The sequence below is a fragment of the Bufo gargarizans genome, chromosome 7, assembly GCF_014858855.1.
Source record: "Bufo gargarizans isolate SCDJY-AF-19 chromosome 7, ASM1485885v1, whole genome shotgun sequence".
In the NCBI taxonomy this organism is placed as follows: Eukaryota; Metazoa; Chordata; class Amphibia; order Anura; family Bufonidae; genus Bufo; species Bufo gargarizans.
The window spans coordinates 143,391,913-143,680,270 of record NC_058086.1 but is presented as its reverse complement, the minus strand read 5'-3'; the positions used below and the strand labels follow the sequence as shown (position 1 = coordinate 143,680,270).

The 288,358-nt window shown below is 44.4% G+C and overlaps 1 protein-coding gene across 2 annotated transcripts; it reads left to right on the top strand.

Annotated features, from left to right (window-relative positions):
• The first annotated feature begins 69,703 nt into the window (after nt 1–69,703).
• On the top strand, nt 69,704–277,655 carry VAV3 (vav guanine nucleotide exchange factor 3). Of its 2 annotated transcripts, XM_044302172.1 has the most exons (27): nt 69,704–70,310; nt 134,800–134,916; nt 147,488–147,546; nt 150,246–150,311; nt 153,184–153,295; nt 154,614–154,706; nt 155,560–155,628; nt 158,619–158,722; nt 159,582–159,681; nt 161,091–161,186; nt 178,759–178,827; nt 187,389–187,475; nt 191,226–191,311; nt 191,594–191,726; nt 195,344–195,453; nt 219,739–219,840; nt 221,120–221,211; nt 224,150–224,172; nt 230,051–230,093; nt 240,740–240,876; nt 245,759–245,824; nt 248,411–248,448; nt 249,922–250,038; nt 253,730–253,817; nt 265,315–265,444; nt 273,601–273,752; nt 274,611–277,655. In XM_044302172.1, exons 1-27 carry the CDS (start codon nt 70,107–70,109, stop codon nt 274,650–274,652), a joined length of 2,535 nt encoding a protein of 844 aa, XP_044158107.1. In that variant the 5' UTR covers nt 69,704–70,106; the 3' UTR covers nt 274,653–277,655. The 2 variants fall into 2 exon arrangements, with proteins under 2 accessions (XP_044158107.1, XP_044158108.1); XM_044302173.1 differs by lacking the exons at nt 265,315–265,444; nt 273,601–273,752; nt 274,611–277,655 and having other exon boundaries at nt 253,666–253,790.
• Nucleotides 277,656–288,358: the final 10,703 nt, after the last annotated feature.

Genomic DNA, 288,358 nt, shown 5'->3' with positions numbered 1-288,358 from the left:
CAGTATATAGTATAAGACCATCAGCCCCACACAGTATATAGTATAACACCCTCAACCTCTCCCACACAGTATATAGTATAACACCCCAAGGCCCACACACAGTATACAGTTTGATACTCCCTTATCTGACATTGATGGTATATCCTAGTGACACACCATCAATGTCTCAGATGGGAATACCCCTTTAAAATAAATCTGTCTCCTACAAAATCAGCATACTACTATGTGCGATGTTTATGAGTAAATATATGACTATGTCATGAAGCAGGTGTTACTGTAGCTTTAATCTCTATCATCTTCTCCATACAGGTCCGTGAAATACAGAAACCAGGAAACATGCTGATGTCGAGAGCAGGAAGCAGGTGTCGCTTCCTGTGTCTTCAGTTAGTCTAATATTGTGTGCCTGTGATCTTTAACTCATGTGTATCTGGAATTGTTACACCTTGCTTCAGTTCTCCAGATACAGTGGTTTTCATAATGTTAGTATCCATATGAGCGAAGGATAGAATGGGGCGCATGTTGACACGGAAAAGGACAGTATACTGCTACAGAGGGATCTGGATAGATTGGAGGCTTGGGCAGAGAAGTGGCAGATGAGGTTTAACACTGACAAATGTAAGGTTATGCACATGGGAAGGAATAATGCAAGTCACCAGTACATACTAAATGGTAAAACACTGGGTAAGGGCTCATGCACACGACAGTATTTTGCGTTCAGTATACTGGACGTTTTTTTAGTTCAGTATGCGGAACATATACTGAACCATTCATTTCAATGGTTCAGCAAAAAATACTGAAGTGTCTCCGTGTGCATTCCGTTTCAGTATTTCAGTATTTCCGTGCCGTGAAAAGGGAACTGCCCTAACCCCTGAGGACGCCGTGATACGGCGAAACATGTCGGGGGGCAGCGTGAAGCTCGGATTTTAAACAGTAATCACTGGGGCCTATGAATATAGAAGTAATGTAAGACACAGTGCCGATACAATACAGGCAAGCGCACAGCCTGTCACGGCAGTAGTGTGATCGAATCTAGTAGCAGGCATACTTAGTCAGATGATCATACTGACAATATGCCCTAGGTGACATATAAAGGCCAGTGATACTGGAAATTTTAAACCACTACCTGTCACTTATATAAATTTTACTATTTATAATTAATAAAAGTTAAGTCTTAGGATTTTGGTAGGTGCAGGATTAATAGGTGTTAAGTAGTCCCAAAGGACATTAGTAGTAGTACAGAGATCTCTCCTATCATCTATTTATCGCCAGGACGGTGACTGTGACGAGGGGGCATCCTCTGCGTCTGGAGGAAAGAAGGTTTGTACACAAACATAGAAGAGGATTCTTTACGGTAAGAGCAGTGAGACTATGGAACTCTCTGCCTGAGGAGGTGGTAAATTCACTAAAAAAATTCAAGAGGGGCCTGGATGTATTTCTGGAGTGTAATAATATTACAGGTTATAGTTATTAGATTTCTGAAGAAGGGTCGTTGATCCAGGGAGTTATTCCGATTGCCTGATTGAAGTAGGGAAGGATTTTCTTTCCCCTAAAATGAGGACATTTGACTTCTAACTCACAGGGTTTTGTTTTGCCTTCTTCTGGAAGAACTTGCAGGATAACAGGCTGAACTAGATAGACAGATGTCTTTTTTCAGCCTTGCAAACTATGTTCTATCATATTTTATAATATATTATGCAGATTTTTGTCACTATTGATTTTTTTATTTTATTATTATTCCAATAATGTAGAAAAATCTTCCTATGATCTTTCCAAATACATTACAGCTACTGTTTAACCGTATGGTCTCATTGCGCAACATACTGTACTACAGATGGATTATATGAATATCATAACTGACCCGGACACAAAGAAGCATCTGCTCCTACACATATATCATTTCTAAGGTCTCATGCACACAACCGTATGCATTATCCGCAAAATACCGATACCGTCCGCGTTTCATCAGCACTTTAAGTGGACCTACTGATTTTATTTTTTTGTGGAACGGACATAAGGATGCAAAAATGTACATGTATAATCTGTGTGCTATCCGCATCAGTATTTCTGTTCTGCAAAAAGTTTGAATATGTCCACAAAATGTGGACCACGGACCCATTGAGGTGTCCAAATGCGGATGGCATCCATCGGTATGATGCCTTATAATGTATATCCATCTCTTGTTACACAGGGCATGCTTTCCATTCACTGCTTTGGGAGTTCTGCAAATAGCGAGCATGCTCAGCCCCCAATTGGTTTTTGGAGAGTGCACTGCTTTCCGCATCCATATGAAGTCAATGAGTCCACAAAACAATGTGGACAGCAAACATACCACATCCATATGCATGGGCCCTTAAACTGTATATGCATCTCTTGTTACAAAGGACTAGATTATTGGCAGCACTGCCACCCCAAGCCGCTTTGCATAAACCATGCTGACAGTTTTATTAGTTTACCAGCAAATACTAGACTTGTTTAAAAGGATTGTCCGGCTTTCACTTACCCTGCTTTCACACCTGAGCGTTCCGAAAGGAGCGCTCTGTATGCGCTCTTGTACGGGCGTTTACAAGCGCGCATACAGAGACAGCCGTGCACACATTGTCGCGCGTTCCCGAATATCTATGTGCGGGAACGCGCGACAAACGCCCAAAAAAAAGCTCAAGCACTTGTTTGAGCGTCGGGCGTTTTACAGCGCGATCGTACGCGCTGTAAAATGCTCAGGTGAGAACCATTCCCATAGGGAATCATTGGTTCTTGCCTGTTGTGCGTTTTACAGCGCGTAGGAACGCGCTGTAAAACGCTCAGGTCTGAACCCAGGGTTAAGGGTGTATTAGACAACCCGATGCAGCAGACGATTGTCTGGAGCGAAGCGTTCAGCTGATTGGCAATGTTGTAAGTGGCGATGAGTGAACTTGTATTGGAACAAAGTTTTTAGTGAATCGACTTCGGTGATTTGCTCATCTCTAGTTATAAGTAGTGTTGAGGAAAGTGAAGCATTCGAAGTGGAATTTCGTCCGAAGTTTAGGAAAACTTTGATTCGGAATAAATCCGAATTTCCTTGCGCTTCGTGTAACAAATCAGGTTTTCCTAAAATGGCAGCTGCACGTGTTAGAAAGTAAAAGTAAGGCTCCATTCACACGTCCGCAACGTGTTTTGCGGATACACGGAGCCACGGATCCGCAAAACACGGAAAGCGGCAATGTGCATTCCGCATTTTGCGGACCGCACATTGCCGGCACTAATAGAATATGCCTGTTCTTGTCTGCAATTGCGGACAAGAATAGGACATGTTCTATTTTTTTGCGGAAACGGAAACACGGATGCGGAAGTGCGGATCCGCAAATGTGGATGCAGACAGCACATTCCGGCCCCATTGATAATAAATGGGTCTGCACCCATTCCGCAAAATTGCGGAACGGATGCGGATCCATTTTGCGGACGTGTAAATAGACCCTAAGGCCCCTTGCAGATAAGCGCGTCCGGATTAGGTCCGTATGCATTGCGGATGCGTTCAGTGAAAACTGCACGATTTCGCAAGCAAGTCCATTCAGTTTTGTTTGCGATCGCATTCAGTTGTTCAGTTTTTATGGTGCGGGTGCAATGCGATTTACTGCGTTTTGCACGCGCGTGATAAAAAACTAAATGTTTACAAACAACATCTCTTAGCAACCATCCTTAAAAACGCATCGCATCCGCACTTGCTTGCGGATGCGATGCAATTTTCACCCAGCCCCATTCACTTCGATGGGGCCAGCGTTGCGTGAAAATCGCAGAATATAGAACATGCTGCGATTTTAACGCAACGCACAAGTGATGCGTGAAAACCAACGCAAATATACAGAACCCCATTGAAATGAATGGGTCTGGATTCCGTGCGGGCGCAATGCGTTCACATCACGCATTGCACCCGCGCGGAATACTCTCTTGTGTGAAAGGGGCCTAAGTGTAGAGGAGACAAGCCCGGAAATGCGAGATCACCCATAATGCCGTGCAGCCAGTCAATCTGCAGATAGCCTTCATCCTGTGATGTCACATCCCTATAAAACCCTCATTAATGGTTTCATCATTTGAGGGCAACAAATCGTGCTGTCTAAGCTCCCATCTTTATAAGGACGAGCCATGGCACTAGCAATCGCTCGTCACCATACACAGTGGAGGGGATCACTTCACATAAATGTCTGCTTCACTGACAAGAAGGCAGTTGTCAGGAAAAAATGCTTCCTTCCCAACAATCGCCTGCGCCATCCAGCCATGTAAACTGGACCTATAATGCTCCCCCAAATGCCTGGCCCCTTCACACAGATTGTACTCACCTCGCTCCCCGACACCCATGTCGCTTGTGAAGCCCGCATGGCCGCCGCTGCATCTCCCCATCGCACAGATAAAAACATCCGGCACCGCGGGGGGACGTTTGCTGGCAGCCAATAGCAGGCCGCTACGGAAACGAGCCTCCCTAGAATCGCGGCGCACGGTAGTGAGGCTCGTTCCCGTCGCGGCCTGCTATTGACTGCCCCCCTGATGCCGGATGTTTTTTTTCATCCACACAATGGGGAGATGCAGCAGCGGCCATGCCAGCATCAGAACTGACGCGGCTGCCGGGGAGCGACGGGAGTACAATCTGTGTGAAGGGGTCGGGCATTTGGGGAGCAATATAGGTATTGGACAACCCCTTTAACAGAGCATTAAAAAGGGATTCCACCATGGCTTTTCTTTGTGAGAGTGCCCAGCAACATGCCAGCAATAGGTAACACTGGGATAGTTTGTCCTGTACACATAGGCAATAAAGCAGGAATTACTCGATCTTACTGCTTCACTTTTGTGTTGCAAAAGGCCAATAAAAATTTATGGATGACAACACACAACCTTTGACATTCATTTCATGGAGCGACAAGTCACCTATAAACACCTGTTGCTCATACAGCCATATGCATATTTTTTACCATCAGTAGAAAATCCTGTCAATGTCTCCCATACTGGCAAAATGTTTTTCTTCCCCTATTTTTCCTGCTACAATAGCTATCAGCCTGTAATACAGGTCCAGATGGGTGTTACCTGTTGGTGGTGTGTCCCTGCACATTAGGCTACATGCACACGAACGTTGTTTGTTTCCGCGTCCGTTCCATTTTTTTTGCAGATAGGATGCGGACCAATTCATTTCAATGGGTCTGCAAAAAACGTGGACAGCACACCGTGTCCTGTCCACATCAGTATGTCTATTACGTTGCTCCGCAAAAAAAAATAGTGCATGTCCTATTTTTTCTAGTTTGCGGACAAGGATAGGCATTATTATAATGAAACCGCAAAAAAACTGATCCGAAAAAAAAACTGATGCCATACGGAACGTCATCCTTTTTTTGGCGGATCTGCAATTTGTGGACTGCAAAACACATACGGTCATGTGCATGTAGCCTGAGGGTCCATTCACACGTCTGTACTGCGTTTTGCGGATCCACAAAACACGGACACCGGCAATTTGCACATTGCCGGCACTAATGTTGAAGGCTGCTTGCAGCCTGTAATTGTGGGAGGAGCGTGCTCACCCTTTATAAACCCCCTCCTCCAAGCAGGGGGGCGCCCGTTTGTTGCAAGCATGCTTCAAGCGCCTGACGTCACTTCCGGCGCGTCTCCCTTCGGTTCTTCACCGCACAGCCCGTCCGTGCTGCCAGCCGCGTCGCCTCGGGTAAGTATAGCCGCTCTGCGGCTGGCCAGGCGCGCCGCCATCGGCACCTCGTTTCTTGGGCTCGGCAGTGCTCTGCCCGTCAGCCCCGCTCTGCCCGCCGCTGCAGCCCGGTCTGTGATCATCGCGGGGCTCCCCGCTCCCCGCCCCTTGTGCATTTTCCTCCGGCGCTTGGCGTCACGGGATGCCGCTCCGCCTGGGGGCGGGGGGGAGGGCGGGGAAGCTGGCCGGCTGGTAGGGGCAGTTTACGGCAACCCGTGCCGAGGATTCAGCCATGGCTTGGTTTTTCTGTGTTGGGGGTTCGCCCCTCAGCCGACTGGAATGATTTGTGTTCGTTTCCTCCCCATGTGGGACTTGAGCCACGTCGGGGGCGCCGGCATTGGCGGCGCCCGGCGTCCGAGTGCCGCCCTGCAACAGTAACTCTCGCACTGCTGAAAAAAAAAAAAAAGAAAAAAATTAAAGGGGAAGATGCTTTCAGCAACTTGCAGCTAAACGTTAACCCTCGCACTGCTGGGTTAAATTAAATTAAAAGAAAAAAAAAAAAATAAATTTAAAGGGGAAGATGCATTCAGCAACTTGCAGCTAAACGTTAACCCTCGCACTGCTGGGTTAAAAAAAAAAAAAAAAAAAAGCCCGCACTAGTGCATTGGCCGGTCTCAACCACTGGGAGCGGACGTTTCGGCAATCGGGGGTCCAGCGGTGCCTGGGCCTCCCTTCGGTGCTTCCGCACCTAAGTCTCCCAGGGGGGATAAAAGGAGGGGGGCCGTTCCCTGATTCTACATCTCCGGTACTGGTCTCCCTGGTCTCGGGGGTAATGCCTCCCCGAGTCGCTCTGGGTACAATGTTTTTCTGAATCGCTCAGGGGCAGTGTCTTCCTGGTGTGCTTAGGTGTAATGTCTTCCTGAATCGGTCAGGGTAATGTCTTCCTGGATCACTCAGGCGCAATGTCTTCCTGAATCGCTCAGGGGCAGTGTCTTCCTGGTTTGCGTAGGTGTAGTGTCTTCCTGAATCACTCAGGTGTAATGTCTTCCTGAATCGCTCTGGTAATGTCTGCTGGAATCACTCAGGTGCGATGTCTTCCAGGATCATTCAGGTGCAAGGTCTTCTGGAATCGCTCAGGTGTAATGTCTCCCTGAATCGCTCAGGTGTAATGTCTCCCTGAATCGCTCAGGTGTAATGTCTCCCTGAATCGCTCAGGTGTAATGTCTCCCTGAATCGCTCAGGTGTAATGTCTCCCTGAATCGCTCAGGTGTAATGTCTCCCTGAATCGCTCAGGTGTAATGTCTCCCTGAATCGCTCAGGTGTAATGTCTCCCTGAATCGCTCAGGTGTAATGTCTCCCTGAATCGCTCAGGTGTAATGTCTCCCTGAATCGCTCAGGTGTAATGTCTCCCTGAATCGCTCAGGTGCAATGTCTCCCTGAATCGCTCAGGTGCAATGTCTCCCTGAATCGCTCAGGTGCAATGTCTCCCTGAATCACTCGGGTGCAATGTCTCCCTGAATCACTCAGGTAATATTTTCCCAGATCACTCAGGAATGATGTCCGCCCAGCTTCATGTTGGTGTCACGTGTTCACTGGGTCAATCGGGGGCCGGGTGTTCCTGGTTCGTCCAGGGTCATATGTTCCCTGTTCGCTCGGGTTTCATGAATCTCCATGGTTGGCCGAGCTCCTGGTGTTCCTGAGCGTTCGGGGCTCATGTGTTCCCTGTTCTTTCAGGGGTCATGTGTTCCCCGCGTTGTGTCAGGTGTCACGGGCAGTACAAACCCGGGTGTCATGTGTTCCCTGGGTCATCCGGACCCAATTCCGGCCCAAGTTCCCCTTGGGTCAGGGTCACGCACCCTTCCCTGCTCAGGGGTCTAGCTGTTCGCATCCCTCGCCGGGTATCGGTCCAAAAACCCAGCTGGTTTTCACGTATAACAGGGTCTCGGCCTCCAGGATTGCGAGCTAGCTGCGTTCGTTCCGCCAAATCTTCTCCTGGTCCAGGTAAACCCAGCCACGGACCTGCTGTGCACCTTGCCACTACGCAGCGTATTCATTATCACAAGCTCCCGTTCATAGGTCTCCATCTCACCCAGAGATCAGTAGCACGGTCCGTTCTTTTCAGGTAGGTAGCGAACACCTCTACGTGGTCAGACCCATTCCCCCCTGCATCGCTCAAGTGCAAATGTCTTCCCTCAATCGCTCGGGTGTGAGGTCGTCCCTGGATCGTTCAGGGGCAATGTCGTCCCTGAATCTTGGGGTCAATGTCGTCCCTGTGTCGCCCAGGGGTAATGTCTTCCCTAAAACACGTAAGTATCATGGTTTTCCCTGTATCACCCAGGTACCATCTTCCCGGATCCCTGAATCGCTCAGGTCTCATGTTTTTCCTCAGGTCCCAGGGGTCATGTCTACCCTGAATCATTCAGGTTTGTCTTCCCTGGCTTTTTCTCCAAATTACAGGTGTCAGTTTACCCAGGAACCGCATGTGTCATGTCTTCCCTGAATCCTCAGGGTTATGTTTCTCCAATTCAGGTGTCATGTTTTCTATCGCTCATGTCATTTCTTCCCTAAGTGACTCAGGGGCCAGGTCCCTGAATCGCTCTGGTGTTATGCCTCCCTTAGTCACTTAGGGGTAAGGTTCCCTGAATCGCTCAGGTGTGGTGTTCCCTGAATCGCTCAGGTGTGGTGTTCCCTGAACCGCGCAGGTGTGGTGTTCCCTGAATCGCTCAGGGTGGTGTGTTCCCTGAATCGCTCAGGTGTGGTGTGTTCCCTGAATCGCTCAGGTGTGCGGTGTTCCCTGAATCGCTCAGGTGTGGCGTTCTCCCTGATGCAGGTTTTGTTTTCCTTCCTCTTCCAGGTCGGTTGTTCCCAGGTTGCATATTTTCCTGAACAGTCTGGTTATGTATTCCTCTGAGGCTCGCAGGTCAGGTTGGCCTGATTCGCTCAGGCTTCTGTTTTTTCCCGGCTCTCCCAGGGAGTATGTAGTGGCCAGGTCCAGCCGAATTCAAGGTTCTGCCCGGCCCTCCTAGGTGTCCGTCATCTTCATGTGGATGCGTATAATTGCCTGCGTTGCTTAGTATTCCATGTCGCCTGAACCACTCAGGAGGCAGTGCATCGCCCGATTTTCGCAGGTTCCATGCGTCAGCCTGTAATGCTCAGGGATTGGTTCAGCACGTCCGGCTGGTTCCTGGGTACCCGATTCGTGTCCGGTGTGTCTGGATTTTGTTTCCGCAGGTTTGTTGCATGCTGCGCGACTTCGGGCTCTGATGCTGGCTGTCCAGGGTCACCCAGCAGTTGGCCATGACGCCCAGGCTGCATCCCGGTTCTCCATCACCTCTTTCCAGTGCCACCAGATCGCACCTCTCTCCGGGTCTCGCACCGACGCAAGCTTATTTTTTCTTGTAAACAGGGCCTCAGCCCACCGGAATGTCGATCCATCCTCAGTTATATCGCAGGGCTCCTCCATGCCCCGTCACTCCACGGGCCGGGTTTCAGGTAGGTTCCAGCCGAGTGGCGGCGTGATGCCTCTCCAAAGCTCAGAGCCTTCCTTCATTTATCACGACCCACCTTTCCAGGTCTTCAGTTATCGCCGGAGACTCGGCGGCACTGTCCGTTGATTCGGTTAGGTTGCAATCCTTTCTATACCATGTTCTCTGTTTCCTTCTGATTCTCAGGTTTCATGTTTTTTTCCGGATTAGCTCAAATGCATGTTTTTTGCCCATTCACCCGGGTCTAATTCCCGGAGTCGCGCGGGTTTCACGTGTTTCCTGGATCACTCAGGTCCATGCATTTCCCTGGGTCGCTCGGGTTCATGTGTATTCCTGAGTTCCTCGGGTTTGTGTTCCAGAATCGCCCGGGTTCATGTTGTCTGTGTCGCTCGGGTTATGTATGTTCCCAAGTCACTCAGGTTTTACATTTCCCTGAATCGCTCAGGTTTTGTATCTTTCTGTCTTGCAGGTTGCCAGTATCGCCAGGTGGTATGTTTTCCTGATTCACCCAGGTCACGTATTTTCCGGAATCACTCAGGTTTTGTTTCCTGTCTCCAGGTTGGCGGTTTTCATGTTGTGTGTTTTCCTTGATTTCTCAGGTTACATATTCCCTGATCGCTCAGGTCTGTGTCCCACAGGTGGTTCGCTTTTGCCTGAATCGCTCAGGTCTTTTGGTCCCACAGGTTGTACGCAGTTGCCTGAATCGCTCAGGATCCGTTATTGGCCTGAAACGCTCAGGGTTTCAGCGGTAACCAGTGGCTTCCTTAGCCCATTACCACACGCACCGCCACCTGTCATTCAACACCATCAAGCTGTATTGGCCAGCATTCAATACCGTGGGGTGCTCGGGGACCCCTCCGCCAAATCCGTTTCGTATCAGGCCTTCAAAGCCACCCCCAGGGTTAGCGCGGCGGACCAGGTGCGTAGACAACCAGTGTCGGGCTAGCTTTCTGCAGATTGGCCGTAGCCCTAGACGGTCTCCCTTGGGCACTCAGCAAGCATCATCACCAAGCAGCCATGTACCTAGGGTTCCACGGGCTCTTGGACCGGGGGAGTTCACCTGCGGCACGGTCAACCGAGCGACCCTGCTCAGGCGACATCTCGCCTGGAATTTTGTCCACTTCATACGGACCATCCCGGCCACCGAGTCCAATCTGGCTGGTCCTCCCACCGAGGTAGAGTTCTTCCCTACGGCCAACTGTTGGTGTTCCGCCAAGGTGCTCCAGGAGCTCCTGGCCTCCCTCCGATTTTCCGCTCTAGACGACCCGGGGCTCCCGATCAACGGTAGGCACCTGCCTTCAACCCTGTTCAGGTCAGCATCCGTACCCTGGCCGCAGGGCTGGGTTCAACCCTAGCACGACATCCAGGCACTCCTTCTGCTAGGGGCCGCATCCGCAGCATCAAGTCATCGGGTGCCGGCGCATGTCATCCGCAAGATGGGTCGTTGGCGGTCGTCCGGCTTCACAAGGTACATTCCGAATCCACGGGCGGAGATCTCCAGAGCCTTTTGTTCTTTGGCATTAGTTCACACTATGCTTCAATGAATGCTTCACTCCCTGCTACGTTCCAGTTCTCTTTGGCCACTATTCAGGCCTTACCTCGTCACTGGCGCCGGGCACACTCCAGCCAGTTGGGTTGGGACAGTCCGTAGGCATGCCTATTCTGTTCCCCGCTTAGCTCCTCCCACAAATGTTGAAGGCTGCTTGCAGCCTGTAATTGTGGGAGGAGCGTGCTCACCCTTTATAAACCCCCTCCTCCAAGCAGGGGGGCGCCCGTTTGTTGCCCCTCCCTCCCTTCCCTTTTCTTATACTCTCCTCCTAGGTGGCCCACTATTCAGGCCTTACCTCGTCACTGGCGCCGGGCACACTCCAGCCAGTTGGGTTGGGACAGTCCGTAGGCATGCCTATTCTGTTCCCCGCTTAGCTCCTCCCACAAATAGAATATGCCTATTCTTGTCCGCAATTGCGGTCAAGAATAGGGCATGTTCTATCTTTTTCAGGAACGGAAATGCAGACCCGGAAGTGCGGGTCCGCATTTCTGTATCTGGGCCGCACGACGGCCCCAGAGAAATGAATGGGTCCGCAATTCCGTTCACAGAATTGCGGACGTGTGTATGGACCCTTAGGCTACATGCACATGAACGTTGTTTGTTTTCGTGTCCGTTACGTTTTATTTGCGGATAGGATGCGGACCCATTAATTTTAATGGGTCCGCAAAAAAACGCAGACAGCACACCATATGCTGTCCGCATCAGTATGTCCGTTCCGTTGACCCGCAAAAAAAATTGTGCATGTCCTATTTTTTTCTAGTCTGCAGACAAGGATAGGCATTATTACAATGGATCCGCAAAAAAACTTGCGGACCGCAAAACACATACGGTCGTGTACATGTAGGTCAACAAGTCAGGAGGATGAGCAGACTCTGCTCATCCTGCTTATCCTCCTGACTTGACCTAACAACAACCTCAGGTATTGACAACTGTGTGTTATCCTCATCATCAACCTCTTGAAACACTAATTGCGATTGACTTATTGGCAACTGTGTCTCATCATCATCATCCACCTCGTGAAACACTAATTCTTGTGACTGTGGATGCTCAAGAGTTTGGGAATCAAGGTGGTGGTGGATAATGAAGTCACTGACCCAACCTGGGAAGGTGGCAAGCAGAGCGAGGACAGCAGTACAGAGGGGGAGGGATCCGCAGCAACGCAACAGGCTGGAAGAGGCAGTGTGGTAGCAAAAGGGAGAAGGCGAGCCACACCAAACAGGCCCACAACTGTTCCCCGGAGTACCCCCTTGCCAAGGGGTAGGTGTTCCGCAGTCTGGCGCTTTTTTGAGGAATGTGCGGACGACAAAAGAATTGTAATTTGCGACCTGTGCCATATAAAAATGAGCAGGGGCATAAACACTAGCAACACTAGGGGCATAAACACTAGCAACCTCACCACCACCAGCATGATCTGCCACATGGCATCCAAGCACCGTAATAGGTGGGCCAAACGCCTGGGTCCACAATCTGTGTCAGCGGGTCACACCACTGCCTCCTCTTCCCTTGTGTTACGTGCTGGCCAATCCCCTATCGAAGGCGCAGGCCCGGATACCTCCCGCCCTGCACCTGGACCTTCGCAAGCACCATCAGCGACCACATCCACTTCCGTGTCCAAGCGCAGCGTACAAATGTCCTTACCCCAGGCATTTGAATGAAAGCACAAATACCCACCCACCGACAGGCCATAGCACTATATGTGCAACTTAATTACTGGCCCTGGAAATGTTGCCATTTAGGCTTGTGGACACTGAGGCCTTCCGCAGCCTGATGTCGGCGGCCGTCACTCGTTACGCAGTCCCCAGCATGTGTCCCGTAACATCAACCGTGCCCTGACCAACGCAGTTAGTGGGAAGGTCCACTTAACCACTGACACATGGACAAATGCTTGTAGCCAGGGACGCTACATTGCCCTGACGGCACTCTGGGAGAACACTGTGGAGGCTGGAAGTGATTCGTACCCTGGGATGGCACAGGTGCTACCGACGCCAAGGATTGCGGCCCCTAATTCCATCAGGGTTTCTGCCACCACCTACGTTTCTGGCTCCAACCCCCACTTCTCCTCCTCTGCCTCCTCCTGCACTTCCACCTCAGAATTATCCTCTTGCAGAACCAGTCAGCCATCAGTCGGTAGCTGGAAGCAGTGTAGCCCTGCAGTGGGGAAGCGTCAACAGGCTGTGCTTAAGCTGATCTGCTTAGGTGACAAACAGCACACCGCAGCAGAGCTGTGGCAGGGGATAAGAGACCAGACTGAGCTGTGGCTCTCACCACTCAACCTAGAACCAGGCATGGTTGTGTCCGATAATGGCCGTAACTTGGTAGCGGCTTTGGAGCTCGTGCAGCTCACACACGTCCCATGCCTAGCCCACGTCTTCAACTTAGTGGTTCAGCGGTTTGTCAAAACGTACCGCAATTTGCCTGAGCTACTGTAAAGGTGCGCAGCATGTGTACTCATTTCTGCAAGTCATCGACAGCTTCCGCCTGTCTGTCAATGCTGCAGTAGCGCATACAATTGCCAGCTCACCGACTGTTGTGCAACATGAGCACGCTCTGGAACTCCACGTTCCACATGTTGGCCAGGCTTTGTGAGCAGCAAAGGGCAGTAGTGGAATACCAGCTGCAACATGGTCATCGCGTTTCCAGTCAGCTTCCGCTCTTCACAAGCGAGGAGTGGGCATGGATGTCTGACCCCTGTGAGGTTTTAAGAAACTTTGAGGAATCAACACAGATGGTAAGCGGGGATAACGCTATTATCAGTGTCACCGCCCCACTTCTGTGTCTACTCAAATGCTCGCTGCTCACAATTAAGGACAACGCTTTGCTTGCAGAAGAGGTGGAAATGGGGGAAGAAAGTACACAGAGTGATAGCCATACCACCCTCAGTTCCTCTTCTAAGCACGAATTGGATGATGTGAAGGAGGAGCAGGAGACGGTTGCCTCCGCTACAGTGGGTAGTACCCTTGGAAGTATAATTCCATCTGTTCAGTGTGGATGGGCAGAAGAGGAGGAAGAGAATGAGGAGATTAAGAGTCATCCTCCTGATGAAGACAGCGAAGTCTTGCCTGTTGGGACTCTGGCACACATGGCTGACTTTATGTTAGGCTGCCTTTCCCATGATCCACGCGTTTTATGCATTTTGGACAACACCGATTACTAGTTGTTCACCCTTCTCGACCCCCGCTACAAAAAGAACTTCTCCTCTCTCATTCATGCGCTGGAGAGGACGAGCAAAATGGTGCAATACCAGAAGGTCCCTGTGGAAAATTTGCTCCAAAAATTTCCAGCTGACAACGCTGGCAGCAGAGTTCGTAATTCCTTGGGCAACCGAGGAGGGGAGATGAGGGGAGCACACAGCAGTTCCAACAGAGGCAAGGCAACACTCTCCAAGGCCTGGAATAGTTTCATGACACCCCGCCAGCACCCTCACCCTGATGCGCGGCCTAGTGTCACAAGGAGAGAAAAGTTTTAGAAGATGGTGAAGGATTACATAGCAGACCGCATCAATGTCCTCAATGATCCCTCTGTGCCTTGCAACGATTGGGTATCCAAGCTGGACACGTGGCACGAACTGGCACTCTACGCCTTGGAGGTGCTGGCCTGCCCTGCTGCCAGCGTTTTATAAGAGGTATTTAGGTATTTAGTGCTGCTGGGGACATGATAACTTTTAGAGTGTGGTCCCAATTTAATAGGTTATGGCAAGTTTCCTGTCAAACCAGTTGAATACTCAGCAATTTCTATCTGACGCCAATATAGTCTTTTCAAACGACAGTCTTCCCCTTAATAGCCTGGATATTTCACAGGCGTTTAAAGAAATCAACAAGACTTATAGAAGGTATGTGAGATCCCTCTGGGAGACCATCAGCCTAGAGACATACACACAACAAAAAATAGTCTATAGAGGAATGCGCATTAGGATTACTCCTAATGCCCATCAAGAAGACACAGAATTCATTAAAGGGTGGGAAGACCTGCTAACAGAGAACTCTCTGCGGATGCAAACCTACATATGCGAGTACGAGAACGAGTTGACTAAATTGGTGTCACAACTGGAAAAAGAAATAACTGATATACAGATATTTCGGAATCAATCTGAGTTTGTGACCCTAGAGAATAAATTACAAAAAAATATAGAGAGCCAACAATCAGAGACAAAAGAAAGAAAACACAAGAAATATCTAAGGGATAAAAGAGATTTCGATACTGGGTATATATACAGTAACGCGAATAGAAGTGTACCCTTTTTCTCTAGAGGAACAGACTCAAGGGAGTATACAGACATATCAGAAACAGACAACTCTGAATCTGAAGGAGGTGGAAAGCCTCAGAGAATAGGAAATAAAAAGAAAAATAAATTCTATAGAGGACCATACCAGAAACAACATCAGAAAAATTTCCAGCAGAATTCATCAGGAAATAAAGGACCCAGTCAGAGTAGAGAATGGCAGGCCAACCCACATGCCAGTGGGCAAGGAAACACCAGTTCAAATATACAGAGAGAGGGCATGTACCCATCCTCACCATCCTTATCTGCCTTACCGGCCTCATCAAGCTATGGTATACTTGGTGGTCATTTACAGAGTGGGAGTCAAGGGGGACAAACAACTACCCCTTCTTTTTTAGTACCAGGTGTACAACTGAGAGACAGGGACAAGTGGGGATACAACCAACAGAGAATCTAGATGAGATTAATAACATGCAGATCATTAATTTGGCGAATATACATCTAGAACCCCAGCTCATCTCCCTTTTGAATAAAGGTCTCTCTTATACACCGACACCTGGTTTTGATTGTTTTACCTGGGTCAAAGACATCAACCTCTTTGCCAGGAAGCTGGTACTCCATAAAGAATTTAAAGAAAAAGAAAAGAGAGACCCAGATCAAAAAGAACGGGAAGCTATAAATATTCTGGAAGACCTGTACAGTGAAAGTAGGGGTGAAACTCCATCTATTCAAGCACCATTCACAAACCTTCATCCTAAATCCAAGTATACACCTCCCTTTTCAGGCTACGCAAGTGTAGAAACATTTGTGAAGCTTGTAACAAGAGATTTAGAGACTATAAAAACCAAAAGGAGTGAGAGAGCAAGCAATCTTAGTATACAAGAAAAAGAAGCCTTGGAGGATATAATGAAAAGGAATGATGTGGTTATAAAACCCTCTGATAAAGGGGGCAACATCGTGATCCTCGATCGAGAATATTATATTGAAATGCTGTTGAAACTTCTTAAAGATGAGAAAACCTATAAAAAATTAGAGTCCAATCCTAAAGAAAAATATCAAAAGGAGCTTGAAACCATTCTAAAAAAAGCAAAAGATAACCATCTAATTACTAAGGAAGAATACAAAGTATTGTATAATCCCAACCCCACAACAGCCACTTTTTACGCCCTGCCCAAAGTACACAAGAAGAGAGATCCTGTACCGGGCAGACCCATAGTCTCTGGGAATGAGAACCTATGCGAAGGCATAAGCACTTATGTGGATACTCTGATTAGACCCTTCGTCGCCAGTCTCCCCTCATATGTAAAAGACACACTTGATATGGTCAGGAAATTAAATGATGTCCAACTAGGCCCTTCTAGCGAGCCTAGATGTAGAGGCTCTGTATACCAGCATTGATCACGAACTGGGAATAGAAGCGGTTAAGAATTATTTATACACAAAGGGGACACAATTTCACTCACATAACGAATTTGTAGTACAATTGCTACGATTCCTTCTTACTCACAATTATTTTATGTTTAATGGCACTTATTATTTACAGACACACGGGACGGCAATGGGCACGGTCTGTGCGCCAAGTTTTGCCAATCTCTTCTTAGGGTGGTGGGAAGATCAGCACGTTTTTGTCGATGACAATGCAAAATACACGGATTTAATTTTGTTTTGGGGAAGGTTTATTGATGACATCCTGATTTTCTGGAACGGGACCAAAATAGAATTTAATCAGTTTACGGAAAAACTCAACAATAATAGTCTGGGCTTAAAATTTACCACAGAAATCCAAGCAAAGAACATAGCCTTCCTAGATTTGAGAATCATCTTGGATGGTAGTGGGAGGGTTCTAACGGAAATATATAGGAAACCGACATCTAGTAATAGCTTTTTACATTGGCAAAGCTATCACCCTCAATCTTTGAAAAAAGGAATCCCTATTGGACAGTATTTAAGGGCTAGACGAAATTGTACCAACTTCGATGCATTTAATAGAGAGTGCCAAACTTTATATTCCAGATTCCGGAAGAGGGGATATCCGAAAAAAGTATTACATCAAGCCTATAATAGGGCCAAAAGCACTAATAGAGAAGATCTTCTTGTTGAAAAACAGAGAGGAAATGAAAAAACGATTAGGTGTATAGGGACTTTTGATATCCAAAACAAACAAGTGTATAATATCCTAAAGAAATATTGGCATATTTTGAGAGCAGACAGGGATCTGGGATTGATACTCCCTAGGAACCCGAGCATCACATACAGGCGTGGCACGAACCTAAAAGAAATGGTGGTGAGAAGCCACTTTCAAAAGAACATGCAGAAAAAGGAAACTTGGTTAAAAACCAAAGGATCGTACCCCTGTGGTGCATGCAGTTTCTGCAAATATATGACAGTGAAAAAAGAGTTCATTAACCCAGTGGATGGTAAAAAATACAAAATCAGGAAATACATCAATTGCAGAAGCATGGGCCTCATATATGCAATACAATGTGAATGTGATCTGCTATACATTGGTAAAACGATTCAGGAATTTAGGAGAAGAATATCGAAGCACTTTAGCGTCCTAAACACAGACGAAGAAACACCCCTTTCGAGACATCTAAAAAGATTTCATAGGGGACAAACAACTGGCCTCAAAATTTGGGGAATACAAAAATTGAAAAGTAATCCTAGACAAGGAAGCATTGATAAAAAGCTACAGCAAGAAGAGACCAGGTGGATACACCGTTTAAAGTCATTAGCACCGAATGGTCTCAATGAAGGATTTACGTTCGCGTCCTACTTATAATCAAGAAAACAAAAGGCATAGAAGAAGTGAATATTTAAATAATTAAATGAAAAAGAAAAAAATAAGGATAAATAGTAATACTCTACAAAAATCTTAGGAGGGATCCCTTTGAAGAAAATACGACTTACCGTATAGAGCGGGCACAGAAGTGAAGATACCTGAAAAAAGAAGAAGAGAGAAGAAAAAAAGAAAAAAATGTATGAAGTAATTTTAGGAAATAAAATAAAACATAAATATAAAATAAAATAAAATAAAATAAATTGAATAGTACAAGAAGGGGACTATCTAGTCCAAAAAATGATGAAAAATAAAATATAAAATAAAATAAATAAGAAATAAAATAAGAAATAAAAATTAAAACATCTATTAGGATGAATTGACAAAATATATATATCCTGGAATAGCAGTAAAATCTACCAAAATCTAAAGAGGAATAAGATAAAATAAATTAGAAGTCGGATACTAGAAGAAATAAGAAAAACAACATCCAAAATTAGAAGAACTTATAAATACATTCAGGGATGATTCTTCTAGACCAGGACAGCATAGAGGGAAATAAAATATGGGTGAGGAAAAATTAAAAAACACGAGTATCATAAAAAAACAGAAATTGGTAGAATTAAATTTAGTTCTAGGAATAAAATAAATATAAGTAGATAAAAATAATTGGAGAGTAAATCAAAGAAAAAATAACATAAAAAAACAACAATAGAAAATAAATAGAGATTAGTTTTCTAGAAGAAAAAAATATATACAAAAATTTTTTTTAATCTCCAGGAATGTAAAAATAATAAAATAATGAATATAATCTTCAAAAATTTGAAAGCTAACTGTGCAAAAAAACTAATTAAAAAAAGATCAGATGTAGAAGAGTGTAAAAATATAATAATAAACTAATCAACTATAAATATAAATCGAGTATCACTATCCGGAGGTAGAGTTTGTCCATATCACGACTAGATAGAAATAAGTAAGTGGAAATAACACAGAAATGAGCACTAGCACAGCATTTAAGTAATAAATTAATAAAATATTTTCCTGATTAATAATAGATTATAAAATAAAATATTATACAAAAAACACACTATAAAAACCAATAAAAAATAAATATAAAACAAATAAATAATAATAAAAAACAATAAAATAATAAAATAAAAAAATAATAATAAAATAATAAAATAATAAAAAATAAATAAAAGATAATTAGAATAAAGAACATTCTTGTCCATTTTAGAGTCTACACCAATAAGTGACCAATGAGAAATTAATTGAATATATTTTATAAGAGAGGTATGTGGTATGGAAAAGTAGAGAGTGATCAATTTACCTCTATAAGAAGGAATACACAATATATATTAATGTTGAATAATAGAATGTATAGTACAGAATGGAATAGAAGATGTTCCCTGGATTGAATAGAACATCTCCTCCCTCCCATTGTTCTTCCCCCTTTGCTGTACTGTTCCTATTCTTTCCTCTGATATATATTATTTAATCTATGGCTCTAAGACAATAAAGAATGTGGAGCGACATAAGAGGTAGATTAGAAGAACTCTTCTAAGAATATATGTCAGTCTAAATACAAGAATTAATAGATGAATAACATCGGAAAACATTTTTTAAGTACCGGCGCATGCGTAGGTGCAATACAGGACGACGATTGTAAATAGACGTCATCCCCAAGCGCCTGATGCGAGGATGGACGTCATCAGTAAAGGACTAATGACGCAGACACCCCTGCACCGGAACCACATAGAGACTGGATTCTTCACTATTGGAGGCCCGTTCACGTCACGGACGGAATCGGAAGTGACGTCTGTAATATGGGAGTGTCTGTGAATACGTCACTAGGTGACGTGGATAATGAAAGTAAATGTGATTGGCGTTAAGTCACGCCATTCAGTGAAAGCTTAGATCGAACTGGCCGAATCCACCCGACCCCCATAAACCGAACCTTTATAATTTAGGGACCGCCCCCTCCATTGCAAACCTGCATATCCCCTGAGGACGCCGAAGTTTCGGCGAAACATGTAGGGAAGCAGGAACACTTTAGATTTTAGAGTCAGATGGGCGTAGTGAGTCTCCATAGTAGAGACACATGTGCAACTAAACATAAAGTTGCTGAAAAGGTTTAGGAAATTGGGTAAGCCCTGAGAACTTTATCAGGAGCTATCCCACCTAGTGGTGTACACTGAGCAGAGGTACACAAAATTTATATATCAGTTCTCACCGCTCATCTTGAGGATTTTTAAACATAATTTAGAGTGTTAAATTTTAAATAGCAATAATAAAAGTATAAGTTTTATGTATTAAAAATAAAAATTTAGTCAGTAGGTGATTCAAGCCACGCTTTGGTCGCATGACCCTTGAAAAACTTAATGATAACTGATAAGCACATCTGCCTGTCATCTGAAAATGCTGACAGGTTGAGTCTTATCAAAATGAACAATGCCTGGATTGCCCTTGACTTCTCTACTCCACCAGAGGAAAGCAGCTGAACATAAAGGCACTTTAAATGTGTTTTTTTTTTTATAGTGTATTGAATACACTGTATTCCCATGCACCTCTTCCAACACAAAAAAGGTTACATGGTTCAGTCTTCCTTTTCTCGTCCTCCTCCTCTTCAATCATATCAACATGCTTATTAGTCTGCCCTCGCTCCTAATGTTGTAGAGGGTCAGCTCACCTGCAGGCACTCGTGTATAATGTTTTAAAGGGTCAGCTCACCAGCAGGCCCTCACCTACAATCTTTTAGAGGGCCAGCTCACCTGCAGGCCCTCGCATGTAATGTTTTAGAGGGTCAGCTCACCAGCAAGCCCTCGCATAAAATGTTTTAGAGGGTCAGCTCAGCTGCAGGCACTCGAATATAATGTTTTAGAGGGTCAGCTCACCAGCAGACCCTCACCTACAATCTTTTAGAGGGTCAGCTCAGCTGCAGACCCTCATATATAATGTTTTAGAGGGTCAGCTCACTAGCAGGCCCTTACCTACAATCTTTTAGAGGGTCAGCTCACCAGCAGCCCCTCAACCATAATGTTTTACAGGGTCAGCTCACCTGCAGGCCCCCGCATATAATGTTTTAGAGGGTCAGCTCAGCTGCAGGCCCTCGCATATAATGTTTTAGAGGGTCAGCTCACCAGCAGGCCCTCAACCATAATGTTTTACAGGGTCAGCTCACCTGCAGGCCCCCGCATATAATGTTTTAGAGGGTCAGCTCAGCAGCAGGCCCTCGCCCCTAATGTATTAGAGGGTCAGCTCACCAGCAGGCCCTCAACCATAATGTTTTACAGGGTCAGCTCACCAGCAGGCCCTCAACCATAATGTTTTACAGGGTCAGCTCACCTGCAGGCCCTCACCCATAATTGTTTCAATGGTCAGCTCAGCAGCAGGCACTCGCCCATATTTTTTTCGATGCTCAGATCAGCAGCAGGCACTCGCCCCTAATGTTTTATAGAGTCAGCTCTGCAGCAGACCCTCACCCCTAATGTTTTAGATGGTCAGCTCAGCAGCAGGCCCTCGCCCCTAATGTATTAGAGGGTCAGCAGCAGGCCCTTGCTCCTAATTTTTTTGAGGGTCACCAGCAGGCCATCAATTATAATTTTTCAAGGGTGTATGAGGGCCTTCTTTATGTGTAATAAAGGGTGTATTGGAGTGCCGGGTCCTTGTAATTTTTGGCAGCCCTTTCACTTAGTATATAGGCTTTATGAGTGTAGGAGTCTCACTACCTGAACAATTCTCCCACAATGTGAATTAGGCCCTCCATTATGTGATATATAGGTTATATCGGAGTGCCTCTTCCTTTTCATTTTATATACACTTTATATACAAGTAAATATACAGGAAAGAATGTTTCCTAACAATTTTTCCTCTAAAATAGATTTTATCTTCGTTTTTTTGCGTATTAGTGTCAGTCTGTAAAAGTGGCGTACTACTCGGACAACATCGTTCCCAGCAGTGACCTGGGAGTCCAAGATGCATCCAGACATCCTCCAAATGCTGTTCCTGAACTATTTCGGTGGTGTTTCCATCAATTTCTGACCTTTTCCTATGAACCAGACACCCTCCCCTTTTCAGAGCAGCGGATGCCTGGTTTAATGCTCAGGTTCTCTCTTTGACTTCCATTGTGCTCGGTAGAGCACCTGAGCATCCCGAGGTGTTCGACCCGAGCACCCGAGCCCTTTGGTGCAAGATCAACACTAATGCCCACCAATCAGATCCTTAGGTGGTCATTTATCAAACTAGTGTACAGTAGAACTGGCTTAGTCGCCCATAGAAACCAATCAGATTCCCCCCTTCATTTTTCAGAGCTCCTTTGGAAAATGAAAGGTGAAATCTGATTGGTGTCAGACGCACGCCGATCTGATATTAATGAACTATTCTGAGGTTTGTTCATCAATATTAAAAGCCTGGAGAATCCTTTTAGCTTTCTCTACATGATAAATGCCTCTTGCTGAAGTGAGACAACCCCTTTAGCCTCTTAACAGTCATGTTAAAATTAGAAAAACCCTCCCAAAAATTTCACTTTTTTATTGTAGAATTTGAATGCGTGTCTGCAGTAAATCTTGTTGGCACACAACTCGGGGACACAATTGCATTTTTAAACCCTTAGTGACATAATTATTTTAGCCTTAAGGACCAATAATATTTTCCCCCTTTATGTTCTAGCAGTCATAACTTTTTTATTTTTTTCTTCTATATTTTTTTAATTTTTGCGGGATTAGTTGTAGTTTTTTTTATAAACCATTTTGGGGTACATGTGTGTATTAATTAACTTTTATTATTTTATTTTTGGGGAAAGATAAAAAAAACAGCAATTTTTACATTATTTTGTGGAATTATTTTATTGGGTTCACTGTGTGGTAAGAATAACATAATTTTATATATTTTTAAAAATTTTCCTTTCCTCCTGCAGCCTGTCAGCTCTGCAGATGCTCCCTCCCCCACCAGACTGAAGGCTTTAACTGCCCATATCTCTGGTTTGGTACTGGCTAGAGATATGGGCTTTGTATTGTTTGAAATCTGGCAAGCTATCAACCCATGCCAGAATGACAGCATTATCTTCAGTAGATGGAAATATATCGCCGTTAGAAATCGGGATGCATTGAATAAAGCTGAAAGTGAAAGTAAAAGCATGTTTTACCCACGATTATTCCCGACACGATTTCTAACAGTGACATCTCCTGCTTATCTTGGACTAATGCTGTCATTTTGGAAAGTCAGAATTCAAACAAGACCAGTTCCATTTTTCTAGTTGCTACCATTCAGGAGATATCAGAATCTAAAGCAGCCCTCCCCCTCCACTTCCCCCTCGGGCAGAGCAGTTAGATGGTTAAGTACCAAACTAGACTACATTCTTTTCCATGCAAAATTCATATTGACCTTGTATTATACAGTGCATGTATTTCACATTTTGTTATGTTGAGGACTCGTGCTAAAATTTGAAAATAAAGGAAGCATGAATACCACTAGGATAGTCAATATAATACACCACGCCAGGGAGAAATCTATTCCTTTGGTCCTAGGGACAGACGCAGAAAAGGCATTCGATCGAATTGATTGGCTTTTTATGCGTCTGGCCCTGGCTAAATTTGGGATACCATCCCAATTCATTGATGCCACGATGGCTATGTATGCTGCCCCCACAGCCAGAGTAATGGTAAACGGCATTCTATCTCCCAGCTTTACTATAGGTAATGGTACAAGACAGGGGTGCCCTTTGTCTCCCCTGCTCTTTATCATTGTAGTAGAATGCTTGTTTCAAGCAATAAGACAGGATGATGGAATCCAGGGTATGAAGATGGGAAACACTAGTCACCAGTTAGCGGCTTTTGCCGATGACCTTTTGGTCATTATAACTAACCCATCGGAAGCTTTCCCGGCCATACAGAACTTGTTCCTGAGATTTGGAAACATGTCCAACTTCCTGATAAATCCCACGAAATCCCAAGCTCTGAATGTAACGGTTAGTAGGGACATACAGTCGTCCTTAGAGACACAATTTGAATATGTCTGGACAACTAGTTCAATCAAATTTTTAGGAGTAAATATAACCTCAGTACCAAGGGACTTATTTGAAACCAATTTCCGAAATTTACCTAAATCCATAACAGCCATTATTGACTCATGGAGCATCCCCTTCACTTCGTGGTTTGGGAGACGTACGCTGATTAAATCAGTGTTAGTTCCTAAAATACTGTATTATATGTCGGTATTGCCTGTGCACCTGCCAAAAGTCTTTTTTGCACAACTAAGACAATGTTTTTCTAGATTCCTCTGGAAAAAAGCTAGGCCCCGTATCCCGCATTCAACAATGATACAGCCTAACAGGCTAGGGGGAATGGGTCTTCCGGACATGGCGGAATATTACAGGGCTATCCAGGGAGTGAGGTGTTTGGAATGGATTAGGAACTCAGAGAACAGACTGGATACCTTAGCAGAGGCAGGAGACTCGAGAATTCCTTTGAGGTCCTTTCTTCTCTCGCCCCCTAAAGATATGCCTCAACAGATCAGGTCACTTAGCGACATGACAAAAAATACATTGAAATTATGGCATTCTGAGCTTTCTAAAAGGCTGTTGTCAGACCACGAGGTGTCGCCTGTGATTCAGGTGAGGGATGTTCTGTGGAGTTCTGGGGGAATCTTCGGATCTACCTTGCCCGTAGGAATTAGAGATCTGTCCCTTCCGTTAGTAGACTTAATGGACCCCTCGGGGATACTAAAAGAAGGGTGGGATAATCACCCTAAATTGCTAACTTTGTCTTTTATTCACAAACTATTCATTAAGCAATATTTGGGGAAAAAGACAGTCTCTCCAATAGCTTCTACGACGCAATTTGAAAAGATGACACTTTCCAAGGTGCCACCTAGGAAAAAAGTGGCACAGCTATACTCTGTGCTTGTATCCCAGACCAGACCTGACTCATATAGCTTCGTCCGTAAGTGGGAAAAGGAACTGGGAGTTCAGTTCTCAGGTAGGGAAGTGGCGCGCATATGCTCTAACGCTCCCAGGGTTTCTAGATGTGTGAAGTTGCAAGAAAACCTTTACAAAGTCATCACTAGGTGGTACTACACGCCCCAGAAACTGCATCTTATTTACCCAAATAGTGACTCTTCATGCTGGAGGTGTCTTAAGGCTGAAGGATCCATGTTACATATATGGTGGACTTGCCCTACTATAGTTGAGTATTGGACACGGGTCTGTTTAATTTGCTCACAAGTCAGTGGGGTACACTTTACGCCCTCAGCTAAAAGTTGTCTATTAGGTTTATTGGAAAAGGATAAAGGAAACAGATATATTATCTCCTTATTGAGTCAGCTACTCGCGGCTGCGAGAGTTCTGATAGCATTCTTGTGGAAAAGTCGTAGGGCCCCGACCGTCTCTCGGTGGATTACAAAGTGTGATGCACTTTATAGGTTGGAACAGATAGCAGGGTGGGAGTCCAAAAGAACACAGGTGTTTGAAGCCACATGGTCCCCATGGAAACAATATAGGAATTTCTCCTCATAATGGTGGATAGAACTTAGTAACTTAGTGATTGGTAATAAAGGAGAAGTAGGATCCCTCCCCCCCCCCCCTCCCTTCTCTCTTCTTTTCTTCCCCCCCCCCTCTTCCTCATTACTGCAGGTACTTGAAAATGTTTGTATTTCATTGTACGAATTGGAAATGTGTACCCTGTTGTGGGGATGTTTTATCTTCTGTATTTTCTGCTTAAGATTTGGAATAAAGTATTTTCAAATAAAAAAAAAAAAAAAAAAAAATTTGAAAATAAAAATCAAGTTTTCATATCATTCTCCACTCAATACCTCATATTGATAAAGTGAAAAACAGAACATTTGAAATCTTTGCTAATTTTTTATTTATTGAAAAGGAAATCTAAAATCTTTAATTGACATACGTATTTTGATCCTTTACTGAGGACTCAGTTGAAGCACCTTTGGCAGTCTCCAGTCTTCTGGGGTATAAGGCCACAAGGTTTGCACATCTGCATTTGGGGATGTTCAGCCATTCTTCTTTGCAGATCCTCTCAAGCTATGTCAGGTTGGATGAACAGGTATTTTCAGGTCTTTATAGAGATGTTCGATTGGGTTCAAGTCAGGGCTATGGATCAGGTTTTCATTAAGAATATCTCTGTACTTTGCTCCATTCAGCTTTCTCTCAACCCTGACTAGTCCCTATCCCAGCCACTGAAAAATACTCCCACAGCATGATACTGTCATTACCATATTTCACTGTAGGGATGGTATTGGGCTGTGCTAGATATAACACGTGAGGCAAAAAACGAAAATGTTGGTTTTATCTGACCAGAGAATCTTGTTGCACACAGTCTAAGAGTACTGCAGTGATGGCTGACCTTCTGGAAGTTTCTCCCATTTACACGCAAGGTCTTTGGAGCATAGCCAGAGTAACCATTGAGTTCTTAGTCACCTCTCTTACCAAGGCCTCTCTTAACTTAAGAATTACAGAGGCAACTGAGCTCTTGGTAACTTTCAGAGCAGAATAATTTTTTTGTATCCTGTACTCTGTCTCCACACACTCCTGTCTCTGAACTCTACCAGCAGTTCTTTCCTCTCATGGCTTGGTTTTTGCTCTGATACGCCGTTAGCTCTGAGACCTTATATAGTCAAGGGAGTCCAATTAAGGTGTAAAAACATGATGATCAATATAAATAGGGGCGGGGTGGAGCTGAATTTAAAGTGTCATTGCAAAAGTTCTAAATACTTAATTACTTACCATGCAATATTTTATTTTTTCCTTTTTCATAAATTTGAAGACATTTCCAAAATTCTGTTTTCACTTTCTTATTATGGGGTATTGAGTGTAGATTGTTGGGGGGAAATTTGATTAGCACATCATAAAATCTGAAAAAAGTGAAAGGGTTTGAAGACTTTGTGAATGCATTGTACTTATATAATATACATTACACAATGTAATCACACTGTAGCAAAGGTATGTGTTCCTAAACTACCACAAGTTTCTTAGCTGTTGGCATTTCCATTTGTAGATATAACCAGGGGCGTAATTACCATAGCGGCAGACCATGCGACTGCTATAGGGCCCAGGTCAAGAGGGGGCCCTGTCTTATTTGGGATTATATCCTCTTCTACTGGAGGTGAAAACTTGGTCAGGACTAGAGTTGAGCGAACACCTGGATGTTCGGGTTCGAGAAGTTCGGCCGAACATCCCGGAAATGTTCGGGTTCGGGATCCGAACCCGATCCGAACTTCGTCCCGAACCCGAACCCCATTGAAGTCAATGGGGACCCGAACTTTTCGGCACTAAAAAGGCTGTAAAACAGCCCAGGAAAGAGCTAGAGGGCTGCAAAAGGCAGCAACATGTAGGTAAATCCCCTGCAAACAAATGTGGATAGGGAAATGAATTAAAATAAAAATTAAATAAATAAAAATTAACCAAAATCCATTGGAGAGAGGTTCCATAGCAGAGAATCTGGCTTCCCGTCACCCACCACTGGAACAATTCTAGTAAGAAGCAGGGCGGCAATACCAGAGGGTTAGACGGATCGTTAGTGATAGGGATATGTGTCAAACAAGATTAGACGATATGACCAATAAATTTAGAGAGCGAGGCTACCCCCCTGATCTATTGAAAATACAGCGTAATAAAGCTGAGATTACACCACCAGATAGAACTAAGAAAGAAACAAGGATCCCCTTAGTGATTAAATACCATCCCTGGTCCCAGCGCCTTAGGACTATTGTTAATCAACATTGGCACATATTATCTAAGTCCTATCCACGGATAGGAGAGTTCCAGAGGCCACCCATGATATGCTATAAACGGGCAGAAAATATTAGGGATAAAATAGTCCGGGCGGATGTGGGAAGTAATAAAATAGAAAGAGGACAGAGTACTTTATCTACACCTAGACGGGGCACTTTTCCTTGTTTAAACTGTGTCAATTGTTCCAGCGTTATAAAGGGTTCATGTTTCTCCCACCCTCACTCAGGTGAAAATATTCCAATAAGGGGCACGTTCACTTGTGATAGTAGATTTGTGGTTTACATTCTTAAATGTCCATGTGGATTACTATATGTGGGGGAAACCTCAATGAGAATGAAGGACAGACTAAGTAAACACAAATCTACTATCCGTAAACAGAATTTATTACTCCCAATACCCCTTCATTTTTATGATAAAAAACACAACATCTCGCAGTTGAGGTATCAGATTATTGAAGGTGTATCATTACCCCGTCGAGGGGGTGACAGAAATAAATTGTTATTGAAAAGGGAGGCTTACTGGATCCATCGTCTTCAGACAATGGAGCCCAGGGGCCTCAATCGTGAGTACAATGTGTCCTGCTTCCTATAAGGCATTCGGCCTTATGCAATCTGATAAATATATTTCTTTTTTTCTTCAGCGTGATTAATCACTGCAAGAATGGACTATGTGACTGAAAATCTTCGCCAGTATAGAGTGGATATGTTTTTTGCGAATTTTCAATTGCGAATTTTCAGTTGCGAATTTTTAGTTGCGAATTTTCAATTGCGAATTTTCAATTTTCAATTGCGAATTTTCAGTTGCGAATTTTCAATTGCGAATTTTTCAATGCGAATTTTTCATTGCGATTATTTGATATGCGAATTTTATTTAATGAGGGAGGCGGAGCTTCTTTGATGATGTCAGTTCCTTTGTGTTTCATTTATGTATAAATAGCTGGAGTGTAAGATGTTTTATGCAGTCTGATGAAAGCACATCTGTGCTGAAACGCGTCACTATGCCATTTTGAATATGTGACTGAATAAATCTACATTGTGATCTACATCAGCGAAGTGCCGGTCCTTTCCTTTGAAACCACCACTGGAACAGTCCATTCTCAGATATTTAGGCCCCGGCACCCAGGCAGAGGAGAGAGGTCCCGTAACAGAGAATCTGTCTTCATGTCAGCAGAGAATTAGTCTGCATGTCATAGCAGAGAATGAGGCTTCACGTCAGCCACCACTGCAACAGTCCATTGGCATATATTTAGGCCCAGCACCCAGGCAGAGGAGGGAGGTCCCGTAACAGAGAATCTGTCTTCATGTCAGCAGAGAATTAGTCTGCATGTCATAGCAGAGAATGAGGCTTCACGTCAGCCACCACTGCAACAGTCCATTGGCATATATTTAGGCCCAGCACACACACAGGCAGAGGAGAGAGGTCCCGTAACAGAGAATCTGGCTTCATGTCAGCAGAGAATCAGTCTGCATGTCATAGCAGAGAATGAGGCTTCACGTCAGCCACCACTGCAACAGTCCATTGGCATATATTTAGGCCCAGCACACACACAGGCAGAGGAGAGAGGTCCCGTAACAGAGGATCTGGCTTCATGTCAGCAGAGAATCAGTCTGCATGTCATAGCAGAGAATCAGGCTTCACGTCAGCCACCACTGCAACAGTCCATTGTCATAAATTTAGGCCCAGCACCCAGGCAGAGGAGAGAGGTCCCGTAACAGACAATCTGGCTTCATGTCAGCAGAGAATTAGTCTGCATGTCATAGCAGAGAATGAGGCTTCACGTCAGCCACCACTGCAACAGTCCATTGTCATAAATTTAGGCCCAGCACCCAGGCAGAGGAGAGAGGTCCCGTAACAGACAATCTGGCTTCATGTCAGCAGAGAATTAGTCTGCATGTCATAGCAGAGAATGAGGCTTCACGTCAGCCACCACTGCAACAGTCCATTGGCATATATTTAGGCCTAGCACACAGGCAGAGGAGAGAGGTCCCGTAACAGACAATCTGGCTTCATGTCAGCAGAGAATCAGTCTGCATGTCATAGCAGAGAATGAGGCTTCACGTCACCCACCACTGCAACAGTCCATTGGCATATATTTAGGCCTAGCACACAGGCAGAGCAGAGAGGTCCCGTAACAGACAATCTGGCTTCATGACAGCAGAGAATCAGTCTGCATGTCATAGCAGAGAATGAGGCTTCACGTCACCCACCACTGCAACAGTCCATTGGCATATATTTAGGCCTAGCACACAGGCAGAGGAGAGGTTCATTCAACTTTGGGTAGCCTCGCAATATAATGGTAAAATGAAAATAAAAATAGGATTGAATGAGGAAGTGCCCTGGAGTCCAATAATATATGGTTATGGGGAGGTAGTTAATGTCTAATCTGGACAAGGGACGGACAGGTCCTGTGGGATCCATGCCTGGTTCATTTTTATGAACGTCAGCTTGTCCACATTGGCTGTAGACAGGCGGCTGCGTTTGTCTGTAATGACGCCCCCTGCCGTGCTGAATACACGTTCAGACAAAACGCTGGCTGCCGGGCAGGCCAGCACCTCCAAGGCATAAAAGGCTAGCTCTGGCCACGTGGACAATTTAGAGACCCAGAAGTTGAATGGGGCCGAACCATCAGTCAGTACGTGGAGGGGTGTGCACACGTACTGTTCCACCATGTTAGTGAAATGTTGCCTCCTGCTAACACGTTGCGTATCAGGTGGTGGTGCAGTTAGCTGTGGCGTGTTGACAAAAGTTTTCCACATCTCTGCCATGCTAACCCTGCCCTCAGAGGAGCTGGCCGTGACACAGCTGCCTTGGCGACCTCTTGCTCCTCCTCTGCCTTGGCCTTGGGCTTCCACTTGTTCCCCTGTGACATTTGGGAATGCTCTCAGTAGCGCGTCTACCAACGTGCGCTTGTACTCGCGCATCTTCCTATCACGCTCCAGTGCAGGAAGTAAGGTGGGCACATTGTCTTTGTAGCGTGGATCCAGCAGGGTGGCAACCCAGTAGTCCGCACAGGTTAAAATGTGGGCAACTCTGCTGTCGTTGCGCAGGCACTGCAGCATGTAGTCGCTCATGTGTGCCAGGCTGCCCAGGGGTAAGGACAAGCTGTCCTCTGTGGGAGGCGTATCGTCATCGTCCTGCCTTTCCCCCCAGCCACGCACCAGTGATGGACCCGAGCTGCGTTGGGTGCCACCCCGCTGTGACCATGCTTCATCCTCATCCTCCTCCACCTCCTCCTCATCCTCGTCCTCCTCGTCCTCCAGTAGTGGGCCCTGGCTGGCCACATTTGTACCTGGCCTCTGCTGTTGCCAAAAACCTCCCTCTGAGTCACTTCGAAGAGACTGGCCTGAAAGTGCTAAAAATGACCCCTCTTCCTCCTCCTCCTCCTCCTCCTCCTGGGCCACCTCCTCTTCCATCATCGCCCTAAGTGTTTTCTCAAGGAGACATAGAAGTGGTATTGTAACGCTGATAACGGTGTCATCGCCACTGGCCATGTTGGTGGAGTACTCGAAACAGCGCAACAGGGCACACAGGTCTTGCATGGAGGCCCAGTCATTGGTGGTGAAGTGGTGCTGTTCTGTAGTGCGACTGACCCGTGCGTGCTGCAGCTGAAACTCCACTATGGCCTGCTGCTGCTCGCACAGTCTGTCCAGCATGTGCAAGGTGGAGTTCCACCTGGTGGGCACGTCGCATATGAGGCGGTGAGCGGGAAGGCCGAAGTTACGCTGTAGCGCAGACAGGCGAGCAGCAGCAGGATGTGAACGCCGGAAGCGCGAACAGACGGCCCGCACTTTATGCAGCAGCTCTGACATGTCGGGGTAGTTGTGAATGAACTTCTGCACCACCAAATTCAGCACATGCGCCAAGCAAGGGATGTGCGTCAAATTGGCTAGTCCCAGAGCTGCAACGAGATTTCGCCCATTATCACACACCACCAGGCCGGGCTTGAGGCTCACCGGCAGCAACCACTCGTCGGTCTGTTGTTCAATACCCCGCCACAACTCCTGTGCGGTGTGGGGCCTGTCCCCCAAACATATGAGTTTCAGAATGGCCTGCTGACGTTTACCCCGGGCTGTGCTGAAGTTGGTGGTGAAGGTGTGTGGCTGACTGGATGAGCAGGTGGAAGAAGAGGAGGAGGAAGCCGAGAAGGAGGAGGTGGCAACAGGAGGCAAAGAATGTTGCCCTGCGATCCTTGGCGGCGGAAGGACGTGCGCCAAACAGCTCTCCGCCTGGGGCCCAGCTGCCACTACATTTACCCAGTGTGCAGTTAGGGAGATATAGCGTCCCTGGCCGTGCTTACTGGTCCACGTATCTGTGGTTAGGTGGACCTTGCTACAGATGGCGTTGCGCAGTGCACACTTGATTTTATGGGATACTTGGTTGTGCAGGGAAGGCACGGCTCTCTTGGAGAAGTAGTGCCGGCTGGGAACAACATACTGTGGGACAGCAAGCGACATGAGCTGTTTGAAGCTGTCTGTGTCCACCAGCCTAAATGACAGCATTTCATAGGCCAGTAGTTTAGAAATGCTGGCATTCAGGGCCAGGGATCGAGGGTGGCTAGGTGGGAATTTACGCTTTCTATCAAATGTTTGTGAGATGGAGAGCTGAACGCTGGCGTGTGACATGGTTGAGACGCTTGGTGACGGAGGTGGTGGTGGTGGTGTTGGTGGTACATCCCCTGTTTGCTGGGCGGCAGGTGCCAACGTTCCTCCAGAGGCGGAGGAAGAGGCCGAGGCGGCAGCAGCAGAATAGGCCGAGGCGGCAGCAGCAGAAGAGGTAGCAGGGGGAGCCTGAGTGACTTCCTTGGTTTTAAGGTGTTTACTCCACTGCAGTTCATGCTTTGCATGCAGGTGCCTGGTCATGCAGGTTGTGCTCAGGTTCAGAACGTTAATGCCTCGCTTCAGGCTCTGATGGCACAGCGTGCAAACCACTCGGGTCTTGTCGTCAGCACATTGTTTGAAGAAGTGCCATGCCAGGGAACTCCTTGAAGCTGCCTTTGGGGTGCTCGGTCCCAGATGGCGGCGGTCAGTAGCAGGCGGAGTCTCTTGGCGGCGGGTGTTCTGCTTTTGCCCACTGCTCCCTCTTTTGCTACGCTGTTGGCTCGGTCTCACCACTGCCTCTTCCTCCGAACTGTGAAAGTCAGTGGCACGACCTTCATTCCATGTGGGGTCTAGGACCTCATCGTCCCCTGCATCGTCTTCCACCCAGTCTTGATCCCTGACCTCCTGTTCAGTCTGCACACTGCAGAAAGACGCAGCAGTTGGCACCTGTGTTTCGTCATCATCAGAGACATGCTGAGGTGGTATTCCCATGTCCTCATCATCAGGAAACATAAGTGGTTGTGCGTCAGTGCATTCTATGTCTTTCACCGCTGGGGAAGGGCTAGGTGGATGCCCTTGGGAAACCCTGCCAGCGGAGTCTTCAAACAGCATAAGAGACTGCTGCATAACTTGAGGCTGAGACAGTTTCCCTGGTATGCATGGGGGTGATGTGACAGACTGATGGGGTTGGTTTTCAGGCGCCATCTGTGCGCTTTCTGCAGAAGACTGGGTGGGAGATAATGTGAACGTGCTGGATCCACTGTCGGACACCCAATTGACTAATGCCTGTACCTGCTCAGGCCTTACCATCCTTAGAACGGCATTGGGCCCCACCATATATCGCTGTAAATTCTGGCGGCTACTGGGACCTGAGGTAGTTGGTACACTAGGACGTGTGGATGTGGCAGAACGGCCACGTCCTCTCCCAGCACCAGAGGGTCCACTAACACCACCACGACCATGTCCACGTCCGCGTCCCTTACTAGATGTTTTTCTCATTGTTATGGTTCACCACAACAACAAATATATTATTTGGCCCAATGTATTGTATTCAAATTCAGCGGGATATAAATTTGAGGCCTAGTATTTAGGCGCTGGGTGACCGGTATGGATTTAGTGACAGAATTAGACTTGGAAATGCACAGAAGCGTGTGTGTGTGAAGTTATTCTGAATGACCCAATGTGCACCTTGAATATTATATACCCTTTTAGGGATAGATTTCAAATAGCTCTGATATAGCAGAAACCACTAAATTATGAAATTGCTAAATTGGGAATTGTATTTCAACCCAGAACAAGAAATGTGCTTGAACGGACACTAAATAACTCGCCCAGCTACAGCACTAACGAGAGATTTAGCAGGATATAAATTTGAGGCCTAGTATTTAGGCGCTGGGTGACAGGTATGGGTTTAGTGACAGAATTAGACTTAGAAATACACAGTAGCGGGTGTGTGTGAAGTTATTCTGAATGACCCAATGTGCACCTTGAATATTATATACCCTTTTAGGGATAGATTTCAAATAGCTCTGATATAGCAGAAACCACTAAATTATGAAATTGCTAAATTGGGAATTGTATTTCAACCCAGAACAAAAAATGTGCTTTGACGGACACTAAATAACTTTCCCAGCCACAACAGGACAGCGTTAACGAGAGATTTAGCAGGATATAAATTTGAGGCCTAGTATTTAGGCGCTGGGTGACAGGTATGGGTTTAGTGACAGAATTAGACTTGGAAATACACAGTAGCGGGTGTGTGTGAAGTTATTCTGAATGACCCAATGTGCACCTTGAATATTATATACCCTTTTAGGGATAGATTTCAAATAGCTCTGATATAGCAGAAACCACTAAATTATGAAATTGCTAAATTGGGAATTGTATTTCAACCCAGAACAAGAAATGTGCTTGAACGGACACTAAATAACTCGCCCAGCTACAGCACTAACGAGAGATTTAGCAGGATATAAATTTGAGGCCTAGTATTTAGGCGCTGGGTGACAGGTATGGGTTTAGTGACAGAATTAGACTTAGAAATACACAGTAGCGGGTGTGTGTGAAGTTATTCTGAATGACCCAATGTGCACCTTGAATATTATATACCCTTTTAGGGATAGATTTCAAATAGCTCTGATATAGCAGAAACCACTAAATTATGAAATTGCTAAATTGGGAATTGTATTTCAACCCAGAACAAAAAATGTGCTTTGACGGACACTAAATAACTTTCCCAGCCACAACAGGACAGCGTTAACGAGAGATTTAGCAGGATATAAATTTGAGGCCTAGTATTTAGGCGCTGGGTGACAGGTATGGGTTTAGTGACAGAATTAGACTTAGAAATACACAGTAGCGGGTGTGTGTGAAGTTATTCTGAATGACCCAATGTGCACCTTGAATATTATATACCCTTTTAGGGATAGATTTCAAATAGCTCTGATATAGCAGAAACCACTAAATTATGAAATTGCTAAATTGGGAATTGTATTTCAACCCAGAACAAGAAATGTGCTTGAACGGACACTAAATAACTCGCCCAGCTACAGCACTAACGAGAGATTTAGCAGGATATAAATTTGAGGCCTAGTATTTAGGCGCTGGGTGACAGGTATGGGTTTAGTGACAGAATTAGACTTGGAAATACACAGTAGCGGGTGTGTGTGAAGTTATTCTGAATGACCCAATGTGCACCTTGAATATTATATACCCTTTTAGGGATAGATTTCAAATAGCTCTGATATAGCAGAAACCACTAAATTATGAAATTGCTAAATTGGGAATTGTATTTCAACCCAGAACAAGAAATGTGCTTGAACGGACACTAAATAACTCGCCCAGCTACAGCACTAAGGACAGATTTAGCTGGATATAAATTTGAGGCCTAGTATTTAGGCGCTGGGTGACAGGTATGGGTTTAGTGACAGAATTAGACTTGGAAATGCACAGTAGCGGGTGTGTGAAGTTATTCTGAATGTCCCTATGTGCACCTTCAATATGATCTACCCTTTTAGGGATAGATTTCAAATAGCTCTGATATAGCAGAAACCACTAAATTATGAAATTGCTAAATTGGGAATTGTATTTCAACCCAGAACAAGAAATGTGCTTGAACGGACACTAAATAACTCGCCCAGCTACAGCACTAACGAGAGATTTAGCAGGATATAAATTTGAGGCCTAGTATTTAGGCGCTGGGTGACAGGTATGGGTTTAGTGACAGAATTAGACTTGGAAATACACAGTAGCGGGTGTGTGTGAAGTTATTCTGAATGACCCAATGTGCACCTTGAATATTATATACCCTTTTAGGGATAGATTTCAAATAGCTCTGATATAGCAGAAACCACTAAATTATGAAATTGCTAAATTGGGAATTGTATTTCAACCCAGAACAAGAAATGTGCTTGAACGGACACTAAATAACTCGCCCAGCTACAGCACTAAGGACAGATTTAGCTGGATATAAATTTGAGGCCTAGTATTTAGGCGCTGGGTGACAGGTATGGGTTTAGTGACAGAATTAGACTTGGAAATGCACAGTAGCGGGTGTGTGAAGTTATTCTGAATGACCCTATGTGCACCTTGAATATTATATACCCTTTTAGGGATAGATTTCAAATAGCTCTGATACAGCAGAAACCACTAAATTTTTAAATTGCTAAATTGGGAATTGTATTTCAACCCAGAACAAAAAATGTGCTTTGACGGACACTAAATAACTTTCCCAGCCACAACAGGACAGCGGTAACGAGAGATTTAGCGGGATATAAATTTGAGGCCTAGTATTTAGGCGCTGGGTGACCGGTATGGATTTAGTGACAGAATTAGACTGGGATATGGCCAAAAAATAACCACACTATTGCTGGTTAAATGCACTTGGTGATGGGCGCAGCTTGCCCCTGATGTAGTATATGGCCAAAAAATGAACAGACTATTGCTGGTTAAATGCACTTGGTGTCACAGCTTGACCAACCACACTACTGAGGGTTAAATGCACTTGGTGACGGGCGCAGCTTGCCCCTGATTTAGTATATGGCCAAAAAATGAACAGACTATTGCTGGTTAAATGCACTTGGTGTGATAGCTTGACCAACCACACTACTGAGGGTTAAATGCACTTGGTGTGACAGCTTCACCCTGATGTAGGCTTTAGCCAAAAAACAACCACACCATTGAGGGTTAAATGCACTTGGTCGCAGCTTGTGCTGGCGCACCACAAGACACAAAATGGCCGCCGATCACCCCAGAAAAATGTGACTGACAAACGGTCTGGGCAGCCTAAAAACAGTGAGCAATTGAGGATCAGCAGCTCAATGATCCACAGCTGCAGATCGATCAGTTAATCAAGTCCTTTGGAGGAGTTAATCTGCCTAATCTCGCCCTACTGTCGCAGCCGCAACCTCTCCCTACGCTAATCAGAGCAGAGTGACGGGCGGCGCTATGTGACTCCAGCTTAAATAGAGGCTGGGTCACATGGTGCTCTGGCCAATCACAGCCATGCCAATAGTAGGCATGGCTGTGATGGCCTCTTGGGGCAAGTAGTATGACGCTTGTTGATTGGCTGCTTAGCAGCCTTTCAAAAAGCGCCAAGAAAGCGTCACAAAAGCGCGAAGAAAGCGACGAACACCGAACCCGAACCCGGACTTTTACGAAAATGTCCGGGTTCGGGTCCGTGTCACGGACACCCCAAAATTCGGTACGAACCCGAACTATACAGTTCGAGTTCGCTCATCCCTAGTCAGGACTCTACCCACTAAAGGAACAACTTTTAGCAAATAAGGCAGTGGAAAAATGGCCCAAGGGTCATTGAAAAGGGTTTAGGCAGAAACCCTTCTGTCCTGTGTGGGGGCCTGGTTTGATCCTTGCTATGGGACCCTTATTTTTCTATGTATGCCACTTGATATAACTATGCACTTTTGGCACAAGGGGTGTACCCGCACTGGCAGTTATCAGCATGCTTACGATCAGATCAGTGTATCACTATCATATGAAAGGCAGTATTTTCTTTTTTTCCTTTCACCAGCACAGTATGACTGCTACTTCAGACTTTTGCATAATCCAATTTCTTGGTTATATTATTTTAATATCTAATCTTACATGCATATTAATATTATTGGTTATATAATTATTGGTTATAACTGTATATATTACTTTATAGACTTCATATGCAATGTGGCTCAACGCAACCTGTCATATTTCAAGTTTACTAAAGTTTATCTACAATCCAAACCTGTTCATTGTAATGCTAAGTTTAAAATTGCAAAATAAGAACATAAAGAAATATACTGTAAATGTCTGTTTTGGTATGTTTTTGCTGGTTTTCACATACTGTACTGTAAATTTGTGGGATTGTCTTATCTGAGACAATAGGGGCATATCTCTAGAATATGCGCCCCCATTGTCTGATTAGTGCTGAGCCCCGAAAGTGGTGGAGGGCACACTGCACATATGCAGCCACCCTCCATTCATTTCTATGGGGCCGCCGAATATAACTGGCTTGGCTACTCTCGTCAGGCCCATAGAAGTTAATGGAAGCGGTGGCCGGTCATGCGTGGTATGCTCCCATTCACTTCTATGGGGAAAGTGTTTGGTGGTGGCTGGGCAGAGTCCTCCAGCCACCACTTTGCCATTTATCACAGTTTTTAAAGTTAAAAAAGGCTGAACAAAAAAAAAACCGGCTTGCTAACATTGTAGTTTGTCTTTTCGTAGTTTCTTTTGAACTTCTGTTTACTACAGTCTTCTGCTCTGTTGTTGTACACAATGATTCTTCTGCTATTCAAGCATATACCGTTGCATACACATCATCGCTGTCCAGCAGTTCCCCTCCTTTCTCACACCACCTACAGTATTTATGTAGCATTCACCATGCTACATTTATCTCTATCCTGATGCAAATTTATAAAATGATAGAATTTGAACCTGGCCAACTTTTTCTCATTGAGCTGAAAACCATCTCATCGGCAAGTGTCCCGGGTGGCACACCACCACAAATCAGATACTGATGATCTATCCAATAATAATTTTGTACAAAACGATTTGCCAAGTATCTCTCACTTATAGTGTAGCACTTGTAATTATTATGCAATTTTGTACTCTATATTGCAGTGAGTTGTCGCATTGCATGTTTTGTCTTTTAATGTTCTATCCAGAGTATAGGTCATCAGTTGAAAAAATCCCAGAAAACCTATTTAAAGGGAATTACCCATGGCTAATGTAAAAAATGAAAATCAGACATCATCTAGTACATGACAATCTCTTTCTAACAAAGCTAGAACCAGCCCTGTACCTCACATGGATGCAGAGATCTCCCCATGCATTGCTTTGCTATATTTATATCAAGCTGGCAACTTAAGAGGAGTCTTTTCTGCTGCAGCTCTCTCCTTATCACAGCCAGGCCCGGCGTCAGCACCCGCCACACCCTGCAAGTGCTGGGGACCACTGCTCCTGGGCGGCCCACTCCTGTTGCTGCGTCCTGGTCTGAATTCTAGGGCAGCTTACCCCAGCAATGCAGACAATTTTCGCCATGTGCAATGCTGGGGTGGGCGGCCCCAGGACTCAGAACAGGGTAGATGGCTTTTTTCTACCGGGCTAAAGGACCTTCCTGATGTCATCCGCCCATGTGACCAGTGGGGAAGGAGCCAGAAGAGCAGAGAGCTGTGTTCCTGTACAGAGAAGAGCAAGGTTGGGATTTGGTGAGGCCTAGCTGTGTGTCTGTCTGTCTGTCTGTCTGTCTGTCCCTGTGTATTGCTTAGACTCCATACCACATACTAGCCAGTATCTAATGAGTTACAGTTTAAACCACCTTCTGGTACATGTTGATAATACCCTTTTAAACCCCAGTCTATGTCCCCTCAGTACTGGGAGTCAATGGGAGTCATCAGGGCAGCCATCAGGGGGGGGTAAAGCCGATACCCCAGTAAGGGGCCTGTACCCAGGGGGGGCCCGGCCGGTCCCGAGCCTTTTTTTTTGTGTGTCAGTGTGTTAACTTTAAATCAGCGCTCATATCTTTACTATGTTACACTGACTTAGCTCCAGTAACAGGCAGTGCCGGCGGTGCTCACTCACTGATGCCACAAGGCGGCGCAGACGCGTGACGTCAGTGAGTGAGCGTTGCCGCCCGCACTGCCTGTTACTGGAGGGAGCTGAATGTAAGGTAGTAAAGAGATGAGCGCTGATTTAAAGTTATTGTCTGCAGGAAACGGATTACAGTTTACAAATGTATACTACTGTGTGCAGCAGGGAGGGGGATCTATGGATGGCGGCACTGTTATAGGGAGGGGGATCCGTGGATGACACTGTTATGGGGGCTCTAGACTGTGTATGGCATTATTATGGAGGGGGTCTGTGGATTACACTTATTGGGGGATCTGTGGATGACACTGTTATGGAGGGGGATCTGTGGATGATACATAGTGTAAGATGCTATATATGGTATGTTTCATTCACAGATCCCCCTCCATAACAGTGCCATCCACAGATCCCTCTCCATAACAGTCATCCACCGATCCCCCTCCATAACAGTGTCATCCACCGATCCCCCTCCATAACAGTGTCATCCACCGATCCCCCTCCATAACAGTGTCATCCACCGATCCCCCTCCATAACAGTGCCATCCACAGATCCCCCTCCATAACAGTGTCATCCACAGATCCCCCTCCATAACAGTGCCATCCACAGATCCCCCCATAACAGTGACTGGAGCAGACCTGCTAATAAACACACCTAGGCCACCACCAGTCAAGGTAAAAACTTACAGTTGTCAATAATGTAATGTAGTGTAGGGGGTCATGTAATGTTTTGAGGCCAAAATGGCACAGATGACCACCAAGAATATCTAGAATATCTAAAATTAGCTGGGGTCATGTTGCATAAAACAATCATTAAATAGGTGGCCGACAAAAAGGGGCGGGTTAAAGGGTGTGGTTAATGGGCTGAGTCAAGGTGGCGGCAAAATTTGCTTTCGCCTAGGGGTGGGGGGGGGGGGGTGCAGTACTTGAGCTGTTAGGGACCCCAAAATTTCTGATGGCAGCCCTGGGAGTCATATTAGAAGGTAACAAAAGGTTGGAGCATAACTAAATGTGGAATTCCCTTTTAATGTCCCGTAAAGGTGGCCATACACATTAGATAGAAGTTGGTTGACGATGTCACCATCACATAAGTGCCTGTCCATATGTTTGTCTGTCCCTGTGTGTTTGTGTCTGTCCCTGTGTGTGTCAGGATATTCTGTGTGGGGCAAGAAAAAGATGGAAGAGGCAGCGCCGCCAGCATGGAGTCCGTGGGAGAGACACACTAAGGATGTAGGTAACACTACCACATGATCTACACTAGTGTTATCTGCGGTTTTACATAGGACTGCAGGCAAAACTACCACATTATTAGCTCTAGTGTTATCTGTGGTTTTACATAGAACTGCAGGTAACACTAACACATTATTAGCACTAGTGTCATTTGTGGTTTTACATAGGACTGGAGGTAACACTACTACAGTTTCTGCACTCAGATAGCCATGATTGTGTTTTCTGTGCTGTTACATAGGACTGCTGTTACATAGGACTGCAGGTGATAAATAATTTGTCACAAAGCAAATATTTTTGTAAATTTGGCAAAGCAGCAGAATAGAATTTTTGAATACTTCGCTCATCACTAGATGTCACATATATGCACAGGTTAGGTTATTGATTTATATTTGGATCTGATATATTGTTTGTCTTGCACTTTGCATATTATTTGGCTATTTGTTTATAGAGATGGCCTTGCAGTTCGCCTGGCACATTCTTGTGCAGCAGTTGTGTGTGGTTCTACTGCGATACAGCAGTTATACAGAAGGACAAACGCTATTGGAACAACTAATTGCAACGGGTTTGATATATCTGTTGCCCCCAAAAAACTGATTGAGGGGTGTGATATACCTATAATATACTTTCTAACAGAAAGTATATAGTGCATTTGTATTGTGCAGCAGTTGTGTGCAGTTCTGCTGTGATACTGCAGCTATATAGAGGGACAAACGCTATTGGAACAACTATTTGCAATTGTTGTGATATACCTGTTGACCCCCCCAAAAAATTATTGAGGGGTGTGATATACCTTCTTCCACAAAATACTGATTGAGGGCTGCGATATACCTGTTGCCCCAAATAAACAGGGTGGTGTGATATAACTGTCATGGCAAAAAAAATAATTGAGGGGTGTGATATACCTGCTTCCACAAAATACTAATTAAGGGGTTCGATATACCTGCTTCCACCAAATATTGATTGAGGGGTGCGATATACCTGCTTCCACAAAATACTTATTAAGGGGTTTGATATACCGCTTTCCAACAAATATTGATTGAGGCCTGCGATATACCTGCTTCCAAAAATACTGCTCTTCTCTAGGGACTTAGGCACAGGGTCATTTTGAAGGCCGTTCCGCAGCAATGGTAGGGTCAGCCAGGTGCACCAGGCCGGAGCCTAAGTTGGAAGTTAGAGAAGGCGCGTGCGATTACTTCAAAGGGCGCACCTCATCCTCTGTATCTGCACCATCTTCACTCTCTGCTGTGTGCACCCCCAAATATACCACCACCACCACCATAGCCCCTCCACTCGAGGAATTATTTTCCATTCATTCCCAGACCTTACTGATGGGCCACCATTCTTGACATTGGATGAGGAAGAGGAGGTAGCAACGTCCGCCACCCAGCGGTATGACAAGAGTACCCAGATCAGCTCAAGGAGGCCTTCTCCGAGATCTCAAATGTCACATAATGAAATGTCGATGGACGTCACGTGGGTGCCCACAAGAGAGGAAGAGAATTGGAGTTTAGAAGGAGAGACGGAGCAGCAGAGAGGGATTAAAGGCAGGCAGAGCTCGCAGGGAACACTAGGCAAAAAGCAGACTGCAAATGTATCTGGAGCGAGCCATCCAACATGCATGGTCACTTCTGGTGCTACCAGGATGCTGACACATGGCTCCGCAGTGTGGGCTTTTTTTTTTAACGCGTTTGCTGACAATAGTTGTAACGGTCACGTACACACACACACACAGGGGGGAGGATAGTGACCACTGTGCTCCACCCTCACCCCTGGCCCTGCCTACTTGCCTCACGAGTCCTGATGACAGGGGACAACTGGACGGCAGTCCCTAACTTAGCATACGTGCGGGAAGGACAGACAAGACAAATAACGGATAGTGAACGGACCGGGTCAAACAAAACCAAGAGGACAACGCAGTACAGAGGGATAAGCAAAGAAAGGAGAAGCCGGGGTCATAAATACCAGGAGAGTCGAGAAGTACCAAAGGAGTCCACAAAGAATAGTCAGGTGGAAGCCGAGGTCAATATACCAGGAAGCATGCGCAGTACAGGAGAAGCAGGCAAAGGATCGTCAGGGAACAGGATTAGGTAAGCACACATGTATCCAACAACTGCCAGGAACCTAGAATTAACAGGCAACCTGTGGCCAGCAGGCTGCCTGTATTTATAGTGGGGAGTGAGGGTCATGTGACGTGGCCAGCTTCACATGACCGACAGACCGACCAGTCGAGCACCGAGTGATCAGCTCGGCGCTAAAGGCAGACCTAGGAGCAGGGAGCCTCCCAGCTAGCAAAGCCACCCTGGGAAGAAGGTCAAACACAGATCCTCGCTCCCAAAGCTAAGCAGCAGGTCTGCGGCTGATGAGAGACCAAGTGCGCCTTCGGCACCCCGTTACAGCAATTGTTCTGACATGCATGTGAAATGTAATCAAATACACTGCTTTACTGTCAAATTACTTACAGTGATCAGGAGTTCTTCCTCAACGTCGCGAAAATTGCTGCCAACCATCTTTTCTTATCGCATCCGTCTTTTCGGTTTGGTGGAAACCAGTTGCTGTAGTAGGCCATGCCTATTTTGCGCATGCACATACGCAGAAATTACATTGCCGATATTTCACAATGAAAAAAATAATGAATGGAGATCGCAAATTCGCATAATACATCTGGTATGTCACTGTCCATGTTGTGGGACTATTTGTGCACTTCCAGTAATTATTTGGTGGCTGCAAATATGACCTGAAGGTTTTTCAGGTCCGCCTGCCAAGTCTATGGGGCCCACCGCAAACACACAGTTCGCCAACATTTGAGCGCGAACGCGCATTCGCGTTCGTGAACTGTCCCGGCCAATGTTTGTCAATTACTGGTGAGGAATAAGAGACGGCCGATTCATCCACGACAACGATAAATCAAAGTCTTCCACAGGCCTAGTACCAAGGAAGAGACAGCAAGCAACAACGGAACGGCAGGTAAGTGTCCTGTGGCCAGATGACCACAGACAACAGAACGACAAGATCACTTACCGGAAGCCACAGCTCCAGAGATACAACAAACAGGAGATGTCTAGCAACCATGCGGGATCATCCACACCATAGACAAACCACACATAGAACAAACAACTAGACAAACATCAACCCATAAGTGGAGCACCACAAATAACAACAATGGGGAAGGGTAGACATAGGCAAGGACCTCAATGTCCCACAAGGTGGCCCTCAAGGACAGAGCAGTTGGAAATGCATTACATCCAGCCCCAATAAAGGCTGAAGTGAATCTGACCTCAGGCTCTCAATAACAAGACTTTAAGAGCCAAGAGGCCACACCCAGCTCCAACTAGCACACACTTTAACCCTGTGCTCACCAGAAGGTAAGGGAAAGCGCACACACATGCATTAACAGCAACACGTTGCCACCGTCATCCAGCATGCGCGGTGAAAGTGTCACGGCAAACAACCTCCAAGCCGTGACATGCAGGCCTCAATAAATATTTTGTGGAAGCAGGTATATCAATCCCCTTAATCAGTATTTTGTGGAAGCAGGTATATCACAGGCCTCAATCAATATTTTGTGGAAGCAGGCATATCAAACCCGTTAATCAGTATTTTGTGGAAGCAGGTATCTCGCAGGCTTTAATCAATATTTGGTGGAAGCAGGTATATCAATCCCCTTAATCAGTATTTTGTGGAAGCAGATATATATCGCAGCCCTCAATCAGTATTTTGTGGAAGCAGGAATATCGCAGGCCTCAATCAATATTTTGTGAAAGCAGGAATGTCAAACACCATAATCAATACTTTGTGGAAACAGGTATCTCGCAGGCCTCAATCAATATTTTGTGGAAGAAGGTATATCAAACCCCTTAATCAGTATTTTGTGGAAGCAGGTATCTTGCAGCCCTCAATCAGTATTTTGTGTAAGCAGGTATATCAATCCCCTTAATCAGTATTTTGTGGAAGAAGATATATCGCAGGCCTCAATCAATATTTTGTAGACGTAGGCATATCAAACCCCTTAATCAATATTTTGTGGAAGCAGGTAAATCGCACGCCTCAATCAATATTTTGTGGAAGCAGGTATATCACACCCCTCAATTTTTTTTGGGGGCCACAACAGTTAGATCACACATTTATTTGGGGCAACAGGTATATCACAGTATTTTGTGGAAGAAGGTATATCACACCACTCAATCAGTTTTTTTTAGGAGCAACAGGTATATCATACCTGTTGCAAGTAGTTGTTCCAATAGCACTTGTCCCTCTATATACCTGCGGTATCACAGCAGAACCGCACACAACTGCTGCACATTACAAATGCACTATATTCTTTCTATATTAGAAAGTATATTATAGGTATATCACACCCCTCAATCAGTTTTTTTGAGGGCAACAGGTATATCACACTCATTGCAATTAGTTGTTCCAATAGTGCTTGTCCCTCTATATAGCTGCGGTATCGCAGCAGAACCACACACAACTGCTGCTCAATACAAATGCACTATAATATACTTTCTATGTTAGAAAGTATATTATAAGTATATCACACCCCTCAGTATATCACACCTATCGATAGCACACCTATACCAGTTAAAAGGACTTTTGTGGCCCTATTAGCTAGCATTCGATGCCCCTAACAGCCTGTCCCTGCTCCACACAGCAACCTCTCCCTACACTGGTAAAACACAGAATGTAAAATAGGCTGCCAGATCAGGCTCTGTGATAGGGTGGGGGTGTGTCCCTGTGCTGAAACGTCTCAATTTTCTGTCCTGTCCCACCTGATTGACGCACTATTCCCCAGAAGTAATAATTCTTCTTATAATTTGCGCCAGTCCAAAGATCCTCACTTATAATGTGCGCCAGTGCAAATACCCCTTTACAATGTGTCCCCATAGTGCCCCCCATAATGCATGCTAGTCCAACAACATGCCCCAACCCCTATATGCATGCCACACCTTATTCAGTGGCCCCAGTAGATTCACCCATAGTGCTACCCCCCCCCCCACAATATCCCATAGTGCACCCAGTAGATGCCCCTATAATGTTCTCCCCAAACAATGTCCCCATAGTGCTCCCAGTAGATGACCCCGTAGTGTTCCTGGCAATGTCCCCATAGTGCAATCAGTAGATAGCCCCATATTGCTCTCCCCCTACAATGTCCCCATAGTGCCCCCAGTAGATGGCCCCATAGTGCCACCAGTAGATGGCTGACACCAGATCAGCTAGGGATTCACGATGTTTGACCCTCACTGATCAGATACTGATGACCTATCCAGATGTTAGGTCATCAGTAAAAAAATCCTGGAAAACCTTTTTAATGCTGGGGATAAACAACTATCTTGGCTGGGACACCTGCCGTGCGACCAAAGATCGCTGTGTAGCAGTGAGGCCATTGGACAGAATAGGGCGACAACACAACTCATAAGTTGCCACAACTGCGCCCTCAGAATGGCAAAAAAAATCTAACATGACTAGATTTTTTCAATTCTGATATTGGGGTCACAGTGCAATTTACTATTCATTTTAATACTAGCATGCTGCAGCACCATCTGTTTCATGTAGCCCATGGTTAGGGCACAATAAAAATACAAACAGGTTCTCTTTAACCCCTACAGTACTGAGCCACTTTTCACCTTAAATTCTAGGCCGATTTTTTCAAATCTGACATGTGTCACTTTATGTGGTAATAAGTTTGGAAAGGTTTTTCTTATCCAAGCCATTCTAAGATTGTTTTCTCCTGACACATTTACTTCATGTCAGTGATAAATTTGAGTCAATATGTTTTACCTTTATTTAATAAAAAAAACAAAAATTAGAAACATTTAGAAAGATGTACTGTTTTCTAAATATACATTTCTCTGCTTTTATGGTAGATAGTCATAAAGTACCTCACAAATAGTTATTATACATTTTCCATATGTCTACTTTATGTTATTTTGTAAATGTAATTTAATTTTTTTAGGATGTTAGAAGGCTTAGAATTTTAGTAGCAATTTTTCTAATTTTCAACAAAATTTCCCAAACCTTTTTTTAAGCACCAATTTAGTTATGAAGTGATTTAGAGGGGCTTACGCAATGGAAACCCCTAAAGGACCCCATTTTAGAAACTACACCCCTCAAATTATTCAAAACTGATCTTACAAACTTTGTTAACCCTTGAGGTGTTCCATAAGAAATAAAGGAAAATGGAAGCTAAATTATTTTGGTAGATTTTCTATGTAATAAATTTTTTCTTGCAACATAGCAAGGATTAACAGCAAAATAAAACTCAATATGCATTACTCTGATTCTGCAGTTTACAGAAATACTCCATATGTGGTAGTAAACTGCTGTCGGGGCACATGGCAGTGGTCAGAAGGAAAGGAGCGCCATATGGTTTTTGGCGGCAGATTTTCCTACAGGGGAACCCTCAAAATGTGACCCCATTTTGGAAACTACACCACCTCAAAGAATAAATTAAGGGGTGTTCACGGAATTTGGAAACACTTGGCTGTGAAAATAAAAACGTTTCATTTCTTCCAATAAAATGTTGCTTTAGCCCCAAATCTTTCATTTACACAAGGGGTAACAGGAAAATAAGCACCCTATAATTTGTTACCCATTTTCTCCTGAATAAGGCAACACTCCATATGTGGTAGTAAACTGCTGTGGGGGCACATGGCAGGACTCTGAAAGGAAGACACGCCATATGGCTTTTGCAGCGCAAATTTTGATGGATGGGTTTATGGATCCCATTGGCTTTTATTTTTTGAGTCATTGTCTTATGTGGGGGTTTATTTTTTGCGGGATGAGGTGACGTTTTCCATTGGTACCATTTTGGGGTATATATGACTTTTTGATCACTCAATATTATGCAAGGTGACAAAAAATGACTGTTCTGGCATAGTCTTTATTTATTTTATTTTTACAGTGTTCACCTGAGTATATCATGTGATAATTTTATAGAGCAGGTTGTTACGGACGCGGCAATACCTAATGTGTCTATTATAGTATTTTTATTTTTGTTGTTTTACACAGTCAAAGCATTTTTGAATAGCATCCACATGATGTACAGTCTTGCAATTTAAGGCACAGTTCCCAGCGCCGTACAGTTACGGTGCTGGTATCTACAGGTTAATTCCCAAAATCGCCTGGAACTTAAAGGGAACCTGTCACCATGATTTTGCGCATAGAGCTGGGGACATGGGCTGCTAGATGGCCGCTAGCACATCTGCAGTACCCAGGTCCCATAGCTCTCTACGCTTTTATTGTGTTAAAAAACCGTTTTGATTGATATGCAAATGACCTGATATGAGTCCTGTATCCGGAGATGAGTCAAGCGGAAAGGAGCCCAGCACCGCCCCGCGTCCTCCGAATCTCCTCCTTGCTGGCTGACATCACAGAGCTGGAACACCCGAAATCTTGCGATGCGCGAGCTAGCGCATGTGTAGTTCGTTCCCTGTGCTGATGCCAGTACAGGGAATGAACATGATGCCGACACTGTGCATGCGCTAGCTCGCGCATTGCGAGATTTCAGCGCTCCAGCTCTATGACGTCAGCCAGCAAGGAGGAGAACCGGAGGACGCGGGGCGGTGCTGGGCTCCTTTCCGCTTGACTCATCTCCGGATACAGGACTCATATCAGGTCATTTGCATATCAATCAAAACTTTTTTTAACACAATAAAAGCACAGAGAGCTATGGAGCCTTGGTACTGCAGATGTGCTAGCGGCCATCTAGCAGCCCATGTCCCCAGCTCTATGCGCAAAATCATGGTGACAGGTTCCTTTTAACGGGTTAATAATGAGCTCATCTGGTTGTTGGATATTCTGTACTAGCCACTGGATTTACACTGTTTCAGTTTACTGACAGTAAGCAGAGAATGTACAGTATAAATAGTGATAAATTCGAAACACGGTGTATATATTAAAGATACACAGACTGGTAACTCCTTATCTGCTTCTCCACAGCCCACATTCACAGCACTTCATGATCATCCTTTACCCTCCTTGAATGGAGCATGTGGCTGCCACTTGGCTTTCTTTTTATTTCATTCACAATTTCCTCTCTCTCTCATGAAGAAATGAGTCAAAATGAAGCGTGAGAGCGGACAAGGGTGTGAACTGTGCTTTGGTCTCAGGCCTCATCTGTGAAACCATCTGAGAGGAAGCAAGAGGCCGACAGTATTCCCGTTTCCTCTGTACATGAGATTGAGAAATTTTATTTTCTTGCAAAACAACTGAAAGCAAACGAAGGACAAAATATTCAGACCAAAGTTTTAAAGTAACGCAACCCCAAATCCCACACTGCCATCTAAATACAGTAGGTAGATTTCCATCTAAGGGAAAACTGGGGGAAAACCAATGAGGAAGCTGCAATGGTGGTTTTATTGGATTGTACTCAGCTTTTGAATTTTATTCAGATAACAATTGTGTTTCAGCCCTTAAATGGTCACTAAATTTTCACACAACTTTGCATAAATGAAAAGTAGAAGCCATCACAAGAAACTTTGTAATATGTTTTATCAGTGAAAAATGTCTAGTTCTCCTGTTATCAGCTGCACTCCAACCCTTCTCCCGCTAATTACTTTTTACTTTGAAAAATACCTTATTACCATCCAGGTCAGATAATGTCTGCAGGAGGATTATATTAGATATGTCAATGCAAGTCTATGGAGAGGGGAGGAGGAGGAATGAGCAGGAGCTGAGAAGACAGAGACAGACAAAGAGACTACACAGCTACATAGGAAGATTGTAGCTCAGCACAAGTTCACCATTCACAAAAATACAGGTCAGTATTTCTCTGTAATGTCCTCCATTAAACTAGGGCTGCATCTGGGTGACTATAAGACAGTTGGAAGGAGATTCTCCTCTATTTTCTATTTGTGCAGTAGATGCCAGACAGTGAACTTTTGACTGCCTGATTTAGCTATGTCAGACAGTTGTTTACGACTGAACACTGCTTGGTCATTCCCATTTACTTGTATTATGGCCCAATACGAGTCTATAGCAGCCTTCCTATTTACTTGTATTATAGCCCAATACAAGTCTATGACAGACTTGAATTGCAATATTGTAATGGATGCTAACACACAACCTTTGACATTCATTTCATGGAGCGACAAGTCACCTATAAACACCTGTTGCTCATACAGCCATATGCATATTTTTTACCATCAATAGAAAATCCTGTCAATGTTTCCCGTACTGGCAAAATGTTCTTCCCCTATTTTTCTGGCTACAATAGCTATCAGCCTGTAATACAGGTCCAGATGGGTGTTACCAGTTGGTGGTGTGTCCCTGCACATTAGGCTACATGCACACGAACGTTGTTTGGTTCCATGTCCGTTCAGTTTTTTTTTGCGGATAGAATGCGGACCCATTCATTTCAATGGGTCCGCAAAAAAGGAGGACTGCACACCGTGTGCTGTCCGCATCAGTATGTCTTTTCCGTAACCCTGCAAAAAAAATAATAGAACATGTCCTATTCTTGTCCGTTTTAGGCATTGGTACAGTGGATCCGCAAAAAATAAAAAAAAACAGATGGCATATGGATGTCATCCACTTTTTTTTGCAGATCCTCAATTTGCGGACCGCAAAACACATACGGTCGTGTGCATGTAGCCTTAGGCTGTGATTCTCCAGCTTTCCCCCTCCCCCTGGACACCATCGAGGTGTCACCATGTGTTGCTGCTTTCCAGAGAGTATGGTAAGGTGTGGTGCACCCCAATGGGAAATAAGTCCAGTGAGTCAAGGTTTGCAGTAAACCAGGTGCTTCTTTACTGGAGGAACTAAAGTGCAAAACAATACAGGCAATTCACTGAGCTGGCTGTCCCTCTCATTCTTAGAAGAATGGCTCCCTGGACAACGGTCTGGGGACCCAGGGTCTGTGGAATAGTACCCCTGTATCAGCATCTTTTTCAGGTCACTTTTGCTGTCTGGTCCCTATCTGCAGAAAACTAGGGGCTCTGACTGCTCTTCTTTTATACATTTTCTATATGAACTAGAATCTTCCAGTAGGAGGGGTGGAGTGGAGAAGCACAACCTATCAGAAATAATGTTGCCATTCCAGTGAGCCTTAGACTTGTATTGAGCCTCAATACAAGTCAATGGTAATGACCAAGAAGTTTTCAGATATAAACAACAGTCTAGACAGAGCTTACCTAGACAGTCAAAAGATTACTCTGTCTGTTTTTTCCCTTCAGCATACTAGCTTCTCAGTGCACAGGCTGAAAAGTCCCAAAGTCTCTAAGAATTAGCTGGCTGAGCAAAATAACAGGATATATTATAATAACCATATAAAATGCAGTTCAACAATATAAAACAGCAAGTACAAACAATGGCATAAATCATAGGGAAAGTTAACCCTTCCAAGTACAATAAAGTAGGGATTGGATGGCTTTCCATAGTAGTGATAGGAGCAAAGTCCACATATGCCCATACTCCAAAGAACCCATGCTCCAGGGCACTATATTTACTATTAAAGAATTATCCTTAACCCCTTAAGTACTGTACCCATTTTTGGCTTTGTATTAATTTTTTCTTTACTCTCCAAATTCCAATAGCCATAATTTTTTTAATTTCCCGTTTATATAGCCATATTAGGGTTTATTTTTTTGCGGGATGTTGCTTTTTTTTTTAAGGGCAGCATTTAATTTGCCATGTCTGTTATTGGAAAATTATTTGTGGGGTGTCCTTATTCTGCGGCTAAATACAAGTATGGCAAGCTTGTATAGTTTTTTTTTTTTTTTACTGCTTTAAAAAAAAAAAAAAACCTTTGCAAAAAACTACATTTTCTCATAGCCATCCTTCTTTTATATTTCTCTCCACAGAGCTGCATGATGTTTTGATCACTGTTATCCAATTTTTATATTTAAAAAAATAATAATTAGGGGGATAAGTAAAAAAAATTGTGAATTGTGTGTTTTTCTTTTTTTCTTGTCCACTGCATAGGAAATGTTTTAAAATATTTGAGTAGATCAGACATTTTCAGACACAACAATACTTGATAAGTGCATTTTTTTGGTTGATATATTTTTTATGTAAAATTTGGAAAGGCAGATCATTTAAACTTTTTTTTAACTCTTATATTGATAACTTTGAACTCCCTTAGGGAGCTAGAACCTGGGATTCTGTTAACGTGAATGGATTTTCACATGCTCCTTGCTGAGCTGCTTACCATGGCAGCTTGGGAAGCTTCAGAGGTGTCCAGGCTGCCATGGTACTGCCTAGTCCAGTGATTGGTGGTACGGTGTTGTGTGCATGGAACATCCCCACTGTAGCCAGGTAGATGAAGTCAGTGGTGGTGAGAACTGAAGTACAGCACTGGAAGTGGTAGGAGAGAAAAGGGGTAAGTATGGCTTTGTTACTTTTGAACATGTACAGGGGCTGCTTTTAAAAAATTGAACTTGGATGACTCCTTTAAGAACGGTCTTTGATATCAGATTGGGTGCGACTCATGGCACTCCCACTGTCCAGCTGGTTTGAGGATATGAAATTGCTGGAACAGGCATTGTAACTACAGCTCCCTAAAGAGGTGGATTGGCCATAGAACTTACAGGGAAAGTTCCCTGTGGGCCGAGGCCCAAGGGGCCACCCAGTGGCGTACACACAATCCATGGGGCCCCCGGTGTGAAACTGATCCATGGGGCCCCCTCCTAACCTGCCTCCACCCCCCACTACCTCCCCTACCAGTGGTGTAACTAGAGTGTTATGGGCCACAGTGCAAATATTTTTACAAAGAAGCGGCAGATTTTCTTACTAAGGGCTCTTTCCATGCGGCTAATCCGCTGCGTGAATGAGTGCCAAGCCCCATTCTGGACAGCAGAGACACGGAGCAGTAACATGATTGACTGTGATCTTTTTACTACAAAATCACGGTGACAACTTTTTCTTACTGTGATTTTGTAGTAAAAAGGTCACAGAGAGGCACAGAGCATTATCAATCATGTTACTGCTCCATGTCTCTGCTGTCCGGAACAGGGCTTGGCTGTCTTTCACGCAGTGGATTACCCGCACGGGATCCGCTCTTATTAAAGAGCCTTAAACCCAATGCATGGCTACACTCACCCAGTCCTACTAAAATCTGGTCCTACCTCATTCCAGGGTGGCACTGGCGTCGGCGTGATGTCCGCTGGATCCAGAACAAGGTCCCTGTGGTGAGAAAAAAGAATATTCACAAGGAAGGGATGGTGACTAGAGTTGAGCGAACACCTGGATGTTCGGGTTCGAGAAGTTCGGCCGAACTTCCCGAAAATGTTCGGGTTCGGGATCCGAACCCGATCCGAACTTCGTCCCGAACCCGAACCCCATTGAAGTCAATGGGGACCCGAACTTTTCGGCACTAAAAAGGCTGTAAAACAGCCCAGGAAAGGGCTAGAGGGCTGCAAAAGGCAGCAACATGTAGGTAAATCCCCTGCAAACAAATGTGGATAGGGAAATGAATTAAAATAAAAATTAAATAAATAAAAATTAACCAAAATCAATTGGAGAGAGGTCCCATAGCAGAGAATCTTGCTTCCCGTCACCCACCACTGGAACAGTCCATTCTCAGATATTTAGGCCCCGGAACCCAGGCAGAGGAGAGAGGTCCCGTAACAGAGAATCTGGCTTCAGGTCAGCAGAGAATTAGTCTGCATGTCATAGCAGAGAATCAGGCTTCACGTCACCCAACATTGGAACAGTCCATTGGCATATATTTAGGCCCAGCACCCAGGCAGAGGAGAGAGGTCCCGTAACAGACAATCTGGCTTCATGTCAGCAGAGAATCAGTCTTCATGTCATAGCAGAGAATCAGGCTTCACGTCACCCACCACTGTAAGAGTCCATTTTCATAAATTTAGGCCCAGCACCCAGGCAGAGGAGAGAGGTCCCGTAACAGAGGATCTGGCTTCATGTCAGCAGAGAATTAGTCTGCATGTCATAGCAGAGAATGAGGCTTCACGTCAGCCACCACTGCAACAGTCCATTGGCATATATTTAGGCCCAGCACACAGGCAGAGGAGAGAGGTCCCGTAACAGACAATCTGGCTTCATGTCAGTAGAGAATCAGTCTGCATGTCATAGCAGAGAATCAGGCTTCACGTCACCCACCACTGCAACAGTCCATTGTCATAAATTTAGGCCCAGCACCCAGGCAGAGGAGAGAGGTCCCGTAACAGACAATCTGGCTTCATGTCAGCAGAGAATTAGTCTGCATGTCATAGCAGAGAATGAGGCTTCACGTCACCCACCACTGTAAGAGTCCATTTTCATAAGTTTAGGCCCAGCACCCAGGCAGAGGAGAGAGGTCCCGTAACAGAGGATCTGACTTCATGTCAGCAGAGAATTAGTCTGCATGTCATAGCAGAGAATGAGGCTTCACGTCAGCCACCACTGCAACAGTCCATTGGCATATATTTAGGCCCAGCACACAGGCAGAGGAGAGAGGTCCCGTAACAGACAATCTGGCTTCATGTCAGTAGAGAATCAGTCTGCATGTCATAGCAGAGAATCAGGCTTCACGTCACCCACCACTGCAACAGTCCATTGTCATAAATTTAGGCCCAGCACCCAGGCAGAGGAGAGAGGTCCCGTGACAGACAATCTGGCTTCATGTCAGCAGAGAATTAGTCTGCATGTCATAGCAGAGAATGAGGCTTCACGTCACCCACCACTGCAAGAGTCCATTTTCATAATTTTAGGCCCAGCACCCAGGCAGAGGAGAGAGGTCCCGTAACAGAGGATCTGACTTCATGTCAGCAGAGAATTAGTCTGCATGTCATAGCAGAGAATGAGGCTTCACGTCAGCCACCACTGCAACAGTCCATTGGCATATATTTAGGCCCAGCACCCAGGCAGAGGAGAGAGGTCCCGTAACAGACAATCTGGCTTCATGTCAGCAGAGAATCAGTCTTCATATCATAGCAGAGAATTCAGGCTTCACGTCACCCACCACTGTAAGAGTCCATTTTCATAAATTTAGGCCCAGCACCCAGGCAGAGGAGAGAGGTCCCGTAACAGAGGATCTGGCTTCATGTCAGCAGAGAATCATTCTGCATGTCATAGCAGAGAATCAGGCTTCACGTCACCCAACATTGGAACAGTCCATTGGCATATATTTAGGCCCCGGCACCCAGACAGAGGAGAGGTTCATTCAACTTTGGGTAGCCTCGCAATATAATGGTAAAATGAAAATAAAAATAGGATTGAATGAGGAAGTGCCCTGGAGTACAATAATATATGGTTAAGGGGAGGTAGTTAATGTCTAATCTGGACAAGGGACGGACAGATCCTGTGGGATCCATGCCTGGTTCATTTTTATGAACGTCAGCTTGTCCACATTGGCTGTAGACAGGCGGCTGCGTTTGTCTGTAATGACGCCCCCTGCCGTGCTGAATACACGTTCAGACAAAACGCTGGCCGCCGGGCAGGCCAGCACCTCCAAGGCATAAAAGGCTAGCTCTGGACACGTGGACAATTTAGAGATCCAGAAGTTGAATGGGGCCGAACCATCAGTCAGTACGTGGAGGGGTGTGCACATGTACTGTTCCACCATGTTAGTGAAATGTTGCCTCCTGCTAACACGTTGCGTATCAGGTGGTGGTGCAGTTAGCTGTGGCGTGTTGACAAAAGTTTTCCACATCTCTGCCATGCTAACCCTGCCCTCAAAGGAGCTGGCATTGACACAGCTGCCTTGGCGACCTCTTGCTCCTCCTCTGCCTTGGCCTTGGGCTTCCACTTGTTCCCCTGTGACATTTGGGAATGCTCTCAGTAGCGCGTCTACCAACGTGCGCTTGTACTCGCACATCTTCCTATCACGCTCCAGTGCAGCAAGTAAGGTGGGCACATTGTCTTTGTAGCGTGGATCCAGCAGGGTGGCAACCCAGTAGTCCGCACAGGTTAAAATGTGGGCAACTCTGCTGTCGTTGCGCAGGCACTGCAGCATGTAGTCGCTCATGTGTGCCAGGCTGCCCAGAGGTAAGGACAAGCTGTCCTCTGTGGGAGGCGTATCGTCATCGTCCTGCCTTTCCCCCCAGCCACGCACCAGTGATGGTCCCGAGCTGCGTTGGGTGCCACCCCGCTGTGACCATGCTTCATCCTCATCCTCCTCCACCTCATCCTCGTCCTCCTCGTCCTCCAGTAGTGGGCCCTGGCTGGCCACATTTGTACCTGGCCTCTGCTGTTGCCAAAAACCTCCCTCTGAGTCACTTCGAAGAGACTGGCCTGAAAGTGCTAAAAATGACCCCTCTTCCTCCTCCTCCTCCTGGGCCACCTCCTCTTCCATCATCGCCCTAAGTGTTTTCTCAAGGAGACATAGAAGTGGTATTGTAACGCTGATAACGGCGTCATCGCCACTGGCCATGTTGGTGGAGTACTCGAAACAGCGCAACAGGGCACACAGGTCTCGCATGGAGGCCCAGTCATTGGTGGTGAAGTGGTGCTGTTCTGTAGTGCGACTGACCCGTGCGTGCTGCAGCTGAAACTCCACTATGGCCTGCTGCTGCTCGCACAGTCTGTCCAGCATGTGCAAGGTGGAGTTCCACCTGGTGGGCACGTCGCATATGAGGCGGTGAGCGGGAAGGCCGAAGTTACGCTGTAGCGCAGACAGGCGAGCAGCAGCAGGATGTGAACGCCGGAAGCGCGAACAGACGGCCCGCACTTTATGCAGCAGCTCTGACATGTCGGGGTAGTTGTGTATGAACTTCTGCACCACCAAATTCAGCACATGCGCCAAGCAAGGGATGTGCGTCAAATTGGCTAGTCCCAGAGCTGCAACGAGATTTCGCCCATTATCACACACCACCAGGCCGGGCTTGAGGCTCACCGGCAGCAACCACTCGTCGGTCTGTTGTTCTATACCCCGCCACAACTCCTGTGCGGTGTGGGGCCTGTCCCCCAAACATATGAGTTTCAGAATGGCCTGCTGACGTTTACCCCGGGCTGTGCTGAAGTTGGTGGTGAAGGTGTGTGGCTGACTGGATGAGCAGGTGGAAGAAGAGGAGGAGGAAGCCGAGAAGGAGGAGGTGGCAACAGGAGGCAAAGAATGTTGCCCTGCGATCCTTGGCGGCGGAAGGACGTGCGCCAAACAGCTCTCCGCCTGGGGCCCAGCTGCCACTACATTTACCCAGTGTGCAGTTAGGGAGATATAGCATCCCTGGCCGTGCTTACTGGTCCACGTATCTGTGGTTAGGTGGACCTTGCTACAGATGGCGTTGCGCAGTGCACACTTGATTTTATCGGATACTTGGTTGTGCAGGGAAGGCACGGCTCTCTTGGAGAAGTAGTGGCGGCTGGGAACAACATACTGTGGGACAGCAAGCGACATGAGCTGTTTGAAGCTGTCTGTGTCCACCAGCCTAAATGACAGCATTTCATAGGCCAGTAGTTTAGAAATGCTGGCATTCAGGGCCAGGGATCGAGGGTGGCTAGGTGGGAATTTACGCTTTCTCTCAAATGTTTGTGAGATGGAGAGCTGAACGCTGCCGTGTGACATGGTTGAGACGCTTGGTGACGGAGGTGGTGGTGGTGGTGTTGGTGGTACATCCCCTGTTTGCTGGGCGGCAGGTGCCAACGTTCCTCCAGAGGCGGAGGAAGAGGCCGAGGCGGCAGCAGCAGAAGAGGCCGAGGCGGCAGCAGCAGAAGAGGTAGCAGGGGGAGCCTGAGTGACTTCCTTGGTTTTAAGGTGTTTACTCCACTGCAGTTCATGCTTTGCATGCAGGTGCCTGGTCATGCAGGTTGTGCTCAGGTTCAGAACGTTAATGCCTCGCTTCAGACTCTGATGGCACAGCGTGCAAACCACTCGGGTCTTGTCGTCAGCACATTGTTTGAAGAAGTGCCATGCCAGGGAACTCCTTGAAGCTGCCTTTGGGGTGCTCGGTCCCAGATGGCGGCGGTCAGTAGCAGGCGGAGTCTCTTGGCGGCGGGTGTTCTGCTTTTGCCCACTGCTCCCTCTTTTGCTACACTGTTGGTTCGGTCTCACCACTGCCTCTTCCTCCGAACTGTGAAAGTCAGTGGCACGACCTTCATTCCATGTGGGGTCTAGGACCTCATCGTCCCCTGCATCGTCTTCCACCCAGTCTTGATCCCTGACCTCCTGTTCAGTCTGCACACTGCAGAAAGACGCAGCAGTTGGCACCTGTGTTTCGTCATCATCAGAGACATGCTGAGGTGGTATTCCCATGTCCTCATCATCAGGAAACATAAGTGGTTGTGCGTCAGTGCATTCTATGTCTTTCACCGCTGGGGAAGGGCTAGGTGGATGCCCTTGGGAAACCCTGCCAGCGGAGTCTTCAAACAGCATAAGAGACTGCTGCATAACTTGAGGCTGAGACAGTTTCCCTGGTATGCATGGGGGTGATGTGACAGACTGATGGGGTTGGTTTTCAGGCGCCATCTGTGCGCTTTCTGCAGAAGACTGGGTGGGAGATAATGTGAACGTGCTGGATCCACTGTCGGACACCCAATTGACTAATGCCTGTACCTGCTCAGGCCTTACCATCCTTAGAACGGCATTGGGCCCCACCATATATCGCTGTAAATTCTGGCGGCTACTGGGACCTGAGGTAGTTGGTACACTAGGACGTGTGGATGTGGCAGAACGGCCACGTCCTCTCCCAGCACCAGAGGGTCCACTAACATCACCACGACCATGTCCACGTCCGCGTCCCTTACTAGATGTTTTCCTCATTGTTATGGTTCACCACAACAACAAAATATTATTTGGCCCAATGTATTGTATTCAAATTCAGCGGGATATAAATTTGAGGCCTAGTATTTAGGCGCTGGGTGACCGGTATGGATTTACTAACAGAATTGGACTTGGAAATGCACAGTAGCGTGTGTGTGAAGTTATTCTGAATGACCCTATGTGCACCTTGAATATTATATACCCTTTTTAGGGATAGATTTCAAATAGCTCTGATATAGCAGAAACCACTAAATTATGAAATTGCTAAATTGGGAATTGTACTTCAACCCAGAACAAAATATGTGCTTTGGCGGACACTAAATAACTTGCCCAGCCACAACAGTACAGCGGTAATGAGAGATTTAGCGGGATATAAATTTGAGGCCTAGTATTTAGGTGCTGGGTGACCGGTATGGATTTAGTGACAGAATTAGACTGGGATATGGCCAAAAAATAACCACACTATTGCTGGTTAAATGCACTTGGTGACGGGCGCAGCTTGCCCCTGATGTAGTATATGGCCAAAAAATGAACAGACTATTGCTGGTTAAATGCACTTGGTGTCACAGCTTGACCAACCACACTACTGAGGGTTAAATGCACTTGGTGACGGACGCAGGTTGCCCCTGATGTAGTATATGGCCAAAAAATGAACAGACTATTGCTGGTTAAATGCACTTGGTGACGGGCGCAGCTTGCCCCTGATTTAGTATATGGCCAAAAAATGAACAGACTATTGCTGGTTAAATGCACTTGGTGTGATAGCTTGACCAACCACACTACTGAGGGTTAAATGCACTTGGTGACGGGCAGCAGCAGCTTGCCCCTGATTTAGTATATGGCCAAAAAATGAACAGACTATTGCTGGTTAAATGCACTTGGTGTGATAGCTTGACCAACCACACTACTGAGGGTTAAATGCACTTGGTGACGGGCGCAGCTTGCCCCTGATGTAGTATATGGCCAAAAAATAAACAGACTATTGCTGGTTAAATGCACTTGGTGTGACAGCTTCACCCTGATGTAGGCTTTAGCCAAAAAACAACCACACCATTGAGGGTTAAATGCACTTGGTCGCAGCTTGTGCTGGCGCACCACAAGACACAAAATGGCCGCCGATCACCCCAGAAAAATGTGACTGACAAACGGTCTGGGCAGCCTAAAAACAGTGAGCAATTGAGTATCAGCAGCTCAATGATCCACAGCTGCAGATCGATCAATAATCAAGTACTTTGGAGGAGTTAATCTGCCTAATCTCGCCCTACTGTCGCAGCTGCAACCTCTCCCTACGCTAATCAGAGCAGAGTGACGGGCGGCGCTATGTGACTCCAGCTTAAATAGAGGCTGGGTCACATGGTGCTCTGGCCAATCACAGCCATGCCAATAGTAGGCATGGCTGTGACGGCCTCTTGGGGCAAGTAGTATGACGCTTGTTGATTGGCTGCTTTGCAGCCTTTCAAAAAGTGCCAAGAAAGCGTCACAAAAGCGCCAAGAAAGCGACGAACACCGAACCCGAACTTTTACGAAAATGTCCGGGTTCGGGTCCGTATCACGGACACCCCAAAATTCGGTACGAACCCGAACTATACAGTACGAGTTCGCTCATCCCTAATGGTGACTGCCCCTGTGAAATCACCAGCAGGGTGCACTGTGCTGGCCTGTAAGACTGAGCCATGCCAATGTATAGCAGGGTAATCTAGGACATTTCCCCTAAGTGCTACCACACAGTACTAATGCCCACCTTGCGGCCCCTCACAGTAGTTATGTCCAGATATGTGCATGATGGGCATAGTAGTTATGCCAAATATGTGTCCCCTTAAAGTAGTTATGCCCAGATATGTGCCTCCCTCACAGTAGTAATGGCAGATTATGTGTCCCCTCACAGTAGTAATGCCCAGTTATGTCCCCACTTACAGTAGTAATGCCAAATATGTGCCCCCTAACAGTAGTAATGCCCAGATTATGAGTCCCCTCACAGCAGTAATGCCAGATTATGTGTCCCCTCACAGTAGTAATGCCAGATTATGTGCCCCCTCACAGTAGTAATGCCAGATTATGTGCCCCTCACAGTAGTAATGCCAGATTATGTGCCCCTCACAGTAGTAATGCCAGATTATGTGCCCCTTTACAGTATTTATGTCCAGTTATGTGCCCCCTCAAAGTAGATATGCCCAGATGTGCCCCCTCAGAGCAGTTATGCCAGATTATGTGTCCCCTCGCAGTAGTAATGCCAGATTATGTGCCCCTTCACAGTAGTTATGCCAGATTATGTGCCCCCTCACAGTAGTAATGCCAGATTATGTGTCCCCTCACAGTAGTAATGCCAGACTATGTGCCCCTTCACAGTAGTTATGCCAGATTATATGCCCCCTCACAGTAGTAATGCCAGATTATGTGTCCCCTCACAGTAGTAATGCCAGATTATGTGCCCCTTCACAGTATTTATGCCCGATTATATGCCCCCTCAAAGTAGATATGCCCAGATATGTGTCCCCTCACGGTAGTAATGGCAGATTATATGCCCCTCACAGTAGTTATGGCAGATTATGTGCCCCTTCACAGTATTTATGCCCAGTTATGTGCCCCCACAGTGTGGTTGTGCTAGATTATGTGCCCCTCACATTAGATAGGGGCACATATGTGGGCATATCTAATGTGAGGGGCACATAATCTAGCACAACCACTCTGAGGGTGCACATAACTGGGCATAAATAATGTGAAGTGGCACATAATTTGCCATAACTACTGTGGTTATGCCAGATTACGTGCCCCCTCACAGTAGCTATGCCTTCATATGTGCCCCCCTCACAGTAGTTATGCCAGATTAGGTGCCCCCTCAAATTAGGTATGGCAGATTAGGTGCCCCTCAGTAGAGATGCCCACTTTTGTGCCCCCTCACTCTAGTTGTGCCAATCAACCCCCCCTGCCCCCTGCCCCCAGTCTGCAGCGTTAGAAAAAAAAAACACATACCTTCTTCCCTGATGACAGGAGGCAGATTGCCGGGCTTTCAGGTCTCCTCCCACAGCCAGCAGCGCGATGTGGGGCCAGCAGGGGGAGCTCCTGAGCTCTGAAGATCAGTGAAGCAGGGAGGAGAGAGGTTTCCCTGCTTCACTATGGAAACGGAACTGCCTGGCCGAGAGTGAGTAAGTGCACATCCCCCCCCCCCCCCCCATATTATACATAGAGGCATGGAGCGCTCTGATGGGGCCCGAAACTGCCACTGTAAGTCATGCTAGGCCCCATCAGAACGCTCCACTGGCAGCCAGGCCCTCTGGAATGCCGGGCCCGGTCGCAACTGCGACCCCTGTATGTACGCCACTGGGGCCACCTGATCCCTCCTCACGGCCGTCCAGTGGAAGTATTTGGGGATGTATTTTGTGCTGGCTGCAGTATTTTGTGATGGACTGTGGTATTTGGCTCTGTTGGGGTGGTATAAAGTGCCACAATATAGTATTGCTGGCCCTGCCTTCCATTAATTTGGACCCAACTACAAAACAGGGCCACTTTTAGTATTTTTTCCAGGGCCACTTTAAGTTCCCAGTTGGCCCCTGGCTCCATACACTGTGTCTCAATACTACAGGGCTGCTCCTTATTATAGAAGGCCTTGCGGTTCGCCCGGTGGTTATTTCGCAGCAAACTTTTCTTGTTTGCAATTCGCCGAACAGGCGAACATATGGCGATGTCCGACGGTGCCATATTCTTTTGCATTGTGCAGAACTTTGACCCATGACACATCCATTAGGTGGGACAGTACAGCCAATTGAGATGTTTCAGCACATGGACACACCCCCTACCCTATAAATAAACCTGATCTGGCCGCCATTTTACATTCAGTCTTTTACCAGTGTAGGGAGCGGTTGCTGTGTGGAGCAGGGACAGACATATACAGGGATAGGGATATACTTATAATATACTTTCTAGCATAGAAAGTATATTATATTGTATATGTATTGTGCAACATGTTGTGTGCAGTTCTGCTGCAATACTGCAGCTATACAGAGGCACAAACGCTATTGGAATAACTAATTGCAACTGGTGTGATACACCAGTTGCCCCCCCAAAAAAACTGATTGAGGCAGGGGTGTGATATACCTATAATATACTTTCTATATAGTGCATTTGTATTGTGCAGCAGTTGTGTGCAGTTCTGTTGCGATACCGCAGCTATACAGAGGGACAAACACTATTGGAACAACTAATTGCAACTGGTGTAATATACCAATTGCCCCCCAAAAAAACTGATTAAGGCAGGAGTGTGATATGCTTATAATATACTTTCTATATAGTGCATTTGTATTGTGCAGCAGTTGTGTGCAGTTCTGTTGCGATACCGCAGCTATACAGAGGGACAAACACTATTGGAACAACTAATTGCAACTGGTGTAATATACCAATTGCCCCCCAAAAAAACTGATTAAGGCAGGAGTGTGATATGCTTATAATATACTTTCTATATAGTGCATTTGTATTGTGCAGCAGTTGTGTGCGGTTCTGCTGAGATACCGCAGCTATACAGAGAGACAAACGCTATTGGAACAACTAATTGCAACTACTGTGATATACCAGTTGCCCTCTCAATAAACCTATTGAGGCAGGGATGTGATATACCTATAATATAATTTCTATAAAGTGCATTTGTATTGTGCAGCAGTTGTGTGCGGTTCTGCTGAGATACTACAGCTATACAGAGGGACAAACGCTATTAGTAACATAGTACATAAGGCCAAAAGAGACATTTGTCCATCCAGTTCGGCCTGTTATCCTGCAAGTTGATCCAGAGGAAGGCAAAAAAAAAAAAACCTGTGAGGTAGAAGCCAATTTTCCCCACTTTAGGGGAATAAAAAATTCCTTCCCGACTCCATTCAGGCAATCTGAATAACTCCCTGGATCAACGACCCCTCTCTAGTAGCTATAGCCTGTAATATTATTACGCTCCAGAAATACGTCCATGGCCCTCTTGAATTCCTTTATTGTACTCACCATCACCACCTCCTCAGGCAGAGAGCTCCATAGTCTCACTGCTCTTACCGTAAAGAATCCTCTTCTATGTTTGTGTACAAAGCTTCTTTCCTCCACACGCAGAGGATGTCCCCTCGTCACAGTCACAGTCCTGGGAATGAATAGATGATGGGATAGATCTCTGTACTGACCCCTGATATATTTATACATATTAATTAGATCTCCCCTCAGTCCTCTTTTTTCTGAAGTGAATAACCCTAATTTTGATAATCTTTCAGGGTACTGTAGTTGCCCCATTCCAGTTATTACTTTAGTTGCCCTCCTCTGGACCCTCTCCAGCTCTGCTAGGTCTGCCTTGTTCACAGGAGCCCAGAACTGTACACAGTACTCCATGTGTGGTCTGACTAGCGATTTGTAAAGTGGTAGGACTATGTTCTCATCACGGGCATCTATGCCCCTTCTGATGCAACCCATTATCTTATTAGCCTTGGCAGCAGCTGCCTGACACTGTTTTTTGCAGCTTAGTTTGCTATTGGAACAACTAATTGCAACTGGTGTGATATACCAGTTGCCCCCATATACCAGTTGCCCCCCCCCACAAAAATGATTGAGGCAGGGGTGTGATATACCTTTATTATAATTTCTATATAGGGCATTTGTATTGTGCAGCAGTTGTGTGCGGTTCTGCTGAGGTACCACAGCTATACAGAGGGACAAATGCTATTTAAACAACTAATTGCAACGGGTGTGATATAACAGTTGCCCCCCAAAAAAACTGATTGAGGCAGGGGTGTGATATACCTATAATATACTTTCTATATAGTGCATTTGTATTGTGCAGCAGTTGTGTGTGGTTCTGCTGTGATACCGCAGCTATACAGAGGGACAAACGCTATTAGAACAACTAATTGCAACTGGTGTGATATATTTGTTGCCCGAAAAAAACCTGATTAAGGGGTTTGATATACCTGCTTCCAGCAAATAATCATTAAGGGGTTCTATATACCTGCTTCCACAAATGCTGCTCTTCTATAGGGACTTTGTCAAAGGGTCATTTTGAAAATGACAGGCAGATGAACAGGCAGGCCATTCCGCAGGGGTGGTAGGGGTCGGGCAGGTGCACCAGGCCGGAGCCTAAGTGGGAAGTTGGAGAAGGTGCGTGCGATTATGTCAAAGGACGCACCAGAGATGGTTGAGTGGCTCACTCAGCCTTCTGCACCCTCCTCATCCTCTGTATCTGACCCTTCCCACTCTCTGCTGTGTGCACCCCCAAATACACCACTACCACCATAGCCCCTCCACTCGAGTCAGAGGAATTATTTTCCAATCCATTCCCAGAACTTACCGATGCGCAGCCATTCTTGGCTTTGGATGAGTTAAAGGAGGTAGCAACGGCCGCCACCCTGCGCTCTGACGACAGTACCCAGATCAGCCCATTGCTGCCTACCCCGAGATCTCTAATGTCAGTGGTGGTGAAGGTGATGATGATGACATGTCGATGGATGTCACGTAGGTGCCCACAAGAGTGGAAGAGGAGGGGAGTTCAGAGGGAGAGACAGAGCAGTAGATAGGAGGCAGAAGTAGGAGAAGCAGGCAGAACTTACAGTGCACAGGAGGCAAAAACCAGACTGCAAATGTATCTGGAGCGAGCCATCCACCATACACGGTCACATCTGGCGCTCCCAGGACCCCATGGCTCCGCAGTGTGGGCTTTTTTTAACGGGTTCGCTGCTGACAATAGTGTTGCCATCTGCAGCCTGTGCTGTCAACACATAAGTCGCGGTAAGCCCAACACTCACCTAAGGACGACTTAAGAAGGCACCTGGCCTCCCATCACCAAGCCCAATGGGAGCAACACCGTCAGAACCCACACAGCCACACTCTCGGCGCTCCACGTCCTGCCTCTTCTCCTCTCTCCTCCCATTTGTCCTCCACTCCACCTTCCACCGTGCCGTAGTCGCATTCATCTGGCAAAAAGAAGGCTTCCGTGGCCCAAATGTTCCAACGTAAAAAGTTGATGATGCCGGATAAACCTCTTGCCCAACGGCTGACCTCTGGCTTGTCGGAACTGCTAGCCCGCCAACTACTGCCATATAAACTGGTGGACTTGGAGGCCTTTAGAAAATTTGTGGAAAATGGAAGGTCCCAGGAAGGAAATATGTCTCCCAGAAGGGCATCCCAGAGCTATATGGCCATGTTCAGCGACAAGTGAATGTATCTCTGGCACACAGTGTCAAAATACAGCTGACCAAAGACACGTGGTCTAGCAAACACGGGAAGGGAAGGTACATAACTTTTATTGCCCACTGGGTAAATCTTCTGATGACTGTCAAGCATGCAACCCGTAGCACCCGTGTGGATTTGATGTTACCGCCACGGATTGCATGCAGGCCTGCCTCTTCTTCTCCTCCTCCTACTCCATCCTCCATCTCCTCCTCAGCTGACTTTCCACTGCTACCGTCTCTTCCGCTGCACCCCCCCAGCTCCCCAGAACCTATTCATCGTGCTAGGTGAGACGTTGCCATGATGTGCTGTGGCTGTTGTGCCTGGAAGCCAAGAGCCACACTGGTCCTTCACTCCTTTCAGCTCTGCGGTCACAGGATGATCAGTGGCTAACCCCGCTCAATTTGACAGTTGGTAAAGTGGTGTGCGACAATGGTGCCAATCTGCTGAGCACGCTGAACAGGGCAAAATGACACACGTGCCGCGCAGGGCACACGTCCTGAACTTAGTTGTGCAGCGATTCGTTGCCAAATACCCCGGGGTCCAGGACATCTTGTGGCAGGACAGGAAAATCTCTGGCCATTTTAGAAGCTCTTACACAGCCATGGCTCGCCTTGCTGACGTTCAGCGGCGACACCACTTGCCCGTTATACGTCTGAGTTGTGACTGCCCGACGCGCTGGAACTCCACCTTGTATATGCTTGATAGGCTGCTCCAGCAGAAACGTGCCCTTAACGACTACCTGTATGAACATTGTGGCAGGACATGTTCTGGGAGCTTGTTTTTTTTCACCGCGCCAGTGGCTGCTCATGCGTGACGTATACAGACTTCTGCGGCCATTTGATGAGATCACCAAACTGGTCAGTCGCAGCCAGGGCGCCATCAGTGACATCGTACCTTACACCTTCTTTCTGGAGCGTGCATTGTGTTGTGTCATTGATCAAGCCGTCGAGAAGCAGGAAGATGAGGAAGTCGCAATGCTGAATGAATTCCCAGGGGGGTTACTCCATCTGAGACAGGTCAGCAAGAGTCTGAAGAGGAGTCAGAGGAGATTGGTGCCTGGGGGGAGGAGGAGGAGCAAGAAAAGCAGGCTTTAAACTTTTCGGGGATCCCTGGTGTTGTCCGTGGCTGGGGGGAGGAGACCGAGGACGACATTCTCCTGGGTGATGAGCAGGAGCCAGGGCGCTGCTCCGCTTCCAATTTAGTGCAAATGGGGACCTTCATGCTCCAGTGTTTGAAGAGGGGCCCCCGTATAAAAAGCATAAAGGGCAAAGACCAGTACTGGGTGGCAACGTACTTAGACCCCCGGTACAAACACTAAATGGCGGACATGTTACCAGCATCACAGAGGGCTGTCAGAATGCAGCGTTTCCAGGCCTTGCTTCGAGAGATGCTGCATTCTGCTGGCATTGGCAGAGGAATTTCCACCCACAGAGAAACAGTTGCGGGTACCAATCCTACAGCGCATGCAAGAAGAGGGCTGTTTGAAGATGTGCTGGACACTTCGACAGCCACCCTTCGGATTCAGCCTCAGGGAACGCCTAGACCGACAGGTGTCCGACTACATTGGGTTAACGGCCAATGTGGATGCTTTGAGAAGCGAGGAACCCCTTGACTACTGGGTGTGCAGTCTTGACCTGTGACCAGACCTGGCACAATTTGCCATGGAACTCTTGGCTTGCCCCTCGTCGAGTGTCCTGTCCAAAAGGAGGTTCATCGCAGCAGGGGGGATCGTGACCGATAAGCGCACCCGCCTAGCTCACGACAGTGTGGACTACCTCACATTTCTAAAAATGAATGAGGCATGGATCACAAAGGAATTCAACACCTATACTTTTTTGTACGGTGAACGCCTAATGTTTGGGACCACAGAGAAATTCAACACCTGTGACGACCACGTGTTATCGAATTTCACCTATTATCATTTGGGGTTTATTCAGGAGGCAGGATTTTGTTAGCCATGTTTTTAATCCAATTTTATATTTTTCATTCTTTTAAACATATGTATTTGACATGTATTTGTACTGACCTGCAGTAAAATTGTTATCCAATGACCGTCTAATATACCTCCAGCCACATAATGCCTTGATGTTTTCTGTCCGGTTAATTAATAATTTTTGGGGCCTGTAGTCCACTGGCCTGCAGGAAAATTTATATCCATTGACCGTCTAATATAGCTCCAGCCACATAATCACTTGATCTTTTATGTACGGTGAATGCATAATTTTTGGGGCCTATAATCTAACTGGCCAACAGTAAAATTGTTATATGGTGACCGCCTAATGTACCTCCAGCCACATTATCAATTGTTCTTTTCTGTACGGTGAATGAATAATTTTTGGGGCCTGTAGTCCACTGGCCTGCAATAAAATTTATATCCAATGATTGTCTAATATACCTCCAGCCACATAATGATTTGATGTTTTCGGTCCGGTGTATGCCTAATGTTTGGAGCCTGTACTCCCGTGGTCTAAAATAAAAAATTTCTAGCCTCCAGCATGGCACATTTTTGACAGTTTCCCTTTAAGACGCACAAAAATGGCCCCTGATTAAAATACATATTTTTTGTGGGAATTTTTGTCATTGATCCCCCCCCCCCCTCTGGTATGTCACTGTCCATGTTGTGGGACTATTTGTGCACTTCTAGTAAGTATTTGGTGGCTTCAAATATGACCTGAAGATTTTTCAGGTTCACCTGCCATTAAAGTGAATGGGGCGCGCCGCAAACTTGTGGTTCGCAAACATTTGATCCCGGTCGATGTTCGTCCATCACTACTCCTAATCATGTGTAGCTATCACAGAGCATTAGAGCGCTCTTCTCTGTAGACTTTATAGTAACCCCGAGAACTATTTTAACCCCTTGGCAATGTCCATCGTACATTTATGTTACTCACACCAGGCACTTAATTAAAGGGGTTAAGCCATGATTGATGTAACAAAATGAAAATCAGGAATCATATAGTACATGACAATCTCTTTCTAACAAAGCTAGAACCAGCCCTGTACCTCACATGGATCCAGAGATCTCCCCATTCATTGCTCCAATTGTTCTACTAGATTATCATCAGCCTGGCAGCTCAGGCGGTGTGTCCTTTCTGCTGCAGCTCTCTGCCTGTAACTACTATAGCTTCTAATAGAACATATAGCTGGTGACAGTTGAAGGTATGAAGTTAGCACGATCAACCAGCTCAGTGAGACGGACAGGAAAAATATGGAAAAGAAGAAACAGCAGGTGGCGCTATACAGATACATTTCACTGAATAACTCAGTGGCTATACAAAATTTTTAATTACAAGCAATTACAGAAGTATTCAGATCCAGGTGCTGGTTTGAAAAGTGTAGAATATGCTTCCTCACACAACCTATTTTATGTAGTTTTAGATCTCGTGGCACAGTGACGCAAAAAAGGAAAGCAACAAAAAAAGTCTGTCACTTCGGAAATAGCGGCAGCGTCAAGGGGTTAAAGAAACACTCCAACAGCTTTGCATTTACACTGCCCTTAATACGAGCTATTGTCCTCTGGTCTCAGCTGTTATTCACCGTAATTGCTGACAGGAAATCTACAAGGAAAACGTGCGTCAAGCCATGCTTGTTTCCAGGAGGCAGCAGCCCTTAAAGGGGTGGTCTCACTTCAGTAAATGATTACGTTACTACAAGCCACTTACTAATGTATCGTGATTATCCATGTTGCCTCCTTTGCTGGCCGAATTCATTTTCCATCACATTATATACTGCTTGTTTCCATGGTTACAACCACCTAGCAATTCAGGAGCGGTGGTCGTTCTTGTACACTATAGGACAGGGGTCAGCAACCTCCAGCTGTTGTGAAACTACACCTCCCAACATGCCCCATTTGCTTTCTTTGGGAGTTCTGAGAACTGCCAATCAAGTGTGCATGCTGGGAGTTGTAGTTTCACCACAACTGGAACGCCGGAGGAAGCTGATCTCTGCTATAAGAGAATGCGCCGGCCTATGCATAGTCCTGCTGTCCAGGCCACCAGAGAGGCTGGCACTTTTGTGTGCAAACAGGACCACAATGGCTGAATTCCATGGTGGTCGTACCCCCTGGATACAGTGTATAATGTGATGGAAAAATGAAGAAAGCCAGCAAAAGAGTCAATATGGACAATCACAATACATTAGTAAATGCCGTGTAATAACTTTGTCTAGGTGATAACTGCCATTTGCTGAAGTGAGACCACCCCTTTAAGGCTTTGTAGCTGAGGTTTAGAGCTCCCCCTGACAGCAGGACACAGCAGCCGCCCATGTCAGCAGCTCCCCCTCCTCCTGTGTAATGACAGCAGGTAGTGTCACACATCCACATGCACCGCGCTGCGCATGCGTGACAGAGGCGCTGCAGCCCTGGGCAGCTGTGGAGAGGCGCCCGGACACGGACAGAGAGCAGACAGTGAGGATGGGCGCCAGGCGCGGTGACTGACAGCCGCTCCACAGGGAGGGGCGCAGCTGCTGCTTGCTAAGTAGCGGCAAGTCCTAGGGAGTGACACTGAGGAGCAGCGCGGAGTGCAGGTGACGGAGCTGGGGTGCTGCCAGCATGAAGCGGAGCCTGGAGGAGGAGAGCCGGTGACCCTGCTGTGCGCCTGCTGCTGCTGCTGACCGCCCTGCGCTGTCCTCCTCAGGAGGACCCCTAGTCCTGGAACTTGGAGCAGTCAGCAGCCCCCTGGCAGTCCCCAGTGCCCCCACTACTTTCTCAGCATCCAGCACTTTTATCATTAGAACTGCACCAATGGAGCCTTGGAGACAGTGCGCCCAGTGGTTGATCAGGTGCAGGGTGCTGCCACCCAACCACAGGGTGACATGGGACACGGCGCAGGTATTCGACCTGGCGCAGACCCTCCGGGATGGGGTCCTTCTGTGCCAGCTGCTCAAGAACCTCCAGCCCAGCTGCGTTAACTTGAAGGACATCAATCTTCGCCCGCAGATGTCCCAGGTCAGTAGTCGCCCGCGTTTCATCACCACTGACTGTGTGGCCGAGCACCTATAGGTGCCATATCTGTACCCGTGTCCTGCATACGACTACCCGGCAGTATTTCTATAGCGCCAACACCTACCTGAGCGCTATACACAGTATGGGGCTCACGGTCTAGGGCCATCTTGGCTCAGATTGCTGCACCCCTTGAACGCGTGCAGTGCGCCCTTTGATAGTAGTGGGCATCCATTGGCATCGTGCAGTGTTGAGGGCATTGCCAGTAAAATCGGAGTGGCCTTTTGATAACTCATCCAGACGGGATGAAAATATGGCGCTTTTGCCCTGGTCAGATTCAAGCTTGGTTTGGCCACCACTGAGCCGCCACGCTGCGCATTTTTAGGAGCTGTCCAACATTTGGATAGATCTTCGAAATAGGCTAATACTTGTAAAAATGTAATATTATTACCGTATAATGCCCCCGTGATTCTGCAGCTTCTGTTGGGCCTAAGTCTACTTTCACACTTGCGGCAGTGTGATCCGGCAAGCAGTTCTGTCGTCGGAACTGCCCGCCGGATCCGCCGATCTGGATGTGACTGAAAGCATTTGTGAGACGCATCCGGATCCGTCTCACAAATACATAGCGAGAACGGATGCGTCTCTCCGTTTGTCATGCGGACAGACGGGTCCGTCGTATCTTTTTTCAATTTTTTACCGGTCTGCGCATGCAGGACGGATCCGGCATTCCGGTATTTAGAATGCCTGATCCGCCACTAATACATTCCTATGGGGAAAAATGCCGGTTCCGGCATTCAGGCAAGTCTTTTTCGCCAGAGATAAAACCGTAGCATGCTACGGTTTTCTCTTTTGCCTGATCAGTCAAAACGACTGAACTGAAGACATCCTGATGTATCCTGAACGGATTGCTCTCCATTCAGAATGCATGGGGATGAAACTGATCCGTTCTTTTCCGGTATTGAGCCCCTAGGACGGAACTCTATGCCGGAAAAGAAAAACGCTAATGTGAAAGTACCCCAAGTGTGGTCTAGGTCAGTGATGGTGAACCATTCACATGGCCATGTGAGTGGTGAACGTGACGTCACTGGCCTAGAAAAATCTGTGAGAAAACCTCGGCGCTCACAACGCCGGTGCCTTCTCAAACAGCTGATCGCCGGGGGTCCCGGGTGTTGGACCATCATCGATTAGATACTGATGACCTTCCAGAAGATAGGTCGTCAGTAGGGATGAACAAAGAGATCTTCGGATCCTAGGTCCGAATTCGCTTTGCACAAAACTTCGGATTGATGCTGTTCGGAGATCTGTCTCTGTACAGCATTAAAATGTATGGCTTCCGACGAGGCGAAGTGAGTTATTCCCGAAGTCTTGCGAGAACCTGAGTTCGGATCCAAGTTAAAATGGTTTTTCAGTTTAAAAATCAAATACTGAAGTTATTCACCAAAATCTCATGACTTTGGGATTCATTCGTTTTGCCTCGTCGGAGGCCGTACATTTTAATGTTGTACGGAGACTGATTTCCGTACAGGATTAATCCGAAGTTTTGATCTAGGATCTGAAGCTCACTTCACTTATCTCTGGTCGTCAGTATTAAAATCTCAGAAAACCCCTTTAATGAATTTAGACTATTGGCAGAAATTGGTCAAATTGGTATTTCTAAATGTGGGTATCAATATGACGTAAATGTTTGATATATTCAGTATATAAATATATATATCTATGTGACATTATGAAGTGAGGTGAACTCGCACTCCAGTCCTTACTTGGACCCATTACCAGCATGTACCGCCAGACCTGCAGGTAACAGAAGTGAGGAGATCCTCCACAGTCACCTGCTAGGCAACATCCGAATCACAGTCCATCAAAAGGACTGTTGTGCTGGAGTTTCCCTTTATCTCCATGCTTTTTGTATATTTCCTGGTATGTGTAGTCTTTTCTTGTCCACACTGTACCGCGATCTTCCTTTGCGGATACAACGTATCACTTGTCTATGTTTTGTATCTTCTGATAACAATGTACAGCGCTGTGAACGTCTGTCAGTGTGCCTCCCGCCGGCTTTGTATCTGCTCCCTAATAATGAACTTGTGTCAGAGTTTACTGGTGCCGAACAGAATGGACTCACTGTACTGAGAGGCTATGATGAGGGTCATTGTTCTGCTAATGTCTGACAAGATGCTGGATGCTGAGTGCACATTTTAGATAATAAGGACTTGAACCTCTTGGTCATAGATCAAGAATAGACAGGTGCTCATTATATCGTATGTCTACTAAGAGCATTTACAGTTATACAGTCCTGATCAAAAGTTTAAGACCACTTGAAAAATGGCAAAAAATCATATTTTGCATGGCTGGATCTTAACAAGGTTCCAAGTAGAGCTTCAACATGCAACAAGAAGAAATGGGAGTGAGACAAAACATTTTTTGAGCATTCAATTTAATGAAAACAATGAATAAACTGAAACAGGCAGTTTTTCAGCTGATCAAAAGTTTAGGACCACACCTCCAAAAAAATACTAAACCCCCCCAAAACAGAAATCCAATTGTCATACATGAACTGAGTAATCAGTAGCTCCGCCGTTATTGTTGATCACTTCTAAAATTTGTTTTGGCATGCTTGATGCAAGCGTTTCCATGAGGTGAGCGGGAACATTTCTCCAAGTGGTGAAGACGGCCGCACGAAGGCCATCTACTGTCTGGAACTGTTGTCCATTTTTGTAAACTTCCCTTGCCGTCCATCCCCAAAGGTTCTCAATTTGATTTAGATCAGGGGAACATGCAGGATGGGCCAAAAGAGTGATGTTATTCCCCTAGAAGAAGTCCCTTGTCCTGCGGGCATTGTGTACTGTAGCGTTGTCCTGTTGAAAAACCCAGTCGTTCCCACACAGACGAGGGCCCTCAGTCATGAGGAATGCTCTTTGCAACATCTGGACATAGCCAGAGGCCGTTTTACGCCCCTGCACTTCCTGAAGCTCCATTGTTCCACTAAAGGATAAAGCACCCCAGACCATTATGGCGCCCCCTCCACTGTGGCGCGTAGAAAACATCTCAGGTGGGATCTGCTTGTCATGCCAGTAATGTTGGAAACCATCAGGACCATCAAGGTTACATTTTTTCTCATCAGAGAATAAAACTTTCTTCCACCTTTGAATGTCCCATGTTTGGTGCTCTCTTGCAAAGTCCAAACGAGCAGTTCTGTGGCGTTCAAGGAGACAAGGTCTTTGAAGATGTTTTTTGTTTTTGAAGCCCTTCAGTCTCAGATGCCGTCTGATGGTTATGGGGCTGCAGTCAGCACCAGTAAGGGCCTTAATTTGGGTTGAGGATCGTCCAGTGTCTTGACGGACAGCCAATTGGATCCTCCGGCTTAGTGCTGGTGACATTTTTTTTTGGTCTTCCACTTGACTTTTTTGTTCCATAACCCTCAGGATCATTTAAGAAATTCCAAATGACTGTCTTACTGCGTCCCACCTCAGCAGCGATGGCGCGCTGTGAGAGACGCTGCTTATGCAGTTCAACAACCCGACCACGTTCAAAAAGGGAGAGTTTTTTTGCCTTTGCCATCACAACGTGTGACTACCTGACAGGAAATGACAATGAATCCACATCTTTGCACAGATTTGTCCTTTTAAAGACATGTGGTCCTAAAATTTGGATCAGATGAAAAACAGCCTGTTTCAGTTTATTCGTTGTTTTCAATTAATTAAATGCTCAAAAAATGTTTTGTCTCACTCCCATTTCTTCTTGTTGCATGTTGGAGCTCTACTTGGAACCTTGTTTAGATCCAACAATGTAAAGTATGATTTTTTTGCCATTTTTCAAGTAGTCTTAAACTTTTGATCAGGACTATATAGACACAAGTCACTATTATGACTTTATATGAGGAATCTCGGGGACTACTAATATGGCAGCCAGTATGACTCCCACCCATAGTGTCCTGAAAGGGGTTGTCTCACTTCATCAAGAGGCATTTATCATGTATGGGAAGTTAATACAAGGCACTTACTAATGTATTGCTATTATCTAACTTGCCTCCTATGCTGGCTGGATTCATTTTCCTTTCATCCTATACCCTGCTCCTTTCCATGGTTACCCTGTAATCCATCAGCGGTGGTTGTGCTTGCACACTATTGGAAAAAGCATCAGCCTCTCTGGTGGCCGGGACTGCGGGAGCTCACATAGGCTGGTGCTTTTTCCTGTAGTGTACAAGCACGACCACTACTGATGCATTACAGGGTGGTCGTCACAATGGAAACGAGCAGTGTATAATGCAATGCAATGGAAAAATTAATCAAGCCAGCAAAGGAAGCAATATTGGTAATCACAATACATTAGTAAGAGCCTTGTATTAACTTCCTCTACATGATAAATGCTATTTGCTGAAGTGACACAACCCTTTGAACTGTAAAGTGAAAACTTGTCAGAATCCGTTATAACTAAGAGTCCTTTTACACGGGTGGAATCGGCCATGACAATCACCGATTGATGATACAGGAAGCCGAACGACACTAGTTTAGGGTACTTTCACACTTGCGTTAAACTTTTCCGGCATTGAGTTCCGTCTTAGGGGCTTAATACTGGAAAAAACTGATCAGTTTTATCCTAATGCATTTTGAGTGGAGAGCAATCCGTTCAGTATACATCAGGTTGTCTTCAGTTCAGTCACTCTTACAATATTTGGCATGCTGCAGTATTTTCTCCGTTCAAAATTCTGGAACACTTGCCGGCATTATTTTCCATTGAAATGCATTAATGCCGGATCCGGCACCAAGTGTTCTGGAAAAACGGATCTGGTTTTCCAGTCTGCGCGTGAAAAAAATATATACCGGATCCGTTTTTCCGGATGACACCAGAGAGACGGATCCGGTTTTGCATTGCATTTGTGAGACGGATCCGGATCCGTCTACAAATGCTATCCGTTTGCATATGGATTTCCAGAACTGCCTGCCCGAATCCAACAACACAAATATGAAAGTACCCTTACTTTATTTTTCATGAGGAAAGTATCAGGGAGGTTTTGACCGCAGGATTGTTCTCGTGGTCACTCGTACAGTTCCTCTCATAGATGCATTGCTTGTTGGCTGCAATCGATCAGTTTTATGCCTGTATAAAAGTTGCGATCAGCGTTCTTTGGCTGATCACTGGATATTTATGCACGGGGCAATGATCGGGAACAAACGTGCATACAAACATTCATTTTACTGATCATTAGCCTGCGTTAAATGGCGTTAAAGGGGTTTGTTCAGTATCTTACTTTTTGTAGAGGCTGCGAGAACCGCTGCTGCTTCTCCCCGTGCGCGGATGGAAACATCCAGTGTCGGGGGAGAGCAGCCAATGGCAGGAGGGTTCAGGGATGAGCCACCCACGATACTAGGGAGGCTCGTTCCCGTCACCGCCTGCCATTGTCTGCTCCCACCCAACACCGGATGTTTTCATCCGCACACAGGAAGAAGCAGCAGCGGCGGTGCGGTGACCAGGGGTGGCGCAGGGAGCGGGGAGCCAGGTAAGTAGATTCAATATGAGGGGCCCGGGCATATGGGGGACACTTAATAGTCTTGGATAACCTTTTTAAATCAAACTGAAGCGTTTTCCTCCGCTGGATCTCAAAACCGGGAAGGAAATCGCCGATATGAAAGTAGCCTAAATACTCACTATAGGCCACCACTACGCTGGCCCCGCAAGGTAGCAGATCATTTGGTTTCTAAGTATGTGACTGCATCAATCACTGGTCTCAGTGGGGATGTCACGGATGGTGTTGCAGAAAACAAGAAGTCACAAATAAAGATCCAACTGACTTGATCCCAAACTAAGGAACATATGGATGAGCCCTATAAAAGCCCTAGAGCTCTCCCTGACTGCTCAGCCCATGCAAAGATCTTAATGATAGAAAATTGCATGCTCACACCTAGACTGAGTGACACCTGAAAACCCTACAATAGTGAGGGGACACGACCACCGGCTCCCTGCACTTAATACGGAGGGAGTCAGGGTCACCTAGAATCAAGCCAACAGGAAAACACAAATAAAGGAAAAGACTTACTGAGGACCCAGCAGTTGCAGCCTCTAGCAGTGAGCACAATCCAGGAAGTTGTATAAACCGCAAAGTGATGCAGTATGGGAGGGGATATATAGGGATGCAATCAGTGCAACTAGATGACAGCTGAGAGAGGGAAACGAGATGACAAAACGAAACCAAAACAAAACAACCTCAAGCAAGAGGTACTGAAAAACGTCTGTCCGAGCTTCTCAGAGATCTAGCGGTGACAGTACCCCTCCTTCTACGAGTGGACTCCGGACACGCAGAGCCCACCTTCTCAGGATGGGACCTATGGAAAGCCCTGATGAGACGAGTGGCCTTAATGTCCGCCACTGGGACCCACATCCTCTCCTCAGGACCATAACCCTCCCAATGAACGAGGTACTGGAGAGAACCGCGGATAATGTGAGAATCCACAATCCTAGAGACCTGAAATTCAAGATTACCATCAACCACAATCGGAGGAGGAGGCAAAGAGGAGGGTACAGTGGGTTGGACATAAGGTTTTAATAGGGACTTGTGAAAAACATTATGGATCTTCCAAGTCTGAGGAAGATCAAGACGAAAGGCAACGGGATTGATGACGGACAAGATCTTGTAAGGCCCAATAAACTTAGGACCCAACTTCCAGGAGGGAACCTTCAATTTGATATTCTTAGTAGACAACCACACCAGATCACCCACATTCAGGTCCGGACCAGGCACACATCTCCTATCCGCCACACGCTTATATCTCTCACTCATCCTCTTCAGATTACCCTGAATCTTTTGCCAAATAAATGACAAAGATGAGGAAAATCTCTCCTCATCAGGTGAACCAGAAGACCCCTCTCCAGAGAATGTCCCAAACTGCGGATGAAACCCATATGCACCAAAAAATGGTGACTTATCCGAAGACTCCTGGCGACGGTTATTTAAAGCAAACTCAGCAAGGGACAAAAAAGAACATCAATCCTCCTGATTCTCAGTCACAAAACAGCGCAAATATGTCTCCAGATTCTAATTGAGATGTTCAGTCTGGTCATTCGACTGCGGTTGAAAAGCAGAAGAGAACGACAACCGAACCCCCAAGCGAGAACAGAAGGCCTTCCAGAAACTGGAAACAAACTGCGTGCCGCTATCCGAGACTATGTCTGAAAGAATGCCATGCAGTTTGACAATGTGATCAACAAATGCCTGCGCCAGCGTTTTAGCATTGGGTAACCCAGGAAAAGGAATGAAATGCGCCATTTTGCTAAAACGGTCTACTACTACCAAAATCACAGTCTTCCCCGAGGAACGAGGCAGATCCGTAATGAAATCCATGGACAGATGCATCCAAGGACGGGAAGGAATGGGTAACGGGAGGAGAGGACCCGATGGCCGTGAATGAGAGACCTTGGCACGAGCGCAGGTCTCGCAGGCTGCCACAAAACCCTCAACCGTCTTACGAAGAGCCGGCCACCAGAATCTCCGAGCAATGAGATCCACTGTGGCTCTGCTCCCCGGGTGCCCAGCAAGGACAGTATCGTGATGCTCATTAAAAACCTTGAGTCGTAAAGCAAGAGGCACAAACAACCTCCCAGGAGGACAAAGATCAGGAGCCTCTGCCTGGGCTGCCTGAACCTCTGCCTCCAAATCAGGGTAAAGAGCAGAGACGACCACCCCTTCAGCCAAAATGGGACCCGGGTCTTCAAAGTTCCCCCCTCCCGGAAAACAACGTGACAGGGCATCGGCCTTCACATTTTTAACCCCAGGGTGGAACGTGACAACAAAATTAAACCTGGAAAAGAATAAAGACCATCTGGCCTGTCTCGGGTTCAGACGCTTGGCTGACTCAAAGTAGGCCAGATTCTTATGGTCACGGTAATAGGTTGTCTGGCTCCCTCTAACCAATGGCAACATTCCTCAAAAGCTAATTTGATGGCCAACAACTCCCTATCTCCCACATCGTAATTTCTCTCTGCAGAGGATAGTTTCTTTGAGAAAAAGGCACACGGTCGCCATTTGGCAGGAGAGGGACCCTGAGACAAGACCGCACCCACACCCACCTCAGAAGCGTCCACCTCAACAATGAAAGGTAGAGAGACATCAGGTTGTACCAAGATGGGAGCGGAAGCAAAACTCTCTTTGATACTAGAAAAGGCCTTACGTGCATCTACCGACCAGGAGGAAAAATCTACCCCCTTTTTAGTCATATCAGTGAGTGGCTTAACAACAGATGAAAAATTCAAAATGAACTTCCTGTAATAATTGGCAAAACCCAAAAAGCACATCAGCGCCTTCTGATTCTCAGGAAGCTCCCAATCAAGCACAGCGCGGACCTTTTAGGGTACTTTCACACTTGCGGCAGGACGGATCCGACAGGCTGTACACCCTGTCGGATCCATCCTTCCTCTATTTCGCCGTGCCGCCGGACCGCCGCTTCGTCCCCATTGACTATAATAGGGACGGGGCGGAGCTCCGGTGCAGTACGGCAGTTCGCGGTGAGAGGCCTCCGGACTAAAAAGTCGGACATGCAGGACTTTTAGTCCGGGGCCCTTTCGCTGCGCCTGCGAAATAGCGGAAGGACGGATCCGACAGGGTGAACAGCCTGTCGGATCCGTCCTGCCGCAAGTGTGAAAGTACCCTTACTGAATGTTTTATTGCAAAACTATTTATCAATCTGCTCAGCTCCTGCTGCTCTATAACATGCTGCCTGGAGGTTATGGAATTCATTCACGCTTCGTTTAAGGTGAATTACGTTATGGATGCCGTTACCACGGACCATAACACAATTATATGACAGAATGTTCCGTTATTCATTCTGTTATAATAGAAGTCTATGGGCTGCAAAACGGATCCTTCCCGTTTCCGTTAAGCTGTGGAGGACTCAGAATCAGGAGAGGATCCGCTTTGCAGCCCATAGACTTCTATTATCATGGAATGAATAACGGAATGCCTATAAAGGCATTCTGTTATGCATTCCGTCATAGAATTGCGTTATGGTCTGTGGTAACGGAATCCATAATGCAATTCACCTTTTACCAGCAAACGAAGTACAGGTCCTTCTAAAAAAATTAGCATATTGTGATAAAGTTCATTATTTTCTGTAATGTACTGATAGACATTAGACTTTCAAATATTTTAGATTCATTACACACCAACTGAAGTAGTTCAAGCCTTTTATTGTTTTAATATTGATGATTTTGGCATACAGCTCATGAAAACCCAAAATTCCTATCTAAAAAAATTAGCATATCATGAAAAGGTTCTCTAAACGAGCTATTAACCTAATCATCTGAATCAACTAATTAACTCTAAACACCTACAAAAGATTCCTGGGGCTTTTAAAAACTCCCAGCCTGGTTCATTACTCAAAACCACAATCATGGGTAAGACTGCCGACCTGACTGCTGTCCAGAAGGCCATCATTGACACCCTCAAGCAAGAGGGTAAGACACAGAAAGAAATTTCTGAACGAATAGGCTGTTTCCAGAGTGCTGTATCAAGGCACCTCAGTGGGAAGTCTGTGGGAAGGAAAAAGTGTGGCAGAAAACGCTGCACAACGAGAAGAGGTGACCGGGCCCTGAGGAAGATTGTGGAGAAGGACCGATTCTAGACCTTGGGGGACCTGCAGAAGCAGTGGACTGAGTCTGGAGTAGAAACATCCAGAGCCACCGTGTACAGGCGTGTGCAGGAAATGGGCTACAGGTGCCGCATTCCCCAGGTCAAGCCACTTTTGAACCAGAAACAGCGGCAGAAGCGCCTGACCTGGGCTACAGAGAAGCAGCACTGGACTGTTGCATGTCATTCGGAAATCAAGGTGCCAGAGTCTGGAGGAAGACTGGGGAGAGGGAAATGCCAAAATGCCTGAAGTCCAGTGTCAAGTACCCACAGTCAGTGATGGTCTGGGTGCCATGTCAGCTGCTGGTGTTGGTCCACTGTGTTTTATCAAGGGCAGGGTCAATGCAGCTAGCTATCAGGAGATTTTGGAGCACTTCATGCTTCCATCTGCTGAAAAGCTTTATGGAGATGAAGATTTCATTTTTCAGCACGACCTGGCACCTGCTCACAGTGCCAAAACCACTGGTAAATGGTTTACTGACCATGGTATTACTGTGCTCAATTGGCCTGCCAACTCTCCTGACCTGAACCCCATAGAGAATCTGTGGGATATTGGGAAGAGAAAGTTGAGAGACGCAAGACCCAACACTCTGGATGAGCTTAAGGCCGCTATCGAAGCATCCTGGGCCTCCATAACACCTCAGCAGTGCCACAGGCTGATTGCCTCCATGCCACGCCGCATTGAAGCAGTCATTTCTGCAAAAGAATTCTCGACCAAGTATTGAGTGCATAACTGAACATAATTATTTGAAGGTTGACTTTTTTTGTATTAAAAACACTTTTCTTTTATTGGTCGGATGAAATATGCTAATTTTTTTAGATAGGAAATTTGGGTTTTCATGAGCTGTATGCCAAAATCATCGATATTAAAACAATAAAAGGCTTGAACTACTTCAGTTGGTGTGTAATGAATCTAAAATATATGAAAGTCTAATGTTTATTAGTACATTACAGAAAATAATGAACTTTATCACAATATGCTAATTTTTTTAGAAGGACCTGTATGAACGAATTTCAAATGAAATTCGCTCATCTCTATTTATGATCACGCATATATGATTATTCCGCATGACAATATGCAGCTGTTTGAGCTGGGTTTCCGTTTGGTGGGCGGTGGGTCACATAGGGGCTGGGGGGAGTCACAGCTGAACTGCTCAGACTGCTGTGTGCTGCTCTCATGACAGAAGAGTACAGTACATATAGCTATGGCTAGCATTAAACACTTGGAAAAGATTTACAGAGAACATCTCATCAATGTTTTACTTTGAAATAAGCGTATGGTGCTCAGGGCGACCCCTTTACAATTAGTCTATTGGGTAGGTGGGAACCTTTTCTGTTGATAATGCTGATTGGAGTCCCTGGCAGAGGGGAGTGCATGTATATTGTATGCCAAATAGGAAGTTGCCGAATTTTACAAAATGAGTACATTCTTGAGTTGTTAAACAGTCTATAGACAACTCCTTAAAGAGGTTGGTTCGTATATATATCACCTGCCATGCAATGGGGAACTGAGCCGTTATATTGCTGCTGGGTCTGTATTGTGAGAATTAAAGGAGGCCAAAGAAGTCTCCCCATATAGTATGTTGTAGGATGTGGTTTCTTTGACTGTTTCAAACCTTGCATTTTGTAGACTTTGCAACTTTGCAAGAAAGTTCACGTTTCGAGTATGCAAATGTGGTGGTTTTCATGACATTTACTTCTGGTGGGAGACCCTTTGTGAACCTTGGCTGTACTTGCTGAATCCAAGATGGACCTTTGTAATGTATATCCAAGTGCAAAGCCATACAAGAAGCCAAACTTCCAACTCAGACTCCTCTATTTTTACACTCCAACCACCTGAAACTGACTGCGACTCCACATCCTTCCTAGTTATCACTGTTTTTAGATAAATAGGGGCTTTATATTGATAGAACATAGCATGATTTCAATGATTAGACTTTCTAAACTTTCCTAAATTCCTACAAAGAAAACATACAATGAACTATGCATTTAGGAAATTAAGTATACAATTTAATATATATTTTTATTTTTAAGCATTTTAAAAAGCCAGACTTTGACTCATGCGACGCTACTTCCAAAAGGTGGAGCTGGCAAGATGGTTTTTCTTTCTCTTGGAGATACCTCTTTGTATATTATTTTCCCACAAAGCATTGCCACTAAGTCTCCATATACAGCTGGACTCCTTAATTAGAGCCAGTACCCTCTAAGATGTCCCCAAGGCATCTCACTCCGCCAGCCAGAATCTTTCTGTGTACTTATAAGGGGCATACACCTAGATACAGCTGTCTATGGATCGATATTTAGCTTGGCTAATTTCCATTGTAATGTCCCAAGGCTTGTTAAGAAGTCAGACTTTGACTGATAGGAAGCCACTTTCTAAAAGGTGGCACTAGCAAGATGGTTCTCTTTCCCTGGGAAATAACTCTCCATATTATTTTCCCATGGAGCATTGCCACTAAGTCTCCATACACATTTGGTATTCATAAGGAGAACCCGTAGCCCCTTTCCCTCCACGCTGGAGTTGGAGATGGTACATTTCTGCGCACTCTAGCCATGCCCATAACTTACTCCAACTCTTCTGCTGGGAATAGTAACTTTGCTGGCCTTGGGAGGTCACACCCTTCCCACTAAACCTGACCATGCCCAGCTGACTTTTTGGAAAAGCTGTAAGCCCTGCGTAAAGGTGTAAAAAATAAATCATATACAGTGCATTCAGAAAGTCTTCAGCCCCTTTCACTTTTTTAACATTTTGTTATGTTGTGTCCTTGTGCAAAAATAAAGAAATCTAGTTTTCCTCCATCGATCTGCACTCAGTACCCATATTAAGAATGGGGGAAACAGATTTTTTTGCTAATTTATCAAAAAAGGAAATACTAAAATTTTGCATGGACATACGGTACGTATTTAGACCCCTTTGCTATGACACTTGAAATTTATCTCTGGGGACCTCCCATTTCTCTTGATCATCTCTGAGATGTTTCTACACCTTGCTTGGAGTCCAAATTCAGCTACACTAAAAGTTCCCAAGAGCACAGTGGCCTCCATAATTCTTAAATGGAAGAAGTCTGGAAAAACCAGGACTCCTACTAGAGCTCCCCCCCCCATCCCTCAAACTAAGTAATGGGGAGAGAAGTGGCTTGGTAAGAGAGGTGACCCAGTGGTCACTCTGGCTGAGCTTCAGGGATCCTGTGTGCAGATTGTACAATCTTCCAGAAGGTCAACCATCCCTGCAGTACAATATGGACTTTATGGCAAAGTGGCCAGAAAGAAGCGTCTTCTCAGTAAAAGACACATGATCACATACATCTGGAGACACACACATCTGGGGTTTGCAGAAAAGCACCTAAATGACCCTCACACTTTGAGAAACAAGATTCTCTGGTCTGATGAACCTAATTGTCATGTCTGGAGGTAATTAGGGACTGCTCATCACCTGCCCAATACCATCCCAAGTGAAGTATGGCGTTGGGCGGTTTTTCATCGGTTGGGACAGGGAGGCTGGTCAGGGCTGAGGGAAAGCTGAGTGGAGCAAAGTACAGAGATATTATTAATGATTCAGAGTGCTCCGGACCTCAGAAGTTCAAGATAATGACCCTAAGCACACAGCCAAGACAACACAGTGTGGAGTGGCTTAGAGACAACTTTGTGAATATCCTTGAGTGGCCCAGACATGGCCCTGACTTGAACCCAATCGAACATCTCTGGAAAGACCTGAAAATGTCTGTCCACTTACAGTCCCCATGTAACCTGACAGAGCTTGAGAGGATCTGCAAAAAGTTCCTGTGCTGGAACAGCCTGCCGGAAGATTTTAGTGCTAGTGTGAAACTATCCTTAGTATCATATACTGTGCTATGGTTACAAAGGTAGATTTTCTGACCAGATTCAGAGAACATGTGATTCATTTTATATGGGTTACCAGGACCATTCCTTATTATTACCAAGGGTCATTTTTCATTCTGCTTTACTTAAAAGGGAGGATGAGAGAAAACAGGCCCGGATTGCATTGCTTAACAGGGATGTCGTTTGTAATAACGTTCATATAATTGCTAAGGTGCACGAACAAAAATTTTCATCATCAGAGTTGCTTTACTATTTCACAAGTGTTAGGGTACTTTCACACTAGCGTTATTCTTTTCCGGCACTGAGTTCTGTCCTAGGGGCTCTATACCGGAAAAGAACTGATCAGTTTTATCCCCATGCATTCTGAATGGAGAGCAATCCGTTCAGCAGGGCCGTAGCTATAGGGGGTGCAGAGGTAGCAGTCGCTACCGGGCCCAGGAGCCTGAGGGGGCCCAAATACCCTTGTGCTGCATAAGAAGACACACAAAGCACTGAGGGAAGGGGGGCCCAAGTCTAACTCTTGCACCAGGGCCCATGAGCCTTTAGCTACGCCCCTGCCGTTCAGGATGCATCAGGATGTCTTCAGTTCAGTCATTGAGACTTTTCAGGACGGAGATAATACCACAGCATGCTGCGGTTTTATTTCCGTCCAAAATTCCAGAACGCTTGCCGGAATGCCGGATATGGCATTTTGTCCCATTGAAATGCAGTAATGCCGGATCCGGCCCCGAGTTTTCCAGCAAAACTGATCCGGCATTGCGGTCTGCGCATGCTTAGACCATAAAAAATGTGAAAATAAATAAATGCCGGATCCGTTTTTCCAGATGACACCGGAGAGACGGATCCGGCATTTCAAAGCATTTGTCATACGGAGCAGCATCCTGATCCGTCTAACTAATGCCATCAGTTTGCATATGTATTGACGGATCCGGCAGGCAGTTCCGGCGACAGAACTGCCTGCTGGAATCCTCTGCCGCAAGTGTGAAAGTAGCCTTAAAGTTATATTGTGTGGCTGCTGGTGTCACTCCCTGTCCTCCTGGTGTCAGCAGCTTTCCTCCTTCTCATGCTATATCAGGATGGTGCAACGGTGCTTGAGCAACAAGGTCCATTGTTTCCTGATGTTACAAAAGTGCTTTTTCACTGTGTTACCAGCCCATTGAAAATTTGTCCAGTTTTGGTCTACCGCTCAAACTCTGCCTGCCATGACTTCTTCATGTATATCCACCAAACTCCATGACCATCCCAGCCATGAGCATCTTCTAATGCGGCATGGCCTTATGGTGACTATATTCTTAGACTTACAGGAGGGAAACTGTTGTCTTTCCATTTCCTGTATTGTACTCAACGTGGGACGATATCATTTCCTACCATCTGCTGGTGCATGTTTTTCAGAGTTAGACCTAGACATATATTCAACACTTACTAACGGGCATCTGTCACTATAAAGATCCCTAGAACTGTCTTCAGGGAGCTCCTCTCCTTACTCCTTACCAGCTCTTTTTCTTGAGCGCATTAAAAAGGCATTTTGCCGACATGTGATCTTCTTGACACTTCTGGTGGTTTCTCCAAAACTTAATTCATGCGGTTTACTTATAACGTGGGCTTCTCTTCTCTTGATCAGATGGTATTCTGTATTAGATTCTCGTTCAGATGCAATTGAGCATTGTACCAGGACAGTATGTACGGTATGGAAACCATTGTTTTAAAGCAAACTTAAAGGGGTTCTCTCACTTCAGCAAATACATGGCATTTATCATGTAGAGGAAGTTAATACAAGGCACTTACTAATACAATTATTGTTGCTACTAATTTGTACAGTCTATTTCTGTTTCTAAGGCTACATTCACACGACAGACATACTGTCCGTTTTTCATGGCCGTTCTGCATCTATGTGTGCATCTATTTTCTGGCCGTTTGTTTTTAATGGCCGTCTTGCATTAGTTTTTCATTGCCATTAAAAACAGCCATGAAAAACGGATGAATGTGATTGGTTTTCTTTTGGATAATCCCAACCCCTGCGCTGCCCTTGGTTTATATACACCCCCACAGTGCCCCCAGTATGAATAATAGCCACCATATTGCCCTCAGTATCTATGATGGCCCGCCCCCTATAGTGCTCCCAGTGTATATAATGCCCTCTACGGTGGCCGTAGTATAAATAAGGCCCCATCACCAGTGTCCCCTGCAGAGTTCGAAGTAACGCCTGTACAAGCGTCATAGACGCCTGTTCAGGCCATTTTACTCCCTGGAAAAAGTCGAAGGTGTACCAATACACAATTTCATCAGCGCAGGGCGTGCTGTGAACGGCACAGGCAGCGCAGAGATGCTGCCTCTGTCTGCAGTAACCAATAACAAAGCTCCGGACAGCTATTGGTTAGTTTGGGCGGAGCGATACAGCGCCCTGCAGCAGGGGACGCTGGAAGGAGGAGGGTCCGGCTCCCTGGGGTGACTGAGGGAAGGAGTGCCGGGCGCGCTACGCAAGGAGCCCGAGCAGCATGGCGGCTGAGGAGCTGAAGCCTACAGCCCAGACATCAAAATGGACCCGCAGAAGAAGGTGACAGTGCAGTGTGTAATGTATCAATGTGTGTAATGTATGTAGAGCATTGTGTGATCATCACATACTGCACTACATACATCACACACATGTATACATCACACGCTGTACTACATACATCACACACATGTATACATCACACGCTGTACTACATACATCACACACATGTATACATCACACGCTGTACTACATACATCACACACATGTATACATCACACGCTACACTATGTACATCACACACATGTATACATCACACACTGCACTACGTACATCACACACATGTATACATCACACTCTGCACTATGTACATCACACACATGTGTACATCACACGCTGCACTACATACATCACACACATGTATACATCACACGCTGAAATATGTACATCACACACATGTATACATCACACGCTGCACTACATACATCACACACATGTATATATCACACGCTGCACTACATACATCACACACATGTATACATCACACGCTGCACTATGTACATCACACACATGTATACATCACACGCTGCACTACGTACATCACACACATGTATACATCACACGCTGCACTACGTACATCACACACATGTATACATCATACGCTGCACTAAATACATCACACACATGTATACTTCACACGCTGCACTACATACATCACACGCTGCACTAAGTACATCACACACATGTATACATCACACGCTGCACTACGTACATCACACACATGTATACATCACACGCTGCACTACGTACATCACACACATGTATACATCATACGCTGCACTAAATACATCACACACATGTATACTTCACACGCTGCACTACATACATCACACGCTGCACTAAGTACATCACACACATGTATACATCACACGCTGCACTACGTACATCACACACATGTATACATCACACGCTGCACTACGTACATCACACACATGTATACATCATACGCTGCACTACATACATCACACACATGTATACATCACATACTGCACTACATACATCACACACATGTATACATCACACGCTGCACTACGTACATCACACACATGTATACATCACACGCTGCACTACGTACATCACACACATGTATATATCACACGCTGCACTACGTACATCACACACATGTGTACATCACACGCTGCACTACATACATCACACACATGTATACATCACATACTGCACTACGTACATCACACACATGTATACATCACACGCTGCACTACGTACATCACACACATGTATACATCATACGCTGCACTACATACATCACACACATGTATACATCACACGCTGTACTACATGCATCACACACATGTATACATCACACGCTGCACTACGTACATGCAGTGATGTGACATCATTAGTGATGATACATCTCCATGACAGAAAGCAAATGAGGACTAGTGAGTGAGGACATTACAACTTCAGGCCCATGAAATAATTCACCACAGAGGCAAAAACTGCTGTTTTTGCATTGAAAAAGCTGGGACCAACCTATTTGTGGAAAATGAATCCCACAAATTGAGTGTTAGGAATTAGTAGCCCATTTTATACCCATTTGATTTATAGTATTAGATAGTATGATAGTAGGATGTGTTTATGCTCTTTGGAAAAGGAATACGAGTTTAGCAATCAGTGTTTCAGTATTTGACTTCAGGGCTGTTGGTAAATGAGATGGTTTTTCTTCTGAAACAGGAAGCCGTCCACCTCAGTCAGACCGGGTTAGAGCAGTCTTTCCCAGAACAAAAACTTCTAAGGGTCTGATCTCAGGAGGTGCCACCATGGACTGATCCTGTGGCCCCTGTTTGAGTGAAGTGGTCTTCACGCTCAATGCCTTTTCTTTTAAAAGCTATGGGACTGAGGGAGGTAGCATGCTTGGCAGCCGGACCATGAAAGGGGTGGGTTTTATGGAAGCCCCTCCTAAAAGTGAGTTTCCATCATCCTGTATTGTTAGGTTCATCTAAGATCTCTGTGCATGCCCAGTGGCACCCAAATTTAGAGGGTACATTGGGGCAGATGTATGGAACTGTCTTAAAAACTGTAGTACAGATATAGTAAATGTGGCAGATCTTTAGCTAAAATCACATCAGAATTCCGGCGCACACGTCTAGTACCACATTTATGAAACGTCTTAGACACTTTTTGCGCCTCGCTCTACAAGTCAGTGCTTGTGTAGTTGCAAATATTGGGACGAGTGGTTATGCTATCAATGGCTTTCATTGAAAACATATTTGAAAACACCAATTCGATTCCACCTTTTATTTTGCAAAGAAGCTCTGAGAAATGAAAGGTGGAATCTGATTGGTTGCTATACGCAACTAAATCAGTTCTACTTTACACCAGTTTGATAAATCTCCCCATCCTCTTGGGAAGGCTGCCCAGCTTCTCTAACCACAGGCCATCAGCTGCTATGGAAACACTGGGAAATGAAGCCTTACATGCCCACCAGTGACCATGTATTGCATATGTACTTGCCAACAGCGATGATTTGTCAGGGCAAACCCGCAAAACTGGATCATAAAGTTTTGAGTTTGAGTTGCTTTTTCAAATCCCATTTAAAAATAGGCATGTTAGGGTACTTTCACACTAGCGTTTTCCTTTTCCGGCACTGAGTTCCATTACAGGGGCTCAATATCGGAAAAGAACTGATCAGGCATATCCCCATGCATTCTGAATGGAGAGCAATCCGTTCAGGATGCATCAGGATGTCTTCACTTTATGCTGTGGTATTATCTCAGTCCAAAATTCCGGATCAGTTGCCGGAATGACAGATCCGGCATTAATTTACATTGAAATGTATTAGTGCCGGATCCAGCATTAAAAATACTGCAATGCCGGATCCGTCCTTCCGGTCTGCGCATGCACAGACCGGTAAAAATGTGAAAAAAAAATATAACGGATCCGTTTCTCCGGATGACATCCGGAAAGACGGATCCGTTCTTGCAATGCATTTGTAAGACGGATCCAGATCAGTCTACAAATGCTGTCCGTTTGCATACAGATTGCCGGATCACTCTGATTGCAGATTGCAACTGATCACTCTGCCGCAAATGTGAAAGTAGCCTAAGGCCTCATGCACACGACCGTTGTTTTGGTCCGCATCCGAGCTGCAGTTTTTGCGGCTCGGATGCGGACCCATTCACTTCAATGGGGCCGCAAACTATGTGGGGCACCTGAGAACACACGCCTGTGAGTGAGGCTGTGGCTCGTATATGAAGAGCCTCCGCCCCTCCCACAAATGCAGGCTGATTAATCAGCCTTACCAACATATTATTATTTTTTTCCTATGTAAAAACCCAGAAAAGAAACCTTTTTACTATTTTAGGTCCACCTTTCATCCTGGAAGTATAATCTGCAGATGTTGTGTTGCTGCAAGGTTTTGGGCTTGAATCTGTATTTTTATTTGTATAATATCATTAAAGGGGTTTTCCCGCAGTTTTTTAGTGAGTACCTATCCTGTAGATAGGTCTTCAGTATCTGATTGGGGGAGGTCAACACCCATGAGAAAGCTCCAGCGCATGCAGTAGCCCTGCGGCCTTCTCCAGCTTTGTCTAGGCCAGGCATGCTCAACCTGAGGCCCTCCAGCTGTTGGAAAACTACAACTCCCATAATTCACGGACAGCCTAGATTACACAGCTATCAGCCTACAGAAGGGCATGGTGGGAGGGCTTCAGGTTGAGCATCCCTTGGTCTAGGCCATGTGACGTCATATTCATTGGTCACATGGCCTAGCCGTAGCCCAGCCCCATTGAAGTGAATGAAACTGAACTGTGATACCAAGCACAGCCGCTAAATATTGTACCTGGTAAGCTGAGAGAAGGCCGCGGCACTATTGCAAGCACCGGTGCCTTCTGGCGTGATGCATTCTTTAGGGTGAAAATTCTGGAGCCCTTAGAATTAGTTTCTTTTGGACCAAACTAAAGAGAAATTAATCCATTTTCAATTTTTCCATATTGTACCTGGTAAGCTGAGAGAAGGTCGCGGCACTATTACAAGCATCGGTGCCTTCTCAAACAGGCTGATCGGCAGGGGTCCCTGGTATCGGACCTCCACCAATCAGATACTGATGACCTATCCAAAGGAATATCAGAAAACCCATTTAAAGCAATTTTCCTAGATTCATATATTGATGGCTTATCATCAGAGAGGCTATTACACCCGACACCCCTACCGATCGGCAGTTTGAAGAGGCCCCAGTGCTCCTCACATGACACCAAGCACAGCACCGTACATTGTATAGTGGCTGTGCTTGGTATTGCAGCTCAGATCAATTCATTTAAATAGGGCTGAGCTGCAACTAGGCCATGACACCGCTGAACATATTTTCACTGGCCTAGGAAGAGGATGCAGCCTCGTCAAACAGCTGATCAGCGGTGGTGTTCCTGGGATCAGATAGTGTTGGCCTATCCTGAGTTTATGTAGTAATGGTCAACTAGTTTTAGGTCCGTGAGCGGGATTGCCCTTTTTGGGGCGGCTTCCCCCATGGCCTAGTTTCTGCTAAACTGGGTGGTGAAAATACGAACAGGCTTTGCTTAGAATTTCCCAACTGCAGTAAAAAATACACAGCGCTTGCCTAATTCAGATGCTTCAGCAAAAGAGTACTTCTCCTTTTAATTGTAGTATATGCGTAACATTCAGAGACCGCACAGGAATGCTAAAGATTTCTTATAGTATATATAAATATATATAGTCAACTCATGTCATGTGACTGATACAGATGTAGCAGAGCTTGTGCAATGTGACATTTCTCTGCCCTCGGGTGATCCGCAGCCACTGATTATGATATCAAAGTAAAGTGTGTCCTGTGACAAACTGAGCTCTGCTACATGTGTGTAACTGCAGCAGTAGCATAGCATAGAGTGTAAACGCCACTGCAGGTCCAAAGACAAATGGGTGCCAGCCGATGTTGAAGCGATCCAATCTCAAAAAATGAATATTCCACGGAACTCCAAAAAAGTTAAATAAATGTGACTTTTATTCACCAACGCAAGTGCGGATCGAAACATTGCGTTGGTGAATAAAAGTCACATTTATTTTACTTATTTGCAGTGCCGTGGAATATTCATTTTTCGCAGCAGTAGTATAGTGATATATATTATAGTAATCAGATATACAGAGGTGACATTTCACCACACCAGCTGTAGGATGACTCCGGCAATCCCCCATAAAACGTTAAGATTGGTATTTCTGCTAAGGCCTCTTGCACACAACCGTATGGCTTTTTCAGTATTTTGCGGTCCGCAAAAAACGGATCCGCAAAAAATACGGATGATGTCCGCGTGCATTATGTTTTTAGCGGGATGGAACAGCTGACCCCTGATAGAACAGTACTATCCTTGTCTGTTATGTGGACAATAATAGGACATGTTCTATCTTTGAACGGAATGGAAAAACGGAAACACGGAAACGGAAGGCATACAGAGTACCTTTCTTTTTTTTGCGGATCCATTGAAATAAATGGTTCCGTATATGGTCCGTATAAGGAACGAAAAAAACGGAACGTAAACGGAAAAAGAAAACGTTCGTGTGCAAGAGGCCTAAAGGGAAGCAGCACTGACAGAATGGAGTCTTGATTTACATACAGCTCATTTAGAAAATTTCATGCATTGATTTTACAGAAGTGACATGAAGGTTAAGGTGACCATCAATCCATTTGAGAGGGTCTGTCTCTGTGTATTGATGACCTCTTCATCAGGAGGGTGAAATGACCTCCGGTCCCAGTGGGACACTTCAGAATGACAGATTTAAAGGGCAATTCCTAGGATTTTCCTTTTATTTGCTTTATAATTAAAGTGACAATTTCCATGGAGTTGTACACAGAAACAGATACTTTTACATGTTCTTTTTCTTAAGGGGGTTTTCCGGTCCTCACGCCGTTTACATCTCGCTGGCTATGGACACGATCACATGCTCTGTTCCAGCCAATGACTGGCTTCAGCAGTGACGTGCTGCTTGTGGCCACATCACTGCTGAAGCCAGTCATTGGCTGGAGAGGTGCATGTGACCATGCACAGGGACCGGAAGATGGAGACAGCGGGGGCAACGTGGAGGACTGCCTTCTGCGCTATAATTTGGTTATTCTATTCCTGACAGTAGCACATTGAAAGAAAGAGTAGCAGCCTTTAATAGGGTCGTCTCACTATAGCAAATGGCATTTATCATGTAGTTTCCATGGCTGCGACCACTCTGTAATCCAGCAGCGATGGCCGTGCTTTAACACTATAGGAAAAAGCTCCAGCTTCTCTGGTGGGACGGCGGGAGCGCACATAGGTACGCATGCGCAGCAGCCACTGTTTGAGCCACCTTGTATCTGCGCTGCAGCGGTGACTGTAAATACGAGTAGTGTATAATGTGATGGAAAAATGAATGAAGCCAGCAAAGGAGGCAACATGGACAATCACAATACATTAGTAAGTGCCTTGTATTGACTTTCTCTACATGATAAATGCCATTTGCTGATGTGAGACCACCCCTTTAAAAAGATTTCATTGGTAATGTTATTTTAATGTGATTATCACCAGTATGCAGCCACATCCACTGCTGTGGAAGAGAAAACCGCCTCCTGTTTCTTCTATCTCTTCTCTAGTTCACCAGAAATCACATTACTCATTCAGTTTTCGTGAAACAGATTACAAGATGTAAGAGAAGATTACGGTAATGTATTCAGTGTCAGGTAGGTCTGGCTTCTCCTCCGCTCTTGCTGGGCAGCCGGGTCTGTAATGAAGCAGTAATCGCGCTCTCCCGGTGATGCAGCAGTTCTGTGCGGTTTACATTAGGGACTGTAGGAAAAGCTGAATGATACAGGACAAGGACAGTCATATGTGCTGGGAACGTTTTTCTAATGCGCTAAAACAATTACTTTAAGTAAAATAGGACCCCACTTTTCAGCAATTTTCCACAGTTAAAATTTTTATTAAATATATGGATATGGACGTATGCACACAGCAGAACCCTGTGCTGTGTACAGACCCTGTGCATGGCGCCTGCATGGCAGAACCCTGTGCTGTGTACAGACCCTGTGCATGGCGCCTGCATGGCAGAACCCTGTGCTGTGTACAGACCCTGTGCATGGCGCCTGCATGGCAGAACCCTGTGCTGTGTACAGACCCTGTGCATGGCGCCTGCATGGCAGAACCCTGTGCTGTGTACAGACCCTGTGCATGGCGCCTGCATGGCAGAACCCTGTGCTGTGTACAGACCCTGTGCATGGCGCCTGCATGGCAGAACCCTGTGCTGTGTACAGACCCTGTGCATGGCGCCTGCATGGCAGAACCCTGTGCACAGAGTCTGTACAGCAGAGCCCTCTTCGCAGAGCCTTTACATCAGATCCCTGTGTACAGGGCCTGTATGATAGAGCATTGTGCATGGGGCCTGTAGGCAGAGGCCTGTGTAAAGAGCCTGTACAACAGAACCCTGTACACAGAGCCTGTGCAGCAGAGCCCTGACTGCGGAACCTGTATGGCAGAGCTCTGTGCATAGAGCCTGTATTAGGTCCTAGTGCTCCGTGTATAGAGCCTGTATGGCAGAGCCCTCTGCATGGAGCCTGTATGGCAGAGCCCTCTGCATGGAGCCTGTATGGCAGAGCCCTCTGCATGGAGCCTGTATGGCAGAGCCCTCTGCATGGAGCCTGTATGGCAGAGCCCTCTGCATGGAGCCTGTATGGCAGGGCCCTCTGCATGGAGCCTGTATGGCAGGGCCCTCTGCATGGAGCCTGTATGGCAGGGCCCTCTGCATGGAGCCTGTATGGCAGAGCCCTTTGCATGGAGCCTGTATGGCAGAGCCCTCTGCATGGAACCTATATGGCAGAGCCCTCTGTTATATAAGTGTAGCATGGAGCCTGTATGGCAGAGCCCTCTGCATGGAGCCTGTATGGCAAAACCCTCTGCATGGAGCCTGTATGGCAGAGCCCTCTGCATGGAGCCTGTATGGCAGAGCCCTCTGCATGGAGCCTGTATGGCAGGGCCCTCTGCATGGAGCCTGTATGGCAGAGCCCTTTGCATGGAGCCTGTATGGCAGAGCCCTCTGCATGGAACCTATATGGCAGAGCCCTCTGTTATATAAGTGTAGCATGGAGCCTGTATGGCAGAGCCCTCTGCATGGAACCTATATGGCAGAGCCCTCTGTTATATAAGTGCAGCATGGAGCCTGTATGGCAGAGCCCTCTGCATGGAGCCTGTATGGCAGAGCTCTTTCCATAGAGCATGTATTAGGTCCTAGTGCTCTGTGCATAGAGCCTGCATTAGGCCCTAGTGCTTTGAGTATAGAGCCTGAATGGCAGAACCCTCTGCATGGAGCCTGTATGGCAGAGCCCTCTTTATGGAGCCTGTATGGCAGAGCCCTCTTCATGGAGCCTGTACGGCAGAGCCCTGTTTGCAGAACCTGTACGGCAGAGCTCTGTGCATAGAGCCTCTATAGCAGATCTGTGTGCGCAGATCCTTTATGGCAGTGCTCCGTGTATGGAGCTCCTGTGTATATAGTCTGTATGGCAGAGACTTGTGCCCAGAGCCTGTACATCAAAGCCTTGTCTGCAGAACCTGTACAGCAGAGATCTGTGCATGAGCTTGTATAGCAGATCCAGGGCGGGAAGTAGAAACCTTAGCCAGAACTAAGAGGAACCGGACTGAGACGAGACCAAAGACCAGAGTCCACAGACTGAGGTGGGTCCTTGGGGGTGGAGGGGGGCTTGGAGGCGGAGTCAGGATGGATTCTAAAGGGGCGGAGTAGGAGCGGGCCAGGGAGGGGGAGGGGGGGGGGCAGGCCTTGAGATGTGTAAGGGGCCCCAAAATTTCTGATGGCAGCCCTGAGCAGATCCTTGTGCACAGATCCTTTATTGCAGTGCTCAGTGTATGGAGCTCCTTTGTATAGAGTCTATATGGCAGAGCATTGTGCCCAGAGCCTGTACAGCAAAGCCTTGTCTGCAGAACCTGTATGGCAGAGCTCTCTATATAACAGATCCTTGTTCACAGATCCTTTCTTTAAGGCAGTGCTCCATGTATGGAGCCTTATGGTAGACTCTGTGTATAGACTCTGTATGGCAGAGCATTTTGCCCAGAGCCTGTACAGCAGAGTGTGGAGCACAAAGCCTGTAGGGCAGATCCTTGTTCACAGATCCTTTAAGGCAGCGCTCCATGCATGGAGCCTTATGGTAGACCCCTGTGTATAGAGTATGTATGGCAGAGCCTTGTGCCCAGAGCCTGTACAGCAGAGTGTGGAGCACAAAGTCTGTAGGGCAGATCCTTGTTCACAGATCCTTTAAGGCAGTGCTCCATGCATGGAGCCTTATGGTAGACCCCTGTGTATAGAGTATGTATGGCAGAGCCTTGTGCCCAGAGCCTGTACAGCAGAGTGTGGAGCACAAAGTCTGTAGGGCAGATCCTTGTTCACAGATCCTTTAAGGCAGTGCTCTGTGCATGGAGCCTTATGGTAGACCCCTGTTATAGAGTCTGTATGGCAGAGCCTTGTGCCCAGAGCCTGTACAGCAGAGTGTGGAGCACAAAGCCTGTAGGGCATAGACCTGTGAATGGAGGCTATACAGCAGTGCAGGGGTCAGTTTCCATCAGATTTGATATCCAGATGCAATGCTTTAAAAGTGGAATTTCCTCTATCTGTATGTATAGTCTTAGTGAACAACCCACCAAACTCCCTGTTGGGACTGTAGAAGTACAGTATGTAATATATGCTAAATAGCATTTCCTCTTTCCAGTTTTCCTGGAGCAGGAACAAGTTCTTTTTCCCCTTGCTTGTTTTCCCCTTGCCTTTCCTGCCGGAGTGATTCAGCTGATGAAACTATATATAAGGGAATTGTAGATGATACTTTCAATACTAAACCTCACTTGGACTGTAAACCCGAAAAGCATCTAAGCTGAGAAAATACCTACATTGCTACTAAAAACTGCTTTTACATCTTCAGCAGAGACGCCCATCACACACTAATCTCCGATGCCCAGACACAACACGTGGGACATTGCTGCTTACCTTCCCAATCCCGGGAATAGCTGATGTGCTATTTTTCTGGGATGAGCAACTGCTGAAGTTCAGTGTAGAGTGCAGATTACACAGAAGCCCTTTGAGGGATTTAATTTACATTTTAAATCCAATACTGATGTTGGAGGATGAAGGAAAAAAAAAAATCAGTGCTATAAGAAAAACGTAATCCGCTCGGTAGTTTAACTCATTTCACATCTAAAAAAGTCTTGTCAGTGCAGAATCACCGGAGAGGATTGTCAGCGATTAGGGTGGGTGTCATACAGAGCTTTTGGGGGCAGTTTTTGCTGCAAATTTTAAGCAGTTTTTTTGAGCCAAAGCCAGAAGTGGATCCAGCATGAAGTAGAGAGTATACGTCCTCCTTTATATTTCTCATTCTTTTCCAACCTACTTCAAAAACTGCCACAAAGAGCTGCCGACACCAACCTAGAAGGGGTTTTCTGGTTTCACAGAATTTTTCATTTCAGATTTGTACTGAAACCTACAAGAATTCTACTTGAACGCCCTATTTCAGCGCCAGACAAAACTCATGTGCAGGAAGCTTCAGGCCAGGCATGCTCAACCTGCGGCGCTCCAGCTGTTGCAAAACTACAACTCCCAGCATGCCTGAACAGTTTTCAGATCCCTTATTTTACAACAGGAAAATGATGGTAAATGTGCTGGAGCTGAAGGCCCTGGACAAAGCTTTCCCATGCCATGCCCCTACAACGCCCCTTTTCAGAAACTGGCAAGGGTGGTGTAGAAACACTGCTTGCACCTAGTGGAAACCTTCAAAAGAAACCTTAAAACCCACCTCTTCAGACAAGCCTACAACCTACAGTAACCCTGCTACCGCCGTAAGACCAGCTTACCCCCACAAACTGTATCCTTCCCCCATCCCTTGTAGATTGTATGGGTACTTTCACACTTGCGTCAGAGGATTCCGGCAGGAAGATCTGATCCGGGAATCCGGACATAAACTGATAGCATTTGTCAGACGGATCCGGATGCGGATTCGTCTCACAAATGCATTGCAATACCGGATCCGTCTCCGGTGTCATCCGGAAAAACGGATCTGGTATATATATATTTTTTTGCATTTTTAACGCCTTAAGGACACAGCCTTATTTCACCTTAAGGACCAGGCTATTTTTTGCAAATCTGACCAGTGTCACTTTAAGTGGTGATAACTTTAAAACGCTTTGACTTATCCAGGCCGTTCTGAGATTGTTTTTTCGTCACATATTGAACTTCATGACACTGGTAAAATGAAGTAAAAAAATATCATTTTTATTTATAAAAAAATACCAAATTTACCCAATTTTTTTTAAAAAATGCTAATTTCCAAGTTTCAATTTCTCTACTTCTATAATACATAGTAATACCTCCAAACATAGTTATTTCTTTACATTGCCCACATGACTACTTCATGTTTGCATCATTTTGGGAATGATATTTGATATTTTGGGGATGTTACAAGGCTTAGAGGTTTGGAAGCAAATCTTGAAATTTTTCAGAAATTTTCGAAAACCCAATTTTTAGGGACCAGTTCAGGTCTGAAGTCACTTTGTGAGGCTTATATAATAGAAACCACCCAAAAATGAGCCCATTCTAGAAACTACACCCTTCAAGATATTCAAAACTGATTTTACAAACTTGTTTTTTTGGACACCATGTCCCATTTGAAGCCCCCCTGATGCACCCCTCAAGGTATTCAAAACTGATTTTTACAAATGTCGTTAACCCTTTAGGTGTTCCACAAGAATTCATGGAAAATAGAGATACAATTTCCAAATTTTACTTTTTGGGCAGATTTTCCATTTTTATATATTTTTTTACAGTTACAAACCAAGGGTTAACAGCCAAACAAAACTCATTATTTATGGCCCTGATTCTGTAGTTTACAGAAACACCCCATATGTGGTCGTAAACTGCTGTATGGGCACACGGCAGGGCGCAGAAAGAAAGGAATGCCATAAGTTTTTTGGAAGGCAGATTTTGCTGGACTGATTTTTTTGACACCATGTCCCAGTTGAAGCCCCCCTGATGCACCCCTAAGAGTAGAAACCCCCCAAAAGTGACCCCATTTTAGAAACTACGGGATAGGGTGAAAGTTTTTTTGGTACTAGTTTAGGGTACAATGATTTTTGGTTGCTCTATATTATACTTTTTGTGAGGCAAGATAACAAGTAATTGCTGTTTTGGCACATTCATCTGACAGGTTAGATCATGTGGTATTTTTATAGACCAGGTTGTCACGGACGCGGCGATACCTAATATGTATACTTTTTTTATTTATGTAAGTTTTACACAATGATTTATTTATATAAAAAATCATGTTTTAGTGTTTCCATAGTCTGAGAGACATATTTTTTTCAGTTTTTGGGCGATTACCTTGGGTAGGGTATGATTTTTGCGGGATGAGATGACGGTTTTATTGGCACTATTTTGGGGTCCGTGTGACTTTTTGATCGCTTGCTATTACACTTTTTTGTGATGTAAGGTGACAAAAAATGGTTTATTTAGCACAGTTTTTATTTTTTACGGTGTTCATCTGAGGGGTTAGGTCATTTTTATAGAGCCGGTCGATACGGACGCGGAGATACCTAATATGTATACTTTTTTTTTATTTATGTAAGTTTTACACAATAATATCATTTTTGAAACAAAAAAAATTATGTTTTAGTGTCTCCATATTATGAGCCATAGTTTTTAAATTTTGGGGGCGATTGTCTCAGGTAGGGGCTAATTTTTTGCAGGATGAGGTGACTGTTAGATTGGCACTATTTTGGTGGGCAAACGCCTTTTTGATCGCTTGCTGTTGTACTTTTTGTGATGTAAGGTGACAAAAAAATGGTTTCTTTAGCACAGTTTTAATTTTTTTATTTTTACGGTGTTCATCTTTGGGACTTGAACTTTTGGGGGTCTAATCCTTTACAGTGCATTCCAATACTTCTGTATTGGAATGCATTGGCTGTATGAGTAATACTGTGAGACGGGGCCTGTGAGATCTGGGCATTTAGCCGAAGTGCCTGCTCAATGATTTTGCACGGCAGTGATCAGAAATACACAGGGCGTACAGGTACGTCCTGTGTCCTTAAGTGCCAGGACATAAGCGCGTACCTGTACGCTCTATGTCCTGAAGAGGTTAAAGGTCTGCGCATGCGCAGACAGAAAAAACGGATCAGTTTTGCTGGAGCACTGTATGCCGGATCCGGCACTAATACACTTCAATGCAAATTCGGCAAGTGTTCAGTATTTTTGGCCGGAGATAAAACTGCAGCATGCTGCTGTATTTTCTCCATCCAAAAAACGTAAAAGTACTCTAAGCCCTCGTGGGCAGGGTTCTCTTGTCTTGTTCATGCCTATTGTACTTGTTTTATATTATATATGTACACAACTTTTAATATGTACAGCGCCATGGAATGAGTGATGCTTTAATAATAAATAAAAAAATGAAAACAATAAAAACATTTTTTTTTAGGCACAAAGGTATTTAAAAAGTCACAAACCCATGTTTTGCACCTTTTTTTTTTTTTTTACATCTTTACATCAGTGGGGGGGGGGGGTGTTCATAGTAAATGACCCCCTCTGTGTGCAAAAAAATGCAAACCGCGGATCCGTGTGCATTCCACAATTTGCGGAACGGCACGGACAGCCTTTAATATAACTGCCTATTCATGTCCGCAAAGCGCGGACAAGAATAGGACAGGTTATATTTTTTCTGCGGACCACGGAATGGAGCAACGGGTGCGGACAACACACAGAGTGCTGTCTCTCTTTTGCGGCCCCATTGAAGTGAATGGGTCCGCACCTGAGCCGCAAAAACTGCGGCTCGGATGCGGACCAAAACAACGGCCGTGTGCATGAGGCCTTACAGGTAAAAGAAAAACTAGTCAAATTCATGCGCATTAGGACCTCGAGGGTATGTTCTCACACAGCAGATTTGTTACAGAAATTTCTGCTACTGAAAGTCAGCTCCTCACCTATGATGGGGGTGTTTTTTGCAGAATGTATATGAAGCTCTGAAAACCACATTCAAATAAATAGGACAGTTACAGAAATGTCTGCAATAAATCTGCTGTATGTGAATATACTCCCGTGGTAAGGAGTTTTCGAAAATACTAGCCCCCAGACCTCTCCACAATTCTGCGCCATCATACTATGGGGGTCATTTACTAAACAGAAATACGCCTATATTAGGCGTATTTCTGTCTCAGACTGCGGCGCAAAGGTCCTTTTCACTGCAATCTGTGACTTTTCCCCGCTCACATCAGGTCTAAAAAAGTGGACGTGGCATGGACGGGGAAGGGGGCGAGCCGGCAGGCCCATCTCATCTACCATTTTCTACGCCTGTTTCAGGCATAGAAAGTGGTCTAGATGTAAGACAGCTAGGAAGGGTGTCTCACATTTAGAAGCGGCGGTGGATCCGCCGATGGTAAGTAGAGGCCGGCACCGCTTCATAACTCCAGCGGATCCACCGCCAGCTGTAAGGGATATTAAGACTGGTGTCTAAAACGCCGGTCTTAATAAATAACCCCCTTTAGATTTTCTTTCCTACTCATGGCACAGCTCGTCGTATCCTCTCCCTCTGCTCTGCAGGACTTCTCCCATGCTGCACTTATTTTGTGGAAATCACTACCATTAACCATTTCAGTCTTGCTGCTAACATTCCCAGTTTTTAGCATGTGTTTAAATCAAATTTCTTCAAGGAGTCCTTCGTTATTTCAGCCATAATCCACAGCCCACACACAACATGACCTGGTCACAGATATTTTCTTAGCTTGCTGCCCTTGTGTTTCCTGAGATACTGGCTGGATGACTGGTTCACTGTCACTCTTTCCATTCCGTTTAGATTGTAAGCTCTTTCGGTCAGGGTTTGGCCTCCTGCATGCACACAAATGTGTCCGCTTCGTGCCCGTATTGCGGACCGCATTTGAGGATCCACAATACACGGGCACCGTTCCGCGTGCATTCCGCATCACGGATGCGGACCCATTCACTTCAATGGGTCCGCAAATCCAGAGATGCGGAATGGTGCGGAACGGAAGCACGGAACGGAACTCTACGGAAGCACTACGGAGTGCTCCTGTGAGGTTTCGTCCCATACTTCCGTTCCGCAAAAAGATATAACATATCCTATCTTTTTGCAGAACGGGCGGATCGCGAACCCATTAAAGTGAATGGGTCCGCAATCTGCTGTGGCTGCCCAATGGACGGTGTTCGTGCAATTTGCGGGCCACAGCAGGAACACGGGGCGCACAAGTTTGTGTGCAGGAGGCCGTAGTGTTGAGCGAAGCGAGCTTTGAATGCTTCATCCGAAGTTGCTTTGTTCAAAACTTCGGAATAATACTGTACGGAGATTCGTACAATATTAGAATGTATGGGCTCCTATGAGGGTATATAAATACATTTATAATGTACACATTTCTGCACATTGGAGGAGATTTATCAAGACTGGTGCAAAAGAAAACTGGCCTAGTTGCCCATTGCAACCAATCCAATTGATTCTTTCATTTTCAAGAGGAGTTATAGAAAATGAAAAGTGGAATCTGATTGGTTGCTGTAGGCAGCTAAGCCAGTTTTCTTTTGCTCCGCTATCTGTATTCTGAGCCACAGCAATTGCTATTATAAAGGGGCACAGGGCCTGCATGCCTCCAAGCTGTGGTGAAGCTTTGGGGATGTGGCCCCTGTGTTCCAGGGATCGTCTTCTGGCGTGTCCGGCTGACATGTCAACTTTTGAAAAAAGCGGAAGGACACTTTAGGCGTTAATAAAGATTCCGCGGCTCTGCATGTTGACACGCCCTGTATTTATATATAACTGTTCCCTTTTTTTGTATTCCTTGACAACTGCTGTGCCTCAGTGGCAGAACACGATATGTCATATACTAGTACTTGCCTGTTTGCTCCTCAGCTGTAATACGTAGCTTCTCCTAATGCCAAAAATAATATTTTTACTAAAAGTGCCTCTGGTGCCCACCCAAAAATATTCAGGTTAGCACCTCAGGACATATTCAAAAAGTGCATTTGTGTGTTGGGTCTCTGTGTCTTTTCGAATGGGTTACTGATATCTTGCAAACGGATGGTGTTTGGCTGGGATATGGCATCGCTTTATGGGGGTCTCAGCGGTTGGACCCCCACTGATTCAGCCCTGTGGCCCCAGAATGGGGCTGGCTGCAGTTTCCCAGCATAGTCGGGTGGCATGCAGGGGTCGCAGTGCTGAATCAGCATTGTGGCACATTCAGTTTTTAGGATTGGTGGAGGTCCCACTGGAAGGATGACATACAGTATATGTATATACTGACATACTGTATATATACTGTGTTCCCTTATTGCAGGGACATGTGCTGCTTCCGATTCCATCAAAATGGAGAACACAGAGTGTGGCACGTGAAGTGCAGCCCGCTCATGGGGTCAAGGCCCCCAATAACGTGCCATGTTGACCACCACTGATCTGGAAGAGCTGAACATTATATTTAATTGATAGGGGGTCATGACGGCAGGCCGTCCCTCATTAGGGAGGATGACAGGAGGGATGACAGGAGTTACAGCAGAAGAAACTGCAAAGAGAAGGGATGGAGAGGAGATCACACAAGAGTGAGATGGGATAGCGAAGATTAGTGAAAGATTAGCTGATCCTGTAGAAGGAGAGATGGAATTGCAATGGAGAAATAGGACAGACACCTTCAGGCCAGATGTGCAACAATAGATCTTTGTGCAGATGCAGCTGTCAGAGTAAATAAGGGAGCCAGTATGATGGAGGAGGAGGGAGTCAGTGAGTCAGGCTGGAAACCTTCCTGTGTACACACAATCTGGAGGGTCAGGACATCCTAATGGCTTCTAACTATTTCACTGCCAGAGGGGAGAAGCTAAATGCAGATCTTGTAATACCCTGTGTATGCCCCGGCGTACAGTTCACGTATCAAACACAGCATTTATTAGGTATACTGTTCACCCCTTCAAAAACCCCAAACCTCAGACCTCATGCAAACAACCATATTACAGCTGTGTACAACCTCTGATTTATATGTAGCCATAATACAGAAGTGTAGTATAGAGGCAGGGAGGAGGATGGGCCCCTTCTGTATCATTTCATATGAGGCAGATAGTACGCAAATAGTCTAGCGGTTCCCTTGAAGCAGGGATCAGCAACCTCCGGAACTCCAACTGTGCAGAAACTACAACTCCCAGAATGTACCATTCACTTCTGTGGGAGTTAGTAGAACAGCTGAGCAGGTTTGCATGCTGGGAGTTGTAGTTTCACAGCAGCTGGAGTGCTAAAGGGTTGTGCCACCATTAAATGTTATTTTAATATAATTCAGCATGAAAAACTAGTCCCTTTTGAAATTTACTTTCTGTTACAAAAATTAAGAGATATTTTCTTTATTATAATGATGCCCCCTGGTGTTCAGTCTGTATTGTAATGTGCACGTCCTCCAGCTGAGGTGGTCGCACATGCTTGTTCCATCCTTCAACTGCCACCAGCCCAATCTGCTGCTAGAAGCTGTGATAATTAGGCTACTTTCATATCTGAGTTCACGGTATCCAGCATAGCCATATAGGAGCGGATCCCCACCTGATCCCTTTACAGTCCGTGGGGTCTGGCAGGGAACAGCAGTATCTGGCTATGGTGAAAATCCGGATTTAAAAATGCAGATGTGAAACTAGCATTACAGGGAGAGCTGCGGCAGAAAGGCACATGCCCCTTGAACTACATCGGAAAGGACGTGTCCTCTGAACTACATTAGAAAGGACATGTCCTCTGAACTACATCAGAAAGGACATGCCCCCTGAACTACATGAGAAAGGACATGTCCTCTGAGAAAGGCAGTCCTCCTAAACTGCCAGCCGAAAGAGATCTCTGGATCCATGTGAGATACAGGGCTGGTTCTAGCTTTGTTAGGCCTCATGCACACGACCGTTGTTTTGGTCCGCATTCGAGCCGCAGTATTTGCGGCTCGGGTGCGGACCCATTTACTTCAATGGGGCCGTAAAAGATGCGGACAGCACTCCCATGTGCTGTCCGCACCCGTTGCTCTGTTCCGTGGCCCTGCAAAAAAAATAGAACATGTCCTATTCTTGTCCGTTCTGCGGACAAGAATAAGCAATTCTACAATGGGCCGCCTGTTCCGTTCCGCAAATTGCGGAAGGCACAGGGGCGGCTTCCGTTTTTTGCGGATCCGCTGTTTGTGGACGGTCGTGTGCATGAGGCCTTAGAAGGAGATCTTCATTTACTATGTGATGTCTGATTTTCATTTTTTACATCAGTCATAGGATGACCCCCTTTAACGCTTTCTACACTATAGTTTATCTAGGGTCACTCTGTTGTAACAACAAAAAAATACCCTTACGGGTGTTATTTTTCCTTTGTACACCATATGTATGTCACATCGGCCTATAGCAGCGGACCTGGGAAGGATGGCATGAGAGAAAATAACGCGGGTGAGCGGGACGGAACGATACGCCATAGCCAGCGGCCGTTAGCAGCCAGGTTGTGACCCTGAACAGGATGCAGAAACGATACATGCCATAGTTCTGTTTTCTTAGTACGGTTACCGCCATGAATGATATTGATATTTCTGTAATATCTCTGATGATAATGGAATGTATGAGGTGGAACTGTTTGCTTTTCTTTCCTTGGTTACCCCTCAGCCAAAGTGACATCATCTGTTTTTAAGAGCAATGGGAATCACAAGGAAAATACATGTTATTCTGAATGAAAATGGGAAGCTCAGTCAGGAAGTGACATAACACCGGACAGAGGGCGGAGCAGGTCCAGAGTTTAACCCAGACCTGGTCAGAGAATACCAGAAGTGTTGGGGACGTACACTATAGTAGAGCCGCTTTGCGTTGTGTTACAGGGGCTGTGCAGTGTCAGGATATTGATGACTTATCCTCAGGGTCAGTCATCAGTATCAGATCGATGAGGGTCCGACTCCTGGCACCCCTGCCCACCAACTTTTTCAAGGGGTCATGTATCTCCTGCGAGATCTGCTCCCTCGTCAGTGTTTACCTGTGTGGACTATAGCGTCAGTGTAGTGAAATCACACTGCTAAGCTAGATGGTGTACAGTCAAAGCGGTTTTCTGAGATGTTAATACTATCCTCTGGATAGGTCATCAGTATCTGATCAGTGGGGTTCCAACACCCAGGACCCCCGCAAATCAGCTGACGACACTTTCATCGGTCACGTGGCCTAGGTGCATAGAAGTAAATGGGGCTGAGCGCGATACCAAGCACAACCACTATACAATGTACGGTGCTGTGCTCGGTGAGCAGAGAGAAGGCCGCGGCGCTCACAGGAAGGCCAGTGTCTTCTCAAACAGCTGATCGGCGGGGGTACTGGGCGTCAGACCCACCGATCAGATACTGATTACCTATCCTGTGGATATGTCATTAGTATAAAAATCTAGGAAAACCTTTTAAAAAATTGAAGAGGATGCAGTTCTTACACGGGCTCCATGATCCCTTCAAGCAGCTGATTGGCAGGGGTGCCAGAAATCAGACCCCCGCCAATCTCATCAATATCCTGACACTGCACAACCCCTTTAAAAAGCAGTCATCTGAAGGCCTGTGGGGCTGACAGGTACTCCTCTTCACTCCCTGCCTCATACACATACATGCTTGGTTCAGCCAAGCGTGCATGTGTTCTTGATGGATTGCCCATCCAAGGTTTCCAGTGGTAGGATTCCCTGATAGAAACCTTGTCTCAATGCGTTTAACGCAGGGTTGGACAACCTTTTCTGGCATGTCAGACTGAACCACTGCCAAGGGCCACCATTAAACTTAAAGGTGTATTACCGTTTGATACATGTACGACTTAAATGGCTGATTGGTGCAGGTTCCACTTCCAGGGCTTCCACCTGTCAAGAAAATAGTGGTTCCCCTTCTCTCCCGATCTGCAATTCAGGATGGAAAATGGAAAAGGCCGGGCATGCATGTGTCTCTTTCATGTGAGTTATTAAAATGGCCACGTGTCTCACTATTCCCATAAATTACAATGAAGCAAGCAACTCTCCTTCTCATCTACTCCTTTCTGGAGTGCCACATAGAGGTCTGCCAATGGGGATCTCAGAGATGGCCAAACAGTCCACCAATAGTGCTGCTCCCGCTCTATGTGCCACTTCTTTCTGACATGGAAACTCCATGTGAGTAGCATGGGCCTCCTAAAGGAGATGGCGATTTATGTATCTATCTACGGTATGCATCCTAATTTTCGCCAGCAATTTCTACCATCTGCTCTATTGTACTCTAGACTCAGGGACAGACACTGGAGCATTGTTAAAAAAGATCCTCCTAGAGCTCCTGCTGCATAATTATACACACCCTGCATGCTGCTGCAATTTATGCCATGCCTGTGCTTTTTCTATCTATATTTTTTTGCATTAGTGGTAGGATTGGGCAATATACGGTGTTAACGATGTACCGCGGTATTAAGATATGGCGATATCACAGTTTCTTTATTTCTTAATTACCGTGGTATATTACTGATGTCATAGGAGCGATCGCACTTGCACTGACCGCTTCTAAAATGTCTGCGTCCGGCCGCCTGTGCACATTGCCTGCCTCCTCGTTCCTACTTTACCTGGACTCCACCCACCGACCCGAGAACTGGCACTCATAGGCCACGCTACGGCCACCCTGAAGGCCCAAACTTTAGCAGCCAATGAGAGAGGAGAAAAGACAACGGCATCCTCACAGGCCAGCTGCAAGCCAGGCCTGTACCATTGTTCACAGCGGGGGAAAACACATGCAGACTAGGGTAATGGATAAACCTGTCTCCTAGGTAATACCATCTCCTATCCTGTTGTTACCATCTATTGGCAGGCTCATCGGTTTTTGCAGCAGCCCCTGCATATGGCAGTGCCAGCTCTAGCGTTGAGAAATAGCACCCAAAACAAAAATATACCACTTTATATATACCCCATATACACATGAACGCCCGGCCCCTCCCCGTACAGCACCTGGCCACCCCTGTATACAGTGTACTTTGTACAGTGCACATAAATGGGGATGTACTAGACCCAAGGGGAATATACAGGTCATGAGTCCCACCAGTATAAGCCCCATACAGTATAATGTCTCCTTGTGGCCCCCATACAGTATAACATCACCTTGTGGCCCCTATACAGTATAACGTCTCCTTGTGGCCCCCATATCGCGATAAATTTCTTAATATCGTTATCGTCTGAATATTTTTAATATCTCCCAAACCTAGATGGTGCCTCACTGCATCTCCTGTGTGTGAACCAAGTCTTTGGGCTGTATTACATTAAAAGATTTTGCAGGCGATTGTCGGGAAGGAAGCGTCTGCTCGTTAGTGGAGGAGACCTCTGCTATTACATGCAGCAATCTCCTCCACTGTATGGAGAGGAGCTATTCATAATACCATCACTCCTTCCCATACTGACTCGATGTTTGCCGGCAGCAGATTGTGATTAGACGGCACGGTCTGCTGCCGGCAAGCGATGATTGCCCGATGATCATCAGGTAGTCAGCGGCAGTGTTATACAGGCAGATCATCGGCAGCCCTTACAGAAGCCTTAAGAAAATGATCACAATGCACTGTGCAACAATTATCTTCCAGTGCTAATTCACTTTACAATATGGACCTATACATTTTGTTATAGTTTAGATAAATCCAGCAGACAAGTGATAGAAAGTAATAGATGGCATTGATTGCTTCACCCCATTAGCATGGATAATAGGCCGGACTGTAACATCAATCAAGCGCCGGGATTGTAAGTGGACTTATGGTATTGGAAATGTGATAACACTGACACTGGTATATTGAGCAATATGTAAAAAGACAGCATTTATGTCTGTGCAGCCAGTAATTTATCTTATAATAAAACAGAACAGTCTTTAACAAGGTGAATTAAACATAAAACTTTCCGGAAAGCCTCTTAGACTGTAAAATAAAATTAATTCCAGTGGAACACGTCAGTCAGATGGTGAAAATGAGAAGCCGAATCCTTAAACAGGACCTGTCACCTCTCCTGACTTGTCTGGTTTAGTAGCTACTTGCATCTCCCATGTAATAACAATTCTGGAGCGTCGATTCTTATGAATGAATTGCTAGCAGCTTGCAGTAAAGGTGCAGATGGGTGTTGCCAGTTGGGGGTGTCAGACACACCCACCACTGGTAACACCCATCTGTACCGTTACTGCAGACTGCTGGCAATTTATTTGTAAACTTCTAGCATGAATAATAAAGGAATGGCAGTACATAGAGCCATAAGAACAGATGCTCCAGAATTGCTATTACATTGGGAATGCAAGTAGTTACTAAAACAAACATGTCAGGAGAGGTGACAGGTCGTCTTTAACCCCTTAAGGACACAGGGCGTACAGGTACGCCCTGATGTCCTGGTACTTAAGGACACAGGGCATACCCGTACGTCCTGTGTAGTTCCGATCACCGCCGCGCGGCGAATGGTGATCGGAACTGAGTGCCTGCCGAAATCATTCGGCAGGCACTCTGGCACAGTGCCTAGGGAGGGTCCTGTGACCTTCCTCCATCGGCGATCGCAGCAAACCGCAGGTTAATTCAGACCTGCGGTTTGCTGTGTTTCCGGGTTATTCAGGTCCCTGGTGACCCGATAACCAAGAACAGGATGGTGATCGGTTGTGTGATAATACACCACCAATCACCATCCTTAGATCCTGTGAGGTGATGGTGACATCACCTCACAGGATCTCTTCTGATTGGCTGCACGGGCGGGCGGGGGTTAACTTCCCCGTGCTCTCCTCTCCTCCTCCATTCGGCCGTTGAAGAGAGCAGAGAGCATCTGTGCCCAGCACCCCCTCTTTCGATCCTCCACAGTGCCATCTGGCACTAAAAGGTAGGTTAGGGGCAGGGTAGGGAAAGGTTTAGTTCAGGAAGGGAGACTTTAGGGAAAGTTAAGGTTTTTAGTGTTGCATCATCCCCTTAGGGTGTCTGGGGTCCACAGCACAGCTGTGTGACCCTAGACCCCCCCCCCCCCCCCAGGGGTGCTGCAGCTTGCCCCTCCTCTTCACCCTTTTTCGGGGGGCGCAAGCTTATTTTTTTTTTGCGTACGCTGACAGTGGCCGACACTCTTTAGCATCCAGCCACTGTTAGTGCATCGCCCACCCCACCGCTGATCAGCTTCGGATGGCTAATCAGCGAGTTAAATTTATTTATTTTTTTCCCCATTTTGTGGGGCTTTTTTTTTTTTTTTTCCTGTTAGGTTTAGGGAAAAGTCCAGGAACACCCGTTCCCCCACACACACGCACACCTAATAAAGATTTACACGCACACGCAGACACACACTCCCCTATGGCCTGCCGGACGTTCTCTCCGAGAGCCCCAGTGACGACGAGGGTGACCCCACGTTCCTTTTGTCATCCGCGTCCTCCTCACCATCTAGCGATGATGAGCCTCCAAGGCGGCGGAGACGCTGCCAGGCGGATCGAGGGGACCCCCATACTAGGGGCCCTGTGGCCCACCCTAGTACGAGCAGCTCTGGGGCTCGTACTAGTTTTTCGGCCCACCAGGTCAGTCAACCTGAGCCCCCTGCAAGTGAACTTGGCTGGTGTACCCCAGAGCGATTTGAGCCCGTGATTCCTGATTTTGTTAGACAACCAGGAATCCAGATTTACAGTGGGCTTCACTGAATATGACTTTTTTAATAATTTTTTCAGTGGCCAACTGGTAAATCTAATGGTGGAGCAGAGGAACCTGTACCCCCAACAGTTCGTCGCTCAAAACCCGGGCTCCTTTTTGGCTGGGCCCGGTGGCTGGACCCCTATCAGTGCAGTCAAGATGAGGACATTTTGGGGCCTCGTGCTGCACATGGGCCTAATCAAAAAACCTAGTGCCAGGCATTACTGGAGTGGGGACGTCCTCTACCAGACCCCACTCTACAGTACGGTTATGACACGCTCCCGGTTTGAGGCCATCCGGAAATGCCTGCATTATGCAGATAATGCAGCATGCCCCCCCGAGGTGATCCTGCCTATTACTGTCTGTACAAAATCAGGCCGGTCATTGATCACTTTGGGGCCAAATTTTTGGAGGCCTACGTACCTGGAAGGGAGGTTGCAGTTGATGAGTCTCTCATTGCGTTCAAGGGGAGACTCATTTTCTGCCAGTATGTTCCCTTAAAGCGGGCGAGGTATGGCGTAAAGCTGTACAAACTTTGTGAGAGTACCTCAGGGTACACTTACATGTTTCGTGTGTAGGAGGGGCAAGATTCCCCTATTCAACCCCCAGAATGTCCCCCCACTCTGGGTGTTAGCGGGAAACTTGTGTGGGGCCTTATGCACCCACTGCTAGATAAGGGTTACCACCTGTACGTGGATAACTTTTATACTAGTATCCCCTTGTTCAGGTCCCTCGCCACCAGATCCATGTCTACTTGTGGGAACGTGCGGAAAAATCAACGCAGCTTCCCTGCCCACCCCCTCCAGGTACCTATCCCCAGGGGTGAGACCAGTGCCCTTACCAGAAACCTGTTGCTGGTCAGGTATAAGGACAAGAGGGATGTCCTTGTACTGTCCACAATTCACGGTAAAGGCATCACCCCTGTCCCTGTGCGAGGTACTGCGGCAACGGTCCTCAAGCCCGATTGTATCGTCGACTACAGTCCTCAAGCCATATAACGCCATGCACAAAACCCGGACATGGTTTTTTCTATGGTTTGTGTTACCAGTGATGTCATCTTCTTTTGTGCCACTCATCCTATTTTTATTTAGTGTGTTGCATTTTTATTCATTCACAATATGTGCCAATAAAGATATTTTTATATTTCTGGTATATTGTGGCTGTTTTACTATAGGTTTGGTCCCTTACTGTATATAGTCCACATCTTGGTTTAGTCCTAACTCCATAGTATTGCTTTCAGATGCAGCCCACAATCATCTTCTCGACGCGTCACAACAGTTTGTTTAAAGATGCTGTGAAATTAAAGCCAATTTATAGATGGAATTGCATTGCCTTAAATTTCTAAGCCACCAGATGGTACGTACAAATGTAATTTCAGGCAATGCGAATAATGTCATATGGAAGTTTTTGATGACTTCCTGATGTATGTGTCATCTATATGCTGCAAACCACTACAAATATCATCAGAATAATATAATTTTACACTAATTACGTGACTACTTTGATTGCAGGACATTCTGAGCCTTCTGTTGTTGCGATGGCGGATATTAGCTGTAGCTCTAGGACTCATCTGTCTTTACTGCATATGGATCCTCTCATGGTTTCTGGGTTTTGCAGACCCGTAAGACAGACATATAGAGAACACAACACCTTTCTGTATCTTTTTATAAAACCAAACACATCATCCCAGATATCTACTTCCTTTCATCTGCTAAGGATCATCTGTGGTCTATGGAGACATTTTATATAAACCGACACATTCCAGTACTGGAAATGGCACGTAGTAAAAGTCTCCAAATTCAGACTATGTTTCTACATAGAAGGAAAAGGCATCAAACTACAGTACGTAGTCCTGTAATATTCTATCATTTTGCAGGGAGACGTTGCGGTCCGTCACTTCAGGGGAAATTACGTGTTTTCCCACATCACAGTTGGTAAATTTGGGGCATTTTAGCGCCACCCCCAAGAACAGCCCAAACCTCACCTGTATGGGCCACTTTGGGCAGGTCTTACATAAGCCCTGCCTCTTTTTGGCCTGGGACAGCCTGATTTTGCAGGGACGGGCTCTGAAAATTAGGGACAGTCCCTTCAAATTGGGGGTTGTTGGCAGCTATAGGAAAAGTGGTATCACATGATGGGGTCCACATAATTCACCAGGGCGTCTTTTCTGGCTGATAGAGGGATGTTCTGAGTAAACCCCTCTCCATCTGTATGAACCTAATAGGACATGGATAGGCAATATCTTTTTGAGATAAACCCTTTAAAATTAAAGATTTTATATTGAGTGGTTTAACATTATGGTTTTCAGCGCAAAATATATGTTCATAGGAAATCGTGTATACCTATGAGCACGCAGTAGTCATTGTCCTAATAGCTGCTACACAACGTCATAAAATCCAACTCAAAATGCAGGTCTGTATGCAGTTAGGACCAGCATGCCATCGTATATAGTTTGGTAAGCTACCCCCCTGCAGAGGAGGGACTTTGACTTTTAGTGACTAAATAAAAAGAGACCTCTAACTTAGGCCTCATGCACACAGTCTCATGTATTGTGCATTCAGTAGATCCGTGGTCCGCAAAATGTGGACCATGGAGCCATTGAAGTCAATGGGTCCACAAGAAAGAGGCAAACAGCCCACGAAGTGCGTCCGTATTTTGTGGATCCGCATTTGCAGACCTCAAAACGGACATGATTATGTCCATGGGGCCTAAATGTTGGCTATGGAGGGTTAAGGACTCACAATGGTATTTTTGGCTCCCTCAGAGATATTGTTTTGGTTGTAAGGGAAGGAAATTGCTGCTGACCACCTTTTGCGACAGTATGAAGATGCCTAAAAAAGTCTTCCCGTATCAGCTTCCTCTGTGATTGTGACATTGGAGGAAAGGTTTTTGGGTTAATTCCATTCACAGCTGAATCTTCAGGATTTGTGTGGAGTTGGGCTTTTAGGTTAGATGTAGCTGAAGATCCCGTTACCATACAAGTGACCCCATGTCCATCAGGTTTTTCCCAGGCACATAGCTAATACTGCAGTGAAGTGTCTGAGGGATGAATCTGGGTTTGGTGGATCACAGATGACATTACCCACTAGATTGCATAGCGGTTACTGTAAGATCTATAGCAGGGGCCAGCTACCTCCGGCACTCCAGGTGTTGTGAAACTACATCTCCCATCAGGCACACTTGCTTGGCTGCTCTCTAAACTCCCACACAAGTGGAAAGAGCATGTTGGGAGTTGTAGTTTCACAACAGCGGGAGTGCCTAAGGTTGCTGATCCCTGATCTAGAGTATGAGGGATAATTGGATGGGGTTATTTTCAGGGTGGGGGCTAGGCCCATTATTTTTCACACAGATTCCGATGCTTATTGTACACCAAAATGTGTATGAAATATGTATGTGTTTGGCGTCCTATTCATTTCAGTGGGAATCCACAGCCAAGTGAGGAACTGAAATCTGTGTTGTGATGCCGAATTTATGCAAAATCTGCAAAAACCACAGCCTGGTAGTCGCACTCAGGTACACCCAACTGAACGGGGCTAATCCATGAGGGGATCAGCAGCATGAAAGCTGCGAATCCAAGACTGAGCCCGGGATTTCTACTGCACTGCAAATATGTCCCTTTTTCCAAGTAAATGGAGCTTAAGTGCAATGCTATGGACCCCTTTAAAGAGGACCTGTCACCACTCCTGAGATGCCTGTTTCAATAGCCTCATGCATTCCCCATGAAATAATAATTCTGGAACATCTAGTCTTATGGGTCTTTGTTGAGCCATTTCTTTATTATTTCTACTAGAAGTAATGAATGAATTGCTAGCAGTCTGCAGTAAGGGTACAGAGGGTGGTAACAAGTTGGGGGGGTGTACCTGCACAGTCTGAAAATGGAAGCACTGAATGGATAGAGTCAGACTGCAGGGACACACCCTCAACTAGGAAAAGTTAAGCAGCAGCACAGGGGAGAAGGAGTCACTCTCTCCCTCCCCCCTCTGCCGCACTGCCAATGAGGAGAGACGGGAGGAGGGGCGGGCACACTGCGCCACCAATGATAATTAACGTCTTATACAAATACAGGAGGCGGTGCCCAGCCTATATGACAGGAAGCTGTGATCAGCGTCAGTTAACCCCTCAGGTGCGCCTTTTCATTGGCGGCAGTGGCAGCTTCTGATTAGAGCCCCAGCTGTGTAATCCCAGGGCTCTGATCGGTTACCATGGCAGCCAGGATGCTACTGAAGCCCTGGCTGCCATAGTCAGCTCCATGCTGCTGTGTGTACTATGCACAGGGCAGCAAGGAGAGTGTAAGATCCTATTCATCCTAATAGAGCTCTATTAGGGTGAATAGGACAAGGGATTAAAAGATCCCAGGTTTTAGCCCCTAAGGGGGAAATAGTTATTAAATAAAAGTAAAAAATAATAATATTAAGTATAAATCACCCCCTTTCCCAATTGTATATATAAACAATAAATTAATAAATAAACATATAACATATTGCCACGTCCGAAAAGTCTGAGATATTAAAATATATATATAAAAAAATTCTCCTATGTGGTGAACGCCGTAATGACATGCACAAAATATCTGTAAAAGTTATCGGCCCGAAAGTTCACAGTAGGGGTGGGCGGTATAGGCGATATAGGCGATATGCGATATGAATTTGGGCCACGATATGGATTTTCGCCATATCGCCTATATCGCCGGACCGCGATATGATCATTTTCTCCTGAGCCGGCCGACACAGCGGAGGGAGGAGGGGGGAGGAGGGAGTCCCTCCCTCCCCACTGTGCGCGGCTGCCGCTGAACACCAGTGAGGACAGAGTAGGAGGAGGAGGGGAGGGACTGTGGCCACTGCGCCACCAATGAATGTGCTGGCCATATCCCACAGGGTCCCCCTCCCCCCCATCATTGGTGGCAGTTTGCAGTTCCGATCGGTTACCATGGCAGCCAGGAGTCACGCTACTGAAGTCCTGGCTGCCATGGTATGTTAGTGAGCAGTGAGCAGCGCATTATACTCACGTGCGCTGTGGCCGCCGGTCGCTCCTTCTTCTGTCTGTGTGGCGGATTGCTAATGCTTACAGCATTAGCAATGCGCCGCACAGACCTATGAGAAAAAGGAGCAATCGGCGGCCACGGCGCACGTGAGTATAATGCTGCTCACTAACATACCATGGCAGCCAGGACTTCAGTAGCGTGACTCCTGGCTGCCATGGTAACCGATCGGAGCCCCAGCATTACACTGCTGGGGCTCCGATCGGAACTGCAAACTGCCACCCATGATGGGGGGGGGAGGGGGACCCTGTGGCCACTGCCACCAATGATTAATACTGGGGAGGGAGGGAGGGGGGTTTGCGTTACCAGAGGGGGCAGATCAGAGGCTGAGGGGGGGGGGATCAGGGGCTTGGGGGGGGGGGGCAGATCAGAGGCTGGGGGGGGCAGAGTAAAAAGTAAAAAAAAAAAAAGTTTAAACGCCCCCCCCCCAATATAGAAAACAATATATCGCAATATATATCGCATATCGCACATGCTTAAAATTATATCGCAATATAGATTTTAGGCCATATCGCCCACCCCTAGTTCACAGGTTATCTGTATCGGCTCTAAAAAAATCTATATCGGTCAATCCCTAGAATGAAACTCATTCCCTGAAGCAAAGGGAGTCATTTGGTGACAGAGCACAACATATAGAAGAAAGCTGCTGGCTCCATCCGCGAGGATGGCTGTCTAGTCACATAGAGGTCTAGCTCTGCGATGCGCCATCCTCTCCAGGCTGTTTTCTTTGCCTAGGTTACCAAATCCTTTAAGATATGTTCGAAAGACCCCTCATCCTGTAAGATCAGTTCAGAAAGAAAGACCCCTCATCCTCCTTCAGATCACCCTGTCCTCAATGTCCCATTGACAGTTTGACCCATAGTTTCTGGTGTCCTAGAAGATCATATTAAAGGGGTTGTCCTGTCAGGGCGCCTGCAGGAGAAAGGTAGAATATAAAAAAGCAGGTTAGCAGAGGAAGAATAGACTCCTGAATGGGAAACGTGAGGGGCCGATCAACAAGTGTCCAAGCAAAGCTCAAAAAATGTGTATCGGATACGGAACGAAAATACGGTTGTGTGCATGAGGCCTTATTCTGTAGCTGTGTCACGAAAAACACATGACCATGTTTCAGAATAAGCAAAATGCTAAAAATAAACAGCGATGAGTTTTACAGCATCAAAAAAACCATGGCTGCTTTCTACCAAAAACAGTGCTCCACAGGTCCCAAGGTTGTGTGTGGTACTGAAGCTCAGCCCGAATGGCTGCCACACTCTTCCCTGCATTTACCAAAGTGCATGTTATTGGTGCAGTTCGCTGTCATTTTCTAGTTATTATGGCAGTTATTACTAGATCAGGAAAGATATTAGCTGATTCTCATCATCCCGCATATGCTTAATTACACAGCGAAGCCGGAAGCCTCCTACTGACTGGATACTTCCAGCTCCATTACTCATTGCTACAAACAAGAAAATTGGATAGAAAAAAAAACTATCAAAGAAATTAAATTTAATGCAGGAAGGAAAATCATCATTTGCGGTTCAGCAAATGTACTAGTCACGGATTACAATAGTATAAAGCCTTAGGCCTCTTGCACACGATTGCGGTCCGGAATGCACGGGCACCGACCGCAGGGCAGCCGCATGCGGATCTCGACCCTATTCACTTGAATGGGGTCCGCGATCCGTCCGTTCCGCAAAAAGATAGGACAAGTTCTATCTTTTTGCGGAACGGAAGCACGGAACGGAACACCACAGAAGCACTCCATAGTGTTTCCGTAGGGTTCCGATCCGAGCTTCCGGACCGCATCTATGGATTCGCGGACCCATTCAAGTGAATGGGTCCGAATCCGTGATGCGGGATGCACACGGCCGGTGTCCCATGTATTGCTGACCCGCCGTATGCAGGCCGCAATACGGCCACAGGGGACACACGGTCGTGTGCAAGAGGCCTTAAACTGAGGAAGTCCTCATAATTTTATTAGCAGTAACTTCTGAAAGTACGTAAAGGCGTTATACAAAGGGATGGTGGACACCTTTATAAGCTTCTTGGACATCCCATTCCAAAACCATAACAGCATCACACCTGTCTACAGGTGGTGTGTGGTATTGCAGCTCCATGACATTCCCTTCCATGGATCTGAGCTGCAGATGTACCATAGTGGTAAATGCAAGAGTGGCTGCTATTCCGTGACTCGCTCTTCATTCACTGCCGTGGGACTTTTCAAAATGGCAGAGCGCGCTCGCTGAGCTGTTTTTGGAAGTCCCATAGCAGTGAATGGAGAGTACGCACGCATGTATGGTGTGCTCTCCTTCACTTCAGGGCCCCATTCTAGAGATAGGAGTGGGTCCCAGAGGTGGGAACGGGGATTCCAGAGGTCGGACCCAGACCTCTTGTTTATGCCACATCCCAGCGACATGCCATAAATGTTCCCAAATGGAATTCCCCTTTAATGGCTATACAGTGGCATACAGCAGGAATTCCTCCCAGCACATCCTGCAAACAGTGTGAACTGACCCTTACTATTCTAGTATTGCATTTACAGTCTCCAGACCTCACTGGGTAGATAAAAGTAAAATAATTCAAGAGCTGTTTCATTATGCCGTGCCTGATGTAATGGGGAAAATGATGACATTAGGCCCTTTCCGTATTTATTAGATCGTCTCCATTGACGGTAACGATGCAAGGAGAAGCAAACACACACACATCTCAAATGTTTGTTTCAAGACCCTTTTTTCCTAAATGCTTTTTCCTGTGATTTTCCATCTTCAGATTTTGTAAACATCAAACACCCAGAGAGAATATTCTGATATTTAATCTGTGTGAGTGTTCCCAGAGGAGCTCAGCGAGCTAACGAGTCATTACTAATTAATATCCAGTCCCTCCCCTGCAGAGGGATAGAGAGTACTGTGTCCTGACAGGAGGTATCGTAGCTCATGGGGTAGAAAAACATTCCGTTTTCACAAGTTATTCATGTTCTCACACTATGGGGGTCATTTATTAAGGCGGCGGTTTAGACTCCGGTCTTAATAACCCCTATAATAGCTGTCGGCGGATCCGCTGAAGTTATGAAGAGGTGCCACCACTTCTAAATATAAGCCTAAGTCTTACATTTAGACCATGTTCTACTCCTAAAACAGGCGTCAAAAATGATGAAAGAGACGGACCTGCCGGCTCGTCCCCTTCCCTGCGCATGCCCGCTTTAGACCTGACGTGATTGGGGAAAAGTCGCAGTCTTAGGTGCAAATAGCCTTTGTGCCACAATCTACGCCAGAAATACTCCTAATATATATATTTATTTCTGGATAGTAAATGACCCCCTACGTGCATAAACGTAATTCAAGACACAGCTATTTTGGCCTCCCTCTGGCAGGTTTGGCCTGTATGTCGGTTGCTTTCTTACCAATTGGGACAATTAGCGTGGGCAGGCCGGAGAGGCGGTTGCCCATTTGCCAAACTGCAGGGGGCCGCTGGCCGCTGTTAATTGTTAGCATTTCCATTCATTCTGTAGCAGGCAGCGCAGTGAGGATATCCCACCATCTCCATTCAGTGAGTCATTCACTGAATGGTGCTGCCAGGATGAGTGCACTGCTGCCACAGAGTGAATTGGCAGTGGGGCTGGTCGGGGGCATGGAGTCTAAATGAGGATTGGGGATTGGGGATTGGGAATGGAACCCCTTTGCGACCCCTGACGTAATACCACATCAGCGGAGTGCGAGAGATGTACAGTATGGAGTGGTGTCACCCTGCTGATCCTGCTCCATACGTTGCTGGGGTGTGGTTGTATAAAAAAGGGGTGTATCCACAGGTTAGGGGGCGCAATACTTGGCTTGCACCAGGTGCTGGCAGCACATGCTACTCCACTGGGCATACATACTCCTTGCTTGTTTTAACATGAGGGTGATAATGTAGTGTCCCACTACGTAAATGTGGGCACTACTCAAGGGTCAATTGGGTCACGTTGTTCTCCACCTCCTGTGGAACATGGTCATTGTATTTTGTATGGTATTTGTAATGTGTATTTTCCTGTTATCTCGTGTACCAGGCTTATTAGGGGTGTAGTTTCTCCTCCTAGGCAGTAGAGGGAGCTAGGGAAACCCCTAGTATATATAGACAGGTCCAGTTCAGGGAGGGAGAGTGAAGTTTGGGAGTGTGTAGGTAGAAGCCAGTGTGACTTTAGCCAAGGAGTAGCTGAAGATTAGCTTCTAACATGCAGCTAGATAGCCCAGGTTCCTAGCCAAATGTATCCAGCCAAGTAGTAAGCTGAAGGGCAGAAGGATATTTACAGCAAGAGGATTTATACCAGAGGAAGGTTTCCCTACCCAAGGATAAAGCCAGCAATAAGGCATACAGGCCTTGGAGAAAGCCAGACAGGATCTGAAGACAGTACAGCCTGATCTGTGAGTGTTTATTCCCTCTGTGTATCTTGCAAAGACTTTGCCTGCCATTTATGTGAAGCCTGCCTGTTATCAAGACCCTGCATATGAAACCAACTGAAACCTGTATATAGTTGAACTGTTCAGTAAAAAGGAGTTCTGGTTTACTATAACCGTGTGTACCTCAATTATTCCTACAATTAATCGGTGTGCCACCGTTACCAGCACTGGCGTCACAAACTATAAGGGATCTTGCCACCGGCACACTAAACCTCTAACACCCAGGGCACCTCACTTACCATCTGGCCTGATCCCTATTAAGGCCCTATGCACACGGCCGTGTTTCACAGCCGTGTGCGGGCCGTGGAACCGCGGCCTGGATCCCTTCTGAGAGCAGGAGCGCACGGCGTCACTGGTTGCTATGACGCCGTGCGCTCCCTGCTGCCGCCGCAATACAGTGATACACTGGTATGATCTATACCAGTGTATTACTGTTCTGTGCCGGCAGCAGGGAGCGCACGGCGTCATAGCAACCAGTGACGCCGTGCGCTCCTGCTCTCAGGAGGGATCCAGGCCGCGGTTCCACGGCCCGCACACGGCTGTGAAACACGGCCGTGTGCATGGGGCCTTACAGAGAGTGCCCCAGAGGATCTCAGTGCCAGCCTCTCCATCACTGCTGTACGCCTGCCCAGGGTATATAAAAACTGTGAGTACCAATAGCAACCCTCGGTCTGTTAACTGCCCCTGTGACCTCACCATCGCTCACCCTGCAGGACTGGCATACTGCAATAACATGAAGAAAAGTTCCTGTATTTCACCAGAGGGAAAGATGACAGTAACTATGATATTCCTTCCTGATGTCACCCGCAGCGTCCCCGTCCCCCCCCCAACCCTTCCCTTATACTCTGAATCGGGAAGTAAAACTTTTCATGCTGCTGTGTTACCTCGAATATTGCAGCTAGAATCTTGAGCCTGATACGATTTTCATAGTTACGATTCTTGGAGATGATAATAAGTAGGCCTCCATATCCTACCAGCAACTTGTATTACATATGTCCTTGGCAGTGAAGGAGTTAATGATAGAAGAGCACTTCAGAGGTTTTTATGGTTGAGTGCATACACAGAGGACAGCAGAGTAATGATTATAACATTGATGTTGTCCCAGACAAAGGATGTGGCTTATGATAGCGAGGGTAGGACACCTTAGAGGTCATCTAGAAAATCCAGCCTTGGAGAAAGAAAGGGATTCTGTCCAGAGCGTCCGATGTTCAGTCTTTAGCTTGCTGAACAAACTAGTAGATGAGCTCTGATTTCTATAGATAATACCACTGCTATATATACACGGACGAGGGGTTGTCATCATTGACAGACTGGGTCTGTGGGTGGCCACAGTTCATGCTCCCTGAAAGCCTGGCAAACAACTGATCTCGCTGGGGAAAATCGCACGCAGGTATTTCCCCTGCAGCTAACACTGCGCAGGGGAAATGTATTATAACGTGGCGGCCATTCAGATGAATGACACTATCCAATCAGAGATAACGGTTTCAGCCTGTATAGAGACACATCATGTTTACAAGGGGAATATTAGTGCGCAGTTGTCACCTTATTCATACATTTCCAGGGGGATAGCAGCAATGTTCTTTTCAGCTTAGGGAGAGTTCACATCACAGTTATTTTTCCATTCTTCCGATCCATCAGAAGAACAGAAAAGAAGAAAAAAACAGCCACGTGCCCATGCTGGGGACCGCAAATTGCATGGGCCGCAAATTGCACCATTCATGTGTCTGTGGGTGATGGGTCCGTGATCGGCAAGAGATGGTCCGCACCGTAAAATGATAGGGCATGTTCTATTTTTTACGGTGCAGAGGCATGGACCAAAATCCCACGGAAGCGCTTCATAGTGCTTTCATGGGTATGCGATACGTGCCTCCTCTCCGCATTGCTCCATATCTTGCGGATTGCGGAAGCATTCAATTCAAGGGGTATGTGGACTACAATACAGGGATGGGGCACACATGGGTCGTGTGCATGAGCCCTTACTGTGTGTGAAACCGAGTTTTATCTCATTCATTGGGTGCAGCTTGATTAGTCTCCATAGGGTTGAATGAACCTTTTAAGATTGGGCTCGTTTCAGGTACAAATCACTGAATAAAGTGGCCTAAATGGGAGCGAATGCTCAGAACATTTCCTCCTATTTAGTCCACTTTATTCAGTGATTTGTCTCTCTATGTATGAAATGTGCCATTTTTTTTTTATCTTTGGTAACATTCTGGTGCACCTGATAGCCTGTGTCACACTAGCCTGTTATAGGTGGGGCTCACAGCCTCCTCCCGTTGCATTTGTGATCTCACTTTGGGGGTTTGTGGAAGCTTGGCTTTAAGTTGGAGCTTAGCACCTATCAGACAGTGTTCACACACTATAGGTAGGTTTAGTGGTAGTTCTTGCGCCAACTGAGATACCTTGACGGGGTGCGCGGGCTCCGATATGTTCTTGAACGGAACATATTGGTTAAAGTCTCATTTTAACATCTAGCGTGAGGGTTTAGTATTTTTATTTGCATATACTCTAGTGCATCTTTGCAGTGATTTACTAGTTTCAGGTTCACCAAATAAAAATTAAAAAAAACGGACACGGATATCTGAATTTGGCTGGCATGAGAAAAAATGTTAATGTATTTATGCGAGGCAATAATACTCATTAACGTGCACAGAACTGTAATAAATACTCACAGTCCATCCAGCACATAAAGCTTTTCCAATCCGATTCCACATGACGCTTCAGGGATCACGCCCCCTTACTCATGCATCTCTTTCAAACATTTGGCTTTATTTCAATCCAAACTTTTTGGGAAATTTGGAACAAATTCCGAACCAGTAGAATTGACTCATTTATCCTTTATTCCAAAGGTATTGTGTCTTACATTTGACCCCCTCTCTCCCAAACTGCAACTTATCAATTCACTCCCATAACCAAAATGACTGACATTCTGTGCTGGCGGTCATGTGACTCCAGCGGTTCTGCTTTGATGCTGGCCTGCTGACGTCACGTAGACATCCTATAGGACGACTACTGTAACTCGATTTCCATTGAATAGAGAAGATCTTATTAGAGAGCTGATAGCGTTAGAATGGGGCCCCGCACCAACATGACCACCTTTGGTCGCATCAATATGAGAAGCTTATGATTATGTTGCTTTTCCTAATGCAGAGAGATAATGCACACAGTGATGTCACAGTGGTGGCGCAGCACAGGTAGAATGTTCACAAGTGAAGTCTGTGCCCCCATCCTATAGGATAACTCAATTTCCATTGACTGGATGCTATTAGAGAGCTGATGTATTAGACAGCTGTGAAGGTTGTTACTGCAGCTCCCGAGGACACATCTCTCCATCTGTGGCCTCTGCTTCCCTTTGTTTTACATAAAGCAGATCTCCAGTGATGATCGCTGGTGAGCAGTGCTGCTACAATGGTTACCATGAGCAGAACAGTGAATTTCCATGGGAGCCCTTCCATTTACTTTATACACGGGCAAGCATTGTTAGTAGTTTAGACCATTACTGGCTATGATAAGGCCGGGTCTCCACTGAGCAGCCGTCCCCTGGAGATCTAGCCTCATGTGGTGCATGTACATAAACCCTAGGGGCACATTTTAGTCTTTCCGTGGGCTGGAAAAGGTTAACCAGTGATGTGATTAGGATTTACAGGGTATGTTTAATGAAAAGTCATTTCAGACTTCTGTGCATTATTAATGCAGGTCCCAAATTAGCAGAGGTCCACACAGCCTGGCTATACAAATCAATTCATCCGTCTGAGGGCGGGGGGTGGGGGGAAAGACAGCTCGAAAAGCCAAAGGCATGAGGAATGGGAGTAACGATCGATAACGCAGCCATCCCTACTGGGCGGCAGAAATCTCAGCTGACCTGCATGGATAGTAACCTACAACTACTGTAACATGTCAGGGCTGCGAGACTGCATGAGCCTTATACTATCTATATATCCATCTATCTATTTTATGAGATAGCAGATAGATACATAGATAGATAATGAGATATATAGATAGATAATAATAAATAGATACATAGATAGGAGATAGATAAATAGATAGTTGGATAGATAGATACCGTAGCTAGATAGCTAGATAGATAATAGATAGGAGATAGATACAGTTCTGATCAAAAGTTTAAGACCACTTGAAAAATTGCAAAAAATCATATTTTACATTGTTGGATCTAAACAAGGTTCCAAGTAGAGCTTCAACATGCAACAAGAAGAAATGGGAGTGAGACAAAACATTTTTTGAGCATTCAATTAATTGAAAATAACGAATAAACTGAAACAGGCTGTTTTTCAGCTGATCCAAATTTTAGGACCACATGCCTTTAACCCCTTAAGGACCAGGCTCATTTTCACCTTAAGGACCAGGCCATTTTTTGCAAATCTGACCAGTGTCACTTTAAGTGCTCATAACTTTAAAACGCTTCGACTTACCCAGGCCGTTCTGAGATTGTTTTTTCGTCACATATTGTACTTCATGACACTGCTAAAATTGGGTCAAAAAAGTTAATTTTTTTGCATAAAAAAATACATTTTTTACCAAAAATTTTGAAAAATTAGCAAATTTCAAAGTTTCAGTTTCTCTACTTCTGTAATACATAGTAATACCCCCAAAAATTGTGATGACTTTACATTCCCCATATGTCTACTTCATGTTTGTAGCATTTTGGGAATGATATTTTATTTTTTGGGGATGTTACAAGGCTTAGAAGTTTAGAAGCAAATTTTGAAATTTTTGAGAAATCTTCAAAATCCCACTTTTTATGGACCAGTTCAGGTTTGCAGTCATATTGTGAGGCTTAGATAATAGAAACCTCCCAAAAATGACCCCATTCTAGAAACTACACCCCTCAAGGTATTCAAAACAGTTTTTTCAAACTTTATTAACCCTTTAGGTCTTCCACAAGAGTTGATGGCAGATGGAGAAACAATTTTGAAATTTCTATTTTTTGGAAAATTTTCCAATATAATCAATTTTTTCCAGGAGTAAAACAAGGGTTAACTGCCAAACAACACTCAAAATGGGTTGCCCTGATTCTGTAGTTTGCAGAAACACCCCATATGTGGTCGTAAACTACTGTTTGGCCGAACGGTAGCACATAGAAGGAGGGGAACACCATATGGGTTTTGGAAGGCAGATTTTGCAGGACTGGTTTTGTTTATACCATGTCCCATTTGAAGCCCCCTGTTGCACCCCTAGAATAGAAATTTCAAAAAAGTGACTCCATCTAAGAAAGTACACCCCTCAAGGTATTCAAAACTGGGTTTACAAACTTTGTTAACCCTTTAGGTGTTCCACAAGACTTAATGGCAGATGGAGAAACAATTTTGAAATTTCTATTTTTTGGAAAATTTTCCAATATAATCAATTTTTTCCAGGAGTAAAACAAGGGTTAACTGCCAAACAACACTCAAAATGGGTTGCCCTGATTCTGTAGTTTGCAAAAACACCCCATATGTGGTCGTAAACTACTGTTTGGCCGAACGGTAGCACATAGAAGGAGGGGAACACCATATGGGTTTTGGAAGGCAGATTTTGCAGGACTGGTTTTGTTTATACCATGTCCCATTTGAAGCCCCCTGTTGCACCCCTAGAATAGAAATTTCAAAAAAGTGACTCCATCTAAGAAAGTACACCCCTCAAGGTATTCAAAACTGGGTTTACAAACTTTGTTAACCCTTTAGGTGTTCCACAAGAGTTAATGGCAGATGGAGAAACAATTTAGAAATTTCTATTTTTTGGAAAATTTTCCAATATAATCAGTTTTTTCCAGGAGTAAAACAAGGGTTAACTGCCAAACAAAACTCAAAATGGGTTGCCCTGATTCTGTAGTTTGCAAAAACACCCCAAATGTGGTCGTAAACTACTGTTTGGCTAAACGGCAGGACATAGAAGAAGGGGAACGCCATACGGTTTTTGGAAGGCAGATTTTGCTGGACTGGTTTATTTACACCATGTACCCTTTCAAGCCCCCTGATGCACCCCTAGAGTAGAAACTCCATAAAAGTGACCCCATCTAGGAAACTACGGGATAAGGTGGTTGTTGTTTTGGGACAATTTTTGGGGTAAATTAGATTTTTGGTTGCTCTATATTACTCTTTTTTGAGGCAATGTAACAAAAAAATTTAATTCTAAAATTGTTTCTACATTCGCTATTTAGTTTTGTGGAACACCTAAAGGGTTAACATAGTTTGTAAAGTAATTTTTGAATACCTTGAGGGGTGTAGTTTCTTAGATGGGGTCACTTTTTTGGAGTTTCTAGTCTAGGCTACATCAGGGGGGCTTCTAATGGGACATGGTGTAAAAAAAAAAAACTGTCCATCAAAATCTGCCTTCCAGAAACCGTATGGAGTTCCCTTCGTTCTATGCCCTGCCGTGCGGCTATATAGCCATTTACGACCACATATGGGGTGTTTCTGCAAACTACAGAATTGGGGCAATAAATGTTTAGTTTTGTTTGGCTGTTAACCCTTGCTTTATTACCGGCAAAATGGATTTAAATTTAAATTTTGCCCAAAAATAGGTGTTTTGGCACCGTTTTTATTTTATATTTTTAACACCGTTCATCCGAGGCGTTTGGTAAAAAGTTATTTTTATAGCGACGACTTTTACGCACGCGACGATGCCCAATATGTATGGCTCTCAGACTTTGGAGACACTAAGCAGGCATCCTAAAACTGCGGCCCTCCAGATGTTGTAAAACTACAATTCCCACCATGCCCTGATGATGGCTGTAGGTTGTCTGGGCATGCTGGGAGTTATAGTTTTACAACATCTGGAGGGCCGCAGTTTGAGGATGCCTGCACTAAAACTAATATTTTTTGGGGAAAGAAAAATTTTTTCGTGTCTCCAAAGTCTGAGAGCCATAGTGTTTTATGTTCTCTAGTGAACTGTTGGGGATTATAAAAATTTAGTACTCCATGGAAGTGTGATACTCCCTGAAGCAATCGATAATGCAGAGGCCCGGATGATCGGGGCACGTGTCACATTGAGTTGTGGTGTCCTTCCGTATCCCCCTCTTGTGACACACTCTGCACTTTTTTTGGGTTCGTCCCTTCTTTCCAGTATGGGGGACCACACCTGGAAAGTGTTGGCCAGGGACGATCCGGGCGCCTCCAGTTCCCGAGGTACTCCGGCCTGCTCTTTCCCGGTCCGAAAAGATCAGGTCTTTGAGGACTGCCTCATAGAATTGGAGGAATGTCCCTGTGCTGCCAGCGCTTCGGGATAGTACAAAAGAGTTGTACATGGCAACCTGCACCATGTAGACCGCAACTTTTTTGTACCATGCCCGGGTTTTGCGCATGGCGTTATATGGCGTGAGGACTTGATCAGAGAGATCAACTCCTCCCATATACCGATTGTAGTCGACGATACAATCGGGCTTGAGGACCGTTGCCGCGGTACCTCGCACAGGGACTGGGGTGGTGCTGTTACCGTGGATTGTGGACAGCATAAGGACATCCCTATTGTCCTTATACCTGACCAGCAACAGGTTTCCACTGGTAAGTGCACGGGTCTCACCCCTGGGGATAGGTACCTGGAGGGGGTAGGCAGGGAGGCCGCGTTGATTTTTCCGCACGGTCCCACAAGCGAACGTGGATCTGGCGGCAAGGGACCTGAACAAGGGAATGCTGGTATAAAAGTTGTCCACGTACAAGTGGTAACCCTTATCCAGCAGTGGGTACATAAGGTCCCACACGAGTTTCCCGGTAACACCCAGAGTGGGGGGACATTCTGGTGGTTGAATCCGGGAATCTCGCCCCTCGTACACACGAAATTTGTAAGTGTACCCTGAGGTACTCTCACAAATTTTGTATAGCTTCACGCCATACCTCGCCCGCTTTGTGGGAATGTATTGGCGGAAACTGAGTCTCCCCTTGAACGCAACGAGAGACTCATCAACCGCGACCTCCCTTCCAGGTACGTAGGCCTGCTGAAATGTGGCCCCAAAGTGATCGATGACCGGCCGTATCTTGTACAGCCGGTCATAGGCAGGATCACCTCGGGGTGGACATGCTGCATTATCGGAATAATGCAGACATTTCCGGATGGCCTCAAACCGGTGACGTATCATGACCATACTGTACAGTGGGGTCTGGTACAGGACGTCCCCACTCCAGTATTGCCTGACACTGGGTTTTTGGACTAGACCCATATGCAGCACGAGGCCCCAAAATGTCCTCATCTCGGCTGCACTGACCGGCGTCCAGCCACCGGGTCTAGCCAAAACTGAGCCTGGGTTTTGAGCGACGAACTGTTGGGCGTACAGATTCGTCTGCTCCACCATCAAATTCACCAGTGGGTTACTGAAAAAAAAACTAAAAAAGTCTATTTCAGTAAACCCCACTGTGGGAATCTGGATTCCAGGATTGCCAGCGAAATCCGGAATCTCAGGCTCAAAGTCCACTGGGGGACACCAGCTAAGTTCATCGGCAGGGGGCTCCGGTGAACTTATTTGGTGGGCCGGGAAACCAGTACGAACCCCAGGGCGGCTCGTACTAGGGTGGGCCACAGGATCCCTAGCATGTGTGGCCCCTGGCTCCGCCTGGCGGCGTCTCCGCTGCCTTGGTGGCTCATCGTCATCCGATGATGATGAGGAGGATGCGGATGACAAAAGGAACGTGGGGTCATCCTCATCCTCACTGGGGCTCTCAGAGTCGGAGGCAATCTGGGCATATGCCTCCTCGGCCGAGAACACCCGGCGGGCCATGGGTGTGTGTGTGTGCGTGTGTATGTGCGTGCGTGTAAACCTTTATTCTATGTGCGTGTGTGTGGGGGCACGGGTGTTCACGTACTAAAAAGTCCAGGCAAAAAAAAGTGTTAGGAAAAAAAAAAAAAAAAAAGTTCAAACTTGCTGATCTGCGGTTCAACGCTGATCAGCGGTCGGTGGGGTGGTGGGGCGGGCGATGCGCTAACAGTGGACGGACGCTAAAAAGTGCCGGCCAGTCAGCGCACGCAGAAAAAAAAAAAAAGTGGTGGGGGAAGGGTCTGGTGGTGGGGGGAGGGGGTTGGTGGGGGGGGGGGGGGGGGGGCTGGTGGTGGGGGGGATGCGGGGGGGGCAAGTGGCAGGGGGGGTCTGGGGTCTGAAAGTTGAAAAAAAAAAGTTTGGAATAAATGTGCTTTTTTTTTTTTTCTAACTTTTCCCTTCTATCCCTGCCTAAAGGTGCCTCTCCCTCACTGACCCTAACCTACCTGGGTGGCGATGGGTGCAGGAGGGTGATGGATGCCGTTTTAGGGGGACACAGGAGCTGGTGCTGGACGATGCTGCACGGTCAGGGTGCTGGACAGGAAGAGGAGGGGAGAGAGGAGCGCAGGAAGTTTGAATCTCGCGCCTCTCTCCCCTGCACCAATCAGCACCCTGGACAGCGGCGTTCAGCACCAGGGCCAGCTCCGCCTCTGCAAATCCTCGGACTGCGATTGGTGGTGTAAAATTACGCCACCGATCGCAGTCTTTTTCCGGTTCGGGTCACAGGACACCCGAATGGACCGGAAACGCAGAAAACCGCAGGTCTGAATTGACCTGCGGTTTTCTGCGATCGCCGATACGGGGGGTCCAATGACCCCCCCCTGCGTTGTTACGGGATGCCGGCTGAATGATTTCAGCCGAAATCCCGTTTCGATTAACCCCCGCGGCGCCGGAATTCAGATTTTAAGTCAGGACGTACCGGTACGTCCTCGGTCCTTAAGGACTCGGGAAATAGGGCGTACCGGTACGTCCTCGGTCCTTAAGGGGTTAAAAGGCCAAATCTGTGCAAAGATGTGGATTCAGTGTAATTTTCTGTCAGGTAGTCACACGTTGTGATGGCAAAGGCAAAAAAAACTCCCCCTTTTTTAACGTGGTCGGGTTGTTGAACTGCATAAGCAGGGTCTCTCACAGTGCGCCATCGCTGCTGAGGTGGGGCGCAGTAAGACAGTCATTTGGAACTTCTTAAATGATCCTGAGGGTTATGGAACAAAAAATGTCATCAGCACTGAGCCGGAGGATCCAATGGGCTGTCCGTCAAGACACTGGACGATTCTCAACCCAAATTAAGGCCCTTACTGGTGCTGACTGCAGCCCCATAACCATCAGACGCCATCTGAGACTAAAGGGCTTAAAAAACAAAAAAACGTCTTCAAAGACCTCGTCTCCTTGAACGCCACAGAACTGCTTGTTTGGACTTTGCAAGAGAGCACCAAACATGGGACATTCAAAGGTGGAGGAAAGTTTTATTCTCTGATGAGATTTTTTTTTTACCTTGATGGTCCTGATGGTTTCCAATGTTACTGGCATGACAAGCAGCTCCCACCTGAGATGTTTTCTACGCGCCACAGTGGAGGGGGCGCCATAATGGCCTGGGGTGCTTTTCCCTTCAGTGGAACAATGGAGCTTCAGGAAGTGCAGGGGCATCAAACGGCCTCTGGCTATGTCCAGATGTTGCAGCGAGCATTCCTCATGACTGAGGGCCCTCGTCTGTGTGGTAACGACTGGGTTTTTCAACAGGACAACGCTACAGTACACAATGCCCGCAGGACAAGGGACTTCTTCTAGGGGAATAACATCACTCTTTTGGCCCATCCTGCATGTTCCCCTGATCTAAATCCAATTGAGAACCTTTGGGGATGGATGGCAAAGGAAGTTTACAAAAATGGACAACAGTTCCAGACAGTAGATGACGTTCGTGCGGCCGTCTTCACCACTTGGAGAAATGTTCCCACTCACCTCATGGAAACGCTTGCATCAAGCATGCCAAAACAAATTTTTGAAGTGATAAACAATAACGGCGGAGCTACTGATTACTCAGTTCATGTTTGGAAGTTGGATTTCTGTTTAGAGGCTGTATATTTTTTTGGAACTTCTGATCAGCTGAAAAACAGCCTGTTTTAGTTTATTCGTTGTTTTCATTAAATTAAATGCTCAAAAAATGTTTTGTCTCACTCCCATTTCTTCTTGTTGCATGATGAAGCTCTACATGGAACCTTGTTAAGATCCAGAAATGCTAAATATGATTTTTTGCCATTTTCAGGACTGTAGATAGACAGACGAGCATGCACTGTACACATCTGTTATCTGCAATGCTCCAATTAGTAGCAGGACTGTTGGCTGATATTTTACTGTAATATCCAGAAATCTTAGTGTAAAGAACATAAAGGGGTTGTCTCATTTTAGACACTGGTGGCACATCGCTCCAGAATGGGACCCCCAGAGTGAGTGGAGAGCAGCCGTGTATGTCTGGCCACCCTCTATTTATTTCCATGAGTCTGTCACAAATAGCCGAGCACTGGCTGCGCTTGTGCAGTGTGCTTTCTATTCAACCTGACAGCTTCTTTAGGGTCCATTCAGACGTCCGTGTTTTGTGTTCTGCAAATTGCGGATCCTCAAAACACAGATACTGGCCGCATGTGTTACGCATTTTTGCGGACCGCACACGGCCGGCCCCATGATAGAAATGCCTATTTTTGTCCGTGATTGCAGACAAGAATGGGACATGCTCTATCTTTTTTTGCGGGGCTGCAGAACGGAACTAAGGATGCGGACATTACACGGTGTGCTGTCCGTATCTTTTGGGGCCCCATTGAATTGAATGGGTCCACACCTGTTCCGCATAATTGTGGATCGGATGTGGAGCCAGAAATACGGACGAGTGATTGGACCCTTAAGTTGTACTGTAATATGTCTTCAGCCTCAGTTTTTCCCCATTAAAGTTACACAAAGGATTCATAACTACATTTGGAAACTATAATCATGTTTTTTTACATTTGATGTAACAGCATAGGTTTCTATAGAAAAAAAATCCTAGACCTGCTATTTTTGCAGCCATATTTACAATGTGGTCATGGGGCAGCGACATTCTACACCACTGCCTGCCCTTGGTCCTCGTTTACATTTCCAATTTTCACTGATGTGTGCTGTCCGCATTTTTTAAATGTGTCTGTTCACACATCAGTATTTTATTACTGACCGTGGGTCAGTGAAAAAAATCACGCAGACATGCACTACTTGCAAATATGCCCATTATAGTCTATGGGTCTGTGAAAAAACACTAACACAACACAGACGGCGTCCATGTTGCATCCGTTTTTAGTACGTTTTTCACTGACTGCTTATAGGAGATGCTTTTGAAATTCATTTTCAGGTGAGCAGCAACTGTGGAATACAGATGACGGAGGGCAAAAAATGGACACATGGACCACACACAGATCCTTATAGAAACATAGAATGTGCCGGCAGATAACTATTTGGCCCATCTAGTCTGCCCAATATACTGAATCCTATGAATAGTCCCTGGCCCTATCTTATATGAAGGATGGCCTTATGCCTGTCCCATGCATGCTTAAACTCCTTCACTGTATTTGCAGCTACCACTGCAGGCTATTCCATGCATCCTTCACAGACATCTCCACGGATGAAACACAGGCTGATTTTTTTCACGGGCATCAAACTGACAAGGAAATGTGAATGAGGCCTAACAGAGTAGGATTCACAGAGAAATCATCAGTGACTGCCCTACACTTAGGGATAGTGTGGACAAGTAGGTTGTTTCTCGTTACAGCCTGTGCCATTGGTGGATCGCAGGTCGGTGCACACTGTAGGCCTCATGCACACAACTGTATGTTGTGTCTGTGTCCAATCTGCCTTTTTTGCAGATTGCACAGACCCACTCATTTTTATGGGTCCCCCCCAAAAAACAAACCCCAAAAAAACGGACAGCACATGGATGTCATCGGACATGGATACAATATACAGTTGTGTGCATGACCTAAATGGTAAGTGTTGGGGGTAGCCAGAGGTGGTGCAGCCCAGGTGTTGTATGGCGAATCTGTCTATACATTGAAGTAGAGGCCGGACTAATCACTGTATATCTCGTCAGATGAATGGATTTGTAATAAAACAAGACTTATTTTTCTAGGTGGTTTTCTTATTTTAGGAGGGCTTTTTGGTGTTTATTCGCTATGCTGTTCTCTGTCTGCTTGGTGTCACCAGTTAGGTAGTACAAGCAATCCATGCAGGATGACGCTGTGTGCTTCGTACTATCCGCGAGACGAGCCTGCAGTCTATCACTGTTCTCTCAGGTCCAGATCCCCGATCTCTCCTTTTATAAGGCCTGTATAGTGCGGCAGTCTGTTTCCTGTCGGCCTGCTTTGTGTCGTAGCATCCTCTGCCTCATATCCCACTGGATCAGGCCTTTCCATCATGAGTATATGAAGGGTCTGCTCAATGTCATGAGGCTCCGCACAGGTGACATTTAGAGAGAGTGGTTTATATAGGGATGGTGTTAGTCTTACCTGACATTGTACAGCCGGAAGCAAGTGGAAAATCTGACAGGCTCCGGGTGTGAAGCTGAGCAGCCATCAATATAATATTGTACAATCCATGGGATATTAAGGCTACTTTCACACTTGCGGCAGAGTGATCCGGCAGGCAGTTCTGTCGTTGGAACTGCCTGCCGGATCTGTCAAAACATAGGCCAACTGATGGCCTTTGTAAGACTGGTCAGGATTCTGATCCGTCTTACAAATGCATTGAAATGCCGGATCCGTCTTTCCAGTGTCATCTGGAAAAAAACGGATCCAGCATTTATTTTTTTCACCTTTTTTTCGGTCTGTATATGTGCAGACCGGAAGGACGGATCTGGCACTAATATATCCCTATGGAAAAAAAATTCCATATCTGGCATTTAGGCAAGTGTTTTTTTTGGGCTGGAGATAAAACCGTAGCATGCTGCGGTATTATCTCTGTCCTGATCAGTCAAAAAGACTGAACTGAAGACATCCTGAACGGATTACTCGCCATTCAGAATGCATGGGGATAAAACTGATCAGTTCTTTTGCGGTATTGAGCCCCTAGGATGGAACTCAATGCCGGAAAAGAAAAACCGCTAGTGTGAAAGTGCCCTTACCCCACGTTACAGAGGCAGCTTTCCTTCTCTAGCAGGTGAGCTAATCTGCATCTCCTCTCCATCTTCCTCAGGAATTATTGCATGGCCTGTAAGCCTCCCTACGCCACCTCTAGCGCTCTCCACAAAGAGACATACAGGGGGTCATTTATTATTATATATACGCCATTGGCATATATCTGTTGCAGATTCAGTGGCAAAGGGGATTTGTGGCTGAATCTGCCCGTGGGTATGGAATGGGGCAGTCTAGCCGGCCCATCTCATTCATCATTTCCTACGTTTTAGGCACCTCTACATAACTTAGGCTATGGGATCTCCCAGTGGGCGTACCTGCACGTTTTGGGCAGGTACATGCGCTCTGGGTTTCTCTGAAGCCGTGGCCATCTTTGTTATGGTGTCCTATGCTTATAGTGTTAATCCCATCTCTCGCGAGAGGACGGACTTGCAGCGCTTGCGCAGGCCGCATTTCCTGACGCCGACTGGATCCTGCTTATCTCCGGCACCACGGGAGACTGCTCAACTTTTTTATAAGTTTTTATTGAACACCTCTTGTACACCTGATTTTCTTTTTATATTATAATCACGTCCCTTCACTAATCATGGATATATAATGGCTTTTATGTGGATATTTTTTATTATAGACACTTTTATAAATCACGCAATGGAAGATGATGAATTATGTCATGGATAAGATGAATTTGTACACTTTTATATTTGAAGATTTTCTTTATAATCATGAATTTTAGATCAATTCTGTAATTAAATTTTTTTTAATTGAGTTTTCCATATATGTATTGCACTTTGCACTTGTCACTACAGCTTGAGTAGAGCTGAAACTCAAGCTGTAGTGACAAGTGCAAAGTGCAATACATATATAGAAAACTCAATTAAAAAAAATGTAATGACAGAATTGATCTAAAATTCATGATTATAAAGAAAATCTTCAAATATAAAAGTGTACAAATTCATCTTATCCGGATTTGTAGACAAATCCGGATGTGGATCCATCTCACAAATTCATTGCAAGAACGGATCCGTCTGTCCGTTTGTCATACGGACAAACGGATCCTTTTCCATTTTCCCCCCCACATTTTTAAAGGTCTGCGCATGTGTAGACCGGAAGGACGAATCCGGCATTGCAATATTTTCAATGCCGGCACTAATAGATTCCTATGGAAATAAATGCCGGATCCGGCATTCAGGCAAGTGTTCCGTTTTTTGGGCCGGAGATAAAACTGTAGCAGCTGCGATATTATCTCCGTCCTGAACAGTCAAAAAGACTGAACTGAAGACATCCTGATAGATCCTCAACGGATTGCTCTCCATTCAGAATGCATTGGGATAAAACTGATCAGTTCTTTTCCGGTATTGAGCCCCTAGGACGGAACTCAGTGCCGGAAAAGAATAACGCTAGTGTGAAAGTACCCTTACTTAGTATATCCAGTCTTTTGAAGGGATTGCACCCGCCGATTTCTGTGTGCTGCTCTTTATTTTTTCATATATATATATATATATATATATATATAGTAGAAATATTTTTGCAGTTGATTTACTCAAATTTCAATTATCTTCTTTTTCTAGTTTCTGTGTCTAAAAAATATCCGAACATTCCTGTCTGTGTGCTGTGAAGCCTTCAGCATGAAGAAAAATGACCTCTTTGAAGCATTTGACTTATTTGATGTACGAGATTTTGCAAAGGTATGTCATTTTATAATAATGTGTGGTTTGCATTGCCTGATATACAACAGAGATCCTTTCTTCACTCTACATAATCCACAATTCTGTTCTGATTTCTCACTGCATCCTCATAGCACCCAGGGCTCATTATTCTTAAAGGGAGTCTGTCACCTCCAAAATCTGTTCCAGAGTAAGCTTATTACCGTGTAGGGAAGGTGCCCTGAAAGAAAACCACACCTTTGTCCTCTGATCCTGAGATATGTATAATTTTAAGGGTTTTGGTGTGCGGTGTGCAGGTGCACCATCGCTCCGCCAGTAACATCGTCAAGGTTACCCCTTCTTGTTTGATTGACAGTCCCTGAGATTTTCGAGTTGTAAATGATGATGTGGGGGAAGCCCTGAATATGGTTAACTGAAAATCCTGGCAGTGTGCTTACTGTGATTCCAGAAAAAAGTAAAACTCTAAATTCCACTCATAGTCAAAATGATGAAATGATGGTTTCCTTTAGCCACCACTAGGCATAGCTTACTGTATAATATTTAAACCTAATATACGCTTGGTGTTGGCTGAAGGCAGACAGAGCTCCTTGTATGTGCAGAGCTCTAACATAGTGCAAACCTAAAAGTATTTTAAGAACTTAATGGGGTTGTCGTCTGGGTTCAGAGTTGAACCCCTGGACATATCCCTGTCTTCACTCCTCGGGCCCCCCCATGAGCATCGGAACATTTTTTATGCTCCCCCTTAAACTGCGCTTTATCGCAAAGGGCATAGGCTTTCTTGTTTACATTTTTACACTGCTAGGCGGAGGCTTCCGCCTGGCAGTGTTCCTGGTGACGTCACCAGCACTGATGGGTGGGCTTTACCGCTGCCCTAGCCATTTTACAGGCTAGGGCAGTGCTAAAGCCTTCCCATAAGTGCTGGTGACGTCACCTGGCTCACTTCTGGGCAGAAGCCTCTGCCTGGCTTACCCTATGGAGAGCCCGGGACATCACCGGACCTTCTAGAAATGCTTTTGCCCTCTGAACAATACCTTTAACCAAAAACAGAAAATTAGACTGAAACCAGTCAGGTTATTTGTGTGTACAAGGGGAGCCGTCAGCCATCCTGTGTGGTGATCAGGACTCTCAATGTCTCCCCTAGGAGTCCTGTCAAGATTTCCAAATCATATAAACTTACTGGGGACAAACCTACTGCAACATTTTCATGGCAACCACAACTTTTTTTGAGACATTTCAGGATCCTTGCCATTTTTCACAGTGATTGATGTTTAAGACCTAAAAGTGAGATTACACCTGGGTTCCTGCTCATTTACTATGTGCAACCTTTGCAAAAGTTACCAAAAAGTCACAACCCATTCCAGGCAACTTCCTGGTGTGCTTTTACACCTAAAGGTGTAAACCACATTGCACTCACTTATATATTACTGCTCTGTGCCATTTCAGAAATCTGGCGCAGCCACACAGTGCAAAACCAGACTCGAAAGTGACATGAAAAGGATCTCAAATAATAAATGCGCCCCCCCCCCCCCCCCCCCCCCCCCCGTATAGCACAAGGCTCAACTTCCCTCCTTCTGTCACATCCTGCTCTCAGTATCAACACCACGTTACAGAGCAGGAGGAGCTGACTGATATGTAGTTTTATGGGGAATGATTCAACAAAACTTGTCATTTATTTGTTTAAACAGGTTATCCCATCTGGAACATGTATGGACTATTGCTAGGATATTGCAATGTGTGGGTCTCACCTCTCTCCAAAACGGGACCTGCTGCGTCCACTGCACACCGGCTGACACTGCTACTGCAGAACTGCTGATCAGAGGGGGTATGGGGTGTTGGAACCCCACTGATCAGTGATGGTAAAGGAGTGGACAACCCCTTCAAGGCCCAACATAGACTAGTTGTTAATAGGGTTGTCTTACTTCAGCAAATACAGTAGCATTTATTGTGTAGAGAACGTTAATACAAGGCACTTACTAATGTATTGTGATTGTCCATATTGCCTCCTTTGCTGGCTGGATTCATTTTTCCATCATATTATACACTACTCATATGCAGGGGTTTACGACCACCCTGTAACTCATCAGCAGTGGCCGTGCTTGCCCACTAAATGAAGAAGGCTCTAGCCTATGTGAGCTCCCGTGGTCCTGGCCACCAGTAAGGCGGGCACCTTTCCCTACAGTGTGCAAGCACGGCCACCACTGATGGATTGCAGGGTGGTTATAACCCCTGGATACAAGCAGTGTATAATGTGATGGAAAAATGAATCCAGCCAGCAAAGGATGCAATGTGGATAATCACAATACATTAGTAAGTGGCTTGTATTAACATTTTCTACGTGATAAATGTCATTTGCTGAAGTGACATAACCCCTTTAAGGAGTTGAAAATAACATGATGTTAATAGGAGGATATTCAAGTACGGTATTACATGATATGCATTGCTGCCAACAGGCTACACCAGTGTGTGAATGAAGTCACAATGTAACACATCAATCCTCTATAGCGCTCTGTAGAGCGTTTTTTGGAAATCAAAATGAAAATGAGAAAATGTAATATATAAACGTGTAGAGGATGGTGTACATGTTACATATATGAAGCGCGCACTTCCCTGCCATGAAGACCTGCAATCTCCAGAGATGAAAGATTCCGTATCTGGATGCTCCCCACAGGGCGCCTTGAAGAAAGCTTCACAATATCTGCTTATGAAACTGATTATGGAACAGTAAATTTAGAACAGGATGTTTATCTGCAATAAAATGAATTAAACGGGTCACTTGGGTGGCGAATGGCAGATGAGTAAACCGGATAATGACAGGCCCACGTTTGAGTCTATTGAGACTCCTCATTACAGACACAGATTTCATCTCCAGAGCTGCCTGTTAGGCCTCATGCACACGACCGTGGTGTGTTTTGCGGTCCGCAAGTTACGGATCCGCAAAACACGGATGGCGTCCGTGTGTGTTCCGCAAATTTGCGAAACAGCACGGACAGCCATTAATATAACTGGCTATTCTTTTCTGCAAAAAGGACAAGAATAGGATAGGTTATATATTTTTTGCGGACCACGGAACAGAGCAACGTATGCGGAAAGCACACAGAGTGCTCTCCACATCTCAAAATAGCCAATTTACCATTTCCTGATTTTCTCATCACTTCACGTCCCAAAAAACACAAAAACATTTAATAAAAAGACTCAGGGCATAAAACGCAGCAGCTGCAACCTGCAGTATAAATTCACACCCTGCGGATGAGATGCTGCTGTAAATTAATACAAGTTTTCTGCCCCCAATTCCACATGGACGTACCTTCAGAATGTCTGACATCCACCTACATCTGCAACCTGTCGCCTTCCTTGTAAATGACAATAGCCAAAGGCAGAAGAGGTTGATTGTCCTGTATGATGACATTCACATTCGGTAACTATAAAAGGGAAAAAGATGAAAATGGAAAAATCGGAAATCTGCATGTCTGCCGCTACCTTATGCTGGACTAACATGCAGATTACTAGTCCCAAGATCACACCGCCATTGTCACCTCAGATTTTAAGGAAACCATTTGCAGTCTACGGGGACAATGCAACACTGTGTAGATTTGAGTCAGTGTCCTGCTTAGGCTACCTTCACATCTGCAGCCGGCCTGCCAACCAACTGTTTCGGCAGAGAATGCCGGGAATTGGCCGATTCTCAGCATACGGTATTTGCCAGGTAGCAACTGGATCTCTGCTGGACCCCATTATAGTTAATGTGTGCAGGCGGCGGTATCTAGCAATGGCGGATCCTGAGAACTCCAGAAGGCTCTTCCGGCGAGAAGACACTAGCCCAGTGGTGACTGTAGGCCGTGGCCACTTTTCTATCATAGACTTTTATTGCCATTAATTATGATGGATGTTGTAATATATTAGTGGACTATTAAAGCCAAGATGCATATTAAACAAGCCCTGTAACAAAACCTTGAGGAACTGCAAGGTTTATAATCATCAGACTGTTAGTTCCCCCTAGTGGTCAGTATTGAATATACCACAACAAGTATGCAATAGTTGGACCTTGTTTCACATCCGTGAAAAAAAAGCGTACATGTTTCATCCGTGAAGCTGTGCGTGAAGGATTTGTTGTTGGTCAAAAAATACTGAAATGTTAACAGACACATTTAAAGCGGACAGCACAGCAAATGTGAACGAGGCCTTAGATCTGTAGCCGGCCCTATGATAGAAATGCCTAGTCTTGTCCGGACATGCTCTTTCTTTTTTGCAGGGCCGCGGAACAGATCTACGGATGCGGACAGCACATTGTATGCTGTCCGCATCTTTTGCGGCCCCATTGAAATGAATGGGTCCACACCCGTTCCTCAAAATTGTGGAACGGATGCGGAACCAAAAAAAGGGTTGTGTGAATGGAGCCTAAGGGTAATGAAAGTAGCATAGCGCAATGAGCTTTGTGGCTTCGGTTAACCCGGCAGCCTCTTGCAGCTTGTATACGGCAGTCAGCCGGGGAGAGGGAGGCAGGGTGTTGTGAGGGATCCCCCATTCTAGTGCCAACCCCAGAGGCTGCGTCTGTCAGACATGTATGCACTATCCTGTCCGAGATGAGAATACCCCTTTAACTGTTGTATAATGAAATGTTCTGCAGTACTTTAGGTTTCAATTTCGCACCATTTGTACAATCACTGCTTGCTGTTCATGATTGGATTCATACCCCCAGACTCTGAAAACCAGCACAGACACAATACTAGCAATCTAAGCAATCCTCTGTCAGCTAAGTGCACGGACAGCACTGATCTTTCACCTGTCTGGACAGTTTTCCGCCATATTCTCTGTATCTTGGCCTCTAGTGATGACACTTTAACATGGACATGTAACCCCTGGATGCAGTGGTGTCTTCAGCGGTGTCTGCTGCAGCAGGTTGAAATGCCATAGCTGGAGGGCAGGATACAGTGATCATCCAGGGGAACTGGGAAGAGGCGGTGCAGCAGCTGTGGGGGGTTGTTATACTGAGCAGTTTGTGTTTTATTACTGTACCATTCTAACTTTTGGTGAAAATTTTAGAAGGGTGGGCAACTCCTTTAGTAGAGGGGGTCCTGTGTTCAGGATGCTCATCTTTTGGTCAGAGTGGAGAGGGCGTCACATTCTGGAGGATGCGTACTGTGTTATGCTTTAAGGGAACCTGGGAATGATTCTGCAGGCAGGAGTGGGTCCCATTTAAAGTAGCCCCTAGTTTATGGTACCTCACTCATCTGCTCCCCGACGATTTAATCTTGCACCCTGTCTCTATTCAACAATCTTTCGGTCCCCTGCTGGATTACTTCAGACCAGGGTATGAATGGGAGTCACGTGTGCCAATGTAGCCGATGACTACATTGCCCAGTGGTGACATGTCCCCAAGCGGCATATCACTGCTGGGTCACGTGCCAAAGATTATCAGATTGCCCTAATAGAGTCAGGGTGCAGGACCGGAGTGGTGGGGAGCAGGTGAGTGTGATTGCATCCGTATGTACCACCCGCTAGGGGCCTACTTTAAAAGGGACCTAATCTTAAAATGCCCCTTTAAGACAAACATATGAGAAAATTTGGCACAGATTATTTTTTGAATGAGGCCCTCCAACCCCCGCAGTGATAGATGATGTTGGGGGAAGGAAAGATCTAGCTGTTAAAATATCAACATCCTATATTTTTTTTCTCAGGGGAGGTAAGTTGACGCAACAGGTACATAGCAGTGGCTTCTTCTTCCTTCCTCACTAATTACACAGCAATTAAAATAAATAACCATGGCGTCACATAGCGCAATCATGGCCGCTCGCCTTACCACAATCTGATATCCAGGCACAGCAGTGGGATAAGCCTGTAGTAAGCATTAGGCCTCTTGCACACAAACATATTTTTTTTCTGTTTAGTTTTTTTTGCGTTCCATATATGGATCGTATATGGATCCGCAAAAAAAAACGGAAGGTACTCCATATGCCTTCTGTTTCCAAATTTCAGTTTTTCCGTTCTGTTCAAAGATAGAACATGTCCTATTATTGTCCGCATAACGGACAAGGATAGTCCTGTTCTATCAGGGGTCAGCTGTTCCGTTCCGCAAAAAACGGAATGCAAACGGACGTCATCCATATTTTTTGCAGATCAGTTTTTTGCGGACTGCAAAATACTGAAAGAGCCATATGGTCGTGTGTAAGAGGCCTTAGTCAGCTAAGGCTACATGCACATGACCATGTGCCCCCCATGGCCGTATTGCGGACCGCATACAACGGGTCCGCAATACATGAGTACCGGCCGTGTGCATTCCGCATAACGGATCACGGACCCATTGACTTAAATTGGTCTGAAATCACAGAGATGCGGAACGGAGGCACGGATCGGAACCCCACCGAAGCACTACGGAGTGCTTTTGCACCGCAGAAAAGTAGCGCATGAACTACTTTTTTGCGGTGCAGACCGTCGGATGCGGATCGCGGACCCCTTTCAAGTGAATGGGTCCGTGACCCGCATGCGGCTGCCCCACGGTCTGTGCCCGTGCATTGAATAGTGCCCCGGAGACGGGCACTATTTTGGTGTGTGATGTGCTCTAAGCAAGCCTATTGAAGTCTTATGGGTCCATGAAAACCGCTGACCCAACCCAGATGGCGTCAATGATTTTCATGGACCGTTGGTAGCAGATGCTCTGGAAACTAATTTTCAGCCTAGCAGTGTCCGTGGAATCCGGATGACACACAGAGGGCAAAAAACTGGCTCACAGATCAGTCACGAACATCTTCACGAGTGAACCAGTGACCATCTTGTCACGGATGTTATCACGGAAATGGACCCGTGAAAGAGGCCGTGCTGCGCAGTCGAGTTATGGTTGTGATGCGGCCGTGCTGCGTTTGATTGCCAAGTGGCTGTTCAGTGGGTCTGCATTGTTAATGGCCTTTCAGTATTGAAGGTGCCACGACCCCGACGTGTGGTCATACGCTTGGATATACCAAATCAGGCCTCGTCTACACAGTTATTTCAGTGTGGATTACACATGCTGAGGCAGATTTACTAATCCTATAGATGGTGTAAGATTTAGATAGGCTGGGGGTCATCTTAGATTTTTTTTTTTACTATAGCTTTCGGCATAAAATAGTCGCTGGTCCCCTTTTCGACTAGCTGTGCAACAATATCTCTGTGTTGAAAAGTTTTGACAGTTGGTCTGGATGAGAGTGGAGACATTTTACCATTTCATGAACAAATAAACTCATTTAGGCCAGAGCTACACAAAGACATGTGTCGCATGAAATTTTGTCGCACCAATGTCGCACGACAATTTTTATAATGATAGTCTATGGTTTCGCACTGTGACATGCGACATGCTGCCACTGTGACACGACAGTCCCAAAAAATGGCGAAGTTTCGTCGTGTAGCCCTAGCCTTAGGCTACTTTCACATCTGCATTTTCTTTTCTGGTTTTGAGATCCGGCAGAGGATGTCAAAACCAGAGCAATGCTTCAGTTTTGTTCCCGTTCATTGTCAATGGGGACAAAAATGAACAAACTGTAATGGAGTGTTTCAGAATGCATTCCATTCCAGTTTGTTGCATTCCGATGCCGGGCACAAAACCACTGCAAGCCGCGTTAGGCCTCATGCACACGACCGTTGTTGTGTTCCGTTCCGCAAAATGGGGTTCCGTTGTTCCATGATCCGTTTCCGTTTTTGTTTCCGTGTGTCTTCCTTTATTTTTGGAGGATCACCAGACATGAAGGAAAGTAAAAAAAAGTCTAAGTCAAGTTTGCCATGCAAATGATAGGAAAAAAGCGGACGTGGATGACAATCTTGTGTGCCTCCGCGTTTTTTCACGGACCCATTGACTTGAATGGGTCCGCGAACCGTTTTCTGTAAAAAAAAAATAGGACAGGTTTTTTTTGACGGACTGGAACCACGGATCACGGACGTGGATGACAAACGGTGCATTAGCCGAGTTTTCAACGGACCCATTGAAAGTCAATGGGTTTGCAGAAAATCACGAAAAATGTAACAACAGACACGGAATGAAACAACGGTCATGTGCATGAGGCCTTATTGTGGGCGGCATGGGAAACTGAACATGCCGCACACAAAAACGCTGCTTGAAAAAAACAAAAACCATGTAAGGCCTCATGCACACGACCGTTGTGCGGCCGTTCCATGCATTGGGGACAGCAATTGCGGTCCCCAATGCACGAGCAACATCCGTGCAGCGGGCCGGACCCATTTAACTTGAATGAGTCCGTGAACAGTCTGCACCGCAAAAAAATATGACATGTCATATTTTTTCGCGGTGCGGAACAACGGAAAGAAACATCACGGAAGCACTCCGTAGTGCTTCCGGTGTTCCGTGACTCCGTTCTGCATCTCCGGAATTGTGGACACATTCAAGTGAATGAGTCTGCATCTGCGATGCGGGGTGCGCACGGCTGGCGGCAATAGATTGCCGACCCGCCGTTTGCGGGCCGCAATACGGCCACGGACGCCCAACGGCCGTGTGCATGAGGCCTAAGTCAATGGTGCCAGATCAGTTTTTTGGGGACATGAAAAAAACTGATCCTGCGCCCATTGACTTACAATGGTTTTAGTGCCGGATCCGTCATGTTCATTTTCGAAATAATACAACCGGACCCGTTCTGAACGGATGCAGCCGGCTTTATTATTCAAACAGATGCGTTTTGCTGTGGTTTTGAGATCCCCTGCTGGATCTCAAAACCTGTCAGCAACAACACAGATGTGAAAGTAGCCTAAGAACTTGATGGCAGTAGCACATCTCTAAAAATTGGAAAAGGGGCAGCAAAAGGCTGGAAAAGTAAGTGGTACTAATAGAAAACAGCTGGAAGAGCAATTTTCTAATAAGTCACATGACTGGGTATAAAAGGAACATGTTAGAGAGGCAGAGTCTCTGAGAAGCAGAGATGGGCAGAGGTTCACCAATCTGCGAAAAATTGGGTCTAAAAATTGTGGAAACATTTCAGAAAAATGTTTAGTGTAGAATTACGAAGTCTTGAATATGCCACCATCTACAGTACATAACATCATCAAAAGATTCAGAGAATATGGAGAATCCGTGTGTGCAGTGGACAAGGCCGACGGTCAATATTGGATTAACGTAATCTACAGGCCCTGAGGCGGCATTACATTAAAAACAGACATGGTTCTGTACTGAAAATCATTGGGGCACATTTATTAAACTCGCCTTTTTTTTAGGAGTAATAAAGGACTGGCGTATTTGAAATGCCTATCTTAAAATTGCCTCACATTTTTGATCCCTTAATAAATCAGCTTAATTGTATTTGGTTTGAGGGCTCATTAACACGACACTATGTATTTTGCGGCCGACAAAACACGGATCCGAAAAAACAAAACAAAACAAAAAAAAATGGATGACGTCCGTGTTGCATCAGTTTTTTTGCTCATCTAATGTAACAATGCCTATCCTTGTCTGCAAAACGGACAAGGATAGGACATGTCCTATTTTTTTGTAGAACGGACTTGCGGACATACGGAATTGGAATGCACACGGAGTCATTTCTGTTTCACCCATTGAAGTGAATGGTACCGCATATGGGTTGCAAAACAAACGGAACGAGCACGGAAAGAAAATACGGTGTGCATGAGCCATAAGTCTGACTTCTAGTGGTTTTTTTCTTGTAAGACAGGTTCATATTCACTAAGACTTGTCTCATTGGTTTGCACATGAAAAATTGCACAAATAACTGGGAAAAAATTGCAACTCTGTCTCTTTCAATGCAAAAAATTGCACGTTTCCCCTCAAAACAGATGTGAAAAAATAAGCCCAAAATAACGACTCATGTACTGGCCGTGTGCATTGTGCATTTTGTGGAATGGAATGTCCTGCCTTTTATGGAACTGTCTTATCCTTGTCCGCAAAATGGGCAAGAATAGGACGTGTCCTATTTTTTGTGGGGCCCACTAAGTGGATTAGATGCGGACCAAAAATTTGTTTGTGTGCATGAGCCCTTAGACAAACAAGGCAAACATGACTCTTAAACAGGTGCTAAATCAGAGCGGAACCCGGACATATCCCCCTTTTCACCCAGGTAGGCGCTCCGATGTGAGCATTTCATGCTCCGATGCTCTCCTTTGCCCTGCGCCGTACCGTAACTTCAGCTCATCGGAGCCAATACATTCTAATACTGTACGGAGCTCCTGCTCCATACAGTATTAGAATTAAGTTTTATGCGAATCGACTTCGGATGTTTCATCTGAAGTTGATTCCCTCATCCCTATTTACAAGCTTACACTGCTAGGCGGAGGCTTCCATTTTAAAGGTTAGGGCAGCACTAATGACCGCCCATTTGTGCCGGTGACGTCACCGAGCTCACTGCTAGGTGTAAACCTCCACCTAGCTTACCCATGGAGAGCCTAGGACATCACCAGATCTCCAGAAAAAGCCTTTGGCCTGTGCGATTCAGCGCAGTGCAAAGGAGAGCATCGGAGCATGCTCATATGGGCCTGCCTGGGTGAATACAGGGACATGTCCGGGTTCAGAGCTGAAGCCCTTTAAGTCTGATTTGCCAACTGTGCAATCAACAAATGCAAGTTAAAGCTGTATCATGCAAAGAGGAAGCCATATGTCAGCATGATCTCTGTCTTCTTGGTTAACCCCTTGATGATATGCACAGAGATTTTTAAAAATATTAGATTTGAAAAACTTAAAATATTAAAAGAATGCATATAATTTCTTTCTACAATGCTAATAATCAAGCACTGCATCTAATGCAGATTAATTTCAGAGATTCTGCAAATTGCAGCATGCAAAACTAGGTGCAAAGAACTAGTCTTGATTTACAGTGAGAATTTAAAGTGCAGATAAGCGGCCTGAGGTGTCCGCAGACATGGGCTTCATCTAAAGACTGTGAAAATGTCGTACCTCAGGAGAATTTCACAGTAATAGATTTTGCTCCTCACAAACAGGAAGGCTCAGCGTGAGGTGCAGATTCCCCTGGCAGGCTAACCCCAATGTCTGTGCGTTCTGCACTTTTGGCTGTAAAATGCACTGTTCATTTTAGACCAAGCTGTTTCCTGAGATTTTTGGATTTGTTTGTGGCAGAGACATTGGCAGGTTGTGAGAGCCCTGACCTTGACGTGGCTATTGCCAGTGTTAATTTATATGTATCCTGCACGCTGCATGTCTGTGTTTGGAGCTTGTGTGAATTGACCAAATATATTAGACAAGGAATACAAATCATTATCAGACGCACAGGTTGTAGGGCTGGCCATACACGTTGGAATCTAAGCCTTACAACCTGTGCATTAGCTGAATGTTGGGTGGGCACACAGTTTTCTGCAGGACTGCCTCCTGATTCTCGCCCAAGACGGATGATGAAGGGAATAGGGAGTAGGTTATTGGATTTCAACATGCCCAATCCTTTTGTTCTAAGGGACAGAAGCCGCCCCTAGAGACACCTGCCTGTGACTGCCCATAAATCCATTCATGGACTGTGGTAAATGACCCCCAGTTTACAGGCTGTCTGTAATTGTACACAGCCATATTGCTCTCCTTTAAAGGGGTTCTCCGGGCTTTTAATATTAATGATAGGTCATCAATATCAGATTGGCGGGGGTGTTGAGTGTCAGTCGGCTGTATGAAGGGAAGGCGTGGGCAGTGTGCACGTGCCATCTGACTTCTCTTTTCCTGTTAGCTGCTATGTCTATGGCAAAGCAGAAGTGAGCAGGAAGAGAGACGGCACGTGCACGCGCCTCTGCCGGATCTCAATACTGGAAAAGTTAAACCCAAGTGTGAAAGAACCCATAGCCCAGGAACTCTGATATTATAAGGGTATGGCCACACATGGCGTAAACACTGCTGATTTTCCATAGCAGGGTTGGATGCAGTACAGTCTCAATAAAGTGGATGAAATGTTAAAGGGGTTCTGCAGTTTGTTTTATCTGATGATCTATCCTCTGGATAGATCATCAGCATCTGATCGGCGGGGGTCTGACACCTGGGACTTCCACTGATCGCTCCAGCAGCGCCGCGGCCTTCTCACTGTTTACGGCAGGCCCAGTGACGTCACGACTAGTGTCAACTGGCCTGGGCGGGGCTAAGCTCCATTCAAGTGAACAGAGCTTTGCCGCGCCCAGGCAAGTTGATACTAGTCGTGACGTCACTGGGCCTGCCGTAAACAGTGAGAAGGCCGCGGCGCTGCTGGAGTGCCGCTGCCTTCTCAAACAGCTGATCGGCGGGGGTCCCGGGTGTCGGACCTCCACCGGTCAGATGCTGAAGATCTTATAGATCATCAGTTTAAACAAACTGCAGAACCCCTTTAAATGATCTTGTCCACACACTTCAAAAAGTTTCCAATTTCCAGTTCACAATTTGTACTGCGGATATCTAAAGAGGATTTCACCTATTTCATTGCAAAGGTGAAAATATGTGGCAGATCTGTAACATTTACACATTGCCATCCACAGAACAAGCTGCAAACTCCCTTCTCTCTGTGTATTCTTCTCTGTGACCACCTGATAATGCGTTTTATTTTATTTGCCAGCTCCTCTTAGTCCTAGTTAATGCTAAATTAAATGAATTTTGCTAAAGTTGTTCCTCATAGTAAAAGCCTCATTATTGTAAACTGTGCTTCTATTTCAGGTTATAGAAACGTTGTCCAAACTGTCTCATACGCCCATCGCACTGTCGTGTGGAATAAGGTCAGGTGGCTTCCATCTTTACTCTGAATCAAAGTTTGAAATGCTGTTCTTCCATTGCTTTCTAACAAGTGCATGGCTTGTAATTATAGAAATATATATATACATACTGTGTTTTTTGCCCTATAAGACGCACCTAGGTTTTAGAGGAGGAAAATAAGAAATAAAATATTTTTCATCAGACCCCCAATGTTAATGAGACCCCCCAATTACTAGGAAGGACACGGCCGTGTGAGTGTAGTCTAAAAGTAGGAGCAGGTTGTAAACTGAATATCGGGGGCCTGAATATGAATGAAGGAATGCAGATTGCAGCCTGAAGCTTAGTGCATCCTCTCACATATGTAAAATCATGTCCAGCGTGTCCTCAGTCTTTTACCATTTCTTCTCATCCACTTCATTGATAAATAGTTGTGGCGGTATCACGCCTTACATTATTGGGTTCAATAACCCTGAGTACAACTGTGCTTAATATTATAACATGGGCAATGGTTATGAATATTTTATTAAGGTTTAATGTTTGCATCCATTATGCAGCACTACAAGAAAATCTTTGAATATTAATTCTACAAGAAAATTCTTGTTATTACAAAGATGAGACGCAGGAGAAACATCCTGACAATCCATCCAGAGAAATCCATTAGGAAGTCAAGTGTATATTAATTTAACCAATGATCACAACGATAAATTATTCACTCGCCTCTCTTCTGAGCGGTAGAGCGGTATCCCGGTAGCAATGAAATTTACACTGACAGCGAGAAAGGGGATTCATACCTGTTTGGGAATAAGCTTAGTTCTTACTAGATTGTATTACCTGTATTTATATCATACTTCTATTATTTTCTGTTGGATTGTATTTTGATAGTATCAAGGATATGAGTCCTTAGGAAAACTACAGTGCATTCTCATAAAAAAATGTACCTTAAAATGTAGGAATATTAAAAAATTGAATTTCCATAATGGCGTTCCTCAGGAATATCTGTATATGGAAAAACTGGATGACGATTTAGTGCCGGCTGTTACTGTCCCGATAGGGTTGTAAGCCAGCTTGCCTAGAGCCATAGACAGCATGCAGTTTTGCTCATAAGTTTACATACCCTGGTGATTTGGCCTGATAACATGCACACAACTTGACACAAAAGGGTTACAATGGCTATTAAAGGTAACCATCTTCACCTGTGATCTGTTAATTAGTGGGTGTGTATACTTTCTTGACTCCTGACAGACCCTTGCATCTTTCATCCAGTGCTGCACTGATGTTGTTTGGATTCTAAGTCATGGGAAAAGCAAAAGAATTGTCAAAGGATCTGCAGGAAAAGGTAGTTGAACTCTATAAAACAGGAAAGGGATATAAGAAAATATCAAAGGACTTGAGAATGCCAATCAGCAGTGTTCAAACTATAATTAAGAAATGGAAAAGTAGAGGTTCTGTTGAATCCAAACCACTGTCAGGTAGACCAACTAAACTTTCAGCCACAACTGCCAGAAAAATAGCTCGGGATGCAAGGAAAACCCCACATATAACTTCAGGTGAAATACAGGACTCTCTGAAAGAATGTGGTGTGGCTGTTCCAAGATGCACAATAAGGAGGCACCTGAAGAAAGATGGGCTGCATGGTCGAGTTGCCAGAAGAAAGCCATTACTACGCAAATACCACAAGGTATCCCGCTTACAATATGCCAAACAGCACAGAGACAAGCCTCAAACCTTCTGGCACAAAGTCATTTGGAGTTATGAGACTAAAATTGAACTGTTTGGACACAACCATAAATGCTACATTTGGAGAGGAGTCAACAAGGCGTATGATGAAAGGTACACCATTCCTGCTGTGAAACGTGGTGGTGGATCAATGATCTTTTGGGAATGTGTGAGCTACAAAGGCACAGGAAATGTGGTCAGAATTGATGGCAATATGAATGCAGTAATGTACTAACAAATACTGGAGGAAAATTTGCACTCATTATCCGGGAAGCTGCACATGGGACGTACTTGGACATTCCAACATGACAATGATCCAAAACACAAGGCCAAGTCGACCTGTCATTGGCTACTGCAAAATAAAGTGAAGGTTCTGGAGTGGCCATCTCAGTCTCCAGACCTCAATATCATTGAGCCATCGTGGGGAGACCTCAAACATGCAGTTCATGCAGGACAGCCCAAGAATTTAGGGGAACTGGAGGCTTTTTTGCCAGGAAGAATGGGCAGCTTCACCATCTGAGAAGATAAAGAGCCTCATCCACAACTACCACAAAAGACTTCAAGCTGTCATTGAGGTCAAAGGGGGCAATACACAGTATTAAGAACTTTTGATCAGGGTCATTTGGGTAGTTTGTGTTGTGATTATGATGTAAAAAGAGTAAACCCAGTTGTGTGGCAATAAATAGCTTCAGCCGACCACTAACCTTGAGTGACAGAAAAGTTTGTGTTATTATTCTAAACCTTGGTTAAGAAATCAAAATTCTGCAAGGGTATGTAAACTTATGAGCACAACTGTATCTGCCCGGTATGTCGCAGCTTTACTGCAGAGCATGTACCACTGTATGACTAGGAAGATTCGCCGTTCTGAAGTTCAGCAGTGGATGCCGTACAATTGGATGACTTAGATTCTGATTCACTTTTATTGAAGGGGAAATGATTTATTAAAGTGCAGACTGTATGCTTGCTATTGAAAATTCTAACACGTCTCCTGTCTTCTTTTACTCAGGCCGTTTCCAACAGAGGAAAGTGTGCAAGATGAAGACATCTACAAATCATTGCCTGACTTAATTGAGTATGTATTAACACCCCTCTAACTATCCATCCATCCATCCATCAAATAACCATTCATCATGTATTAACACCCCTCTAACTATCCATCCATCAAATAATCACTATTCCAACCATCCATCTATAGTGTCTGTCCATCAAACAACCATTCTTCTGACTATCCATCAACAGTGACTATCTTTCTTTTTCCAATTTTTGACTTCCAAAAGTCCTATACTGTATACTTTTAAAGGGGTTGGACCATCCAGGACATTGATGGCCTATACCTAGGATACACCATCAATGTCAGATAGGTGGAACGCTCTCCTATCTAGAGAATGGGGCTCCTGAAGTGAAGGAGAGCACACCACATATGCATGGCCACCTTCCATTTATCGCTATCGGAGTTCCAAAAATACCCGAGTGAGCATGATTCGCTATTTTCGGAAGTCCCTTATCAGTTAATGCAGGTGTCCGTGCATGTGCGGCTGCTCTGTTCGCCTCAGTGATCCCATTCTGGAGATAGGTGTGGGTCCCACATCTGGGACTTGCTCCTATCTGACATTGATGGCATATCCTAGGGATATGCCATCAATGTCCCTGATGAGAATATCCCTTTAAGGCCCCATACACAGTAGTGTATTGTCAGGTGAGTTGGCTGACGATCTAACGTGTATGGGGGCACCCGACTCTCCCCTAGCAGATGATGTCAGTACAGAGAAGAATTTGGTGAAATGAATCAGGTAATTAGAATAGTTCAGTGGATAAACGACCCTTCTAGTAATTACTGAATAACCTGCAATATTATTACACGCCGGAACGGCATCCAGGCCCCTCTTGAACTCTTTTAGTAAATTCACTATCACCACCTCCTCAGGTAGAGATTTCCATAGTCTCACTGCTCTTACCGTAAAGAATCCTCTTCTAAGATGATGAATAAACCTTCTTTCCTCAAGACGTCGTTGATACCCCCTCATCTCGGTCAGTCCTGGATATCAATCCTTATTATTCAATATAATAAAGTTATTAGATCTCCCCCAGTTGTCTTTTTTCTAAAGTGAATAACCCTAATGCTGATAATCTTTCAGGGTACTGTAGTCCTCCCATTCCAGTTATTTTAGTTGCCATCCTCTGTACCCTCTCAAGCTCTGCTATGTCTGCCTTGTTCACAGGAGCCCAGAACTGTACACAGTTCCAGTAACATAGTACATAAGGCCGAAAAAAAGACATTTGTCCATCCAGTTTGACCTGTCATCCTAAAAGTTGATCCAGAGGAAGGCAAAAAAAAAAAAAACTCTGTGAGGTAGAAGCCAATTTTCCTGACTTTAGGGGAATAAAAAATTCCTTCCAGACTCCCATCAGGCAATCCATTGATTCGCCGCTGTCAAGTCTAGAACTTACCTCCTCATAGAAACTGATTTAAATTAGTTTGACATGACCGACCTCTCATGAAGCCATGCTGATATGGCGTTATTTGCTTATTTCCGTTGAGATGCTCTAACATAGCATCTCTCAGAAAACCTTCAAACAGTTTACCCACAACAGATGTTAAGCTTACCGGCCTATAGTTTCCAGGCTCTGTTTTTGGACCCTTTTTGAATATTGGCACCACATTTGCCATGCGCCAATCTTGTGGGACATTCCCTGTCAGTATAGAGTCTGCAAATATCTGAAATAAGGGTCTGGCTATGACATTACCTAATTCCCTTAGGATAAGGGGGTGTTTGCCATCTGGTCCTGGCGATTTGTCTATTTTAATCTTTTTTAGTCGCTGTTGTACTTCTTCCTGGGTCAGACCGGACACTTTTAATGGGGAATTTATTTTTACATTCAGCATTTCATCTGACAGTTTATTTTCCTCAGTGAATACATTGGAGAAAAAAATATTTAACAGCTTTGCTTTCTCCTCTTTGCTCTCTGCGACTCCCCCCTCATTATCTTTAAAGGGCCGACACCTTCAGATTTATACTTTTTAACATTTATATAATTGAAGAACATTTTAGGGTTAGTTTTACTCTCTTTGGCAATTAATCTCTTGGTCTCTAGTTTGGCCGCTTTTATTTGTTTTTTACATGTTCTATTTCTTTCCTTATAGTTTTTCAGTGCTTCCGTGCTACCCTCCTGTTTTATTATTTTATATGCTTTCTTTTTGTCATTTATTGCTTTCTTTACAGTTGTGTTTATCCACATTGGTTTCCTTTTGTTCCTTAACCTTTTATTCCCATACGGTATGTACCTCTCACAATGAGATTTTAGGATGCTTTTAAAGATATCCCATTTTGTGGCGGTATTTTTATTTTTGAGGACTTTGTCCCAGTTAGTTAGGCCTATGGCCTCTCTTAGTTGGCTACATTTAGCCAACTAAGATCACTGTGTGGTCTGACTAGTGATTTGTAAAGTGGTAGGACTATGTTCTCATCACGGGCATCTATGCCCCTTTTCATGCAACCCATGATGTTATTAGCCTTGGCATCAGTTGCCTGACACTGGTTACTACAGTTAAACAGGTTGTCCGGGGTACATATATTGATGACCTGTCCTATTGATGATCGGTCGTCAATATAAGATTAATGGGGGTCTGACATACTCTAAAATAGTGTTTACAGTATATAAACTAAAATCAGAGAAAAAGATCAGAAACTGAAACAAAAGTCTACAACAGTCCAAATAGTATCGTCTTTACTGCACATTAGTACTTACTAAGAAAAATACACAGGGCCCACAAAATATATTCTTTTTAGTCCCTGTTCTCGTGTCTGTCTTGGTCTGGGTTGTCTTTCTACTGCATTGAGATTGTTGATATCTTGGTTCGCATGTTGGCAGACGGTATTTCATCTTCACAGAGGTGGTCAATAATAATCAATGAGTGCTCAGCGTAATTATATTTTCTCCTACAGTGAGTCTGGGATGGAAGAAGATAATGAGTTGTATTATGACTGCGTGTACAGGGAGGATGAAGCCGATGAAGTGTATGAAGATCTTATGAAGGCCGAGGCTGCACTGCCCAGTGTATGAACAGTAGGAGTAATGTAGTAGGAGTCTGTCGCCAGGTCTATCAGTTGCTCTATAGGAAATATATCAGCTGATATTATAGCACCCACTGAGTGCTTCTCTGAATGCTTCTCTGAATGCTGCTTTAAAACACATGCTGTATATTAGATAAAGGGCACCTGTTAGCAGATTTGTACCTATGAAACTGACTGACCTGTTGCGCTTGGCAGCTGAAGGCATCTGTGTTGGTCCCATGTTCATATGTGCCTGCATTGCTGAGAAAAATGATGTTTTAATGTATGCAAATGAGCCTCTAGGAGCAACGGGGGCGTTACCATTACACCTAGAGGCTCAGTTCTCCCTGTAACTGCCACATCCTCTGCACTTTGATTGAAAAGGCCAGGCAGGTGTGATGACGTTTACAATGTCTGGCCCTATCAATCAAAGTGGCGAGGACGCAGCAGTTGAGGAGAGGTGTAACGGTAACGTCCCTGTTGCTCCTGGAGGCTCATTTGCATATATAAAAATATAATTTTTCTCAGCAATGCCGGCACATATGAACATGGGACCAACACAGATGTCTTCAGCTGTCAAGGGCACAAGTAACAGGTCAGCCAGTGTCATAGGTACAAACCTGCTAACAGATGCCCTTTAAAACAGACTAAGACCTAGTGAAGACGACTTCATTGTGTAGGATGTGTAATGCAGGTGCTGAGGAGGTGAACCATGACACAAAGGCTCCAGTTTCTAAAGGCCAACCCTCCATATACTAATAGGCTGGTGTAGTAGTGGGAACATTCAAAAGGCCGACACTCTATATTTCCAGCCAACATAAAGTCCATCAAACATAAGTGTAGCTTTCTTTAGCTTGAAACAAACGGTTAACAGAAATATGCTTTACTGCAGCATAAAGTCCAAAATAAAAGTCTTTTTTCCTTTTGGTAATAAGGCACAGTTCACACCTTGTGAAGTCTTTGTTCTCACCACACTAGAGTTATATGGTTTCTCCTGGTTCACAGTCCTCTGAGTCAGTAGCACCATCTCCATGCACTGCTCCATCCAACATACCCCAACTAAGCTGCACCTGATGAGTTGTCTTCACATTCCCAGGCCAGCATCTGCTCATGGGCCATTATTACCCTGGTCCTCCAGTGGTCTTTGTCTAGTGAGATCTTGTCGTCTTGAGATGTAACCCATGCGGTCAATCACTTGATGCAGCGGTGACAGTCACTGACCTTTCCCTTCTTTGACCAGTGATTTATCCTATATGCAGCCAATTTAAGATCAATATTGCTTGAGTTTTGCATTTGGTAATTGAGATATTATTTCTTCGCAGAGGACTGCAGAGAGTGACATTCGGAGCTGTTGCCTCCTAGAAATTAAGCAGACAGAAGAGAAATATTCAGAGACCTTGGAATCGATAGAAAAGGTATGCAACAGGATCCATGATGGATATGACAGATTTCTGATCTCTCTTGCACTCGCTCTATATGAAGGTTCCTGGACAGACTAGACTTGGTAGCATGCTGCACCCTTCTGGCCTTCAGACAACAACCGAAGCCTGGCGTCCATTGTAGATTGTAACCCCTTAAGGGCAGGGCCCTCTCTCCTTCTGTACCAGTTTGTAACTCATATTCTTCATGCTTAGTGTAACTGTCAGTATTATGTATGTGCCCCCTTTTCCATATAGTAATAATAATACTTGTGGCTGTTAACTGTGGGAGAACTGTTGTCTCCTAGTAGTGCCGCACATGTAAGCACGGTTTTTCTATCTCTGCCCTCAAAGGATTGTGAACCAAGATGTTCTGGAGCTTGTTCAGTAATGTTTTATGGCGGTGTATGTCTGACCGGAACGTCTGCTGTATTGTACTGCCAAAATGATGATGCTGTGAGTTCAGGTCAGAGGCACAGTGTTTGGCCTGGCAAATACAGTTGTCCCGCAGAGCGTGTGTCTCAGAGTGAACATGCTCCTGTGAGATCGGCCTTAATTGATATTGGGTTGTGCAGTCTTACATTATTTCCATCTGTCCCTTCTTATACTTTCTGTAGGTGAGTTATAAGAGAAGGAAGAGTAGCACATGAGGTCAGGATCAGAGTACACAGGATGTGTTTGTAGTCTGTAACCATGGAGACACATAGGTCTACATTGGAGCTGTATACACAATTGGTTAGGTATTTTTAAACAAGACACGTTGATTCCGTTGTTTAATTTTCAGTGAAGTGAAGCACTAGAAACTGGTGGCAAAAGTTCACATATTTTATATTTGATTCTTCTTTTACAGTTTTTTATGGATCCTCTGAAGAAATTCCTGCCTACAGCAGACTTGCAAAAAATATTTATTAATATTCCTGTAAGTAAAAAAAAAAAAAAAAATGCTTTATTGTCATCCCTGTACACCAGTTATTTTTTTATACAGAAAATATATGCTAGAGACTAATACTAGATAGAAAATGTTTTATAGCATAATTTTGTACAGTAATTGATGCAATCCAATCCAATTCTGTGGTGACAGGCAGGGGCGGATTGGCCATAGACCCTACAGGGAAATTGCCCGGTGGGCTGATGCCTCGAAAGGCCACCCAAGCCCTCCTCATGGCCGTCAGCTGGGTACAATGATCTGATTCTCTCCTACGCACCTGTCTGGCAGCTGCAGGTGTCCTCCTTAATTCAATTGTATCAATATCCTCAGGGCAGCAATACTGGTCAATACTGTGGTGCAGGTGGCAGTATTATGTGCTACACTGTGGTATTTGGTTCAGCTGGGGCAGTATGTTGCTCTGCACTATGGTGTTTCTGGCCCTGCCTAATTATGTTGCCTTGCCTTCTGTCACCTTGGACCCACCTACAACATGAGGCCGCTTTTCCATTTTTTTTTCCAGGGCCACTTTTAGTTCCCAGTCCCCCCCGTGACAGGTATCTAAGTACCTTCTTAAAGGGGTTGTCCACAGGGGACAGGTGATAAGTATCTTATTTGGGTGGTACATTGGAAACCACAGCAATCACAAGAATGGGGATGTCAGGGTCTCCTTTGTAAATGGAGCAATGGTCACACAGGCGTGCTGCCACTCATTTCAGTTCTATAGGACTGCCAAAAGAAAAGCTTACTACCGCTCTGTGGCTCCGTTCATCTATCTTTACCAGTCTTTTATGAAATCAGTGGTGGAGCAGTGCAGTATGTGTCCCTCCATTCACTCGGAGAACTCACCCACATTTTCATGCTCGGTGGACCTCCCAGAGGTCAGATCCCCACCAAATACATGACTGGTACCAGCGCTGCAGTAAACAGCACCAGCCACATGTTTCAGTGCTTGTTTCCAGCACGCAGAGCTTCTGCAAACAGCTAATCAGCTGGGGTGCCGTGCGTTAGACCGCCGCCAGTCTGATATTGATGGCCTATTCTAAGGATATGCCATCAATTGTTCAGTCCCAGAGAACCCCTCTAAAGTTCTTTTTGTATACTTACATACTCATTTATCATTAACATTGTCCATCTACATCAGTGTATCTTGTATTGTTATAACTAAAATCTTTAATGCATACAGTAAATGATGCAGGACATTATAGGACAGGCATAAGCAACTTTCATTTTGGATGTCTTCTATGTCTTCTATGTCCTGTATATTTCCCACTTATGCTGTGAATGCAAAATTTGTTGAATTGGAAGAAAGCATCTGAAAATCTTGCAGACTTTGTTAAAAATGTTACAATCAGTGTGTACCAAAGATTTCTGCATATGGCTCAACTGTCATAAAACCTGACTTATCACCAATCCACCGGATAGATGATAAGTGTCTGATCAGTGGGGGTCCCATCTCTGTGGTCCCATATACTACATTTGAATGGTGTGATGGTGCGTCCATGCTGCCACTCCATTAATCTCTTTGGGACTTACAAAGATAGCCAAGTTACAGTGCTTGGCTATCTTTGTCAGTCTCAGAGACTTTGAATGGAGCGGCATTATACATGCACTAAACCACCAATACATTCTCATGAATGGTGGGGGTCCCAGTGGTCATATCCCCAGTGACCAGACACATCACCTATCCTGTGCAAGTTCTAGATTATAGGAATTCCTCTAAAGGGGATTTCCAAGTTTTAACCCCTTTTTACCCCCAGCATTTGGTACCCAAGGAAAGAATCATACTAATCTGATCCCTGCCAATCAGTCCGGTGCCTTGGCTGTGTTTGGAGATCTTCTAGTCCCTGGTCTAATTACTTTCGGCTGGTGTATGGACAGGATCATGTGTGCTCGGAGGTGACGTGTCCCCAAGCAGCATGCCACTGATGGGTCATGTACTGCTTGTGTACATGTCATCACCCGTCCGGCGATGCACAGGTAAGCTCTTACCCGTGCCTGTGTCCCGGGAGGCGGTCTGAAATTAAATGCGGTCATCGGGAGCAAGCAGTTCCGAGAACAGCGCGATGAAGGTCCCCGGCGGCTATTCTCAGAACTGCCTGCTCCCGGTGACCGCATTTGATTTCAGACCGCCTCCCGGCACAGGTAAGGGCTTTACATGTGCATTGCCGGACGGGGGGGTCAAGATGGCAGCCCAATGTGTTCGCTGGCGAACACTGCGAACTGACCGTCACTGGTCATCACTGAGTCTAGTCATTGACTGCGGCAGCACACGTGACCTCATCCACACCGAAAGTAAACAGACTGAAGACTGGAAAATCAGTGACCAGGGGAACCAGGGGGCAGGTGAGTATAGTTTTTTCCTTAGGTGCCACACACTAAAGGGCTTAAGTAAAAAGGGGAATAGATCCTGGAAAACCCCCGAAGGATGCTGTATAATATATGAATTTAAAATCTACTGTATATGCTGAGCTGTAGGTGGAATTGATCTGTGCACGCTGTGAAGAGGTCTTAGTTGATTAGGTCTGTGGCCTCCATGGATACTCTCTTAGGCAATCAAAACCTTATTAAGAAAAGGTACTGTACCCAGAAATGGTCTAGAACAGTGGTGGCCGAACCTATGGCACAGGTGCCAGAGGCGGCACTCAGAGCCCTCTTTGTGGGCACCCGCACGCTGGAAAAAGTCTATGGTGTACCGATATGCATTAGACTTCTCCTGCCATTTCAGCACAGGGCGCACTATGAACAGTACAGGCAGCGAATTGAATGCAGGCAGGCTAAATGATAAAGTACAATGATAAATAAGTGGTTTTTGAGTTGCAGTTCGGGCACTCGGTCTCTAAAAGGTTCGCCATCACTGGTCTAGAACATGTATCTTGTGATGATATAAGGATTTATTGGTAGGACCACGAGAGGTCAAGTATCCATATTACGCCTGTGTGAAAGCTGCTTTATTCATCATTATACTTTGGTTTTGTGCACAGGAGCTAGTGAAAGTGCACAAGAGCCTAGTGCTGGAGGTCAGCGACTCAGTCACACATAAAAACAGTCAAAACCTCTACCAGATCTTCCTGAAATACAAAGAGAGGTATGATATTTTCCTTTTCCTTTGGTAATTTCAGATATACGGTAACTGACATAATATTTTACAGTATGCTATAAGTGAATGGGTGACAACGACAAGCCACCCAGAGTGCAGGGAACTACAGCTAAAGCCACATTCACTCAAAGGGATTCTCCAGAATTTAGCAACTGATGACCTATCCTTAGGATAGTTCATCAATTTCAGATCAACAGGTGTCCGACACCCTGCACCCCTACCAATTGTCTTTTCAAGAGAATAGCTCTGGAAATAGGCGCCAGTACAACACAGTTGTGTCCATTGTGTAGTGGATAGAACTAGTAACTGCAGCGCTGCTCCCATTGAAGTGAATAGTGCCGTAGCCAGGTCTATGCACTACGCAGCGGATGGAATGTGTAGTTCCTGTGCTTATTTCTGGCACAGAGCTAATCCAGAATAGCTGGCAAGGGTGGGACACCCAGCGGGTATGCAGGATGTTGAACACCCACTAATCTGTTATTAATAACCTATCCCAGAAATAGGTCATCAGTTGTTAAATTTTGGAAAATCCCTTTAAAGCTTGCGGCACATATGCCAAATGTATCCATAGGCCCCGATTCATCAGGCATGTACCAAAGGGTGCCCTTGGCATCTTTATTTCTGTACAGAGTGGCATAGTAGACCAGCTTAGTGACTGAATGACTATATAGTGGCAGCGTTCCTTCAGAGGTCTATGGCAGGAAACCCTACCAATGTGTGACTCTAATAGAAGTGCAGAGCCATAGATATCATCATATATTATTACTGTAGTACTTATGTTTTATATATGTTTTATGTCATCACATGAGCCTTTTGCACAGTTGTTGATATTTTCCTTTCAAATCAGACTTCTCATTTATGGAGAATACTGTAGTCATGTGGAGTCAGCCATATCTATCCTGGATAGCATCTCCAAAACCAGAGAAGATGTCAGATTAAAGCTAGAGGTAAGTAGACAGTAATTGTTATATTACCAGATGACCGTGCATTTGTAAGCATTTATTAGGAAGTCCATGAATATTTTATCCCGGGTTCTCTGTGCTGGACAATACCCAAAATGTTTTGGGCCATTGCCTAGTAGCAGATGCAGTATCAAGAGGATGAATTTCTGGAAGACCGTACTCATGTGGTGTATGGTGTAGTTACATGGCATCCTGTAGAAGTGCAGACAACGAGCAGTGTAGAAGTGTGCAGAAGAGAAGAGCGGAAGGTCTTAGGCCCCTTGCAGATGAGCGTGTCCGGATTAGGCCCGGATGCGTCCCGGTGCATTGCGGCAAACCCGCGCGAGTAGGTCAGCAATTGCAGTTAGTTTTGACTGCGATTGCGTTCCGTTGTTCAGTTTTGTATCACACGGGTGCAATGTGTTTTGCACGCGCGTGATAAAAAACTGACTGTGGTACCCAGACCCGAACGTCTTCACAGAAGTTCAGGTTTGGGTTCAAGGTTGTGTAGATTGTATTATTTTCCCTTATAACATGCTTATAAGGGAAAATAATAGCATTCTGAATACAGAATGCATAGTAGAGGGGTTAAATAAATAAATAAATATCTAACTCACCTTAATCCACTTGTTCGTGCAGCCGGCATCTCTTCTGTCTTCATCTGTGAGGAAAAGGACCTTTGATGACGTCACTACGCTCATCACATGGTCAGTCACATAATCCATCACCATGGTGATGGATCATGTGATCAATGTAGTGACGTCTTCAAAGGTCCTATTCCTCACAGAACAAGACAGAAGAGATGCTGGCTGCACGAACAAGTGGATTAAGGTGAGTTAGATATTTATTTATTTATTTAACCCCTCCAGCCCTATTTTACTATGTATTCTGTATTCAGAATGCTATTATTTTCCCTTATAACCATGTTACAAGGGAAAATAATAATGATAAGGTCCCCATCCCGATCATCACCTAGCAACCGTGTGTGAAAATAGCACCGCATCCGCACTTGCTTGCGGATGCTTGCGATTTTCACGCAACCCCATTCATTTCTATGGGGCCTGCGTTACGTGAAAAACGCACAAAGAGGAGCATGCTGCGATTTTCACGCAACGCACAAGTGATGTGTGAAAATCACCGCTCATGTGCACGGCCCCATAGAAATGAATGGGTCAGGATTCAGTGCGGGTGCAATGCGTTCACCTCACGCATTGCACCCGCGCGGAAAACTCGCCCGTGTGAAAGGGGCCTTATATTTATTCCACTTTTGCTACGGCAGAAGAACAAGCGTTCATTTCAGATTATGATATAAACAGCATGCCATGATCCAGTTGCCTGCTGTTGGAAACTATTAGCCCAGAGAATCCACCAAGAAGGATATTTTCATCGGAAAATCATTTGTTCTTTTAAAACAGGAATGTTCAAAACGGGCTAATAATGGGAAATTCACCCTGCGAGACCTGCTTGTTGTTCCCATGCAGAGGGTTCTGAAGTATCACTTGCTGCTCCAGGTAAGCACTGGATAAATGATTCTAAAGCTGATCATACGTACAGGATAATGAGCAACAGTGCAGCAGGCCGCCGACAGGGGAGAGCTGTGAGACGGATAGGGGTGGTAGTTTTGGCACAGATAAAGCTAGTATTGGTTTACAGTGGCTGCCCAAACTCTGGCACTCCCTGAGCAGCAGTGAATGCAGGGTGCACGATTCCCTTGGGTCGCACACTAGTCCTTTAGGGACTCCCGCCTGGTAGTAGGCAGAAGGGCAGGTGCAGGGCTGAATAATGGCAGTGGTGCAAGGCAATAACCAGACCAGCATTGAGGTAAAAAATCCAGTCTTCTTTACTAAAGTAGTTAGGCAGTTCATAAAGAAAGACACTGGTAGCATTGAGTTCACGCTCTCCACAGCACATACACAATCTTTCCAAGGCTGAATATGGAACAGCCAACTGCAAGATAGCTGACTTTGAGTCCCTCTATTAAAGAGGACCTGTCACCACTCCTGACTTGCCTGGTTTAATGGCTACATGAATTCCCCATGTAACAACAATTCTGGAGCATCTAGTCTTATGTCTCTATGTTGTGCCATTCCTTTATTATTTCAACTAGAAGTTATGAATGTATTGCTAGCAGTCTGCAGTAAGGGTATCGAGGGGAGGTAACAAGTTGGGGGAGGGGGGGGGGGTACCTGTATAGAATCACTCTATCGAATCAGTGCTGCCATTTTCAGACTGTGCAGGTACAACACCCCAACTTATTACCTCACCTCTGTACCCTTACTGCAGAATGACAGCAATTCGTTCATAACTTGTAGTGCAAATAATAAAGGAATGGTACAACATACAGACATAAGAATAGATGCTCCAAAATTGTTATTACATGGGGGATGCAGGTAGCTATTACAATAGGCATGTCAGGAGTGGTGAAAGGTCCTCTTTCACGCCAAACAAATTTTACAAGTCGACCAAAGGGGTGCACAATTCACAATATGTACTGCAGTTCCCACAGCAGGGTGCAGATCCTGCAGTGGGTAGCTAATCTTTTGTAAAATATACCCTTTCCACTTGCAGCAAGGTCTGTAGCCATAAGCGAGCGTTTGCACTTATTGTATGCCCTTTGCACCAGACCTTTATATTGGCCCTCAACAATCTGTATATTCTGTTCTCTTTCTCTCTCAGAGGATTGCAACTTTTCCAAAGCAAGCAAGAATGGGGGCTCTTTGGAGCAGGCCTCACACTGCACAGGCAACCTGTAGCTTCTCACTCTCTGGCTGCTTGAACTGCAGTAGCCAGCTCCTTCTCCAGAGGGGCCAGGTCCAGCCCTCCTCCTTGTGAGTAGGGCACAATAAACTAAATAGAACAATAAAGCACCGAAAATACATTAACCCAAATAACAAATGTTAACCCTTTGCAGTGGTCGCCTGGCGCACTGCAACTGTCATCTGACAGATCCAAATTAGTGGATATTGTAACCTCCTAGACGGGCTACAAAAAAGTAAAAAATAATGTTAAAAATATACAAAAAAATATAAAAAAATTAAATCACCCCCCCCCCCCCTCCTTTCCCTAGAATAAATACATAAACAACAAAAATATAAACATCATGGGCATCGCCACGTCCGAAAATGCCCGTACGATTAAAATATAAAAATATTTATCCCATACAGCAAATGGTGTAATGGAAAAAAATAATCTAATATGTCACCGATACACATGATATTTATTCAGTGCTGTAGGAAGCTTATGTTATATTGAAATAGAACATTTATTCAGTAAATAATAGAGAATCTCCTAGATGAATGCTTATATGTGTTTTTGTTGCTGAAGTTATTCACAGAGGCTGGGGTGCACAATTTGCAAAGACACATGCTGTAGTCAGCCTACAATCTAGTGTACATGCTGCAGCCTGTCTATAATCTAGTGTACATGCTGTAGTCAGCCTACAAATTTAGTGTACACGCTGTAGTCGGCCTACAATCTAGTGTACATGCTGTAGTCAGCCTACAATCTAGTGTACATGCTGTAGTCAGCCTACAATCTAGTGTACATGCTGTAGTCAGCCTACAATCTAGTGTACATGCTGTAGTCAGCCTACAATCTAGTGTACATGCTGCAGCCTGTCTACAATCTAGTGTACATGCTGCAGCCTGTCTACAATCTAGTGTACATGCTGCAGCCTGTCTACAATCTAGTGTACATGCTGCAGACTGTCTACAATCTAGTGTACATGCTGTAGTCAGTCTACAAATTTAGTGTACATCCAGTAGTCAGTCTACAAATTTAGTGTACACGCTGTAGTCGGCCTACAATCTAGTGTACATGCTGTAGTCAGTCTACAATCTAGTGTACATGCTGTAGTCAGCCTACAATCTAGTGTACATGCTGTAGTCAGTCTACAATCTAGTGTACATGCTGTAGTCAGTCTACAATCTAGTGTACATGCTGTAGTCAGCCTACAATCTAGTGTACATGCTGTAGTCAGTCTACAATCTAGTGTACATGCTGTAGTCAGCCTACAATCTAGTGTACATGCTGTAGTCAGTCTACAATCTAGTGGACATGCTGCAGCCTGTCTACAATCTAGTGTACATGCTATAGTCAGTCTACAATCTAGTGTACATGCTGTAGTCAGTCTACAATCTAGTGTACATGCTGTAGTCAGCCTACAATCTAGTGTACATGCTATAGTCAGTTTACAATCTGGTGTACATGCTATAGTCAGTTTACAATCTGGTGTACATGCTGTAGTCAGCCTACAATCTAGTGTACATGCTGTAGTCAGCCTACAGACTCACACCACCTCCTCTTCTCATCCCTTCTCTGTTGGTGTCCCTCAGGGCTCTGTCCTAGATCCCCTGCTCTTCTCAATCTACACCTTCGGTCTGGGACAGCTCAGAGAGTACCATGGCTTTCAGTATTTACCTCTCTGGTCCAGACATCACCACCTTACTATCCAGAATCCCACAATGCCCATCTTTTATATCCTCCTTCTTCTCTCGCTTTCTAAAACTTAAAATGGATAAAACAGAATTTATAATCTTTCCCCCATCTTGCTTAACCCCCTCAACAGACCTATCTATCACGATCAATGGATGCACACTCTCCCCAGTCAGCCAAGTCCGCTGCCTTGGAGTGACCTTGTATTCTACCCTGTCCTTCAAACCGAACATCCAAGCCCTTTCCACCACCTGCCTCCTACAACTCAAAAATATGTCTCACATCCATGCATTCCTCAACCAGGAGTCTGAAAAATTGCTTGTACATGCCCTCATCATCTCCCTCCTAGACTACTGTAACGTCCTCTTATGTGGCCTTCTGTATAGTACCCTTGCACCCCTTCCATATAGCACCCCGCACCTATCCTCAACTCTGCTGCCCTACTAATCGACCTCTTTCCATGTTACTCCTCTGCTTCTCCTCTCTGTCAGTTCCTTCATTGGCTCACTATTGCCCAGCGAATTCAGTTTAAAATACTAACAAATACATACAAGGCTGTCCACAACCTGTCCCATCCATACATCTTTCAGCTACTTTCCTGATCCCCACACACAATCTCCGATCCTCACAAGACCTCCTTCTCTCCTTGTATCACCTCTTCCCACAATCGCCTCCAGGATTTCTCCCGCACATCCCCCATACTCTGAAACTCTCTACTCCAAAATATCAGACTCTCACCTACAGTGAAAACCTTCAAAAGAAACCTGAAAACCCTCCTCTTCAGACAAGCCTACAACCAATGACTCTGCGGTCTCTATACCGCCATGACCAACTCAACCCGCACCTACTCTGTCCTTCCTCCATACCTTGTAGATTGTAAGCCCTCACGGGCAGGGCCCTCTCTCCTTCTGTCTTAGTTTGTAACTCGTCTTGTTCATGCTTAGTGCAATTATCTGTGTTATGTATGTATACCGCTTATCATATGTACAGCGCTATGGAATGAATGGCGCTTTAATAATAATAATAATAAATAATAATAATAAATGCTGCAGTCTGTCTACAGTGTAGTGTAAATGCTGCAGTCTGTCTAGGGCAGTGATGGCGAACATTTTAGAGACCGAGTGCCCAAACTGCACCCCAAAACCCACATATTTATCACAAAGTGCCAACATGGGAATTTCTCCTGAATACTATGGTCCAGTATAGTATATCTTCCATGTACTTTTCGCTATAAAAGCGTGTTTACACTCAGTGCGCTGCCTGTGGTGTTCATAGTGCGCCTGCGCTGATGAATGGCAGGAAAAGTCCTCCTGCACATGACAGTAGGCGTCCCATTCCCAAATTGCGGACCGCATTTGCGGATCCGCAATACATGGGCACCGTTTCGTGTGCATTCTGCATCACGGATGTAGGCCCATTCACTTGAATGGGTCCGCAAATCCGGAGATGCGGAACGGAAGCACAGAACGGAAACCTACGGAGTGCTTCCATGGGGTTATATCCCGTACTTCCGTTCTGAAAATAGATAGAACATGTCCTATCTTTTTGCAGATCGTGGACCCATTAAAGTGAATGGGTCCGCAATCCACTGCGGCTGCCCCATGGTCGGTGTTCATGCATTGTGGCCCGCAGCACGGCCACAGGGTGCACACATTCATGTGCAGGAGGCACAAGGCATATTGGTACACCATAGACTTTTCCAGGGTGCAAGTGCCCACAGAGAGGGCTCTGAGTGCAGCCTCTGGCACCCGTGCCATAGGTTCGCCATAACTGGTCTAGGGCCTAGTGTAAATGCTGCAGTCTGTCTAGAGCCTAGTGTAAAGGCTGCAGTCTGTCTACAATCTAGTGTACATGCTGCAGTCTGTCTAGAGCCTAGTGTAAAGGCTGCAGTCTGTCTACAGTGTAGTGTAAAGGCTGCAGTCTGTCTACAATCTAGTGTAAAGGCTGCAGTCTGTCTACAATCTAGTGTAAAGGCTGCAGTCTGTCTACAATCTAGTGTAAAGGCTGCAGTCTGTCTACAATCTAGTGTAAAGGCTGCAGTCTGTCTACGGTAGTGTAAAGGCTGCAGTCTGTACGGTCTAGTGTAAAGGCTGCAGTCTGTACGGTCTAGTGTAAAGGCTGCAGTCTGTCTACAGTAGTGTAAAGGCTGCAGTCTGTCTACGGTCTAGTGTAAAGGCTGCAGTCTGTCTACAGTGTAGTGTGAAGGCTGCAGTCTGTCTACAGTGTAGTGTAAATGCTGCAGTCTGTCTACAATCTATTGTAAATGCTGCAGTCTGTCTACAGTCTATTGTAAATGCTGCAGTCTGTCTAGGGCCTAGTGTAAATGCTGCAATCTGTCTGCAGTCTAGTGTAAATGCTGCAGTCTGTCTAGAGCCTAGTGTAAAGGCTGCAGTCTGTCTACAATCTAGTGTAAATGCTGCAGTCTGTCTACAATCTAGTGTAAAGGCTGCAGTCTGTCTACAATCTATTGTAAATGCTGCAGTCTGTCTACGGTCTAGTGTAAATGCTGCAATCTGTCTGCAGTCTAGTGTAAAGGCTGCAGTCTGTCTACGGTCTAGTGTACATGCTGCAGTCTGTCTACAATCTAGTGTAAATGCTGCAGTCTGTCTACAATCTAGTGTACATGCTGTAGTCAGCCTACAATCTAGTGTAAAGGCTGCAGTCTGTCTACAATCTAGTGTAAAGGCTGCAGTCTGTCTACAATCTAGTGTAAAGGCTGCAGTCTGTCTACAATCTAGTGTAAAGGCTGCAGTCTGTCTACAATCTAGTGTAAAGGTTGCAGTCTGTCTACAGTCTAGTGTAAAGGATGCAGTCTGTCTACAGTCTATTGTAAATGCTGCAGTCTGTCTACAATCTAGTGTAAAGGATGCAGTCTGTCTACAGTCTATTGTAAATGCTGCAGTCTGTCTACAATCTAGTGTAAAGGATGCAGTCTGTCTACAGTCTATTGTAAATGCTGCAGTCTGTCTACAATCTAGTGTATTTTTTATTTTTTATTTTTAACTCATTCATATAGCATATTCTGTAGTGCTGTACAGAGATTAGAGGTTGCTGATCCTTGACCTAGAGGATACAGACACAAACTCAAGGAGAACATACCAACTTCATTAACATGTTGTCCCTGGTCAGATTACAATCCAGGACCCAAGCACTGCAAGGAAACAGTGCTTACCACCGAGCCACTGTGCTTCCCCAGTACTTACTGTGCTTACCACAAGCCTTCCTTCCCCAGTACTTACTGTGGTTACCACCAAGCCACTGTGCTTCCCCAGTTCTTGCTGTCCTTACCACCGAGCCACTGTGCTTACCACCGAGCCACTGTGTTTCCCCAGTACTTACTGTGCTTACCACCGAGCCACTGTGCTTCCCCAGTACTTACTGTGGTTACCACCGAGCCACTGTGCTTCCCCAGTACTTACTGTGCTTACCACGAGCCTTCCTTCCCCAGTACTTACTGTGCTTACCACCGAGCCACTGCGCTTCCCCAGTTCTTGCTGTGCTTACCACCGAGCCACTGTGCTTACCACCGAGCCACTGTGTTTCCCCAGTACTTACTGTGCTTACCAACGCGCCAATGTGCTTCCCCAGTACTTACTGTGGTTACCACCGAGCCACTGTGATTCTCCAGTACTTACTGTGCTTACCACCGAGCCTTTGTGCTTCCCCAGTACTTACTGTGCTTACCACTGAGCCACTGTGCTTCCCCAGTACTTACTGTGCTTACCACAAAGCCACTGTGCTTCCCCAGTACTTACTGTGCTTACCACCGAGCCACTGTGCTTCCCCAGTTCTTACTGTGCTTACCACCGAGCCACTGTGCTTCCCCAGTACTTACTGTGCTTACCACTGAGCCACTGTGCTTCCCCAGTACTTACTGTGCTTACCACTGAGCCACTGTGCTTCCCCAGTACTTACTGTATTTACCACCGAGCCACTGTGCTTCCCCAGTTCTTACTGTGCTTACCACTGAGCCACTGTGCTTCCCCAATACTTACTGTACTTACCTCCGAGCCACTGTGCTTCCCCAGTACTTACTGTGCTTACCACTGAGCCACTGTGCTTCCCCAGTACTTACTGTACTTACCTCCGAGCCACTGTGCTTCCCCAGTACTTAACTGTGTTTACCATCGAGCCACTGTGCTTCCCTAACACTTACTGTGCTTACCACTGAGCCACTGTGCTTCCCCAGTACTTACTGTACTTACCTCCGAGCCACTGTGCTTCCCCAGTACTTACTGTGCTTACCACTGAGCCACTGTGCTTCCCCAGTACTTACTGTACTTACCTCCGAGCCACTGTGCTTCCCCAGTACTTAACTGTGTTTACCATCGAGCCACTGTGCTTCCCTAACACTTACTGTGCTTACCACCGAGCCACTGTCCTTCCCCAGTACTTACTGTGCTTCCCTAGTACTTACTGTGCTTACCACCGAGCCACTCTGCTTCCCTAGTACTTACTGTGCTTACCACCGAGCCACTCTGCTTCCCTAGTACTTACTGTGCTTAGCACCAAGCCACTGTGCTTCCCCAGTACTTTTCTTTATTCCACATACACTTATGTTAATTTTTTATTTAACTGTTGTAACCAAGGGCATCCAAATAATTTTTGTATCCTGAGAGAGTAACTGAACTTTTGTACAAACTTTTAATATGTTGTCCCTCCCTAACCCCCTGAAAAATATTTTTCGAATATACTTTATTTATTAATTTTCTATTTTTACAGTACTTTTTCAACTGCTGGCATAGCACATGGGTACCCTGTACCCATCTACTATGCCAGGATTAGCTGAGAGGAGCGGCTGCTGCTTCTGCCTGCTATGCTAAGCTAGCAGCTGACATGCAGTTCTCTTAGCTTAGCGGAGCAGGCAGACGCAGGAGACGCTCCTCTCAGCTAATCCTGGTACAGTAGATGGGTTCAGGGTACCCATGTGCTAGGCCAGCAGTTAGTAATAGTCCAGGGAGAAAAGAGTGCTCCTGCCCGTACTCCCTGCGCTCCTGCGGCCCCTTTCATAAAATGAGTACTCCGTACACCGCTGACAGCTCAGTGGTATAGGGAAAACTGAGTTTTAGCGCACCGGTGAATAGTGTGCTTTAGTGGTGAAAGTACGTACTATAAAAATAGAAAATTAATAAATGAAGTATATTAGAAAAATATTTACAAAAGTTTAGTTACTCTTGAAGCCTTGTATTTTAGCTACTCCTTCATCATATGGGGTTTTATTGAACTCTGACTACATGTATTATACAGATCTAGCTGCTGTTATTTTAAAAATTGTATTCTACGGTTTTCAAGCCAGGACCCGGATCTGAATACTTTTGTAATTGCATATAATAAAAAATGTAGCACAGCCACTGTGTTATTTAATAAAATGTATCTGTATAGCGCCCCCTCATTTCTTTGCCCAGCTCACTGAGAAGGTCGCACATGCTCAGTTTGATCCTTCAACTGCCTCCTGAACTGTGATAGGACGTTACGCCGTATGGGAGACTTATTTTTTATGTTTATATTATGGGCATTTTCGGACACCGCAATGCCTGTGATATTTTCTTCAATTGTTTCTTTTTATTTTCGTTTTTAGGGGGGTGATTTGAACTTTAATATTTTTTTGAGCTTCTGGGAGCAACAGGGGCATTGCCGTTACTTCTAGAGGCTCAACTCTCTCTGCAACTGCCGTGCCCTCTGCACTTTGACAGTGCCAGTTGTGATGACGTTTACCCTGCCTGGCCCTGTCAGTGAAAGTGCAGAGGGCACAGAAGCTGCCGAGAGAGCAGCGCCTCTAGGTGTAATGGTAACGCCCCCGTTGCTCCTAGGGCTCGTGCATATATTAAAACATCATTTGTCTCAGCAATGTGGGCACATATGAACATGGGACCAACACAGACGCCTTCAGCTGCCAAGTGCACATGTAACAGGTCAGCCAGTGTCATAGGTACAAAACTGCTGACAGATGCAATTATCTACAATAAATGTAAAAGAAATCTGGTGCATTTGCAATAGTAAACCTGCCCCATAGTGTATCAGTGTTGCGTTTCTTCTCTTTTTCTTTATTTTTTTAGTTTCAAGTGACTTTACTATTTTCGTTATCATTACTTTGAATTCATGGCTGAAGACTTTTAAATTGAGAGATGAAGCAATTGACGCCAGGCTTAGATTAAATATTATAGTTCAGTCTGTAAGGAGTGGGCATCCTTCAGGTAAGCATTTAATTAGGGCAGGAAGATATAGTGCAATCTGCATTTGATGGCTGTTTGGAGGCTGATTAGCACCAGAAGAGATATATAAGTCTTGCCGTGTCTCTGACCCGCTGCTGATGCTGGAGAACTGTCACTTTGACAAACAAGTACTGCTTTAGCCCACAGAACAAACTGCACTCGGAGGAGATTGCGTTATTTATTCATGCTTTTTGCATTCTCAAATGCTAGCAGTTTCAATATTTGCAGAGTAGTCTGAGAGGCTGAGCGTATAGTCATGTATTCTTCCCTATGAATTTGCCTTCTTACTTAATGTATTGCTCTGTAATCACCCACTTTATTGTTTCAAACATTGAACTGTACAGATTTGTAAATTCTCTATTTTAGTTCACTTAAGTGCTGCTGATGGGTCCGTTTTCCCGTAAAGCTTTTTCAATCTGTTATCATCTACAGCCATACATAACCCTCATCGCAACTACTCCCTGAAACATAGTAAACCTCTCCCTCATAATGTGAGAATTACCGAACTATAGCGCCACAAATTGCAGGGCATTACACCCTTTCCATAGAAAAGCATACTGTCTGAATTAAGTGTGTCAAAGGGATAGGCAATATTATACACACATTTTCAAGGTCATTTGTTAAGACCGGCGTTTTAGATGCCGGTCTTAATAAAGACCTGCACTGGCGGTGGATCCGACGAAGTTATGTAGAGGCGCCTTCTACATAACTTAGGCGGATCCACCGCCGCGTCTAAATGTAAGACACACTTCCTAGCTGTCTTACATTTAGACCATTTTCCGCGCCTAAAACAGGCGTAGAAAATTGTAAATGAGACGTCCCTGAAGGCCCTCCGCCGCCCATGGCACTGACAATGTCCCTTCTGACGGAGGTAGATATACAGATTTTCAACTTCACTGAGGGATCAGGTTACAACTCCTTGGGTGGGAGGGGAAAAGAGCGGCAACAGAGACACAGACATGAACACACAACCATTCTAGTATGTGTTCTGCTATCTCACCCTAGTATTGGATTCACAGCTACACTGCACATTGCTGCTGAATAATCTGCAGAGGGGAGAAAAAAGCAAGATACAAGTCATATAATGGCCAGATACAGTGTTGTCCTTTATGTACATACACCTGGCACTCATTTTGAAAGGTCACCTGTAGCACTTTTTAATAAGTAAGAAAAAAATAAAGTTAAAGAGGTTATCCCACGAACAGCATTTATGACTTATCCACACCATAGATAATAATAAACAGGGATCTCCAAGTGTCCTGTCTGAAGGAAGGGATAGTGTGCACGTCTGTCCACCGCTCCATTCACTTCTGTGGGACTGGTGAAGTTCTGTTTACGTCAGTCCTATTAAATACATATCTTAGAGCTGATAAGCCTGGTGGACTTACTTTGACCATACATATCAGGATGCCTGTATAATCCTTTTTAAAAGTTTTCTCTCCTGATATTAAAGGAAACCTGTCACCTGGATTTTGTGAATAGACCTCAGGATATGGGCTGCTAGATGGCCGCTAGCACAACCGCAATATCCAGTCCCCATAGCTCTGTGTGCTTTTATTGTCTCAAATAAACTATTTGATAGATATGCAAATTAAATGTGTCCTGTCCCTGAGATGAGTCCAGCGTGAAGGAGCCCAGCACCACCCCGCATCCTCCGAATGTTCTTCTTGCTCCCCGACGTCACAAAGCTAGAGCGCCGTAATCTTGCGATGCGAGAGCTAGCGCATGTGCAGTTTGTTCCCTGAGGCTGATGCTAGCACAGTGAAGGAACACTATGCCAACACTACGCGTGCGCTAGCTCGCACATCGCGAGATTACGGCACTCTAGCTTTGTAACATCGAGGAGCAAGGAGGAGTTTCAGAGGATGCGGAGCGGTGCTGGGCTCCTTCACGCTGGACTCATCTAATGTTAATTTGCATATCTATCAAATCGTTTTTTTGAAACAATAGAAGCAGACAGAGCTATGGGGACTGGATACAGTGGAAACCCCCAAAAAGTGACCCCATTTTGGAAACTACACCCCTCCCCTCAATGAATCTTTCAAGGTGTGTAGTGAACACTTTGACCTCAAAGGTGTTTCCTAGAATTAGGAAACACTTAGCAGTGAAAATGAAAAATAGCTTTTTTTTCTAGAAAAAGTTGCTTTACACCCACATTTTTCACTTTCCCAAATGCTAACAAAACAAAATTCACCCAGCATTTTATTCCCCATTTCCCCCCGAATACGGAAACACCCCATATGTTCTCAAAAAATGATGCATTGGCGCACAGCAGGGCTCTAGAGTCAAACAGTAAAATATGGATTTTGCTGACCTGAATTGGCAGACATTGATTTTAGGTACCATGTCGCATAAAAAAAATTCCTGAGGTCCCCAGAAATTAAAACCCCCCAGAAATGAGCACATTTTAGAAAGAGCACCCCCGTACAAACATTTTAAGTGTTGGAAACTGTACTTTTCAGCAAACAGGTGTCTCACAGAAGGCAGAAACACTTGTTAAAGGATTTTAAAGCACACATTTGTTAAAGGATAACTGTCACATTTACAATTTTCATATATGTAGTTACTAATAACATGACATTCCAGAATCAGTTACTATTAGACTGACTTACCCCATATTTAATAAGATTCAGCCCTTAGCAACCAGTCTGCATAAAACTGCAATCTCACTATTCAGTTAAGATGGCCGCCACTGCCCTCACCCTGAGGTTAATCCCGCCTGCCCTCACTACCCACAATGCATTGAGCTCCTCACATGCACTAGCCAGTAACAATATCCCCCCCAAAAGTGTCAGTAACCAGCGCCCTCCCCCCCTAAAGGGTTAATCTCCTGCAGCACAAAGGGGTCCTCTCACCACATGTTGCTTTCATTTATACACTGAGCAGACGGCAGATCTCCCTTCCCTGGTCTGAGCTGCTCCAACTCTGCATTCTCCAGCTCTGCTGAGTGAGGGAGCGTCTGCCAAGTGCAGGGACAGGGAGAAGTGCACACAGCCCAGGCACTGTTATCAGCTGCTGGGGAGGACCTGGCTTTAATCATTTACTTACAGTCCCTGGCTGTCAGCAATGTGACCTTGCACGCTGCCTGCTTCTGCGTCCTCCGTCCTTCAACACATAGACGGACCATGCCTAGCAACCTGATTTTAAGCAGAGGTAAAAATAGGCAGTACAGGGAACAAACATGTGGAATTAAGGGGTAATTGAGTACACAGTGAAAAGTTGAAATAGGGCGACCAAGGAGATATTAATCACCACAATCGAATACGCAAAAAATTACTAGAAGACCCCAATTTTTTACTTTCACAAGGGGTTAAAGGAGAAAATGCACCCCAGTATGTGTTACCCATTCCCCCCTCCCCATTCAGGAAACACCCCATATGCTCTTGTAGCCTGCTGTATGGGCGCACAGCAGACAAACAGCAAAATATGGATTTTGCTGGCAGGCCTGAATTGGCAGACATGGATTTCAGGTGCCATGTTGCATTAAAAAAATTCCTGAGGTCCACAGAAATAAAAAGTCCCAAGAAGTGACCCCATTCTGGAAAGTGAACCCCTGTATGAACATTTTAAGGGGTGGAAAGGGAACTTTTGACCTCACAGGTGTTTCACAGAAATTAATATGTAGTGGTTTGTGAAAAGTGAATCTGTAAGCTATGCGGACTAAATCAGAGATATAAGGTGGTAAAACTACAGGGTACATCATGGATGAAATTAAATTAATACTCCATGGATGAGTGGTAGATTTTAAAACACTCCTGCATGCACGGGCCAAGTTTTTTAGGGCAGGTTTCGCACTGGTAAACAATGTCTTTCCTTATCCCCCTTTTGGAACACACATGCTGATGTAGGGTTCTGATCAATTAATTGTTAGGCGTATAAATTGGTTTTGGGCCACCATTTAATTTACAAAATCTTCAGAGAAGAAGATTTTTAAAAAATCTAGTTCGGTGAAGCCCGCACAGTCTCTCTGTATTCCGGAGCTGCCCTCAAAATCCGTAATTTGGGGCTGATAATCGTCAGGGGGTGGGGTCCATTTGGACTCACTCTGGGGGGGCTGCCTCAGCTGTTGTTCTGGGGCGCCTTCTAGAGGGTCTCTCATCAGAGGATGATGATGATGAGGGGGTAGAGGAGTAGAGGAAAGTGGCATCCTCTTCTCCCTCACTGGCAGACTCAGTATCGGAGGCAATCATGGCGTATACTCGGTAGGACGAGTGTACTCGTTGGGATGGACAGGCCATTTTTATTTTATTGGAGTGTGACTTGTGAAATGTGTAAACCTTTATTTAGTGTGAGGGGTGTATGCTGTGTTTTCACTCGTGAAGGGGCTTGTAATAAATTTGAAATATAGAGAAAGATGTTGCGTGCATGCTAAAATGTACACTAACACTACCTAACTAAAATTGAATTCTATGGAGATTTATATATATATATATATATATATATATAAAAATAACTACACAGAAAAAAAGGAAGGGGGGGAGGCGGTAAGAGACAGGGAACGGGATGGAGGGTGGTTTAGGGATCTGGAGCAGCTGAAAAAAAAAGCAAAAAAACGGGCAGTAATTCCAGATGTTCTTCTTTTTTTCTTTCAGCAGTAAAAGCTCAAATCGCAGTGGTGGTGCACCACAATTCCCAGCAAGCCAACAAGCAGCACAGAGAAGCACAGAACCTCTCTGCATGCAGTCACCAACTAGAATGGCTGCCTACAGAGAGGTTCAGCCCTTTCCTGTGCTGCTATAGCGCTGCAATTGGCTGGAGCGTTGTTCCAGTCAATTGCAATGCTGGCAGGGAACGCCAAACACTGGAGTCCCCTGCCTCACCTCGGAGGAGACCGGTGCTGACTAGTTCAGCATCGGTTACCTCCCCATAACCAGCCCCCCCCCCCCCGGCTTCCTTCTGCTTCTGGCGCTGCAATGTGCCGGTCTTCATTAACAAGCCAATCGCAGCGTTTGGAGCTGCAGGGGGGCGGATAGACACCATGCTGCCCTTACCCTGCCCCGATTCCCCTGCGATCCTGCCCCAGCACCCGGCGAATCTTGCGCCGTACATGTAGGGCGCTGGTCTTTAAGTCACGTCTAGCTGCGCCGCACATGTATTGCGCGGGTCCTTAAGGGGTTAAAGAAAGTCACCCCCTCTGAGATTATGAGGGAAATGCAATTGAAGAATGGGAGCAGGGCATATAGGGCCTTCAATATCCTATTCTAAACTATAGACAGCAGTATCCAAATAGTGGGAAGGCTAAGGCAGATTTGATTTATTGTTTGCAGATAAAGGACCCTGGGGTGCTGCAGAGAAATACATACAGTATGTAGTAAAACGGAGGCACGGATGTATGTTTTTCATTATTCATTTAAAGAGTGAGATAGACAACTTTAGGATTTATGATAGTTCATCTGTTGATTATCCTTATAGTAATTATAGTAATACTGAATGAATGCAGGTAAGGAAGATATGGGAAAAGCTATTACTGTAGATATGCAGTGGATGGATAAGAATAAAAATCCTATGGATTGAAGCAAAGAAAAATTGAGAAAATACTGGCTCCCACTGATGGGAAAGAATTTCCAAATATTAAATTGATGCTCATGTATCAATTTCTGTGGCTTGTCAGCGGAATCACAGAAAGCAAGGAATAACTTTTAATAGCTAATTTAATATTAAATCACTTCATATTACTCTGAGATACCAGTAAGCGACAATCCATATCTCATATTTTATATTTATGAGCCATAAACACAAAACCAAATCTACAAAGGGAGACCAACATAATGGTTGCACGAGGGAAAGATGTCCCTGCCAGATCCCTGGCTAATACCTCAACCCACAGGAACACCCTGATGGTGGGTGGCCTGTGGTCCCTCGCCGTATGATAATCAATGGACACCGAAAAAAAAAGGAAAAACACATAATTGTTAGCGCATAAATCTCAGATGAACATGATCACAGCGGGGATACCAAGTCTCAAACAAACAGGAGCGTAACGGGGATACCAACAAAGTTGTTTCTCATTATTATGCCCACATGATTATATATAGAAAAATCTAAGTAGTACTTCATACTCCAATAACATGATAAATTATCCAGAGGGGCAAAGAAGATCAAAACTAAGTATGTCGATCAATCCTTCAGCCTGGTGCATGATTTTAACCACATATAGTCCCACAGTTCATGATCAATTTAATAAATATTCATCAATATACATAAGAACAGATAGTGGTCTGAAGGACCTCTCACGTATGTATTGGATGAATACCTGATATGACCGGTACTCCGGGGCCCAACACTATATGGATGCGTCCCCAGTGCCTGATCTTGCCCCTTCTTTTAGTGCTCACTCATACACTACATACGGTATCCGGCTAATGGTGCACACGCCAATTCCACGTGTCGATACTGGAAATCCGATCAGTGGAACGCAAAAGCACTCCACTTAAAGAAAACGCATTCCACATACCGTTGATTGATTACCATACAATAATCACGTTTTCTTATAATGGTTTCTTTTGGATTACATTTTGACCATAACCTGTTTTTGTTTTGATGAATAATTACCCCATATTATTCCCCTGATGAACCACTAATTGGGGAAACGCGTTGGAAGTGTTTAGGGTAACGAGAGGGTGAGACAGGGTAGGCACGGGACCACAGGCCACCCAACATCAGGGTGTTCCTGTGGGTTGAGGTATTAGCCAGGGATCTGTCAGGGACATCTTTCCCTAGTGCACCCATTATGTTGGTCTACCCTTGTAGATTTGGTTTTGTGTTTATGGTTCATAAATATAAAATATGAGATATGGATTTTCGCTTACTGGTATCTCAGAGTAATATGAAGTGATTTAATATTAAATTAGCTATTAAAAGTTAAGTTTTATTTCTTGCTTTCTGTGATTCTGAAGAATTTTATCTACATTAGAGCTCTAGACCTGGAGATTTATCGGTTTATATGATAGGAAATAAGGCACCTGCAAAACCTGGGAGAGGTAAAGAAATAAAGTAATGTCTTATTAAACTTGTTTTTTTATATATCTGAATAATGTATTTAGATGTACCTACATGGTGAAGTTCCATACGCATTCCTGGATTGTATAAAAAATCAAAAACATATATAAAGGCACAAAACATTATATTATATCATTTATAATAAAAAAATGTTCCAGCTTTGTACCACAATTTGTATTTAATTCAATGTTTTTCAAGATTGCTGCTTGTTGTCGATGGGTAGGGATTTTTTTTCTCTACATATTATGTTCCTAATACTTCACGCAGCTACTTTCAGTCTATGAATTAATTTGTGAACCAACTACAGAACATCAGAAGCACACATGCTTGCTATAATGCACTGGATCAGACTAGGTGTTCATTATCAGGCTGGTTTTCAAAGTGGATTGCCTAGAGTGGAGCTAATCATGGTAAACTACACGTTATCCACGAATTATAATATAGTGTACAGACCCATGTACTACAGCTTTTTATATATTTAATCTACAGGCTGTGTCCACATCTGCGTAATATACAAGTTGTGTTCACTTCTGCGTAATGTACAGGCTGTGTCCACTTGTGCGTAATGTACAGGTTGTGTTCACATCTTTGTAATATACAGGCTGTGTTCACATCTGCATAATGTTCAGGCTGTGTTCACATCTGCATAATGTTCAGGCTGTGTTCACATCTGCGTAATGTACATGCTGTGTTCACATCTGCGTAATGTACAGGCTGTGTTCACATCTGCGTAATGTACAGGCTGTGTTCACATCTGCGTAATGCACAGGCTATGTTCACATCTGAATAATGTACAGGCTGTGTTCATATCTGCATAATGTACAGGCTGTGTTCACATCGGCGTAATGTACAGGCTGTGTTCACATCTGTGTAATGTACAGGCTGTGTTCACATCTGCGTAATGTACAGGCTGTGTTCACATCTGCGTAATGTACAGGCTGTGTTCACATCTGTGTAATGTACAGGCTGTGTTCACATCTGCGTAATGTACAGGCTGTGTTCACATCTGCGTAATGTACAGGGTGTGTTCACATCGGCGTAATGTACAGGCTGTGTTCACATCTGCATAATGTTCAGGCTGTGTTCACATCTGCATAATGTTCAGGCTGTGTTCACATCTGCATAATGTTCAGGCTGTGTGCGTAATGTACAGGCTGTGTTCACATCGGCGTAATGTTCAGGCTGTGTTCACATCGGCGTAATGTACAGGTTGTGTTCACATCGGTGTAATGTACACTTTGTGTTCCCATCGGCGTAATTTACAGGCTGTGTTCACATCGGCGTAATGTACAGGCTTTGTTCACATCTGTGTAATGTACAGGCTGTGTTCACATCTGCATAATGTTCAGGCTGTGTTCACATCTGTGTAATGTACAGGCTGTGTTCACATCTGTGTAATATACAGGCTGTGTTCTAATGTAATGTCATTTTGTTTAAGGAATTGGTTAAACACACTACTGATGAACTAGAGAAAAACAACCTACGTCTGTCACTGGACGCTATGAAGGTAAGTGGTCTTGTACTACCCACTGTATGTAGGTGAATACTTCAAAACTGGCCTTTCACTTTTTAATAATGCACATAATTAAAGGGGTTTTCCAAGATTATTTTTTTTACTAATGACCTATCCTCTGGACTAGTCATCAGTATCTGATCGGTGGGGTCCGACAACTGGGACCTACGCTGATCAGTTGTTTGAGAAGGCAGCGAGGCTCACAGTAGCGCTGCAGCCTTCTCACAGCTTTACCTAGGCCATGTAGTGTCACAGGCACAGCTCAGCCCATTTACGTGAATGGAACTGAGCTGCAATACCAAGCACAGCCGCTGTACAATGTAAGGCGCTGTGCTTGGTGAGCTGACAGGAGGCTGAAAGCGCCGGTGCCTTCTCAAAGAGCTGATCAGCGGGCGTCCCAGGGTGACCCCTAGCGATTACATATTGACAACCTATCCAGAGGATAGGTTACCAGTAAGAAATAGTCTTGGAAAACCCCTTTAATTTATATGACTGTTGTTTGACTGTAGCTTCTGATTATGAAGGAAGTGTATGGCACTTTACATTTATAGATTATTCAATATTGCAATGAAGCTGAAGCTGAGGCCTGAAGAAAAAGCTGAATGGGGCACATTGCATCTGATGGTTTTGCATCTAATGATTGCATTGGCACAGATTTTACCATATATCTAAAATATTTGTGAGTCTTAGGCACACGGTGAGTCTCTTACACAAGGACAAGATGCAAGTGTGTTCTGGGAAAATGCGCGATTTTTCCACGCGAGTGCAAAGCGTTTTTAATGCATTTTGCACGCGTGTGAGAAAAGTCAGCATGTTTGGTACCCAGACCCGAACCCAGACTTCTTCCCAGAAGCTCGGGTTTGGGATCGGTATTGTGTAGATTTTATTATTTTCCCTTATAACATTGTTATAAGGGAAAATAATAGCATTCTTAATACAGAATGCTTAGTAAAATGTCCATTGAGGGGTTAAAAATAATAAACAAATCCCCATCCACTTGATCGCGTAGCGGATTTCCTCTTCTTTCTACTTTCTTCAGGACCTGGCTAAAGGACCTTTGATGATGTCACTGCGCTCATCACATGGTCCATCACCATGGTGATGGACCATGTGATGAGCGCAGTGACGTCACCACAGGTCCTTTTCATCAAAAAAGAAAGAAGACATGCCAGGCTGAGAGTTCAAGTGGATTAAGGTGAGTTTATTAATAGTTTTTTTTATTTTTTAACCCCTCCATCACTATTTTACTAAGCATTCTGTACTATGAATGCTATTATTTTCCCTTATAACCATGTTATAAGGGAAAATAATAAAGATCGGGTCCCCATCCCGATCGTATTCTAGCAACCATGCATGAAAATCGCACCGCATCCGCACATGCTTGCAAATGCTTGCGATTTTCACGCAGCTCCATTCACTTCTATGGGGCCTGTGTTGCGTGAAAAATGATATAGAGCTTGCTGCGATTTTCACGCAACGCACCAGTGATGTGTGAAAATCACCGCTCATGTACACTGCCCCATTGAAGTGAATGGGTCTGGATTCAGTGCGGGTGCAATGCGTTCACCTCACTCATTGCACCCGCATGGAATTCTCGCCCGTGTGAAAGGGGCCTAAGGCCTCTTGCACACGACGGTGTGGCTTTTTCAGTATTCTGCGGTCTGCAAAAAACAGATCCACAAAAAATACGGATGACGTCCTTGTGCATTCCGTTTTTTGCGGAACGGAACACCTGGCCCCTGATAGAACAGTACTATCCTTGTCCGTTATGCGGAAAATAATATGACATGTTCTATCTTTGGACGGAACGGAAAAATGGAAATAACGAAAAGGAAGGCATACGGAGTACCATCAGTTTTTTTGCGGATCCTAGGAAATGAATGGTTCTGTATAAGGAACGCAAAAAACGGAACATAAACGGAAAAAAAGACGTTTGTGTGCAAGAGGCCTAAGACAAGTATTGCCGACTATTGAAATTGTCAAATTGAACACAATATGGTATGGTGTATAGCCACTGATCATTTTATCAGATCAGCAGGGGTCTGACTCCCGGCACCCCCGCTGATCAGCTGTCTGCAGGGGCACACTAACGAATTGGAACCAGGCACAAGTTTTTGATTGAGACAAGCCAATGGTACAGTAATCTTAAAATCAAAAATAAATTTGGTGAGGTGTTCTAGGGAACAAGTAAATTTGGCACCAGTTATGGTGATAGGTTATTAAAAGACAGAACTAGTATTTGTACACTCCGGAAGGAAAACTGAAATCATTACAAGCTTGGCAGAATTTCTCTCTGTCCTGCCAGCTACCTATTAAAGAGAAAACATCACTATTACAGATTCCTATAAGGTGTATTTGATTAAAAGACACTCAAGGTGCATGTCTCAGGGTGTGAAATAAAACATCTTTATCTATCTCATATGCTTTCTTTTCATTCAGCTGTGTCCCAGGCTGACATCTACAGTATATTGATTTCTTTTGAAACTCAACGTTAATTCCTACAATTGAACTATACTTCCCAGCATCAGTTCTTTTAAAAACAAACACACCCTATCCCATAAGCTGTGCATTAAAGCAGGCCATACATTTTACACACATAGCTGTCAACTAAACAACCCTCTTTCCCGACCTCTGGATGGCTGAGCATGCATGTATGGGGAGAGGTGAGTAAGGGCGGCCATACACAGTCAATAGCTGCAGGTCGAACAATCATTTGGCCGACTGATATCTCTCCCGACTCCCTCTTGGCTCCACCCTACACATACATGAAGGTCAACCATCACTACAGCACTCCACCAATCTGGGCATTATGGCAGATTGGCAAGAAAGAAGCTTCTCCTCTGTAAAAGATGCAGAAAAGCCAGCCTGTAGTTTACAAAAAAGCACCTAAAGGACCCTCAGACTGTAAGTAACAAGATTCTTGTTATGTTATGATGAAACCAAAATTTCAAACTTTCTGCCTCAGTTCTAAGGGTCATGTCTGGAGGAAACCAGGCAGTGCTCATCACCTATACCAGGGATGGGCAAACTGCGACTCTCCAGCTGTTGTAAAACTACAAATCCCATCATGCCCTGCTGGGGAGGGTGACAGAGAGGAGGCTGAGGAAAGTGTAGCTGGGTAACATTAAGAAAGCGGGGTAGAGGGAAGAGTGTCAGGGAGGCTAGCCCTGATCTGACACACCCCAACAAGTTTGCACGTTTGGCAGATGAGGGGGATGTCAGTCCAGGGATGGCACTGCCGCAGCCAGACACTTCCTCTGCCAGTCAGGGGAATGTCAGCTCCGGTAAGCAGGGGCCCAGGAGAGCAGGGCAGGCCAGACAGGTGCTGGTAGTGGGAGACTCAATTATTAGGGGAACAGATAGGGAAATCTGTCACAAAGACCGTGATCGCCGAACAGTGTGCTGTCTTCCTGGCGCTAGAGTTCAACACATCGTGGATCGGGTTGACAGATTACTGGGAGGGGCTGGAGAAGATCCAGCGGTCATGGTCCATATCGGAACCAATGACAAAGTTAGGGGTAGGTGGAGAGTCCTTAAAAATGATTTCAGGGATTTAGGTCAAAAGCTGAGGGCAAGGACCTCAAAGGTAGTATTTTCCGAAATACTACCTGTACCACGGGCCACACAAGAGAGGCAGCGGGAGATTAGGGAAATTAACAAGTGGCTCAAAAACTGGTGTAGGAAGGAGGGGTTTGGGTTCCTGGAGAACTGGGCCGACTTCTCTGTCGGCTACAGGCTCTATCGTAGGGACGGGCTGCACCTCAATGGGGAAGGGGCAGCTGTGTTGGGGAGGAAGATGGCTAGAAGGTTGGAGGAGTGTTTAAACTAGGGACTGGGGGGGAGGGTAATTATGTTATAGAATGGGAAGATAGTGCAGATAGAGACCGGGGGCAAGGTAGTGAGACTGGGGGAGGAATGGAAGGAGGGACTAGAACAGTTCAGAAGGAAAGGTGTAGAGTAAAAAATATACATAAACCTCTCAAATGTATGTATACTAATGCCAGAAGCCTGACTAATAAAACTGGTGAACTGGAATTAGTGATGTGTGAGGAGGACTATGACATAGTGGGAATAACTGAGACATGGCTGGATGATAGCTATGACTGGGCGGTTAATGTGCAGGGTTACAGTCTGTTTAGAAAAGATCGTCAAAATCGGAGAGGGGGAGGGGTCTGCCTTTATGTAAAGTCCGGTCTAAAGACCACACTCCGTGAAGATATGAGTGAGGGACATGAACATGTGGAGTCACTGTGGGTAGAGATACATGGCGCTAAAAACAATAATAAATTACTAATAGGAGTTTACTATAAACATACCAGAGTCCACAGAAAATCTACTACTAAACGAGATAGACGAGGCGGCAAATCATAATGAGGTGGTTATTATGGGGGACTTCAACTACCCAGATATAGACTGGGAAACTGAAACTTGTATATCTCATAAAGGAAACAGGTTCTTGGCAATAACTAAAGACAATTACCTCTCCCAACTGGTTCAGGACCCGACTAGAGGGACGGCCATACTGGACTTAGTATTAACCAATAGGCCTGACAGAACAACAGACGTGCAGGTTGGGGGACACCTGGGAAATAGTGACCACAAAGTAATAACCTTCCAATTATCATTCAAAAGAGTGTTTCTACAGGGAGGAACAAAAATACCAAACTTCAAAAAAGCTAAATTTAGCCAACTAAGAGAGGCCATAGGCCTAACTAAATGGGATAAAGTCCTCACAAATAAAAATACAGCCACAAAATGGGATATCTTTAAAAGCATCCTAAAATCTCATTGTGAGAGGTACATACCGTATGGGAATAAAAGGTTAAGGAACAAAAAGAAACCAATGTGGATAAACAGAACTGTAAAGAAAGCAATAAATGACAAAAAGAAAGCATATAAAACACTAAAACAGGAGGGTAGCACGGAAGCACTGAAAAACTATAAGGAAAAAAATAGAACATGCAAAAAACAAATAAAAGCGGCCAAACTAGAGACTGAGAGATTAATTGCGAAAGAGAGTAAAACTAACCCTAAAATGTTCTTCAATTATATAAATGTTAAAAAGTATAAATCTGAAGGTGTCGGCCCGTTAAAGAGTAATGAGGGGGAAGTTGCAGAGAGCGACGAGGAGAAAGCAAAGCTGTTAAATATTTTTTTCTCCAATGTATTCACTGAGGAAAATAAACTGTCAGATGACATGCCGAATGTTGAAATAAATTCCCCATTAAAAGTGTCCTGTCTGACCCAGGAAGAAGTGCAACAACGACTTAAGAAAGATTAAAATAGACAAATCGCCAGGACCGGATGGCATACACCCCCGTATCCTAAGGGAATTAAGTAATGTCATAGCCAGACCCTTATTTCTGATATTTGCAGATTCTATATTGACAGGGAATGTCCCACAGGATTGGCGCATGGCATATGTGGTGCCAATATTCAAAAAGGGTCCAAAAACAGAGCCTGGAAACTATAGGCCGGTAAGTTTGACATCTGTTGTGGGTAAACTGTTTGAAGGTTTTCTGAGAGATGCTATGTTAGAGCATCTTAACGGAAATAAGCAAATAACGCCATATCAGCATGGCTTTGTGAGGGATCGATCATGTCAAACAAATTTAATCAGTTTCTATGAGGAGGTAAGTTCTAGACTTGACAGCGGCGAATCAATGGATGTGGTGTATCTGGACTTCTCCAAGGCATTTGACACTGTACCACATAAAAGGTTAGTATATAAAATGAGAATGCTCGGACTGGGAGAAAACGTCTGTAAGTGGGTAAGTAACTGGCTCAGTGATAGAAAACAGAGGGTGGTTATTAATGGTAAATACTCAGATTGGGTCACTGTCACTAGTGGGGTACCTCAGGGATCAGTATTAGGCCCTATTCTCTTCAATATATTTATTAATGATCTTGTAGAAGGCTTGCATAGTAAAATATCAATTTTTGCAGATGACACTAAACTGTGTAAAGTAATTAACACTGAAGAGGACAGTATACTACTACAGAGGGATCTGGATAGACTGGAGGCTTGGGCAGATAAGTGGCAGATGAGGTTTAACACTGACAAATGTAAAGTTATGCACATGGGAAGGAATAATGCAAGTCATCCGTACATACTAAATGGTAAAACACTCGGTAACATTGACATGGAAAAGGATTTAGGAATTTTAATAAACAGCAAACTAAGCTGCAAAAACCAGTGTCAGGCAGCTGCTGCCAAGGCCAATAAGATAATGGGTTGCATCAAAAGGGGCATAGATGCCCGTGATGAGAACATAGTCCTACCACTTTACAAATCATTAGTCAGACCACACATGGAGTACTGTGTACAGTTCTGGGCTCCAGTGAACAAAGCAGACATAGCAGAGCTGGAGAGGGTCCAGAGGAGGGCAACTAAAGTAATAACTGGAATGGGGCAACTACAGTACCCTGAAAGATTATCAAAATTAGGGTTATTCACTTTAGAAAAAAGACGACTGAGAGGAGATCTAATTAATATGTATAAATATATCAGGGGTCAGTACAGAGATCTATCCCGTCATCTATTTATTCCCAGGACGGTGACTGTGACGAGGGGACATCCTCTGCGTCTGGAGGAAAGAAGGTTTGTACACAAACATAGAAGAGGATTCTTTACGGTAAGAGCAGTGAGACTATGGAACTCTCTGCCTGAGGAGGTGGTGATGGTGAGTACAATAAAGGAATTCAAAAGGGGCCTGGATGTATTTCTGTAGCGTAATAATATTACAGGCTATAGCTACTAGAGAGGGGTCGTTGATCCAGGAATTTATTCTGATTGCCTGATTGGAGTCGGGAAGGAATTTTTATTCCCCTAAAGTGCGGAAAATTGGCTTCTACCTCACAGGGGTTTTTTGCCTTCCTCTGGATCAACTTGCAGGATGACAGGCCGAACTGGATGGACAAATGTCTTTTTTCGGCCTTATGTACTATGTTACTATGCCCTGCTGCAGACGGATAGCTGTAGGCAGACTGGGCATACTGGGAGTTGTAGTTTTACAACAGCTGGAGAGCTGCAGCTTGCCCATCCCTGACCTATACCTTGCCTACAGTAAAGCACGGTGGTAGCAGCATCATGCTGTGGGGGTGTTTTTCAGCGGCTGGAACAGTGAGACTGTCAGAGTTGAAGTAAAGCTGAACAGAGATATTCTTGATGAAAATCTGATCTAGAGTGCTCTGGACATCAGACTGGGCCGAAGAGTCACCTTCCAACAAGACAATCACCCTAAGCACACAGCCAAGACAAATGGCAATTCTGTAAACGTGCTTGAGTGGCCCAGACAGAGCCCTGACTTGAACCCAATTGAACATCTTTGGAGAGAACTGAAGATGACTATCCACCGATGTCCCCATCCAACCTGACAGAGCTTGAGAGGATCTGCAGAGAAGAATGGCAGAATATCCCCAAATCCAGGTGTGCAAACCTTGTGGCATCGTATCCAGGAAGACCGAAGGCTGTAAATGCTACCAAAGGTGCTGAGTAAAAGGCCTGAATACTTATGTCAATGCAATATATTGGCAAATATTTCAAACATTTGGTTTTCACGTTGTCATTTGGGGGTACCGAATGCAGAATGATGAGGAAACGCTTGTTTTGTTTTTTATTTTAGCACAAGGCTGCAACATCACAAAATGTCAAAAAAGTTAGTGTCTGAAGACTTTATGAATGCATTGTACATATAAATATATCAGGTGGTGACTACCATGATATATTTATACCCAGGACTGCAGCTATAACAAGTGGACATCCTCTATATCTCAAGGAAAGAAGGTTTCTATTCCAACTTAGAAGGGGATTCTTTAGTGTAAGACCAGTGAGACTATGGGCTCTCTGCCAGAGGAGGTCTTGATGGTGAATTCATTATGGGTGCATTCTGCATAGTTTTATGTGGCTTTGCTACAAGATTTTCACATGGTTTTTGCTGTGTTACCACATCCGCGCCAAATTCTGCATGTGTTACTTGTGGGTTTTGTCACAGATTTTGATGGGAATTTGCCCCAGGTTTCACCCTTTGCAATAGGTCAAATCTGCACTAAAAATCCACACAAACAATTGACACACTGTGGATTTTAAAATCTCCACCACAGATCAATTTCTAGGCAGAAAATGTATGCGCCGTGTACTTGAGATTTTGAAAATGTCATCTGTTTAGGCTGGTACTGTACAACGCTGCAGAAAATCTGTGCATACACCTGATTACAGGTCGTATTTCCTAGATTACTGCAGAAGGGTTATTGAGCCAGGGAGTTATTCTGATTGCCATATTTGGAGTCTGGAAGATTTTTCCCCCCCTAAGATGAAGAAAATTGCCTTCTGATTCATGATTTTTGCCTTCTTTTGAATTGACTTTGCAGAAAAATAGGAGAGCAGGGCAGGCTGAAGGGGATAGGCATGCTGTATTTCTCTTTCAGCCTTACATAACTATGTTACTATGCAGAGTGAACAAAACGATGTTGATATGAAAGCTTCAATAACAGCACTTACATTTATATTACAACTGTACATTACACCAGTAAAAATGTGTCTTTTTCATTCACAGGATTTAGCTCAATATGTGAATGAGGTTAAAAGAGACACAGAGACTATTCGGGAAATCGAGCAATATCAAAATTGCATTGAGAACCTGGTGAGTATTTCCTTCTCATATTGTAAGAAAGTCTGGCAGGGCTAGAAGAAGGACATTACAGTATATTGTCATGGGTCTGTACTTGTGACAAGGATAGCAAAAACACGTCAAAGCTTCCAGCAGTTGTAAGTTCAAATAATACTTATTTTCTTGCAAAGTAAAGCAAAATGGTGTCATTCAAATTGTGCATTCACTGGTATATATTCAACGGCAAAAAGGACACATAAAGAAAATACCTTGCCCATCTGGGCTTTACGTTAACATAGGTTTCCTTACCTAAAACACACAGCAACACATGGGAGATCAGGTTTTACCCAACCAACAGGTCACACTCTTTCAGGCTTCTGACACTGAATGAGCATATCAGCTCTATATTTATCCCCACAGTAATGAGCTCAGCATCTACACCTGGGATTACTTAAGGGTAGGTGAAAATGTTGTACTGGAGTGGGAAGGGAATGGCAGGTCTCTCTACCAACCTACCGACCATTCCATAAAAATCCAGGCCCATAAAACTCTAGAAAAGTGCCTCAGCAAACTACACTATGCTGAAGCCACCCAGCTTTCCTAGATTATTTTTGCTCAGCCATCTGAGCATTCTGGGTGAAATACGGTATATACCCCTTCAGTACTTATCAACCACCAGATTTCAATACAACATTAACCATGGTTAAAGGGACACTGACAGGGCCAATAAGCATATTGAGGTATATATATGGCACTACAGGTCTTATAATGGGTATTACAATCATATAAGTATCCCCCCTGTCCACATTATACATACAGTAAACTTTAAGTTTTATAACCTGCTCCAACGGTCTTCAATCTGCCCAAGGGGCGGCGTTTCACCTCTCTTGCGCCCAGCCAGCCTCCCCCAACTGCCGCTTTGAAGCGCCGCCCAGCTCATGAATATTCAGTTTGCTGGGCGGCTTCTGCGGTCCCCGCTCTGAAGCGCAGCGCTGAACAGTGCCCTGCGCATGCGCCGGATCTTGTGAAGTCGGGGACAGTAAGCGCCGCCCAGCGAAGTGAATATTGATGAGCTGGGCGGCGCTTACTGTACCGGACTTCACAAGATCCGGCGCATGCGCCGGGCACTGTTAAGCGAAGCGCTTCAGAGCGGGGACCGCAGAAGCCGCCCAGCAAACTGAATATTCATGAGCTGGGCGGCGCTTCAAAGCGGCAGTTGGGGAGGCTGGCTGGGCGCAAGAGAGGTGAAACGCCGCCCCTTGGGCAGATTGAAGACCGTTGGAGCAGGTTATAAAACTTAAAGTTTACTGTATGTATAATGTGGACAGGGGGGATACTTATATGATTGTAATACCCATTATAAGACCTGTAGTGACATATATAGACCTCAATATGCTTATTGGCCCTGTCAGTGTCCCTTTAACCATGGTCATATTTATTGAGGCTTATTTTCAGGATGAAGTCATACATGAGACCAATAAGAACTGTAAGAGTTATCCATTGCAACCAGCTATTGTTTGGGAAGTTAAGACGTGAAAATCCATTCCAGTTTTTATGTTTTCATAAATTTTTATACAGTGCATTCAGAAAGTCTTCAGACCCTTTCACGTTTTTCACATTTTGGAACAAAATAATTTTTATTAGAATTTTCTAATGAGAAAGTTAAAACAGAATTTTGGAAATGTTTGCTAATTTACTGTATTAAAAAGGAAAATATTTTTTTTTGCATTGACATAAGTATCCAGACCTTTTTGCTATGAGACCTGAAATTTAGCTCTGGGGGCGTCCCATTTCTCTTACAGTATATCATCTTTTAGATGTTTTAACACCTTAATTAGAGTCCAGCTGTGGTAAATTCAGTTGTTTGGACTTGATTTGGAAATGTATACCCCTGTCTTTAAAATGTCTTATGATGCATATCAGAGCAAAAACCAAGTCATGAGACAAAATGAACTGCCTATAGAGCTCTGAATTAGGATTGTGTAGGGCTACAGATCTAGAGAAGGGTACAAAGTAATTTCTGCAATGCTGAAAGCTGCTTGGAGCACATTGGCCTCCGTAATTCTAAAATGGAAGGAGTTTGGAACAACCAGAACTCTTTTTAGAGTTGGCCTCACCACCAAAATAATTTATTGGGGAAGAAGGACCTTTGTAAGAGAGGTGACCAAGAACCCAAATGGTCACTCTGGTTGAGCTCCAATTATCCTGTGTGCAGATGCGAGAAACTTCTAGAAGGTCAACCATTACTGCAGCATTCCAGCAATCTGGGCTTTATTGCAGTGGACAGAAAGAAGCCGCTCCTCAGTAAAAGACTCATGAAAAGTTTTGGTGCAGGGCAACTGTTCAGGGTTGAGGGAAAACTGAATGGAGCAAAGTACAGAGATATTCTTATTGAAAACCTGGACCTCAGACTGAGCTGATGGTTCACCTCCTAACAAGACAGTGACCCTAAGCACACAGCCAAGAAAACACAGGAGGGGCCTAGGGACAAATCTGTTGATGTCCTTGAGTGACCCAGGAAGAGCCTTGAACCCAATCTAATATCTCTGGAGAGACCTGAAAAAGGCTTTCCGCTGAGGGCCCCCATCCAACCTGACAGAACTTAGGAGCATCTGCAGAAAAGACTGGTAGAAAATCCCCAAATTCAGGTGTGCAAACCTTGTGGCATCATACCCACGAAGACTGGAAGCTGTAATTACTGCCAAAGGGGCTTCAACTAAGTCCTGAGTAAAGAGTCTGAATACTTATGTGAATGCAAGATTTTACTCTTTCCTTTTCAATAAATTAAGACAAATTTCAAACATTTTGTTTTCACTTTGTCATTATGGAGTATTGAGTGCAGAATGGCAGGGAAAAACTTTTTTTTTTTTGTTCTTTCATTTTCTCACAAGGCCGCAACATAACATATGAGAAAAAAGTGAAAGGTTGTGAAGACTTTCCAAAAACACTGTATGTGGTGTTCTCTGTTGATTTGAAGAGTAATATCATGAATTACCACTAGAGGGCAGGAGAAGATAATTAATACATGGCTGTGGATACGGTATTTTTCTGTTATTAGTCAGTCACTTGCAGAAAAGTTTCAGTACCTCGCTATACTGTCTTACTGTATAATTTTCCAACCAGGGTTCTACATTTTTTATCTGCAATGCTAATGAATGGGTATTTTTTTGTAAGAATGTAAAATATATGAAACATTAGATATTTAAAACCCATAAAACTTTATGGAGCATGGAGCTTGGTTAGATTGCATACACAGACAGGGTAATCCTGCTACTGATATAAAAAGCACTTAGGAAAACGGAAGAAACACTGCAAGGAACCAGTTTAAATCCCTGCTTATTTATTATACTTACTGGAATTAGTGGAAAAAATTGCAGTATGTAGCAAAATGCTTTCCCAAATATGCAGAAAAGGTTGCAAGAGCCTTATTTCTTTTTACTTTACAGAGTATGGCAATGCTACATGCAATTTTGGAAGCCAAAGCCAGGAATGAATTAAAAAAAGAGGAGACATCATATCTGTCCTTTATATTTTCTCTTTTTTTTGAAGTTCGACTCCTGATTTTGGCTTTGAAAACTGGATGCAGATACCTGACCATGTGGTCGTACCCTTAAAGCCAGACTTCTGGAGTGCAGGACGTGATACATTCCTCCCTTAAAACTTCCATTTTTAAACATAGACTAACTTTAAAAATTGTGAAGCTATGAAATCTCCAGCTGCAGCCTCAGCTTTTATCTCCAGGGAAAAGGACATTATAAATGGGAAGTGTTCTTTTGTATCTAGAATCAACCCTTGGTGTTATTCGGAAGACCGAAGGTGGATGGTGAAATCAAGTTTAGTACACTGGACAAGCGCACGCGACAGGACAGGTAAAGAGTCCAATTCATCAGCACACCCAACTGGGACATGCTTGTCTACGTAGATGGTTATTTGACGTGAGAAGTGTTCTGACCTATTGACGTTTATATCCCCATGAATAAAGGCTAAGTGTAATGACAGTGACATGTTTACTAATCTAAAGGGCCCGTCACACATAGGGACACAGTGACCTGGAGGGTTCCTCCCAGCATGAACCCAAGTGACTAGATTAAATCAATTAAATTTTACAACTATTGAACACAGATAATGCTGAAATTTCCATTCTTTCCTAGATATATATTTCTGTTCGATCTGGCTGTCATTGTGTGCAAAAGAAGAGGGGACAATTATGAAATGAAGGAAGTGATAGATCTGCAGAAATACAAACTAACGAATAATCCAACTAACGACAAGGAGAATAAAAAGGTAAAATGGAAAGTCACTATTAGCAAACGAATGTGTAATGGAAAGCAGAAAAGGGAGATCGATCAATAGCTGTGAAAACGTAAGAAAGTACCTGACAAGAGTGGCAGCTTGTGAGCAGGGACATTCTGAAAAAGGCCTAAGGCCGCTTACAGATGAGCGTATTGAAATTCGCCAGTATTCTGGCTCAGGATCCTGATGATATACCATCAGTATTGTCATCAGGATTGCTTCAGGATTTACATGGGTATTTCTTTCTTCCTTCATTATTTATGCACTGCACATACTGTAATGTGCTCATTGGGAAACAAAACCGCACAAAACTCGGACATGCTGCGGATTTCAAATACTGACGGAAATTAATCGCCCATGTGAATAACTTCCTTCGTTAACATTGGCAGCAGATTGTGATACAGTCCTGATCAAAACTTTAAGACCACTTGAAAAATGGCAAAAAATCATATTTAGCATGGCTGGATCTTAACAAGGTTCCAAGTAGAGCTTCAACATGCAACAGGAAGAAAGAGTGAGACAAAACATTTTTTGGGCATTCAATTTAATGAAAACAACGAATAAACTGAAGCAGGCTCCCAAAAAAAACTAAACCCCCCCAAAACAGAAATCCAACTTCCAAACATGAACTGAGTAATCAGTAGCTCCGCCGTTATTGTTTATCACTTCAAAAATTTGTTTCGGCATGCTTGATGCAAGCGTTTCCATGAGGTGAGTGGGAACATTTCTCCAAGTGGTGAAGACGGCCGCATGAACGCCATCTACTGTCTGGAACTGTTGTCCATTTTTGTAAACTTCCCTTGCCGTCCATCCCCAAAGGTTCTCAATTGGATTTAGATCAGAGGAACACGCAGGATGGGCCAAAAGAGTGGTGTTATTCTCCTGGAAGAAGTCCCTTGTCCTGCGGGCATTGTGTACTGTAGCGTTGTCCTGTTGAAAAACCCAGTCGTTCCCACACAGACGAGGGCCCTCAGTCATGAGGAATGCTCTCTGCAACATCTGGACATAGCCAGCGGCCGTTTGACGCCCCTGCACTTCCTGAAGCTCCATTGTTCCACTGAAGGAAAAAGCACCCCAGACCATTATGGCGCCCCCTCCACTGTGGCGCATAGAAAACATCTCAGGTGGGATCTGCTTGTCATGCCAGTAACGTTGGAAACCATCAGGACCATCAAGGTTACATTTTTTCTCATCAGAGAATAAAACTTTCTTCCTCCTTTGAATGTCCCATGCTTGGTGCTCTCTTGCAAAGTCCAGACGAGCAGTTCTGTGGCGTTCAAGGAGACGAGGTCTTTGAAGACGTTTTTTGTTTATGAAGCCCTTCAGTCTCAGATGCCGTCTGATGGTTATGGGGCTGCAGTCAGCACCAGTAAGGGCCTTAATTTGGGTCGAGGATCGTCCAGTGTCTTGACGGACAGCCAATTGGATCCTCCGGCTCAGTGCTCATGAAATTTTTTTGGGTCTTCCACTTGACGTTTTGTTCCATAACCCTCAGGATCATTTAAGAAATTCCAAATGACTGTCTTACTGCGTCCCACCTCAGCAACGATGGCGCGCTGTGAGAGACCCTGCTTATGCAGTTTAACAACCCGACCACGTTCAAAAAGTGAGAGTTTTTTTGCCTTTGCCATCACAACGTGTGACTACCTGACAGAAAATGACAATGAATCCACATATTTGCACAGATTTGGCCTTTTAAAGGCATGTGGTCCTAAAATTTGGATCAGCCTGTTTCAGTTTAATCGTTCTTTTCAATTGAATGCTCAAAAAATGTTTTGTCTCACTCTCATATCTTCTTATTGCATGTTGAAGCTCTACTTGGAACCTTAAGATCCAACAATGTAAAATATGATTTTTTGCCATTTTTCAAGTGGTCTTAAACTTTTGATCAGGACTGTACATTAAATCCGGATTATATACACATTGCAAATACACTCATCTGACGCCTAAGGGATTCTTTCATGTGCTAGATATTGTAACTGAAGCCAAAGGTTCAGATTACTGTTTTGTTTTGTGTTCCTCTGATCCGTTATTCGAGCATCTGTTATGAACAGTTTGCAGTTTGCATCCATTTGCATCCATAATGCTGTCAGTGTTATCCAATACATTCCAGACCTCTAAGGGTTAGATAGCATCATAAATCAATATAATGCTATTGTCACGGTGGGGACAGGGGAAAACGCCCCACCGTACAATGTGAAGTGATAATGGAAGCAGCTAGGCCAGGACGCCGGAATCAGGGAGCAGGTCACCTCCTATAGCGTCCCTAAACCTCACCCTAACTCCTCACCTTATGAGCGGACCTGGATGGTAGGGCGGCTCATACCAGGATACCTATGGCCCTGAGTCGCCCTGATAATCCTTCACATAAGAGCAGGGGAGAGACGACCTGTTCTTCTCAGACATGGATGAACAGGAGTCTCTAAAGGCCTAGCAGCAGGGAAAAGGTAAGCCCATACACAGCTAGAGGATCGGCAGGTAAGAAAAACAAGACTACTCACCTGCCGAAGCCTCCACAACTGGAACCCGAGCACAAGTACAGGAGCCTGAACACAGTACACAGACGAGGTCACAGTACAAACGACCAACAGGAATCCAGCATACCAACTATACCAGAGCCCCCCATGCTCACACAGTGCATGGCAGCCCCAAGCAGCACTGCAAGCAGGCATCAACATACAGGGCAAACGTCAAACATACATGTAGGGAAAAACACCCAACAACAGCCCAGACATGTAACAGCCATAAAGACGTACAAGACATCCTGAACATAAACCTACACCTAACAAATAACAAGTGAGGTAGGGAATCAGGCGCATACATAAGGAAAGACAATTTATGTCCAATAAGGAGGCCCTTAAGGACTGGGCAGAATCACCCAGGCAAGGAGCAGAGCTCCATCACCAAACAAGGCTGTAGAACCACTGCCCCCAGCCTGCAAGCCACAGGTATATAACAAGCCACAAGCCACACCCAGGACACACCATAATCCCTACTAGCTAGAAGATTAACCCCTAGCACACCAAACAGCAGGGAGGCACAACTTAAAGGGGAATTGCACATGCAAACAAAAAACGACACGTTTCCAACTGCAACGAGTCTGCACGGTAACTGCGTCACGGTCAAACAACAATATGACCGTGACAGATATGCGACCTGGTCAGTGCTGGGAGGTCAGGACAGGTGCTCTCCCTAACACAAGTTGCTCATGTGAAAGGGACCTTATACACTGAACATTACCATGATCCTCCTCCAGAACAACCCCCCCCCGACATTTTCAGCCCTATAGGACAGGTATATTGCGGACATGCTAGCGGCGATCTAGCAGTGCATGTCCGCAGCTCTATAGCCCAAAACTTGGTGACAGCATCCCTTTAAAAATAAAATAAGAAAAAAACATGAACACAAAACTCACTCCAGTTGAAAACCGCCGCTAGCAAAAAATGCATGTGTGTCCTTGTCTTTCAAATTCCCCTAGACGTGTAGCATCTGATGTTGGTGTATTTCTTGCAGAAGAAGCACTCGAAATCTCATCAAACAACACAAACACAGAAACTATGTGTGAATCTAACCTTAAGTTGATATTGTCATATTTGTATTTTTTGCAGTGGTCGTATGGATTCTATCTTACACATGTACAGGGGCAAAATGGCTTTGAAATCTATTGCAAGACCAGAGATTTAAAGAAGAAGTTGCTGGAACAATTTACAATGGCGTTGTAAGTTTAAGTATGCAAAGTAGATATGATTTCAAGTTCTAAAGTGGCACTGTACCTTCATTACTCTTTTGATATGTTGTAGGGGCATATCAAAAGTTTAGATCGGCAGGGGTATGAGTGCTGAGACCAATCTCCAGAAGAAGGAAAGAGAATTGTCTGGCTAGCACGTTCTTTCTCCTCGCTGCAGGACAGGAAGGGAGATGGACTCAGTAGAAAATGTATGGTCTCGTCTCGTGCAGCGAGTAGAGAGCATGCTGGGTGCTTGTTTCTCTCCCCTTGTTCTATAGATCGTGGGGGTCTCAGCACTCAGTCCTTCACCTATCTAAACTTTTGATATGTCCCTATAACATATTAAAAGTTTAATAAAAGTACAGTGCCACATTAAGTTCTAGATTTTTAAAAATTATGTGAAAAAATTATTTTTTTCATGCTGCACATACAGTAAGTATCGGTTGAAGGTCTTCTGTCATCAAATCAGACACAACTGTATAGTTTATAGCAGCAGCTATAGGGAAGACACCATTCTAGAAATGTGATGAAGAATATCTTCAATTTAGGGGGCTTTCACACAACCATATTTTATTTTGTGGCCCCCAAAATGCGGATTACCAAAATAGGGATGACGTCTGTATTTGGTCTGTGGTCCAATACTTGAATGGGTCCACAAAAACGGAAGCAACACAGACCTCACATGGATATCATCCGTATTTTGCGGACCAACATATGGTCATGTGAATGCTCCCTTAAATGGGTTGTCTGGGTTCAGAGCTGAACCTGGACATAACCCCTTCTTCACTCATTAAGCATGAATCAGTGGAGCATCACAGCATTTCTTGCCCTGCGCTGCATCCCACATGACAAGGGCTGTTTTGTTTACATTCTTATACTGCTAGGTGGAGGTGTTTTACAGGCTAGGGCAGCGCTAAAGACCACCCTTTAGTGCCGGTGACATCACCGGGCTCACTGCTAGATGGAAAACTCTGCCTAGCATACCCATGCTAAGACCAGGTACGTCACTGGAGATAAAGAAAAAGCCCTTGCAGCACAGGGCAAGAGGGAGTATCGGGGGATGAAATGCTCTGATGCTCCGCTCATTCTTGCTTAATGAGTGAAGAAGGGGGTATGTCCGGGTTCAGCTCTGAACCCGAACAACCCCTTTAAAGAAATAAATAAATATGGCTATCCTTGAATCTACATATAGTGTCACGGACATTCTCGCGACAGGGGGCAGGAGATCGGTGAGACTGGCAACACGTGGTTTGATCTGACATGTTTTCTGTTTGGATCAAATGACGTCTGTGTTGTTTCTGGTGCTTGCCACACCTTCTTTCTCCAGGTGTGGCTATTATGGTCATTTACATTTTCTCTATTTCTTGTTGTTTCTCCTACTGTGCAATGCAGTTTATAGCTTTAGTGAGTTGTAGATAGCTGGTGCTGCCATAGCCACTTGAAGTTAGTAGTCTCCTTTCCCTAGTTTCCAGGCTTTATGCCCTCACCCCTTTCCCTCCTATGTTCGGTGTGGTGTTTCCCTCCCACACCCGAACGTGATATTATAAACCTCCAAAACCGTAATTTTTTTGCTTGTTCCACTACAGCCATGGATCCTATTGCTGCACTGGCCGCACAGTCTTTGGAGGTAGCTGACCTCCGCACGACCGCCTCGTAGAACCAGAGACCACAGACTGCTGGTCCTAGTGGTGGTTACCAGGCCTGTTTCGAACCTAAAGTTGCCCTCCTGGACAGATTCTCTGGGGGAAGTGATAATTTCATTTTGTTTAGGGAGGCGTGCAAATTGTATTTTAGGCTACGGCCACACTCTTCTGGGGATAATATTCAGTGAGTTGGTGTGGTTATTTCTTTGTTTAAAGGGGACGCTCAGTCATGGGCTCTCCGGTCGGTGGATACATTTTTCAAAGCTCTGGGTCTCATCTATGATGACCCGTATCGGACCTCCCTGGCCGAGACCAAGCTTCGTGGCCTTCCTCAGGGAGAGCGTTCTGCTGAGATCTTTTGCTCTGAGTTTAGGAGGTGGGCTACGGATACTGAGTGGAACGATCCGGCTCTCCGTAGTCAGTTTTGTCAGGGATTATCAGAGAGGCTGAAGGACGCTTTGGCCTTTCATGAGAATCCTGAGTCTCTGGAAGCCGCTATGTCTCTTGCAGTACACATTGATAGACGCCTTAGAGAGAGAGACAGAGAGAGATCTAGGGGCCCCCACTCTCAGGATTTACTATAACATAATGTATCATCTTCCTCTGACACTTTGGGTGAAGATATTCCTGGGTATATATCTGGGGATGAACCCCTGCAATTAGGGGGAGCTACTCCTGGATCTGCTTTTAAGCGTATTAGTCGTAGGAAGGGAGTGTGTTTTTTCTGCGGACATAAGGGATCAGTCTGCACTCAGACCTTGTTCACGGCCTTAGTCATGGTAGCAGTGTGTTTGTAGGATGGCGTGAGATAATTCCTATCTCACTCTTGGAGGGGTGAGAGGGGAGTCAGAGAACGTGCATTTGTCTTTGACTGGTAGTACCAGATTTCTCCTGACTGCTGAGTTTGCGCTAGAGTCCAAGACTGTGGGGATAGAGGTGTTTATCGACAGCGGGGCTGGTGAACCTGACTGATGCTCAGTTCGTCCGTATGCACGGGTTGTCTCCAAGTGCGTTAGAGAAAAACATTTCCATTTTTGCTATTGATTCTGCACCTTTAACTGTGTTTATCTCAGACATCCGATTAAGAATGGGTGACTTTCATCAGGAATTCATCTAGTGTTTTGTTTTGGAGGGTCTCCCTGCTCCGTTGGTTCTGGGTTTACCGTGGTTAAGCAACCACAATCCAACCATCGATTGGCAAGCTAGACAGATTCTGGATAGGGGTGATTATTGCGTTGACAATTGTCTGAATACATCTTTTTCTGCTTTAACCACTAAAACATTACCCTCTTTTATATCTGATTTTGCCTATGTATTTTCTGAAAGTGGATGCCAGGATTTACCTCTGCATCGGGAATATGATTGTCCTATCAACCTTATTCCTGGAGCTAAGTTGCCCAAATCTAGGTTGTATAACCTTTCTGGACCCGAAAGAACGGCCATGAGACAGTACTGTATATTACCGAGAGATTGGCTAAAGGACACGTAAGACCTTCCAAATCTCCAGTGGCAGCAGGGTTTTTCTTTGTCAAAAAAAAAAGGACAGAACTCTTAGGCCATGTCTGGATTTCCGTGAGCTCAATTGGATTACTGTCCGTGATCCTTACCCCCTTCCTTTGATTCCTGATTTGTTTAACCAGATTGGTGATGCCAAGGTGTTCTCCAAGTTGGACTTAAGGGGGGTATATAATCTGGTCAGGATCAAGGAAGGGGATGAATGGAAGATGGCTTTTAATACACCAGAAGGTCACTTTGAGAACCTGGTCATGCCTTTTGGGTTGCCCAATGCTCCTGCGGTTTTCCAGCATTTTGTGAATGACATTTTTCATTACCTGGTGGGGAGGTTTGTTGTCGTGTATTTGGATGGCATACTAATTTATTCTCCAGACGTGGAGACTCATCAGGATCACGCTAGACAGATCCTAACAGATAATAAATTGTACGCAAAATTAGAGAAGTGTGTTTTTGCTGTACATAAGGTGCAATTCTTGGGCTACCTGCTGTCATCTTCAGGTTTTTGAATGGATCCAGAGAAAGTCCGTGCTGTATTGGACTGGGATCAACCAGAAAATCTGAAGGCTCTTATGTAGTTTTTGAGGTTCACCAACTATTACTCTAAATTTATTCAGAACTATTCGACAGTGGTGAAACCCTTAACCGACATGGCTAAGAAAGGGACAGATGTTTCAGTGTGGTTTGATTAGTCATTGCCAGCCTTTTCTGTGGTTAAGGAGTGCTTAGCTTCTGCCCCTATATTGGTGCAGCCGGATGTATCACAACCTTTCATTGTGGAAGTTGACGCGTCCAAGGTGGGGGTAAGAGCAATCTTATCGCAGGGCCCATCACCTGGTAAATTTTTCTCTAAAAAACTGTCTGCCGCAGAGATAAATTATGATGTGGGTAACAAAGAGTTGCTGGCGATTAACTTGGCTTTTGAGGAGTGGTGTCATTGGTTGGAAGGGGCGATTCATCTGATCACGGTGTTCACAGATACCAAAAATCTGGCTTATCTGGAGTTGGCTAAACGACTGAACCCGAGGCAGGCCAGATGGTCTTTGTTTTTCACCAGATTCAATTTCATTGTCACTTATCGTCCTGGGGTTGTAACGTAGTTTTCCTGGAGGTGGTGATTTTGAAAATCCGAGTCAGATACTGTCGGAGGGGGTGGTAATATTCGCTCTATACCCTGACCTAGAGGTGAAGGTGTTAGAGGCCCAGGAAGACGCACCGGAGTCTTGCCCCTCTAGGAAATTATCATAAGGTGGAGGAACATCACTGTACGGTTCTTACGGGACACCCTGGGAGTAGATCCACTGCCAACCTCATCTCTCGTAGATTCTGTTGGCCAGGGTTGCGTAAGTGTGTTGAGAACTATATGTTGGCCTGTAGTATCTGTGCACGCGCTAAGTTGACACATACTCGATACCTTTTGGATCTCTACTTCCGTTGCCCATACCGTCCAGACCTCCTCCTTTGTACTCTCTCCAGCTCCAGCTCCTGGAGGCTGCACCAAAGTTTCGTAAAGTGGTAATATTACATCCCTGCCCCGTCCATGCCTCGCTTAATACATGACAGTATCCTGGTAGCCCTAGAAGCAGCTGATTGACATTAAATGCTCTTATTTAATCTTTGATCTACAAGTACACCCAAATCCTTTTCTACAAATGACTTCCCAGTGTTACCCTAGGAAATATGATGCATGTAAGTTAATACTACGCAGATGCATAACTTTACATTTATCCACATCAATGCCCAATGGTGGGTTTTGATGCCTGCTGGTCCTGTGTTGTGACGGCAGTGTTCGCCGTGTGGCACTGTGCCATTTTAAATTAGTGACCAAGGTGTCACCTTGATATGATGAGTGGGCTTATGCTTTTTGATATACAAAGAACCTTGTGCTGAGAAGCAATAGATCAATGCATAGCATATTCTGGGAATTCAGTCTGAATTCAGGCACCATTTCCAATCCTGAGGACAGGGGCCTTGTGTTCCTGGTTCCCCACTGGTTATTGTGTGATCAGGGTGCAGAGATTGTACAGTTTCTTGAATTATATAAATTCTCATTGCACCATCGCTTGTGTCTTTGAATTAGTAACCCTGTGAAGACTTCACCACTTCTCCAGCACTTCGCTTACATTTTTCCTTCACCGATCCTCATACAGCGGATACAATATTCCATTGACAATATTACATATATCCACTATGATCTCTCAGCTTAGAATGTATTTTACTGGTGTATCTTTAGCAATCCTTATCATCTGAGCGGTAACTTAAATTCAGGCAATTTTTTAGAACAGAATAATGCATTTGGGTAGAAAAAAACATATCTCATAAATAAAATAATGGTTCTTTAGGGGAAGACGCGAAGAGAATGTTCTGCTTGTACAGAAAGTACTGCTTGTCTGATCTTTTGATATATTCGATCAGGTATGTACAGTAGTCAGAATCTCTTCTTTCTCACCAGGGTCATTTTCTTTTCCTGTTTAGAGAAGCCATCTAGCTGGTCATATGGAGTTGTACGCACAACTTATGGCAGATCTCCATGGGTGTCTCGAACCCAGTGTGGACAGTACTGTGGCATTTAGGGTCTTAACACCTTAGTGACCACCCGTACGCTTTTTTATGGCGGCCCAGGCTAAGCAATGCACGAGTCCCGCAGGGACTAACAGCCCAGACCAGCAGGAGTGACGATCCGGGCTGTTTAACACTTTACATGCCACGGGCAATAGCGCCCGCCGCATGTAAAGTGCTGACAGAGGGAGCGGACTCCCTCTGTCTCCCATCGGCACCCCACAAATGCGATGGCTGGGGTCTCTTGTAGGCCCCAGACTAGCCTTGAGTCATTTCCAGCAGGTTGTGCCTCTCTGGCGCAGCCTGCTGGTCAATATCAGAATAGCACTAATATTAAAATTCAATCCACTATAGGGATAATGCATTGCATTTTAAAATCAATCAGAATGTTGTCTGTTATAGTCCCCTTGTGAGTCTATTAAGTAGTAAAAAAAAAGTAAAAAAACATTTATTCAATAAAAACGCTTTTACGCTTTTTTTCCATTGACAATATGCTTTTTTAAAAAAATAAAAAAATTTGCAAAAAAAAAAAAATCTTTGGTATTTCCATGTCCGTAACGACCCGGACTACATAAATATAATGTAACTTATCCCCTACAGTGCATGCCGTAATTTTTTTTAAAAAAAGACAGAATTGCTAATTTATTCTTAGTTGCCACCGAAAAAACTTAATAACAAGTGATCAAAAAGCACCATTTACTCCAAAATGATACAAATGAAAAATACAAGTCGTCCCGCAAAAACCAAGCCCTCACACAACTCCATAGAAAGAAAAATAAAAAAGTTATGGGTCTTGGGATGCGGCAATGCAAAAACATTTATTTCTTAAAAAAAATAAAAAGGGGAGGGTTTATTTTAAAAAAGTTGTAAAACGGAAAAAAAGTATATGTATTTAGTATCATTGTAATCGTAATGACCCAGAGAATAAAGATATTATGTTATTTATACCGAAAAAGGAACGCCATAAAATTTATAAAGTAAAAACGCAGTGGCAGTATTGCTGTTTTTCCCATCTCCCTCCCCGAAAGAGTTAATAAAAGTTAATCAGAAAGTTATGTGTACCCCAAAATGGCGCCATTAAAAACTACAACTTGTCCCACAAAAAACAAGCTCTCATAAAGATATATAGACCGAAAAATAACAAAATTATAGCTCTTGGAACGCGAAAATGAAAAAAGGAAGAAGAATGCTTGGTTAGTAAGGCCCAAAACAGGCTGGTCACTAAGGGGTTAAAGGAGTTGTAGAGGATTAGAAATATATGGCTGCTTTCTTTCAAAAACAGTGCCACATCCTGTCCACGGGCTGTGTGTGGTATTAAAGCTCAGCTCCGTTCCCTTCAATGGAGCTGAACCAGACATAAGGTGTCTTGCTCTTTCTAGGAGAAAGCAGCCATATTTTTCTAAACCAGTTTCACTCCTTCATATACCATGCCCAATAGAGTAATTATGTGGGGGTACCTCTATGATGATCCAGTATTACTTTCTTATCACCAGGTGATCTACATTGTCAGTAGTGAGCTGTAGCAAGAGACAAGCATTACAGGGAAACCATTTGAATAATTTCATGTTCAGTTTATTTTAAAGGGGCTTTCCACTGCCACAGAAATTGGTGGCAGCGGGTCTGAGTGGCTTAAAAACATTAATGATACAATACTCACCTAAACCAATCCCCTGATGCTGCCATTCATACGCTGCCCAGCATTTAGCTGCTGTCTACCTCTAGCTCCCATCTCGGCATCCCTGGTAATGTCTTATCAGCCACTGACAAAGAATTTGTAGGCATTTCCTCTGTGTTGAGATGGGAGCAGAAAACCCCTTTAATTGGAGCCAAATTCTACACGTGTTATGTGGCTCTAGGATCTATCATTTTTCATCCATGAGACCTCCCTCAGCTTGGGACAGGGTCTACAGATAATCACATTTCAGGGGGTTTCTAGTTTTATATAGATAAAAGTGTTGCTTTGTGCCATAATTTACAGCAGTTGCTGGCGTGAGTTATTTATGTGCATGTGTCAGAAAACTGGCAACGTATTTCTTTGTGTTTCAATTCTGCCCCATTTTCAAGATTTGTTTGCTGTCAGTGTGCGAGAACACTTTTAAATACATTCACAGGCTGCAAGCCCATACATAGCAGGCTCTCAACCGAAATGTGGCTACAATGGTATCCAGTGTCATCAGTGCTCTTTGAGAGGAACATCCCGAACTTCAGATTGATACCTTGTAGCACTCTCGCAGGGCATTGCCTAGACTGCATGCAACGCAGCTCTGCCAGATTTCTAGTTTAAAGTCATATATATATTTTTGTATTTGCTAGTTTATTAGAGCAAGGAATGTATACCGGAGTTAGTCTGTCAATGATTGCCAAAAGATCTGTAATTACCTTGCTGTATAATAACAGCTTTCATTCCCTTTAGTTTAAACAGAAGACAGAGGGTCATTGCATGCCTGCATTAGGTTTCAGAGTGAGGAGGCGTGTCTCTCAGTAATCCAATCTGATTGGCTGGCAGGGAGCTGCTGGCTACAGCAAGTGTGTATGTGAAGTGATGGAAGGCAGTTTTGGCCTCAGAGAACCGGCAGAGGAGCCATCTTGAGAAGATCCTCCTATTGTAGAGGTTAAAACAGTCGTAACTAAGGGAAAAGATCAAGGAAGCAGTAGCATATGCTAAAATGAGATTGTATGATGAAAACATGACATAACATGACATAATTCCTATTGAGGGTGGAGGAGCAACTAAAGAAAAAGGACATACAAACATTTCATGCTATATTCCAAGGCAGTGTTCATAGTTGTGGTTTTATCACATGACAAAAGTGGTATGTGTGAACAAAGTCTTAGGCCTCTTGCAAACGGCCGTTGTGGGTCCGTTCCGTGCATTTTGCGGTCCCCAATGCACAGGCAACGTCCGTGCGGCGGCCGGGACGGATCGAGACCGATTCAACTTGAAGTTCTACTTTTTTTGCGGTCCGGAGGCACGGACAGAAACACCACGGAAGCACTCTGTAGTGCTTCAGTGGGGTTCCGATCTATGCTTCCGTTCCTCATCTCTGTGATTGCTGACCCATTCAAGTGAATGGGTCCGCATCTGTGATGCGAAGTGCACACGGGCCGCAATACGACCACGGACCCACAATGACCGTGTGCAAGAGGCCTTAACCTCAGATCAGGGACTGTCTGACTGCTGGGACCCCCAATGTCATGCAGCAAGATTTATTGCTATTCCTTTTTTGTGTTACCAGCATCTGCTGTGCAGTGTACAGTATTAGCTCTACAAATGCTGCATCAAAAGGCCATGCCAGAAATGTTACTTAGATTGTATTAATTCAATAACCTGTTATAAATATATGAAATAATATAGTAATTAATGCTGCTGAGTATGAAGCATAAATGACACAAAACCAGATGGATCATTTTGCCAAAGAAATGAAAGTCTGTAGCAGCGAATATCACAGTATACCAGAGGCTGTGTAAAGATTATTAATAAAACACAATGTATATATTGCTTTTGGAGAAAGCATGTGTGCAAAATATATTGCTTGATGTTAACCAGGAGACTATCAGCTGTGACTTCCAGATACCGTAACGTTTTCTTTGTGTCCTGCATTTATTAAAGGGGAATACAAGTGCCCAAAAATACATAGAAGATCACAGAGCAAAATCAAGAAATCTCATACTATGGCCTCATGCACATGACAGTATTTTTTCATGGTCCGCAAAACGGGGTTCCATTGTTCCGTGATCCGTGTCCGTTTTTTGTTTCCATGATTTTTGGAGGATCACCAGACATGAAGGAAATAGAAAAAAAATCGAAGTCAAGTTTGCCTTGCAAATGATAAAAAAAAACACGGACGTGGATGACAATCTTGTGTCCCTCCGTGTTTTTTCACGAACCAATTGACTTGAATGGGTCCGCAAACTGTTGTCCGTGAAAAAAATAGGACAGGTCCTATTTTTTTCACGGACTGGAAACACGGATCACGGACGCGGATGACAAGCGGTGCATTTTTGAAAGTCAATGGGTCCGCAGAAAATCACGGAAAATGGAACAACGGATACGGAACACAACAACGGTCGTGTGCATGAGGCCTAATAAGTACTGTTGCAAGTAAAAGGAACCCTTTGAATTTGTATTTCTGCATTGGTCAGATATGGTCTAATTGTTATCTAAGTCACAATCATAGGGCATCTGTCAGCAGTTTTGTACCTATGACACTGGCTGACCTGTTACATGTGCACTTGGCAGCTGAAGGCATCTGTGTTGGTCCAATGTTCATACAGTATGTGCCCGCATTACTGATAAAAATGACGTTTTAATATATGCAAAAAATCGCAATGGGGACGTTGCCGTTACACCTAGAGGCTCTGCGCTCTCTGCAATCTGCATGCAACCGGACAGCCTTTGTACATGGATCCGGATGCGGATCCGTCTTACAAATGCATTGCAAGAAAGAACGGATCCTTCTCTCCAGTAGTCATTTGGAGAAACTGATCCGTTATATATTGTTTTCACATTTTTACCGGTCTGCGCAGTGCAGATCCGGCACTAATACATTTCAATGTAAATTACTGCCGGATCCGGCATTCTGGCAACTAATCCTGGATTTTGGACAGAGATAATACTGCAGCATGGTGCGGTATTTCCTCCATCCAAAACGCCGTTCTGTGACTGAACTGAAGACATCCTGATGCATCCTGAACGGATTTCTCTCCATTCAGAATGCATGAGGATAAAACTGATCAGTTCTTTTCCGGTATTGGGCCCCTAAGACGGAACTCAATGCCGGAAAAGAATAACACTAGTGTGAAAATACCCTAACACAATACACGGGCACCGTTCCCTGTGCATTCCGCATCACGGATGCGGACCCATTCACTTCACTGGGTCCGCAAATTCGGAGATCCGTAATGGTGCGGAACGGAACCCTACAGAAGCACTACAAAGTGCTTCCGTGGAGTTTCGTTCCGTACTTCCGTTCCGCAATAAACATAGAACATGTCCTATCTTTTTGCAGAATGGACGGCTCACGGACCCATAAAAGTGAATGGGTCCGCTGCAGCTGCCCCACGGTGGGTGTTCATGTGCAAGAGGCCTAAAATGTACTTGTTGCATCTTGTGTTGCCCAGAGCTGAAGGCTCTTTATATACTTGTTGCATCTTGTGTTGCCCATGTGGCACAAACTGAAATCTGCGCCAGCTATGGGCATGCTGAGATTTCAGTTATAATTAATGCAAGTTAATTTCTAGCATAATTTTGGGAAAATGTATTGACCAGCCCCTTTCATTAAACTCCACCCACTTTATAAAAGTGCCATGAGTCTCAAAGTGCAAAATGCACATACATTTGAGAGTTGTGTATGCCATAAAATAACCCTGAACGGATATCACAAACAGAAAGCCAAAGCGCCAGTGTGAAAGTAGCCTAATGCAGAAATTCTGGTAATTCCAAACTGTTTATTTTCTTTTTCTTGCAACTGTAAATATGGTGCCTTAATGAGGCAAACATTACACCTAACATCTGTTTTCTCGAGCACTCGCTAACCTTCATCATGCCCGCCAACAGCTGACAAAAATAAAAAAAATGATATATGAACTGTACAATTAAAGGAGAAGTCCACCCAAAGGGATGGCAAGAAATATCACTACAGGGGATTAGGATAATGAGCTCAGCAATATATAAATATATAAACACATTCTTTGTGCAAAATACAATTAAAGGGGTTGTGTGGGATTTTAACCCCTTAAGGACCCGCGCCGTACATGTATGGCGCAGGTGGACATGACATAAGGACCAGCTCCGTACATGTATGCCAGGTTGATCGGGCGGTTGCAGAAGCTGTGCCCGCCCACTCAACGGCACGGATTCGGCAGTCGCTGACAGCCGGGCCCCTGCTGCATACGCCTAGGGGTGCATCAGGGGGTCTTCAAATGTGACATGGCAACTTAAAATGATCCCAGTGAAATCTGCCCTCCAAAAACCATATGTCGCTCGTTTTCTTCTGCGGCCTGCCGTGTGCCCATACAGCAGTTTACGATCACAAATGGGGTGTTTCTGTAAACACCACATTTGTAATAAATATTGAGTTTTGTTTGGCTGTTAACCCTTGCTTTGTTATTGGAAAAAAATTATTAAAATGCAAAATGCCAAAAAAGTGAAATTCTGAAATTGCATCTATATTTTGCTTTAATTCTTGCGGAACATCTAAAGGGTTAACAAATCAGTTTTGAATACCTTGGGGGGTGTAGTTTCTAAAATGGGGTCATTTATGGGTGGTTTCTATTATGAAAGCCCCACAAAGTAATTTCAGACCTGAACTGGTCCTTAAAAAGTGGGTTTTGGAAATTTTCTTAAACATTTTGAGATTTGCTTCTAAACTTCTAAAGGGTACTTTCACACTTGCGACAGAGAATTCCGGCAGGCAGTTCTGTCGCCGGAACTGCCTGCCAGATCCATCAAAACGTATGCAAACTGATGGCATTTGTCAGACGGATCAGGTTCCTGTTCCGTCTGACAAATGCATTGAAATTCCGGATAAGTCTCTCCGGTGTCATCCGGAAAAATTATCTGGCATTTATTTTTTTCACATTTTTAGCGGTCTGAACATGCACAGACTGCATGAACTGATCTGTTTTGCTGGAACACTCGGGGCCGGATCTGGCATTCCGGCAAGTGTTCCGGAATTTTGGACTGAGATAAATAGCAGCATGCTGCAGTATTTTCTCTGGCCAAATACTGTAAGAGTGACTGAACTAAAGACATCCTGATCCTGCCCCTAGGACGGAACTCAATACCGGAAAAGAATACTGCTAGTGTGAAAGTACCCTAAGCCTTCTAACGTCCCCCAAAAATAAAATGGCATTCACAAAATGATCCAAACATAAAGTAGACATATGGGAAATGTAAAGTAATAACTATTATATGAGGTATCTGTTTTAAAAGTAGAGAAATAGAAATTTGGAAAGTTGCACATTTTTCCAATTTTTGGGTAAATTATGATTTTTTTTAAATAAAAATGAAAAATATTGACTGAAATTTACCACTATCATGAAGTACAATGTGTCACGAGAAAACATTCTCAGAATGGCTTAGATAAGTAAAAGCGTTGCAAAGTTATTACCACATAAAGTGACACGTAAAATTTCCAAAAAACGGCCTGGTCCTTTAGGTGAAAAATTGCAGGGTCCTGCAGGGGTTAAGAAAGATGACTAAGAGCAGGGAATAGTATAGAATAACCAAAAGTTACCTGTTCCAATTCCCACATTGCTCCAGCACCACCACTCCTGTGGTCTGGCAGTGATCACTGCAGCCAGTCGGGGATCTCATGCTTGCAGGGCCGGTTCTACCATAAGGCAGACCAAGCGGCCGCCTTAGGGCGCACCCTGGGGGAGGGCGGAAAAATGTGACATGGAGGGGGAGAAATGTGACATGGGGGTCTGATGGCTGACATTGGGGGCTGATGGCTGGGGGATGAAAATCCTTGCACCGGCCCTGCATGCTTGCACATGTGACATGGCAGTAAAAATGTTAGGAATGTGTATTATTACATAATTCATTTTATGAGACCAAAATCTATTTTTACATCTAACTTGGCTTTGAAATAAGGGCACAGTGTGGGCAGGCAGTATAGAGGTATAACCAGTAAGAAGAGAGATTTTGATCACACTGTATAGAGTGCTAGTGAGACCACATCTGGAGTACAGTATCCAGTTCTGGAGACCCCACCTACAAAAAGACATAGATGAAATGGAACTCAATCTGTAAAGCCTTGAGGAAAGAAGGGAAAGGGGGACATGATTAAAAAACCTTTAAAGAGGACCTTTCACCGCTCCTGACGTAAAATACATACGTCACAGTGGCTGAAGGCTTGTATTGAGCGGGCTACTGCCTTAACCAGCTCCATAGGCGGCGGGTGCCACTGTATAATACGGCAGGCACCCTGCCTCAACGATGTGAACTGCTATCATGCAAAAAAGTGATTTCGGCATTTGTGAAATTCCAGTGAAATTGCGGGGCTCTGAACACTTACCATGACAGCCTGGGGCCTGGTGAGGCTTCCTAGGCCTGCTATAGTAAGCTGCCTGCTAAACTGTGCACGAGGCACAGCTCAGCAGGGAGTGTGTCAAAATCCTGTTCACCCTAAGGCCTCCTGCACACGAACGTTGTGTGCATCCGTGGCCGTTGTGCCGTTTTCAGTTTTTTTTCACGGACCCATTGACTTTCAATGGGTCCGTGGAAAAATCGGAAAATGCACCGTTTGGCAGCCGCATCCGTGAGCCGTGTTTCCTGGCCGTGAAAAAAATATGACCTGTCCTATTTTTTTCACGGCCAACGGTTCACGGGCCCATTCAAGTCAATGGGTCCGTGAAAGAACACGGATGCACACAAGATTGGCATCCGTGTCCGTGATCCGTGGCCGTAGGTTAGTTTCATACAGACGGATCCGAAGATCCGTCTGCATAAAAGCTTTTTCAGAGCTGAGTTTTCACTTCGTGAAAACTCAGATCCGACAGTATATTCTAACACAGAAGCGTTCCCATGGTGATGGGACGCTTCTAGTTAGAATACACTACAAACTGTGTACAAGACTGCCCCCTGCTGCCTGGCAGCACCCGATCTCTTACAGGGGGATATGATAGTGCGGCACCTGAAGGGGTTAATTGTACTATCATATCCCCCTGTAAGAGATCAGGGCTGCCAGGCAGCAGGGGGCAGACCCCCCCCCCTCCCCAGTTTGAATATCATTGTGCGGCCCCCCCCTCCCCTGTTGTTAACTCGTTGGTGGCCAGTGTGCGCACCCCCCTCCCTCCCTCCCTCCCTCTATTGTTTTAATACATTGGGGCCAGTGTGCGCGCGCCCCCAACCCCCCCCCCCTCCCTCTATTGTTTTAATACATTGGGGCCAGTGTGCGCACCCCCCAACCCCCCCCCCCTCCCTCCCTCTATTGTAATAATAGCATTGGGGCCAGTGTGCGCACCCCCCCCCCCCCCCCCCCATCATCGGTGGCAGCGGAGTAGAAGATTTTCATACTTACCTGGCTGCTGGCTGCTGCGATGTCTGCGTCCGGCCGGGAGCTCCTCCTACTGGTAAGTGACAGCAATGCGCCGCACAGACCTGTCACTTACCAGTAGGAGGAGCTCCCGGCCGGACACAGAGATCGCAGCAGCCAGCAGCCAGGTAAGTATGAATCTTCTACTCCGCTGCCACCGATGATCGGGGGGGGGGGGGGGGGGCACACTGGCCCCAATGCTATTATTACAATAGAGGGAGGGAGGGGGGGGGGGGGTTGGGGGGGCGCGCACACTGGCCCCAATGCTATTATTACAATAGAGGGAGGGAGGGGGGTGCGCACACTGGCCACCAACGAGTTAACAATAGGGGAGGGGGGGCCCACTGGCCACCAATAAGTTAAAAACAGGGGGGGGGGTCTGCCCCCTGCTGCCTGGCAGCACCTGCCAGGCAGCAGGGGACAGTCATGTACACAGTTTTTTTGTATATTCTAACCTGAAGCGTCTCCATCACCATGGGAACGCCTCTGTGTTAGAATATACTGTCGGAAATGAGTTTCACGATGTAGCTCATATCCGACAGTATATTCTAACATAGAGGCGTTCCCATGGTGATGGGGACGCTACAAGTTAAAATATACCATCGGATTGGAGAAAACTCCAATCCGATGGTATAACAGAACTCCAGACTTTACATTGAAAGTCAATGGGGACGGATCCGTTTGAAATGGCACCATATTGTGTCAACATCAAACGGATCCGTCCCCATTGACTTGCATTGTAATTCAGGACGGATCCGTTTGGCTCCGCACGGCCAGGCGGACACCAAAATGACTTTTTTTTCATGTCCGTGGATCCTCCAAAAATCAAGGAAGACCCACGGACGGAAAAACGGTCACGGATCACGGACCTACGGACCCCGTTTTTGCGGACCGTGTAAAAAAACGTTCGTGTGCAGGAGGCCTAAGGCTGAGTTCACACGGGCGAGATTTCCGCGCGGGTGCAATGCAGTAGGTGAACGCATTGCACCTGCACTGAATCCTGACCCATTCATTTCAATGGGGCTGTGCACATGAGCATTTTTTTTCATGCATCACTTCTGCAATGCTTTAAAATCGCAGCATGTTCTATATTCTGCGTTTTTCACGCAGTCCTGGCTCCATAGAAGTGAATGGGGCTGCGTTAATAACGCATTGCATCTGCAAGCAAGTGCGGATGCAATGCGTTTTTCACTGATGGTTGCTAGGAGATGTTGTTTGTAAACCTTCAGTTTTTTATCACGCGCGTGAAAAAAGCATCAAAACGCATTGCACCCGCGCGGAAAAAACTGAACAACTAAACGCAATTGCAGCCAAAACTGACTGAACTTGCTTTCAAAATGGTGCGAGTTTAACTGAACGCACCCTGAACGCATCCGGACCAAATCTGTCACGCTCGTGTGAACTCAGCCTTAGGCCTCTTTCACACTACCGTTTTTTTTTTCCGTTTTGCGGTCCGTTTTTTGCGTTCCGTATACGGTCCGTATACGGAACCATTCATTTCAATGGTTCCGCAAAAAAACGGAATGTGTTCCGTATGCATTCCGTTTCCGTATTTCCGTTTTTCCGTTCCGTTGAAAAGATAAAACATGTCCTATATTTGGCCGCAAATCACAGTCCGTGGCTCCATTCAAGTCAATGGGTCCGCAAACAAAACGGAACACATACGGAAATGCATCCGTATGTCTTCCGCATCCGTTCCGTTTTTTGCGGAACCATCAATTGAAAATGTTATGCCCAGCCCAATTTTTTCTATGTAATTACTGTATACTGTATATGCCATACGGAAAAACGGAACGGAACAACGGAACGGAAACGGAACCACAACGGAAGCAAAAAACGGAACAACGGATCCGTGAAAAACGGAACGCAAAACACTGAATTCAACATACTGTAGTGTGAAAGAGGCCTAAGGCCTCTTTCACACGGACGTTGCGGGAAAATGTGCGGGTGCGTTGCGGGAACATGCACGATTTTTCCGCGCGAGTGCAAAACATTGTAATGCGTTTTGCACTCACGTGAGAAAAATCAACATGTTTGGTACCCAAACCCGAACTTCTTTACAGAAGTTCGGGCTTGGGATCGGTGTTCTGTAGATTGTATTATTTTCCCTTATAACATGGTTATAAGGGAAAATAATAGCATTCTGAATACAGAATGCATAGTAAAATAGCGCTGGAGGGGTTAAAAGAAATAAAAAAAATAATTTAACTCACCTTAATCCACTTGATCGCGCAGCCGGCATCTCCTCCTGTCTTCATCTTAGCTGTGTGCAGTAACAGGACCTGTGGTGACGTCACTCCGGTCATCACATGATCCATCACATGATCAGAATGTATTCAGAATGTTATTATTTTCCCTTATAACCATGTTATAAAGGAAAATAATAATGATCGGGTCTCCATCCCGATCATCTCCTAGCAACTGTGCGTGAAAATCGCACCGCATCCGCACTTGCTTGCGGATGCTTGCGATTTTCACGCAACCCCATTCACTTCTATGGGGCCTGCGTTACGTGAAAAACGCAGAATATAGAGCATGCTGCGATTTTCATGCAACGCACAAGTGATGCGTGAAAATCACCGCTCATGTGCACAGCCCCATAGAAATGAATGGGTCAGGATCCGCGCGGAATACTCACCCTCTTTCACAGGACCGTATGGTCTGTTTCACACGAGCGGATGCCGTTGCGTGTCATCCGCAGCATGAATGACAGCCAAGCCCCGCACTGGACAGCAGAGACACGAAGCATTAACATGATTAATAATGCTCCGTGCCTCTCTGTAATCTTTTTGCTACAAAATCACATTGAGATAAAGTTGTCACTGTGATTTTGTAGCAAAAAGATCACAGAGAGGCACGGAGCATTATTAATCATGTTAATGCTTCGTGTCTCTGCTGTCCAGTGCGGGGCTTGGCTGTCATTCATGCTGCGGATGACACGCACAAAATAGTCCTACGTATTTTGCGGTTCGTTTTTCACGGATCCGACTTGAATGTAGCGATGGAACGTTATTTGCAGGCAATAATAAGACAAGTTCTATCTTTTAGCGGAACAGATATACGGAATGGAATGCATACGGATACGGAGTACATTCAGTTTTAAAAAAAAGAAAATGGAAGGTATGTGTCACCGAGGTTCCTGGCTTCAGTGAAGTAAGAGCCAGTATTATATGTGTCAGCAGCAGCTATTGCTAATTGACACCTTGAGAATTAGCATGGCTGTCATAGTGTATCCGGGACGGCTCTTACTGGGAGTAGTCAAAGTGCTAGGAGGGTGACTACTCCCCATGTTCCAGGCTGGGTTTTGCCAGGCATAATAACCAGCCAGCACTGCCAGGTGTGGTGGATTTACCTCCCTCTGACAGTGGAGCTCAGGAGTCTGTGTGCTGTGACCTGAGGGCTGTGCCTGGATTTGAGGTTGGAGCCGATTTGGAGGACTCAGTCCCCTCTAACGCTGGGTTCACACCTAGGCGTTTCTCAAACGCGCGTTTCTATGCGCGTTTTTGTCGCGCGTTTTATGCGCGTTTTTTTTAATAGTGAACGCGCGTTTGACGCGCGTTTGGGTGATTGACAGCAGTGTTGTCCAAAGAGTCTATGGCCCAAACGCGCGTCAAACGCGCCAAAAAAAGCTCCTGTACTTGTTTGAGCGTCGGGCGTTTTACAGCGCGATCGTACGCGCTGTAAAACGCCCAGGTGTGAACCCTTCCCATAGGGAATCATTGGTTCTTACCTGTTGTGCGTTTTACAGCGCGTAGGAACGCGCTGTAAAACGCTCAGGTGTGAACCCAGCGTAAAGGTGAAACAGACCGCCTGTGGACTTGATGAGGCTGAACTGCTAACAGGGTGTGAATTAACACCCAGGAGAAAAGGTGACTTTTTTATTGTTTATGGACTTTCCTTGTGTGTGAACAAACACCAAGCACCTGCGTTTTTTGACACAGCTTATCTGCGTTTTGTTATACAGCAATGTGTGAATAAACACCGCTGTTGGATTCAAGAACTATGTACTTTGCCTCTATACTGCATCCGCTAGTCCTAACTACCAGAGCGAATCCCCACACCCCAAAAATATTTTTTCCCCATTTTTCTATCCTAGACATGGTAAATTAAACGGTGCCATTAAAAAATGCAACTTATCTTGCCAAAAATACGACCTTATATTTCTATGTGGACGGAAAACTGAAAAAAGTTATGGCTATTGAAATGCGGGGAGGCAAAAATGAACATGGCCCTGGTATGTAAGGGGTTAAATAAGGTTCAAGAGGGAAGTGTTCTTAATAAGAAGTTAGGGCTCATGCACACAAACGTATTTTCTTTCCGTGTCCGTTCATTTTTTTTTTGCAGAACGTATACGGAACTATTCACTTCAATGGGTCCGCAAAAAATGGAAGTTACCCCGTGTGCATTCCGTTTCTGTATGTCCGTATTTCCGTTCCACAAAAAAAATAGAACATGTCCTATTATTGTCCGCATTACGGACAAGGATAGTACTGTTCTATGAAGGGCCAACTGTTCCGTTCCGCAAAATGCGGAATGCACACGGATGTCATCTGTATTTTTTGCGGACCGCAAAATACAAACGGTCGTGTGCATGAGCCCTTAAACACATGAACAAGGGGGCACAATCTGAAATTAGCTGGGGGTAAGACCAGGAGCAGTATCAATAAATATTATTTTACTATAAGAGTGGTTGAAGCTTGGAACAAACCTCCAGATGTGGTTGGCAAATCTACAGTAAGTGAATTTAAACACTCGTATATATAAACATATAAAAATAAAAAGGAAAAAATGTAAGGGCATACTAGATCGACCATGTGGTCTTTTTCTGATGTCAACCTTCTATGTTTCTGTGAATTAGGGTCCATTCACACGTCCGTAGTGTATTGCGGATCCGCAATACACCCGGCCGGCACCCCCATAGAACTGCCTATGCTTGTCCACAATTGTGGACAATAATAGAACATGTTCTATTTTTTTCGTGAACCGCGGACCGGAAGATCGGGGCCGCGATCCCGAAATGCGGATGCGGACAGCACACTGTGTGCTGTCCTCATCTTTTCCGGCCCCACAGAGAATGAATGGGTCTGGATTCGTTCCGCAATGTTCCGGACCCATTCTACGGACGCTGTGAATGGGACCCTTAAAGGGGTTTTCCAAGACTTTTCTACTGATGATCTATCTTCTATCAGTGGGGTTGTGACTCACAGGACCCCCACCGATCAGCTGTTTAAGAAGTCAGCGGCACTTGCAGTAGCACTGTGGCCTTCTTGCAGCTTTGCTTTCGCCATGTGACGTTGCGTTTATCGGTCACATGGCCTAGGGGCAGCTCAGCCCTATTGAAGTGAATGGGGCTGAGCGCGTTACCAGGCACAACCGCTGTCTAATGGATGGCACTGCGCTCGGTGAGCAGAGAGAAGGCCTTGGCGCTACTATGAATGCCAGTGCCTTTTCAAACAGCTGATCACTGGGGGTGTCAGGACAAAAACCCTTTTAAAAGAATTTTCTGGGAGGTAAAAATTGCGAGCACTGCAACCTCTTCCCTCCGCCTGTGATGTCACATCCATCGGTCACATAGCCGTGGTGCAGCTCTGCCCCTTTCAGATGAATGGGACTTGGTTACAGCACCAAGCACGGTCACTATACAGAGTACAATGCTAGCGCTTGGTATGCTATGAAGAGGCCACGGCTGATTGGTAGACATGCTGGTAGATGGACCCCCGTTGATCAAGAATTGATTACCTATCATGAGAATCGGTCACAAAATTCCTGGAAAACCCCTTGACCAGCGGTGCTCTGTAGTGCGGGTTTAGATCCAAGTTGCATGATGGGGCCAGTGATAGACGTTTCTATTCCTATCCAGCCATACGCTGGCAAAGGCCTGTGCTTATAGGAAGAGATACAGATCAGCCGCTGCGCTAATCTTCCGTCCGATACTTGTCTTACATTGTGTTTCTCCTTCATTACATTTGCAGCTTCCTCTCCTTATCTGCTCAGTCTATCATTGGCGACAGTCAGTGAGTGCAAAAACATGTTAGCAGTATCTGTACCTTGTGTAGAGATAGCAGAAGCCATTGTAGTGAAAGCATGAAGAAGCTATCTGTCTGCACGTCCTCCCCTCCGGTTACCTTCCTGCCTCTTCCTTATCTCAGTATCTTTCATCTTTAGAAGGCAGGAGATGACATTTCCATGTTGGTGTATAATTCTGTCTAAACCCGAAATTATTGTTGATGGAATCGTCTTATGGGAAGATACAGGCAGCCCCACCCTGTATTCGTTTGCAGAACTGCAGGTAGACGAACGATCCAAGCATGATGCTTGGCGCGTATCTTACATTTCATTGTTGGGACCGGTTCACATACACCGATCAGCCGTAAGATTGAAACCACCTATTGTGTACTATGAGGTTAGGCAGCAGCCCCATAAGTAGCCGGCTGAGGTACTGTGTCTTCTGTGTGAGACTGGACCGGAGAGGCTAGACTTCACTCCCTAGATGTGCCACTAAGCCTTGGGTGCCCAGGACCCTTTCATCAGTACATCAGTTGTGCTTCCTTGAACCACTTTTGGTAGATACTAACCACCCTACAAGATCGGCCATTTTGGAGATAGTCTAGCTCACAATGTGGCCCTTGTCAGAGTCGCTCAGATCCTTATGACTGGCCATTTTTCCTGCTTCCAGCACATGAACTTCAATAAGTGATGTTTCACTTGCTACCAAAGGCTACGATCACATCTCTGTGAACGTGATCCAGCCGGCTGGTCCGGCAGAGAACAGCTTGCTGGAGTTCACCAGATCCGGCATTGCCTGATACTGGCTTTCTTCACTGATTGAACACTTTCCGGCATGAGTGTTGGGCTTTAGCAGGAAAAAAACATTGTATGCAACGGTTTTTATCCGGCTACTCATGTCAGAAAGCGGCTGGATCCCATTAGAGTCTATGGGGTCCAGGATTGAACGGCAGTATCTGGTCCAATACCCTGAACTCCTCCAGGCTGTTCTCCGACGGATCAGGCTACTGGAGGTGTGAACATAGCCTAAGGCCTAGTTCACACGAACGTATGGCTTTTATAGTTTTATAGTTTTTTGCGGTCCGTTTTTCACGAATCCATTGTTACGTTTTTGAGTTCCGTTGTGTTTCCGTTTCCCTTCCGTTTTTCCGTTCCGTTTTTCCGTATTCCATGTACAGTATACAGTAATTACATAGAAAAAATTGGGCTGGGCATAACATTTTCAATAGAATGTTCAGAAAAAACGGAACGGATACGGAAGACATACGGATGCATTTCCTTATGTGTGTTTTTTTTGCGGACCCATTGACTTGAATGGAGCCACGGAACGTGACTTGCGGCCAAATATAGGACATGTTCTATCTTTCAACGGAAATACGGAAACGGAATGCATACGGAGTACATTCCGTTTTTTTGCGGAACCATTGAATGGTTCCGTATGCGGATTGTATACGGAACACCAAAAAACGGCCCGTACACTCGCAAAAAAAAAAACGTTCGTGTGAACTAGGCCTAGCACTGTATATCCCAATGGATAGGTGCCACTTGATAATCGGTGTCATTCACTGTTTTGATTTTATGACTGATCAGCGTATACACAGCAGAGGAAAAATGCTGCACGTGCTTCCCATCCAGTCTGAAGAAAATTAAACTATTGATAAATGGCAGTGAATAATTAATTAACTCATTCATGTTATTATAAAGGCTGGAATCACACGTGCAGTTTTGGTGCAGTTTTAAATGGAGTATAAGTGGCTGGTTTGTTGTCTGAAGAATGCATCTAACCGGAGCTGCTTCTGCTGCATCTGATCAGACTTCTACAAATCCCATTCAGATAAATGGGATAGTCACAGAAATTTCTGGAACAAATACGCATGTTAAAAGGATTTTCCGGGAGAACAATATTGAGGTGTTCTCAGCAACCTCGCCGATCAGCAGCTTGAAGGGATTGGTGGCAGTATCAGGTGTCAAACCTCCTCTGACCAGATATTGATGACCTACTGTATCCTAACAATAGGTATCAATACTCTACTCCTGGAAAACCCCTTAATTGTCTTTTTTAATCGGACATATGACTTTTGTTGCATTCACCATAATGTACATCTTCTGGGGGAATCTTTTCCTCCTGAATTTTTATGAATAAAAAAGAATAAAAATGCGGATCCATACTGTAGAAATGCTATGCCCAGCCCATATTGCTCATGTGTTTGATGATTAATAAGTTACTGTTTTAGTTTCCGATCCGCAAAAAACGGATCAAATACGGAAACCATATGGATATGTTTTGTGGAATAACAGAATGGAGGAGGACTTAAATCAGAGAAAAAAAAACTCAGATGCGGAACAACGGATCCGTGAAAAATGGACTGTGAAACAACAGTCGTGTGCATGAGCCCTTACCCTGGGTTCACACCTGAGCGTTCTGAAAGGAGCGCTCTGTATGCGCGATTGTACCGTCGTTTACAATCGTGCATACAGAGACAAGCGAACGCCCATTGTCGCACGTTCCCGAAAGTCTATGTACGGGAACGCGCGACAAAACGCCCCAAAGAAGCTCAAGAACTTTTTGGAGAGTAGGGCGTTTTACAGCGCGTTCAAGCGCGCTGTAAAACGCTCAAGTGTGAACCAGGGCCATAGGGAAGCATTGGTTTTCATGTGTTGAGCGTTTTACAGCGCGTTTGAACGCGCTGTAAAACACTCAGGTGTGAACCCAGCATTAGGGTGTTATTAAACTGCCTAATCTTTGGGCAGTGCAAGCGCCGCTGGCTCGTTTACCCCGGCCTGATTGCACAGGCCAATGCAAACTTTTACCCTAAGTTCACACTTGAGCGTTTTACAGCGCGTTCCTACGCGCTGTAAAACGCGCAACACATGAAAACCAATGCTTCCCTATGGGGCTGGTTCACATTTTCGCGTTTTACAGCGCGTTTGAACGCGCTGTAAAACGCCCGACGCATAAACAAGGTCAGGAGCTTTTTTTGGGGCGTTTGACGCGCGTTTGGGCCATATACTCTTTGGACAACACTGCTGTCAATCACCCAAACGCGCGTCAAACGCGCGTTCACTATTACAAAAAACGCGCATAAAAACGCGCGACAAAAACGCGCATAGAAACGTGCGTTTGAGAAACGCTTAGGTGTGAAAGCAGGGTAAATGAGAGAGGAACGATTTCTACTGCAGTCGTTTCTCCATCATTTTCTTCTGCAGACAATCGGCAGCACATCCTTGATTTAACAGGGAGACATGCTGCCGATTATCGGCCCATCAGCCAATCAATGAGCGTTTGCTCGTTTATCGGCTGATCGGCTGCTCAGTTATATGGATCAGTTATCGGGAGCGAGTGTTTGTTTCCCCCGATAATTGGCCTGAAATTGTGCAGTCTTATGGATCTCTTTTTGTATACACACCTGCATTTTGTCAAAAAGTGCATGTGTGATTTGAAGTGTTGCTGTGAGTTGCTAAGGACATGGTTTTCTGAGACTCAATTTCTAATATGTCGCTGTATTTTCATTTAGGTCCAACATTCACCCAGAATATGCCACCTCCAGTAATCATGAATTTAAGATGCATACATTTGAACGAGTTACATCCTGCAAAGTTTGTCAGATGCTGCTCAGGTAATTTATCTGATACTTCAGGCCTGATGGATATTACTTGCCATCTAATTGTATATAATAGGCTGCTGGGGGTATGAGGGGTTCTGTTTACTGACATATGTTGTCCTAGATTTAACAGATTAGAGGCTACACCTTTGGGGCAATATTTTTTATTAGTGCATTATACTCATTTTGAGCTAAAATCATTTTTTCAAGGTTTATTATTAATAATATGAAGTCCTTTTTTCCATACATAGCTGAGATGCTTTAGTAGCAGCCTTTGGATTTTCTCTTTTTCCATCAGTTAGGCCTCATGCACACGACCGCTTTTTTTTTTTGCGGTCCGCAAAAACGGGTTCCGTGATCCGTGTCCGTTTTTCCTTCCGTGGGTCTTCCTTGATTTTTGGAGGATCCACGGACATGAAGGAAAAAGTCGTTTTGGTGTCCGCCTGGCCGTGCGGAGCCAAACGGATCCGTCCTGACTTACAATGCAAGTCAATGGGGACGGATCCGTTTGACGTTGACACAATATGGTGCAATTGCAAACGGATCCGTCCCCCATTGACTTTCAATGTAAAGTCAGAAGTCCCTATTATACCATCGGATCGGAGTTTTCTCAAATCCGATGGTATATTTTAACTTGAAGCGTCCCCATCACCATGGGAACGCCTCTATGTTAGAATATACCATCGGATTTGAGTTACATTGTGAAAACTCATATCCGACAGTATATTCTAACACAGAGGCGTTCCTATGGTGTGGAGGAATTGCATTTTTTTTTCCAATTCCACCCCATTTGGAATTTTTTTCCACTTACCAGTATATTGTATGCCATATTAACTAGTGGCATTAGAAAGTACAACTTATCCCACAAAAAAACAGCAATCATATGGATATGTGAATGGAAAAATTAAAAAGTTATGGCTCAAGGAAGATAGGGAAGAAAAATGAAAACGCAAAAAAATCCGCTAAAGAAACACGGATCCCGGCCGAGTGCATGGTGCCATTTATTTTTTAATTTCTGTAGAAGTGTCCTATCCTTGTCCACAAAAAGGACAAGAATAGGACATACTCTATCTTTTTGTGGGGCCACGGATTGGACATAGTGTTGTCCACATCCATATGGCCCCCTTGAAATGAGTAGGTCCGCATCTGATCCGAAAATTAGGACCGCAAATATGGTTGTGTGAATGGTCTCTAAATTCTACATTTTGGACATGTACACTTATAAAGTAATATGTGTCAAATAAATAATATTAATAAGAAGGTGGAGACCCATTAATACATTTCTTTTTTTCAGGGGGACCTTCTTCCAGGGATATTTTTGTTCTAGGTGTGGGACAGGGGCTCACAAGGAGTGCCTGGGCAGAGTGGATACCTGCGGACGTGGAGGTAGGAAATATCAGCAGTGACTGCAGCCTTTTAATGAGACTGTAAAGAGAGAAAGGCATAGTTAAAGTTCATTCGGCGTGTGATGTGTTTTTATTGGAGCACATATACTCTTAAAACTGCCATTTATATGCACAATTAGAGTAGCATGTGAGATTCATGAGGACTCTGACCCTCCTTAATTATCATAATAGTACCTAGGGAAACAGTTGGGAATCGTGTTTGATTTTAACCACTAATGTGCCGGAGCGGTGTAACCAATGTGCACTTTAAAGAGCCGAGAATCCTATACAGTACAGACATCAGTGAATAGTAATTTTTATATTCATGAACATACTGTATTATTTTGGTATAGTAGTGCAATTTAAATTAAGATGTTTTCACACATATATTTTAGGCAGCCTTACAAGTAACCCTTAGTTCACACCATAGGTTGACGAATACCTTGTAGTGCCCATAGACTTTAACCCTTAGAGGACCTTGCGATTTTCCGTTTTTGTTTTTCACTCCCAGCTTTTCTGTTCACATAGCCTTATAAGGGCTATAGTGAAGGACTGACGACTTTGTGACTGCTTGGACACTAACCATGGACCAAATATGTACAGTGCAGAGATAAATTATAGCTTAATCTTACATATGGATATGTGATACATTAACTAATTTTGGATGATTTAGGCCTGTTTCACACTTGCATTAGGCTTTCTAAATTTTGATATCAGACAGAGGATTGAAAAAACAGAATTAAACAGATCCGTTCCTTTTAATACATCCAGATTCATCTGTTTCAGCCGGATCTGGTTGTATTATATCAAAACTGAACAAACCGGATTAAGTATGAAAATCCTTGTAAGTCAATGGGCACCCCTTGGCTAACAAAAAAACTGATTCGTCACTATTGACTTAGGCTTATTGCACACGTACGTGTGCTCTCCGTGGCCATATTGCGGACCGCATTTGCGGATCCGCAATACACAAGCACCGTTCCGTGTGCATTTCGCATCACCAGTGTGGACCCATTCACTTCAATGGGTCCGCAAATCTGGAGATGCGGAATGGTGCGGAACGGAAGCACAGAACCCTACGGAAGCACTACAGAGTGCTTCCGTGGGGTTTCGTCCTGTACTTCCGTTCCGCAAAAAGATAGAACATGTCCTATCTTTTTGCGGAACGGCCGGATCGCGGACCCATTAAAGTGAATGGGTCCGCGATCCGCTGCTGCTGCCCCACGGTGGGTGTTCGTGCATTGTGGCCTGCAATTTGTCACAGGGAACACATGTTCGTGTGCAGGAGGCCTTACATTGATTTTCATATCGAATCCGGTTGTTCCGTTTCGCAGACCAGACACAAAACCACAGCCTGCGCGGTTTTGTGTCCAGTCAAAAAATGCAACAAAATGAAATGCATCCTGATCACTTTTGTCTCCACTGACAATGAATAGGGACAAAACTGATCCGTTTTGGCCTGGTTTTAAGAACCTCTGCCGGATCTCAAAATCGGAAAGACTCAACTCAAGTGTGAAATAGACCTTAGGCTGGTTTCACACGGGCGATGCTGGAAAAGATGCGGGTGTGTTGCGGGAAAATCCGCGATTTTTTCCCCGCGAGTGCAAAGCATTTTAATGCGTTTTGCACGCGTGTAAGAAAAATCGGCATGTTTGGTATCTAGAACCGAACCCGGACTTCTTCACAGAAGTTCGGGTTTGGGTTGAGTATTCTGTAAATTTTATTATAAAAAAAAAAAAATAGCATTCTTTAATACAGAATGCTTAGTAAAAGGTCAATTGAGGGTTAAAAAAAATAAAATAAATTAACTCACCTCCTCCAATTGATCGCGTAGCTGCCGGTCTCCTGGTCTTTCTTCAGGACCTGTCAAAGGACCTGTGGTGACGTCGCTATGCTCATCACATGGTCCATCACCATGGTGATTGATCATGTGATGTATCATGTGATGAGCACAGTGATGTCACCACAGGTCCTTTGACAGGTCCTGAAGAAAGAACAGGAGACCGGCAGCTACTCGATCAATTGGAGGAGATTAATTTTGTATTTTATTTTTAACCCTCAACTGACCTTTTACTGAGCATTCTGTATTAAAGAATGCTATTATTTCCCCTTATAACCATGGTATAAGGAAAAATAATAGAGTGAATAGACTTTCATCCTAGCAACCATGCGTGAAAATCGCACAGCATCCGCACTTGCTTGCGGATGCTTGCAATTTTCAAGTAGCCCCATTCACTTCTATGGGGCCTGCGTTGCGTGAAAAATGCTCAATATAGAGCTTGCTGCGATTTTCACGCAACGCACAAGTGCTGCGCGAAAATCACCGCTCATGTGCACAGCCCCATAGAAATTACGTTCACCTCATGCATTGCACCCGCGCGGAAAACTCGCCCGTGTGAAAGGGGCCTTAGTCTTGGGATGCTAATGATTCTTCAAACCCTAGGATCAGGTTCACAAAGGGCATGTGTAGTACAGGTGGATGCTTAGTGTGTAAGTCCGTATTTGCATTGCCATATACTGTAGCATCATGTGAATGCAAAATATCTAAACCAGGATTGCATGTTTTTTTAAAGACCTTCCTACATTGTGCTCATAGAATTTTATCCCAGGTTGCTACATACAGTATGTAAGTCTCATAAGAAAAAAGCTAAAATTCTAAGTGCCAAGTGACTACCTAGCTGCTAGGTTAATAACCTCCCAATAGAGAATCCCAATGGCTGCATTATGTGCCATGCCAGTTTTAGTTTTGGACTACTAACGGACTAGAAACCAAACATGCCAAGTGGTATTTACTGACTGACAGCAGAGAGGGTGGCAGGGACGCACCCAGTGCCGCCCACTGCTTACATTAGAAGTCTACCTCCATTTCCGCTGCTATGTCCAGTCAGTCTGTGTCCTGTTCTTCCCGCTGGTAATGCTGTTTTCCAATTTCCTTCCAGAGTCCGGTACTTTGAAGGCTTGGGTAGGTTAGTTTTTTTTTCTTATTTCAATAATCCACTCATTGTATAACAGATTCTCCTGCCATATGCTGCGTAAAAAGAGCAGCGCTGAGTATGTTTTCAGAAGAAACATATGTCTTCATGTTGCTGTCAAACTGCAGAAGGGTATGTGATTAGGAAAAGTGAGAGGTAACAGTATCTCAATAGAAAACATTCACGGAAGTGCTGGTTTAACCCACTACAGATACGCTGCAGGCATCATGTTATCTTTGTCTGATTCATGTCTGGTCATTTTTAAAGCTATTGACAAATGTAGCAGAGCTGGAGTGATCCATGTGCTACTTTTTGTAGTTTGTGTGCAGTATGTCAGATATGTAATAAAAAATAATGAATGCATCCTAAAATAATAAAGATCTGCCAAATTTATATAGCAAGTTACACTCAGGCCTCGTTCGCACTTCACTGACATGTGCTGTCCGAGTTCTGCATGGACAGCACATTTATCCATTGATTTTTAATGTATTTATTCCCACATAAGTGATTTCCACTGACTGTGAAAAATCATGGGCTCATGCACTACTTTGGTCCATGATGAGGTCCAAACATTCCCATTAAAATCTGTGGGTCCATGAAAAACCCCTGACACAACCTAGATGGCGCCTGTTGTCCGTCAGTGGTTTTTCACGGAAAATAGGGAGGCAGTGCTCTGGAAATTAAAGAGGATCTTTCATGTTTTTTTTTATTTTTATTCTAGATTAATACCTTTACTTGCCACCCTGCCTGTTTTTTTTTAAAAATATCGCTCCTACGCCCTGCTGTGCCCCCCTGTAGTTTTCCTGCTCAGCTTTTTTTTTTTTTCCCCTGGCTGTGACGCTCTCCGTTGTGATTGGACCGCGGCACAGCCAGGGAAAAAGAGACGCCCATTGAGAAACCCTGGTGTCTCCTCCTCCCTGTACCGATGCCCAGTATTAACATACTGAGCGGGAAAACTACAGGGGGGCACAGTGGGGCGTATTAGCAATATAAAAAAAAAAACAGGCAGGGAGGCAGGATCAGCAAATAAAGGTATTTATCTAGAATAATAAAAAAAAAACATGAAAGGCCCTCTTTAATTTCCAGCTGAGCATTGTCCATGCAATATGGATGACACACAGAGGGCAGAAAATGGACACATGGACTAAACACGGATTCTTCACACGGACGGATTTTCCGGAGATGTGAAACAGATGTGGAAATGTGAATGAGGCCCCTCCAAGGTAACCAGGAAAAAAGCCCAAATGGAAACTGTATAGTAATAAATTCATAAACTTGAAGTGCACCAGTAAGCACCATCTACCCTGTTAAATTAGGCATACTGCCTGATGAGGTTGATCCTGCTGATTACGATAATATCTGTCTTGTGAAAATCAGTGGTGGCGTTCCTGATAATAAAGGCGTCTGTATTCAGAGGGGCGGGGCCTATCCCCTTGGCGCACCTCGGCTCCTTAGCTTTCCAGTGCTGGCCACGCCCCTCGGTGCACTGAAGCCCTCTTTTGCATTAAAAAAATGAAAATAAAATGTGTTTTCCGGGGAACGCAGCAACTGATTTTCACAAGACAGGTATCATTTTAATCAATGGGATCAACTCTACCAGACAGTATGTCTTGGTTGATCCTGGCAAGAGGAACTCGGGATATTGATAAAATATAACACATAGATTTGGTGTATTCATTTATTTTACATGGCTGTGTGCATGTGTGCTGAACACAAACAGGGTAACCTGCCACTAGGCACCCATAGTTTATCTCTCCTGAGTACAAAGGGATTTCACGTGGTTAAATCCAACAGAAAATCTGTGGGAAAGTTGAGATATCCCCTTACAAATTAGATGGTCTGTCAGGCCGGCATTAGTCCAGTGTGTATGGCCACCTTAAAGGGGTTTTGTCACTTCAGCAAGTGGCATTTATCATGTAGAGAAAGTTAACAGAAAACACCTACTAATGTATTGTTATTGTCCATATTGCTTCCTTTGCTGGCTTCATTCATTTTTCTATCACATTATACTATACACTGCTCATTTTCAGGGGTTGTGACCATCCTACAGTGCAGCAGTGGTGGTCGTGATTGCACACTATAGGAAAAGGCATCAACCTCTCTGGTAGCCGGGACTGCAGGAATGCACATACGCTGGTGCTTTGTCCTATAGTGTGCAAGCACGACCACTGATGCTGGATTGCACGCTGGTGGTAACAATGGATACAAGCAGTGTATAATGTGATGGAAAAATGAATCTAGTCGGCAAAGGAGGCAATATGGATAATCACAATACATTATTAAGTGCCCTGTATTAAATTTATATTATAAATTCCATTTGCTGAAGTGAGACGACCCCTTTAAGTCCTATAGGCTTTAGGGTGCATTCAGAGTCAGGAGTGGATCTGAAAGTCAGATGTAGAAGATTTATTGCTAAAAATGTAAGCTTATCCCATCAAAAAAATACTCTGCGGATTTCCCATGCTCTCTCTAGTTTGACTAAATTCTGTTTTTGTACTGTTTTTGTAATTTGGACAGAAAATAAGAAAATGTCCTTTTAGTGTGCACTATTAGGCACCATCAGCGTTCACCAGGACTGTAGAATCCATGACATGGCCCTCCTCCATTGTTATCAGGTCCTGTCACACCACTGCTCACGTTACTCGGTGAAGAATATAATTAGATCTGCCTGGTGGCTATTTGGGGGAAATGTACATGGTTCTAGCCACAGTAGTCATGCCCCTCCTGGCAGCCCATGGTGCACTCTGCAGTCATATGTCATAGTACAGTAAGGCCTCTTTCACACGGGCATGTGCGCCCCGTGGTCGTGCTGCGGCCCGCAATGCACGAGCACAGTCCGTGGGGCAGCCACAGCGGATCGTGAACCCATTCACTTGAGTGGGTCCGCGATCCAGCCGTTCCGCAAAAAGATAGGACATGTTCTATCTTTTTGCGGAACGGAAGTACGGGACGAAACCCCACGGAAGCACTCCATAGTGCTTCCGTGGGGTTCTGTTCTGCACCATTCATCATCTCCGGATTTGTGGACCCATTGAAGTGAATGACTCCACATCTGTGATGCGGAGTGGCACCCGTGTATTCAGGATCCGCAAAGGCGGTCCGCAATATAGCCATGTGAAAGAGGCCTAAGTTGCATTCCCTCCCCTTGTCTAAAAGCTAGATTATTTGTATAGATTTTTTTTGAACTTCCCTATTAAAATCCAGAGTTTAAACTATTTTACTTTTTATTAAAGTATATCATAGAAGTAGTGAAGTGTTTTCTCTTTCTGAGCAGAGTCTTTTAACTGTAATTCAGTGAAGAACAGATTTTACACCTTGGAGAACGTTTTGTCTTTTGCGGCTGGCAACGTTACATCTTGAAAGGCAGCCTCTCTCCTTATATATTTAGACTTGGACAAAGTCACTGCTTTGAAGGTTATTCCTCTCTATGGAAGGATTCTGGGGATAGTGTAACTTAACATACCGTCAGCTGTCACTCATCCTTACCCGTCGTCACCAATTCCACCAGTGGTCCCCTGGCTCTGTTTAGTATGGAATATACTGGAACTGGTCTGAGCAGTTTCTGTAAGAGGGAGACGAGCCTTCTCCTCAAGGTATTCTAAGTTCGGTGTGTACCTGTGACAGTAGCGCCATGACGGCTATTAATCTGAAGAAAGACGCCCATGAGCTCCTAGGCCAGGAACAGCACGCTCACTTCTAGGATTATCCATAAACAGTACGTGCCAACCCCAGTACCCTGAAGTGCACCTCTCCTCTGCAGTATCTGCAATCCATTATTTGCTAGAACCTAATGAACCCATTATTTATTATATTTTGTACCTGTCAGTTTGTAGTTTGATGTGTTTCGATATGATCAATCATTGGTCCATACTGCAGTCTTTTGCTGAGGATCTTCTCACATGTATTGCCGCTATTGATATCAACATGTGAAACCCAATAGGCTTAGGCTATATAAATTCTATTTATGGCCTTTTTTTTTTTTTTTTATATTATTTTTAAAATATAACTTTTATTAAATCTCCTAATATAAGAAAAAGGAAAATGCAAACCCTATAAATGCTTAAAACTTGCAAGCTGTTTTGTTTGGCTGTGAGATGTGATCAAGCAGGGTCTGCAAACTCCATACGAAGGGGTATTTACATTCATACCCTCCCTTTAAACTAAACGCCGCTGCTATTTTAAAATAAGAAACAGAGCTCCCCCAACATGTTTCGCCGTAACCGGCGTCCTCAGGAGTATCGGAGCTAAGGACGCCGGTTACGATGAAGCATGTCGGGCCGAACGCTCAAAGTTTTGATCTAGTATTTTCAGGTGGTTTCATAATGACGGGGCAGGAGCTCTCAGCTGACTTGTATGCCTTCAGTTGGGCTCTGCTCTCCTGAGAGCCATAGACTTTCTGTGAACCTGGGCTCTGCTTTCCGATATGAGCTAGTAGAGCCGATCAGAGACAAAGGGCACAGCACTTAGCAGTTTTAGTGATCAGTTGGGGTCTCAGCACGCAGACTACCACCAACCAAAATGACTAACTTGTCAAAAGGTTGACTGGTTCTCTTTAAGAATGTGTCTGAGTCTTGCTTTCCGCAGCCCACTGAGTGTGATTACCTGCAGGACATATAGAGCTTAGTGTCACTGCAGTTTTATTTTTCACTTAAAGGGGTTATCCTATGGCTAATGTAAAAAATAAAAATCAAACATCATATAGTACATGACAACCTCCTTCTAACGAAGCTAGAACCGGCCCTGTACCTCACATGGATCCAGAGATCTCTCCTTTCATCGCTCCAATTGCACTGCTAGATTTATATCAAGCTGGCAGCTTAAGGGAGTGTCTTTTCTGCTGCAGCTAAGAGGGCGTGTCTTTTCTGCTGCAGCTAAGAGGGCGTGTCTTTTCTGCTGCAGCTCAAGGGCGTGTCTTTTCTGCTGCAGCTCAAGGGCGTGTCTTTTCTGCTGCAGCTCAAGGGCGTGTCCTTTCTGCTGGAGTTCTCTCCCCATCACAGCTCAGGAGGCAGTTGAAGGATAAAGCTGAGCATGTGGGGCCACCTCGGTGAGCAGGACAAAGAAATAAGAAAAAAACAAACAGCAGGTGGCGCTATAAAGATACATTTTACTGAATTCACAGAATAACTCAGTAGCTATACAAAATTTTTAATTACACGCAATAACAAAAGAATTCAGATCTAGGTGCTGTAGATTATTTTTTTCGTGGGAAAACCCCTTTAAAGTGCTTCTGTCAGGTTTCCTTTGCTTCCCTTCCTTACAGCATTAGACCTCCTGCACACGAACGTGTGTGCCCCGTGGCCATGCTGCGGCCCGCAAATTGTGGGCCGCAATGCACGAACACCAACCATGGGGCATTCGCAGCGGATCGCAGACCCTTTGACTTTAATGAGGTCCATGATCCGCCCGTTCCGCAAAAAGATAGGGCATGTTCTATCTTTTTGCAAAATGGAAGTACGGGACGAAACCCCACTGAAGCACTCTGTAGGGTTCTTTTCCGCAACATTCCGCATCTCCGGATATGCGGACCCATTGAAGTGAATGGGTCCACATCCATGATGCAGAATGCCCACGGAGCGGCGCCCGTGTATTGCGGATCCGCATATGCGGTCCGCAGCACGGGACACCTACGGTCGTGTGCAATAGGCCTTAGAGACAGAATATGAACTTGACGTTGTATAATTCTTAGTGATTTGATTATTTGAGCATTTTCTGTAAAAGTTGTATAACTGCTAGCAGGACGTAGAGAAAGGCTGTAAGCTCTGCCTTTCCTTGCTCACACACTACAGATTGGCAGCTTTCCCTGTATACAAACTCATATTGGTAAAGCTGTATAGAAATATGTTATTTCATTCATATTATTTCTTCTAGAGAGAAAATGGTCCTTCGAGGTCAGTAAGACCTACAGATTCAGGTAGGTCCTCAAAAGTATCTTTCTAGCTATCTATTTATGACATCCCTCATAGATATTTTTATCTTCTGATCTATGGTCAATAAAGTAAAAATTGTTAAATCATGATTTTTATTTTTTAATAACCTATAACGGTTGTAAAGCTGTTCCTAGGCCACGTGACCGATGAATGTGGCATCACTGGCCTAGGTAAAGCTGAGAGAAGGCTGTGGCACTCACAGGAGCGCCACTACCTTCTCTATCTGCTTGTAGGTCATTGGTATAGGTCATCAGTATAAAAAGAGGATAGGTCATCAGTATAAAAATCTCGGAAAACCATTTAACACCTCAAGGCCCCAGGACGAGCATTCTTGTCCTGCAGTCCTTCCAACCCCCCAATTGCGGTCCGGCAATGAACAGCACGGATCCGGCTGTTACTGACAGCCGGATCCCTGCTGCATCCACCTGCATCGGTGATAACGCAGATGCTGGTGGATTAACCCCTTATATGCCGCTGACCACGGCATATGGGAGGTTTGCGCTTCCTCTCCTTAGCCATTGGGTCACCGCGCTGAAGTGGCGGGGATCCGATGGTTGCCATGGCAGCACCAAGGCGTTGGGGCTCGGCATGTACCGAGGCCCATGAGGCCCAGCCCCCAGGCTGGGTCTCATAGGCAAACTATAAGTGTATTTCTTATAGAAGTGTGTTATACACTGATAGTCAATGCAGTACAATATAGGCGTATTGTGCTGCATTGAAACAGGGATCAGACGCTGTAATGTTGAAGTCCCATAGTGGGACAAAAAAAAAAAAAAGGGTTTTTAACAATAATTTTTTTTTGTTTCAATAAAAAAAAGCCCCTTTCCCCTTTCCCCTTTCCCCTTTCCCATATAAAATTGTAGTAAAATAGAAAAAACTATAGAATAGAACTGTGCTAAAAAAAAGCATTTTTTTGTAGCCTTAAATGCTGTTATTGTGTAAAATTATCCCAGTGAAATCTGCCTTCCAAAAACCAAATAGCGTTCCTTTCCTTCTGCGCCCTTCCGTGTGCCCGTACAGCAGTTTACGACCACATATAAGGTGTTTTTGTAAACTACAGAATCAGGATAATAAATATTGAGTTTGTTTGGCTGTTAACCCTTGCTTGGTTACTGGAAAAAATGGATTAAAATGGAAAATCTGCCAAAAAGTGAAATTCAGAAATTTCATCTCCATTTTCCTATTATTCTTGTCAAACACCTAAAGGGTTAACAAAGTTTGTAAAATCAGTTTTGAATACCTTGAAGGGTGTAGTTTCTAGAATGGGTCCATTTATGAGTGGTTTCTATTATATAAGCCTCACAAAGTGACTTCAGACCTGAACTGGTCTATAAAAAGTGGGCTTTGGAAATTGTCTGAAATATTTCAAGATTTGCTTCTAATCCTTCTAACATCCCAAAAAAAAGAAAATGACATTTACAAATGATCCAAACATGAAATAGACATATGGGTAATGTAAAGTAATAACTATTTTAGGAGGGATCACTATCTGTTTTAAAAGCAGAGAAATGGAATTTTTGAAAATTGCTAATTTTTCAAAATTTTGGGTAAATTTGGTACTTTATTAATAAATAAAAATGAAATATTTTGACTCAAATTTACCACTGTCATGAAGCACAATATGTGACGAGAAAACAATCTCAGGTTGGCCTTGATAAGTAAAAGCGTTTTAAAGTTATCACCACATAAAGTGACACGTCAGATTTTCAAAAAATGGCCTGGTCCTTAATTAAGGTGAAAAATGGCAAAGTCCTTAAGGGGTTAAGTATTTACAATGAACAGGGCAATGATTCTTTGTTAGAAGGAAAATCACATGATGATAACCACAAAAGGTTAATAAATATCAATGCCTGCAAATTTCCCCTGCTGAGAAGACAGCAGGTTGCATTTTATCACCGCCTGTGTTAGACTAATAGGACAAGAATATAAAAACATACAATTAATGCAAATAAAAATGATGGAAGTGCCAGAGAAAGTCATAATTGGTTACATGAATGTAGGTTCATGCCACCATTCCTGCATCCATTTTAGCTCAAGCCTGGAGCTCTGGTTATAGGATTGATCTATCTAGGTTAACCACCAAGCAACTGACCAGTTTCTAATTTGGTCATCAATAGATGTGTATTAGAAAGGTTTTTCCAAGGATATGCCATCAATCGGTGGGATTAGTGGGTGGTCAGTCAATGGGATTTTAGTTCTGAGATGAAAGGGGGCACCAAGAACCCTTTGCCCTTTTTACTGACTAGTCTTGTCCAGGAGCTGTGTCTGATATTACAGCTCAGCCCCATTTGTTGAAGGGGACCACGCCGCAACACAAGACACACTCAACATTGTGAGAATTCCAGTTGTTGGAACTGCAAAAAATAATAATATGATAATGGGAACAGATGGGACATACAGAATCTGTTCTTTACTCTGTAATTATTCAACAAAAGGAGAATGGGTCCCTGCACAGGAAAAATGGAAACATTCCAAAACCTTTTCCTTTGGAAAGTTTTCTGCTGGAATCCGTTCATGGTTGAGTGCCTGGTTTGGCTGTTATCTCCAGCCATGTTTCAATGCTCTTTCATGGGTCCACCGTACTGGGTAGCTACCAATAGATGGAGACAGTATTCTTCCTTCTGAAGGGGAACTCATGTTCATACTTTTTCCATGGACATTGTTTGTAAGACTCCATTATACTGTATCAGCAGGATCTCTCAATGACAGCCAGTACCCCCAATGCTGTAGACAGACTTTTTGAGGTGTCTGCCAACTGAACAGGTAAAAGCAGCATCTCAGAGTGACTGCTCTATTAAACTGTTGTCCTTATATCCCCTTTCTACCCCTGTTAATTAAAGCCAAATAGAATTTTTAGATCTTCAATGAATTTTGGGATTCAAGAGAATAACTCTTTAAGGGCTCGTTCACACGAACGTATTTTGCGTTCCGTATACGGGTTGTTTTCCGTTCCGTGGCCCCGCAAAAATTATGAGTCCTGTCCTATTCTTGTCCGTTTTGCGGAAAAGAATAGGGATTTCTATAATAGGCCTCCTGTTCCGTACCGCAAATTGCGGAAGGCACACGGGCGCCATCCGCGTTTTGAGGATCCGCAATTTGGGGACCACAAAAAATGGCACGGTCGTGTGAACGAGCCCTAAATGTGATATTTTTTTATGTAGGAGAAGCTGTACTTTTAGGTTTAGCAGAGCTTCAAAATCTCATCTCTAAACAGCAGAATAGTTTTAATAATAAATGACCAATGTATGCATTATATGACCGAAGGAGAATGTGCTGTTATGAGGTTTTCATAGATGTGCCTGTAACACAGCACATTACGCCCTGACATTTGTTCACGGAAAATCGTTTAGTTGTTAATTATTAAGTGAACTTGGGACTATGTGCTTTCAATCATATCTGGTCCAAGGTGAATTACTAACTAAGTAAAGAGCACCCGGTCTCCCAGAAATATCCAATAATTAAGCAATAATGATTGGCCTTGTAATAAATCACAACAGGTCCAATTACGAGAAATCTTTGCCATTTTCTAATGAAGGTCTCCCTCACAAAGCTTTAGTATAGGTTAGTGTGGTCCAGATTGGTAAAACGGTGTCCATAGTCAGCTATGTGTCTGTACTACCTTTGCCTTGCAATTTTCTTTCTCTTGGTTTGTATAAAAATCTGCAAAAATGAAGTTGTGGAGTCACCCTCCCCCATTGTCTACTTTATTACAGAAGTATTCTCTCTAGAAGGATTTATGCCACATTTGCAAAAAACGTTTGCAAATACCCTCTTGTAATACAGATGTGTCACGGCTGGCGGTGGGGGAAACCCCCAGCCGTGCGGTGCCAGGAGATGATAGGGTTACCCCTTGGCCGGGACACCAAAGTTAGGGAGCAGGTCACCTCCTATTGCGTCCCTAACGCTGACCCTGTCTCCTATCAGTATGAGCCGACCTTGATGGTAGGAGGACTCATACGCCGGAACCTTACAGTCCCTACGAGCCCTCAAGTCGGCCCTATACTAGGGGACAGAGTCAGACGCCCTACTCCTCCTAGGCACGGAGGAGCCGGGGTCTCAACGGCCAAGCAACATAGGGGGAACATCAACAGACATATGGAAATGACAGGTAAGTGAGACTAGTCCTGCACTTACCTGCCACAGACACACAAACCTGGAACCCATGAACAAGTGCTGAGGTCCACAGCAACATAAAGGACACAGCACACACCAGACAAAACACGGGAAACCAGGAAACCATAAGCTGCACTAACAAGATAACCCCACACACACCTAGATAACACTGTGAAACATAGTATTAACTGACAATGGTTTTATGACCAGAAGGATGGTCCTCACCAGGCAGATGGAGGAGACAGGAGGCTGCTCCAGCCAGCATGGCTGAGAGCAACCTACTGAAGCCTGCAAGAGACTCAGGCTATATAGGCCAAGTGGCCACACCCAAACGGCCAGACACACCCAGTGACTCACACACACACTGGGAAGGGAGTTAACCCTTCCTACACCACAGAAGAGAAGGGAAAACACCAACTTAAAGGGAAATAGCACACACACTCACTCACCTGTTACCGCTGGCAACGGCATGCGTGGCAGCCGTGACCTGAAGAACAACCAGCAGGCCGAGACCCTGCCACTACATGCACACAACACCAGACGTTGCCGCGGACCACCGCAGGTGAAGGGAGGTGTCCAAGTGCATACAACCAACACAATCTCGTGCACAACAAACACACAAAGGGAGTGCACATAAACAGACGAAGGACGTGCACACCAAAACACGTTGCCAAGGGCAACCGCACGCATCCCTGTTATTCGCGGCAACCGCACCTGAGGCAAACCACTAAGTGCCCCCAGCTGCGGTTGCGACAACACCAGACCGCGGATAACTGCATGCGGCTCCCAAGGAGTCACGACCGTGACCAGGGGTCGTGACACTCCCTCCCCTCAAAGCCCCCCCAACCGAAAAGGGAAGCTGGTGGGACCAAACAGGGAGGGGGGGAGGGGCAATGCCTGATAACCACCAGTGTCTCCCTCCAGAGCTGCCGCCAACGGACCTGGACCGTACACAACAGTCCCAGGTCGCCAGCCAACAGAGCAGACTGGAAGAGAGAACACTGGAGGCACTGCCAGATAGATGCCCGTATCTCCCCCGGAACTGCCGCCAACAGACCTGGACCGTACACAACAGTCCCCAGGTCGCCAGCCAACAAAGCAGTCCGGAGGAGGAACACAGGACACCAGACCGATGCCCGTATCTCCCCCCAGAACTGCCGCCAACAGACCTGGACCGTACACAACAGTCCCCAGGTCGCCAGCCAACAAAGCAGTCTGGAGGAGGAAAACAGGACACCGCGTCCAACTCAGGAGGATGTTCCTACTCCAGGTCGCTGCCAGCAGACACTCCCCAACCAGCACACCTGCCGGAACACCGAAGGAATGCTGCCAGCAGACGACCAGAGATAGGAACCCTGAGAGGGACGAGGGGTCACCAACACGGACACGGTTAGCAAGGTGGCGGGGAAAAGCCACCAACCGCGCCGTTAACGGTGAACCCCGTAACGCTCTCCCTCCGGAGAACGCGCATGCACCCCAACGGTCAATGGATGCATGCTTCACCCTCTTACGAAGGAGACCAGGTGAGGTGCCAGTTCTGGTCATACTGTCACGGCTGGCGGTGGGGGAAACCCCCAGCCGTGCGGTGCCAGGAGATGATAGGGTTACCCCTTGGCCGGGACACCAAAGTTAGGGAGCAGGTCACCTCCTATTGCGTCCCTAACGCTGACCCTGTCTCCTATCAGTATGAGCCGACCTTGATGGTAGGAGGACTCATACGCCGGAACCTTACAGTCCCTACGAGCCCTCAAGTCGGCCCTATACTAGGGGACAGAGTCAGACGCCCTACTCCTCCTAGGCACGGAGGAGCCGGGGTCTCAACGGCCAAGCAACACAGGGGGAACATCAACAGACATATGGAAATGACAGGTAAGTGAGACTAGTCCTGCACTTACCTGCCACAGACACACAAACCTGGAACCCATGAACAAGTGCTGAGGTCCACAGCAACATAAAGGACACAGCACACACCAGACAAAACACGGGAAACCAGGAAACCATAAGCTGCACTAACAAGATAACCCCACACACACCTAGATAACACTGTGAAACATAGTATTAACTGACAATGGTTTTATGACCAGAAGGATGGTCCTCACCAGGCAGATGGAGGAGACAGGAGGCTGCTCCAGCCAGCATGGCTGAGAGCAACCTACTGAAGCCTGCAAGAGACTCAGGCTATATAGGCCAAGTGGCCACACCCAAACGGCCAGACACACCCAGTGACTCACACACACTGGGAAGGGAGTTAACCCTTCCTACACCACAGAAGAGAAGGGACAACACCAACTTAAAGGGAAATAGCACACACACTCACTCACCTGTTACCGCTGGCAACGGCATGCGTGGCAGCCGTGACCTGAAGAACAACCAGCAGGCCGAGACCCTGCCACTACATGCACACAACACCAGACGTTGCCGCGGACCACCGCAGGTGAAGGGAGGTGTCCAAGTGCATACAACCAACACAATCTCGTGCACAACAAACACACAAAGGGAGTGCACATAAACAGACGAAGGACGTGCACACCAAAACACAGTTGCCAAGGGCAACCGCACGCATGCCTGTTATTCGCGGCAACCGCACCTGAGGCAAACCACTAAGTGCCCCCAGCTGCGGTTGCGACAACACCAGACCGCGGATAACTGCATGCGGCTCCCAAGGAGTCACGACCGTGACCAGGGGTCGTGACAAGATGTGTCAGCCTTGACCGTTTCTTGAATTTAGCTAAGGTCTTGAAAGGATTTGGTCTTCAACCGTCCTCAACCACAGAGCAGAAGAAAATAACATAGACTTATATCAGATAGATAGCTTGTGACACAGTATCACAAAATCACGTTTTTATAAAGAGCTGATAATCTTGCGCCACACATCTTGTGATGTGAACCATGTTGAACCAGGAGCAAATGTAAGAAAGGCCACATCTGTAAGTAAGGCCAATAGGTGCAGAAAATAACGGATAGGAAACACAATCTATATTGAAAAACATGTATGAATAGTATGGATAATTCTATACTTGGTCACTCTTTTATTGAATTCACTTTGTCAAATGTCTGTCCTGCTAGAGTTGCCTCAGGCATCTGTTAATGCTGATACAGTACCCCACAATAGGGTACTTGCAAACTGTTTCTTGTTGTATAATGTTGTGATGTATTGTATAACCCTGTATAACTTTGTATGGACCACTCAGGGTTAACAATCCTGACTCTGCCCCTGTAGGACGCTAGATAATGGACTTAGGTCCACCACTAGTTCAGTGTAGTGTATTAGCTGAGAAAACTGAGAGCAGCTACATGTGTTCACTCCTTTGAGCTTTGCATCAAGGAAGCCATCTCTACTTTACAGTGCTCCTAAAAGAGAGAGAAAGAAGGTCTAGAATCTGTAAGGCCGAGCATTAGAGCCAGTTAGCAACGTATTTACTGTTTAGGGTGATAGAGACTTTACTGCAGTGAGAGGGACATTGCTAATACACCCTTCCACACTTTGGCATGGTCCTAGCTAGCCAAATAGGTGTATACCAGATTTAGCATGTTGACACATTTTGGTGGCTATTTTGTACATTTGTTGAGTCACAAATGCAGAAGCCAGATGTTCTTTTAAAGTTTATAATAAAATATTGAAAAGTCAACATTTTAAGCCTTTTGGTGTTTTTGTAGCTTTTTGTGTTTTTTTTTTAAAGCGCTGCATGCTCTGAGGATGGTATTTTTTATTTCTGGCATATTTTTCCCGTTGGTAAATCCTAATTATACCATTGTACAGAAGTAGAGTACATTGAGCAATACGGCTTCTTTCATCCAGGAACAGCACCACACCTGCCTTTAGGCTGAATTGCAATATCGCACACAATATGTGACTATTGTGGTAGTCTTCTTGCGTTGCATTTTTTGTGTATGTAATGGGCCAGGCATATGATATTCCTATGTAACATATGGCCAATGTGAAAGAGTGTACATTGGCATTGAAAGAATGAAATGTGTGTGTCTAATGCAGATGGTGCTGTGTCCTCATGGTGTACGTGACCTTGTGGTTCTATATTTGCAGGTTTTCATCATCTATTATTAGTTTTACCCTGCAAGCTTTCAGCTTAGATTTTTTCTGTATAATACAGTAATATTCAGACCACATGGGAAACACCTCGACGGCATTTGCATTGATAATGGACAGATGAATGCACATCAGTCGGAGCTCTAATATAATGTGCTAAATGCTTGCTAATTTTAACATAAATTCATTTACAGCAGCTGTGTTTTCTGCCAGCGCCAATTAGTGACTTTGTCTACAAATCATTATCTTGCTAATATGAGCTGTTGTAATGCCTAGAAGTTGACCCTGGCATTTTCTAATAATGGAAAATTCTTAAGAGAAAATAACATATACCCACTTGGTTAAGAAGACAAATATAATATGTGGGATGTAGAAATATCACATTTCTAATATATTACGTTTAGCTGGCACATCATGTTAATTTCTCACTACTCTTTGGAAGAAACTCTTAGTAAATAATGTTTGGAGTCTAGAGTGGTTTATATTGGAGGCGGGCAGGTTATTATTCCTGAAGATTGTAGAAATGGGGACTGCAGTCTGTGAGCGATGTGTGGTGCAAGTAGAGAACATGTCAGTCAACTCAATCCATACAGTAATCCATGATGCACATAAGTGTATACAGCTGAAACCAGAAGTTTACATAAACTATATATAAAAAAAGTGCATGTTTTTCTCAAAAGTCAATATCCAAAACGTTTGACCCAAGTCATACAGTTTAAATGCAATGGTACCAAATATTAATGAAATGTATGTAAACTTCTAACATTGCAGAAAGTAATAAAAATGCTTTAAAACATTCTCTCTTATTATTCTGGCATTTGGCAAATAATAATAATTCTAATTGACCAAAAACAGGAAAGGTTTATTCTGATTTCATGTCAGATATTAAGAAAAACCTGCATATGTGTCTTTTTATATAGTGTATGTAAACTTCTGGTTTCAACTGTATATGATTGTAAGCATAAGATAATATTAGTATAGCCAACTATACCATTCCAGTCCCACCTGCATCGTTCTCAACAGTGTATCCGGAGCAATGGTAAAATGTTATGATAGAGACCTGGGTGGTCGGCTCCCTTAATCTCTCCAACAACGTTGAGACAGCTGAGATGATAATTTCATCAGGTACCATAGAATTGAAACCGGCTCAGTATTGTCAGACTGACTTGGACTGAGACTTTGGGACAAAGCAGCAGCCTTGAGATTTTTAGTACCTGGCCTAAATGTTGCCTCAATATTGAATTTAGCAAAACACTTTGCCCATGTGGCCTATCTGGCATTTATCTGTTATGTATTATCTGTAATGACCACTGTATGATGCTTTGCTCATTCTAGGGAATGGCTCCACTCCTCAACAGTCCATATTATGGCTAACAATTCATGGTTACAAATGCAGTAATTTTTCAAAAACCCTCATTTTTCTGTGATGGGAAATACTTTTGAGAAAAATATGCACATGGACCCACAAATGGGTTGTCCCACCTGGACACTTATGGCATATGGATAGGATATGCAATTATTGTCTGATAGGTACAGGTACCACCTCTGGAACTCACTTCTGTCCCAAGAATGGAGACCTGCCGAGAATGGAGAGCTAGCCACACATTTGTGGTTTTCTCCATTGGCTGCTATTTTCAGAAGTACCATAGTGGTGAATGGAGTGCAGGTGCAGAATTCTCTCCATTCACAGTGGGCCTTGTTCTTGAGCGAGGAGCAGGTCCAATCTATATGTCATAAATGACCAGATGGAAAAACCTCTTTTAGGAAAATGGACCCTTAGATGAAATTTCTCCCCAGCGTCACAGCTATCCACCTCTACAATAAATGGCCAGATCAGGTTCAATCAAAACTGGAGATATGTTATTGAGGCCAAAAGCAAATGGGAGGTCACAAATTGTAGACAGGAAACTGTAAGAGAATCCAGAGGAATGGACAGAAATAAGCATAGTAAAGAAATGAATATGCACCAGGGTAGGAAAACATTACTAGCACTGAAGCTAAAGCCTCAAACAGAACTCCTTCTGATTTGTCGGCTATCCAGGCTCTCTGATTGGACAGCCAGCTTGGGTCACTTTGGGCAATCCTCCAAGCTTTCTGATTGGACAGCTGGCTACACCTGCTGATTGGTTGGATGGCTGTGCGTACTGCATACTCACCATCCGACACCCCACCAGCCCTGATGAGAAGTCTATTGCAGTAGCTGCTGGCAAGGAGAGACAACACTGGCGCGTGGCAAGGTAACCTTATTGGAGTCTGAGATCGACATGTAGTCTAAAAGCAACAAGCCCAGACAATGAAACATTAGAAACGTAGATGGACTCCTTAATGAATAATTATTATTAGGAACTACATTTTTCACTAGAGTTTTATTTCATCTACTGTATGAAAGATACATTCAACTTCTTTATAGCTGTCAATAGTTTGGGGAATATTCTCACAATGTTTCATTTTTATCTTTTTTTTAATTCACAGGTTTACCAAAATTGCAGGTTATTAGAACTTACAATGGTTATCCAGCACCTCCAGTGAACAATGGCCCTTCACTCACCATACAGGTTGGGGACACCATTGAGTTAATAAGGGCTGATCCTCACACCCTGTTTTGGCAGGTAGGTGGTGATAATAGAATAGGGTACTATAGTATCAAGATTAAGAATCTCTTTCGGCAGGTTGACCATATTCCCTTTCAGCTCACACCCTCTTTCAGCTCTGGCATTTTAATCGTCATTGGTCTTAGGGTGCATTCAGATGACCTTATGTGTTTTGCGGTTTTGTAAAACACGGATAGCGGCCGTGTGCGTTCCACATTTTGCGGACTGCACATGGCCAGCCCTATGATAGAACTGCCTATTCTTGTCTGTGATTGCGGACAAGAATAGGATATGCGCTATATTCTTTTGCCGGGCCGCGGAATGGAACTACGGATGCGGACATAGTCTGCATCTTTTGTGGCCCCATTGAAATGAATTTTGCACCTGTTCCGCAAAATTGTGGAACAGACGCTGACCCATTCATATGATTGTGTGCATAAGCTCGTAGACTGAGACGACACCTAGACTTGTCACACTACAAAACAATGCTGTGAAATTGCTCTGAAATCACTGTCCATAATGGCATAATTTGCGCAAAAAAAACACTAACAGTACAAATCAAAAGTGATTTATTTCATCTCATATATCAAAAGGTGCACACTACTTTTAAAATGTGACTTTTTAAAATATAAACCTGATTATCCGCCTATTTCTCTCTATTTGCAAGAGGCACTAAAACGCAACTTTTTATAAACCAAAATGCGCCATTTCAGTCACCTCCCTGACAAACCACACTTGAGACTTTTATACTAGTAAGTTGCGACTTTTGTTTCAGACTTGGGACGTTTTTGTTGAATGTCAATTTACTAGATAAAAATAACTGCATCCTGTTTTAATACTTACCTGTCACTTGTTCCCACGACAAGTTGGTTTTCTTTTCATAAAGGCAACGTTTTGACAAAAAGTCGCATATTTATTCCATAAATTTAACTTTTTACACAAACCACCACCACATAAGCTTGGCTTAATTGTCCGCAACAATTTAAGCCATTTCTGATAAGAGGCTAATAATTGAGGCATAATATGTGGCGATTTGATATCACCGCCCAATTTGACATTTAGAACTCATTTCTGGTGTGATGCATTCTTTATGGGGAAAATTCTTGAGAAAACAGTTGATAGATTTGGCGCAAATCAAAATTCCATTCTTTTTGGCGCACTTTATGCCATAATTCTGGTACAACATGCTTAGTAAATGTCCCCCATTGAGTATGTTGAAAGCTGCTTCTAAATCACTGCAGGCAAGTAAGTATTGCTGGAGTGATTTAATTGCTAGAGATAAAGTGAGTAGCTATTAATCTTTATCACTACAAGCTGCGATTTCAGAGCGATTACCAAACTACTTTTTTACTACATGAAAATACCTTAGCAATAAAATCACTGTGAAATTGTAATCTGGAGATTAAGGGGGTCATTTATCAAGCTGAAGTACACCTAAATTAGGCGTATTTAAAGCACATGATTGCGGCACAATGGTTAGTTGCATGGCAATCTGCGACTTTTCCCCGCTCACGCCAGGTCCAAATAAGTGGGCCTGGCATGCGCGGGGTAGGGGACCGGCCGGCAGGCCAGTCTCACTTGCCAATTTCTATGCCTGTCTTACATGAAGAAGTGGCTGAGGATCTGCCAAAGTTATGTAGAGGCCGGCGGCTCTTCATAACTTTTGCGTTCCACCACTAGCTATAGGGCTTTATTTAGACCAGTGTCTAAAACGCCGGTCTTAATAAATGACCCCCGAAATATTGCCAGCCAATTACTAGGCTGCAGTGATTTGGAAGCGATTTTCAGGCAACTCTGCTTTCCCTATGGACAGTGATTTTTTTTGTAATGTGACAGAAAAGTCAGCCTTAGGCCTTCTTCACATGTCCACATCATGTGTATTCCATGGGCCTACGTGAGATGACCAAGGATTGTGATATTGTATTTTAGGACATGCCTTAAAGGAAATGTGTCATCAGAAATTGACCTATTGTTTAACCCCTTCACGTCTGCAATCTGTATATATACGTGATAGCTGCACATACCCCGTGCAGCTACCACGTATATAAACGTTCTGGCAGCTCTTTAATCCAAGCGCTGCAAAGCGCTTGGATTAAAGCTTCTGCCCCTGCCCTGTATGCTGTCACGGACAGCATACAGTGCAGTAATGCCGGCAAGGGACCAATCAGAGTGGCCCCTTGCCGGCAATCGATCCGATTGGTTAGTCTGTGCAGACTAACCAATCGGATCGCGGCAGTGTTAAATGCCGGTTTCAGGCTCTGATCTGCGCTCTGCAGATCAGAGTCTGAAAGCAGATAGTGTACCTCATGCTCCCCGATTTGTGCCCCTCCAAGCACTTAGTGCAGATCTGTGCCCCCTCATCTGTGCCCCGCTGATCTGTGCCCATGCACTTATGCGGTCCGCCGCCTCCCCGCCCCCTGCATTAATTTTCAAGCCGCTCTCCTGCCCGCCTCCCTCGATATTATGGGCAGCCTCCCGGAACCCCCCTCTTTCCTGCGCTGCCCCCCCCCCCGATCCCCCTGCTGTGTGCGATGGCGGCGGCTCAATTACTGAGCCGCCGCCATCAGCAGAGAGTGTCAGCTCTATGCTGACACTCTCCTGTAACCCCTATAGATGCCGCGGTTGCGGCATCCATGGGGTTAACAGAGGGAGGGAGCTCCCTCTCTCCACCATCGGGGCTGCAGCGCTGTGATTGCAGCACCCGATGGTTGCCATGGCAACCGGACGCTTTGCAAAAGCGTCTGGTTGCCATGGCAAAGGCGTCCAGTGCTGCCACCTACAGGCAATCTGGAAGTACTATACTTTGCAATGCAAGAGCATTGCAAAGTATAGTACAACTATCAGCCCCACTGGATCTTCAAGATCCAAGAGGGAACTGATAAAAAAAAAAGTGAAAATAATAAAAGTAAAAATAAATAAATAAATAAAAATGTAAATTAGAAAAAAGAAATTGCCTTTTCCTATAAAAAAATGAAAAAATAAAATAAAATACACATATTAGGTGTCGCCGCGTCCGTAACGACCATCTCTATAAATATATCACATGATAGACCCCGTCCGATAAACACCATAAAATTAAAATTAAAAAAACTCTGCCAAAAAAGCTATATTTGTCACCTTACATCACAAAAAGTGCAACAGCAAGCGATCAAAAAGGCGTATGACCCCCAAAATAGTACCAATCAAACCGTCACCTCGTCCCGCAAAAAATGATACCCTATTTAAGACAATCGCCCAAAAAATAAAAAAGCTATGGCTCTCAGACTATAGAGACACTAAAACATCATTTTTTGGGTTTCAAAAATGCTATTATCGTGTAAAACTTAAATAAATAAGAAAAAGTATACATATTAGGTATTGCCACGTCCGTAACGATCTTCTCTATAAAACTATCACATGACCTAACTCCTCAGATGAACGCTGTAAAAATAAATAAATGAAAACTGTTCCAAAACTGCCAATTTTTGGGTCACCTTGCCACATAAAGTGTAATAATGAATGATCAAAAAATCCTATGTACCCAAAAATGGTACCAATAAAAACCTCAACACTTTCTGCAAAAAACGAGCCCCTGCACAAGACGATCGGCACAAAAATAAAAAACATATGGCGTTCAGAAAACCAATCCAGCACAATTTACCTTCCAAAAACCATATGGCATTCCTTTCCTTCTGCGCCTGCCGTGTGCCCGTACAGCAGTTTACGACCACATGTGGGGTGTTTATGTAAACCGCGGAATCAGGGTAATAAATTATGAGTTTTGTTTGGCTGTTAACTCTCAATGTGTTAAAGAAAAAAAATATATAAAATGGAAAATCTGCCAAAAATGTGAAATTTTGAAATTTCATCTCCATTTTCCTTTAATTCTTGTGGAACGCCTAAAGGGTTAACAAAGTTTTTAAAATCAGTTTTGAGTAACTTTAGGGGTGTAGTTTCTACAATGGGGTCATTTATGGGGGTTTCCACTATGTAAGCCCCACAAAGTGACTTCAGACCTGAACTGGTCCTTTAAAAAGTGGGTTTTGGAAATTTTCATAAAAATTATAAGAATTGCTTCTAAACTTCTAAGCCTTCTAACGTCCTAAAAAAATAAAATGACATTTCCAAAATGATGCCAACATAAAATAGACATATGGGGAATGTTAAGTAATAAATATTTTATTAGGTATCACTTTCTGTTTTAGAAGCAGAGAAATTGAAATTTGGAAAATTGTGAATTTTTCCACATTTTTGGTAAATTTGGGATTTTTTCCTAAATAAAGGTGAAATTTATTGACTCAAATATATGACTATCATGAAGTACAATGTGTCACGAGAAAACAATCTCAGAATGGCCTGGATAAGTAAAAGTGTTCCAAAGCTATTACCACATAAAGTGACGCATGTCAGATTTGAAAATTTTGACCTGGACATTGGGGCATCAATGACCCTTGGTCATGAAAGGGTTAAGGAAATGTGTCACTAAAAACTTTTGTCTATCCAGATAGTAAAACATCTATCCTTTTTTCCTAAACTGATTTTATTTTCTGATTAAAGATTTTTTTATTCTGTTTTCTGAACATGATCATGGGGGCTGCCATCTTGCCTGAGTTGTTCTTAACATTTTTTATATATCTTCCATGTATTTTATCATTTAACTTTAATAGTCTGCGCTACCTGTGTCGTTCATAGCGTGCCCTGCGCTGATGAATGGCAGGAAAAGGCCTACTGATACACCATAGACTTCTTCCAGGGTGCGGGTGTCCACAGAGAGGGCTGTGAGTGCCGCCTCTGGCACTCCTGCCATAGGTTCGCCACCACTGGTCTAGCATGTGTTTTATTTTTAAATTGCTGCATATAAAAATCTCCTCTATGCAAAGATGTTTGCACAAAAAAAAACTGTTTCATTATTCTGTTTCAGGGAAAAAATATTGTCACTGGAGAGCTTGGCTTTTTTCCAAGTGATGCGGTAAAACCAAGCCCCTGCGTAAGTCTGATTATAAGTTATTAACATTAGTTTACCTGCAAAAAATGCTAAGTGCCATAAAAAGGCACAAAGGACTTGATAACTATTCCTCTCTGCCTGAACACCATTGTTTGCATTGTAAATACACCTGAAACTGGCATCATTTTATTGATAAGTATTCCCAGTGACATAGAAGCCGGTCCTAATTTTGGTGCAGTTTTCTTTGGTTATGGAGTACTGCAGCCAGGGAAACCCACTTGTGCTTTGTGTTCATACCCAGCAGTTAGTAGACTAGAGATACAGTAGTAAATGGATGATGTTTGCTACGTCAGTCTGTGTACCAGGTGCTCCATTCCTCAAAGTGTCACTTGTTGCACAGACGTTTAATCAAGCTGTAGTGATACATGAGTGACATATAATCTTACGTGCAGATGACTTACTTATTAAATGGGGCATGAGAGAAGCCTACTGAGAGAAGTTTTAGCTTGGACTCTAAAATGTATTCCCTTTATTTTTCTCACTTATATATCGCTGACCTATTCCGCAGCGCTTTACAGACATTCTTATCATCACTCCCAAGTGGAGCTCACAATCTACGTTTCCTATCACTATGTCTTTGGACTGTAGCTCAGACTTGAACCTAGGTTCCCACCCAGCACTGCAAGGCATCAGTGCTAACCACTGAGCCATCGTATTGCCTGAACCTTTAGGCTGGCCATTACTTAGTCTTTTGTTGACCAAACTCGCCAACAGTGGTGAGTTCAGCCCACACTCTAAGCTACTTTCACCCTGGCGTTTCTGGGTCTGCTTGTGAGATCCGTTTCAGGGCTCTCACAAGCGGCCCAAAACGGATCAGTTCAGCCCCAATGCATTCTGAGTGGATAAGGATCTCTTCCGAAGGCATCAATTTGGCTGCATTTGGTCTCCATTGCGTTTTTTAGACGGTCGCTAAGACGCAGCTTGTAGCGTTTTGGTGACCATCTGACGATGCGGAGCCAAACGGATCCGTCCTGACTTACAATGTAAGTCAATTGGGACAGATCCGTTTTTCACTGACACAATATAGTGCAATTGAAAACGGATCTGTCCCCATTGGCTTTCAATGTAAGTCAAGACGGATCCGTAAATTATAATTTTTTTTATAAATAATGCAAACAGATCCGTTATGAACAGGTTCAAGCATATGCATTATCGGTGCGGATCCGTCTGTGCAGATACAAGACGGGTCTGCACCAAACGCGAGTGTGAAAGTAGCCTAATGTCTATTGGGAGCTCCCGACAGATATATTGAGGAGATCTTTTTCTTCTTGTGGGAGATAATCTGCTGCCAGAAGTGTCTGGCAGCTGCTTTCTCAGCTCTCCTCATAGAATACACATGGAGTTGGGAGAGATATCTATCTGCTGAACGATTGTTTGGCTGGCAACTATTGAATGTGTATGGGCAGCTTTAGGCTGTATATTTACCACACTTATTTTATACATATCAAGCTCCTATGTGCTGTGACTTAAAGGGGTTGTCCCATGAAAAATATTCTACAGTTTTCAAATCAGCACTGGATCTGAATACTTCTGTAATTGCATGTAATTAAAAATGTAGCATAGCCACTGAGTTAGGCCTCATGCACACGACAGTGTCCGCAAATTGTGCGTCCGCTAAAAAAATGCGGCATCCATTTTTTTTGAGGATCCGTTTTTTTCCACAGATCCCTTGTTATAAATGCCTATCCTTGTCTGCAAATGTAAAAAAAGTAGGACATGCACAATTTTTTGGGCTGAAGGAAAAACATAAGCGACGGACGCGGAACACAAATGGATGAACTATCAGCATTTTTTTGCTGATCCATTGAAATGAATTGGTCCCCATCCTATCTGCAAAAAAAACCGGAACGGAGGCCGAGAAAAACAACTGTCGTGTGCATGAGGCCTTATTCAATAAAATGTATCTGTATAGCGCCACCTGCTGTTTGTTATTTTCTTATTTCTTTGTCCGGCTCACTGAGAAGGTCGAACATGCTCAGTTTCATCCTTCAACTGCCTCCTGAGCTGTGATAGGGAGAGCACGGTCACGCCCCCTGAGCTGCAGCAGTAAAGACACACCCTCTGAGCTGTCAGCTTGATATAAATCTAGCGGGGGGAGATCTCTGGATCCATGTGAGGTACATGGCTGGTTCTACCTTTGTTAGAAAGAGATTGTCATGTACTATATGATGTCTGGTTTTAATTTTTTACATCAGTCATGGGATGACCCATTTAAGGGCTCTTTACACGCTTCATAGTAACGATTGTTAGCGATGATCTGGCGGTGTAAAAATCCTTGTTCCTGACTGCAGATTATGCTGTGTAAACACGACCTGCAGTATGGGGAAGAGCGATGGCATTAGTGATCGCCCCTCCCCATACTCTGGAGGAGCTGTAGGAGATCAATGCATGTAAATGCAGCATTCTCCTCCACTAGCGATCAGCAGATTGTCAGGAAGGAATGCTTCCTTCCCAACAATCTGATTGCTTCCTTCCCAACAATCTGATTGTACATCGTCCTGTTTAAAGGGACTTTTAGCCACAGACAAGATCATGGATTATTCTCATCTCTTATCTCTTCTCCCGCAGGAGATGCCAAAGCCAGTAGATTACTCTGGACAGCCATGGTGAGTACATGAAGTGCAGCCTTTGAGCTTCTTTGGTTTGAATCTGTAAGCATCCAGCTATGATTTAGAATGGTGATGATGCAAAAGTCCATGTTTTGGAGTACTTCTGTATGTTTAGCCCAGGGATGGATAAAACACTGTGGACTGTAGGAGGCAGTCACAGTCAAACCACTCTGAGCCAATTAGTTTTTTTTCATGGCCAATTATAAGACCAGCCCAAAAAATGGGCCCCTGTAGAAAAATGTCTACGTACGTTGGACTACAAGGTTCCTGGGATTTATCCAGCCCTGTTGTAGGACATCATTAGCTGAATATATTCATATTATGTTAAGTCTCTTTTTGCAGCTAAATGACTCCACGTCTTCTTCTCAGTCTGTGGTTATTACCTAGTTTACAGTCTTCCTTGTTCCTTCATCACGTCCGTCCTTAATTCGCTTGTTTTATTCTATTCTGAACATGCATGCAAAGTTCTTCTTTTCCTGACGACTACTGCAATGAATCTAAAACAAGCCAGTGTAATATGAAGAGGTAGTCTCTTGTAGTGCAGAGAGAACTTTCAATCACCTTTTAAATACTTACCCTAAGTTCACACCTGAGCGTTTTACAGCACGTTCAAACGCGCTGTAAAACGCTCAACACGTGAAAACCAATGCTTCCCTATGGCCCTGGTTCACACTTGAGCGTTTTACAGCGCGTTTGAACGCGCTGTAAAACGTCCGACGCATAAACAAGTTCTTGAGCTTTTATTGGGGCGTTTGTCGCACGTTTTGGCCCATAGACTCACACTGCAGTCAATCACACAAACGCGCGTTTACTATTGCAAAAAACGCGCATAAAAACGCGCGACAAATACGCACGTAAAACGCGCATCTCAGAAACGCTCAGGTGTGAACCCAGGGTTATAGATGCCTACACTGAATAAGGTTGGGGCTACATGATGATCTTGGCTGCAACACATTTGGCGCAACAAAGGCTCGCTGTGTAGCACTGAAGCCATTGAACTGAATGAACAGAATCACACAAGAAATCAAACGCTGTTGAAGTTTTTGTTATTCTGGGCTCACAGTCAAGGCAGTTTGTGCATTGTACTGCAACCCCATTCAGTTCAATGGCTGCAATGCTGCACTGCGATCCTTGGTCACGCCATGGCTGTCAGGGCCAAGATTGCTGGGTAGCCCCAGTCTAAATGTCATCCACATAGGAAGACATGGTTGTTAGGCAGCTGAAATCTTAATAACATCCAATATCAATAATAATTGTTATGAAACTGTGTGTGTGCACTGAACCTAGGACCACATGTCATGTGAATCCATCTAAGATGTATCTTCATGTAAAATGATCAGAAAACAATATGGGCGTTTTTAGACTAGCTGCCCACATCGGTCTGAAATGGTCTGGAATGTTCACTTTTCTATAAGTCTGGAATTAGTATTGTTATCATGTTAACACGTAGAATATATTTTCCCTCTCTAGGTATGCAGGGGCTATGGGGAGAGTGGAGGCAGAGGTGGAGCTGATGAATAGAGAAAACAGTACCTACCTCATCCGACACAGAACGAAGGAGATCAGAGAGTATGCAATCAGTATTAAGTAAGTCTTGCTGAGCCCTCACAATTTGAACTCAAGTGTTCACAGTGAGGGGGAAAACTAGTGCAATGCAATTTTTTTTCTTTAAGTGAATAGGACTGAGCTGCACTACTAGTGCCCAACCCTTACCAAAAGCACAGAGGTGTGGCTGGTAACCAATGAACGGGGCCAAAGCATAGGTCATCGATATGGCAGTCCTAGAAGAATACCTAAGATTTTTGTGTAGGCCGTTCCGAAAGAGGAAAAAAGCTTAACATAATGTAAAGAGAAAAGTGTAATTTCTCAGTCTGAGCCCTGCTCTTCTTCGATTACCATTTGTCTGGCTGTATATAGGAAAACATTATAGAACTCATTAAGTGATTATTGTGACAAGTTTTGTTAAGATTTTCACACGTTAAAATAAAAGGATTAGAATATTAAAACAATGCCATACTCACCTCACCGATCCCACACAGCTCCTGTTCTGGTGCTTACTCACCCCCCCGCCATTCTCTACCTCCTGTTCCCGATTGACACAGCATTTAGTCAGGTCATCGCTGTGGCCAGTGCTTGCATTTCTTGTGTGGCGTTTGGCATTGTCTGACTACAATGGGCCAATGATTTCTGCATATAGGGGTCTGTGCGGCTTTTTGGGGTCACTTGCGTAAACAATTGTGACTTCTCAAGCACTTTGCTTTCCAGTACCACCTACAGATTTGGAGTGAAAATGTGATGAGAATTTCAGAGTAAATCACTTTTGTGACACATTTATGAAGTGTGACTTTTTAAAAAGTCACAACTCTGCACTAGGCATCCCCCACGTTTACTTACATTGGAGCAACCACATAGCATGCCAAATGTATTATTACTGTGGGCCATTTTCAGACATTTTGCCCAGCAAGTCCAATCCAAAAACTAACCTCAAATATAACTGCAATCATTAATTCCCTCTTTTGCATGCAGCGTTTTTCTTGTCTGGTAGAAAGCCAGCATTCATGCCAGAAGCTGAAGGGCCCTGTTATAGTGAATGGGATCCAGCGGGCCCCAGCAGTGTCTGGCTATGCCAAATACGGCAATTCCGATATTCTGCTCCTTCAGCTAAACAAAATATCGGAATACCTGCCACAGTGTAAGGCCATATGTCATATAAATCCATCTAAAATGTACCTTCATGTGAAATGATCAGAAAAAAATATTTTACTTCAAACAATCAGTTTGAGAAATTAAGAAGTTTAAGAATAAAGAACGATCTCTGATGGCGATAGACAAAAGAGCTGTTCTTCAAAATGGTACCAATAAAACCTATAGCTCGCCTTGAAAGAAATGAGCCCTCACACAGCTCTGTAGATGGAAAAATAAAGTTATGGCTGTCAGTATATGACAATGAGGAAAAACAAAAACTTTTTTTAAGGTTTTTATTTATTTATGTATTTATTTATAATTTATTTTTAAATAGTAAAACATAACAGAAACTATATAAATTTGCTAACACTGTAATCGTACCAACTCATAGAATTAAGATGTCATGTCATTTTTAGAGCACAGTAAACACAAAAACCATGGCGGAATTACAATTTTTTTTTTTGTCACCTAACAAAGATTTTTTTTTTTTCCCCGATTTTCAAAACAATCCACAAAAATAAGCCCTCATATGGCTATGTGAATGGAAATTTTAAAAAGTTATGGCTCTTGGAAACTAAAATGCAAAAAAATAAATTGGTCGGGTGCCTAAACCTCCAATGTAAATCTACTATAGTATACAATGGCTTGGGTTTTAAAGTGAACCTTTCACCACACTGGCCCTATTCAGCTAATTACATGTTTACACTGGTGATGTTTTATTTTATTAAATTTTTTTGAAGTTCATAATCAAGTGTGGAAAAAAAAAACGTAGAAAACGTACTTGACGTCATCAATATCTTAGTGCAGTCACTGGGGCAAGTCCATGGTTTAGCTGAGTCGCTGAATACAGCCAGAAATCCCGCCTTCCTCGCGGCTACAGCCCGCCCCTTCCTTCTTCCACATCAGTGCTTGGCCCTGCCAAATCTTATGCAGGAGAAGGGACACTTCATCTGTGGCTGGGAACCAGACATGTGCAGTGAGCACTAGAAGCCGAGATATACACAGCGCAAGTCACGTTTCTGGCCTCTTCTCCTGCATGGGATTTGGCAGGGCCAAGCACTGATGTGGAAGAAGGAAGAGGCGGGCTGTAGCCGCGAGGAAGGCGGGATTTCTGGCTGTATTCAGCGACTCAGCTAAACCATGGACTTGCCCCAGTGACTGCACTAAGATATTGATGACGTCAAGTACGTTTTCTACGTTTTTTTTCCCCACACTTGATTATGAACTTTAAAAAAATTAAATTAAATAAAACATCACCAGTGTAAACATGTAATTAGCTGAATAGAGCCAGTGTGGTGAAAGGTTCACTTTAAAACCCAAGCCATTGTATACTATAGTAGATTTACATGCAAGACTGAAGGTGCGGGCTGTAGCAGTGAAGGGCAAGATTGCTGGCTGCATTCAATGACTCGGCTGAGCCATGGACACGCCCCAGTGACTCCACTAAGACCATATTGATGACGACAGGTACGTTTTATAAGTTGTGTTTCCACAATAATGCAATGATTATGAACTTCAAGAAAACCAGCTCAGGAAACAAGGCAGTGTATGAAATTATGGGGCCGTTCTGGTGACAGGTTCTCTTAAAGCACCCGGACTGCCTGCCGTAAAGATATGTAGTGCTAAACATCATTGTAAGGGCTCATACAAACGACCTTATGAATGGGTGCACATAAACATTCATTTCAATGGGGCTGCAAAAGACGCTGAGAGCACACCGTGTGCTGTCCGTATCCATTGCTCCGTACCGTGGCCCAGCAAACAAGATACAACATGTCCTATTCTTGTCCATTTTGCAGACAAGAATAGGCATTTCTATAACAGGCGGTATTTGTTTTTGCGGACGGGCAATTTGCGGGCAGTAAAACACGGCACGGTCGCATGAATGAGCCCTAATAATGAACAATCAATAGATCAATACTTTGAGTAATCCATAGAGATTTTGGGTACACAGAGGCATCTTAGGTCAATTGTAATATCACTATACCGTACAACAGCACTCAGTACAGGTAGAAGTGTGCTCTTTTATGGGTTCATGCACAAAATTGAAAGAAGTCATAGCTACATTTTCCTTGACCTTTTTTTTTTTAAGTGTGATTGCAGAAGTTTAAAACACATATAGCGTTTTATCACATCTTCATATCTTCAGTACATGGGTAGGTATCCTCATGCAGTTAGGGCTTGGTATATGATCTTACACCTGTCTGAAATATATGTACAACTATGCATTACCTCCTACATAGCCAAGCTTGAAGTTCTAAATTACTTGACACCTATTACATTCCCGTATACCTCTAAATAAGGGACGTAGCCCATAGCCGCAAATAACATGCATTTAATCACACTGTATATAAAGGAACTAATTAGATATAAATACGACCCTGTTACCAAATCTTTTAAAAACAAGCAGCATTTTCTGCACCCGGCTAAATATATTCTGTTAATGAGTTGTCAGGCCTGTGTTGGATGGAATATACTCTCAGCCTCTGCAATGAATCTGTTTACTCTTGTTTTGGGCCCTGCCCGCAGGTAATTATTGATCCTTGGCTGATTAAAGGCAAATTTATATTCAGAAGTTATGCCTTGCCCGCAGGTACAACAATGAAGTGAAGCACATCAAGATATTAACGAGAGATGGCTTTTTTCGCATTGCAGAAAATAGGAAATTTAAAAGTTTAATGGTAAGCATTGATTCCGTTCCTTTGTGAAAAAAAATGTCACCCTGATCTATTGTTTGTTAAACTCCTTTTGCCCAGAAGCATCCTGCCTCAACTTGAAAGCTGTATGACTTGTTAACCAAAGAGATCAGCAAGATTTCATTATAACACATTGCAGGAATTAGTTGGGCTCAATTATAGGCCGCTGAGTCCCTCCTAGCTTGACGTCTATACATTAAGAGATCTACGGTCTCACTGCCCTGATGAGATCCTTACTGGGCACCAGAGTGGGCCCTCCAGATGTACGGACATCCCTGACAAATCATCTCACATATAGGGCTCATGCACACTACTGTATGTATTTTGCAGTCCGCAAACGGATGACATTGTTATGATATGACCATGGTGATGGATCATGTGATGAGCGCAGTGACATCACCACAGGTCCTTTTCCTCCTGGACAGCAAAGAAGAAGACTGAAGAGATGCCGGCTGTGCAAACAAATGGATTAAGGTGAGTTAAATTATTATTTTTATTTTTTTAATCCCCTCCAGCGCTATTTTACTAAGCATTCTGTATTTAGAATGCTATTATTTTCCCTTATAACCATGTTATAAGGGAAAATAATAATGATCGGGTCCCCATCCCGATCATCTCCTAGCAACCGTGCATGAAAATCGCACCGCATCCGCACTTGATTGCGATTTTCACGCAGCCCCCCCATTCACTTTTATGGGGTCTGCGTTGCATGAAAAACACACAAAATAGAACATGCTGCGATTTTCACGCAACGCACAAGTGATGCGTGAAAATCACCGCTCATGTGCGCAGCCCCATAGAAATGAATGGGTCCGGATTGAGTGCGGGTGCAATGCGTTTACCTCACGCATTGCACCCACGCGGAAATCTTGCTCGTGTGCAAGAGGCCTTAAAGATGGCGCCCGCTCCAGTGGGAATCGGGCACCATAGCCGATGGATGGCTGCTGTTTCACACAACAAGCACAACGGGGCTATTGTATGCGACCAGCAAAAATGCAGATCGCAAACATTTGAACCCTTAGATGCAGTGGTCAACTTTGACCACTGCATCTGAGATGGCAAAACCTGGCATCACTGAGCACGTGACAAATGGTGGGAGCTGTTCATTTGTCTGTTAAAGGTCAAGGCCTGCTGAGGCTCTGATGACTTTTACAGGTATATTCCTATGTAGGCCTGCAGGTGGCAGCACTGCATTGGAATATACCGATGTTTATATATTGTAATAAATAAAATTCCATTGCTTTATACAAATTGCAATCCAATGATTGCACGTTATAGCTACCTAGGGTGACTTAAAAAAAAGGTAAAAAAAAAGTTTTTAAAAATAGAAAAGTTCAAATCACCCCCCTTTCCCCAAAATGAAAATAAAAAATAAACTAATTAAAATAAAAAAATAAACATCATAGGCATCGCTGTGTCTGAAGACCCCCATACTATTAAAATATGAAAAAGGTATCCCATACAGATTCACAGTTTTTTCATCGCTTTTTCTCAAAAAATATTTTGAATTAAAAAGTGATCAAAAAGTTATACACACCCCAAAATCATCACTGAAAAGTACATCCCACAAAAAGTTAGCCATAACACCACTTTGTAGATATAACTATAAAAATTTTATGGGGGCCAGAATATGGCAAGAAAAAAATATATTTTTTCTAAGTTTTTTTTTTTTTTTTTTTCAGTATTAAACACATTGTCTTATTGCAATCATATTGACCTGGAGAATGAAGAGCACAAGTCAGTTTTACTGCATACCGAACGGTGTAAAAACAAAGCCTGTAAAACTGTGGCAAAATAGCTTTTTTTCCCAATTCTACCCCCATTTGGAATATCTTTCCAGCTTCCCACTACACTGTACGCAATATTAAATGGTGCCATTAGGAAGTACAACTTGTTCCGCAAAAACAAGCTCTCATATGGCTATGTGAATGAAAAAATTAAAAGTTATGTCTCCAAGAAGGCAGGGATTAAAAAAAAAAAAACGAAACGCAATAACGGAAAGTTGCTTGGGGTAGAAGGAGTTAAAGGCCTCCGTTGTATATTTTCTTCTGATACCCATAGGGTCCCATTGTTAAAAAAAAAAGTATGCATTTATCATGTATGTTTCTTAATGGCTATGCCATACTTTTGTTTTGATATATACTGGTGAGAATCGACGAGAAGGAGGCCAAAAGAACACTTTTTTGGCCTGTATCGTAAGGAGGTTGTCCCACCATCAGAATGTATTCTTTATCCACAGGAGAGGAAATAAGTGTGTGATTGGTGGCGGTCTGACCAATGGGGCCCCCAATGATCACAAGAATGAGTTGGGTCCCCTGAATGAATGGAGCAGCAGTCACACATGTGAGCTACCCCTGCTTTCTATGGGACTGCTGGAGATAGCTATGCACTGTACTTGGCTTTTCTTTAATCAGTAAAAAAAAAAATATATATATATATATACTCACTTTATCCATTTGTGCTCGAAGAGGCTGCAGCGGTCATCTTGATCAAAGATCCAGTGTAAAATCTTGCTCGGTGCGTGATGACGTCATACGTCACTATACATTACATTTCACGTGGGATCTTCACTCAAGATGGCTGCCCCGGCCTCTTTGCAGTCAAATGGATGAGGTGAGTATGATTTTACTTTTTTTTTTTACCGCCATTTTTAAAAAAATCAGATCATTTTGTAACTAGCAGCTCAAATATATAGCAATAAAGTACAATTGGTACAACCAGTAATGTCATCATATGACCACCGTACACACAAGAAAAATTTGATTACAGGTATTGTGAACCATTACAAATGCAATAGACATTTATTCCACCCCCCCCCCCTTCCGTATATCCTTCCCCAACTATGAGTATAAACTTCCCTGCCCCTCCCCCCACACACTCCAGCATTGGTAGAACAGTCGATTATTATCTAGAGAGACCAACAGTGCCCAACCATGGACTCCATAACTTATCAAACTTATGAGGGCACCACCGTTTCAAGAATACTGCTTACTCGTACATCAGCATAGTATTAACCTTACTACGAAATTCCTCCACCGTTAGGGGACACGATTGAAACCAATGAAGAACAATAAGCTTCCTGGCTATATATAGTAACCTTTTATAAATAATAAAAAGCCTCAAAAAGTACGTGTCTAATAGCGTCGCAGGTCCCAGTGGTGAAGTGGGTATATAGTTCACACAAGTAGATGCGTTTCTTTTGTGTTGGACCGCGCTGCCTCAGAGGTCACAGGAAATCCACAATCGAAGCCAATCAAATAATTACGGACATGGGAAAGCAGCAAGCCAAACAAAGCCTTTCCTCCTCTCCTTTCCAAGCTTCTATGGAACACCAAAAATTGCAGCCAATAGTGAAGTACAGTCATGCAAATTGGAGTAAAAAATTGTTTTATTATACTCACAATGCACAGGTTTAAGTAAGCAGTGTACAATGAGGTGATTGATCCATTGTACACTGCATATATAGTAACCTCCCTATTGCAGTCCTACCTTCCTCGTCTGCACCTACATCCGACATATAACCCAAAATGCATACTGTAGGTTCACGAGGAACAACTATTGAGAAAACTCTCTGAATTATTCCCAGTACACTCGTCCAAAACTCACCCAACCTTGGGCATTGCCACAACATATGTAGTAAGTCTGCTGGATCCGTATGACATCTTGGGCATTTAGCATCTGCTCTGACACCGACACGTTGTAAAAACACTGGGATTTTGTAAACCCTGTGTATGATAAACAGCTTTTTTTAACCGCCATTTAAGTGAAAATTAATTTGTTACCACGAAGCATGAGCAAATTCGGCTTTGCGGCAAATCGAATTTTCCCTGAAATTCGGATTGAAGTCCACTTTGGATACTTCGATTCGCTCAGTCAACACTAGTGACCACCTCTCCGTTCACTCTGGGGACTACAGTACCTCATTCCCATGATTGGTGGGATACTAGCAGTCGGATAGGGAAGAAGTTCTTATGGTGGGACAAACCTTTGAAATGCACACAGCATGGGTATTTATATGTGTATTGTTTCAATGGCTGACCTAGAATTACACATGTTCCTGAATTATACAGATTCCTATTTTGACATAATACATTTGCTTTATGGCCTGCAAAAAGTGTGTTTTTCCGCTCTTTCCTTTTTTTTTTGTTACAATGAATAAAATAAAGACTTTTAGGAGACGTAACAATGAAAGATTTAATTTGCCACATAAACTTTCCAAATTGTGCCTCTATGTAATGGCTTTTTATAGAGTTTTACAATCCTGGAACATAGTAATAAAAGTAGAACAATATATTTGTGTAATTGGAATAGAGAGAATAAATTAGATCACGTACAGTTTAAATATAGTATAACTAGATATATGTATATATTTGTATTAGTGTGGATGGAGCTTTTAGGATAAACAGTGGTTGTAAAAAACCTTGCACACCTTCAGTCAGATTGGTTTTCTGAAGCCTGAAGCCACGAACAGTCATGTCAGACCTTTTCCAGCCTTAATTTGACCTTGCCAGCTTTGCAGTTCAAATGGAAAACAAAATGATAATTGTGGGGGGGAAAAGTATTTGAAGATAAAAAATTACCAAATTAATTCCTAGTTTGCCTAAGTGTGGAGCGGTAGAGTTGATCAGAGATATTTACTGTCAGATGGTGAAGAAATAAATGGGGAAAAGGGACATTATGGGGACAATACGAAGATTAGGTTCTTCCCTAGCTTCCAGTTAGGGTTGGCATTTATAGCAGGAGGCTGATATTTTATTCTGACAGGCACATTGAAGTGTCGGTATTGGAGTCCTAATCTGTGCTCTGACAATGAAGGCTGTACTCCTGTGTAACTAACTTTTATTCTGTCTCCTTCAGATTGTCTTTGCTGAGTGAGGAGGCATAAACTCTAAGGCCTCTTTCACACGGGCGTCAGTTTTTTTGCCCGGATAAGAGCCGGGTGCGTTGCGGGAAAATGCGCGATTTTCCCGCGCGAGTGCAAAACATTATCATGCGTTGCACTCGCGTGAGAAAAATCGCGCATGTTTGGTACCCAAACACGAACTTCTTCACAGAAATTCGGGCTTGGGATTGATGTTCTGAAGATTGTATTATTTTCCCTTATAACATGGTTATAAGGGAAAATAATAGCATTCTGAATACAGAATGCATAGTAAAACAGCGCTAGAGGGGTTAAAAAAAATAATAATAATAATTTACCTCACCTTAGTCCACTTGATCGCGAAGCCGGCATCTCCTTGTGTCTCCTCTGCGCTGAACAGGACCTTGGGTGAGCTGCTCCATTAAATACCGTGCGTGAAAATCGCACCGCATCCGTACTTGCTTGCGGATGCTTGCGATTTTCACGCTTCCCATTCACTTCTATGGGGCCTGCGTCGCGTGAAAATCGGACAATATAGAGCATGCTGCGATTTTCACTCAACGCACAAGTGATGCGTGAAAATCACCGCTCATGTGCACAGCCCCATAGAAATGAATGGGTCAGGATTCAGTGCGGGTGCAATGCGTTCACCGCACGCATCGCACCCGCACGGAAAACTCGCCCGTGTGAAAGGGGCCTAACAGTGAACCACAGGGTCCATTGCTGTTAATTGAAGGATTTTTGTTCACTAAAAGCCTCAGTAGTATTCTGTATAACGTACTTATATCTACAGATACATCTCTATACAGTAGTGCTTGAAACATTGTGAACCCTTTCACCTATAATTTGACCTAAAACTATACAATGTACAGCGCTGTCTTTGGAAAGCTGCTGGGATCCTGCATCGCTAAGCAGAGCTCCGGTGAGTGCCGCGGCCCCCTGATACAGCTGATTGGCAGGGGTGCCAGGACTTGGACCCCCGCTGATGTGATACTGATGGCCTACCCTGAGGATAGGTCATCATTATCTTTTCCAGGATAATCCTTTTAACTACAGTTTGATTACTTGCTACAACTGGTTTGAGAAATCAAATATTTTATATCTGGAATTGCAAGAGGGATATCTTCCATAATATAGCTTTTTATTTGGCATAAAAGAACATTGGGGGACATTTATTATTAGATATACGCCAATTTTTGGCATATATCTATCTGTCACAGATTTGGTCGCAAATCACCTTTCTTCGACTTTTCCACGCTCACACCAGGTCTCAAGAAAGGCGGTGTGGTATGGGCGGGGAAGGGGACATGCCAGACGGCCCATCTCATTTATCATTTTCATAGAAAATGATCCAAATCTACGGCAGCAAGGGAGCTGGTGTAGATTTAGGCCGGCAGTAGTTGTACCTAAGTTATGTAGAGGCCGGCGCCTCTACATAACTTAGGCACATCATGCGCCAGTGCAAATTGTATTAGGACTGGCGTCTAAAACACTGGTCTTAATAAATGACCCCAAATGTGTTTTCTGTGTTTATTCTTTATAAAATTAAAAGTAATATCATTTAAGATTTCTCTACTGCACTTGATTGACTTAGAGCAGTGCCTGAAAAAAATGATCCTATTTCCAAACCGGTAGTAGCTGCATTCAAACAGCTCCTAAAGAATTAGGAATCTCCGAAGGTGAGTGCAATAAGCACTACTTGCCCAGATACATGTTGCACCTGCGCGTTGCAATCTTGCCAATGAAGCAGTTAGGTCCTTGTGTTTTATTTTTTTTAAACCCATAGCTCTGACTACTTAGAAAAATTGCAATACGTTTCCCAGCTGCCACCGTTGTTTAAATTAAGTTGTCAGGCAGCAAATCCTAGCAGACATTTTGTCTACTAAAGTTGCCACTTAACAGATAGAAGCAAGGAGGCTTGGCAGGGCTCATGTCTTACTACTGTATTGATCATGTTTTACAAAAATAAATTTTAGCTGCAGAACATGCAGTGACCCTCTGGTTCGCTGCTAAAGGGTTAATGCTATGATTCACGTCCAAAGGACTGCACCCTGCAGTTGGGCATTGCAGAGAAACATTAATGGGCTGCATGTCTTTGGTCAGTTGGTAGATTGCTATAGTCTATAGAGAGACTAAAGGAGGACCGCCAATATAATAGCTAATTCCTATACACAGCCTTTGGGAAAAGCCTATTCTCTGAAATACTTGAGAACTTTGCCTACTGCTTTTGTTTGTACTGTAACCTCATCCTCCATTTTAATTTTAAAATTATTTTATTAAAATCAAGATGGCCCGGTCATTGGTCTCCCTCCCAAATCCTGTTGTTTTTCACTATTCTTCTACCCTGCACCGCATTTCTCACCTAACATCAAGGGCATCCCAGCCACCACAAGGCAGGAGACCACTAAAGTCCAGGGTGCGCTTCTTGTCCCGCCCCGGTGGTCATGTAATCGCCAGGGTCAGGTGAGTGCAGGGGCTGTCGGGTCTTCCACAAACCTCGATCAGCTCTGCACTAAGGCTGTATTGCGCTGTAAGCCTCTCTGGGGGGTGTATTTCCCCTGTAACTGGGGCTACTATGTCAGCCCCAGTTACAGGAGAAATCAATAGTGAAAAAAAAAAAGTGAAGTTAAATTTCCCCCTTACGGGGGACATAAAGTGTAAAATAAAAAATAACAAAAAAGGTTTCACATGTAAAAAAAAATCCCCAATTAGGTAAAAAAAAAATTAAAAATAGAATAAAATATTTGCTATTGCCGCGTCTGTGTCGGCCGTCTCTATAAATATATCACATGATCCAACCCGTCCGATAAACACCATAAACATTTTTAAATAAAAACTGTAAAAAAAAGCCACTTTTGTCACCTTACATCACTAAAAGTGCAACACCAAGTCATCAAAAAGGCATATGTTCCACAAAATGGTACCAATAAAACCGTCACCTCATTCTGCAAAAAATGAGCCCCTAGATAAGAAAATCGCTCAAAAAATTTAAAAAAAACTATAACTCAGAACATGGAGACATTAAAACAAATTTTTTTGTTTAAAAAATGCTATTATTGTGTTAAAGTGAAATAAATAAAAAAAACTTAATAAATGCATATAAGTACCGTGAGACGCACTTTTTCCTCCCCAAAAATGGGAGTAAAATGCCCCTGCGTCTTATGGGGGGAATGCTGACATGTTTAACATCGCTGGCTGCGATGTGCGAGCATAGGAGGGACTGGGAGGAGGAGCTGGGGGCCGGCAATTGCGGCGGGGCGGTGCAGTCACTGTACTATAGCCCCGCTGCTCCAGTGCTACACAAATATAAAATGTATTATTCAATTAAAAGTTATTAAACATGCCCCCCTCACTCCTAATAGTACTGTATATCCTAATTGCTTCTGTATAATGCCGGCAGGCAGGCCGGGCGGGTGGCAGCGTAACTCCCTGATGTCACGTGCCTGCGCCGCCTACTTTATGAATGAAGTAGGTGGCACAGGCAAGTGACGTCAGTGAGTGACGCGCCGCCTGCCGGCATTATACAGAAGCAATTAGGATATACGGTACTATTAGGAGTGAGGGGGGCATGTTTAATAACTTTTAATTGAATAATACATTTTAGATTTGTATACTGGGGGGGGGGCGGCGGCGGGGAGGGGGACACACGGAATCTGTGGATGGCACGGTTAAGGGGTGGGGGTCTGTGTATGGCACTGTTATGGGCTGGGGGGTCTGTGGATGGCACTGTTATGGGGTGGGGGGTCTGTGGATGGCACATATATAACAGTGCCATCCACAGATCCCCCCTGTAACAGTGCCAGCCACAGATCCCCCCCCTGTAACAGTGTCCGTCATCCACAGATCCCCCCCCTGTAACAGTGTCCGTCATCCACAGATCCCCCCCTGTAACATTGTCCGTCATCCACAGATCCCCCCATAACAGTGTCCGTCATTCACAGATCCCCCCATAAGTGTCCGTCATCCACAGATCCCCCCATAAGTGTCTGTCATCCACAGATCCCCCCCATAAGTGTCTGTCATCCACAGATCCCCACATAAGTGTCTGTCATCCACAGATCCCCCCATAAGTGTCTGTCGTCCACAGATCCCCCCATAAGTGTCTGTCATCCACAGATCCCCCATAAGTGTCTGTCATCCACAGATCCCCCCATAAGTGTCCGTCTTTCACAGATTCCCCCCATAACAGTGTCCGTCATCCACAGATTCCCCCATAACAGTGCCCGTCATCCACAGATCCCCCCCCATAACAGTGTCTGTCATCCACAGATCCCCCCTATAACAGTGTCCGTCATCCACAGATCCCCCCCATAACAGTGTCCGTCATCCACAGACCACCATTAGTTCCAAACCCACCAAAAGCACACCTTTTGGTTAAAAATATTTTTTTTCTTATTTTCCTCCCCAAAAACCTAGGTGCGTCTTATGGGCCAGTGCTTCTTATAGGGAGAAAAATACGGTATACATATTGGGTATCGCTGCGTCCGTAACAACCATCTCTATAAAAATATCTGTGCAAAAAAGCAATTTTTTTCTCACCTAACATCTTATAAAGTGCAACACCAAGTGATTAAAAAGGTGTATGCCCCCCAAAATAGTACCAATCAAATTGTCACCTCTTCCCGCAAAAAATTAAATCGGTCAAAAAAATAAAAAAGCTATGACTCTCAGACTATGGAGACACTAAAACATCATTTTCTTTGTTTCAAAAATGCTATTATTGTGTAAAACTTAAATAAATAAGAAAAAGTATACATGTTAGTTATTGCCATGTCCGTAGCGATCTGCTCTATAAAAATGTCACATGACCTAACCCCGGATGTGAACACTGTAAAAATAAATAAATAAAAGCTGTGCTAAAACAGCCAATTATTTGGTCACCTTGCCCCATAAAGTGTAATAATGAATGATCAAAAAATCATATGTACCCAAAAATGGTACCAATAAAAATGTGAACTCTTCCTGCAAAAATCGAGCCCCTGCACAAGACGATCGGCAGAAAAAAATATGGCGTTCAGAAAATGGAGACACAAAAAAATTATTTTTTTTAAATGCTTTATTATGTAAAACTAAAACAAACAAACAAACAAAGAAAATAGACATATTTGATATCTTTGCATCCGTAAAAACCTGGTCTATAAAAATAGCCATGATCTACCCTGTCAGATGAATGTTGTAAAAAAAAACATTTTTTGGTTACCTTGCCTCACAAAAAACGTAATATAGAGCAATCAAAAATCAGATGTACCAATAAAACTGGCATCTTATCACCTAGTTTCCAAAATGGGGTCACTTTTTGGGAGTTTCTACTGTAAGGGTGCATCAGCATGCCATCTAAAAACCAGTTCAGCAAAATCTGCCTTCTAAAAACCATGTGGAGTTCCTTTTCTTCTGCACCCTCCCATGTGCCCTTACTTCAGTTTGCGACCACATGTGGGGTGTTTCTGTAAACCACAGAATCAGGGTAATAAATATTGAGTTTTGTTTGGCTGTTAATCCTCGATGTTTTAAAGAAAAAAATGGATTAAAATGGAAAATCTGCCCAAAAAGTGAAATTTAGAAATTTGATCTCTATCTTCCTTTAATTCTTGTCGAAAACACCTAAAGGGTTAACAAAGTTTGTAAAATCAGTTTTGAGTAACTTGAGGGGTGTAGTTTCTACAATGGGATCATTTATGGGGGGGTTTCCACTATGTAAGCCCCACAAAGTGACTTCAGACCTGAACTGGTCCTTAAAAAGTGGGTTTTGAAAATTTTCTTAAACATTTTAAGAATTGCTTCTAAAATTCTAAGCCTTCTAACGTCCTAAAAAAATAAAATGGCAAAATTTACAAAATGATGCCAACATAAAGTAGACATATGGGGAATGTTAAGCTATAAATATTTTATGAGGTATCACGTTCTGTTTTAAAAGCAGAGAAATAGAAATTTTGAAAATTATGAAACTTTTTGGTAAATTTGGGATTTTTTCATAAATAAATGTGAAATATATTGACTCAAATTTATGACTATCATGAAGTACAATGTGTCACGAGAAAACAATCTCAGAATAGCTTGGATAAATAAGTGTTCCAAAGCTATTACCACATAAAGTGACCCGGTCTGGAAGTCGTTAAAGGAACTACAGAATTAAATGCCGAGTGCATTTAACTGTTGAGGAAAAACATTTCTTTCCTCAAAACAATGTGGGAAAATGGCTTGTGATGTAAACCAGTGGAATCTAGGAGGGCGGGGCGTGTTTTTGTAAAGTGATATTTCAGATCTTCCAAACGATAATTATTGTTCAGCTTTTTTGATGGATGTTGTGATGAAGGCTTGTATGTAAAAGCTACAGAATAGTTATCAAAGATGTAACTTGTGGTGAGCTGTGGTGATCTTCCGCATTTTTAAATTTTCCAAACCTGTCAATAATCCAAACAGGAAGCTCTAAATTCAGTCAGTGTAATATTCCCAGCTCAACCATCACCTGGTGGATTAGTGGATAGGACCTCATACTGTAGACTGTTGTACAGGTAGTTCCACTGATGTAACTCCCGTTTTTAAAACCCAATTTACATGTAGTTTTGTACTAATGAGTGAATTTTTTCTCAAATAATCAGTTAATTTGTTTGCTCTGTCCAGGAACTTGTAGAATATTATAAACTTCAATCTCTCCGAGAAGGTTTCAGGAGTTTGGACACAACTCTTCTTTTCCCTTACAAAGCTCCAGAATATCAAGCTGCACATGCAAATAATCGGTCATCAGGAATGTGTAAGTATTCTCTACCAGTGTGACTTGGCTGTTGATCAGTTACCCTCGTATACATAGTAGTTCTGTAACACTGCAGTCACACGCCAGTAGATGTAGATTATTTAATGTCTGCAGACAGATTGGGATGATCATTAGCTGGTAAATTACATTTCCTACACAACAAGAGACACCCTTGTCAATGTCCCATGTCACTAGTCTGATGTAAACAGAAGTGTAACTCTTGGGTCCCAGTGCAAAATCTGTAACAGGAAACTTTGCCATGTAGATTTCTGATGTCTTCTTGTGTGGGAGATAGATCTATTAGTCCCTTTTAGGATCCTGGTCGCTTGTGTGACTCACAGTGGCGTCTCTAGCTTTCAAATTTTGGGGGGGCACACTGGGGGCCAGGACAAAGGTAGGGGGGGCAGCTATAACAACGATACATTTACACAAGTACACTTAGAAATGCTGCAATACTTTACCCAATACCTAAAACCGCAACAGGGAAGAAAAGTCCAGCTGTCTGTGGTTTAAAAAAAAAAATCACTCAGATTTCAACATGTCCTAGCTGCCTGTGGATGACACTTTTATAGGGAGGGGGATCTGTGGATGACACTGCTATGGGGGATCTGTGGATGCCACATACCGTATATACCATCTTATGCTATATGTGTCATCCACAGATCCACCCCATGACAGTGTCATCCCCATTTCCCCCTCTATAAGGGCTGTTTCACACGAGCGGATGCCGTGCGTGGCATCCGCTCCGTGAAAGAGTGCCAAGACCCGATGCAGACTACAGAGGCACGGAGCAGTTAACATGACTGATAATGCTCCGTGCCTCTCTGTGATCTCTTTACTACGAAATCACAGTGTCGACGCCACTGGTGACTCATAATCCTCTTATAGATCTGTCCCTGGAAGTACAGCCCTTAATCTTCAGACAGTTCAAATGTGCTGAACCCAGGAAAGTTACAAGGAGGCTCAGCATGTAATGCAGTTGTTTCTCCTGTAATTTGTTCTATTCAGATCTTAAAGCCACATGATGAGTTGTTACAGCCATAGCGAAGCAGACTCAGCACTTATGCAGATGGTCATCTTAGAGAATGTTCACATTCACACAGATTTGTTGCAGAAATGTCTTAATATTTAAGGGGAACCTGTCGTCAACTTAATGCTGCCCACACTAATGGCAGAATAAAGTAGAGACAGGTGAGTAGATTTCAGGGCTCTGTTATTTATAAGTTAAAAGTAAGTGGTTGCCGAGAACCAACATCATAAACATTGCAGACTGGGCCTGGAAAAGAGTTACGGCCTCCTGAGAAGAGTCATGGTTATTCATCAATTCCTGCTCTCCCCTGCCCACCTGCTGACGATAGGTCTTCTACCTAGTTTTCTCCCTTTCTCTCTAGGAGAGAACTGCCAGTCATCAGCAGATGGGTGATTATGCATAAACATGACTCTTCTCAGGCAGATTTGACTCTTTTCCAGGCCTGTGCTGTAATGATTATGACGCTGGTTCTCAGCAACCACTTACTTTTAGCTCATGAGTGACACACCGCTGACATCAGCATGTCTGTCACTATTTTATGTGCTCCTAAGTGAGGTCAGCATAAAGTTGATGGCAGGTTCCCTTTAAATGGGTTGTCCAAATTATATTTATTGATGACCTATCCTCAGGATAGGTCATCAATATCAAATGGGCGGGGGTCCAGCAGCCGGCACACCAATCATACACTTCTATAGGATCAATCCGTCTTATTGAAATTAATAGGACGGCTTGGGTATAATTACACTGAACAATGAAGAGGAAGCAGCGCTGGGACGGATCCCCGCCGATCTGGTATTGATGACCTATCCTGAGGATAGGTCATCAGTAAATATAACTTGGACAACCCCTTTAATATCAGTTTGATTGATCTGAATGGGGTTTTTTGACAGGAAGGTTATGAATTTCATTTTAGATGAATGGAGGGGTAGCAAAAAGCTCTGCAACAAATTTGCCACATCTAAATTTGCCCATTATATTTACCCTTACAGCTCTAATCATAAGCCATATATTTACCCTTACAGCTCTTTACGTAAGCCATACTCTATATCTACCCCTACATTCATAAGCCACCATGCACTGGCTCCTGGCAACGCTGGGGTTCAAGGTTCATATCCAACCTCCAAGTACTCCAGTTTCCTCCCAGACTTTAAAGGAATACCGAAAGGCAATTTGTATTGTGAGATAAACTGCAGTCAGCAAGTGATGAAAATGTTTGTGAAGCGCTGCAGAGTATGTTAGTGCCATATAAATAGATCTATTTATCTGTAAATCCTCAGAATCAGATATTATGATATCAGCAAAGTGAGCTTTAGGGCTCATGCACACGAACGCAAACAACAGTGTCTGCAATATACGGGCACCAGCCGTGTGTGCTCCATATCACGGATGAGGACCCATTCACTTGAATCGATCCCCGATTGGCCAGTTTAGTCTATTATAGTACTGGTGGATCATTGTTCTGAACGGCCCGATGGACGATTGATTGGGTGCATTGTGGCTAATCAAAGTTTTATGTGTATGGGCTCCTTGAATTTTGTCTGATAAAGCGTGCTTACAGTTGTTAGTAGATCAACAACAGCCTAAGAGCCAGTGCCATGTATTTCATAATTATGATACAGTTATGATAGGATAACTCTTCTCTTTAAATAAAAATAAAAAACGCTAGTAAATATAAAAGTTTCTTTAAACTGGGCTCAGCCAAGCTTGCCTGTGTTTTGAACGAAGAGATAGGTATCAGCTGAGTATGGGACTTATCTGCTATAGTAACAAAGGATTTAAAAATCTGGAATACTACCATACTTTGCCTAGTCCTCTGATTCTGCAAAAATTGCTAATTTGGCCGAATTTCCACTAATGTGCATGGACACCTTAAGGGCTCATTCACACAAATGTTTTTTTGCGTTCCGTATACGGGCCGTTTTTTGCATTCCGTATACGGAACCATTTATTTCAATGATTCCGCAAAAAACCGAAATGTACTCCGTATGCATTCCGTTTCTGTATTTCAGTTTTTCAGTTCTGTTGAAAGATAGAACATGTCCTATTATTGCCCACAAATCACTTCCCGTGGCCCCATTCAAGTCAATGGGTCCGCAAAAAAATAACGGAACACATACGGAATGTACTCCGTATGTCTTCCATGTCCGTTCCGTTTTTGCGGAACCATCTATTGATATATTTTTTCTATGTAATTACTGTATATGCCATACGGAAAAAGGGAACCGGAAACACTACTGAAACAAAAACGGAAAAACAGATCTGTTAAAAATGGCCCGCCAAACACTGAAAAATTCCGACGGTCGTGTGAACAAGCCCTAAGGGTCCATTCACATGTCCGTTGTTTGTTTCCTGATCTGTTCCGTTTTTTGCTGAACAGATCTGGACCAGATCTGGACCCATTCATTTTCAATGGGTCCTGAAAAAAACGGACAGCACAATGTCAGATTTTTTTTCAGGACCCATTGGGTCCAGATCTGTTCAGCAAAAAACGGAACAGATCAGGAAAGAAACAACGGACGTGTGAATGGACCCTAAGTCTGAGTTTTTTTAGTTCTAGCAAGACATTCAATATTCTGTTCAGTTTGCTGGTTTTATATCACAGCGTCATATGGATCATAAACCAGCTTTCAAGACTCCTGAATAATAATTTGCTTAATTTTATCACCGTACAGATAGGTTAATTTGCATATAGGAGTCTAGCGCATCTATATTGCTTTCTGTGAAACAAACAGATGAGCAGCATTTACCTTCATGAGGACAACTCAAGATCTTATATTTACAGGTGATTTTTTTCATTTTAAAGTGAGTCTCCACCTTTTATCACGATGCCATTTTTAGGCCCAGCATTCCATGCTAGTAATTTTTTTTATATATTTTGAGTGTGAATTGATATTCATTTTTCAAGTACGGCGCTCCAAATTTCCTGTTTAGAGATTCAAAGGATAACATTGTAACTGTACCCACCACTAGGGGGAGCTCACTGAATACTAATGTATTAGTCTAGGTGAATGTGGTGGCTGAAAGAAATCCTAATGTTATCATAGAACTCTATAAAACTAACTATGTAACTAGTAACTATGTAATCACAATGCAGCTTTCATTTTCAAGAGCACTATGAGGAATACAAACTGCTTATTTTTGGAAGATTTTGAGCTGTGAATCAGAAAAGTGGAGCTAATGTATATATATTAAAAGAAAAATCTGCATAGAATTTTTTAATGTACTTAGATTGAAGAAAATAATTGAAATGGTTTACAAGGATGGACATTCCCTTTAGGGCCCTTGCACACGACCGTATGCCCTCCGAGACATACGGTCAGTGAGCGGCCATATGTCCCGGAGTGGCATTGATCGTGCACACGGGAGCGCACAGCATCATAGATTACAATGATGCTGTGGACGTCGGGCCGCTCGGGGGCTATTGTCCTGCACTCACAAGATCATATCAGTGTGGGACAATAGCCCCGCGGGCAGCCCGATGTCCTCAGCATCATTGTAATCTATGATGCTGGGTGTTCCCGTGCGTACGATCAATGCCGCTCCGGGACATATGGCCCGCTCACGGACTGTATGTCTCGGAGGACATATGGTCGTGTGCAAGGGCCATTAATGGGTTATGCACACGACCTTATGTATTTTGCAGTCCACAAAAAAAACGGATCTGCAAAAAATACGCATGACATCTGTGTGCATTCTGTATTTTGCGGAACGGGACAGCTGGCCCTTCATAGAACAGTACTATCCATATCCGTAATGCGGCCAATAATATGACATGTTCTATTTTTTTGTGGAGCAGACATTCGGAAACAGAATGCACACAGAGTAACTTCCATAAAAACCAGAACGGACACATACATTCGTGTGCATGAACCCTAAGAGGAATGGCATTCTTACAGTCATAGCTAATAATCACCTATTGAGTCTAATACAAATGTTCTTCCCTTCACATCTTCGCACGCCAGTGTTCACAATGCATTGCCTGGCGCCCCTGCACTGTGCTGTCTGTGGCTTTGGCACTCGTTACACCTGTTGCACTGCTCAATGATGCTGTGGTTTTATTTCTCAGTGACATTGTGACGTGGTAGTGACCCTCTGGTCTTTGCTTGTCTGTCTTCTCTCCAAGCATCGTCTGTGCTGTGTGGGTTTGCTTTTGTTACTGCGCCTGAGTACAGCTTTGTGCCCCCCTCCACTGCTCCCTTCTGGTCAGGTAGCTATGGCACTGCTTTCTTTTCCTCCTGCATGTCCCTCACTCTCAGTACAAAGCAGCCAAGTGTCTGATTAGCAATGAATAAATGGCTTATGATGATGTGATAGACAGCCTCCATAATGAATCAGAATTGAAAGGTTTATTTATTGGGTATATTTACAACATCGGCGGAATGCATCCTAGGTGGACATTGTCCCAGTTGTAAACCTATTGTCTATCTTCTGGAAAAAAAAAACAACCCCAAATGTTGTAAAATCAAAACTTACCTTTCCAAATCCCTGCCGATCCAGCGTAGATACTGTGGCAGTGCCTCCAGTCTTTGATTACAAGCGGACAGCTCATGACTGCAGCAGCCAATAGGTGCCCTCAGAAGTCACATACCATACTACTGGCTTCATGGCTTCCAATGAACAATGATGCCAGTAGATGGGCCTGTGACTTCCTACAAGCAGACAGCAGGTAACCCCTGCAGCATCAGTGGCCTCTCCAAAGAATGGCAGGGACCACTACAGCATCTCCGTTGGATCGGCAGGGGATCAGAGAGATATTGGCCAGTAGGAAGTTATAAAACGCCCTACAAACACTGTATTTTAGTAGTATAGTTTTAAGACCGTGTCATTGGTTTTTTTTTTCCCCTTGGCATTTTTCTTTTTAATCGCCACATGTTCTGGACGTGATGTTTTTCCATAGACTTCTATATAGGAAAAAAGTAGAGAAAATTCAAGCATCTCATTGTGTGATTAAATAATGCAACCCCCAAAATAGCCTGAACTCCATGGAAGCACCCAGGCTTTGTATGAAACTTTACATTGTCTTGACAAGTCCAAATAAGATGAAGTGAATATTTGGGGGGGAGGATAAATAGTCACTGTGGTAAATACGGATTTATACCACCTGACATAATAATTAAAATGACTGCTATCACATTATTAGGGGAGCTATAAAAATTATCAGTGCCAGGCATCTGATGTCTCTCCATATTGATGCACTATATTAATTACTAAAGCAGATGACTGGGTTTTTTGGGTGAAACTTTTGTAATATTTTATTTTATATTTTTATTAAAATAAGAGGCATTTGCTAATAATATCTAGGAATGCAAGGAATCCTATAATCTCTTTACTCAAACTCATCAGCTATCTCTCTGTTTAGGGAATTGCTATTTAAGTAGATCACTTATATGTTGACTCACAGACAGCCTGGATTAGAACAAACGAGCAATGGAGCAGTGACAAGATCACCGACCTAATCATCACTCTTAGCAACTCTGAAAATTGTGTCCCTGAGCATGCTGTGTATCTGACCACCGCCTGACAACAGGCCTGACTGTCAGAAATCTGGACACTTGGAAGGACACATCTTATGAAAGACAATTTTGAGAAAACATACAATTGGCTTAAACATTTTAGGCCAGGGGTCAGCAACCTTCGGCACCCCAACTGTTGTCAAACTACAATTCCCAGCATGCTCCATACATTCCCATGGGAGTTCTGAGAAGAGCAGATCAAGTATGCATGCTGGAAGTTGTGTGTTCACAATGGCTGGAGTGTCGTAGGTTTCAGACCCCTGCCCTAGGCAAACCTAATACACTGTGGTATTCCTTGAGGGGGCAGTGAATGACTGTCTCCATCCTTGAAGTAATAAAATATTTGATAATGTATCCCTTTTAAATAAAGTTGGGGAACCCTTCTAAAGTCTATGGATGCCTTTAGGGACTCTTTTTAAATTTATTTTTGCATTTTACTAATTTAAAATCTTTTATTTTCAACTGGTATTTTCAACAGTTTTTCCAAATTTTCAACAGTTTTTGATCTACCCCTTTCAGTTTCTGTGTAAATGCAGACTAGCACGCTTACCCCTCACAGTGAATCCCTTTATAGGACTGCTCTGACAGCTCACTATGTAGGCCCTTATCTCTGAACGCCTGACAGTTCACAGCTAAAGTCTTATCAATTTGATATGAATTGAGCTTAAATGAGTGTTTACGAGCTGTCAGGGGTTCAGAGATAAGGGCTGCAGTCTGAGCCATCCCTCTGAAGGAAAGCCTGCTAGTCTGCAATATGCACAGAAACTGAAAAAACCCCACAATGTTTTATAAAGACCATTTTTTATTTTTATTTTTTTTTAAATGATGTTTAGCCCAACATGAGTAGAATGCAATAATTAGAAAATATCACCAGAAGTGTCTATAGCCTTTGAGAAGGCTTATCAACATTATTCCATATGTTTTGTGCACTGTTCATCATGCATACGAATGTGGCAGATGCACCAAAACCATGTTCTCCAAGGAGAGGGCAAAATGCCTTGGGCATATTGTACTCCCCTGAACAGGTAGAAGCTTCTAATATAGACATGTAGAAAAATGTCTTAGGTCATGCAAAATGTCCAGTAGCATGACCAAAGTCAAGACATGAGGTGCATAATGTCCTGGATACAAATCAAATCTAGCAATGGATAATAGGTGCCTATACAATTACTGAGCAGGGGTATGGGAATGATCAGAGGCTATAGAATTAGGTGGAAATACAATGTACCATTGTCTTTATAATAAAGTCTTCCAAGTACCCCGATCTCTGACATGCTATTGAAATAGCCGCTCAAAAGTGAAACATTGTCTAATATATCAGGATGTTCCTCAGTCCACAGTATGCTAGTATATTAACAGATCAGCTATATCACACTTTTACAGTTATATTCTAGTTCTGTATTCATCAAGACTTCATTGAGTAGTTAGGCCTATTATTGGATGGTATTCTGCACATCAAAAATCATAATAATAATAATAACCATTTCTCTCACGATCCATCAAGTCACAGATTAATCCAATTTCTTTGTAACCGCTTTTCTCCCCCATTCCATTCATTTTGTGTGAGGTTGCATTTTTACCCATTGTGACTTATGTTTCAATCATTCTTTCAGTCTTGAGTCCCAGAGTTCTAGGTATTGCCATTGCACGGTACGATTTCTGTGCCAGAGACATGAGGGAGCTGTCCCTATTCAAAGGCGATGTGGTAAAGATCTATTCCAAGTCTGGGACCAATGGCTGGTGGAGAGGAGAAGTGAATGGCAAGGTAAACAAAAATACATGCACTATGGTGGAAGGGGCAGTGGGGTATCATTATTAGAAGAACACTTAGGATATGTTCAGATATGTTGAATTTTCAGTGTAGATCCCGCTCCGTAAAATCTTAATCAATTAACAGTATAGTGCAGGTAAATGGGGGTTTCAAAACCACATCCATATGTAGCAGATTCAGTCTGGCATTCAGAGCATGCTTGGGATTTTCAAACTTGCTACTGATTATTGTGTGGAAAAACTTTCTACGGTGGATTTCATCCTTCTCAATACTTTTTCCACCACATTCGAACATACACTTAAAAGGGTTTTCTGAGATGTTAATACTAACCTATATAGTATCTGGGGGTCTGACACCCGGAATCCCCGACGATCAGCTGTTTGAGAAGGCACCAGCACTCCTGGGAGCATCATGGTCTTCTCCTTGCTTACCAAGCACAGCGCTGTACATTGTATAGAGGCAGTGCTTGGTATCACTTCTATGGGGCTGAGTTACGTGTAGGCCATGTGACGATGAATGTGTCGTCACTGGCCTAGGGAAAGCAGTGAGAGGGCCGCAGCACTACTCGGGGAAGGGGGGCACTGCTGCCTTCTCGAACAGCTGATCTGGATGGTCCTAGTGTCGAACCTCCACCAATCAGATATCCAGAGGATAGGTCATCAGGTCGGTGGAAAATCCACAGTGAATTCTGGAGCATGAAAATCTGCACTTCTCGTAGGTCCAAAAAACATTGCATTACTGTCCTACTCTTTGTTTCTTTACTCTTTGAAAGAGTAAGCTAGAAACCTGTTATCCTTTGTGTGTTGGTGGTAGTAGTGGAACATTTTTATCTGTTTTTCTTTTCTCATACAGGTTGGCTGGTTTCCATCCACATATGTAGAAGAAGATGAATGACATTAGTTATCTACACTGGAAATTTTTCTCAAGGTTGCAAATTTCAGCTTAACCACCCCCAAAGCTTGGAGCAATTGCACAATTCTCCACTGTCTCAGTACTGATCATGTAACTAATGGGCATGCCCAGGAGGTGAGAATCATGTGCATTCGGGATGTTCCATACCATTGCAGGCTACGAAGGGTCGTGGAATGAAATAGACTTGGTGTACCAGTATGTGAGATCCAGAAAAATCTACAACTGAGCCCATATCCTAATATGCAAGACGAAAGATTATACCTGTGCTAACTAGCAAGGTGTTGGCAAGACTCACACATACAGTGCCTATCAATATGATCAACCCAACAGACTTTCTCATGTTTTTTATTTATGGCGTTTATGTGGGATTTAATTAGATGATTTAAAATGAGAGTGAAAAATCTATGTTAACTATTGTTGTTAAATGCAAAAAACTGAATGCGTAACTGGTCACCCTTTACAATGCTCATCAGAGACACCTTTGGGCACCAAAAACATGGGGGAGATGATCAAACTGGTGTAAAGTAGAACTGGCTTAGTTGCCCATAGCAACCAATCAGATTTCACCTTTTATTTTCCAAAGGAGCTGTGAAAAATTAAAGAAGGAATCTGATTGGTTGCTATAGGCAACTAAGTCAGTTCTACTTCACACCAGTTTGATAAATCTCCCCCATAGCCTTGATTTATCTCAACACATTACGGCATTACAGAGATTTCCCATTTGTTCCCATGTGAGCTTTGAACATACACAGGTTCTCTGTGACATGAACGTTGTCTTTAAAACATCCCCTCTGTTCACATAAAAACCTCTGCTGCAGATTCTGTCACCTTTTCCAGGAGAAATAGAACTGTGTGCAACACAATGGGGGACATTTATCAATAATGTTGTAATTTGTGCCCAAAAAATACTAACATTACAAATCAAAAGTGGTGATTTGTTTCACCTCATATAGCAAAAGGCACGTGCCACTTTTAAAACTTGACTTTTTAAAATCTAAATTTGATTATCTGCCTATTTCTCACGATTTTTGACACTTTAACACCCATAGAACTAAAATCCGACTTTTTTTTACCGAAATTCAGCTAACCCTGTCGGACCACACTTGTAACTTTTGAAACATATTTGTGACTTTTAAAGCATATTTGCGACATTTCCAGTGGTAAATTTTGACTTTGGTCTCAGACTCCGGGACGTTTTTGTTATTGTTCTGTTTTTGTTGAACGTCCATTTACTGACAGAACGCTGCTGTTTAGCTCCTTTATATTAGATAAAAATAAACACATCCTGTTACTTACCTGTCACTTGTTCCCATGATGCGTTGGTTTTTCTTTTCATAAATGCGACTTTTTGACAAAAAGTTACATCTTTATGCCATAAATGCAACTTTTTACACAAAACACCGCCACATAAGCTGGCTTAATTGTCTGCAACAATGTGAGCCATTTCTGACGATAAGAGGATGATAAATGATGCGTAAAATGCTTAAATTTGATATCGCCGCCCAGTTTCACATTTAAAACTCATTTCTAGCATGATGCATTCTTTATGGTGAAATATCTGGAGAAAACAATTAATATATTTGGCACAAATCAAACGCCATTCTTTTTTGGCGCGTTTTAGGCCATAATTCTGGCACAACATGCTCAGTAAATGTCCCCTATTGTTTTCCCCCAGCTGAACCCAACTGTGCCTATTACAAGCCATTGGACTGCATTGAGCATTGCCGATGTCTGCCATGCATCCGATTCACCACTGGGTCGTGGTTTGCATTTGTAAACAAAACTGTTGGGTAGATTTGAACAAATCTTGTTCTTTTTCACCAAAATTACAGCTGACTTGCAGACTGCAGCAGGGTTTTCCGTCAGGGTTTGCAACAACTAGAAATGAAAACTAAAAATGTGGTGCAAACTGCATCCCCTGCAGAAATCTACTCACTTTTCAGGTAATGTTACAGTTCTGTCAAGCAAGGAAAAAGCACCAAAAATTGCACAATGACTGGCGCAGATAATACACGTGAGCTCCTAACTGCTCATATGTGATCTGAAAATCATGGATTTTAAAAAAACTGTCTATGGATTACAGTATTTATTTTGTCATATTAAAATTATGCATTCAGCAATTTTCTATTTAAATATTGCAATTAATGTAAAAAAGAAACATGAAAAATGTAAAAACATGTTGAGTGATTTCTGTATGGGTACTGATATACGTATGTAGCAGTCACCTCTGTGTCATTAGTGTCATTAGTCTCTTCGAATCTACATAGTGGTTTGTTCTTGAACTTAGTAGAAATAAAAGACTAAGGCCCTGATTTACCAAGATCGGTGTGTGACACCATTCCTGATAGAGCCTGCATGTAATTTTTGACAAGGCGCAGGCCTCGTCCTAAAATACGTGCCTCCTCCGGCAGTCCGAGCTGCTGCAGATTTCAGACATTATTTATGCCAGGTTCTGCCGTAAATAATGATGTAGATATTAGAATATGGGCTTGCCATGCTACTAGAAAATGTGTGGGACAACTACAGAAAACATTGAAGGAAGAGCATCTGGAAATATATTGTAACTGTATGTATTGTGGCATGCCCTATTATTTATGAATTTCCAAATTTTGTCTGTATTATTTCTTCCAACCTGTAATGTGAATGCACAGATGTTGTTCTATATTTTGTACTATGATCCTGTCTGAGATTCAGATCTTATTATTTATTGTAAGATGTAGAATTAACAGTATTCATTTCTCATATCTTTTTCTACTACCTAAAACAATGTTTAGATGCCACCTTATTTCATTATGTAGCTTCACTTTAAACAAGCTTCTGAATTATAGTTTTTTTTTTTTACTGGACAATAAGTTACTGAATAAACCACAGACAAACACAGAAAGTATATGTATTTATTAATTCCACCCAAAGACAAAAGTGCTTATATTGCTTACATCATGTAAATGCATACACAGAATCATTATATTAAAACCACCACACCGGTATGCTTTCTAGTATTGATTTTCTTCCTAAATGGAAAAAAACAACAATTTTTTTAAATAGTCTTCAATACGAATAACAAATCTTCTAGCATTTTGCTATTGCAGAGTATATGTAAGCAAGGTAAATAGTAAAAGACGGGTCCCGGAGACAAGCGGAGTCCTCTTATCACTCTTCTTTATTGTTCATATAAAATTTGACAGACATCATCACCCCCTCATAGCAAGACGTTGACGCATTTCGGGTAGACACCCTTAATCGTAACGCTATGCCAAGTGTAGCCCCACTATTTAAAAGAGTTGGAATCCACTACCCCCCAGCTGCGGGGAGGGAGTCTCCAACTCTATAGGTTGCCACATACAAGAACACACCTCTTCGTTTTCTCAATTGGATCCACCTATAATTGTTAACACACTGTGCAGGCCTGGCAATGGGTAAATTAACCCTAAAGGTGCCATTAGATCCAATTCCTTAGTCCAAGCCGCACAGTGTGAACATACCATCATTGATGGAGAAGTATATAATACAAGATACAAACATGTTGCATAAAACAAAAACGAACAAAATATGGCCCTCAGCAGTTAAAATAATTATTGTTTGTAACATCAAGCGGAAAACAGTTAAATTGCCAACATTATAGATCTTAGCAGTGTACAAATAAATGAATAAACCGGTGTTCCCTAAGGCATACCGCAAGCGATCCTAATGTCATATCATACAGCGAAGTATGTATATAACACTGTTCCGTGCCCATACATCAGAACACTATGGGTGTGTCAGCATGGACACCTGGTTTGACCATTCAGCGGCAGACAGAAAACCGCCCTGTGTGAATAAGAACTTGTAGAATGATGAGCAGAGATGTGCACAGAACTAGACAGTCACAGTGTGTTCAACATTTTAATAGTTGGACACAACCTTATGTATGAAATCATCATTATTATATCCATTAGATTAGGGTAATATAGGCTATCCACTTTGTTAATATTTCACTGGTATACATAGGTCAGTTCTTTTTTCAAATTCAGACCTGCTGGGACTCTAGTAGCTAGTCTAAAAATCCAAAAGGCTTCCCTAAGGAGGATTTTTTTCCGGTGATCACCACCTCTTTTGGGGGCCAGAACTCTCTCAATGGCAAATGCTCTAAAAAATGACACCTTACGTGCATGTTTCTGTATGAAATGTCGTGCCACATTTGAGATATTTAAAATGCCAGGGTTGCTGATATAGTTTAGGTGTTCAAGAATTCGGTTTTTAAACTTGCGAGATGTACTGCCCACATACATTATATCACAATGTGTACATTTAATTACATAGATAACACCTTCCGTATTGCAATTTATATAGCTGCGGATGGGGAATCTATGCGTGTGATCTGAATTTTCAAATGTTTTTGTAGGCAGCACATACTCACAAGTTTTGCAGGGGTTGCCCCCACATTTGGTGAATCCTTTATAGATGAGCCAATTTTGTTTAAAATTGGCTCGTGTGCCAGTGGCGGTGAATAGAGATGGGGACAGCGAGCAGGACAGAGTGGTTGCCTTTCTTGACACAATTCTGCATCCTGATTTAAGAGCTTGATATAAAATGTTGTCCTCATATAATATAGGTAAACATTTTTTTATTACAGAGCTAATTGCATTGAATTCGCTACTGTAAGTTAGGGATAAAGTAGGAACTCTGTTCTGGTTGCTGTCCCCACCCCCCACATCGCCGGCAGCAAACCCATTATCAGACCTATCACCTGGCTTTCCAAATAGCATATCTTTCCTTCTTTTTTGTAATGCGAGGTCTCTCCCTCTTTTAATCATCCAAACTGGATAATTCCTATCCAAACTGGATCACAGCTGATGTAGTCTCTCTCTACCCTTCTATTCCCCACAGGATTGCTCTGCTGGCGATGGAATACCATCTCCACCGATATACTGGCCTGAGTTCCATTCATATAGATTTTATATGTGAGTTGACCAGCTACTTGCTAATACACAACTATTTCATGTTTGATGGTGTGCACTACCTGCAGACCCGCGGCGTGTCAATGGGAGCCAAATTCTCACCATCACTGGCAAATCTAACAATGTCATATTGGGAGGAAAAATACATCTATAATGTTAATAACCCGTTTATGTCTGGTTTGGTCTGGTACGGCAGATACATCGATGACGTGCTCATAATATGGGCCGGCGGTGTGTCTGCCGTCCCAGACCTCCAGGCATATTTAAACAACAATGACTATAATTTGCAATTTGTGTGCTCAGCACATACTTCACATATAAATTTCCTTGATTTGACACTCCGCGGGAACCCTGGTGAGGTGGTGCACACCATCACGTATAGGAAGGAAGTAGCGGGCAATTCTATATTGAACGCCAAAAGCCACCATCCCATCCATACCATCAGAGCAATCCCTGTGGGTGAGTTTACACGCACAGTTAGAAATTGTAGTGATAGAGACAGACTGGAAGAAGAATTCAGTAAGGTGGAGAAGAGACTGAAGGATAGGAATTATCCAGTTTGGATGATTAACCCCTTAAGGACACAGGGCGTACCGGTACGCCCTATTTCCCGAGTCCTTAAGGACCAAGGGCGTACCGGTACGTCCTGACTTAAAATCGGCATTCCGGCGCCGCGGGGGTTAATCGGAACGGGATTTCGGCTGAAATCATTCAGCCGGCATCCCGTAACAACGCAGGGGGGGGTCATTTGACCCCCCCGTATCGGCGATCGCAGAAAACCGCAGGTCAATTCAGACCTGCGGTTTTCTGCGTTTCCGGTCCATTCGGGTGTCCGGTGACCCGATGAACCGGAAAAAGACTGCGATCGGTGGCGTAATTATACACCACCAATCGCAGTCCGAGGATTTGAGGAGGCGGTGCTGGCCCTGGTGCTGAACACTGCTGTCCAGGGTGCTGATTGGTGCAGGGGAGAGAGGCGCGAGATTCAAACTTCCTGCGCTCCTCTCTCCCCTCCTCTTCCTGTTCTGCACGAGCACCCGGCAGCATCGTCCAGCACCAGCTCCTGTGTCCCCCTAATCGCCATCCATCACCCTCCTGCACCCATCGCCACCCAGGTAGGTTAGGGTCAGTGAGGGAGAGGCATCGTTAGGCAGGGAAAGAAGGGAAAAGTTAGTTAGGAAAAAAAAAAAAAAAAGAAAACTTTTAACTTTTACACAAAACTTTTTTTGATTTTTTGATCAGACCCCAGACCCCCCCCCTGCCACTTGCCCCTCCCTACCAGCCCCCCACCACCACCAGCCCCTCCACCCATCCCCCCACCACTCCCCCCAACCCCCCCCCCACCACCACCACCACTAGCCCCCTCACCACCACTTTTTTTTCTGCGTTCGCTGACTGGTCGGCACTTTTTAGCGTCCGTCCACTGTTAGCGCATCGCCTGCCCCACCGCTGATCAGCGTTGTACCGCTAATCAGCAACTTTTTTTTTTTCCTAACACTTGCCCTTTTTTCCTTTTTTTAGTACGCGAACACCCGTTGCCCCCACACACACGCACATATAATAAAGTTTTACACACACGCACACCTACACGCACACACACCCATGGCCCGCCGGGTGTTCTCGGCCGAGGAGGCATATGCCCAGATTGCCTCCGACTCCGAGAGCCCCAGTGAGGATGAGGATGACCCCACATTCCTCTTATCATCAGCATCCTCCTCATCATCATCGGATGACGATGAGCCACCAAGGCGGCGGAGGCGGAGCCAGGGGCCGCACATGCTAGGGATCCTGTGGCCCACCCTAGTACGAGCCGCCCTGGGGTTCGTACTGGTTTCCCGGCCCACCAAATAAGTTCACCGGAGACCCCTGCCGATGAACTTAGCTGGTGTCCCCCAGTGGACTTTGAGCCTGAGATTCCGGATTTCGCTGGCAATCCTGGAATCCAGATTCCCACAGTGGGGTTTACTGAAATTGACTATTTTAGTTTTTTTTTCAGTAACCCACTGGTGAATTTGATGGTGGAGCAGACGAATCTGTACGCCCAACAGTTCGTCGCTCAAAACCCAGGCTCAGTTTTGGCTAGACCCGGTGGCTGGACGCCGGTCAGTGCAGCCGAAATGAGGACATTTTGGGGCCTCGTGCTGCATATGGGTCTAGTCCAAAAACCCAGTGTCAGGCAATACTGGAGTGGGGACGTCCTGTACCAGACCCCACTGTACAGTATGGTCATGACACGCTCCCGGTTTGAGGCCATCCGGAAATGTCTGCATTATTCCGATAATGCAGCATGTCCACCCCGAGGTGATCCTGCCTATGACCGGCTGTATAAGATACGGCCTGTCATCGATCACTTTGGGGCCACATTTCAGCAGGCCTACGTACCTGGAAGGGAGGTCGCGGTTGATGAGTCGCTCATTGCGTTCAAGGGGAGACTCAGTTTCCGCCAATATATTCCCACAAAGCGAGCGAGGTATGGCGTGAAGCTATACAAAATTTGTGAGAGTACCTCAGGGTACACTTACAAATTTCGTGTGTACGAGGGGCGAGATTCCCGTATTCAACCCCCAGAATGTCCCCCCACTCTGGGTGTTAGCGGGAAACTCGTGTGGGACCTTATGTACCCACTGCTGGATAATGGTTACCACTTGTACGTGGATAACTTTTATACCAGCATTCCCTTGTTCAGGTCCCTTGCCGCCAGATCTACGTTCGCTTGTGGGACCGTGCGGAAAAATCAGCGCGGCCTCCCTGCCTACCCCCTCCAGGTACCTATCCCCAGGGGTGAGACCCGTGCACTTACCAGTGGAAACCTGTTGCTGGTCAGGTATAAGGACAAGAGGGATGTCCTTATGCTGTCCACAATCCACGGTAACGGCACCACCCCAGTCCCTGTGCGAGGTACCGCGGCAACGGTCCTCAAGCCCGATTGTATCGTCGACTACAATCGGTATATGGGAGGAGTTGATCTCTCGGATCAAGTCCTCACGCCATATAACGCCATGCGCAAAACCCGGGCATGGTACAAAAAAGTTGCGGTCTACTTGGTGCAGGTTGCCATGTACAACTCTTTTGTACTATCCCGAAGCGCTGGCAGCACAGGGACATTCCTCCAATTCTATGAGGCAGTCCTCAAGGACCTGATCTTTTCGGACCGGGAAAGAGCAGGCCGGAGTACCTCGGGAACTGGAGGCGCCCGGATCGTCCCTGGCCAACACTTTCCAGGTGTGGTCCCCCATACTGGAAAGAAGGGACGAACCCAAAAAAAGTGCAGAGTGTGTCGCAGGAGGGGGATACGGAAGGACACCACCACTCAGTGCGACACGTGCCCCGATCATCCGGGCCTCTGCGTTATCGATTGCTTCAGGGAGTATCACACTTCCATGGAGTACTAAATTTTTATAATCCCCAACAGTTCACTAGAGAACATAAAACACTATGGCTCTCAGACTTTGGAGACACGAAAACTATTTTTCTTTCCCCCAAAAATATTAGTTTTAGTGCAGGCATCCTCAAACTGCGGCCCTCCAGATGTTGTAAAACTATAACTCCCAGCATGCCCAGACAACCTACAGCCATCAGCAGGGCATGGTGGGAATTGTAGTTTTACAACATCTGGAGGGCCGCAGTTTTAGGATGCCTGCTTAGTGTCTCCAAAGTCTGAGAGCCATACATATTGGGCATCGTCGCGTGCGTAAAAGTCGTCGCTATAAAAATAACTTTTGACCAAACGCCTCGGATGAACGGTGTTAAAAATATAAAATAAAAACGGTGCCAAAACACCTATTTTTGGGCAAAATTTCAATTTAAATCCATTTTGCCGGTAATAAAGCAAGGGTTAACAGCCAAACAAAACTAAATATTTATTGCCCCGATTCTGTCGTTTGCAGAAACACCCCATATGTGGTCGTAAATGGCTATATAGCCGCACGGCAGGGCATAGAACGAAGGGAACGCCATACGGTTTCTGGAAGGCAGATTTTGATGGACAGTTTTTTTTTTGACACCATGTCCCATTAGAAGCCCCCCCTGATGTAGCCCAGACTAGAAACTCCAAAAAAGTGACCCCATCTAAGAAACTACACCCCTCAAGGTATTCAAAAGTTACTTTACAAACTATGTTAACCCTTTAGGTGTTCCACAAAACTAAATAGCGAATGTAGAAACAATTTTAGATTTTAATTTTTTTGTTACATTGCCTCAAAAAAGAGTAATATAGAGCAACCAAATATCAAATTTACCCCAAAAATAGTCCCAAAACAACAACCACCTTATCCCGTAGTTTCCTAGATGGGGTCACTTTTATGGAGTTTCTACTCTAGGGGTGCATCAGGGGGCTTGAAAGGGTACATGGTGTAAATAAACCAGTCCAGCAAAATCTGCCTTCCAAAAACCATATGGCGTTCCCCTTCTTCTATGTCCTGCCGTTTAGCCAAATAGTAGTTTACCACCACATATGGGGTGTTTCTGCAAACTACAGAATCAGGGCAACCCATTTTGAGTGTTGTTTGGCAGTTAACCCTTGTTTTACTCCTAGAAAAAAATGATTATATTGGAAAATTTTCCAAAAAATTGAAATTTCATAATTGTTTCTCCATCTGCCATTAACTCTTGTGGAACACCTAAAGGGTTAACAAAGTTTGTAAACCCAGTTTTGAATACCTTGAGGGGTGTACTTTCTTAGATGGAGTCACTTTTTTGAAATTTCTATTCTAGGGGTGCAACAGGGGGCTTCAAATGGGACATGGTATAAACAAAACCAGTCCTGCAAAATCTGCCTTCCAAAACCCATATGGTGTTCCCCTCCTTCTATGTGCTACCGTTCGGCCAAACAGTAGTTTACGACCACATATGGGGTGTTTTTGCAAACTACAGAATCAGGGCAACCCATTTTGAGTGTTGTTTGGCAGTTAACCCTTGTTTTACTCCTAGAAAAAATTGATTATATTGGAAAATTTTCCAAAAAATTGAAATTTCATAATTGTTTCTCCATCTGCCATTAACTCTTGTGGAACACCTAAAGGGTTAACAAAGTTTGTAAACCCAGTTTTGAATACCTTGAGGGGTGTACTTTCTTAGATGGAGTCACTTTTTTGAAATTTCTATTCTAGGGGTGCAACAGGGGGCTTCAAATGGGACATGGTATAAACAAAACCAGTCCTGCAAAATCTGCCTTCCAAAACCCATATGGTGTTTCCCTCCTTCTATGTGCTACCGTTCGGCCAAACAGTAGTTTACGACCACATATGGGGTGTTTTTGCAAACTACAGAATCAGGGCAACCCATTTTGAGTGTTGTTTGGCAGTTAACCCTTGTTTTACTCCTAGAAAAAATTGATTATATTGGAAAATTTTCCAAAAAATTGAAATTTCATAATTGTTTCTCCATCTGCCATTAACTCTTGTGGAACACCTAAAGGGTTAACAAAGTTTGTAAACCCAGTTTTGAATACCTTGAGGGGTGTACTTTCTTAGATGGAGTCACTTTTTTGAAATTTCTATTCTAGGGGTGCAACAGGGGGCTTCAAATGGGACATGGTATAAACAAAACCAGTCCTGCAAAATCTGCCTTCCAAAACCCATATGGTGTTCCCCTCCTTCTATGTGCTACCGTTCGGCCAAACAGTAGTTTACGACCACATATGGGGTGTTTTTGCAAACTACAGAATCAGGGCAACCCATTTTGAGTGTTGTTTGGCAGTTAACCCTTGTTTTACTCCTAGAAAAAATTGATTATATTGGAAAATTTTCCAAAAAATTGAAATTTCATAATTGTTTCTCCATCTGCCATTAACTCTTGTGGAACACCTAAAGGGTTAACAAAGTTTGTAAACCCAGTTTTGAATACCTTGAGGGGTGTACTTTCTTAGATGGAGTCACTTTTTTGAAATTTCTATTCTAGGGGTGCAACAGGGGGCTTCAAATGGGACATGGTATAAACAAAACCAGTCCTGCAAAATCTGCCTTCCAAAACCCATATGGTGTTCCCCTCCTTCTATGTGCTACCGTTCGGCCAAACAGTAGTTTACGACCACATATGGGGTGTTTTTGCAAACTACAGAATCAGGGCAACCCATTTTGAGTGTTGTTTGGCAGTTAACCCTTATTTTACTCCTGGAAAAAATTTATTATATTGGAAAATTTTCCAAAAAATAGAAATTTCAAAATTGTTTCTCCATCTGCCATTAACTCTTGTGGAACACCTAAAGGGTTAATAAAGTTTGAAAAAACAGTTTTGAATACCTTGAGGGGTGTAGTTTCTAGAATGGGGTCATTTTTGGGAGGTTTCTATTATCTAAGCCTCACAATATGACTTCAAACCTGAACTGGTCCATAAAAAGTGGGATTTTGAAGATTTCTCAAAAATTTCAAAATTTGCTTCTAAACTTCTAAGCCTTGTAACATCCCCAAAAAATAAAATATCATTCCCAAAATGCTACAAACATGAAGTAGACATATGGGGAATGTAAAGTCATCACAATTTTTGGGGGTATTACTATGTATTACAGAAGTAGAGAAACTGAAACTTTGAAATTTGCTAATTTTTCAAAATTTTTGGTAAAAAATGTATTTTTTTATGCAAAAAAAATAACTTTTTTGACCCAATTTTAGCAGTGTCATGAAGTACAATATGTGACGAAAAAACAATCTCAGAACGGCCTGGGTAAGTCAAAGCGTTTGAAAGTTATGAGCACTTAAAGTGACACTGGTCAGATTTGCAAAAAATGGCCCGGTCCTTAAGGTGAAAATGAGCCCGGTCCTTAAGGGGTTAAAAGAGGGAGAGACCTCGCATTACAAAAAAGAAGGAAAGATATGCTATTTGGAAAGCCAGGTGATAGGTCTGATAATGGGTTTGCTGCCGGCGATGTGGGGGGTGGGGACAGCAACCAGAACAGAGTTCCTACTTTATCCCTAACTTACAGTAGCGAATTCAATGCAATTAGCTCTGTAATAAAAAAATGTTTACCTATATTATATGAGGACAACATTTTATATCAAGCTCTTAAATCAGGATGCAGAATTGTGTCAAGAAAGGCAACCACTCTGTCCTGCTCGCTGTCCCCATCTCTATTCACCGCCACTGGCACACGAGCCAATTTTAAACAAAATTGGCTCATCTATAAAGGATTCACCAAATGTGGGGGCAACCCCTGCAAAACTTGTGAGTATGTGCTGCCTACAAAAACATTTGAAAATTCAGATCACACGCATAGATTCCCCATCCGCAGCTATATAAATTGCAATACGGAAGGTGTTATCTATGTAATTAAATGTACACATTGTGATATAATGTATGTGGGCAGTACATCTCGCAAGTTTAAAAACCGAATTCTTGAACACCTAAACTATATCAGCAACCCTGGCATTTTAAATATCTCAAATGTGGCACGACATTTCATACAGAAACATGCACGTAAGGTGTCATTTTTTAGAGCATTTGCCATTGAGAGAGTTCTGGCCCCCAAAAGAGGTGGTGATCACCGGAAAAAAATCCTCCTTAGGGAAGCCTTTTGGATTTTTAGACTAGCTACTAGAGTCCCAGCAGGTCTGAATTTGAAAAAAGAACTGACCTATGTATACCAGTGAAATATTAACAAAGTGGATAGCCTATATTACCCTAATCTAATGGATATAATAATGATGATTTCATACATAAGGTTGTGTTCAACTATTAAAATGTTGAACACACTGTGACTGTCTAGTTCTGTGCACATCTCTGCTCATCATTCTACAAGTTCTTATTCACACAGGGCGGTTTTCTGTCTGCCGCTGAATGGTCAAACCAGGTGTCCATGCTGACACACCCATAGTGTTCTGATGTATGGGCACGGAACAGTGTTATATACATACTTCGCTGTATGATATGACATTAGGATCGCTTGCGGTATGCCTTAGGGAACACCGGTTTATTCATTTATTTGTACACTGCTAAGATCTATAATGTTGGCAATTTAACTGTTTTCCGCTTGATGTTACAAACAATAATTATTTTAACTGCTGAGGGCCATATTTTGTTCGTTTTTGTTTTATGCAACATGTTTGTATCTTGTATTATATACTTCTCCATCAATGATGGTATGTTCACACTGTGCGGCTTGGACTAAGGAATTGGATCTAATGGCACCTTTAGGGTTAATTTACCCATTGCCAGGCCTGCACAGTGTGTTAACAATTATAGGTGGATCCAATTGAGAAAACGAAGAGGTGTGTTCTTGTATGTGGCAACCTATAGAGTTGGAGACTCCCTCCCCGCAGCTGGGGGGTAGTGGATTCCAACTCTTTTAAATAGTGGGGCTACACTTGGCATAGCGTTACGATTAAGGGTGTCTACCCGAAACGCGTCAACGTCTTGCTATGAGGGGGTGATGATGTCTGTCAAATTTTATATGAACAATAAAGAAGAGTGATAAGAGGACTCCGCTTGTCTCCGGGACCCGTCTTTTACTATTTACCTGCAGCCTGCCAAGGGAACACTCCCCTAGGGCCTCTGGAGCCGGGACTATACACTATACCAGAGAGGTGAGCTGGATTCAGTTTTTTCCATATATGTAAGCAAGGGTGTAGCTATAGGGGGTACAGAGGTAGCAGTCGCTACGGGGCCCAGGAGCCTGAGGGGGCCCAAAGCCCCTTGTGCCGCATAAAAAGACACCAGTATTATGGAAAGTGCATGCTGGTCAAGTTACATCTTTGGCTGGAAGGAAGGGGCTAGGTCAAGAATTTGGCATGGTATAGGTAGGTGATGACGTAGGACGTC

What these genes read in the sequence shown, in the direction of transcription:
- VAV3 (XM_044302172.1), top strand. Translation starts at nt 70,107, where the DNA reads ATGGAGCCTTGGAGACAGTGCGCCCAGTGGTTGATCAGGTGCAGGGTG. An exon ending in ATGTACGAGATTTTGCAAAG is followed by an intron (nt 134,917 to 147,487) that starts GTATGTCATTTT and finishes CTTCTATTTCAG; the next exon opens with GTTATAGAAACGTTGTCCAA. An exon ending in CTCACACCCTGTTTTGGCAG is followed by an intron (nt 240,877 to 245,758) that starts GTAGGTGGTGAT and finishes ATTCTGTTTCAG; the next exon opens with GGAAAAAATATTGTCACTGG.